Source organism: Mobula hypostoma, chromosome 5 (genome assembly GCF_963921235.1).
Source record: "Mobula hypostoma chromosome 5, sMobHyp1.1, whole genome shotgun sequence".
In the NCBI taxonomy this organism is placed as follows: domain Eukaryota; kingdom Metazoa; phylum Chordata; class Chondrichthyes; order Myliobatiformes; family Myliobatidae; genus Mobula; species Mobula hypostoma.
This window is the reverse complement of record NC_086101.1, coordinates 119,230,030-119,475,948: the sequence shown is the minus strand read 5'-3', so window position 1 is coordinate 119,475,948 and position 245,919 is coordinate 119,230,030. Positions and strand designations below refer to the sequence as shown.

Genomic DNA, 245,919 nt, shown 5'->3' with positions numbered 1-245,919 from the left:
GCCTCTGCCTCCCAGGTCAGAAACCTGGGTTCAATCCCCGACCCTCTGACAGTGCGTGTGTGTGTAAATGTGTGTGTGTGTGTGTGTGTGTGTGTGTGTGTGTGTGTATTCGTGTGTGGCTCTGTGTCTGTGTGTGCATGTATGTCTATATGAGTGTGTGTGTGTATGTGTGTGTGTTTTATGTGTGTATGTCTGTGTGAGTATGTGTCTCTGTGCATTTGTTTGTGTGCATGTGTGTCTGTAAATATGTGAGTGTGCGCATGTGTGTGTGCATTGCCAAGTGTGTGTGTGTGTGTGTGTGTCTGTGAGTGTGTGAGTGTGCACATATGTGTGTGTGTGCATGCATATTGGTGTGTGTGTGTGTGTGTGTGTGTGTCTGTGAGTGTGTGAGTGTGCACATATGTGTGTGTGTGCATGCATATTGGTGTGTGTGTGTGTGTGTGTATGTGTATGTGTGTGCCTGTGTGTGTGTATGTGTGAATGTGTGTGTGTGCCTGTATGTATGTGTGTGTATGTGTATGTGTGTGCGTATGTGTGCATGCAAGTGTGTGTGTGTGTGTGTGTGTGTGTGTGTGTATGTGTGTGTGTGTGTGTGTGCATGCGTGCATCTCTACCACCACCCCGGCAGTCTGTTCCAGGCATGTTACTAATTTCTGACTCGGACTCCTCTCCTAAACTTTCTTCAAATTATCTATAATTACTTTTCTCAGTCTCCTGACAGCTCTAGAATGTACCCAGTGACTTCATCAGTGCAAAGGAGTTTCAAGAAAAAAATCAAAAGCGGTTAGAGGAAAGTTTGTGCAGGAATGGGATTGCTCTGTAAGCCAGTACAGAAAGGATGGGCCAAATGGCCCTCCAATAAGGAAGTGTGACCCTCCTCCTGGGACATAGCCACAGGGGGTCTGAATGCAGCGGAGGACAGACAAGATTGGTGCCTCGACATTTGGGAGACAACTCATATCAGTGAAACAGGGCAACGGTGAATGTTTCTTTAAATAGTGAAAGCATGTCTCACACAGGCACAGGGTCACACTAGTTCCATTTATGACTGATTTCCAGGCAATCATAACTCACAGAGGGAGTTGAGCAACAATGGGACGGCATCCAAGCAGCGGGAGAAGGAACAGGAATAGCTGAAGGAATTCAGCAATGTGGAGAGAACCTTCCCGTCCCTTCAGGCTGCTTGCTCGTCAACTGGATCACCTCTCGCCCACACGGCTTCTCTCACCCTCGACAAGTGGGCGGGGAGGGGTGGGGAGGTGGGTGGGGAGTCCTGCACCTGGTAAAGGCACGACAGAGACTCACAGCACACAAAGAGGCCCTTTGGCTCATCTAGTCCGTGCCGGTCTGGTCCAATCTATTGGTGTTGATATTGGTTTATTATTGTTACATGTAGCAAGATACAGTGAAAGTTTGCTGACTGTTTATGCAGATCAAATCATTACTCAGTGCACTGAGCTGAAACAATAACAAAATGCAGAATAAAGTGTAAAAAGCTACTGAAAAATATGCAGTGCAGGCTAATGATAAAGAGCAAAATCATAATGAGGTAACCCAGACTAAAGCCCTCCAAACTTCTCCCATTCATGTACCTATCCAAACTTCTCATCCATGTACCTATCCCAACTTCTCATCCACGTACTTATCCCAACTTCTCATCCACGTACCTATCCCAACTTCTCATCCATGTACCTATCCAAAATTCTCATCCACATACCTATCCCAACTTCTCATCCATGTACCTATCCCAACTTCTCATCCATGTACCTATCCAGACTTCTCATCCACGTACCTATCCCAACTTCTCATCCGTGTACCTATCCCAACTTCTCATCCATGTACCTATCCCAACTTCTCATCCGTGTACCTATCCCAACTTCTCAGCCATGTACCTATCCCAACTTCTCATCCATGTACCTATCCCAACTTCTCAGCCATGTACCTATCCCAACTTCTCATCCACGTACCTATCCAAACTTCTCATCCATGTACATATCCAAACTTCTCATCCATATACCTATCCAACCGTCTCATCCGTGTACCTATCCATATCCTCTGTCATCCATGAACCTATTCTCCCTCAGTTTCCCCTAAAATATTTCAACTCTCACCCTTAACCTATGACCTTTAGTTGTTGTCTCACCCGACCCCAGTGGGAAGAGCCTGCAAGCATTCACCCTACCTATAACCCTCATAATGTTTTACACTTCTGTCAAATCTCCGCTTAGTCTCTTGCACTCTGGGAAATAAGGTCCTAACCTGTTCAGTCTTTCTCTACAACCCAGGTCAAGTCCTGGCAACAACCTTGTAAATTTTCTCTGCATTCTTTCAACCTTTTACCAGGAATAATCTACAAGGTCAAAAAAGGCAGGTGCAGCTGCCCTGCTGCTGGTACTGTGCTGTTAACAGAAACGCTGGTAGCTTTTCTCTCCACTAGACACTGATTGTCCTTGGGAATAATCCCAGCACTTTCCTTTTTACTCATCAGAATCAAAATCAGAATCAGAGCCAGAGTCATAGTCAGGATCAGATTCAGAATCAGAAGTAGAAACAGAATTAGAATTAGAATTAGAATTAGAATCAGAATCAGAATCAGATTCAGAGTCAGAATCAAAATAGTGTCCATTATCGCTGACATATTGTATATTGTGAAATGTTGTTTTGTGACAGCAGTACAGTGCAATACAAAACATTACCATAAATTACGGTTTTAATGAATAGAGCAATGATGAGGCAGTGTGTATTGGAGCCTCCACACCAGGCTGTGATTCAACCAGTCGGAACAGCCTCCAGCAAAGCTCATCAGCTGGTGATTTAAACCAAGCCCCTGAAGGTTATGAGAGGCACAGTCACTCTTGAATTTAAGAAACATTTCCCCCATGGGAGGGCTATCTAAATCCAGAGGGCAGAGGTTTAAGGTGAGGGGTGAGAGATTTAGAGGGGACCTGAGAAGGATTCTTTACCCCTAGAGAGGCTGTTGGGATCTGGGACGCACACCCTGAAGGAGTGTTGGATGCAGAGACTCTCAGACGTTGTAGAAGCATCTGGATGGGCACTTGCATTGCCACGGGATGAGCAGGTACAGCTGTAGGGCTGATGGGTGTAGATGGCCAACATGGAGACCTCTGCCTCTGCTCAGCTCAACTCTGAACTGAGTCCACAACCTACAGACTTTGTGTTCTCACTGTGTATTTACATTTTATTTATTTATTATCTATACATTCATTTTTTGCATTTCTACACAGTTTGTCCTCTTTTGCACATTGTTTGTTTGTCAGTCTTTGTGTGTAATTTTTCATTGATTGTGTCGTATTTCTTTGTTCTCTGTAAATGCCCACAAGAAAATGAATCTCGGGGTCGTATATGGTGACTTATACGTACTTTGATCATTTATTTTGAACTTTGATCCTAAAACATTACCTTCACTTCTCTTCCCATGGGGACTGCAGAGTTTTCCAGTGTTTTCTGTTTATTGAAGCTTCAGATTTATTAGATGCCCGAACACAACAAAAAAAAGAGAACGGGCAGGCCATTCAGTCCGTCTAGATTTGCAGAACCATAACTGATAGAAGCTGGTTCCCCCAACTCCCTGCGTGGAGTAAACTCTCTGTCCCTCACCCCGCCCGCAATAATCCGGCCTGCCCGGCTTCCTGGACGAGATAATGCCTCTCCGGGCGCTGGTGAAATGGGTGCAGAATGAGGAACATCCTCTCAGAACCTCATACGATTCAACCGCCCTCTCCCCCTTTCCAACTCCCTGTTTCTAACTGTTGCAAAATTCCGGAAAAGTGACGTTTTTTTAAAAAATATGCCATGCAAAACGAGAACGTGGCGGGCAGGAATCTTTGGAGAGGGCTGGGCGGAGAAGGGGCCAATGTTTCAATCCCGTATTGCCGCGCCGAGGGCGACTTCGACTCGCGGTTGCTGGGGGCAGTGTCGCTTTAAAATGTATGACAGGAGCTTGTTGCTTAGACGTGTATCGACTGCAGCGCTAGGAAGCTGGAGGGAGGAGGGGCTGTTTATTAGAGAGAGGAGTGTGTGTGTGAAACTGCGCAATTGGAGCTTGCTAAACTTTCCAGGGGTATTCTGCACACCCTCCGTTACCCCAGAGAGCCTTTAGTTAACCTGCTCTCTGCAAGTTGCTATCTTGCCCGAAAAGGGAGTGGGCTGTTCCGGGGAAGGATCTGCCCGTGGTGGATCATCTTCTGGGATGCAATCGGTGTATCATTTTTTTGAAACTGTAACAGTTTTTAAGATTGCGTGGCTGCAGCGCTGCCAATCAACGGGAGAGATGTTACAAAGCAGGTAATGAAATTGACAAAAAAAATGGAACGCAATGTAACTTTCAAAGACGTAGACATTCTATTCGGGAGAACGTTGATACAAATTCGGGAATGTATCTGTTGAATCTCGCTACTGTATCTGTCCTATGTATCCTGCGCGTCTGATTGTGACTGCTGCATTATTTTTTGTCTCCGGGATTATATTTGAAACTACAAATCTTGATTTATTTTTTTGAAATTCGGGGTGGAAAGGTGGAGAGTGAGATGGATTCAGACAGGGGGACCCCCCCACAATAAAAAAAATTCACGGCCTAGGAGTGTCGCAGTTGTAATTCTTTTTCCCCCTGCTGTCATGTGGTTTGAGAGTGGCGCGGTTTATTTTACAGATTTCTTTTTGCAGCGGGTGGAGGGAATCGGTCCCCGAGAGAGGAGCGATGACAGCAGAGGGCGTCCGAACTCCACGTGGCGGTCGGGGTGGTGTTCCCTCCCTCACAGGCCGGGTGGGAGACCATCTCCCCGTCAGTGGACTAACCCGGGGCGGGGGGAGGCAGCAAGATCCCGCGGTCAGGGGTTGAGCGGGGAGAGGGTACAGGTCACTGCTCTGCCCTGTGGACCCTGACTGTTAGGAAGTGAATGGCGGGGGGCTGCCGTCTTTCAGAAGCGGGGGGTTTTGATCGCAGGAAGAAAGTGGTGCAGACACACTGACTGGATCGGGCAGCTCCTGTAGGAAGGGAATCTGTGTCGATGAGACATGGTCAGAGAGCGGGGTAGGAAAGTGAACGTTGAGTTGCGGGGGGAATGTTTGACTGGGCGAGGCCAGGTTTGCAGCGGGAATGAGTTGTGAAAGGGGGTAGTTGAAGAGAGAGACAGTGTTGGTACAAGAGAGCCTGGAGCGATAGGCAGCTTGCTGGAGGACCCCGTGGGCTCGGGCAGTGATTGTGACTGCCTCAACCCCCTACGCCTGACCTGCCGAGTTCCTCCAGCAGGTTCTGTTAGGAATGTTGCAAATAAGGAGGCCTAATTTGGAGTGTGTGATGTTTGCAGCTTTGATCAAAGGAAATATTACTGTCAAAGTACATATGTCACCATATACAACCCGGAGATTCATTTTCCTATGGGCACACTCAGCAAATCTATGGAATAGTAACTGTAACAGGATCAATGAAAAATCAACAGGAGTGTAGAAGACAACAAACTGTGTAAATGCAAATATGAATAAATAGCAATAAATAACAAGAACATGAGATAACGACTCCTTGAAGTGAGATCTTTGGTTGTGGGAACACCTCAATGACGGAGTAAGTGAGAGTAGTTATCCTCTTTCATTGAAGAGCCGGATAGTTGAGGGGTAGTAACTGTTCCTGAACCTGGTGGTGTGAGTCCTGAGGCTCCTCCACCTTCTACCTGATGGCAGCAGCGAGAAGAGAGCATGGCCTGGGTGGTGGGGATCTCTGATAATGGATGCTGCTTTCCTGCAACACCTACCTACGGGAAGGATGCGAATAAGGTTGAAAGAGAAAATTTACAAGGATGTTACCAGGTCTGGAGTAACCCAGTAATAAGGCAAGACTGAATAGGTTAGGACTTTATTCCTTGGAATGTAGAAGATTGAGAGGAGATTTGATAGAGGTATGAAAAATTTTGAGGAGTATAGATAGGGTAAATGCAAGCAGGCTTTGAGGTTAGGTGGGACTACAACTGGAGGTCATCTGTTATAGGTGAAAGGTGAAAAGTTCAAGGGGAACATGAGGGGAAACTTCTTCACTCAGAGGGTGGTGAGAGTGTGGAACGAGCTGCCAGCACAAATGGTGCATGTGAGTTCAATTTCAATGTTTAAGAGAAGTTTGGATAGGTACATGGATGGAGGGATATGGACCCGGTGCAGGTTGATGGGAGTAGGCAGTTTAAATGGTTCAGTATGGACTAGATGGACCGAAGGGCCTGTTTCTGTGCTGTACTCTTGTATGCCTCTAGCAGATAGCATCACACTAACAGTGAAGGAGCCATTGTCAGGGAGAATGATCCCCAGAGGTAAAGGGAATTAATTGTCTCAAGCTGGAGACTTTGCCAACAAACCCTTCAAGTTCAGGTTATCCCTTGCTGCTCTTGGCCTTCTCTGGCTGGTGTTTACTGTTAACCTCTGAATGGAGTCAGTCCTCCAGCACCCTTTTATTTCACAATGAGATCGCCCCTGACTGAGGCCAGAGGTGACAGAGAACAGGCTATTCAGCTCATTGACTCTATGCCAACTATGATGCCAATCCAAACTAAACCCGTCTGTCTTTTGTCTTCTCAAGCCCCATCGCCCCTGCTGGCTGACAGCAGTTCACTAGAGTCCTCTGTCCTGGGCCTGACTTTCAGGTTGCCCCCAGGTGTAGTCCATCTTCTCGGTTTATCCTTCCTCTCCCAGAGACGAGGTCTTTGGAGCTTTGGTTGGTGTATCTATATCTTTGGGTTTTTTTACAGGATGAGGTTACCAGCCTCTGTGCCCAGCCCTCCTTTCGCAGCCAGACTTGGGACCGTCCGTGGCAGAATTAGACTGGCTTGTACGTGGTCCATATTCCTCCATCTCCCTTCCTTTCATATGTCATATGTCGAAGCCTCTTAAACAGCTTGGCACCCGTGCCAGGCTCCTGCCACCCTTTTCTGTCAAAACTGTCTTTGGAAACGTCCTCACTGTGGGAGGGATAGAGATGGAACTGCCTGGGTCATCCCACTGGGAAGGGAGAGAACAGGGAGAAGTTGGGCAACTTTTCACAGGGAGCTACTACTGTAATGAAGGGCTGAATGGCCACCTCAGTGGTCTTGCCTCTGAGACCACCTCCCACCCAGGCGCTTCCTTCAGTTCTGTTCCGGCTCTTGTTAGACATTCCAAAGAGATTCCCAACCCCACAAGCCCAAGCTGAGTGAGGGATCTCCACAGTCCTTGTACCTGTCCAGGAATGGGGGGGAGAGGATAGTGAACAGGCATAACTGGTGTTTGAGCTGATGTGGGAATAGCGATGGAGAGGGCAGAGTGGGAACAGCGACCGAGGCTGGGAGGTGATGGGTGGATCCAGGTGAAGAGGGGTGAGTAGGAATAGTGTCAGAAGTTGGGAGGTGAGAAGGTGAAACTGATTATCACTTCTCTCTTAAACACATTCCTTAGACACCCATCACCAAATTTTGGAGCCGGAGTTTTGGAGCCCGTGTTAAAGTATTTATATATTACTGTTAGTTATGTGTGTTTTGGGAGGGAGTGCTGTATCCAGAGAGTGGAAGGGAGCAGAGGTGCCACCTAGTGGGGTTTGACTGCATTACACACAGGCTTCATCTGACCTGCTGACCCAGTGAACATTTCCAGTTAAGACCCTTCGTCTAGACGTCTCAACCTGAAACATTGACTGTCCATTTCCCTCCATAGATGCTGCCTGACCTGCTGAGTTCCTCTAGCACATTGCTTAGATTTCAGTGGCTGTCGTGTCCCCACGACTGCCCTGTTGTATTGTGTTCGGGTTCGTTGTCAGAGGCACACAGACCCGGGGTAAATCAGCTTTCTGTAATGTGCGGTGCTGTTACTGTAGACGTAAATTACATAAATGTACATTATACATAACTTGGACAAGAAAATAAATTAAATTTAACAGCAGTAATGCGAGCTGAGTGAAATATAATCCAAAGTGGTGATACAAGCACAAGAGATTCTGCAGATGCTGGTAATCCTGAGCAAACACACAGACAATACTGGAGGAACTCAGCAAGTCAGGCAGAATCTGTAGAGGGAAATGGACAGAGGCATCAAGACAAAGGGTCTCCGTCTGTCTATTCCCCTCCATAGATGCTGCCTGACCTGCTAAGCACCACCAGCATTTTGTGTGTTTTACCCACGGTAGTTTAATGTTTTTTTTTGGGTGAGTTCAGGAACCTGAGCAGAGGGGAAGAAACACAGAAAATCTACAGCACAATACAGGCCCTTTGGCCCACAGTGTTGTGCTGAACATGGCCTTACCTTGGAAATTACCTAGGGTTACCCATTGCCCTCAGTTTTTCTAAGCTCCATGTACCTATCCAGGAGTCTCTTAAAAGACCCTGTCGTATCTACCTCCACCGTTGCCGGCAGCCCATTCCACGCACTCACCACTCTCTGCGTAAAAAACTTACCCAACACCTCCTCTGTACCAACTTCCAAGCACTTTAAAACTGTGCCCTCTCATGCTAGCCATTTCAACCCTGGGGAAAAACCCTCTGACTATCCACATGATCAATGCCTCTCATTATCTTGTACACCTCTATCAGGTCACCTCTTATCCTCCGTCACTCCAAGAAAAAAAGGCCGAGTTCACTCAACCTATTCTCAAAGGCGTGCTCCCCAATCCAGGCAACATCCTTGTAAATCTCCTCTGCACCCTTCCTATGGTTTCCACATCCTTCCTGTAGTGAGGCAACCAGAACTGAGCACAGTACTCCAAGTGGGGTCTGACCAAGAAGCTATTGTTGAACCTTGAGGTGTGAGTCTTCTGGCTTCTGTACCTCCTGCCGGTAGGTAGCATCTAGAATGCCGTAGACCTTAAGACATAGGAGCCATTCAGCCCAACCAGTGCTCCACCATTCCATCATGGCTGATTTGTTATCCCTCTCAAGTCCATTCTGTCACCTGGTCAAGAGGGCAGGGCCCAGATGGTGGGGGTCCTTGATGGTGAACATTGCCTCTTGTAGGTGCCGTCAGCAGAGAGGAGAGCTGGACGGAATACAGCCGTGGAGCCCACCAGCCCCTGTAGCCTCTCACATTCGGCTGTGTTGCAGCTCCCATGCAACTGGTCCAAATGCTCTCCACCGCACTTGTTTAGAAGTTTGTCAGGAACTTTGCTGACTTGAGGCTTCTCCTGGAACTCGTCAGAAAGCAGAGGCACTGATGCGTCTCCTCGCAGTTGCTTCTACTTGCCCGGGCCGGGGCGGTTCCTCCCAGCTGTCAGACAACCAGACTTGCCTGGATCTTGCCCCACAGGTCCAGGGCGGTGTTGAAGATCAGAGTAACTGGGGAGACCCAGGTACATGGTTCCCCGAAAGTGGAGTCGCAGGTAGGGGCAATGAGGAAGGCCTTTAGTTGCATGCTGGCCTTCATCAGTCGGGGCACTGAGTACCGTTGTACAGGACGGTGGTGAGACCTCTCTCGGAGTATTGTGTTCAGGTTTGGACATGCTGTCATAGGAAGGATGTCAGTAAGCTGGATGATGCCAGGATTCATCCATGTACTGTATGTAAGCTATCTTCTGTTTTTATATTTATTGTTTATTATTTTTGCTATTGCATTCTTTATCTTTCTGCTTGTGACCAGGAAATGACACTAAACAATAATAAACTGATGAGACGAGTTATAGGGACAGGCTGGGGCTTTGATCTTTGGAACTTAGAGACTGAGAGGTGATCTTCGAAGTGAATGAAAGCAGGAGGAGTTTCGAAAGGGTGAACACACAGTCTTTTTCCCAGGATTGGGGAATCAAAAACTAGAAAGCAGAAAATGAGAGGGGAGAAAGATTTTACAGGCATCAACATCATCATCATGTGCCGTGTTGTATAACATCATTGTGTGCCGTGTCATATGACATCATCATTATGTGCCGTGTCGTATAACATCATCATAGTGTGCCATGTGGTATGACATCATTGTATGACGTGGGTGATCATGGTCTCATGACCGTGTTTCTCTTTGGCAAATGTTTCTACAGAAGTGGTTTGCCATTGCCTTCTCCTGGGCAGTGTCTGTACAAGACGGGTGACCCCAGCCATTATCAATACTCTTCAGAGATTGTCTGCCTGGCGTCAGTGGTCACATCACCAGGACTTGTGATATTCCCCAGCTGCTTGTATGATCATCCACCACCTGCTCCCATGGTTTCGCAGGACCCTGATTGAGGGGCTAAGTGGGTGATACACCTTGCCCAAGGGTGACCTGCAGGCTAGTGGAGGGAAGAAATGCCTTACACCTCCTCTGGTGGAGATGCATCTCCATCCCAATTAAGAGGCTTTTTTTCTAATTTTACAAATGGAATTGGGCTCTTCTGCTCCTAAACTTTAAAAAAAAGTCTGCTCCGCCATTCCATCATGTCTGATTTAATATCCCTCTCAACCCATTCGGACACTTCTTTGCCCATTTTCCTAATTTGTCCAAGTCCTTCTGCAGAATCCCTGCTTCCTCAATACCCCTGCACCTTCTGTGTATCGCCTGCAAACCAGGCCAAGGGCATCCTTGACCAGCTTCAGGAGCAACGGTTTTTATCAGTGAGGGTGGAACAAGCTGTCAGAAGAACTGGGTGGGGTAGCTACGGTAATAAAGTTTAAAGGACAGATTTGCTAAGAAAGGTTTAGAGGGACATGGACAAGTGGGAATAACTTGGAAGGGCATCTGGGCATCTCAGTCAGCATGGGCAGTTTGGCGAATGGCCTTTTCTGTTCTCTGTAACTAAACTTAAATTACTCCCAATCTGTGATACACCCCCAGACTGCCTAAACCTTCACCCTCCCCGTCGGTGTGGGACGGCGGGGACAGCAGATTGATCTCTTTCCCTGTCGGTGTGGGACGGCGGATTGATCTCCGTCCCTGTCGGTGTGGGACGGCGGATTGATCTCCGTCCCTGTCGGTGTGTGGCAACGGATTGATCTCTTTCCCTGTCGATGTGGGACAAGAATTGATCTCCGTCCCTGTCGGTGTGGGACAGCAGATTGATCTCTTTCCCTGTCGGTGTGGGACGGCGGATTGATCTCCGTCCCTGTCGGTGTGGGACGGCGGATTGATCTCCGTCCCTGTCGGTGTGGGACAGCGAATTGATCTCCGTCCCTGTCGGTGTGGGACAGCGGATTGATCTCCGTCCCTGTCGGTGTGGGACAGCGGATTGATCTCCGTCCCTGTCGGTGTGGGACAGCGAATTGATCTCCGTCCCTGTCGGTGTGGGACGGCGGATTGATCTCCGTCCCTGTCGGTGTGGGACAGCGAATTGATCTCCGTCCCTGTCGGTGTGGGACAGCGGATTGATCTCTTTCCCTGTCGGTGTGGGACGGCGGATTGATCTCCGTCCCTGTCGGTGTGGGACGGCGGATTGATCTCCGTCCCTGTCGGTGTGTGGCAGCGGATTGATCTCTTTCCCTGTCGATGTGGGACGGCGGATTGATCTCCGTCCCTGTCGGTGTGGGACAGCGGATTGATCTCTTCCCTGTCGGTGTGGGACAGCGGATTGATCTCTTCCCTGTCGGTGTGGGACGGCGGATTGATCTCCGTCCCTGTCGGTGTGTGGCAGCGGATTGATCTCTTTCCCTGTCGATGTGGGACAAGAATTGATCTCCGTCCCTGTCGGTGTGGGACAGCGGATTGATCTCCGTCCCTGTCGGTGTGGTGACAGCGGATTGATCTCTTCCCTGTCGGTGTGGGACAGCGGATTGATCTCTTTCCCTGTCGGTGTGGGACAGCGGATTGATCTCTTTCCCTGTCGATGTGGGACGGCGGATTGATCTCTTTCCCTGTCGATGTGGGACGGCGGATTGATCTCCCTCCCTGTCGATGTGGGACGGCGGATTGATCTCTTTCCCTGTCGATGTGGGACGGCGGATTGATCTCTTTCCCTGTCGATGTGGGACGGCGGATTGATCTCTTTCCCTATCGATGTGGGACGACGGATTGATCTCTTTCCCTGTCGGTGTGGGACGACGGATTGATCTCTTTCCCTGTCGGTGTGGGACGGCGGATTGATCTCTTTCCCTGTCGGTGTGGGACGACGGATTGATCTCTTTCCCTGTCGGTGTGGGACGGCGGATTGATCTCTTTCCCTGTCGGTGTGGGACGACGGATTGATCTCTTTCCCTGTCGGTGTGGGACGGCGGATTGATCTCTTTCCCTGTCGGTGTGGGACAAGAATTGATCTCCTTCCCCGTCGGTGTGGGACGGCGGATTGATCTCTTTCCCTGTCGGTGTGGGACGGCGGATTGATCTCTTTCCCCGTCGGTGTGGGACGGCGGATTGATCTCTTTCCCCGTCGGTGTGGGACGGCGGATTGATCTCCCTCCCCGTCGGTGTGGGACGGCGGATTGATCTCTTTCCCCGTCGGTGTGGGACGGCGGATTGATCTCCCTCCCCGTCGGTGTGGGACGGCGGATTGATCTCTTTCCCCGTCGGTGTGGGACGGCGGATTGATCTCCCTCCCCGTCGGTGTGGGACGGCGGATTGATCTCTTTCCCCGTCGGTGTGGGACGGCGGATTGATCTCCCTCCCCGTCGGTGTGGGACGGCGGATTGATCTCTTTCCCCGTCGGTGTGGGACGGCGGATTGATCTCCCTCCCCGTCGGTGTGGGACGGCGGATTGATCTCTTTCCCCGTCGGTGTGGGACGGCGGATTGATCTCCCTCCCCGTCGGTGTGGGACGGCGGATTGATCTCTTTCCCCGTCGGTGTGGGACGGCGGATTGATCTCCCTCCCCGTCGGTGTGGGACGGCGGATTGATCTCTTTCCCCGTCGGTGTGGGACGGCGGATTGATCTCCCTCCCCGTCGGTGTGGGACGGCGGATTGATCTCTTTCCCCGTCGGTGTGGGACGGCGGATTGATCTCCCTCCCCGTCGGTGTGGGACGGCGGATTGATCTCTTTCCCCGTCGGTGTGGGACGGCGGATTGATCTCCCTCCCCGTCGGTGTGGGACGGCGGATTGATCTCTTTCCCCGTCGGTGTGGGACGGCGGATTGATCTCCCTCCCCGTCGGTGTGGGACGGCGGATTGATCTCTTTCCCCGTCGGTGTGGGACGGCGGATTGATCTCCCTCCCCGTCGGTGTGGGACGGCGGATTGATCTCTTTCCCCGTCGGTGTGGGACGGCGGATTGATCTCCCTCCCCGTCGGTGTGGGACGGCGGATTGATCTCTTTCCCCGTCGGTGTGGGACGGCGGATTGATCTCCCTCCCCGTCGGTGTGGGACGGCGGATTGATCTCTTTCCCCGTCGGTGTGGGACGGCGGATTGATCTCCCTCCCCGTCGGTGTGGGACGGCGGATTGATCTCTTTCCCCGTCGGTGTGGGACGGCGGATTGATCTCCCTCCCCGTCGGTGTGGGACGGCGGATTGATCTCTTTCCCCGTCGGTGTGGGACGGCGGATTGATCTCCCTCCCCGTCGGTGTGGGACGGCGGATTGATCTCCCTCCCCGTCGGTGTGGGACGGCGGATTGATCTCCCTCCCCGTCGGTGTGGGACGGCGGATTGATCTCCCTCCCCGTCGGTGTGGGACGGCGGATTGATCTCCCTCCCCGTCGGTGTGGGACGGCGGATTGATCTCCCTCCCCGTCGGTGTGGGACGGCGGATTGATCTCCCTCCCCGTCGGTGTGGGACGGCGGATTGATCTCCCTCCCCGTCGGTGTGGGACGGCGGATTGATCTCCCTCCCCGTCGGTGTGGGACGGCGGATTGATCTCCCTCCCCGTCGGTGTGGGACGGCGGATTGATCTCCCTCCCCGTCGGTGTGGGACGGCGGATTGATCTCCCTCCCTGTCGGTGTGGGACGGCGGATTGATCTCCCTCCCCGTCGGTGTGGGACGGCGGATTGATCTCCCTCCCCGTCGGTGTGGGACGGCGGATTGATCTCCCTCCCCGTCGGTGTGGGACGGCGGATTGATCTCCCTCCCCGTCGGTGTGGGACGGCGGATTGATCTCCCTCCCTGTCGGTGTGGGACGGCGGATTGATCTCCCTCCCTGTCGGTGTGGGACGGCGGATTGATCTCCCTCCCTGTCGGTGTGGGACGGCGGATTGATCTCCCTCCCCGTCGGTGTGGGACGGCGGATTGATCTCCTTCCCCGTCGGTGTGGGACGGCGGATTGATCTCCCTCCCCGTCGGTGTGGGACGGCGGATTGATCTCCTTCCCCGTCGGTGTGGGACGGCGGATTGATCTCCCTCCCCGTCGGTGTGGGACGGCGGATTGATCTCTTTCCCCGTCGGTGTGGGACGGCGGATTGATCTCCCTCCCCGTCGGTGTGGGACGGCGGATTGATCTCCGTCCCCGTCGGTGTGGGACGGCGGATTGATCTCCCTCCCCGTCGGTGTGGGACGGCGGATTGATCTCCGTCCCCGTCGGTGTGGGACGGCGGATTGATCTCCCTCCCCGTCGGTGTGGGACGGCGGATTGATCTCCGCCCCCGTCGGTGTGGGACGGCGGATTGATCTCCCTCCCCGTCGGTGTGGGACGGCGGATTGATCTCCGCCCCCGTCGGTGTGGGACGGCGGATTGATCTCCCTCCCCGTCGGTGTGGGACGGCGGATTGATCTCCGCCCCCGTCGGTGTGGGACGGCGGATTGATCTCCCTCCCCGTCGGTGTGGGACGGCGGATTGATCTCCGCCCCCGTCGGTGTGGGACGGCGGATTGATCTCCCTCCCCGTCGGTGTGGGACGGCGGATTGATCTCCGCCCCCGTCGGTGTGGGACGGCGGATTGATCTCCCTCCCTGTCGGTGTGGGACGGCGGATTGATCTCCCTCCCTGTCGGTGTGGGACGGCGGATTGATCTCCGTCCCCGTCGGTGTGGGACGGCGGATTGATCTCCCTCCCTGTCGGTGTGGGACGGCGGATTGATCTCCGCCCCCGTCGGTGTGGGACGGCGGATTGATCTCCGTCCCTGTCGGTGTGGGACGGCGGATTGATCTCCCTCCCTGTCGGTGTGGGACGGCGGATTGATCTCCGTCCCCGTCGGTGTGGGACGGCGGATTGATCTCCGTCCCCGTCGGTGTGGGACGGCGGATTGATCTCCGTCCCTGTTGGTGTGGGACGGCGGATTGATCTCCGTCCCCGTCGGTGTGGGACGGCGGATTGATCTCCGCCCCCGTCGGTGTGGGACAGCGGATTGATTTGGGTCCTTGGTGTGGGACAGTGGGTTTATCAGCTACTCCAGTACGTTGGTTTGGTGCGGGCAGGGTGTACGTTACCTCGCTCCTCACATTATCCGGTGGTGATGTGAGGTTAAGCAGCTTGTCCACCTGCACTGTAGCCCTGCCTCAGCACCGGCAGTGGGGAAATGAGCACTGTCCTTGGCCGTGTCTGAAGTCAGGATGCAGGATTAGTTGTAGAATTGTAGAGAATGGAAACAGGCCCTTCAGCCCATCTGTCCATACTGACCCATCTCCCCCAACTTGGCTCGTGGGGTTTGGACCCTGGGCTGTGTCCTGGGACGTTTGTGTGTGTGTGCGTGTGTGTGTCTGGTCTTCGTTAGATCGGGCAATGTCAGTGTCTGGGTGTATTACTCTCACAGGTTTAACATCACCTGCACGTGCCTGGTGATTTATTAACGTCACACGTACCGAGATACAGTGGAAAACTTGTCTTGCGTACTGTTGACACAGGTCAGCTCATTACACAGTGCACTGAGGGAGAATCAAGGTCCAGTTGAACGGTTACAGAGACAGTCTGGTGCAGGAAAACAATAAGGTGCAAGATCATAACCAGCTGTATTGTGAGATCAAGACTGCACCTTGTCATACAGGAGGTCCCGTAAAGAGTCTGCTCACACTGCAATAGGAGCTGTCCGTGAGCCTGGTGGTACGTGCTTTCAGGCTTTCGTATCCTCTGCCCGATGGGAGATTGTCCAGCGGTTGTTCGTGTTGGCTGCTCTTACTGAGCTCGGGAGAAGTGTCGTCAGAGTCCGTGCTGGGTTGAAGTGATGGGCTGAGCTGTGTCCACAACTCTCCGCAGTTTCTTGCCGTCACGAGCAAAGCAGTTGTCAGGCTGAGCTGCGATGCATCCGGATAGGATGTGTTGTACAGCGCATCGATTACGAACTGATGCGGGGTCACGGGGACCGGCTGAATTCCTTTACCCTGCTGAGGAAGCAGAGGCAGTGTCAGCTATCTGGCCGTAACATCCATGTGCTTGGTTACTGGTGATGTTTGCACCTGGGGGTGACTCCTACGTACAGGTAGACTGGAAACTTCCAGCAGCATCACGCGTGGACAGTGTGCAGGGCATGAAGCACAAGACACAATCAGAGACGTTCATCACCGTGCAGGAGCTGGTCAGTACAGTTCTGTTTCTGAGGTAGTGATTAGGGTTCGGCAGATCTGTTCAAGGACCTGAAGTAGCTCTTCCTGAACCTGGTGGTGTGGGACCTCTGGGCTTCAGAAGCTCCTGCCCGACACCAGCAGTAAGAAGGTGGCTTTGCCTGGACGGGGCTGGGTCCCTGATCCATGCCACTACCTTGTTGTGGCAGCACCTTCTGTAGGTATCAGTGGCAGTGAGGGCTGTGCCCATGATGGACCAGGCTGTGCCCACTACTCTCTGCAGACTCACGTCGCGGGTACAGAGCAGAGAACAGCTTCTGTTTCCGTGCCATCCTCAGACCATTCCGCCCGTCAGCACATCGAGACAGGAAGATGAAGTCGGGATGCAGAGAATACTCAGTGGCTGCTTCACCAGGTGCCTCCAGCTCCTGGTCTCCTGCTGCACCCACTTCAAGGTTGAACATGTACATTCAGAGGTGCTCTTTTGCACAGCACTGTTGTAAGGCGTGGTTATCTGAGTTACTGTCGCCCTAATCAGCCACTGTGAATTACACCTCACCCCCCTAACTTGTGTGAGGGGTAGAATCTTGGGGGGGGGGGCGGTTTCATGGAAATGTGGGAGAATGAAGTGGAATCGGTGCCGATGGGTGGCTAGCCTGGACTCAATGGGCCGAATGGCCTTTTCTGTGCTGTGTGACTTGGAAGACTGGGATTCACCCCTATTCCGTCAGGTGACCCCATGGGTTTTCCCCCGACCCGCCACTCTATCCGTGCGTTGGGCACCAGCGGGTAGAGCGGGTAGTGGGTTTCACTCAGCTCCCCCGGCTGACGGCAGACGGACAGCTGTAGGTCAGGCCAGCACTGAGCCTGGAGCCTTCGGCTGGGGTCGTGGGCTCTTCTCTCTGGACCAAAGATGGACGAGAGGTGTGCAAAATAATAATAGGGTAGACAGGGTAGATGGACAGAGACTTTCTCCTACGATGGAAATGTGGTTGTAAAGAGTTTGTATGTCCTCCCCATGGAATGCATGGTACACCGGCTTCCTCCCAAAGACCTCCTGGGTAGGCTAATTGGTCTTTGTAAATTCTCCCGTGATTAGGCTAGGGTTAATCGGGCTTGTGGGGTTACTGGGGGCCTCAGCTCGAAGGCCCTGCAGGGCCCACTCTGCACTGCATCACTAAATAAAATAATCTGGGGTGATTGGAGGAAGGTATGGGGGGGACCAAAGGTGTATTTTTTTTTTACACAGAGTGGTGAGTGTGTGGAGGTAGAGGCAGATTCATAGGGATGTTCAAGAAGCTCTTTGATAGGCACAGGGATAATCAAAAAATGGAGGGCTGTGTGGGAGGCAAGGGTTAGATTGATCTTGGAGTAGGTTAGAAGGTCAGCTCAATGTGATGGGCTGAAGGGCCTGTACTGTGCTGTAACGGTCCGTGTTCTATTAAAGCTTGTCGGGTCGGTTCAGAGGCGGGTGTCAGTGGATGATGGTTTGGGGAGGGGGGAATACGAGGTTTAGAGGGGTGCCCAGAGGCTGGTTAGGAAAGTGAAGCACACTGCCCAAGGGGATGGTGACAGCACAGAGCCTCACAGCGTTAGAAAATATCTGCAGTAGGACTCCAATCTCCAAGTTATAGAAGGCAAACTAAATTCATCTGCTCAGTTTTTGAACCAACCTTCTCAACCCTCAGGATAGCAAGACTATGGCAACTTTGAACTGAGATGGACTTTGTTCTTGGTCTAATTCTGTTGTTTCCGGTAAAAAAAAATGGTCTTTACTTAGCTTGTCTGTGTGGCTGCTGAAAGAAAGTTTTCACCGTCTTTCAGTTTAATAGCCAGGTTTTTCTACATGGTTTTGTGCATTTCACAGGAAATGCAAAGTTCACTTTGAGCAGGAGGTGTAGGTAAATGGAACTGGAATTGGTTTATTACTGTCGCAGGTACTGAGATACAGTGAAAAGCTTGTCTTGCACACAGATCAGTGAGGTAGAACAATCACAATGCAGAATAAAGGGTAACAGCGCAGGTAAAGTCAGGTGCAGCAACATGGTGAAATAGATTACAAGGTCAAGAATCAATTCTGTTGTATTAAAGTTCAAAGTAAATTTTGTTATCAAAGTACAAATATGTCACCATGTACAACCCTGGAAATCTTTTGGGCATACTCAATAAATTTATGGAATAATGACTGTAACAATGAATGAGGACCGCTCAACTGGCTGTTCAACCAATGTGCAGAAGATAACAAACTCTGCAACTACAAAAAGCAGAAATAACAATAAACAAACAATCAAGCAAACAATAAATATCAAGAACATGAGATGAAGAGTCTTTGAAAGTGGGCCCATAGGAACATTTATTTCAGAGATGGGCAAGTGAAGTTAGTTACGTGAAGTTATCCCCCTTTGGTTCAAGAGCCTGATGGTTGAAGGGTAATAACTGTTCCTGAACCTGGTGGTGTGAGGCCTGAGGCTCCTGTACCTTTTTTCCTGATGGCAGCAGTGGGAAGAGAGCATGTCCTGGGTGGTGGAGGTCCCTGATGATGGATGCAGCTTTCCTGATTCAGCACTCTGTGTAGATGTGCTCAGTGGTGGGGGGGTGGGGGGGGCTTTATCGTGGTGGACTGTGCTGTAGTCACTGCCTTTTGTATTGTAGGGAACTGTTCAATATGCTTATTGGGGTGTTGGTTACCTGATGGTTAGCATCTACAGGATGGGGCAAAGGGCCTGTTTCTCTGCTCTGTGAATTTATAACTCTTCATGGCGGCCAGTAGGGCAGACGTCAAATTAGTCCGTGTCTCAGCCAGGCTGCTCCCCTGCCACTGCTGTGCTGTACCGGCCCTGCCCACAGGGGGGCAGTGGCGGTGCACCTTGCGAGCTATTTCATTGCAGCCGGTGACTGAACACTGAATCCCTTGTTCCTGCCAAATAAGGGCACATGTCCCCACCCCTGCTGAGCTATTGGTGAGCAAGTCAGCTGGGCTGATTACTCTCTCATGATCCCCCTTTTAGAAACCTTGTTGCTGCAGTCAATGCCTTGCTAACCAGAGTACATGAAACGTAGTTTCCTTCACAGCCACTGTATCTCTGAGTGTCCCTTGATCTTTGAATTGACGAGGGATCTGCGTTAAACTGTCCCTCTAGTGTGCGGGTGAGGAGTAGAATTTGGGGAGTTGGGGTGGGGGGAGGTATGTTTGGCTGCTAGGTTATGGGAACTCACTGCAGGAATAGGATGTCTTGGAGGGCCAGTATACATTCGATGGGCCAAAAGGCTTGCCTTGCCACAATATGAAACATGACACTCCCCAGCTGAATCTCCATTTTTAGCCTCTAGCATTGTGTGTTTAACTAAATAGCTTTTGTTAACAAACTTTATGACTCACAATGCAGCACAGATAACCTGCCGTTCCTGTTTGTGTGTGGGCCGCTCAGAGGAATGGATGTCAGCACGTCACATTAACACCAAATCTCTGCACAGATACAGCTGGGTATTTCCAGTATTTTCTGATCTTTTCGACATGAACACCACAGGCTTTGCCACTGTAGAGGGGAACACCACAGAAACCGGCCCTTCAGCCCATCACTTGCCTGCTGGTGTTTTTGCCCATCGGTGCTAATTCTGTTCGCCTGCATTAGGACCTTACCCATGCTTCCCTATTGAAGAGTCTATTCAAACGCCCCTTATGATTTCTGCCCAGTGCTCTGAATGTCAGAGTGAAGAAATCCAATGAAACGGGTGGGAGGGGGAGTAACTATGACTCTTTTTAGCCACGTGGTACACCGTCTGTGTGAGAGATGCAGCCCGGCACAATGTACTTCCCACCCTTGATCCTCATTTAACTCACACCGAGGCAGTATGACGAGCTGGTTTGCCTGGTGACGGTACCCTCAATATGACACCAGCACTTTGGTGCGTTTCGGTAGAACACCCTTTAAATCAACAGCAGACTGATTAGCTATGGAATGAGGTCACAGGACGCTCTAGGACAGAATGTTATAGCCAAATGCCTTGTCATCTCATTAGTGACGTGCTTTTTTGGGGGGAGTGGGCAGCTTAAATGGTTTGGCTTTAGATGGACTGTTTCTGTGCTGTACTGTTCTATGACTATGACCCTAAACATAGTGTGTGTATCTGATTTTCCCCATTGGATCTGGTGACTTGTTCCGGATATCAGCCACTCCTCTGTGGAGGATACACAGTGTGAAGTAAAACCACCACTGTCATCTCCCCTAAACTTTCTTCCACTCTCCTGAAAGGGTTTCCTCTGATCTTGGCCACTGTGGCCCTGGGAAAATGCTGCTGGCTGTCCACTCTGTGTCTCATAATCTGCAGCATGTACCTCTATAAAGTCTCCTCTCATCCCCCTTTGCTCCAAAGAGAAAGGCTCTAGCTCACTCAACCTTTCCTCATAAGACATCTTCTCCAATCCAGTCAGCATCCTGGTAAATCTCCTCTGGACCCTCTCTAAAACTTCCTCATCCTTCCTGTAAAGAGGTGAGCAGAACTACTCCAAATGTGGTCTGACCGGAGTTTTATAGAGCTGCAACATTACTCGCTGTTCTTGAGCTCAGTCCTCTGACTAATGAAGGCAAATACACCATTCACCTTTTTCTTAACCAGCCTGTCAACGTGCACTGCAACTTCGAGGCATCTCTGGACTCGGACTCTAAGATGCTCCTGTCCCTCCACGCTGCAGAGAAGGGCTACTTCATGGAAGCTCACCCAGAGTGCAGGCCAGCCAGTGGCGCAGTGAGATCAGCGCCGGACTCCGGAGCGAAGGTTCCCGAGCTCGAATCCAGGTCGGGCCACCCCCGAGCACGCTTTCCATCCGTGCTGGGTTGAGTGTCAAGCTAGCCACTCGGCCTCGTAAAAAATATAAGGGTCGAGTCAGGAACGTTCATAACGTGACCCGGCTAATCCTGGCACCACGTGCCAGACAAAAAAAACCCAGAGTGCAGCTCCCCTCTCCATCTGTAGCCTCCGAGACTTGAGGAAAAGCCCCCATTACATACCATGGCATTCACAACCGAACACAGCAATTTCTGCTAACCTGCCTTTCCTGTTTGTGTGCACCAGTTCAGATAAAAGTTTGTCAGTTTGTAACATAAGCACTTTTCTTAAACTCTGCACAGGTACTGCTGGGTTCAGAATCAGATTTAGTATCACTGGCATTTGGCATGAAACTTCTTGTTATGTGGCAGCAGTACAAAATTAAAACTGTAAATTACAGTTTTTACTAGATAAAAATATAGATATACATATATAATATATAGACACATGTCCGTAGGCAGCCATCGATCTCAGGGGATCATGGGTTTGCGCCTCTGGTGGACTCTGTCCTCTCCAGGGCCCGAGCCTGAGCGGGAAGATTTGAAGAACCGGATGTTGCCCACGCAGTGGGATGCCCCTCTCCACGTCATTGCTGTAGTGGAAGGGAAGGGCAAGCACCAATACAGCTTGGCAGCAGTGTCTTCACAGAGGTTGCCAGAGTGAAGTTGTAAACAACATCAAACTGCCTTAGAAACCCCGGCTCCGGATTTCTTCTTCGGCGTTTACTGCCGAAGCCTCTGCCATGGGTGGATACGGCCGCAAGGCAGCAGAGGTTTCAAATCAGAGTTTCCCTTCTCCCAGGCAGGCTGCCATCCAAGGCTGACGAGCCCCACCTGCCCGGACACACATCCACATATAATTTAATTCTTATTAAATCAAATAGACAGTACAAAAATAGAAATAATAAAAGTAATGAGGTAGTGTGCATGGTTTCAATGTCCATCCAGGAATCAGATGGCAGAGGGGAAGAAGCTGTTCCTGAATCACTGAGTGTATGGTTTCAGGCTCCTGTCCCTCCTCCCTGATGGATGCCGCCTTTTTGAGGCATTGAGGCCTTTTGGTTTCCTGATTGTTTTGATCTCATCGTGAAGTTAAACGTTGCAGAAACAGGCCATTCAGCCCATCACTTCCGTGCTGGGTGGCACAGTTCCATAGCGGTTCGCGAGGCGCCTCACGGTGCCGGCTGTAAAATCGGGGTTCAATTCTAGCCGCTCTCTGTAAGGCATCTGTACGTTTTCTCCGTGACTGTATGTTTTTCCACCGGATTCTCCGGTTTCCTCCACATCCCAAAGACATACGGTGAGGGTGAGTAAGTTGAGGGCTAGTATGTTGACACTGGAAGCATGGCGACAGTTACAGGTTGCCCCCAAGCAGTGCATTTCACTGTGTGTTTTGGTGTACGTGGAACAAACAGAGCCAATCTTAAACTCTTAACTCATCAGCGCTAACATGATGCATTCTGGCCCAGTTCGTGCTGTCAGATTCTGATGGAGATTTGTCCCCCAGTTCAGCAGAAGGCCCCCTCCCCCCAGAGAGTTTATACACAAATGGGACAGTGTCGGGGTCTGAGTCAGAGGTCGTGGATTGAAGTCCAACGCCTGGGGCTTGAGCACGAGAGGCTGGCTGCCCTGCCAGAGCACAGACAGAGCTGTAAGATTGGTTGGGCTCCCTTGCAGATGGGGTGTTGGATCTGCTTACTGAAACCAGAGAGGGGGGGCTCGCTCATCTCCCAGTATGGAGGGTCAACGTTTCCAACACCTCTGTGGGATTTTCCCAGTTGTAAATGGGAACCACCTCTCCTACGTAGGATCACATCAACTATTGTTTCTCTCCATGGATGCTGTCTGGCCTGCTGAGTTCCTTCAGCATTTTGTATGTGTTGCTCTGGATTTCCAGCCTCTGTAGAACCTCTTCAGTTAAAGGTTCATCTCTGTCCCCTCCTGTGTCCGTCTCTGTCGGCCCCTATGTCTGTCTCTGTCGGCCCCTGTGTCTGTCTCTAAGCCCAGGGTTGTCTAGGAGACCGGTGTTGTACAACAATGCAAGCCTCGTTTTGGTTTCCGTGCTGGGGTTAATAGTCCCTGTGTTAATTCCGCAGGTCCACTCTCGGATATCAACCGATGTGTTCGGCAGAGTCCGCCTGCTCTGCTCGGTTCTCCTGGTCTCTCCGAAGCAGCAGGAACTGGATACTGCCGGCCCCTGATCCATGAGGTAGGTGACTGTGTCTCTTGAGGGTCTGGTGATGGTGTGATGGGTAAGTCGCTGGGCTAACAACCCGGCGATCTGGGTTCAAATTCTGTCTGGGCGGCTGAGGAACGTGAAATGGTTAATGACTTGGATTCTGGTTTTTAGCTGGTGTTGGTAGCAGTGAGTCTGTTAAATCACTCTGTGGTCAACAAACCTCAGGTTTACCAGGGTCTTCAGGGTAGGGGACCTGCCATTGGGACCCAGTATGAGACAACAGACCTGGTTAAATACCTGCTATTCCGATTGTTACGTGATAGCTAGAAGGGTGTGCCACAGGGATCAGTGCTGGGTGCATTGTTATTTGTCATCTATATCAATGATCTGGATGATAATGTAGTAAATTGGATCAGCAAGTTTGCTGATGATACAAAGATTGGTGGTGTAGTGGACAGTGAGGAAGGTTTTCAGAGCCTGCAGAGGGACTTGGACCAGCTGGAAAAATGGGCTGAAAAATGGCAGATGGAGTTTAATACAGGCAAGTGTGAGGTATTGCACTTTGGAAGGACAAACCAAAGTAGAACATACAGGGTTAATGGTAAGGCACTGAGGAGTGCAGTAGAACAGAGGGATCTGGGAATACAGATACAAAATTCCCTAAAAGTGGCGTCACAGGTAGATAGGGTGGTAAAGAGAGCTTTTGGTACATTGGCCTTTATTAATCAAAGTATTGAGTATAAGAGCTGGAATGTTATGATGAGGTTGTATAAGGCTTTGGTGAGGCCGAATCTGGAGTATTGTGTTCAGTTTTGGTCACCAAATTACAGGAAGGATATTAATAAGGTTGAAAGAGTACAGAGAAGGTTTACAAGGATGTTGCCGGGACTTGAGAAACTCAGTTACAGAGAAAGGTTGAATAGGTTGGGACTTTATTCCCTGGAACGTAGAAGAATGAGGGGAGATTTGATAGAGGTATATAAAATTATGATGGGTATAGATAGAGTGAATGCAAGCAGGCTTTTTCCACTGAGGCAAGGGGAGAAAAAAAACCAGAGGACATGGGTTAAGGTTGAGGGGGGGAAAAGTTTAAAGGGAACATTAGGGGGGGCTTCTTCACACAGAGAGTGGTGGGAGTATGGAATAAGCTGCCAGACGAGGTGGTAAATGCGGGTTCTTTTTTAACATTTAAGAATAAATTGGACAGATACATGGATGGGAGGTGTATGGAGGGATATAGGCTGTGTGCAGGTCAGTGGGACTAGACAGAAAATGGTTCGGCACAGCCAAGAAGGGCCAAAGGGCCTGTTTCTGTGCTGTAGTTTTTCTATGGTTTCTATGGTTCTATGGGCTACTCAATGCTGTATCTCATTTAAAAAATTTTTAATGATCCCACCCCCACCCACATCCAATTTAATGTGCTCCCTCACACGCTCCTTCTCACACATGCTCGATTGTGATCTTGATCCTGAGCTCCCTCTCGTTCTTCACACCATGGGCCTTCTTTTGGGTTGACGCGTGGACTGTGCCTGGATCGTCCACTGCCATCGGAGTCCTTCCCCCCCACCCCGCCCTGTGCCCCCTTCTGTCCTGGGTCACTATGGATGTCTCCAGTAGGAGATGTATGGCAACAGAACGTATCAATGCGGAAGTTATACTGTCATGTGACAGGATTTAATACAGTTGGCAGCTGCTGGGATCTTTTGGAGGAATTCAGTGGGTCAGGCGGCATCTGGTGTGGGGAAACGACTGACGATTCAGATCGAGATCCTTCATCTAGACTCTAGGACTGAAAATTAGACCCCTGGAGATGCTGGAAATCTGAAACGAATCTAAAAGATGCCCTAAGTGTTCTGCAGGCCAGGCAGCGTCTGTAGGGAGGGAGAGAGGTGGCCGATAATATTTAGGGTACAACCCTTTTGTCGGAGCTGGTCAGTTACATTAGTTGGTTCTGCAGGATCCCGGATCTGAAACACCGATCCTGGATTCCGGAGAAGGATCCCAAGCTGAAACGCCGACCGTCTCTTTCCTTTCACGGATTCTGCCTGATGCTGCGTTCCTGCAGCAGCTTATGTTGTTGGTTCATTACTGTCATGTGTACCGAGATACAGTGACAAACTTGTCTTGTACACACGGATCAGATCATTACACGGTGCACTGGGGTAGTACAGGGTACGACAGCAAAGCCGTTTGGGTGAGTACATGGACGGGGGAGTGTAGAGGGCTGTGGGACAATCGCAGGCAGACGGGACCACCTGGCTGACAGCACGGCTGACATGGTTGAGTTGGGCCGAGTGGCCTGTTTCACTATTGCGTGATACTGAAGTGTGAAAGTTACCAGAAAAGTACAGCGCAGGTAAATGAGGAAGATTATAATGAGGTGGCTTGTGAGTGCAAGAGTCCATTTTCTCATACCAGATGCACGAAGAGTCTGATAACTGTGGGACAGAAGCTGTCCTCGAGTCTCGTGGGACGGGACGTGCTATCAGGCTTTTGTATCTTTTACCCGATGGGAGGGGGAGAAGAGAGGACGTCTGGGGTGGGTGGGGTCTTTGATGCTGGCTGCCTTACTGAGGCCGTGAGACGTGTAGACACCATCAACAGAGGGAAGACTGGTTCCCATGGTGAGCTGAGCTACGTCAATAATTGTCTCTCGTGGTCGCGGGCAGAGCCGTTGCCGTACCAAGCCGAGAAGCGTGTTCTGTGTTTTTGCAAAGGATTTAAACTGGCACATCGATATACAGAGTAGGCTAGCTGGTCCTTCTCAGTGGGTAATCTTCTGCGACGTGTAGTCGTGAGTCTTCTGCAAGAATGTATGTGTCCAGGAGTCAGAAGTGAATGGGCCACTAGCGAGTTAGATAAATGGACTCCAAGCGCAATTCATTATTCATTTGATAGCGACAGAAATGTTGGGGCAATGTAAACCTTTGGTCAGGTCTGGAGTATCGTTTGCAGTTCTGGTCACCTCATTACAGGAAGGATGTGGGGGTTTTGGAGAGGCTGCAGAAGAGATCTACCAGGATGCTGCCTGCATTAGAGGGTGTGAGCTGCAAGGAGAGGTTAGACAAACTTGGATCATTTTCCCTGAAGTGTCGGAGGTTGCGGGGATGCCTGACAGAAATTCATAAAGTTCCGAGAGCCACAGATAAAGTGGCTGACTGGCATCGTCTTCCCAGCATAGAAATGTCTTAATAGTAGAGGTCATGCATTTAAGGTGAGATGGGGCGGGTTGAAAGCTGAATGGTGCAAGTTTGTTTTTGCACAGAATGTGGCTGCCAGGGGTGGTGGAGGAAGCAGATACAATAGAGGCATTTAAGGATGAGCACACCAAATGCTGGAGGAACTCAGCAGGGGAAGCAGCGTTGACAGAGGCAAATGGACAGTCAGCGTTTCGGGTCAGAACCCCTGCACCTGGACTTGTTTTTGCTATCGCTGGTGTGCAGGCAGAGAGGTTTTGTTTAATTGGCACTGAGGGGCCTGTTCCTGTGCTGTACTGTGGTCACGTACGTGATCGAGGAGAGTGGTCGAAGGCAGAAGATTCAACTGTGTGATGTGACAGAGACGCTTCTCTGAAAAAGCAGCAGGTCTGTGGGCGGCTGCGACAGGAAGCTGGTGGTGTACAGAGAAAATGCAAGGGGCGACGACGTAGCCAGTAGCCCAAAGTAGAGTCGGGTGCCCAGCCAGACGACAGGAAGGGCAAAATGTCAGCCTGTTTGATGCAAGCAAGTGTCAACAGAGCTGGAAAAGGCAAAAACCAAATCTCTTATGATTCAAATAGCTTAGTATATCTAGGCATCTAAGGGTTAGCATTAACATAATGGGCCGAAGGGTTTGTGTATGAATACTCCTTGTATTGATAATTAGTTTATTATCGGTATTGTGCATGGTAGGTCGTGATTAACCAACCTTGGGGTTTTTTGAAGAAGTTACCGGAAAAGTGGATGAAGGCAAGGCAGTGGTTATTGTCTGTGTGGACTTTAGCAAGACCTTTGGCTAGGTCCCGCATGGAAGGTTGGTCAAGAAGGTTCAGTTGCTCAGCATTCAGGATGAGGTAGTAAATTTGATTAGACACTGGCTTTGTAGAAGCCAGAGGATGGTGGTAGATGGTTTCAATGTCCAATTTTCCCTCTCAGCCCCAATCTCCTTCCTCCTCCCCGTACTCTTCCATGCCCTGACCAGTCAAGAACGTATCAACCTCTGCCTTAAAAATACATAAAGACGTGGCCTCCACAGCTGCCTGTGGCAGTGAATTCCACACATTCACCACTCTCCGGCTAAAGAAATTCCTCCTCATCTCCATTCTAAAAGGACGGTTCTCTATTCTGAGGCTGTGTCCTCTGGTCTTAGACTCTCCCATCATAGGAAACATCCTCTCCACATCCACTCTATCAAGGCCTTTCAACATTTGATAATTTCCAATGAGATTCCTCCCCCGCCCCCCCCCCCATTCTTCTGAATTCCCGTGAGTAGAGGCCCAGAGCCATCAAACGCTCCTCATGTGATAAGCCTTTCAATCCTGGAATCTATTTGTGAACCTCCTTTGAACGCTTTCCAATGTCAACACATCCTTTCTTAAATAAGGGGCCCAGAACTGCTCCAGTACCAGGGGTCGGGACCCAATTCCTACCGCTGTTTGTAAGGAGTTTGTACATTCTCCCTGCGACCACGAGGGCTTTTCCTCCAAGTGCCGCGGTGCCCGCACACATTCCAGAGACATGCGGGTTAGCGGGTCAATCAGTCACATAGGTGTAATTGGGCAGCACGGGCTCGGTGGGCCAGAAGTGCCATATCAGAGTGTTACTTACAGAGAAAGGGCTTTGCCCGCAGACAATGAGGCGCAAGGGCCGTGAGGAGGGGGAATCTGAGCTCGAGTCCATCTTGGGGGACTGCTAGATATCTTATAACAGTGGGATAGAAGCTGTCCTCGAACCTGGTTCTACGTGCTTTCAGGCTTTTGTATCTTCTGCCCAGTGGAAGGGGGTAGAAGGGAGGATGTTTGGGGTGGGTGGGATGTTTGATTATGCTGGCTTCTTTCCTGAGGTAGTGAGAACGTGGTTGTTTCGGGTAACTATTACTGATCCTGACTTTTCATTGCAAATTCTCTGGTTATCTTGGTGAGGTCTGAATGGTGTCTCAGTCACCCTCATTCCTGTGAGATTTCGCAGCAACAGGTAACGTCGTATGGGGAGCGTGGACCAGAGTTGAGGATTTAGGTCAGAACTGGGAAATGCTTTGGTGGTTTAAGTTTAGAGGGATAAAGGGATGCCTCTTTCTCCTGGTCGCGTGCGGAATGACTGTTGTACCAAGCCGTTATTGTCTGAAGTTTAATATTCTCTCCCACCCGTTCTGGGATGTGCCACGATGAGGCCATTTTCAGGGTGGAGGAGCAACACCTTGTATTCCGTCTGGGTAGCCTCCAATCTAATGGCACGAACATCGATTTCTCCTTCTGGCGAAAAAATCCCTCCACTCTGCCCCCTTACTTCTTCTCACCTGCCTATCACCACCCCGAGTCTCCTCCTCCTTTCCTTTCCCCGATGGTCCGTTCTCCTTGCCTCTGAGATTCCTTCTTCTCCTGCCCTTTATCTTTCCCACCCACCAGGCTTCACCTATCACCTTCCAGTTAGCCTCCTTTTAACCTTTTTATTCTGAAATTATCCCCCTTTCTTTCCAGTCCTGAAGAAGGGTCTCAGCCCAAAACATCGGCTGTTTATTCATTTCCATAGATGCCTGACCTGCTGAGTTGCTCCGAATTTCCAGCATCTGCAGACTTGCTCATGTTTATGAGTTGATTCTCTCCCACCCTTTTCTTTATCCTTAGGTGTTCCCTCCACTTCTCTCTCCTCAGAAGGGGCTGTTAGCTGAAATTGTGCCTTGTGGTAAAACATTGCAAGGCTTGGATCTCTCTGCAAAGATGTGGCAGAGAGGTTGGGGCATGCAAGAGAGAATCTAGGGTGAGGCATATTTCTTCATCCAGGGACCTAGACTGGGCGACATCTGGACACAGACCAGGTCGTGAACCATGCGATCAGTTGAGGAATCATCAGAACGATTCCTTTGGGAGGAGTGTGTGTGTGATGTACAGCACAGTGGGAGGAGGGAGGAAAGGAGTAATGGGGGGGGCTGTGGTGGATCAGGAGGAGAGGGAGAAGGGACACAGAGGCAACTGGTCGCCTGAAGTTGAAGAATTCAGAATGAGGTTTACTATTACTGGCACATGCCATGAAACTTGCAGTCTCGTGGTAGCAGTTCACTGCAATATGTAGTAATAGAAAAGCGATGATGTGCAATGAGAAATATATGTTAAAAATAAATAGTGCAAAAGGAGAGGGGAAAATAGTGAGTAGTGTTCGTGGGTTCAATGTCCATTCAGAAATCAGATGGCAGGGGGGAGACGCTGTTCCTGAATCACTGAGTGTGTGCCTTCAGACTCCTGTACCTCCTCGCGAATGGTAGCAATGAGAAGAGGGCGTGTCCTGGGTGATTGGGTCCTTAATGATGGACGTCGCCTTTCTGAGGCATCGCCTTTTGGAAATGTCCTGGATACTGGGGAGGCGAGGGCCCACGATGGAGCTGACTTACAACTTTCTGCAGCTTTTTCCGATCCTGTGCAGTGGCCCCTCTGTACCAGATGCTGATGCAACCAGTTAGAAGGCCGTCCACAGTACATCTGGAGAAAGTTGCGAGTGTCTTTGGTGACATACCAAGTCTTTTCAAACTCCTGATGAAATATAGCCGGTGCATGCCTTCTTTGTAATTGCATCAATATGTTTGTGTGCTGGACGTTAGCCTCCCCGGGGGGGGGGGGGGGAGGGTAGCAGGTATCGTTCCTGTAGTTAAGGCTGGAGGTGATCAGCTGTGATCCCATGGACTGAACTGACCACTCCTCGTTTTTGTGTTGTCGCTATAACATCGCCTTACAGCACCAACGATCGGGGGTTCAACACCTGCCACTGTCTATACGGAGTTTGCAGGTCCGCCCCGTGACCGCGTTCTAAAGATGCGCTGATTATTCCGGGTTTGTTGGTGCTGGAAGCACAGACACACTTGCAGGCTGCCCTCAGTACGTATTCAGACTCTTAGTTGTTAACATTTCACTGTTTGTTTCAAAGTACGGGTGACAAATAATAGACTAGGACTTCATTCGCTGGTGCACAGGAATGAGGGGAGATTTGACGGAGGTATACAACATTATGAGGGGTATAGACAGGGTAAGAGAAAGCAGGCTTTTTCCACTGAGGTCGGGTGAGACTAGCACTAGAGGTCATGGGTTAAGGTTTTTTTTATCGTGTCGCACCAGACAGTCAGCCATTCTTGTCTGGCGCGTGGTGTCAGGATTGGTCTCCTTTCGGATTAACCGGGTCACGATATGAACGTTCCTGACTCGACCCTTTTTTTTTTAACGAGGCCGAGTGGTTAGCTCGACGCTCAACCCGGCACGGATGGAAAGCGTGCTTGGGGGGGTGGCCAGACTTGGATTCGAACTCGGAAGCCTTCGCTCCAGAGTCCGGCGCTGATCCCGTTGCGCCACCAGCCGGCCGGGTTAAGGGTGAAAGGTGAAATGTTTAAGGGAAATGGAGGGAATGTCTTCACTTAGAGGGTTGTGGGAGTGTGGAATGAGCACAGAAACAGGCCCGTTGCCCCATCGGGTCCATGTCAGGCATCCCACCTCTCCTGGAAGTTCCGGGAGTCTCCTGCATATTAATAGTGGGTCCCTGATGCCCGCAAATTACATACAATGTCCCGGAAACCAATTTTTTTGAGAGCGAGAGAGAGAGAGAGCAAGAGAGCGCGTGACAGCGACCACGAGAGAGAGAGAGAGAGAACGAACACAAGAGAGAGCGCGCCATGGCAGTGTGTTCCAAATAAAGAAAATATAAAATGTACGTCACCCCAGACTACACTAAAGTGTACCCCTGCCTAATAGGGGTCAAAAATAATGACAGTGTTCCTCACTGCACTGTTTGCAACAGTGACTTTTCTATTGCCCATGGTGGGTTAAGACTGTAAGAGACATGTTAGGGTGAGTTTAACTGGTGTCATTCGATCATTAGCATAGCTAACGTTATTTAAACTAGCTGGCTGGCTGCTAAGGAGCTACTCTATTGCAGACATCCCATCTCTCCCGGGAATCTCCCACAAACTGATGGTGCTACCTCCCTGAAATGAGTTTTTGCAGGGTGGGATGTCTGCCATGTCAGCCAGATCTTTTGCCTCATCCAGGGGGTTCCCAACCTTTTTTTAGGCCATGGACCAATACCATTAAGCAAGGGGTCCTTGGACCCCAGGCTGGGAACCCTAGGCCTAGTCCCAACTACCTGCAGTGTCACTACCAGTAGCAGCACTGTGCTGCCTTAGTTAAGGGCCCAAACCAGGTTGTATACTACAGAGCCTCACGCAAGGTAAAAATTAGCTTTATCCTAGTTCCAAAGAGCTGCAGGTCAATCCTGACCACTCTTGCATCCACTCACACACACAGTTCATCGCGGCCGGTTAGCCCACCAGCTCTGCACCCCGTTGGGATGTGGGAAGAGCACCTAGGGAAAGCCGACACAGTCACGGGGAGAATGTGCAGACTCTGCACGCGCAGGCACAGACGCGCACGGACCGCACGCATGGTCTCCCACACACTGTCTCTTGTTACATGCCCGTGTACAGTGAGATACAGGTGCAAGGGAAAACTGCCTTACAGCAGCACCATCACAGGCACATACCAGACATCCCACCCTGCAAAAACTCATTTAAGGGAGGTAACATCATCAATTTGCGGGAGACTCCCGGAACTTCCGGGAGAGGTGGGATGTCTGCAATAGAGTAGCTCCTTAGCAGCCAGCCAGCTAGTTTAAATAACGTTAGCTATGCTAATGATCGAATGACACCAGTTAAACTCACCTCAACATGTCTTTTACAGTCATTTAACCCACCATGGGCAATAGAAAAGTCACTGTTGCAAACAGTGCAACGGGCAACACCGTCATTATTTTTGACCCCTATTAGGCAGGGGTTCACTTTAGTGTAGTCTGGGGTGACGTACGTTTTATATTTTCTTTTTTTGGAACACTCTGCCATGGCGCGCTCTCTCTTGCGTTCGTTCTCTCTCTCTCTCTCTCTCTCGTGCTCTCTCTCTCTTGCTCTCTCTCGCACTCTATCTCTCGTGGTCACTTGCGCGCTCTCTCGCTCTTCTCACTCTCTATCTCTCATGGTCGCTCTCGCGCTCTCTCTTGCTTTCTCTCTCTCGCTCTTGTGGTCAAAAAAATTGATTTCTGTGATATTGTATATAATTTGCGGGCATCAGGGAACCACTATTAATATGCGGGAGACTCACGGAACTTCCAGGAGAGGTGGGACGTCTGACATAGGTACAGACAACACTCAGTATGTATACATTGTACACGATGATTCTGGGAATGAAGGAGTTAACATGTGAGGAGTTTGGCAGCTTTGGGCCTGTACTCGCTGGAACTTAAAAGAATGTGGGGGGATCTCATTGAAACTACTGAATGTTAAAAGGACTAGACAGGGTGGATGTGGAGAGGGTGTTTCCTATGGTGGGGGTGTCCAGAACTAGAGGGCACAGCCTCAAAATTGAGGGGCGACCCTTTAGAACAGAGGTAAGGAAAAATATTTTTAGCCAGGGTAGTAAATCTGTGGAATGGTCTGCCACAGACAGCTGTGGAGGCCAATACTATGAGTGCATTTAAAGCGAAAATTAATAGTTTCCTGATTGGCAGGGCATCAAAGGTTATGGAGAGAAGGCAGGTGTATGGGGTTGAGTGGGATCCAGGGTCAGACATGATGGAATGGTGGAGCAGACTCGATGGGCTGAATGGCCTAATTCTGCTCTTATGTCTAATGGTCTTATGGCAAAGAAGAAACATTGTCATTTGTTTCATGTTCTCGATATTTATTGTTATTATTTCTTTTTGTATTTGCACAGTTTGTTGTCTTTCGCCTTCTGGTTGAACCCCAAGTTGGTGTGGTTTTTCATTGAGTCTATTGTGGTTATTATTTTGTTAAGAATTTACTGAGTATGCCCGCAGGAAAATGAATCTCAGGGTTGACATCTGTAATTCGTTGATAAATTTACTTTGAGCTTGGAAAAGTGAATGGACTTGGAGATTAGTCCGTGGAAGTGCAGGAGCTGATCTGTTGTGTTCTGTTGCTGAGGGAGGTTTAAGGTTGCACAGGTTGGTTCAAGAATCTGACGGTTGTCAGAAGTTATCCATTTGTGTGCAGCGACGGGTTTCTGTTCCTGCTGTCTGGTAGCAGTGAGAAGAGGGACGACCCAGACGGTGGGGAGCCTTGCTGATAGGTTCTGCCTTCGTGAGGGAGCCTCTGCTGTAGATGCCATCGGCGGTGCCCACTCCCCTCTGCAGCTTCGTACATTCCTGTGCTGGCTGGGAGACCTTCTGCAGAAGTTCAGTCGAGGCTTTGATACGTCACGCTTCCAAGAAAGCCTAAGCGCTTCTTCACGGTCAAGGGTTGTGTCTGCCACAGGTCATCCATAATGTCAACGGCAGGAATTCGAGACTCTCTCCATCTCTGACCCACCAGTGAGAGCTGGTCCCAGTGTGATCTCCAGAGGTCTCCTGTCCGTGTAACAGAATCCTCTTTCCATCGATATCTTGTCAATGGCAGTCACTGCTGATGGACCATTCCATATGTAGTAACCAGAGACCAGGATCACATTTATCACCACTGTCTTCGACAACATGATATCTGTTGTTTCTGCTGGAGTAGTATTGTGCAGATATATAAACTGCAAAATTAAATAATGCAAAAGAAACGTGTTAGTTAATTTTAATTGTGGGACTGTGGAGAATCTGGTCCTTGCATGTTGGAGTGAAGGTGGTCTAACTGATCACGTTTGCAGTGTCGGAGTGGGCGATGATGAAGATTATGCAGGTATCAGACCAAGATTCGCCACAGTCCCACCCAGCTTTCGGTTCCTGTTTGACTGTGGGAGTGCTGTGACCTCGAACTTTCCTTCTGCAACCCCCTCCACCGCCTCCAGGCCAGCTTGCAGTGTCTGCACAGACTGAATCACCCAAGACCTCTGTGTCGCTTCTCCCCGCCACAATGAGAACTTGCCTTGATGTAGCGCCTGTTCACCTCTGGACTGATGCAGTGGCGCACAGTGCAGAAATAGCACATATCATGTCTGCACTGACCATTAAACCCTCGTCGGCACCAATCGCATTTCCCCTCTCACACCTCTCCTCTCCTCCCTCCCACCTGCACTCAGCACGTGTGAGTTCAAAGGTTCAAAGGTCAAATTTAATGTCAGAGAAATGTATACATTATACATCCTGAAATGCTTTTTCTTCACAAACATCCATGAAAACAGAGAAGTGCCCCAAAGAATGAACAACAGTTAAATGTGAGAACCCCAAAGTCCACCACCAGCAAAAAAAAAGCACATCGTTACCATCACCAAGCCCAAGTGTGTGCTAAGCAATAGCAAAGACACAGACCAAAGTTCCCCCCAAAGCTTCGCATTTCATCCAACATTTGACATACCACAGGTTCTGTCTCTCCCTGGCAAGGGAGAGGGAGGTGTCCCCCATTTTCACAGCCAGCAGGAGACATAACAACAACCCACTGGTGTACGATGTTAAGAAGTCCATTTTGTCGCCTTTTTCGAGCTCTGTGTCCGAAGATAGCAAAGACCTCGGGTTTTCGGTCCCACAGCGAAAGATTTTCCGGCCTCCCCGACGACTCACGAGTCTCCTGCCTTGACACCGACCCTCGATCTCCCCGTCTCCAGAGCCCCGAGATCTTAGTCTTCCGAATACGATCGAGACTCTCAGGCCAAACCCTTGGCATGTCGAATAGCAGCCAGTCGTAGAACCCCGAGAACAGGTCCCATCCCACAAAGAACCAAAGCCTGCGTGTAACTCCAGGTCAGGGTCTTCAAGGGAACTCTGAAAGGAGAAAATAAAGATATTAACAGTGGAAATAGAGCTGTTTTCAAAGATACAAGCAAAGGAGTTGCCGTTAGGTGCCATTAACCCTCCCAAGCTCCACCTGGAGTTTCCTCCGGGTGCTCCAGTTACCTCCTACCGTCCAAAAGACGAACCAGTTAGTAGGTTAATCGGACGTTGTAAATTGTTCCGTGATTAGGGTAGGGTTAAATCGGGGGTTGCTGGGTGACATGACTTGAAGGATCAGACGGCCTATTCCACACTGTATCTCTGAATTAAAATAAACACTCCAGCAGCTCCTTAAAACTGCCCTTTAATCAACCAACCGGTCCTGAATTCAACCTTTACTCATCGAATATTGAAAAGCCTCAATAGAGTGGATGTGGAGAGGATGTTTCCTATAGTGGGGGAGTCGAAGACCAGAGACACAGCCTCAGAACAGAGGGAATGGAGGTGAGGAGAAACTTCTTTAGCCAGAGAGTGGTGAATCTGTGGGATTCTTTGCCACAGGTGGTGGTGGAGCCGAGACTTTGTGGATATTTAAGGCAGTGATTGATAGATTCTTGATTAGTCAGGGCATGAAGGGATACGGGGAGAAGGCAGGAGATTGAGAGGGAAGTAGGTCAGCCATGATGAAACAGCAGAGCAGACGATGAGCCAAATGGCCTCATTTTGCTCCTATGTCTAATGGTCTTTGCACCAATGAAGTACCATTTGAGATACTGGAGAAGGTTGAGGCAGCTGGCATTGTCGGGGAGGGACTCCAGCCAACGTCCCCATTATTGTGTACTGTTCCAGTCTCACTCTTGGGCGGCATAGTGGTGTGCTGGGTAGGGTTACCACCTCCGAGCTCCAGAGATCCTGGTTCGATCCTGACCTCAGGTGTCTGTACGTGTGCCTGTGTGCACGTTCTCCCTATGACCGCATGGGTTTCCCCAGGGTACTCCGGTTTCTTCCCACGTCACAACATCATGCAAGGTCATTGGATGAATTGGCCACTGTGAATTTGCCCCCTGTGTGTGTGGGCGAGGGTAGAATCCAGGGTGGGGGTGTGATAGAGAATAGAGCAGGTTTTCTGTAAATATATTACATCAGTTTATTATTGTCACAGAGAAATGTCATCCACACACTAATAATAGAATGCAGAATGAAGTGTCACAGTCACAGAGAAAGTGCGATGCGAGCAGGCAGGCAGTGAAGTTTGAAGTCACAGTGAGGTAGATTCTGAGGTCAAGAGTCCATCTTACCGATTAGCCTTAGTGGGGTAGAAGCTGTCCCTGATCCTGATCGTACGTGCTTTCAGGCTTTTGTATCTTCTGGCTGACCGGAGAATGTCTGGTGTGGTCTTTGATTATGCCGATGGTTTTACTGAGACAGCGAGATGTGTAGACAGAGCTCGTGGAGGGGAGGCTGGTTTCTGAGATGTGCTGAGCTGCGTCCATAACTCTCTGCAGCTCTTTGCGGTCACGGGCAGAGCAGTTACCATTCCAAGCCATGATGCACTTGGATAAAATGCTTCCTATGGTAGTCAGTAAGAATTGCTGACAGTCTGCAGGGAGGTGCGACGCAGAATTTATTTACATATGATCTCTTCTTGGGCTTCCAGACGGGTGCAGCTATTGATTTTAACCAACATTTTGATGACAAGCTCTGCCGTCTTCAGGGATGATGCCTGGGCATGTCTAGTCCGGTGGCATTTATACCCCTGTATCCCGTCCCCCTGATTGGTTAGTCCTCATCCAATCAGGTTTCTGCTCTCCCACATTGTTTACAATCGAATTCCAGTTCTTACTTGGAGCGAGATCTTCGACTTTGTTGAAGTTCGTTTATTGACGTTTTTATTTCAATGGCTTGCTTCACCAGGCCGTCCCAAAACCCACTGGCCATTGAGAATGCAGTGATCTGCTACCGCTGATTTCCCCAGCTAACCCAAACGGATACAGCTCCTGTGCTCATTGATACGGGTTTCCAACGTGCGTCCCGTCTAACCAAAGGGATACAGCTCCTGTGCTCATTGATACGGGTTTCCGCCGTGCGTCCCGTCTAACCAAAGGGATACAGCTCCTGTGCTCATTGATACGGGTTTCCAACGTGCGTCCCGTCTAACCCAAACAGATACAGCTCCTGTGCTCATTGATACGGGTTTCCAACGTGCGTCCCGTCTAACCCAAACCGATGCAGCCCCCGTGCTCACTGGTACGGGTTTCCGCCGTGCGTCCCGTCTAACCAAAGGGATACAGCTCCTGTGCTCATCGATATGGGTTTCCACCGTGCGTCCCGTCTAACCCAAACGGATACAGCTCCTGTGCTCATTGATACGGGTTTCCACCGTGCGTCCCATCTAACCAAAGGGATACAGCTCCTGTGCTCATTGATACGGGTTTCCACCGTGCGTCCCGTCTAACCAAACGGATACAGCTCCTGTGCTCATTGATACGGGTTTCCGCCGTGCGTCCCGTCTAACCAAAGGGATGCAGCTCCTGTGCTCATTGATACAGGTTTCCACCGTGCGTCCCGTCTAACCAAAGGGATGCCGCTCCTGTGCTCATTGATACGGGTTTCCACCGTGCGTCCCGTCTGACCCAAAGGGATACACCCCCCGTGCTCACTGATACGGGTTTCCACCGTGCGTCCCGTCTGACCCAAAGGGATACACCCCCCGTGCTCACTGATACGGGTTTCCACCGTGCGTCCCGTCTGACCCAAAGGGATACACCCCCCGTGCTCACTGATACGGGTTTCCACCGTGCGTCCCGTCTGACCCAAAGGGATACACCCCCCATGCTCACAGATGAAGTTCTCGCTTTAAATAAGAACTGGAATTTGACTGTAAACAAGGAGGGGGAACGGAAACCTGATTGGATGAGGACTAGCCAATCAGAAGGGACGGATGATGGGGGTATAAATACCACCGGACTGGGCATGCCCAGGCATCATCCCTGATGAAGATGGCAGAGTTTGTCATCAAAACGTCGGTTATAATCGATACTTAGAAGCCAGAGAAGAGTTTATTTGTCATATACACCAAGAAAGCACGAGATCCTTTTTCAGCATTAATTTAATTTTATTTATTTGGTGATACAGCAGGTAACAGTGCCTTCTGTCCCAATGGGCCTATTCTGCTCAGTTACGTCCATGTGACACATTAATCTCTAACCCATACATCTAGATTGGGCAAACACTAGCAGGCTTTTCCCACTGAGGCAGGGTGAAACTACAGCTAGAAGTCATGGGTTAAGGCTGAAAGATGAAATCTGTAAGGGGAGCTTGTTTACCCAAAGGAGGATGAGAGTGTGGAACGAGCTGCTGGCACAAGTGGTGCATGCGAGTTTGATGTCAACGTTAAAGAGAAGTTTGGGTAGATACATGGATGGCAGGGGCATGGAAGGCTATGGTCCCAGAGCAGGTCGATGGGAGTAGGCAGTTTGAATGGTTCAGCACAGACCAGATGGGCTGAAGGGCCTGTTTCTGTGCTGTTCTTTTCTATGACTCTACCTTTGGACTGTGGGATACAACCAGGACACCGGGAGCAAACCAAGAGGGTCACAGGGAGAAAATACAAGCTGTGGTGGACTTGAATCCGGTCATTGTCACTGTAAGAGCGTTACCCTAACTACTACGCTACCATCTGCCCCAGGAACACATGGGTAACTGGTGGTTGGTGGAGGCTGCATTTTTTGCCTCCTGTTTTAGTTCAGAATGAGAAGCTCCCTCCCTGCCCCTCAGTCCCTCATGTTCCTTTTCAAATGTCATTAGCTCTGACGTGTTTGTTTAAACATAATTCAAGTGACATGTACCCTTGTCCTGGACTTGGGACGTTTAGTGGGTGAAACCATTGTCTCTACAGTGGCTGTTTCTTTCACACTCTTGACTTTTTATTACCGCAGAGTCTGATTACAGAAATAAAGATGTCTCACTGCCACTATTACAGAGTCCCTTTAAGTCTGGCCTTAGGAATGTTGGACACTATTGTCCTGCTCCCTTTAAACCAGATATACTTGTTGTAAAGAGACTGGAGCAAGGGTTCGGGCTGCAGGGATGCTGAGAATGGAGCCTCTATTCTCTAGAGTTTCAAAGAATTAGATTATTCTCTGAATTTATAGACGGCCGATGAGCTGTGCTTAGTCACAGCATTATGCACGTAGAGAGAGTAGAGCTGTTGGCTGAGAACACGTCCTAGAAGTGCGCCTGTGCTGATTGTCAGCGCGGAGGAAATATTATTACTGATCCACACTGACTCCCAGTGAGGATCAAGTAGAACAGGGGTTTACAGCCTGGGGTCCATGGACTCCTCGGTTAACGGCATGACAAAAGGTTACAATCTCCCAGTTGTAGAGGGAGGTACAGAGGCCCAGTTTATGGAGCTTATTGCTTAAGACCGAGAGGACGACACTGAGCTGTAATCAATAAACTGCAGCCTGATGTCTCCATTTTGCTGTTGTCTAGGCGATCCAAGTCCAAGTGGAAAGCCAGTGAGATTGCGTCTGCTGTAGGCCCGTTGTGCTGGCTGGCAGATTGCAGTGGGCCCCGATCCTTGCTCAGGCAAGAGTTAATCGTGGCCATGTCGACCTCTCAAAGCACGGCATCACAGTAAGCCAGCAGGCGATGGTCGTCGAGCGAGCTAACCCTGCTCTTCTTGGGCACCGGTATGATTGCTGCCCTTTGGAAGCAAGGATGAGAAGTTGAAGTTGACGTTGGGGTTTAACTACGCCCGACTGAGGGCTGGACTCGCTTCTATCACCCCGGTGTCAGATCTGAGGAGAACACAGCTCGCACCACTGCTCTGTCCCTGTGTCTGTCACCACCACCCCCTCCCCCACTGTGTAGGGGTCAGTCAGACCCATTGTAGGGTGAGAGTGCTATCTGTTAACGTTTGCCTCTGGAGCCCTTACGTAAGGGAGAACTTTTAGCAGTGGCTTCATATGTTGCCACATCTGGGCTGGGAGTTCCCAGCTCCCCTGCTTACGGAGGAGAAAACACAAACAGGAAATGCATCTGATCTTGAAACCACCAGCCTCATTGAGAAGGCCTGGTTGATGGTTTCAACTGAGCAAATTATCAAAATAGAACAGCCACAACCTGCTTCGTGAGTTTGATCTTGGTGTAATGAAGAGTCCCGGCCTGCCTCTTTGCTGGTTCTTGAACTACAGCCGAGCTAAATGGAACTACTGGCGGATCTCAGTGAAGCAAAGTGAGGGAAGAATTTACCTGCCTCTCCTCCAACCTGGTCAGTGCTCTTGAGGTGGCCATTTTGTGGAGCACGCACACTCTTTCAGCAAGCAGCTAAAGCTCTCCTTCCCACTCCCACTCCAACCTATCTGCCCTCGGCTTTCTCCACGGCTTCAGAGAGGTCAAACGCACTTTTGGAAGGACATCATCTCATGTTGTGCGTGGGCAGCCTACAGCACAATGGTAGGAACATTGGCTATTCCAGGTGACTCACAAACCCCGGGTTCTGCTCCTCTCTGCCTGTGTCCCTGTCTGTCACCCTCACGCCACTCAGCCAGATTTTCAATCTTCCTCCTGTATGCTGAGCCATCACCCCCATTGATTCGGCCAGCGACAGTGGCAAATGTGGCAATGGAGCTGGACTTGGCCTCATAGTTATAAGCATAAAGTGAGTAGAGCAGGGAGCTAAGCACACGGCCTCATGGAGCACCGGTGCTGGTGGAGATCGTGGAGGAGATGTTGTTACCAGTTCAGACTAACTGGGGTCTGCAAGGAAGGAAATCGAATGTCCAGGTGCACAGGGGTGTGTCACGGCCTGGGTCTTGAAGGTCATTGAGGGGCTGATGGCGGTGAATGCTGAGCCGCGGTCGATGGAGAGCATCCTGATGTACGCAGGGTTCAGGGTCCAGATGTTCCAGGGTTGAGTGAAAAGCCAACGAAATGGCATCTACTGTTGACCTGTTGTGCCAGTAGGCAAGTTGGAGCGGACCCTGACCGCTCCTCAGGGAGGGGTTGATATGTTTCATCAGTGACCCTCAAAGCACTTCATCGCTGCGTGTAACTCACCTCCTGACTCCCCAGAGCCTGTCCACCATCTACAAGGCTCAGGTCAGGAGTGTAACGGAATACTCGCCACTCACCTGGATGATTACAGCTCCATCAACACTCAAGAAGCTTGATGCCATCCAGTACAAGGCAGCCTGCTTCACTGGTACCCCTTCCACAAGCATCCAATCCCTCCACCATCGACAGCAAGATGCACTGCATCAACACACCAAAGTTCCAAAGGCAGCCCCTTCCAGATCCACGACCACTACCGTCTAGAAGGTTGAGAACAGCTGATACCTGGGAACACCACCACTTGGAAATCCCCCTCTAAGTCACTCACCATCCTGACTTGGAAACATATCGTCATTCCTTCTTCGTCACTGGGTCAAAATCAGGGAATTCCCTCCCTAACAGCACTGTGGGTGTACCGACACCTCAGAGACTGCAGAGTTCAAAGCAGCTCATCACCATCTTCACAAGGGCAACTAGTGATGGGCAACAAATGCTGGTGACACCCACATCCCGAAATTTTAAAAAAATATACATTTTTTTTTTAAAGTGCCACTGGATGATAATTACTGAGCCAGGTCACCAGGTTCTTCTTGGGCACCGGTATGCTTGTAGCCTGCTTGAAGCAGGTGGGTGTCACAGACCACCAAAGAGAGAGGTTAAAGATGTTAGTGAACACTCCAGCCGGTTGATCAGAATGGGTCTCTGGTACTCAGCCGGTTGATCAGAATGGGTCTCTGGTACTCAGCCGGTTGATCAGAATGGGTCTCTGGTACTCAGCCGGTTGATCAGAATGGGTCTCTGGTACTCAGCCGGTTGATCAGAATGGGTCTCTGGTACTCAGCCGGTTGATCAGAATGGGTCTCTGGTACTCAGCCGGTTGATCAGAATGGGTCTCTGGTACTCAGCCGGTTGATCAGAATGGGTCTCTGGTACTCAGCCGGTTGATCAGAATGGGTCTCTGGTACTCAGCCGGTTGATCAGAATGGGTCTCTGGTACTCAGCCGGTTGATCAGAATGGGTCTCTGGTACTCAGCCGGTTGATCAGAATGGGTCTCTGGTACTCAGCCGGTTGATCAGAATGGGTCTCTGGTACTCAGCCGGTTGATCAGAATGGGTCTCTGGTACTCAGCCGGTTGATCAGAATGGGTCTCTGGTACTCAGCCGGTTATACCGTCTGGACTGGATGCTTCTCGTGGGTTCACCCTCCTGAAAGATGCTGTCACCTTGGCCTTGGAGACTGAGGGTTGTTGGGTTTTGTGGGACTTTGTGAAGGTGCCTCTCCATGTCCTGTCGGTCACAGCGAGCATGAAAGTCACTGAGTTCATCTGGAAGTGAAACCTTGCCTCATACGTTGCTTGGTTTTGCTTTGTAGGAGGTGATAGCATTCATGCCCTGATACAGCTAACGCACATCCTGGCTTATAGTCACAAGGACTGGAAATTCTTGAGCAGTGCACACAAAATGCTGGAGGAACTCAGCCTGTCAGGCAGCGTCTATGGAGGGAAATGAGTAGACAGTGTTTGAGGCCGAACCCCTTCATCAGGGCTCACAAAGGGTCTCTGCCCAAAACATCAACTGTTTATTCCTCTCCATAGATGCTTCCGGGCTTGCTGAGTTCTGGCATTCTGTGTGTGCTTACCGGGTTATAAGTTTCCTTCAAAAGGAGCATTTGTATTCACACAGTGATCTGCAGCAGTACAACATTTTTATACCCCGCAAAGCCGTGCTTGTATCTGATCACTGAAGGCCAATGTACAGGGGATGAAGATGTCCTCAGTGGGGGGGAGGGTTGTGCCTGTGATGGAGGTGGCTGAGTCTATGACCTTCTTTGACCCTGTGCGTTGGGATCTCCATACCAGGCCATGATACAAGCATAGGAATGCTTTATGAGAGTCTTTGGTGATGTATCAGATCTCCTCTGTATATAATCCACACCCCTTTAACCACTTCCACACTACTCTTTCAGTCTAGACCTATTTTATGCCACAGACCAACACTATCCCCAGCTTGGGAACCCATAGTCCAGGTAAAGTGCCTTGGCCCGAAATGTTGACTGTCTGTTTCTCTCCATAGACACCACAGAATCTGCTGAGTCCCTTGGGCTTTCGTTGTTGCTCTGGACTCCAGCGTCGGGAGAATCTCGCCAAATTGCTGGAGGAACCCAGCGGGTCAAGCAGTATCTGAGGGAGGAAAGGGAGTCGTTGATGTTTCGACTTGAAGCCCTGTGTCGGGACTGAGAGTGGAAAGAGGGGGTGGCCAAAAGGAGTCGTGAGGGAGGGGTCCGAGCTGATGGGTGGATAGATGAGGGGTGTAAGATGACCATCAGGTCCTGCCGGGAAGGGGAGAAGAGGGCGGAGTACGTGCTTTGAAGATTCTCTGTTTCCATGAATGATGCATTGTCCCAAGAGGAAAAAACTTGGGAAGACTGTATTCTTGAGCGTTTGGGAGAAAGTGCGATCTTAGCGTTCCTAAAGGCTTGAACAGACTGTATACAGGGAGGACGTTCAACTCAGCAGAGGAGCAGAGACCCGGGGTGCTGACCCACATGACAGGGTCAGCCGAGGGCTGGGAGGTAGGAACTGGGTTTGAGGACTTGGGGGAGGCTGTTCGGCACTGAGGCAAAAAGAGATTATGTGGTCTTTGTCGTGAGAGGGATTGAATTGAAGAGCAGAGGGGGGTACTCTGCAATTGCACGGGGCACTGGTGAGGCTGAACCTGGAGTACTGCATTACTGCATCGGGAAAATAAATACCAGCCTTTGAGGCAATGCAGACAGGTTTAATTGCCGAAATGAGGGGATTATTCAATGAGGAGAGAATGTCTCTCCAGGGACTACACTCGCTGGAATTCAGAAGAATGAGAGGGGATCTTACAGAAACCTAGAATTATGAAAGGGTTCTATAAGATAGAGGTAGGAAAGTTGTTTCCACTGGTAAGTGAGACAAGAATTAGGGAACAGAGCCTCAAGATTCCGGGAAATAGATTTAGGATGGAGATGAGGAGATATTGTTTTTCCAGAGAACAGTGAATCTGTGGAATTCTCTGCCCTGGGGAGCTGTACAGGCTACAGAAGCATGTTCAGTATATTTAAGGCCACAGTTAGATAAGTTTTTGCAAATCGGGGGAACTAAGGGTGATTGGGAAAAGGCAGGCAGGTGGAGCTGGGTCCTTAGCCACATCAGCTGTGATCTCACAGAATGGTGGAGCAGGCTCGATGGGCCGGATGGCCAACTCCAGCTCCTAGTTCTTATGATCTTATTTCTTATTTGAAGTTCAAGTTTAATGATCATTAAACCATACATGAATGCAGCCAAAAGAAGCAGTGTTCCTCCATAATGATCTTTGGAATTCTTCACCTCAGAGGGTTGTGGAGGCTGAGTGAGAGGGTGGGGAAGGGATCTGTTTCCCTTCCCTGGCCAAAGTAGGGGGACACACTGCCTGCTGGAGTAATGGAGGCACTTGAAAGCCAAATGGTGGAAAATTAGATGAGTTTAGATAAGCCCTTGAGGGTCAGCATGGACACAGTGGGCCGAAGGGTTTGCCTTTGTGTTGAATGACCCCCCCCCCCCGAGTAAGGTTAGCTCTGAAGCTGATGGGAGGCTCTTTGCTGTACCGCGATACAATGAAAGTCCTGTCTTGCATATTGTCCATACAGATCAGATCATTACACAGTGCATTCAGGTAGAGCAAGATAAAACAATAACATCATGTAGATAAGACCATGACTAGGAGAGGGTTATAGGCAATGGGCCATACCCAGGTAGATGGGACTGGCTCACTGGACAACTCAGCTGGCATGGATAAGTTGGGCCGAAGGGCCTGTTTTAATGCTCTAGGGCTGGCCGCAGGAAGTTGGTGAGGTGTTTTGCCACCCTGATTCCAGATGAGGACTGAGGATCCTGCAGGAGAGGGGAGGGAGTTTTGGGGAGCAGGTGGTCATTTTTATAAAAGATAGAGACAGTAGGAAATGGGCCCTTCAGCCCATCGAGTCTGTGCTATCAACCACCCATTTGCACTGCTCATATTTCACCTTCCCCACATTCCCATCAACTCTCCTGAGATGTGCGCACACACAGACAGACGCACACACACACACGGACACACACACAGACAGACGCACACACACACACGGACACACACACACACAGACGCACACACACACAGACGCACACACAGACAGACGCACACACACAGACAGACGCACACACACACACGGACACACACACAGACGCACACACAGACAGACGCACACACACAGACAGACGGACACACACACACACACACACACACGTGTGCGTGCCATCCTGGTGGTATGGCTGGTGTTTGACCAGGGGTCTGGCACGGTTTCTTTGTGAGCTTCAGATGTTGTCTCTGCGTGTTTAACCACTCCAGCTTGACTCCGAGTCTCTGGGCTCCAGCTGTGGTGTGCGGTGGGGCCCACCAGAATGTCTGCCTGTACCCGGTATCTCAGCAAACAATGTGCCCGCTCTGTCGATTGGAGGCCTGGGCTGCCTCGGTAACACTGAACCACATCCCAGCGCTGTGCGGAGAGGGGCCTCCCACTGACTGTGGGGAAGCTTGGCAGACAGCCGACTCTTAAAGGGACATGCCACGCGCCGGTGAAAAGCTCAAAACATCAGCCTGCTTCACCACTGGGACAGTTCACGGGCACCAGGGTAGCGCAGTGGTTCAAGTGGCGCTATTACAGCTCGGCATGTCAGAGTTTGGAGTTCGGAGTTCGATTCCTGCGTCCTCTGTAAGAAACTTTGTGTGTTCTTTCCATCTGCATGTGGGTTTCCTCTGGGTGCTCCCGTCCCCTCCTTCCCTTTCTCCCAAGGTCTGCGCTCCTCTTCCATCAGATTGCAACTGCTCTAGCCCACCGATCACCTCCCAGCTTCGTACCTCGTCACCTTTCTCACACCCATCTCCTCCTTCCCCTCCCCCTAACTTATTCTGGCATCTTGCCCCTTCCTTTCCAGCCCTGAAGAAGGGTCTCAGCTGGGACCATCGACTGTTGGTTCACTTTCATGGATGCTGCCTGACCTGCTGAGTTCCTCCAGCATTTTGTGTGTGTGGCTTTACCCTGCATCCTGTTACTGCTTTCCCTTGTTCGACCTGTACGGTAGTAATGACATGATCTGTATGGGCAGCCTTTAAAACCCGAGGTTTGCACTGTACCTCAGCACGTGACAATAACAAACCACTTTACATGATAAGCATAAATTAACATCCATTGAAATTAGCATAAAAAATACAAAACTCGCTCAACAGAACAAACTTAGGGTGAGGGATTTTTAGGTGGCTCAAGAGGCTGGTGGTGGTGGGGAAAGAGCTGCTCTTGGACCTCCTGATGGGAAACATCGGGAAAAGGACGTAGCCCTGATGGTGGATCTCTCCTTCCCGAGACATCGCCTCTTGTAGCTGTCCTCGCTGGTGAGGAGAGCTGTGCTCGGGATGGAACTGGTTGAATCCCCACCGCTCTCTGTGGATTCTTTGTCTTCCTGTGCACTGGAGCCTCCACACCTGCCTGTGATGAAACTAGCCAGGATGATCTCCACCCTCCACCTTTGGAAATCTGTAAACTGAACGATCTCACTGCTGTACAGCTCCTCATCAGTGTCGGAGTTCCTGTGGAAAACAGTGGTTTTACTGGTGAATTTGTAGATGGCACGGGAGCTCTGCTTAGGCATCCGGCAGTAGGTATAAAGACCGAGGGGTCCCTGATGATGGATGTCACCTTTCCGAGACATCACCTCTTGTAGATGTTCTGGACGGTAGGAAGAGTTGTAATTGGAACAGAAAGTCATATTCATTATCACCTGCACAAATCCAGTGAGGGACAGGTACACTGTAACCCCACTGAGGTACAGGTACACTGTAAAACACTGAGGTACAGATATACTGTAAAACACTGGGACAGGTACACTGTAAAACACTGAGGGACAGGTACACTGTAAAACTGACTGAGGTACAGATACACTAAAACACTGAGGGACAGATACTCTGTGAAACACTGAGGTACAGGTACACTGTAAAGCACAGGTGCAGGTACACTATAAAACTGACTGAGGGACAGGTAGACTGTAAAACACTGAGGGACAGGTACACTGTAAAACTGACTGAGGGACAGGTACTTTGTGAAACGCTGAGGGACAGGTTCGGTGGGTTATCCAACACTGTAAATTGTCTTTTAAAAACGCAAACAATAGGAATTCTGCAGATGCTGGAAATTCAAGCAACACACATCAAAGTTGCTGGTGAACGCAGCAGGCCAGGCAGCATCTCTAGGAAGCGGTACAGTCGACGTTTCAGGCCGAGACCCTTCGTCCTGAAATGTTGACTCTACCTCTTCCTAGAGATGCTGCCTGGCCTGCTGTGTTCACCAGCAACTTTGATGTGTGTCACTGTAAATTGTCTACTCAGTGTGTGGTTAACGGATAGGATCTGGGGGGAGTTGGTGGGAACGTGGGTGAGAGTGGGAAATGAGATTGCTCGGGAGCTAGCATTGAATCGATAGGCTGATTGTCAGCAAGAAATATGAGGAAACGTTTCATGTTTATCAGTGATCTAGCTGAGTCAAGTTGAATTTATTGTTGTAAGCACAAGTACGCAGATTCAAAGGAAAACTTGCAGCAGCATCATCAGCTCGTAGACTGGCATCAGATAAGCCTCAGAATCTGGAAATGGAATGAAATGTGTTTTTTTGGCAGCAGTACTGTGTAATACTTAAAAAAAACTACTATATTACAATCAGAAACATAAAAAATACAGATCAAGTTTATTATCACTGGCAAATGTTGTGAAATTTGTTGCTTTGCGGTAGCAATACAGTAAGTATGTATATGATTTTTTAAAAAACTGAAATAAGTGGTGCAAAGAGAGACGGAAAAGCAAAGTGGCGAGGGAACGTCCATGGGTCCAATACCCATTCAAAAATCATGGCAGAGGGGAAGAAGCTGTTCCTAAAATGTTGTGTGTGCATCGTTAGACTCTCCCCTGATGGTGATAATGAAGAAGAGACCATAAGACCATAAAGATATAGGAGCAGAATTAGACCATTTGGCCCATCGAGTCTGCTGCACCATTTCATCATGGCTGATCCAATTCCATTTGAGCCCCAATCTCCTGTCTTCTTCCCACATTCCTTCATGCCCTGACTAATCAAGATCTGTCAGCCTCTGCCTTAAATATACCCAATGACTTGGCCTCCACAGCCACCTGTAGCAATGAAATCCATGGATTCACCACTCTCTGGCTAAAAAAAATTCCTCCTCATCTCTGTTCTAAAAGGACGCTCCTCTATTCTGAGGCTGTGTCCCCACCACAGAAAACATCCTCTCCACATCCACTGTATCAAGGCCTTTCGCCATTCGATTGAAGAGGGCACGTCTTGATTCACAACAGAAACATCAATTAAGTGATTTTTACAAGAAAGTCTATTTCAGTGCCAAGTGAGCTAGACGGTAAAATCTGCAGGGGGTGGGGGAGTTGATGGGAAGGTGGGAGAGAATAGGTTAGTGGGGGATGGGATTGTGGGCTGTCACCAACCCTAATGGGCTGAATGCCTTAAGCAAGTGTGGTAAAGAACGCAGAGGGCCTGCCGATTGATTTGTGACTCTCCTTCCTTCCCTCCTGATGCAGCCACAGCTGCCTCGCTGCCTGGTAACGTGAGTAGCCCCTCTGTGTCTCGGGGAGGAGGGTGGGCTGCAGGAAGTTGCAGGCTATCCATTAAGGAACAGTCATCCTTTGATAGAGCAACCTTCCCTCGTTGTAAGGAAGTGGCGCAGCCTGCAATTAGCATCAAAGTATATCCTGTTTGTCTCTGTCAACGTGCTGTAATAGAAACCTCTTTTATTTGAGTTGAGATTGTCTGTGTGTCTGCATCACTGCCCGTGGATCGGATTAACACGTTGTTTCTGGGAGGGTGGAAGAGGGGATGTTTGGGCTTCTCTCCGGGGGAATGTTTGCATTCTACTGGGGAGGGGGTTGATTCTTAGAGTGAAAGGGGAAGTTATACAGATACCCTCAGGGGATGTCGCCTGTGTGCCTCTCGATCTCTCGGCCTGTATGTAGTTTTGGGGTGAGTCGTACCTCACAGAAAAATGCCCTTTGGCCTATCGTATCCACGCTGACCTTTCTGTCATACACATACACGAATACCGATTGTCCGCATTCGGTCCTGATTGCATCATGACCAAGAACGCTACCACTGCCTCTACTTAGGAAGGATAAAAGGATTTGATAAATCCCTATCGAGTCTCACCAGTTTTTCTAGGATGTATCATGGGTTCAAGGGTAGTCAGCATGGCTTTGTGCGTGGGAGGTCGTGCCTAACCAATCTTACGGAGCTTTTCAAACAAGTTACCAGGGAAGTGGATGAAGGCGAGGCAGTGGATGTTGTTTACATGGACTTTAGCAAGGCATTTGACAAGGTCCCACACGGGAGGCTGGGCAAGAAGGTTCAGTCGCTCAGCATTCAAGATGAGGAAGTAAATTGGAATAGATGTTGGTTTACTTTGTGCGAGAAGCCAGAGAGTGGTGGTAAGTGGTTGCGTGTCTGACTGGAGGCCTGTGATTAGTGGAGTGCCACAGGGATCAGTGCTGGGTCTGTTTTTTTTACCGTCTATGTCAGTGATCTGGATGATGATGTGGTTAACTGGATCAGCAAATTAGCAATGACACCAAGGCTGGGGGTGTAGTGGACAGTGAGGAAGACTGTCAGAGCTTGCAAGGGGATCTGGACCAGCTGGAAAAGTGGGCAGAAAAAGGACAGGTGGAATTTAATGCAGCAGGTGTGAGGTTTTGCATTTCGGTAGGACCAGCCAGGGTAGGCCTTGCACAGAGAACGGTGGGGCATTGAGGAGTGAGGTAGAACAAAGCGATCTGGGAATACATGTACATAATTCATTGGAAGTGGTGTCACAGGTAGACAGGGTTGTAAAGGAAGCTTTTGGCACATTGGCCTTCATAAATCAATGTATTGAGTACAGGAGATGGGATATTGTGTTGAAGTTGTGTAAGATGTTGAGCCCTGATCTGGAGTATTGTGTACAGTTCTGGTCACCGACCTACAGGAACGATGTAAATAAGGTTGAAAGAGTTCAGAGAAAATTTACAATGATGTTACCAGGACTGGAGGACCTGAGTTGTATGGAAAGATTGAATGGGTTAGAAATTTATTCCCTTGAATATAGAAGATTGAGTGGAGATTTGATAGAAAATTATGAGGGTTATAGATAAGGTAAATGAAAGCGGGCTTTTTTCTACTGGCGTTGGGTGAGACTACAACTAGAGGTCATGGGTTAAGGGTGAAAGGTGAAATGTTTAAGGGGAACCTGAGGGGAAATGTCTTCACTCAGAGGATGGTGAACATGTGGACCAAGCTGCCAGTGCACGTGATGGGTGTGAGCTCGATTTCAAAGCTTAAGAGAAGTTTGGATAGGTACATGGATAGTAGGGATGCAGAGGTCTATGGTCTGGGTGCAGGTTGATGGGACTAGGCAGTTTAAGTGGGCTGGCATGGACTAGATGGGCCAAAGGGCCTGTTTCTGTGCAGTAGTTTTCTGTGACTCTGTGGCTTGATGCCGACCGCTTTGCACGTGACCAAAACCCGCAGAAGGTTGCGGACGCAGTTCCGCACATCGTAGAAACCAGCCACCCTGTCTGCACTTCTCACCGCCTCAATAAAGCGAAAACCCCGGACGTTCTGTCTTCTGCCCTCTCCCATCTGGCAAAAGCCTGAAAGCAAGTCACCAGACTCACGGACAGCTTCTTCCTGGCTGTTACAACACAATTAATTGATTCCTTAATACAGTGCAGCGGACTCTTGACCTCACAATCTGCGTCATTCTGATGTTGTGTCTTATCTTTTCACCTGAACTTTACTTTCTCTGTACCTGTTACACTTTAATCTGCATTGTTATTGTTCTACCTCAGTGCACCGTGTAACTAATTAATCTGTGTGAGCAGTGTGCAAGACAACCGTTTCCCTGTATCTCAGTACATTTGAGAATAATAAATGCAATACCAGACAGGGGAGGGAAACGGGTAGTGTCGTGGAGACAGGGACACTGCAGAAGGATGGTGTCAGTGATCGCATACCCAGGACTTGTGCTATGCCCCAGCTCCTCATATGACCATCCACCACCTGCTCCCAGGGCTCTGATTGCGGGAGGGAGGTGCCCAAGGGTGACCTGCGGACTAGCGGAGGGAAGGAGTGTCCTCCTTATCTCCAGCGCACAACTAAGTTTTATAAAATGGGAAGGGGATTCGGAAATCAAAGCTGCAAAGAGACTTGGAGGCCCAGATCAGGACTTCGTCACAGTTAGCTAGCAGGTTGAGTTACTGATGAGGAAGGCAAATTCAGTCTATACCCTCCAGCAGCAAAGCGATCCCACCAGTGATCAAAAGGCAATCTCCCCCGTCTGGCAGCAGAGTGATCCCACCAGTGATCAAAAGACAGGCAGCCGGTGCTCATCTTCCACATTTGCCTCGATGTTTCAATCTCCTTCGTTGCTTTAATCAGCAAAATGGAGTCGAACATTGGCTGGCACCCCACCCCATGGCCTTTTCGCCTTGAGGCTCCCTAACGCGGCCTCTGCCTCCCGGAATCCCCTCTGAGACAGCAGAGCGCTGAAATACCCGAACGATCGCCAAATCTCAGGCTCCAACAGTTCCAGAATCACATTCAGGATGAAAAACAAATGCAAAAGACATAAAAGAAGTGAAATATATGGTTGAGTGATCAGTCTAGAGGATGTCAACTGAAGGAGCGTTGCAGCAGGCACCATCTTGACTGGAACGTGACCGGAATGTCAAAGCAAGGATGTATTGTCAAGGCTTTTTAAGGCATTGGTCAGACTACATTTGGAATATTGCAAGCAACTTTGGGCCCCTTGTCTAGGGAAATACGTGCTGGAAAGAGTCCAGAAGACCTTCACAAGAATGATCACAGGAATGAAAGGTTAAGCATTCGAGGAGCTTCTGCTGTCGCCTGCAATTGGTGAAGCTCAGAAAAATGGGGTGGGGGCTGTGGGGGGAGACATCTCATTGAAACCTACCGGATACCGAAAGATCGGAGCGAGTGGACGTGGGAACAGTGTCTTCATCAGCGGGAGAGTCCAGGGTCTGAGCGTACAGCCTCAGAATAAAGGGACGTCTCTTTATTCTGTAATGAGGAGGAATTCCTTCAGCCAAAGGCCCGCGATTCTGTGAAATTAACTGCCACAGAGGGTTGTGAAGGCCAAGTCATTGAGTATACTTACGCAGAGTTTGACAGGTTCTCAATTAGCAAAGGGGGTTAAGGATTACAGGCAGAAGACAAGATGATGGCAGTGATAAAATCAACCATGATGGAAGGCGCAGCAGGCGTGATGGGCGAAATGGCTTAATTCAGTTCCTCAGATTCTGTACTATCCTTCTGTGCCTCGACTTCTGAAGTGTCTGTCCAAATGTCTCCTAAACATCTGAGTTCACCAGGTCCTCTGGGAGCCCGTTCCAGCTATAAAACTTTCCTCTTCAAACCCTCTTTAAATCTCCCTCCCATTTTAAATCTAGGCCCCTCTTGTTTTTGATACTTTTACCCTGGGGAAAATACTCAGACTATCTCAGAATCTGGCAGATTGATATCACTGACGTATGTCAGCAGTACAGTACTAGACATTTTTTTAAAAATTACTATATGCTACAAATAAATAATTAATTCATGCAAAAGAGGAATGTTGAGATGGTGTCTATGGGTCCACATTCTGAAATCGGATGGCAGAGGGGCAGAAGCTGTTCCTAAAATGTTGAGTGTAACTCCTCAGGCTTCTGTATGCTATCCATCATACACCCAGGACGTGTCCTCATACCCTTTTCTCATTGCTATCATCCAGCCCAAAGATAATTTTATGTATGTTGTATTAATAATTCTTTTTTTTTGGCCTTAAAGGCCTGTTGACACGCTGTATCTCTAAGTAAAAAAATCAAAAATAAAAGTGCGACAATACTGAACCAATTACTGCTGCAATCCTGGTGACTAGCCCTGATCTAATAGGAATGATAGAAGAGAGTAAAGGGGCTGAATGGCCTCCAGCTGTTTTGGGGATGTGACATGAAAGCCCAGCTCTGGGCAACTGGCAACAATATGGGGAAGTGTGCCGCAATATTCTGGGTCTTTCCCAGTGTTTCCTGACATTCATGTACATCTGGCCCTCTTGGTTATTCCAAAGAGGAACCTCGTCTGTCTTGTGGCTCAAGGTCGGCACAGCCAACAGATACAGTGGGGAGGGAAATTCCATGTGACTTCCTTTTTCCTTCAGCTACACTGCCAGAGTGTGCCCTCCAACTAAGAGGAGGCAGAGGGCTCTACCTCCGTAACCGAGCAGTGCGGCGGATCGTAGCACACTGCCGTGGCCCAGGATTGCTGGGTGTGGCGTGGGGTGTGGTACCCTCTGGTTTAAGAGGGAGGGAGCCGTCGGCGGCCTTCAGCCGTGTCGTTCAGACCACAAAATGTCACGACGTGCTGAGCAGGCTTTGCAGAGTGCTTTGAAATGGGCAAGAAGGAGCAAGCTCTTACCATCTGCATCACGACTGCACTGACTGCAGGTCAGCTGCTACCTGCTTAACATCACAGTTACACGGCAGCCTTCCCTCAAGGATGTCCTCCCCCCACACTCAGCAGCTGGAATCTCTGGCTCAAGCTGTGCCCTGCTGAAGATCAGAATCAGGTTTATGTTTGAATATTACAGCACAGTGCAGGCTCGTTGGCCCACAACGTTGTGCCTACTCAAACATCAACCTAACCCTCCCACGCAACCCATAACCTTCATTTTTTTTCCTTTCATTCATTGCCTAAGAGTCTCTTAAATTTCCCAAATGTATGAATGATGATGGTATCAACTTTTGGCTCAGGAATGTGATGGAAGAAACTGTCCTGAAACTTTTGAGTGTGTGGCCTTTTTCAGGCTCCTGTCTCTCCTCCCTGATGGTAGCAATGAGAAGAGGGCTTGTCCTGGGTGAAGGAGTCTTCAGTGCTGGGGAGGCTAGTGCCCATGATGGAGTGCCTGTCATCCCCCCCCCCCCCACCAGATGGTGATGCAACCAGTGAGACTGCTTTCCATGGTACATCTGTAGAAATTGTCTTTGGTGACATACCAAATCTCCTCAAACTCCTAATGAAGTATAGCCACTGTCATGCCTTCTTTGTAACTGCATTGGTATGCTGTGCCAAGGATAGATACCCAGAGATGTTGACACTCGAGAACTTGAAACGGTTCACCGTTTCCTTTTCTGATCCTTCAATGACGACTGGTGTGTATTCCCTTGATTTGCCCTTCCTGTAGTCCACAATCAATTCCTTGGTCTTACTGACAATGAGTGCAAGGTTGTTGCCACACCACTCAATCAGCTGATCTATCTCTCTCCTGTACGCCTCCTCAGGACCACTGAAACTTTGCCAACAATAGATATGTCATCACCAGATTTACAGATGGCATTTGAGCTGTGCCTAGCCACACAGTCGTGGGTGTAGAGAGAGTAGAGCAGTGGGCTAGGCACACACCCCTGAGGTGCGCCGATGCAGATTGTCCGCAGGATGGAGATGTTATTTCTGATCTGCACAGACTGTGGTCTCCCGGTGAGGAAGTCGAGGCTCTGGTTGCAGCGGGGAGGTACAGAGACCCAGGTTTTGGAGCTTGTTGATTAGAACTGAGGGTGTGATTGTTCAATGCTGAGCTGTAATCAATAAACAGCAGCCTGACATAAGTATTACTATTGTCCTGGTGATCCAAGGCCAAGTGGAGAGACATTAAGATTGCATCCACTGTAGACCTATTGTGGTGGTAGGCAAATTGCAGTGACTCCAGGTCCTTAGGCAGGAGTTGATTCTGACTATAACCAATCTCTCAAACCTGCCTGTCCAGGTAGACCCATTGTCTCAGCTTGCTGCCACAAACCTGTCTGTCCAGGTAGACCCCTTGTCTCAGCTTGCTCCCACAAACCTGTCTGTCCAGGTAGACCCATTGTCTCAGCTTGCTGCCACAAACCTGCCTGTCCAGGCAGACCCATTGTCTCAGCTTGCTCCTGCCCCACCAAACTCATTTCTGCATACCTCGACACTGTTTTATCCCCCCTTGTTCAATTCCTTCCTACCTATGTTCGTGACACTTCTCAAACTCTGAAATTTTTGGATGATTTTAAGTTCCCTGGCCCCCACTGCTTTATTTTCACCATGGATGTCCAGTCCCTGTATACTTCCGTCCCCCACCAGGAGGGTCTCACAGCTCTCCGCTTCTTTTTGGATTCCAGACCTAACCAGTTCCCCTCTACCACCACTCTGCTCCGTCTAGTGGAATTAGTCCTCACCCAATAATTTCTCCTTTGTCTCCTCCCACTTCCTCCAAACTAACGGTGTAGCCATGGGCACCCATATGGGTCCCAGCTATGCCTGCCTTTTTGTTGGCTTTGTGGAACAATCCATGTCCCAAGCCTATACTGGTATCCGTCCCCCACTTTTCCTTCGCTACATCGACGACTGCATTGGCACTGCTTCCTGCATGCATGCAGAGCTCGTTGACTTTATTAACTTTGCCTCCAACTTTCACCCTGCCCTCAAGTTTACCTGGTCCATTTCCGATACCTCCCTCCCCTTTCTGGATCTTTCTGTCTCTATCTCTGGAGACAGCTTATCTACTGATGTCTACTATAAGCCTACGGACTTTCACAGCTACCTGGACTATTCCTCATCCCACCCTGTCTCTTGCAAAAATGCCATCCCCTTCTCGCAATTCCTTCATCTCCGCCGCATCTGCTCTCAGGATGAGGCTTTTCATTCCAGGATGAAGGAGATGTCCTCCTTTTTTAAAGAAAGGGGCTTCCCTTCCTCCACCATCAACTCTGCTCTCAAACGCATCTCTCCCATTTCACGCACATCTGCTCTCACCCCATCCTCCTGCCAACCCACTAGGAATAAGGTTTCCCCTTGTCCTCACCTACCACCCCACCAGCCTCCGGGTCCAACATATAATTCTCCGTAACTTCTGCCACCTCCAACGGGATCCCAGAACCAAGCACATCTTTCCCTCCCCCCGCCCCCTGCTTTCCGCAGGGATCGCTCCCTACGTGATTCCCTTGTCCATTTGTTCCCCCCATCCGTCCCCACTGATCTCCCTCCTGGCACTTATCCTTGTAAGCGGAACAAGTGCTACGCATGCCCTTACACTTCCTCCCTTACCACCATTCAGGGCCCCAGACAAGCCTTCCAAGTGAGTCGGCTGGGGTGATATACTGCATCTGGTGTTCCTGATGCGGCCTTCTATATATCGGTGAGACCCGACACAGGCTGGGAGACCATTTCGCTGAACACCTACACTCTGTCCACCAGAGAAAGCAGGATCTCCCAGTGGCTATACATTTTAATTCCACGTCCCATTCCCATTCTGATATGTCTATCCATGGCCTCCTCTACTGTAAAGATGAAGCCACACTCAGGTTGGAGGAACAACACCTTATATTCCGTCTGGGTAGCCTCTAACCTGATGGCATGAACATTGACTTCTCTAACTTCCATTAATGCCCCACCTCTCCTGTACCCCATCTGTTATTTATTTTTTTTTTCTCTGTCTCTTTTTCTTCCTCTGTCCCTCTCATTATACTCCTTGCCCATCCTCTGGGTTGCCATCTCCCCCTTTCTTTCTCCCTAGGCCTCCTGTCCCATGAGCCTCTCGTATCCCTTTTGCCAATCAACTTTCCAGCTCTTGACTTCATCCCTCCCCCTCTTGTCTTCTCCTATCATTTTGGATCTCCCCCTCCCACTTTCAAATCTCTTACTATCTCTTCTTTCAGTTAGTCCTGACGAAGGGTCTCGGCCCGAAACGTCGACTGTACCTCTTCCTAGAGATGCTGCCTGGCCTGCTGCGTCCACCAGCATTTTTTATGTGTGTTGCTTGAAATTCCAGCATCTGCAGATTTCCTCGTGTTTGCGCTCTCAAAGCACTTCATCATTGGGCTATAGTCATTGAGATAACTCAGCTTGCTCTTTTTGAGCTCTGGTATGATTGTCACCCTTATGAAGCAACTGGAGACCTCAGCGGTGAGATTGAAGATGTCCTTGAACCCCCCTGCCAGTTGGTTGCCACAAGTTTTCAGTGTCCTACCATCAGGGTCTGGCTCCTTGTGAGGCTTCACCCTCTTGAAAGATGTTCTGATTTCTGCTTCCAAAATCACGAGGTCACCAGATGCTGCAGGGATTTGCATAGATGTAGTTTTATTTTCCCTTTCAAAATGTGAATAAAAGGCATTGAGCTCATCTGGGAGTGTAGCGTCACAGCCATTCGTGGTGTTAGGTTTCACTTTGTAGGAAGTTATGGCCTGCAAACCCTGCCACCCAATTCCATCTCTAACCTCAATCAGAATTGTTTTCTCATTCTTAAGATAGCCCTGGAAAGTTCTGGATTCCGGTCTTGAATGCCACAGAGCTAACACTCAGCAGACCATGAATCTCCTGGTTCAGCCATGGCTTTTAGTTTGGGTATATCTGGTATGTTCTCAAAGACACACACTCATCTACGCAGGTATCGATGAAGTTGGTGACAAATGTGGCATATTCATTCAGATTCAAAGATGAGTCCCTAAGAATTGTCCAGTCCACTGAATCAAAGCAACCCCTCCACCTCCCTTGTCCACACCTTCTTGTTGTCTTTAGTCTCTGCCTATCCTCTGGGGGTAGAAGTACAACTAGATGATTGGACTTTCCGAAGTGTGGGCATGAGATGGCACGTAGGTGTTCTAGATGGTGGTGTAACAATGGTCAAACATGTGGGATTCTCTGGTTCCACAGGGGATATGTTGGTGGTAGTTGTTCAGAGACTTCTTTAAGCTGGCCTGGTTGAAATCCCCCATAATCATAGTGAGCCTGCTGATTACATTGCTCAGTTCTTCCAGAGCCTGCCTGACGTTGCCCTGAGGTGGAATATACCAGGATGATGGCGGAAGATCCCTCTGCAGATAAAATGGATGACATTAGACTGCTAGATGATATGGGATGAGTGAGCATGACGGTCAGAACTGCCATGTTTGTTCACCACGATAAGTTAATCAAAAAGCATGCCTTACCACCTCTGACTTTAAAAGACAGAGCTGTTCCGTGTTTGCAAAGAATAATGAAGCCATCGGGTTGCAGTGCTGCATCTGAAATTGCTGGTGTGAGCCATGTTTCTGTAAAGCAGAACACACAGCAGTCCATGATGTTCCTCTGGTATAGGAATCTTGCTCAGAGGTCTTTAGTTTTATTCGCCAGCAGGAGAGTCAGTGGTGAGGATTTCAATTGTATCTGTAGACCGGTGCGTCATTCTCCACTTCTGCTTTCTTAAAGGGCAACTGCACTTGCGACCTGGGTCTGCAGTCTGGGATCGGCTGGATTTTGAGTGTCAATAGACATTTAAAAGGTCTTAAAATGATATTGCTTGCTGAAGTGCCCATGGCTGCATCTGTGGACGTCAGCTGAGTAGTCCTAAATGGGAATATTTGATGATTCCTATCGGAGCTGCATACAGTCATCTCCTATCAATGCCACCTTAATCCATCACATCAGCACACTGAGGCAGTATAAGGGAAAACAATAACAGGACGCAGGGTAAAGTGTTACGGTTACAGAGAAAGTGCAGTGCAGGCAGACTATAAAGTACAAAGTCATAACAGGACAGTTTGTGAGGTCATGAATTCACCTTTAACATGCCATTCAAGAATCTTATAACAGCAGGATAGAAGCTGCCTTTGAGCCTGGTGGTGCGTGCTTTCAGACATTTGTGTCTTCTGCCCAGTGGCAGGGGGGAGAAGAGAGAATGACCGAGATGGGAGGGATTTTTTTTATTAAGTCGACTGCTTAAGGTGGCAGAAAGAGTTGACCAAGTCCATGGAGGGGAGGCTGGTTTCCACGATGTGCTGAGCTCTGTCTGTAATTCTGCCGTTTCTTGTGGTCTCAGGCAGACCAGTTGCCCTACCAATTGGATATTTTCTATGGTGGATTTCTAAAATTTAGTGAGAGATTTTGCCAGATCACCTACATTTCCTAAGGAAGTAGAGGCATTGGTGAAATTTCTTGGCTGTAATGTGAATATGTTTGGGCCAAGATGGAGTATTGGTGATGTTCATACCTCAGAACTTGAAGCTCTCAATCATCTCCACCTCAGCACCACTGATACAGGGAGGGAGGTGTACCCTGTCCTGCTTCCCGAGACCAGCGACCAGCTCTTTTGATCTGCTGACATTGAGATGAAGGTGGTCGTTGTGACCCTGTGTCAGGCTGCAAAGGGAGAAACGAGGCCAGTCATAATCCCTGGATTAAAGGTGAGGGAGCTTTGCTCGTCTGAGTCATACTTGCCTTGGGATAATTTCATCCATGAGTTACAAAGTGAGGAAAAGGAGCCACTGGGAGAGGGATGGACTCTGTTCACTGGAACACAGGAGAATAAGAGGAGAGCACATAAGTGCACTTATGAAGAGAGCACAGCCGCACACCTACTTTCTCCAGTTTGTAGAGATTCATCATGACATCTAAAACTTTGGGAAACTTCTGTAGATGTTCTGTAATGGAAACACCAATGCCTTCGAACAGAAAACCCTACAAAAAGTAAAAAGTAGTGGATACGGTCCAGTCCATCACGGGTAAAGCCCTCCTCATCATTGAGTGCAGGAGAACAGCATCCATCATCACGGACTCCCAGCACACAGGACATGCTCTCTTCTTGCTGCTGCCATCAGGAGCCTCAGGCCCCATCACCAGGTTCAGGAACAGTTACCCCACAACCATCAGGCTCTAGAACCATTTTACTTCACTTGCCACATCATTGAACTGTTCCCACAACCTATGGGACTCACTTTTAATGACTCTTCATCTCACATTCTTGATATTTATTGCTTATTTATTTATTTATTATTATTTCTTTCTTTTATTTGCATTGTTTGTTGCCTTCTGCACACTGGCTGACCAGGTGGGTTGGGAAGTCCTTCGCTGATTCTGGTACGTTTATTATTCTAAAGATTTATTGAGAATGCCCACAAGAAAATGAATCCCGGGGCTGTATATGTTGACGTATATGTACTTTGGACAAAATGATGAGGCAGATAGAAAGGATGGAAGATTGCAAGCTTTTCCCCTGCTTTGTGTGAGACTACAAATAGAGGTCGTAGATGTAGGGAGAAATGTGAGCTATCCAAGGGGAAACTGAGCGGGAGCTTCTTCACTCAGAGGGTGGCGAGATTGTGGAATGAGCTGCCAGTGGAAATGGTGGATGCATGTTCACTTGTAACATCTAACAGAAGTTTGAATAGGTACATGGAGGAGAGGTGTTTGGAGGGCTATGGTCCGGGTGCGGGTAGATGGGATAGGCAGAAAACCAGGCTAGAATAGACTAGATGGGAAGAATGGCCTGTTTCTGTGCTGAGGTGCTCTGTCGACACTGAGGAAGGTCGACAGAAGGATTTTTACTCTGGCAGTGACGGGCAGTTTTGACGGGGCTCTATACACGTAAAATTGATAAGAAGAGTTCCACTGTGACAGGAAGCACGGGGTGGGGGGGTGAAGTCAGTGGTGGAGAGGCAGAGTGGGCACACACTCCCCCAGCCCCTTGAGTAGGCAGCCCGCTCCCGTTTCTTAGCAACATGCGCAAAACGGTAACGTAGAGGTTGATGCATTGCTGTTACAGCTCGGGGTGTCAGAGTTCAGTTCCAGCGTCCCCTGTACATTCTCCCCGAGGAATGCATGGGTTTTCCGCGTGTGTGCTCCGGTCTCTTCCCACTGCCCAAAGTAGGTCAACTGGTCGTTGTAAATTGTCCCGTGATTAGGCTCGGGTTAAGTCAGGGTCGTACGCGTTGCTGGACATTGCGGCTCAACTCAAGAGGGCCTTTTCTGCACTGTATCTCGAAATAAGTAAAAGTAAACATAATAAACACTGAGTCAGACAGCATCTGTAGAGAGGAGCGGGGAATGGACCGTTGGCATTCCAGGCTGACCATGCCCCGGTGATGGGTCTTGGCCTGAAATATCAACTGTTTATTCCCCTCCATCAGTGCCGCCTGAGCTGCTGAGAAAGGATTTTGTGTGTTCTGCGTGAGATCTGCAGAGCCGTGTGCATCCCCTTCTCCACCCCTCTCTGACCCTTGTGGGGGCAGTGATGTAAAGCCCTGTTCTTGCGCTGTGTTCTACGCATGGTTCAGCCAATTATTTCACAGTCTTTCCCCCTTCCTTCTCAGTCCTGAAGAAGGGTTTCAGCCTGAAACGTTGACTCATTATTCATTTCCATCGATGCTGCCTGACCTGCTGAGTTCCTCCAGCACTTGGTGTTGCTCTGGATTTCAATCATCTGCAGACCTTCTCATGTTTACCACTGCCAAGTTAATCCAGTTTTTTTGCATTTTTTAGTTATTTATAGTGTTTTTATGCCTTGGGAATGTACTGCTGTCACAGGACAATAAATTTCACAATCTGATTCTGATACAATTCTGAATACCAGCTCAGTATCCTCACACTCCTTATCCATCGATCATTAAAATAGTCAAAGCCTCCCTTTGAGAAGAGGCTTTCTGAAAAGTTTTCCCTCATTAACTGGGTGACTTATTAAATGTCAACTGCATGTGGTAAACTGATGACTGTCTCTGATACAACTTGGGCAAAGTATCGCCAGAGATGCCGAGGCCCCCAGGAAAATTAATTGGCTGCAGTGTTTTAGATAATTAAATTATCTGATTTTCACACCAACTCCCTTCGTTAATTGGTGTGGTGTGAACAGATCAGATGGTATTTAACAAGCCTGCCGGTGAGATTGTTATCTCTGCTGAGATCTCTCAACAGGCTGCGGAAGTCTAATTGCAGTGTCTCGGGCTAAGGGGAAGTGTTGGGGGGGGTGGGGGGCACAAGTTGATAGGGAGACAGTGGACATTACAGTCTCAGCCAGGAGCACGGACCATTCACAGGTTCCTCTTTGGCTCCTTCACGACAGAAACATGAGAGATTCTGCAGATGCTGGAAACCCTCGAGCGCCTCACACAAAGTGACCGTAAGACCGGACAGCATCTACAGGAAAGAGCGAACAGTCATGTTTCGGGCTGAGACCCTTCATCAGGACTGGAGAGAAAAGATGAGAAGTCAGAGTAAGAAGGTGAGGGAAGGGAGGAAAAAGCACCAGGCAGTAGGTGATAGGTGAAGCCAGGAGAGAAGGAGGGACAAAGTAAAGATTTGAGAAGTTAATTGGTGAAAGAGATAAAGGGCTGGAGAAAGGGGAATCTGATTAGAAAGTGTGGAAAACCATGGAAGAAAGGGAAGGGGGAGGAGATGGACAGGTAAGGAAATAAGGTGATAGAGGGAAATGGGAATGGGGAAAGGTGAAGGGGGGGTAATTACATGATGTTCATACCATCAGGTTGTAGGCTACCCAGATGGAATATAAAGTAACACACATAAAAGTTACTAGTGAACGCAGCAGGCCAGGCAACATCTCTAGGAAGAGGTACAGTCGACGTAACAGCATCTGCAGATTTCCTCATGTACGTCAACTGTACCTCTTCGTAGAGATGCTGCCTGGCCTGCTGGCGTTCACCAGTAACTTTTGTGTGTGTTGCTTGAAATTCCAGCATCTGTAGATTTCCTTGTGATTGGATTATAAAGTGTTGTTCCTCCAACCTGAGTGTGGCCTCAGAGGAGGCCATGGACTGATATGTCGGAATGGGAATGGCCAATCAACTTGCCAACTCTTTACTTCACCCCTCCCCCTCTCCTGGTTTCACCTATCACCTATCACCTTGTACTTCTTCCTCTCCTCCCCCCACCCCACCCTCTTACTCTGATTTCTCAACTCTTCTTCCGGTCCTGATGCCGGCCCGAGACGTCGGCTGTTTACTTGTTTCCATGGACGCTGCTTGTCCTGCTGAGTTCCTCCAGCGTTTTGTGTGTGTTGCTTTGGATTTCCAGCGTCTGCAGATTTTCTCATGTTTGTAATAAGATGGAGGAGCAGAATTAGGACATTTGGCTCCCTCATTTCATCATGACTGATCCGTTTTCCCTCTCAGCCCGAATCTCCTGCCTTCTGTTCATATCGCTTTGTGTCCTGACTAATCAAGAATCTTATCAACTTTTGCTTTAAGTATACCCGATGGCTTGCCCTCCACAGCTGCCTGTGGCAACGAATTTCACAAGTTCACCCCTCTCTGGTTAAAGAAATTTCTCCTCGTCGCCATTCTAAGAAGGCATCCCTCTCTTCTGAGGCCGTGTCCTCTGGCCCTAGACGCCCCACTATAGGAAATATCCTCTCCACATCCACTCTATCCAGGCCTTTTGACATTCGATAGATCTCAATCATTCTTCTGAATTCCACTGAGTGGAGGCCCAGAGCCATCAAATGCTCCTCATGTGACAACCCTTCCAATCCTGGAATCATTTTCATGAACCTTCTTTGATCTCTTTCCAATGTCAGTGCATCCTTTCTTAGATAAGAAGCCCAAAACTGCGCACAATACTCCCAAGTAAGGCCTCACCAGTGCTTTATAAAGCCTCAGAATTACATCCTTGCATTTGCATTCTAGTCCTCTGGAAATGAATGCTTAACATCACATTTGCCTTCCTTGCCACCGACTCAATGCTGCAGAACTTCAGCAGGTCAGGCAGCATCTGTGGAGGCGAATAAACAGTCGAAGTTTCAGGTTGTGACCCTCCTTCAGGACTGGAAAGGAAGGAGGCAGAAGCCCGAATAAGGAGGTGGGGGAGAGGAGAGGAGTACAGGTGGCAGCTGATCGGTGAGACCAGGTGAGCAGGAAGGTTGGTGTGCGGGGATGAAGGGATGAAGTGAGGCATTGGGAGGTGATAGGTGAGACCAGGTGAGCAGCAAGGTGGGTGTGCAGGGAAGAAACATAGAAACATAGAAAATAGGTGCAGGAGTGGGCCATTCGGCCCTTCGAGCCTGCACCGCCATTTATTATGATCATGGCTGATCATCCAACTCAGAACCCCGCCCCAGCCTTCCCTCCATACCCCCTGATCCCCGTAGCCACAAGGGCCATATCTAACTCCCTCTTAAATATAGCCAATGAACTGGCCTCAACTGTTTCCTGTGGCAGAGAATTCCACAGATTCACCACTCTCTGTGTGAAGAAGTTTTTCCTAATCTCGGTCCTAAAAGGCTTCCCCTTTATCCTCAAACTGTGACCCCTTGTTCTGGACTTCCCCAACATCGGAAACAACCTTCCTGCATCTAGCCTATCCAATCCCTTTAGGATTTTATACGTTTCAATCAGATCCCCCCTCAATCTTCTAAATTCCAACGAGTACAAGCCCAGTTCATCCAGTCTTTCTTCATATGAAAGTCCTGCCATCCCAGGAATCAATCTGGTGAACCTTCTTTGTACTCCCTCTATGGCAAGGATGTCTTTCCTCAGATTAGGGGACCAAAACTGCACACAATACTCCAGGTGTGGTCTCACCAAGGCCTTGTACAACTGCAGTAGTACCTCCCTGCTCCTGTACTCGAATCCTCTCGCTATAAATGCCAGCATACCATTCGCCTTTTTCACCGCCTGCTGTACCTGCATGCCCACTTTCAATGACTGGTGTATAATGACACCCAGGTCTCGTTGCACCTCCCCTTTTCCTAATCGGCCACCATTCAGATAATAATCTGTTTTCCTATTTTTGCCACCAAAGTGGATAACTTCACATTTATCCACATTAAATTGCATCTGCCATGAATTTGCCCACTCACCCAACCTATCCAAGTCACTCTGCATCCTCTTAGCATCCTCCTCACAGCTAACACTGCCACCCAGCTTCGTGTCATCCGCAAACTTGGAGATGCTGCATTTAATTCCCTCATCCATGTCATTAATATATATTGTAAACAACTGGGGTCCCAGCACTGAGCCTTGCGGTACCCCACTAGTCACCGCCTGCCATTCTGAAAAGGTCCCGTTTATTCCCACTCTTTGCTTCCTGTCTGCTAACCAATTCTCCATCCACATCAATACCTTACCCCCAATACCGTGTGCTTTAAGTTTGCACACTAATCTCCTGTGTGGGACCTTGTCAAAAGCCTTTTGAAAATCCAAATATACCACATCCACTGGTTCTCCCCTATCCACTCTACTAGTTACATCCTCAAAAAATTCTATGAGATTCGTCAGACATGATTTTCCTTTCACAAATCCATGCTGACTTTGTCCGATGATTTCACCGCTTTCCAAATGTGCTGTTATCACATCTTTGATAACTGACTCCAGCAGTTTCCCCACCACCGACATTAGGCTAACCGGTCTATAATTCCCCAGTTTCTCTCTCCCTCCTTTTTTAAAAAGTGGGGTTACATTAGCCACCCTCCAATCCTCAGGAACTAGTCCAGAATCTAACGAGTTTTGAAAAATTATCACTAATGCATCCACTATTTCTTGGGCTACTTCCTTAAGCACTCTAGGATGCAGACCATCTGGTCCTGGGGATTTATCTGCCTTCAATCCCTTCAATTTACCTAACACCACTTCCCTACTAACATGTATTTCGCTCAGTTCCTCCATCTCACTGGACCCTCTGTCCCCTACTATTTCTGGAAGATTATTTATGTCCTCCTTAGTGAAGACAGAACCAAAGTAATTATTCAATTGGTCCGCCATGTCCTTGCTCCCCATAATCAATTCACCTGTTTCTGTCCATAGGGGACCTGCGTTTGTCTTTACCAGTCTTTTTCTTTTCACATATCTATAAAAGCTTTTACAGTCAGTTTTTATGTTCCCTGCCAGTTTTCTCTCATAATCTTTTTTCCCCTTCCTAATTAAGCCCTTTGTCCTCCTCTGCTGAACTCTGAATTTCTCCCACTCCTCAGGTGAGCCACTTTCTCTGGCTAATTTGTATGCTGCTTCTTTGGAATTGATACTATCCCTAATTTCCCTTGTCAGCCACGGGTGCACTACCTTCCTTGATTTATTCTTTTGCCAAACTGGGATGAACAATTGTTGTAGTTCATCCATGCAACCTTTAAATGCTTGCCATTGCATATCCACCGTCAATCCTTTAAGTGTCATTTGCCAGTCTATCTTAGCTAATTCACGTCTCATACCTTCAAAGTTACCCCTCTTTAAGTTCAGAACCTTTGTTTCTGAATTAACTATGTCACTCTCCATCTTAATGAAGAATTCCACCATATTATGGTCACTCTTACCCAAGGGGCCTCTCACGACAAGATTGCTAATTAACCCTTCCTCATTGCTCAAAACCCAGTCCAGAATAGCCTGCTCTCTAGTTGGTTCCTCGACATGTTGGTTCAAAAAACCATCCCTCATACATTCCAAGAAATCTTCTTCCTCAGCACCTTTACCAATTTGGTTCACCCAATCTACATGTAGATTGAAGTCACCCATTATAACTGCTGTTCTTTTATTGCACACATTTCTAATTTCCTGTTTAATACCATCCCCGACCTCACTACTACAGTTAGGTGGCCTGTACACAACTCCCACCAGCGTCTTCTGCCCCTTAGTGTTACGCAGCTCTACCCATATCGATTCCACATCTTCCCGGCTTATGTCCTTCCTTTCTATTGCGTTAATCTCTTCTTTAACCAGCAACGCCACCCCACCTCCCCTTTCTTCATGTCTATCCCTCCTGAATATTGAATATCCCTGAACGTTGAGCTCCCACCCTTGGTCACCCTGGAGCCATGTCTCTGTGATCCCAACTATATCATAATCATTAATAACAATCTGCACTTTCAATTCATCCACCTTATTACGAATGCTCCTTGCATTGACACACAAAGCCTTCAGGCACTCTTTTACAACTCTCTTAGCCCTTATACAATTATGTTGAAAAGTGGCCCTTTTTAATGCTTGCCCTGGATTTGTCGGCCTGTCACTTTTACTTTTCTCCTTTGTACTTTTTGCTTCTACCCTCACTTTACACCCCTCTGTCTCTCTGCACTGGTTCCCATCCCTCTGTTGTGAACTAACCTCCTCACGCCTAGCCTCTTTAATTTGATTCCCACCCCCCAACCATTCTAGTTTAAAGTCACCTCAGTAGCCCCCGCTAATCTCCCTGCCAGGATATTGGTCCCCCTAGGATTCAAGTGTAACCCGTCCTTTTTGTACAGGTCACGCCTGCGCTAAAAGAGGTCCCAATGATCCAAAAACTTGAATCCCTGCCCCCTGCTCCAATCCCTCAGCCACGCATTTATCCTCCACCTCATCGCATTCCTACTCTCACTGTCGCGTGGCACAGGCAGTAATCCCGAGATTACTACCTTTGCGGTCCTTTTTCTCAACTCCCTTCCTAGCTCCCTATATTCTCCTTTCAGGACCTCATCCCTTTTCCTACCTATGTCATTGGTACCTATATGTACCACGACCTCTGGCTCCTCACCCTCCCACTTCAGGATATCTTGGACACGATCAGAAATATCCCGGACCCTGGCACCAGGGAGGCAAACTACCATCCGGGTCTCTGAAGGGATGAAGTGAGGCATTGGGAGGTGATAGGTGAGACCAGGTGAGCAGGAAGGTGGGTGTGCGGGGAAGAAGGGATGAAGTGAGGCATTGGGAGGTGATAGGTGAGACCAGGTGAGCGGGAAGGTGGGTGGGTGGGGGAGGGAATGAAGAGGAGTTGGGAGGTGACAGGTGAAGGGGAAGGTGGATGGGGAGAGGCTTTGAGATGAGCTGCTGAGGTGAGAGTTGATGAGCGGAAGAGGTTAAAGGGCTGGAGAATGATCGGTGCTGTGTAAGGTCACATGTGAAAGAACAACTGTTGTACCACCCTCCCCCTCCCCATGGGGTGAGGCAGGTGCTCGACTGTGGAAAGAATAGTGTCAGTTTGTTTGGGCACCTCGGGGGGGGAGGGGGTAAACTACAGCCTCTCCTTATTTGTCTTGCTGCCACACACAGGCCCCTCATCCCCACCCTCTGCTCTCCCAGGGGAGGGAGCGTCAACCATTGCGGGAGACACAGAAGGGAAAGACTCTTCAGAAGCCTGTCTCATCAAAAACCTACTGATACTGAATCCACTTGACTCCGACTGATGCCCCCAGATTCTTCCGCTCACCCACACATCGGGGGGGGGGGGAGTAATTTTCTTCCCCGCACTCGGATGCAGGAGGAAACTGGAGCACAAGGGGAGACCCATGTGGTTTCCGGGAGAACCCCGGGCCTGATCATTCAGTGATCCTCACTTGAATTCGCATAATTCATGTGACGGGAAAGTGCTTGACAGCTAGTCAGGTCCTTCAGGAGTGGAGCTGAGCTATAGGATAGAGAGACGGGGCGGCAGACAGGCAGAGAATGGCAGGGAGAGACAGACAAGAGGGCACTGGTTTACAGTGAGAGGGGGCGAGATTTGAAAGGTGGCCCAAGAAACAACTTTGCCACACAGATTCAGGAATGGAATGAGCTGCCAGAGGAAGTGGTAGAGGCAGATCCAATTACAGTGTTTAAGAGACATTTGGACAGGTAAAAAGGACTGGATTTTTAGAGGGATTTAGGCCAAACACAGGCTGGGAGACCAGCTCAGGAAGGCATCTTGGCTAGCATGAAAGAGTTGGGCTGAATGGCCTGTTTACACACAGTATGACTCCACGAGCCTATAGTTGGCTGCTCCCATGTTGAGATGACTGGGCAGGCAGCCAAAAGCAATGGAGTGGGTTCTTTTTTTTTGCTAGAGAGCTTCCTCTAAGTAAAAGTGGAGTTTATTGTCGCGTGCACAAGTTCATGGATGCACAGGTGCAAGGAGCAGCTGACTTGCAGCTGCATTACAGGCATAGAGCTCAAGGCAGAGGGCTCCCAGCACCTTCTGTGTCCTTTGTAGCGTGTTTGTATACATACCTATGTTTGTCTTGTCTGTTCGATATCGCCCCATCCCTCTGTGTGTCACTGGCATGTCCTCAGTGCTCATTGGTTACCATAACACACAGGAGCAGAATTAGGCCATTCAGCCCATCAGACTTGATGGGCCGAATGGCCTAATTCTGCTCCTGTGTCACAGCTGATTTATTATCCCCCTCGATCCTACTCTCCCCATAACCTTTGATGCCCTGACTGACCGAGAACCTGTCAGCCTCCTCTTTAAATAGACCCAACAAATCCCACAGATTCACTGTCCTCTGGCTAAATAAATTCCTCCTCATCTCTGTTCTCAATGGATGTCCCTCTATTGTGAGGCTGTGACTCACAATAGGAGGATACATCCTCTCCACATCCACTCTGTCTGAACCTTTCAATATTCGGTAAGTTTCAATGAGATTTCCTCTCATTCTAAAGTCCAGCGAGTACAGGCCCAGAGCTGTCAAACACTCCTCGTGTGTTAACCCTTTCATTTCTGGGCCCAGAGCTATCAAATGCTCCTCATACACTTACCTCATCTCTGGAGTTTTGCATGACCTGTGACCTGGATGGGTTTGGGGAGTTGGGCTGCAGCAGCTCAAGTTCGTAATTCCTTGACACCGACCATCGCTGAGGGCTACAATGTGCCCCTGGATCCCTGAGGGCAAAGCACAGCCACTCCAGGCAGCTGGCTGCATCTGCATGGGAATACCTACTTGCCCAGAGCACCTGGTTCAAGTGCCGCCGTCAGTGGGCTGTTCAGTGGGGAGCAGGAGGCAAGACAATCCAAGGTGCACTGACCTGAGCAATGCTTGTGAACGGATCACTCACAGGCACAGGGCAGAGGTTTGCGACCACTTAGCATGCGACCCAGCCACAAGGAGAGAGACAGAACCCCCCCCCCCATCACGTGTTTGGCGACGCTTTCTGCCGAGCAGTGATCCACCGGGCAGGAAGGTTGGACAGCCCTTTCGTCAGCCGGCACAGATGACAGAATCAGGTGTATTATAAACACAGGATTCTGCAGATGCTGGAAATCCTGAGTGACACACACAAAATGCTGGAGGAACTCAGCAGGTCAAGCAGCATCTATGGAGGAGAAATAGAATGATGCTTGGGGGATAACATTGAAGGTCCCCATACCATAAGACAGCAAGACATAGGAACAGAATTAGGCCATTCAGCCCATCGAGTTCACAGTACTACAACAAATCTTTGACACAAGAACTTCGGCAGATGCTGTAAATCTTATACTCGGTGAAACGCTACTCCACTGTAAAGTCTCTTGGAGGGAAGCCTACCCTGAAGAAGCTGATATCTTCTCTTTGATGGGAATTCAGTGTGACCCTCTGTGATCTCTGCTGTCCTCCAACTCTTTGACCATGTACTCACCCAGACTGGCTGCCACAGATCACCTGCCGTCCTCACGCCTCCCCCTCCCCCTCCCCAGACCTTACTCTGACTTCTGCCCCCTTCTTTCCTTGTCCTGATGTAGGATCTTGGCCTAGCATGTTGACTAACAGCAGACTGGAGTTGCTGCTTTCTTTCGAGATTCTGTGAGAGTCTGACACCTGTCATGAGATTTGTTGTTTTGAGCCGGCAATACAGTGAGGACATAAAAATTGCTGTGTCTTTGGACTGTGGGAGGAGACCGGAGCATCCGGAAAAACCCACGCGGTTACAGGCAGCGGTGGGTTCTACGTCAATGCAAGATGTAATAGTCTGGGTTTACTTCTGACACGTTCTAAGATACAGCGAAGAGCTTTTCTTTGCATACGGTTCGAACAGATCAAATCATTGCACAGTGCGTTGGGGGTAAAACCATAACAGAATGCAGAATAGAGGGTAACAGCTACAGAGAAAGTGCAGTGCAGGTCAACAATAAGGTGCAAGACCATAGCGAGGTAGGTGGTGATGTCAGGGTTATCTTATGGGGAGAGAGGTCTGTTCAATTGGCTGGTAACAGTGGGACAGACGTTGTCCTTGAGACTGGTGGAACGTGCTGTCAGCTTCTTTTATACCTGCTGCTCATTGGGAGAGGAGGGTGTCTGGCCAGGGTGGGTGGACTCTTTGAATAGATTGGCCACTTTAATGAGAAAGCGAGAAATGCTAGACAGATGGAGGGGAGGCCGGTTTGCAGGATGCGATGAGCTGTGTCCACTAAGGACAGTATGAAAGACTATGTATCTCGGTTCATGCGACATTACGAACCCAATACCAGTTCTAATCCATCTGCAGTGTAGTCAGATAGTCCTGCGCCGAGTTTGCCTGATACCTCCCCTCACTGGGAAGAGACTGCACTGCTGTTGTGTGGACTGTCCCTTTAAGAGGTCTGGATTTGGTATTCCGAAGCCGGAGCTGTGTCGGATTTGCACGGGAATTACAGGCAGTTGAGCTGTGCTGGATTGGGGTTGCCTGGCAACGGGCAGGAGCCGGTGGCCTGTTTGTGTCGGACAGGGTGTCGGGTGCTGTCCCCGATTCACCGTAACCCGCTGCCCCCGGGCACCCTCCCCACCGGGCCGCACCAATCGCCTGGCGACGGGGTTCTGCTGCGGCACTTGTACCGAGGTAGGCGGAGTTTAGACAAGGCCACCCGGGGACGTGCTGACAAACGCGTCTGCAGCCGGCTCTGGCAATCTCTCTGTATTGCCGTGTGTGTATATATATTTCTCTCTTTCTCTCTCTCTCTCTCTCTCTCTCTCTCTCTCTCTCTCTCTCTCTCTCTCTCTCTCTCTCTCTCTCTCTCTCTCTCTCTCTCTCTCTCTCTCTCTCTCTCTCTCTCTCTCTCTCTCTCTCTCTCTCTCTCTCTCTCTCTATATATATATATATATATATATATATATATATATATATATATACACACACACACATATGCAGTGTATCAGTGTGTGTATGCATATGTGTTGTATATCTGTGTGTGTATCACTGTGGATCAGGGTGTGTGTTTTGGTGTACGTGTTTGGTGTACGCACTCATTCACTCTGTTTATGTTTGACTAGACTTCTCTCTCAGTAGCTCCCTGTCCCTCTCCAATCTCCCGCACTCCCCCAACCCCCACACCCTCTCCTGTTCTCCCACCACCCCTCCCCCTCACCCCGCTCTCCCCTTCCGCCCCCTCCTCCCCCACCCCTCCTCTCCCCTCACCCTTCCTTCCTCCTCCTCTCTCTCCCCCCCACCTCCCGAACTGCGTTCCCAACGCCCTGCTGGGACGACCCAGTGGATGGATGGAGAGCATTTCCCTTCTCCTCTGCTCTCTCCCTTGCACCTACCCGGCGCCTCCCATCCGCTCTACTGTCCCACAGGAGGGACATCAGACTCAGCGCTCAGTTCAACTCCCATCTGTCCCTCGCTACCTCCCCTTCCAGCCTCCTCAACTGCTTTTTATAATCTCTATACTGGGGCTTGAACCCACAACCCTCCTGATTCAGCACCGACACTGATGGGGGGGGGGGAAGAGAGAGAGAGCTCAGGTGGTGAGTGATGGTCCGAACTGAGTCGAACTCCCTCCCCACTACCAAGAGCTCAGTGGTTCCCAGAGAGAGTTTTTAAGTCAGTAGAGAGCAGACAAGGTGTTACGGGGGGGGGGGGGAGTGAATCGCCTCAAAGGTTCAAGATGGGCATGTGGCTACCTGAGCCACTGCTCCACAGACCAATATCTCCCAACCATTTGGAAACTCCTCCCTTCTCCAAGACAGATCCTTTTAATAGCTCTGCGGTAACTATGTTTAGCCGAGAGAGGGGGATGAGAGAGAAGCCGCAGGGATTTTTTTTTAGCCAACCATCATTCTAATTCCAATCCTCCTGCCACAGATATGTTTAATTTTAACAATCTGACAGTTATTTACAAGGAGATTTTTTTTATTCCTCCCAGTGAGCAGTAGACAGTTGGGCATTTATAGACGGCCAATTTTCCAGCCTTCAACGCATGTGCAATTTAACCACCAACAGAGAGGCCACAGTTAGGAGGGAGTCCAGGGTCAACAGTAGCCCCAGCTTTATATAGCCCCCCTCCAACTAAAAAAACATAGAGGCACTTCCCAGGAAGGTTGGTGCCAGAAGCTCGGGGTGTCAAGCCAAATGAGAGATGAATGCAGGCGGCAGAAGTGTATTGGGAAAGCATAAAGATTTGCAGATGCCGGGAATCCTGAACCGAGCTGGGAAATGTTTGGAGAGGCAGAGTTAAAGGTTCAGGTGGTTGTATCGGAAACAGAGTCCGGTTTAATATCACTGACGTTTATCGGGAAGTTTGTTGTGTGGCAGCAGCAGTACAGAGCAAGGTGTAGAATTACTATTCGGTTAAAAAAAATGAATACAGTTTGCAAACGGAGAATAGTGAGGTAGTGTTCATGGACCGTTCAGAAATATGATGACTTGGGGGGGTGGGGGGAAGAAGCTGTTTCTAAAATGTTGAGCTTGGGTCTTCAGGCTCCGTGTTACAACCAAAAGAAAAATAGCTGGATTTGCTTAGCACTTGAGTGCAAGGGTTTATTAGGTGTGTCAAAAATCAAACTTACAAAAAAATTAGCAAAAATAGTGAAAAGAAAACTGCCAATATTTACAAAAAAATCTAGCAGAAAGAACAATAATGGCTATTTTTGTCCAGTGTGAACTGCTGGCAGCCCGGAACTCTCTCCCCTACTGAGGACAATCTGCTCCTTCTTTAGACTCTCGGACATACCACCTTCAGTTACTCACAAAGTTAACTTAAGACTACACATGAATTAGAATATGATTCACCCCACAATGCAGTTACAATCATATTGCAAAATAAACAGAGGTAACTACCTTAAATACAGTGTACAAACAAGATGAGGAGGAATTTCTTCGGGCAGAGAGTGGTGAATCTGTGGAATTCATCACCACAGGCAGCTGTGGAGGCCAAGTCATGGAGTATATTTAAGGCAAGAGGTTGATAGGCTCCTGATTAGTCAGGGCAGGAAAGGATACAGGGAGTAGGCAGGAGATTGGTGCTGAGAGGGAATTGGATCAGCCATGATGAAATGACAGAGCAGACTCGATGGGCCGAATGGCCTAATTCTGCTCCTATGTCTTATGATCTTATAGTCAAACAACACATACAAATTTACACATCCCAATTACTAAAGGAATGGAATATCCTGCCATGTAGAGTGGGAAAGGCACCATAAACTCAAACTGAGCACACCAGATAAGTTTATGAGAATACACCGGGGGAAGACATTGGCGTGCAACAATGGCAGCAGAATAATGTGTGTGTGTGTGTGTGTGTGTGTGTGTGTAAGGAGCATGTTCTCTGTCACACCTCTGTACTATATTATAACTGTGGGATGCTAAAACAAATTAGTTCTGGTTGGGCACCATCCATGCTGAAACGTTTACCATTGCGGGTATAGTTGTTCCAGCGGTACTGGCCAGCTCTGTCACAAGCAGGAAAGGCAAGTTATCTGAAATTGAGCAAGTGACAAGACCTTGTTTCAAAGGAGAGTCGAGACAGATTGTCAGCTGGAAGTGCGGGCACATCGGGGGAGGCAGGTGGGGCAGGCCAGGAGGTTCCTGAGACCTGGGGGGGGGGTGCCCTAAATGAGAGGAGAGGGAGAACCATCTCTCTCCACCCTTCACCTGAGCTCACCTGATTTACTGGGATGTTCGTTATCCCACTGTGTAATATCTGGGGATCTGGAATCCCTGCTGGATTGTCTGTGTTGGCTGTGGGGAGATCACATTGCCCTCTCTGCTGACCGTAGAACCAGTGACATGGTCACACCTCTCTCTGACCAGAGCAGAAGCTTCCAGATACACAAAATAATGGGAGACTGGAAATGCCAGAAACACACAGTAGGTCAGGCAGCATAAAAGAAGGGAGGAATAGGAATTAATGTTGCAGATTTGTAAGCTCCTGTTGGAAGGTTGCCGATTTGAAACATTAACTTTTTTTTTCTTTATGGATGCAACCAAAGTACTTTCAGTGAATTTATCAAAGATCCCAGAGTTCTTAAAATACTCTTCATTGAAGTGTCAACAGAACAGAAGATGCTGGAAACACTCAGCAGGTCCGGCAGTATCCACAGAGAGAGAAACAGTTGCCATTTCAGGTCAGAAAGACTCCATCAAAACACTACCAACTGTTTGACGTGACGTAGTCCCTCTGCTTCTCTCTCCACAGGCGCTGCCTGACTTGCTGAGTACTTTGGCCATGACCTGGTTTTATTTCAGATTTCTGGCATCTGTGGGTTTTTATTTTCTTGAAGTGTGTGGTACAAGGGGCGATCGGAATGGAGCTGACGGAGACGCAGGGAGGAATTAAATGGGATATTTAGGGTTAGTGTGAATGGGAGATACGCGACGTAATGGACGTAGTGACTAAATGAAGCAGCCATTTTCACAAACTGCATCCTTTGCACTGTTTGTTTATAACTTTATTTTTGTCTTGTGCTGTACTGCTACTGCAAAACAACACATTTCACAACGTATGAGCCATTTCTCACAGAGCACTGCAGCAGAGAAACAGGCTCTGTGATCCATTTCGTCCCTGTCGATCTGATCTGCCTAGTGCCAGTGACCTGCACTGGGACCATAGCCCTCCGTACCTCTCTCATCCACGTACATATCCAAACTTCCCTTAGACGTTAAAATGGAATCCACATCCATTCCTTCCTCTAGGAGCTTGTTCCACACTCTCACCACCCTCTGAGTGAAGCAGTTCCCTTAAACATTTCACCTTTCACCCTTAACCGATAACCTCCACCCAACCTCAGTGGAAAAAGCCTGCTCATACACCTCTCATAATTTTGTATACTTCCATAAAATATCCCCTCATTCTCCTTCTCTCCAGGGAAAAAAAGTCCTCAGCTATTCAGCCTTTCCCTAGAACTCAGGTCCCAGCAACATCCTTGTAAATTTTCACTGTTTGGAATTTTATTGATATTTTTCCGGTAGGTAGATGATGATAGACCTGATTCTGAATATCCAGGTAATCTGTTTCTCAGTGAGTTTGGTTAGAGGATTAGTCTTAAACCAGCACACCACCACTAGATCCTGTGCACCCTGGCAGTTCCAGATCTCTCACTTCGGATCAATCGGCAGATGAGCTAGAAACCAGCTCCCCCCAACTCTGCAGCACTCCCTCGGTACCAGGCTGCAAGTGGTTGCCTGAAAGTTTGGGCTGAGGAAACGGGAGCAAGGGTAGTCACGATCCATTCTATCCAAACCTCTCTGCTGTTCACCAGGATCAGGGCTGCTAAGCTACCTCAGTGCTCTTGTGGTACGTTATCCTCTCTTCCCTTGATTCATAGCATCAAACAGCACAAGAACAAGCCTTTCAGCCCATCAAATCCAGAATCAGGTTTAATAGCACCAGCGTACATTGTGAAATTCGGGCAGATGGAGCTCATCAGCTCAGTTAGGAGAAGGGAAACTGATCTCAAACCTTCGCTGCCTTGCGACTATTCCCACTCATGGGGAAGGCTTCAGGGGTAAACCCCAAGGGGAAAAATCCGGAGCTGGAGTCCCTAAGGCAGTCCTAGGTTGAGTTTGACGTTGACTGGCATCTCCTGTGAATTCTGCTGGTGTCAAACTTTAGATTCCTTTAGATTCATTCGATGTGTGGCAGGGGCCTGCTACATGGGCAACCGCTTTCTCTCTGTATTATACTGCCCTGGCTTTCATATCTAGATAGCTAGGATGCAGCATTCATGGTTGACTCTGACCTACAGAGGCCTCTCCGTGTTATGAGATTAGTTGTTCTGTGACAGCATAGATACGAGGGGTGATTGATAAGTTCATGGCCTACAGTAGAAGGAATCATTTAGTTTTCAACATAGCCCTTCCTACATTTACACACTTAGTCCAGCGGTCATGAAGCATTTGGATCCCTTCTTTGTAGCAGGGGTGATTGATAAGTTCGTGGCCTAAGGTAGGAGATGAGTTATTGACTTCAGACTTTCTGCATTTTCACTGAAAGAGTTGAACTGCACGTGCATGTAATGAGAGCGTCTTGGACCTCCAGGTGGTCCACAGCAGGGGTGATTGATAAGTTTGTGGCCTAAAGTAGAAGGCGATGAGTTATACAGCTCTCGTTACATGCTCATAAAATGCAGAAAGTTTGAAGTTAATAACTCATCTCCTTCTACCTTAGGCCACATACTTATCAATAACCCCTGCTGTGGACCACTTCTGGAGGTCCAAGATGCCGACTTCTACAAAGAAGGGTCCGTCTGCTCCACAACTGCTGGACGAAGTGTGTAAATGTAGGAAAAATAAATGTGCTAGGCTAGGCCACGAACTTATCAATCTAAACAATATATTAAAATAAAAATATATTAAAAATAAATTAAATAAGAGTGCAAAAAGAAAAAAGAATAGTGAGTTATGTTCCATGGGTTCATTGTCCATTCAGAAATCTGACAGTAGGAGCTGTTCCTGAAAGGTTGAGTGTGTGCGTGTGCACGTGTGTGTGTCTGTGCCTTCAGGCTCCTGTACCTCCTTCCTGATGGTAACAGTGAGAAGAGGGAATCAACGCTAAGTAATCCTGCATCGGGCGGATCAACACACCGACCCTGGGGAACAGAACACACAGACGAGAGGTGTGAAACAGACATAGACACACACACACACACACACACACACACACACACACACACACACACAGCACCGGAGGTTGGGATCGAACCCTGTTGTCTGAAGCTCTGTGGGGCAGTGACTCTATCCACTACACCATCTGTGCCAGTCAGTAATATGCTGAGATCTCTGCTTGATATGAACTTGCAGTAGATTCGAATAGAATAGGTGCAATAGAACTGGTAATACTGAGTAAAGGAATAACAAATTTTAATTTATTTCTGAAAGATAAGTAATTGCTACAACTCTGAGGGATTGAACTTGTATGTGTGTCAATTTAGCAGGGTAATTGGTATTTTGGTTCGAAGTGTTTTTGAGTATAAAGCCTTTACTGAACCGTTGTCCAGATTTGACAGCATTGTGTACAGTGTCCGGTGGCCTTATTTATCTTGGAAAGATTTACTGGCTTTAAGTGGATGCAGTAAATATCAACGAGGTTGCTTCCTGCATTAAGAGGGCCTTCCTCAGACAGAGATTGATAGTATGCAAACACCAAGTGTTGCTCTGTGCTGTCCCCCGCTGTTGTGAAAGAGGGGCCTCTGGCCTCATTGCCATTGCAATATCCTATTCAGTCAGACTCCCTGCACTACTTGTCCTTAATGGAACAGTTTCTTTTGACGACAGATCCATCGGGTGGTCTTCAGCACGGAACATCCTGTGGGAGAAGGACAATGGTTCCTGTGGAGCAGTTCCCCAAGGAGTCTGTCCAAACCTTCTGGCAGAATGCCCCGTAGGCACCTCACTGGGCTGGCAGTGAGATGGACTCTCCACATCGGAGCCTTCCTGTGCGGTCGGATTCTCACTCCAGATGCACGCGGTCCTTGGGACGGCTGTAATCAGGGTGAGGTGATCACCCGCCCTCTGTGGTCAAATGCAAATGTAAATAAATTGCAATAAATAATGGGAACATGAGATAATGAGATAAAGAGTCCTTAAAGTGAGATCATTGGTTGTGGGAAACATCTCAATGGATGGCCAAGTGAATGCAATTATCCACTTTTATTCAAGAACCTGATGGCTGAGGGGTAGTAGTTGTTCTTGAATCTGGTGATGTGAGTCCTGAGGCTCTTGTACCTTTTACCTGATGGCAGCAGTGAGAAAAGAGCATGACCTGGATGGTGGGGGTCTCTGATGACGGATGCTGCTTTCCTACGACAGCGTTTCATGTAGGGGTGCTCAATGGGGGAGGTTTAGCTGTGTTGCACTGGGCCAAATCCATTACCTTTTGTAAGGTTTTCTGTTAAGAGTTCCACCAACACTTTGAGTGTGTTCCTCAAGGTTTCCAGCATCCGCAGATCTCGTGTGCAAAGTCTAGTGATGAAGTTGCAGAGAGAGTGTGGACAAGTAAAATGCTGCAGCAAGGTAGACGGGGAGATTAGGACTTCATGAGGGTAGGTAAGAAGAATGTTGGTGGTGCCCGTTGGCACAGCAGGTAGAGCCCTTGGCACAGCGGGTAGAGCCATTGCCTCACAGGGCCACGGGTTTGATCCTGACCTCCGGTGGGGAGGAGGGGAGTATGCACATTCTCCCTGTGACCCCGTGGCGGTCCCCTGGGTTCCTCCCACTTCCCAACCATGTGCAGAGTCAGCGGGTTAACCGGCTCCCCCCTCCCCTCGCCCAGTGTGAGGGGCCGAATCTGGGTGAGTTCACGGGAACATGGGGAGAACCTTTGATTGATGCTAGCTGTCTGAGGCTGTGCCCCCTGAAGGTGCATCCGTATTGGGAGAGATGTCTCCTCTGCTCAGTAGATTTTAAATCACTGGTTTTCATAAACTCGGGAGAGCGAAGGTCCAACGTTCAGCCTGTTTAATCTTTCCTCACCAGTCAAACCACCATCGCCAGGAATCGACCTGGCCCCTGTGGAGCTGGGCTGGCAGGCCAAATACCACCTTCAGCTGCTCTCTCAAATGAGCTGCTGACAAGCACTAGCAGGGAATGAGGGAGACGAGGGAGTGGGGGAAGTGCTGACACAACTTGCGGCAGATAACCAACAGTGCGAGGGAGACCCCAGATCATTCACTGCCCCTACCTTCTCTCCCCCACAACACCGTCCCATGGTCCACTGTCCCCTCTTATCAGATTCCTTCTTCAGCCCTTTCCCACCCATCACCTTCACCTGGTCTCACCTATCACCTCCCAGTGTCTCACTTCATCCCCAACCCACCCACCTGCCCCCTCACCTGGTCTCACCTATCACATTCCAGTGTCTCACATCACACCTTCCCCCTCACGTATCCCCCACCCACCCACCTTCCCCCTCACCTGGTCTCACCTATCACCTCCCAGTGTCTCACTTCATCCCCCACCCACCCACCCACCTGCCCCCTCACCTGGTCTCACCTATCACATTCCAGTTTGACCTCCTTCCCCTCTCCTCACCTTATTCTGGCATCTTCCCCTTCCTTGCCAGTCCGGAAGAAGTGTCCCGGCCGGAAACATCGACTGCTTATTCATTTCCACAGATGCTGCCTGACCTGCTGAGTTCCTGCAGCGTTCTGTGTGAGTGACCCTCCTGCACCACCCCAGGTTCCAGTTGGTCAGGTGTTTGTGGGGGGGGGGGCAATGGAAGAAGAGGACATCTATTTGTAGACTGCTGGGGGTGGGGTGAAATCCATGGAAAGACGCTCCATTGGGAGCATTCCTGTAAGGCCAGTGAGATGCTGGCTCTCAGCGTGCTCCCGGACCGTAAACGTACCCAGAATTGAGATCGATAGTGCAGAATCTGCTCTCTCGGGAGATATGTGACGGTGGTATAAAATCCATACAAATAAAAGCCACGTTCAGGAACACGTTTGTGATCTGTACCAGGCTGTTAACTCTTTGCTTTCACTGTTTTCAAATTCTTGTTTTGAACATCAGAAGAAGAATCAGGTTTATCATCAGTGATATGTGCTCAGTGACTACTTTATCAGGAGCAGCTGTCACCTGCTTATTAATACAAATATCTAACCAGCCAATCAGGTGGCAGCAACGCAGTGAGTAAAAGCATGCGGACATGGTCAAGAGGTTCAGTTATTGTTCAGACCAAATGTCAGAATGGGGAAGAAATGTGATCTGAGTGACTCTCAGAATCAGATTTAATATCTCCAGCATATGTCGTGAAATTTGTTGTCTTAACAGCAGCAGCAGTATAATGAAATACATAATAAAGAGAAAAAACAATTACAGTAAGTATATATACAGTATATTAAGTAGTTAAATTAAATGAGTATTGCACAAAAAAGTGAGGTAGTGTTCATGTCCATTCAGAAATCCGATGGCAGAGGGGAAGAAGCTGGCCCTGAATTGTTGCGGAATTGTTGGTGCCAGACTGGGTGGTTTGAGTATCTCAGAACTCGCACAACAGTCTCTAGAGCAGGGAGCAGGAGTTCCCAAGCTGGGGTCCACAGACTTCTTTGGTTAATGGTGAGGCTCACTGGCATAAAAATGATTGGGAGTCCCTGGTCTTGAGTTTACAGAGGATGGTGCAAAAAGCGAAAAAAAAAGAAATCCAGTGGGTGGCATTTCTGTGGAAAAATGCCTTGTTATTGAGAGAGGTCAGAGGAGAATGGTTAGATTGGTCTGATCTGACAGGAAGGTCACTTTGCAGTTTTTCAAAAACAGATTTATTATTTCTATGATGTAAAATATGTTGTTTTGTGACAGCAATGTAAAGACCAAAAAAACCCCCATAAATTACAAGAAATAAAGTGAGTTGGTGTTCACGGATTCATGGACTGTTCCGGAATCTGATGGCGGAGGGAAAGAAACTGTTCCTAAAATGCTGAGCGTGGGTCTTCGGGCTCCCGTGGCTCCCTTGCCTCCTCTCTGAGTGTAGCGATGAGAAAAGGGCGTGTCCCAACGGTGAGGGTCCTTAATGATGGGTACTACCTTCTTGAGGTACTGCCTTTTGAAGACATCCTCGATGAAGAGGAGGGTTGTGCCTGTGATGGAATGGACTGAGTCTATGACCCTCTTTAGGTCCTGTGCATTGGAGCCTCCATACAAAGCGGTGAACACTCTCCATCATTCACCTGTGGTAAACTGCCGCAACACTGCTGGTGTTTAGGGCAGCAATGAAGGCCCTCCATCTCTGGCAGTGTTCAGGGCTTCCTTCATCATGTCAGTAGCTTCCTCTCGGTTTTCACTACAGTCAGTCACGCAGATCCCGGGTGGAGACTCAGGAATACCGTCACACTTAGAGGATGAACGATTCTTCATTGCTGTTTCTGTAACAGTTGTGTTTTACCAGTCAGGTCGTTAGCCCTGAGCTAAACCTCCCCCCCTGCCGCCCCCCAACCTGGAGGACTGGTGGATGACTATTAGTCTGACCTATACCCTTTGACCTGTTTGGCATGGGTGACCCTACCAAAAGCCAAAGCACAAGGTCCTGACTCCAGCCAGTGTAGCTCTCTGGGTCACTGAGGCCCGCAAGCCTCCAAACCCTACGACAAGGTTGTGGTCCTCTCGGAAGATCATTCATCTGTAGAAATTTGTGCTGTACCAAATCTGCTGAAACTCCTAATGCAGCAGAGCCACCGGCTCTATTGAGGTAGAATCAAGTCAAACAGTAACAATGCAGAATAAAGTTCGAAGGTGGAGGGGACACCTGACAGAAATGTATAAAATTACTAGAGGTGTAGATAGGGTAGGTAGTCTTTTAACCAGGATGGAAATAGCAGGTATGAGCAGGCACGCACTTCAAGTTGAAGGGAGAAAGTTTAAAGGAAATTTGCGGGCAAGTTCTTCACACAGAGGGTGGTGGGTGCCTGGAATTTGCTGCCAGGGGAGGTGGTGGAAGTGTTTACGAGGGTGTTAAGCAGATGCACGAATGTGCAGGGGATGAAGGGAAAGAGACCATGTGCTAGAAGGTGGGTCTAGTATAATTTGGCATCATGATTAGCACAAACTGTGGGCCAAATGGCCTGTTCCTGTTTTATGTTCTAATGCCTAGATGTGACACCATCAGCAATATATTAGCTGGCTTGAGAGAGCTTTAAAGCTGCAGATTGGGCTGGTAGAGAGGTGGGAAGGGAAGCTGTAAGATGCAAAATGCGGCAGATGCTATTAATTTCTGCTAATCTCCGAATTCTGCTCGTATACCCAGTGGTCGTATTCAGGGCATGAAGAGATATGGGAGGAAGGCAGGAGATTGGGGTTGAGAGGAAAAATGTATCAGCCATGATGAAATGGCAAAGCAGACTTGATGGGCCAAATGGCCTAATTCTGCTTCTATATCTGACAGTCTAGATTACCCAGCTGGTCAGGCAGCATCTGTGGGCGGGGAGAGAGAGAGAGAAACAGAGTTGGAGGTTCAATATTTTTCCCCAGAATTTTGTGGGGCGCCACAGTAGCGTAACGCTTAGCATGACACTATTACATCTCAGGGCGCCGGAGTTCAGAGGTCAATCCCGGTGACCTCTGTAAGCAAGTTTGTAGGTCCTTCCCGTGAGTGTGGGTTTCCTCCGGGTGCTCTGGTGTCCTCCCACAGTCCAAAGACGTACCAGCTAGTAGGTTAACTGGTCATTGAAAATTGTGGTGAGATTAGGCCAGGGTTAGATAGGTGGGTTGTGGGCGGCACGACTCAAAGGTCCAGAAGGGACTGTTCCCAGCCGTATCGCTAGGTAAGTAAGTAAAAGATACAAAAGACTTGAAGTGGTTGAATTCAGTGTTGAGTCCTGAGGGCAGTAGAGGATCCAGTCAGAAAGTGAGGGGTTGTCCCCCCGTCTTTGTTCTCACAGCTGTGCCCCATTCCCAATACCTGTCCATCCGTCAGAAACATACGACAGTGCCGGCGGGGGGTGGGGGGTGGGGTCACAGGAACAGTGGCGGTGGGAGAGCGAGTGTGGAGGAGAGGGTGTCCCCCAGCCACCCTCATTGACACAGTGAGTGGGTCAGCTCGGCCCGGCCTCTGGCTCGCTGTCGTGGGTGGGTGGGTGGTGTGGGCTGGGGGAGAAACACCCCATCCCCACCTGGCAGAAAATACCTGCAAGCCCTGCAGGCAGCCAGCAAATGTCACCTTGAACCCATACACGCCCTTGGTCCGTACATACCGCATGCCTGTAATTCAGGCAGTGCTCTGCAGACAGCAGAGATTTTGTGGGCAGATTGACCTCTAGGTTTATAAATTTGCAGCAATTCTGCACAGGAATTGGTTTCTTATTGTCGCATGTACCAAGGTGCAGTGAGAAACAAGTCTTGTTTGCCATTCATACAGATCAAATCATTGCTACCAGGCATTGACTTTATACAAGATAGAACTGTGACAGGTTGGAGAATTCTGAAAATATTCATCAACACGAGAGATTCTGCAGACACTGGAAATCTTCAGAGCTGGAAAGGAAGGGGGAAGAAAACAGAATAAGAAGGTTGGGGGAAAGGGAAGGAGGAAAAAGTGATGGGTGGGACCAGGCGAGGGGGAAGGTCGGTGGGCAGGGAGAGGGTGGGGATAATGTAGGAAGATAGGAGGTGTAGAACATAGAAGAAAGAGTTTGATAGAGGGCAGTGGGCACCACCATATCACAGCTCAGGGTGTCGGAGTTCAGAGTTCAATTCCGGCACCATCTGTAAGGAGCACACACAACATGCTGGAGGAACTGCAGTTCAGGCAGTATCTGTGGAAAAGATTCTTGTGCCAAGTTCTTCCGGCATGTTGTGTGTGTTGCTTTGGATTTCCAGCATCCGCAGACTCTCTCCTGTTGGTGATGCTCTCTGTAAGGAGTTTGTACGTTCTACTGGTGATCGCGTGTGTTTCCTTCGGGTGCTCCAGTTTCCTCCCACAGTCCAAAGAGGTACCGGCTAGTAGGTTAATTGGTCGTTGTAGATTGTCCCATGATTGGGCTAGGATTAAATCGGTGGGTTGCTGGGCGTTGTGGCTCGTTGGGCCAGAAGGGTCTGTTCGACACTATATCTCAATAAACCAAATAAAAATATGAGTTTCAGTTGCAAAGAGGGGCCAGTGCAGTCGAGGCTCACGTAGGCTTGCTTCCCTGGCAGGCCCACCACCCACTGAACCCCAGATTGGGACCAGAATTTGGCCTCTTCCCGCAGTTCTGTGATGTAGGGGCATCTGTCAAAGTGGCCATTGCTGACGCCAGTCCTGTGGGGAGTGTAGAAACTGGAATTGGTTTATTATTGTCACATGTAGTGAGACAGGGCGGAAAGCTGTCCACACCGTTCACACAGATCAGATCATTACACAGTGCATTGAGGTAGAACAAGGTAAAACAATAACAATGCAGAATAAAGCGTAGCAACTACAGAGAGAGTGCAGTGCAGGTAAAGAAACAAGTTCAAGGTTATAACAAGACAGGTTGTGAGGTCACTAGTTTTTTAACAGAGAGGTAGAAGCTGTTCCTGGCACAGATCACTGGTAGGTAGCTGAACCTGTGGTTGAGGAGGTAGGAGGGAAACAGTTCTTCACCCGGAGGGTGGTGACAGACTGGAATTTGTTGCCTGAATGGATACAGGATACGTCCTTTCATCCCAATGAAATGTCAGAGGCTGAATGAAAACAGCAGGGCAGACAGCTTTTCTGGTCGAGGCATCGAACAGAACGCGAGGTCAGCAAGTTAATGCCAGACTGGGTAAAATAATAGTCAGACTGTGCTCGAGGGCCCCGTCAATTGTCTTGTCGTTATAATACCGGAATATCGGATTTACACTGGGGACTTCTGCAGGAGTGGAGAGCGTTAACTTCAGGAAGGGTAGGATGGGGGAGCAGTTCGCAATACACACGCTCCTGTTTACATTAATGGTACTGAGATCGAAAGGATTGAGGCTTCAAGTTCCTCGAAATGAATATCACCAACCACCAAAAGATCTCACCAATGCCTCTACTTCCCCAGGAGGTATTTCCCTTTCAACCCTCACCAATTTTTTTTTTATCAACGTACATTATGCAACACAAGCTCTTCACTGTCCTCGGTACCCGACAATAATGAACCAATTCCAGTTAACTGAGAGCAAAGATAGGAGAGGTGGGGGTGTTTACTGTGGAACAGAGGGGTCCACAGTAACTGTGTAACTGAGGTGTTTCAGCTTGTCAGGAGGTCCTGGCAGAGTGAATGAAAACGAGATCATTGGAGGGGCAGGGGCAGATGTAAACGTGGGAGGTGAGGGGTATGCTGAGGGATAAGAGGGTGTTGGAGGAGTTGCACCTGAAAGGGAAGTGGAGGCAGAGGCTAGACCATCATCAAGGGCCCCCACCATCTAGGGCATGCTGTCTTTCCCCTGCTTCCAATGGACCAAAGGTGCGGGAGCCACAAGTCCCATACCACCAGGCTCAAGAACAGTTATTGCCCTTCAACCATCAGGTCCTATGGCCTGCTCCCCCTGCTCCGGGCTTCGTGCCTGGGGGCTCCGCGATGATATGTTCTGCTGTGTGCTTAACTGAGGCTGGGGTTGTGACCTGCTCTGAACTTTGTGTAATGGACTCACTTTCATTCTGAATAGTGTTGCTTGCTTTCAATATTTTCACGATTTGTGTTTTTTTTCTTTCTCTGCACATTGGGTGTTTGTTGGTCTTTTTTACAATGGGATCTTTTGAGTTTCTTGTTTTGTGGCTGCCTATAGAGGAGATGAATAGGGTTGTATAACTTATACATATTTTGATAATATACTTCAAACTTTCTGTTGCCATGCACGTGTATAAGTTGGGTTTTGGAGACTTGCACCCTCTTTTTCTCCCACCTCTTACGCACTTGCGTAAATTCCCGAGAAAGTGAATCTCAGGGTGGCATATGGTGACGTATACGTACTTTGATAATGTGTACTTTGAACTTTTGGGTATTGTGCGGATGCAGTGAGTCTGGGAGGAGATCAAAAGGTGTTCAGCAGGGAACCCTTTCGTAACCAGCTCACCCAGTGCAGCCGTGTCTGTGTGTGTTAAAATGTACACACATGCTTGTGTGTCTGCCTGTATATACACACGTGTGTGCATGTGTGTAGTTGTATATAGGTGTACATGCACGTGCATGTGTGTGTGTGCGCATAAGCAACATATCTGTGTGTGCAAGTGTGAGTGTGGAAGCTTATACACTCGGTAGCCACTTTATTAGCTACAGGAGTGGAACCCAGTGTGGTCTTCTGCTGCTGTAGACCATCCTGTTCAATGTTCAACATGTGTGTTCAGAGATGCTCCTCTGCACGCCACTGTTGTAACACTTGGTTATTTGAGTTACTGTCACCTTCCTGTCAGCTTGAACCAGTCTGGCCATTCTCCTCTGACCTCTCTCATTGACAAGGTGTTTTCACCCACAGAACTGCCTATCACTGGATGTTTTCTGTTTTTAGCACCATTCTCTGTAAACTCTAGAGATCGTTGTGTGTGAAAATCCCAGGAGATCAGCAGTTTCTGAGATACTCAAACCACCCCATCTGGCACCAACAAGCATTCCACCGTCAATGTCACTTAGATCCCATCTCTTCCCCATTCTGATGTTTGGTCTGAAAAACAGCTCAACCTCTTGACCACGTCTGCATGCTTTTATGCATTGAGTTGCTGGCCACATGATTGACTGATTAGATACTTAGATTATTGGGAAGGTGTAGTGGTGTATCTAATAAAAAGGCCACTGGTGTATGTTTGCACTTATGTATTCACATACATGTATGTATGTGCATGTGTAATGTACTTCTATTTGTGTTTGCATGTATACATGCAAGTGTGTCTGTGTGCGAGTGTTAGTATGCATGGTCGTGTGTGTGTGTGTATGAATGTCAGTGGGTCAAAATGTTTGTATGCTTGTCAGTGTCGGTGCATCTGTGTGTGTGGCAGTGTTTCTGTATTTGTGTATGAATGTGTATTTGTGTGAGTGTGTGTATTTGCGTGAGTATATGAGTGCGTCTGTATCTGTGTGTGTGAGTGACTGCATTTGTGTGTGTGTGTGTGTGTGTGTGTGAGAGCGCCAGCTGGGTTGTGTTGAATGTCCGTGTTCTAACCATATTTCTGGTCCACAGCCCAAAACCAGTGTGCGGTTACGTAGCCAGGCAGAGTTGAGGAGGAGGTGAGGGTTGGTTGGAGGTCTGTGGGGGAGGTTGGGTACCAGAGTGAGTGCCGACAACATTCTGATGCTGAGATAATAGCACCTGTGTGAGAACAGAACTTTGGGGGTCGGGGGGGAGGGTGGTGGGGATTTTCACCACACAGTCTCACTGAACCACACTCGATACGGCAGCCAGTCTCGTGTGGCAGCTGGAAACAAAGCAAATTTTCATCTGCAACTATCGAGTGCCAGTGAGTGTGTCAGTTTAACACCAGTTAATGTCATGCCCAGCAAGTGTGTGATGGGACAGTGCAGAGGGAGCTTCACTCTGTGTCTGACCCTGGGAGTGTGTGATGGGACAGTGTAGAGGGAGCTTCACTCTGTGTCTGACCCTGGGAGTGTGTGATGGGACAGTGTAGAGGGAGCTTCACTCTGTGTCTGACCCTGGGAGTGTGTGATGGGACAGTGTAGAGGGAGCTTCACTCTGTGTCTGACCCTGGGAGTGTGTGATGGGACAGTGTAGAGGGAGCTTCACTCTGTGTCTGACCCTGGGAGTGTGTGATGGGACAGTGTAGAGGGAGCTTCACTCTGTGTCTGACCCTGGGAGTGTGTGATGGGACAGTGTAGAGGGAGCTTCATTCTGTGTCTGACCCTGGGAGTGTGTGATGGGACAGTGTAGAGGGAGCTTCACTCTGTGTCTGACCCTGGGAGTGTGTGATGGGACAGTGTAGAGGGAGCTTCATTCTGTGTCTGACCCTGGGAGTGTGTGATGGGACAGTGTAGAGGGAGCTTCACTTTGTGTCTGAGCATGTGTCTTTACCCATCGTGTCTCTGACTCTCCCCTTGTGCACTAACTGACCCTCTCTCTCCCTGCTCCCCCAGAACCATGCCACCGTTGTGGCGAATGCTGTGCGGAGAAATGCTGGAGCCATCCCTCTACCAATGGTGAGTAACCTGTTGCCCTTTCAGTGTCTCTGGTTATGGTTGCTGATGGCTATTGTTTGGATCCTTGGCTTAGGATTTGATGTTGAAATGTGTCTGCACTCTCCTGGGCTTCCTGGAACCCAGGGATGGGACGCTGGGTGACTCAAGCATTAAGTGAGCTTCATCCTCTCCTGGGAGGGAACATGGTATCCTTCAGAGCTGCAGCGTCTCTGTAGGCCTGGCATAGCTCAGAGAGGCAGAAGAAGGCAACACCCACCTACTGTGCCCGCCCCTGTCCTGGTGTTGGTGTGGACCTTGGACGGTTTTTGTTCAATTCATCCTGCAGCTGTAGGCGAGGGTGGTCTGCATGGATGTCAGTATCGTTTCTGATCAGCTTCCACGTGGCAGGCTGCTGTGCCAAGGCAGATCGCATGGGATCCAGGGAGAGAGCGCTGGCTGGCTGCACTGTTGGCCTGATGTAGCAAGCAGAACGTGGCACCTGAGGATTGGTTTTCACACTGGAGGCCCGGGACTGGGGTCCTGTCTCAGGGCTCGGTGTAGGTCCTGCTGCAGTTTGTCATCCATAGAAATGGTTTGGATGAGAATATGCAAAATATTGTCAGCATTTGAGTCAGAGTCAGAGTTATCATCACTAACAAAATTAAAGATGTTGTGCCAACCATTTAACCCACTGTGAGGTCAATCTGACCCTTCCCTCCTATGCAGCCCTTAATTTTTCTATCATCTTGAAGAGTCTCTGAAGTGCTGCTTAAAATAATATCACAATCAGCTGGAGCTGTTCTGCCACTCAGTCTGGTTATGGTTTGGTCATACCGGGGAGAATCCCAACTACAGTATCATTCATTCATTCTGGGCCGTGTCAGTATGACGTGGGCAGTCATGGTCTTTCCATGACCATATAGTTCTTGGCAAATTTTTCTGCAGAATTGTTTTGCCCATTGCCTTTTTCTGGGCAGTGTCTTTACAAGACGGGTGACCAGAGCCATTATTCAGAGATTGTCTGCCTGGCGTCAGTGGTCGCATAACTAGGTCTTGTGATGTGCACCAGCTGCTCATATGACCATCCACCACCTGCTTCCATGGCTTCACGTGATCCTGATCTGGGGTGGGGTGGGGTGGCTAACCAGGTGCTGCACCTTGCCCAAGGGTGACCTGCAGGCTAGCAGAGGGAAGGAGCACCTCACACCTCCTTTGGATGGAAACATATCTCCACCCCACCAGCGCCACTAAATCGTGACAATTGTTGTTTTCGAGCAGCAGTACAATGCAAGACATAAAAATTGCCATAGGTTATAATAAGAAATCTTAAAAATTCAGACTAATACTGCAAAGAGGGGGCTTTCTTTGAGGGGTGATTGAGACCTTTGACATTGAGTTTTCTGAGGTAGAGCTTCTGTGTGGATGAGTCACAGATTAGAATCAGGTTTAATATCATGGCATATGTTGTGAAATTTGTTAACTTTTGCGGCAGCAGTACAATGCAAGACAATAATACAGAAAAAAATAGATAAATGAATCATAGGAAGTATATATATTAAAGTAGAAATGAAAAAAAAGTAGTGAGGTAGTGTTCATGGGTTCGATGTCCATTCAGAAATCGGATGGCTGAGGGGAAGAAGCTAAATGTGTGCCTTCAGGCTTCTGTACCTCCTCCCTGATGGGAGGAATGAGAAGAGAGCATGACCTGGGTGATGGGGGTCCTTAATGATGGATGCCAGCTTTCTGAGGCACCGTTCCTTGAAGATGTCTTGGTTTCTACAGATCACCGATGTTTGTTATTTTGTGGCAGCCATACAGTAAAATGCAGGAACAGTGAGATAGTGTTGATGGGCTGTAGAGAAATCTGTTTGCAGAGGGGAAGAAACTATTCCTACATTGAGTGAGGTTTTTCAGGCTCCTGTACTTCTTTTCTGATGGTAGAAACACCAAGCAGGCAAGTCCCGGACACGAAATTAGTTGTTACCATTGACGTTGAAGATGGTTATCAGGATTTGCAGAGGAATCTTGTAGATTTGCAGATGGGTAGGTGAGCTGAGGAATAGCAAATGAAGGATTATTCTCAATATAGGGGTGGAATTCTGGGTCCGAGCTTTCACAGTCAGTGTTGGGGCCCCGAGGAGTGTTGTAAAAATGAATTAACCCAGGAGTATGAGTACACGGTTCCCAGAAAGAGGAGTCACAGCTAGGCAGGGTGCTGAAGGAGGGATTTTACACGCAGCCCTTCATCAGTCAGCAGTTATGATATCATGTGCCTATTGTACAAGATGTCGGTAAGATCACTTTCAGAATATTTGTTCCGTTTTGGTCGCCCTAGTACAGGAAAGCTGCTAATGAGTTGGAAAGTTGCAGAGGAGACTTAACAAAGATGTTGCCAGGACTTGAGGGATTGACTTGGAGTCTGGGCAGGTTGAGACCTCGTAGGAGAATGAGGGGTGTCCTTGCAGACGATCAGATGCTCGAAGTTTTTGAACAACTCAGAGTCGGACTGTGGTCGGGCATGGCAGGGAGAGTTTTCTTCCTTCTCCTGTCTGCATGAGATGTGGGACTTTCGAGAGACTTTGAACTTTTTTTTACCGTGCTCATGGCCTGTTCTTCATCAAGTTACGGTATTGCTTGTACTGTCGTAACTATATGTTATAATTATGTGATTTTTGTCAGTCGTTCAGTCTTGGTCTGTCCTGTGTTTCTGTGATATCACACCGGAGGAATATTGTATCATTTCTTGATGCATGCATTACTAAATGACAGTAAAAGAGGACTGCGTGTCCTCATAATCTAATCTAATCTAAAATCATGGGAGACATCGATGGGTGAGGGTACAGTCAATTCCCAGGCCTGGGAACGTGTAGGAGAATAAGGGGTGACCTTACAGAGCTCCATAAAATCATGAGGCCATCGATAGGGTGAATACTCAGTCATTCCCCAGCACTGGGGAATCAAGAACTGGAGGGCACAGGTTTGAGATGAGAGAGGAGAGATTTAATAGGAACCTGAGGGACAAGTTTCTCACCCAGAGGGTGGTCCATAAATGGAACGAGCTGCCAGAGGAAGTGGCTTAGGGCAGGTACATGAGTAACATTTAGAAGACAGTTGGACAGGTACACGAATGGAAAAGGTCTAGAGCAGCAGTTCCCAACCTGGGGTGCATGGACTCCTTGCTTAATGGCATAAAGAAGGTTGGGAAACACTGATTTAGAGGGATACAGGCCAAACCCAGACAAATAGGACGAGCTTGGCTGGGAACTGGGAATCTTGCACAGGATAGATCAGAAGGGCTGAAGGGCCTGTGTCTGTGCTCTAACACTGTGTTGGGACCATGGGCTTCTGCCAGCATTTATTGCCCTTGCAATTTTCCCCACTCCTTCACCACCCCCCCCCCCACTACCTGAAACCATCAACTCCTGTAGTAAAAACTCCCGATTCAGTGCAAGGTCGTAATGCAAGCAGGGCAGGAGTGCGGCTGATACACAGGATTATTTGGTAATAATTCTCTGCCAAGGAGTTCAAAGGTCACCCAATTTCAATGGATGGTTGGGAGCAAAACCCGGAGCCACGGTTTTCCTGTTGGATTACGGGTGGCCGGTGGACTGCGACGGCTCTCCCGCTTGATCTGATTGGGCACTAAAGGCTGAGTCAGCCACACGGGGGAGAAGAGAGGAGGGAGGCTTTAAATTAGAACAGAAAACTTGACATGAGACACTGATGGGGGTGGGGGGGGGAGAGGAGAGGAGAGAGGCTGTAAATTAGAATGGAGAATCCAACTTGAGCCACATTCGGGAGAGACGTAATTTGCTGCCGGTGGTGATGGGGTGAGGGAAGGTGCTGGTTTGTCCGCAGTCTTGCGAAAGGTGACGTTAATGAGGCCTATCTGTCAGTCAGCCTGTGGTGGGACCTGGAGTTTCTCACAGCGGAGCTGGTTTCTGTATACAGTTGTGTTGTGTTCTGCCTGTACTCTCTGTGGGTGCTCAAACCAAAGAACCGTGCAACCTGTTAACTCTTCGAGTCTCGTACTGCCTTCCGACGGGAAGGTCCCGGCTTCTGGGGCGATAGCATTGGAACTTTGTCAGGGATGAGCAGGCAGAGAGGTGAAACAGTGGGTGGAGGATGGGGGCAGGGGAGGCAATTGGCAGCAACATCCACAACTTTGAGGAGAGGCAAAAGCTCTTGCTAGTGGCTGGGTGGGGCATTGCCGGGGGAGAGTGAGGGCCTGTGGCCGTGGGTTGAGAGGGAGGGGGAGGGGTTTGGGAGGGAAGTGTTGGCAGAGGAGCGGAGAGGGCAAGTGTTGGAGTGTAGGGATTAGGAGAATAGGGAGGGGGGATTGTGAGGGAAGAGGTGGCAGGTGAGGCAGAGAGGGGAGGGGAGCAGGGGTGGAGAGGAGAGGAGGATCAGGGTGTGGTGGGAGGGGAAGCGGAGGTGGGGGGCATTGTTAGAAGGAGATGGGGACAGAGGGTGGGGTTTTCTGGAAGTGAGATGCGTGTGTGTAGGGTAGGTAGTATGGCAGGATGTTGGGAAGTGAGGTGCACAGACGGTTGGAGTCAATGAGCGACACCAGTGTGACCTCCATTGCCTTAGGTAAATCACGGGGATGAGGGGGCTCTGAAGAGGTGGGAGAGGGATTTGGAGAGGTATGAGGCAGTTTTGGGCTGGTGAGAGAGGGTTTCAGAAAGCAATGAGGCGGTTCTTAGAGGTAGGAGAGGGTTTCGGAGAGGGATGATGGGGTTCTGGAGAGGTGGGAGAGGGTTTCAGAGAGTGGTGAGGGGGTTCTGGAGAGGTGGGAGAGGGTTTCTGAGAGGGATGAGAGGATTCTGGAGAGGCAAGAGAGGGATGAGGGGTTTCTGAGAGGGATGAGGGAATTCTGGAGAGGTGGGAGAGGGTTTCAGAGAGGGGTGGGGGGTTCTGTAGAGGTAAGAGAGGGTTTCGGAGAGGGATGAGAGGATTCCGGAGAGGCAAGAGAGGGATGAGGGGTTTCTGAGAGGGATGAGGGAATTCTGGAGAGGTGGGAGAGGGTTTCAGAGGGGTGGGGGGTTCTGGAGAGGTGGGAGAGGATTTCTGAGAGGGATGAGAGGATTCTGGAGAGGCAAGAGAGGGATGAGGGAATTCTGGAGAGGTGGGAGAGGGTTTCAGAGAGGGGTGGGGGGTTCTGGAGAGGTAAGAGAGGGTTTCGGAGAGGGATGAGGGGTTTCTGCATAGAAGTGAGAGGGTTTCGGAAAGATGTGTAGTGTGTCGGAGAGCGAGCAGGTTTCTGAAAGAGCTGAGTGATTTGTTGGGAGGGGGTTTTATAGGGGATTTTAGGGAGAGAAGGGGAGAGGGTTGGAGGGTATTTTAGAGTGGTGGGGGATATAAAGATGGTAGTAGAGTTGGTTTCTGTTTCTGCCTCTGCCTCTCGGGGACAAACAGCTGGAACGCTGCTGTTGAAGCTTGGCCCTCATCCATCTTTGTCTTGGGCTGAAGGAGGCGGGCACTGGGAGAGAAACATGTGATCTGTCCACAAGCCAGAGGCTGCTCAGTCAGCTGAGCAGATCCTGGGCTTGGTGCCAGCGGGGCCAATGGAACAAGGCCAATCAGCCCCTCTAAACCATGCCACCCTTCAGTCAGCCCAAGGCCTTCTTGTAAGTTCATCCTCAGCCACCTCAGAGCCAGGTTCATCACCATTGCTATGAGTCATAAAAACGTGATGTTTTGTGGCAGCAGGATGGTGCAAGACGTACAAATTCCTAGAAGTTACAAAAAGAGTAAACAGTGTAAACGAGGAATATTTGAGGTGTGGGTTCATAGACTGTTCAGAAATCTGATTCGCTGTCACCTTCCCCCTTCTCACAGTCTCTCCCCCCCAACCCCTCACCCTCTCTCCGCCTCCTTGCCTGTCGTTCATACACTTTTACATACAAACCCATAATTATGTAGACAACAAAAAAGTGCTTGATCAGATAGTATATTTAGAATATTATTCAAATTTTACTGAAATATTAAATGCACAACTAATATATGTTTAATGTAACTGGGGCTGCACTCGCTGAAGTTTAGAAAAATGTGGGGGGAGGGAATCACTTTAAAACCTATCAAATATTTAAAGGCCTCGATAGAGTGGATGTGGAGAGGATGTTTCCTATGGTGGGGTAGTCTCAGATCAAAGGACACAGCCTCAGAATGGAGAGACGTCCATTTAGAATGGAGATGAGGAGGAATTTCTTTAGCCAAAGAGTGGTGAATCCATGGAGTTTGTTGCCGCAGTTGGCTGTGGAGGCCAAGTCATTTGAGTGGGTCGTCAATGTTTACAGGGACAAGGCAGGAGAATGGGGCTCAGATGGATAATAAATCAGCCATGATAGAATGAGTGGACTTGATGGGCTGAATGGCCTAATTCTCATATGTCTTACAGTCGTATGGTCAGTTTCCTCTGGCGGCCCGTTTCGGACCTTCATCACTTGTGGCAGAATATTTACCTCCTGCCGTGTCTTACTCTTCAGGCCGATCATCGTTGCTCTCCGTCAGTTCTCTCCCCGCCCAGCATTGGAAATGCTGTCACCCCATCGGTATCCTTCGACCCTACTACTCCCCCTTTCGCTGCCTCCTCTGTTACACCTTTACCCCGACCCTCCAGTGGTCTGCCTTGGCCAAAACCCCTCTTAAACTGGCAAGGTCAAATCGCACACATTGGCGTGTAACAAATGCTTATCCTGCCTGCCTTCCACCACCCCCCCTCCTTTTCAGTTCTGATGAAGGGTCTCAGCCTGAAACCTCAACCATCTACTCCTCCCAGTAGATGCCGCCAGACCTGCCGAGTGGCTGCAGCGTGTTGTGCGAGTCGCCCAAGAATTCCAGCACGTGTGCAAGTGCGGGAGGTTTGTCCCTGTTTGGGGTCTGTAGTGATGAGCCTGTCCCATCAGTTCCCCACCTTGATCTCTTGATCTTGTGAGTACTGATGCCCACTGTTTCTTTCATCTTCAGCTCAGCCAACTCTCTGCTTGCTTTTTTAATTAACAGTTCACACCCCTTCCCATCGCCTCCCCTCCCCCACCCTGATGTCCCCGCCTGGGTCTGAAGGGCCCTGGGGCGATGCACAAATCCAGAGGACGTGTCACCACAGGAGCAGGACTGAGCCATTCGGCCCATCGAGTTCATGGCCAATTCCTTATCCCTGTTAACCCCAATCTCCTGCTTTATCCACACACTCCTTCATGCCCTGACTAATCAAGAAACTATCAACCTCCACTTTAAATATACCCAATGGCTTGGCCTTCGCAGCTGTCTGCGACAATAACTTCTACAGATTCACCACACTGTGGCTAAAGAAATCTCTCCTTGGCTCTGTTCTGAAGGGACATCCCTCAATTCTGAGGCTGCACCCGCTGGTCCCACTATAGAAAGCATCTTCTCCACATCCACTCTATCTGAGCCTTTCAAAATCCAATAGGTTTCAATGAGGTCCCTCCTCATTCTTCTAACCTCCAGTGAGTACAGGCCCAGAGCTATCAAATGCTCCTCATATGTTAACCCCTTCATTCCTGGGATTATACCTGTGAACCTTCTCTGGACCCTCTCCGATGCCAGCATCTCCTTTCTCAGCAAAGGGGCACAAAGCAACTCACCATATTCCAAGCATGGTCTGACCAACGCTTTATAAAACCTCAGTATGTCATGGCTTTGCATTGCCATGTTAGCGAGATGCTATTACCGCTCAGGGCATTACAGAGTTCAGAGTTCAGTTCCGGCATCGTTCTGTATGGGGTCCTTATGTCCTCCTGTAGGATGCGTGGGTTTTCCCTGGGTGCTCTGGTTTCCTTCCACAGTCCAATGACATAGCGGGTGGGGTTAATTGATCATTGTAAACCGTCCTGCGATTAGAGAGTTGCTGGGGTGACACGGCCTGAAGGGCCGACTGCATGGCGTATCGATAAAGTAATTTTAAAATAAAAATAAATCATGTGCTGGTTTCTGTCTTCCCAATTCCCACTCTCCACCCCAGTGGCCTCCTGCTGTGGGATCTTCCTGGGCATCCTGAGGTGAAAGGGGCAGGTGGTTTTGCCAGAGGAATATCTGGGATAGTTGGGTTGTCTAACGTGGAAAGGTCGGGCTGGGGTTTGGAAGGGCCACGTAATTGATGGATACCTGATCCCTAGGCGCTTCACCTGGGCCAGGTATGGTGTACAGTTCTCGATGCGTGGGCGTGGAGGGTTTTGTAAAACCTCACCTGGGACAGGTATGCAATACAGTTCTCGATGCCCCATTACAGGAAAGATGTGGAGGCTTCGGAGAGGGTGCAGAAGTGGTTTTCCCAGTTTGGCCCCAGCTAGGATCCAAGAAATCCTATTCGATTCCCCCATCTTCAGTCCTTTGTCACTTCCTGCCAGCCTCTTGTCACTATTCCTACTCTCCCCACTCCCTCAATTGCCTATCACACTCCCCCCTCCCCTGGATCCACCTATCCCCTGCCAGCTCCTACTCTACCCTTCCTCTCACCTCTTCACATTGACACTCAACTTCACTTGCCCCACACTGAACTCTTCCCACAACCTATGGATTCGCTTTCAATGACTCTTCATCTCAGATTCTTGATACTTTGTTGTTTATTTTTTTCGTATTTGCACAGTTTGTTGTCTTCTGGTTGAACGCCCTAGTTGAGTGGTCTTTCATTGATTCTGTTATGGCTACTGTTCTATAATAGATATATTGAGTATGCCCCCAGGAAAATGAATCTCGGAGTTGTATATGGTGACGTATCTGTACTTTAATAGTTACTTTGAACTATCTCTCCTCTGTCTTTCAGTCCAGGTGAAGGGTCTCAACCAGAAATGTTGAATGTCCATTTTCCTCTACAGATGCTGCCTGACCTGCTGAGTTCCTCCGGCATTGTACGTGTTATAGTCGGGGTTGCTGCCTGGATTACAGGGCATGTGCTATCAGGAGAGGCTAGACAAACTTAGGTTGTTTTCTCTGGAGCAGTGGACGCTGAGGGAAGAGCCGACAGAGGTTTATAAGATCATGAGAGATGTAGACAGGGTAGTCAATCAGAGACTTTTTCCCATGGCAGGAATATCTAACGCCAGAGGCACAGCATTAAGGTGAGAAGGAACTACATTTAAAGGAGATGGGTGGCACTTCCTGGGGGTGGTGATGGAGGCAGATACAATAGCCATGTTTAAGGGACTGTTAGATGCATCAATCTGCAGGGAATTGAGGGATATAGATCATGTGCAGGCAGTTTAATTTGGCATCGTGTTCAGTAGAGACATTGTGGGCTGAGGGGCCTGTTCTTGGGCTGTATCAATCAGAATCGGGTTTATTATCACTGACGAATGTAATGGAATTCATTGTTTTGTGGCAGTGGCAGTAGCAGTATCAGAATCAGGTATATTATCACCGGCATATGTCTTGAAATATGTTGACTCTGCAGCAGCAGGTACGTTACAAACATAATAATATGGGGAAAACTGTGAATTACAGTAAAAAATATATGTGTAATATATATTGTATTAAATTAAATACATTTATTAAATATATGTAAGTGTATTAAATAAGTAGAGCAAAAATTAAAATTTAAAAAAGAAGTAGGTAGTGTTCATGGGTTCAATGTCCATTCAGAAATCAGATGGACAGAGGGGAAGAAGCTGTTTCTGAATCGTTGAGTGTGTGCCTTCAGGCTCCTGTACCTCCTCCCTGATGGGAGCAATGAGAAGAGGGCATGTCCTGGGTGATGGGGGTCCTTAATGATGGATACCGCCTCTTTGAGGCATCGCTGCTCGAAGATGTCCTGGATACTACGGAGGTTGATGGAGCTGACTGAGTTTACGACTCTTTGCAGCTTACTTCGACCCTGTGCAGTAGCCCCACATACCAGACTGTGATGTAGCCAGTCAGAATGCTCTCTATGGTTCATCTGTAGAAATTTGCGAGTGTTTTGGATGACATACCAAATCTCCTCAAATTTCGAATGAAATATAGCCACTGTTGTGCCGCCTTTGTAGCTGCATTGATATGTTGGTTCAGGTTAGATCCTCAGAGATATTAATACTCAGGAACTTGAAATTGCTCACCCCTTCCACTCTGTTTCCTCTGAGGACTGGTGTGTGTTCCCTCCTCTTCCCCTTTCTGCAGTCCACAAGCAGTTCTTTGGTCTTACCACCGCACAACTAGCTGGTATATCCCGCTCCTGTACACCTACTTCTCACCATCTGAAATTCTGCCAACAACAGTTGTATCTCGGCAAATTTATGGATGGCATAAATGCAAAATAAAAATAAATAACGCAAAGGCGAATAGTGAGGTTGTGATCGTGGGTCATGGGCAGCTCAGAAATCTGCTGGCAGAGGGGGAAGAAGCTGTTTGTAAAACATTGAGTTAGGGTGTTCAGGCTCCTGTACCTCCTGCCCACTGGGAGTGATGAGGAACACAGGAGATCCTGCAGACGCCGGAGACCCCGGGTAACACAGTGTTCTGTGGGTCGCCGTGGTAGTGTAGCGGTTAGCACCACGCTGTTACAGCTCGGGGTGTCGGAGTCTGGAGTTCATTTCTGACATCCTGTGCAAGGAGTCTGTACGGCTTCCCCGTGGAATATGTGGTTTCCTCCGGTTTCCTCCCACAGAATAAAGACATCCTGGTTGGTAGGTTAATTGTTCATTGTAAGTTGTCTTGTGATTAGGCTAGGGTTAAATTGGGGGATTGCTGGAAGGACCTTTTCCACGCTGTATCTCAGTAAGTAACTAACTAGCCCGCTGGAGGAGCTCGGCAGGTCAGGCAGCATTTACGGAAAGGAATAAGTGTCAGTGTTTTGGGCTAAGACCCTTCCTCAGGACTCATGATGAGTAGTAATGAGAAGACGTGACATCTTGGATGATCCCGTTAAGCTGCTGGCGTTTAGGGAGCAGTGAGGGTCTTCCATCTCTGGTGGTGTCCATTGTGTCAGTAGCTTCATCTCTGTTATCACTACTGTCAGCCACACAAATCCTGGGTGGAGACTCCGGAATACCGTCACACTCAGATGTAGAAGGATTCTTCATTGCTGCTTCCGTAACAATTGTGTTTTTACCAATCAGGGTTCAGCTGAACCCTGAACCTGGGGGACTGGTGAACCACTCTTAGTCTGGCCTCTACCCTTTGACCTGTTTGGCATGGGTGACCACAGCATAAAGCCTGACGCCAGCCAACATAACCCTCCGGGTCATTGAAGCTTCCAAACCCTGTAACAAGGCTGTGATTCTCTTAAGAATCATTAACGGTGGATGCAGCCTTCTTGATCCACCTCCTTTTGAAGATTTTCTCTTGTGGAGGAAATCTAGAACTTGGATGTTAGTCATTCCCCTGAAGGCAGAAAGGAGGTGGTACTTTCTTCCTCAGAGGGTGGAGAGTCTTTGGAGCTCTTCCTTGAGAAGTGTGGGAGTGGATTGAGTATTGGATATTGATCCTCACTAAGGAACTAAGGTAGGAGATGAAAGGTCACCAGTACTTGTATGTCACCACATGCAACCGGGCAATTCATTTTCCTGTGGGCAGACTCAGCAAATCTATAGAACAGTAACGATAACAGGATCAATGAAAGATCAACCAGAGTGCAGAAGACAACAAACTGTGCAAATGCAAATATAAGTAAATAGCAATAAATAAGGAGAACATGAGATAAAGAGTTCTGAAAGTGGAATCATTGGTTGTGAGAACATTTCAGTGGGTGGTCATTATCCCCTTTTGTTCAAGAGGTGGGATAGATGAGATAATGGGGCTGAGGTTCCAGTCTGACAGAGGTGGGGTATTTTAATGCTGATTTACTGATGTCACAAGTACCAAGATACAGTTAAGAGTTTCGATTACCATCCGAGCAGATCACGTCTTCCAGAAATGTAGATTCTTCAGAACGATAAAAGTGAATTATTGAACTCACAATTTACCTTGTCAATGATGTTGCTTCTTACCGTTTACCTGCACTGCACTTTCTCTGTAGCTGTTGCACTTCGTTCTGTATTCTTTTGCTGTTCTCCCTGGTTCTACTTCAATACACTGTGTAATGATCTGATTGCTATGAACAGTGTGCAAGACAAGCTGTTCACTGTATCACTGTACGTGTGACAACAATAAACCAATTCCAGTGCATCCAGGAGGCAGAGTGCAGGATAAAGTGTTAGTTACAGAGAAAGTGCACTGCAGGCAGACAGGGAAGTGCAGGGCCATGGTGAAGTTGGCTGGGAGATCGTGTTCAAATGTTAGTGTTTGTGCGTGTGATAGCAACGGGGAGAGAAACAGTCCTCAAACCTCAGGCTTTTCCATCTTCTGTCCAGTGAGAGGGGGAGAAGGGGGAGTGATTGGGGTGGGAGCCGTCCTTGATTACATTGGCTGCTTTCCTGAGGAGCCAGTGGGAAGAGTAGACAGAATCCATTGAGGGGAGGCAGGTTTCTGTGCTGTGTCCACAACGCTCAACAGTCGCTCGTGGTCTCAGGCTGAGCAGTCACCAGAGGCTGTGGGTTCAGGTACACCGGAGACGGTCGGGGTGTGTGGTGACAGACTGTGCCATTGTTGGTAATGCTAGCCAAGCTTGCTTTGGAGCGTGGAAGCCCTGCCACATCTTGTGGCCGGTCTGGGACTCAGATTTTGGACTGGTGTTGTCTATCAGCATTGCTGACGGCCTTGTGGAGGTTGTTGTGCAGATCGGTGTCACCAGTTTTGAATGCTGCAGTCCTGGACTCTGGGGAGAAGATGTTCGTCCACGGTTTCCAGTTTGGGAACCCCTGCATGGTTCTCATCCTGGCAATTCTCTGCCACTCCTTGCAATTTCTGGAGGGGCCGAGTGGCCTTCTCCTGCTCTTAGCTCAGGCCTTTGAAGGTCAGTGCCAGGTAATTGTATTGCCACAGGGTCAACTTTATCCACCCTATATATTTACACGGATGAGGAATTTCAAAATCAGAATTAAGTTGAAATTCACTGGAATATGTCATGAAATTTGCTGATTTGTGTCTGTAGTACAATACAATACATAATAAAAACTAAATTACAATAAAAGGTATATATCAAAAAAAATTAATTAAGTAGTGTAAAAAGAGAGACAGAATACTGAGGTGGTGTTCATAGTTTCAATGTCCATTCAGAAATCGGATGGCGCAGGGGAAGAAGCTGTTCCTGAATTGCTGAGTGTGTGACTTCAGGCTCTCTGGTGGCAGTTAGAACAAGGCTTGTCCTGGGTGATGGGGGTCCTTAATGACAGATGCCCCCTTTCTGAGGCATTGCCCCTTGAAGATGTCCCGGATACTACCAAGGCTGGTGCCCATGATGGAGCTGGCAGAGTTTACAATTTTATTGTGATGTGCTGGTCAGGATGCAACATGCAACGAAAAAACAGCAAAATGCAACAATTGTATAAAAAATAAGAATTATATATTAAAAAAATTCCTGTCGCTACCACCACCCACCCCCGCCCAAGATCTCTACGTGATTCCATCTCCTTTCCAATTCTTGGGAACCCCCTCCGTACACCTCTGCGTCTGTGTCTTTCTCCCTGTCTGCCCCACCTGCCCCAGTGCCTCACACATACCATCGTGAGCTTCGTGCGGCAGAGGTTGTTCGGCCCTGCCTGTATGTTGCCCCGCTCCAAGCGTTCATAGACGATCACCCCCATTCGGGGTTGGGTCTTTTTGTGTGGAAACAGCTCCCACCCACCCCCCACCAAACCGTCTGAAGAAAGCTCTCCTCCTGCTCCTAGTCGTAATTTCTTCCTCCGCGTCCTGAGCCTGTGATCCTGCCCTCTCTACTCCACCCTAAAGACTGGCACGTGGAGATGGACTTGGACAAGTGGGAGCTGTAACAGTTGGAGAACTTAAACCAGGGCAGGACTACTCAGTGAATCATTGGACCTTAGAGAGCGTTGTAGAACAGGGAGACCTTGGGGTACTGACACGTGGTACCCTGTGAAAGTAGGCAGTACTGCAAGTGTGCCAAATTCCTTCTTTAAAGTGATCATCCACCATCAGGGACCCCCATCACCCAAAACATGTTCCCTTCTCGCTTTTGCCAGCAAGAAGACAGTACAGGAGCCTCAGGACTTGCGCCAACAGGTTCAGGAACAGTTACTACCCCTCAACCATCAGGCTCCTGAACCAAAGATGATAACCACACTCAATTTCACTTGGCCCATCGTTGAAATGTTCCCACAACCAGTGGAGTCACATTCAAGGACTCATCTCATGTTCTTGATGTTTGTTGTGTATTTATTTATTATTTCTTTCTTTTTGTATTTGCAGGGTGTTGTCTTTTGCACAGTGATTGAACGCCCTAGTTGGGCAGTCTTTCATTGATTCTGTTATGGTTACTATTATGTAGATTTGTTGAGTATGCCCCCAAGGAAACGAAACCCAGGGTTGTGTACGGTGACAGAGATACACTTCGATAATAAATTTGCTTTGAGCTTTGAATTTCAGGCAGTAGTTTTCCCACTTCTCTCTAAGCATGGCTGGCGGTTGCTACTGCACCGTAGTACGGCGCTGCAGAAATGCAGGTGGGCTGCGGGAGTGCAGGTTGCAACAGTGCAGTTACATACATAACTGGCCCATCGCTGGAGAAATTGGGGTGGAGGGAAAGGAGCCCATTAGCCTCCAGCCACTGTAACTGGGAGTGGCCGATCCTGTAATGAGCCCGAGCTTGTGAATAATTCACGGCTTGAGACACCAGTTTATTCCATTCATTTGGCAGATGGGGTGGTAGGTTAAATATAGTGAATAAACCTGTTCTGTGTGTGGCCACAACAGGTCGTGTCGTGGAGTGATTGGCTGAGGACTTGTTTTTCTGCACTGTTTTGTATTCCCAGGGATCAGGATGCACGTTGTATGCCAGTGTTCCCCAAGACAGGAATCCACAGATTGAAGCCCACTCCTGAGAGTTGAATTTCCCTGATGTTCAGATATAAACAGGAGCTTGCCTCGTTTACCCGACCACATCTGTGTTAACATTAAATGTGTGTCTCTCCATTTGTTGCTGCTCGGTTTGCTGAATCCCTATTAAATATTGGTTAGGTTGCAATTAAAAGGGGAGGCGGGGGGTTAATCTCACTGAAACTTTTCAAATATTGAATGGCTTCGATAGAGTGGATGTGGAGAGGATGCTCCCTATAGTGGGGGAGTCTAGGATCAGAGGGCACAACCTCAGGATAGAGGGATGTCCATTTGGAAGGGTGATGAGGAGGGATTTCTTTAGACGGAGGGTGATGAATCTGTGGAATTCGTTGCACGGGCACCTGAGGAGGTCGGGTCACTGGATGTATTTAAAGCAGAGGTTGATCGGTTCTAGATTAGTCAGGGTGACAAAAGTTACAGGGAGAAGGCAGGAGAATGGGGTTGAGAGGGTTAATGTGTCAGCCATGATAGAATGGTGGAGCAGCCTCAATGGGCTGGAAGGCCAAATTCTGCTCCTACTCCCTGTGAGCTGTATGGGTCCCCCCCCCACCCCACCCCTGGGTGCTCCTGTTTCCTCCCACAGTCCAAAGGCACACTGGTTGGTAGGTTAATTGGTCAATGTAAATTATTCTGTGTTTAGGCAAGGGTTAAATCAGCCTTGCTTGAAGGGCCAATACTGCACTGTATCTCAATAAACAAATAAATCTCTTATGGTCTTAATAAACTTGGCTTATTATTGTCACACATACCGAGAAACAGGGAGAACGTTTGTTTTGCACATGCCGTACAGGTCATGTTGTCACATCTGTACATCGAGATTGTACAAGGGAAAACAATAACAGACCAAATGATTACGCAGTGCATCGAGGTAGTACCAGGTAAAACTAAAATGGCAAAAATGCAGTGCAGATAAATGATAAGGTGCACGGGCTATGACTAGATAGATTGTGAGGTCAAAAGTCCATTTTACAAAGATCAAAGTAAGTTTTATTATCAGAGTACATATGTGTCACCATGTACAATCCTGAGAATCATTTTCCTGTGGGCATACTCAGCAAATCTGCAGAATAGTAACTGTAACAGGATCAATGAAAGATCAACCAGAGTGCAGAAGACAACAAACTATGCAAATACAAATACAATAAATAGCAATAAATAATTTTTAAAGTTTTTAGAAGTGAGATTGCTGGTTATGGGAGCATCTCAGCGGAGTTTAGTTATCCCCTTCTGTTCAGGAACCTGATGGTTAAGGGGCAGTAACTGTTCTTGAACTTGGTGATGCGAGTCCTGAGGCTCCTGTACCTTCTGCCTGATGGCAGCAGTGAGTAGAGGTCTATTTAATAGTCCTATTACAGTGGGATAGAAGCTGTCCTTGAGCCTGGTGGTACTTGTGCCCAACGGGAGAAGGGAGAAGAGAGCATGTCCCAGGCGATGGTAATGCTGACTTCTCTACCAAAGCAACAAGAGTCCATGGAGGGGAGTCTGGTCCCTGTGATGTGCTGAGCTGTGTCCACAACTCCCGGCAGTTTCTTGTGGTCATGGGCAGAGCAGTTAGCAGAGACTGTGGGTAGAGGTGTGTTTGAGATTGTCAGAGTGGGTGGTGTCATATCTTTGCCTGTGATTCAAAGTTTGCGTAGAATGCTTTGCACTCCTCGGGAAGGGCTGTGCTGTTGTGGACAATGCTGCCTGACTTGGTTTAGTAGCCTGTTAACGTGGCTGATGGCTGGTCGGACACTCAATCTTGGACTGCTACTGTCTCCTAGCTTCTCTGATGCCTTTAAAGAGGTCAGTCTGCAAGGAATTTACACGTTCTCCCTGTGACCATGTAGGTTTCTTCTGGGTGCCCTGGTTTCCCCCCACAGTCCAAAGATGTATGGGTTAGGCAGTTAATTGGTCATGGTAAATTGCCCCGTGATCAGGCTACAGTTAAATTGGGGATTGCTGGGTGACGTGGCCCAAGGGCTGGACAGGCTTGTTACATGCTGTATCTCAATTTTTAAAATAAGTAACTCAATTTCCTGTAAAGGTCAGGGTCACTGGATTTGAACTGGATTCAGCAGGGACTGGATCTCTTGGTTCATCCATGGTTTCTGGTTTGTAAACACCCGGACTGTCCTCTTTGGTAAACAGTCTTCAACTCCCTTGCTGATGGTGGAGACATGCTCTTCTAGGCTGGCAGCTGAGTCTCTGAATATGGGACCAGTCCACTGACTCAAAGCAGTCGTGTAGAAGCTAATCTGTTTCCTCAGAGCAGCACTGGATGACTTTCTGTACTGAATTCCCTCGTTTCCGTTGGTTTGTACGTGGAGATAAGGAGCACATCCTGGAGGTCCGATTTACCAAAGTGTGGATGAGGGATGACTTTGTGTAGCAATGGCCAAGGGTGTTTGGACCTCTGGTGGAACAGGAGACAGGCTGGCAGTGTTTCAGTAACACACACGTGAAGTCACTGGCAGTGATAAAGGGGGCCTCAGGTTATCCCTTTACAAGTCTGCTGACCAAAGAGGAGTTGATTGAGTGCAGGCTTCATGTCCGCCTGGGGTGGGTGTAGGCTGACGTAAGGATGGCTGAAGTCAGGGAGGAAATTCCCATAGCAGGTGGTATGGATATATGCAATTCTGGTCACCCCATTATAGGAAGGATGTAGAAAAGATTGAGACAGATGTAGAGATAACCTCCAAGTTGATGGCATGAATGGCAATTTCTCCTTCTGGTTTAAAAAAAATTCCCTCCCCTCTCCTCTTCTATTCCTCACTCTGGCCTCTTACCTGTTCTCACCTGTCTATCACCTCCCCCTGTGTCCACCCGCCCCTCCCTTTCTCCTATGGTCCGCTCTCCTCTGCTATCAGATTCCTTCTTCTCCAGCTGTTTACCTTTCCCACCCACCTGGCTTCACCTGTCACCTTCCAGCCATCCTCCTTCCCTCCTCCCTCCCCAACCCACCTTTTTATTCTGCCATCTTCCCCCTTCCTGCGCCTGAGGTGTCGCCTGTTCATTCATTTCCACAGATGCCTGACTTGCTGAGTTCCTCCAGCATTTTGTGTGTGTGTTACTCTGGATTTCCAGCATCTGCAGAATCTCTTGTGTTTAAGATGGAGAAGAGGTTCACCAGGATGAGAGGCTAGGAGCTGTAAGGAGAGTTTGGACGAATTGGGTTTCTTTTCTCTGAAGTGGTGGAGACCTAATGGAAATCAAAAAGGATAGGAGAGGCTTATCAGAATCTTTTTCCCGGGGTAGACAAAGAGCACGTGTTGAAAACACAAGGAATAAGACATATGGGAGACGTGGGGCAAGTTTGTTCTCTCACAGAGAGGGCTGGATGGCAGTCATAGTGATGGAGGCAAATACAACCAGTGGTGTTTTCGGCAGCCATATGAACATGCAGGGAATTTGTGGCGGTGGGCGGGGGGGTGTGGATCACACACAGACTAAAGAAAGTGACTTTAATTTAGCATCATGTTCAGCGGAGGCCCTGTTCAGGTATGATTTTATTTTTGAACTGAGACACAGCATGGGACAGGCCCTTCTCACCCTGCGAGCTGCCCCACCCAGCAGCCGCCGCCTAGTCACAGGACAACTTACAGTGACCAATTAAACCGCCCACTGGTCTGTCTTTGGACTGTGGGAGGGAACGGAGGCACCGGAGGAAACCCACGCGGTCATGGGGAGAATGTACAAACTCCTTGCAGGCAGCAGAGGGAGTTGAACCCGGGTCGCTGGTACCATAAAGCGTTGTGCTAACCGCCACACTACAGTGCCACCTCATACTGTTCTATACCCTGTACAGCAGTGTTCCCCAACCTCGGAGCCGCGGACCGATACCGGGCCGCGAAGCATGCAGGGGTGCAGTGGTAGCCGGAGCGCACCCAGCACATCTTTAAGAAAAAAGACAAAATAAACAAGCTATTTAGTTGGGTGCTGCCCAGAAGCAAGGCTTCATTAGAGGAACTGAGGTGGAGAGGGTCAATAACTTTAAATTCTTCGGCATTAAGGATCGATGCTTCTCTCTCTGAAAAGTGTCAGAGGATCTGTCCTGGAACCAGCACGTAACTGTCATTACAAAGAAAGCACGGCAGCACCTATATTTTATTAGAGGTTTGTGTAGATTCAACATGTCACCTCGATCTGACAGCCCTGTCTTTTCAGCCTGTCTGGGCTGGCGTCTAAATTGACCAAACAATGGAACAGCTAAAGGCTCCAGCGCCCTGGAAAGAGGAGTGAACATCGCGCAGAGCAAGTGAAATCGGCAATCGCCTCTGATCTGGGCCGACATTTACGTGCCGGGCGGCACCTAATTAATTAACTTGTTTATTTCGGCTTTTCTCTTAAAGGTGTGCTGGGTGTGTTCCGGCTACTGCTGCACCCCTGCATGCTTCGTGGCCCGGAGGTTGGGGACCGCTGCTGTACAGCACAGACAGAGGTCTTTCAGCCCACTACGTGAGTGCCAACTATCAACGACCCATGGAGACTGGTCCTGTTTCACGTCAAGTCAAGGTTATTGTCCCATGTCCAGTTACAAGGACAAGCCTGCCTGCAGCAGCATTACAGACAGATGGGTCCAGACAACACACAGAATGTGCACACAGTGGCCTCTTTGTTACGTACAGAAGTGGAATCCACTGTGGTCTTCTGCTGCTGCAGCCCATCTTCAAGGTTCAACAGATGCCCTTCTGCACACCACCGTTGTAAAACGTGGTTATTTGAGTTACTGTCAGCTTGAACCAGTCTGGCCATTCTCCTCTGACCTTTCTCATTGACAAAGTGTTTTTGCACCATTCCCTGTAAACTCTAAAGACTGTTGTGCGAGAAAATCTCAGGTGATCGGCAATTTCTAAAATACTCAGACTACCCCATCTGGCACCGAGGATCATTCCACGGTCAAAGTCACTTAGATCACATTTCTTCCCCATTCTGATGTTTGGTCTGAACAAAAACTGAACCCCTTGACCATGTCTGCATGCTTTTATGCGTTGAGTTGTTGCCACATGATTCTGTTAATCCTGGCGAAGGGTTTCAGCCCAAAACGTCGACTATGCTCTTCTCCATAGATGCTGCCCGACCTTTTGAGTTCCTCCAGCATTTTGTGTGTGTTGCTCGGATTTCCAGCATCTGTGGATTTTCTCTTGTTTGTGGCTGATTAGATACTTGCATTGACGAGCAGCTGTGCAGGTGTACCTAATAAAGTGGCCAGCGATTGTAAATTGTACTTGACAGTGAAGAAGGAAACGGCAAAACGCAACACATGCAAAGAAAAAACAGAAAGACAGGTCTGTCATCGCGCAAGATGTTCTGTTGCTGAGGTAGTGATTAGGGCTGTGCAGGTCGGTCCAGGAATCTGATGGTGGATGGGAAGAAGCTGTTCCTGAACCTGGCCTTCAGGCTTCTGTACTTCATGACCAACAACAGAGGCAAAAAGATGACATGGGCCAGATGCTGGGGATTCGTGACGGTGGAGGCCGCCTTCTGGACTGCTTATAGGGAGTGAGAAAGAAATATCCTTCCCGGCGAATAGGAACTGGCAGGGCTGCGTGCTTTGGCAAACTCCTCCTGGAGTGAATCAGCCAAGAATCAATTACTGAGCCTGCAGTGAGTGTTTGATTAATTAACTGTGATTATGAACCCAGGGCAGCCAGTGGGTAAGGAGGGGCGGGGTTGACAGGGAAGGAGAGTTAAAGAGGGGCGTTTACAGCTCTCTCCTCACCACCACTGTGGACTTCCTAGGGTAACGAGTAGCTTTGGCCCGGTTCCCAGTGGATCTTGAGGAAGGGAGAGCAAGATGGCTATAAATAGGACTGTCCCCAGGCTAAAGCAGAAGGTGTCACTCATTCACCCAGCCTACTTAGCTGAATAAAACAGAACCATTGACAGGGAGGCAGTGAATGATAAACAAATCCCCACACTGTGTAACAGATCCGACAGGAGCACTGGTGGCAGTGCCGGACAAGGAGAGATCTCGACGGCTGGAAAGGAACAAGAGGGGATGGTAAGGCCGCTCTGAGTGGAGATATCGGAGATTCTACAGATGCTGGAAATCCAGAGCGAAATATACACAACACTGAAGCAACCCAGCAGGTCAGGCAGCTTCCATGGAGAGGAATAAACAGAAGGGTGTTTGTAGCGGAGGTTCCTCTGGCATTCTGTGTGCCTTGCTCAGGATTTCCAGCATCTGCAGCGTCTCTTGTGTTTATGATAAATTGGGTAGATTGGTTTACGATTATCGTGTACTGAGGTACAGTGAAAAACATAGTTTTGCATGCCATGTATTCAGATAATTTCATTACATCTGCACATTGAGGCAGTACAAGGGAAAACTATTAACAGAATACAGAATAAAGTGTTACAGCATCAGAGAAAGTGCAGTGCAGGTAGACCACAAGATCCAAGACCAATATGGGGTAAATTGTCAAGTCAAGAGTCTATTGTATTATACTAGGGGTCAGTGATCTCACAGCAGTGGGGTAGAAACTGTCCTGGTACGTGCTTTTGAACTTTTATATCTTCTGCCTGACGGGAGAGAGAAGAGAGAATGTCCACACAGAAGGATGTGGAGGAAGCTGAGTCACTGAGTGGTTTTAAGACTGTGCAGAGGTATCATTGCCCAAAGCCCTCCGGCCCGACCCTCCAGCCGCAGGCCTCCGGCCCGACCCTCCAGCCCCAGGCTCCGGCCCGCACTGATCTGGGATCCTGCAGTGTGCTAATTTGCCTGACCCATTTCCAGCATTACTACTGACATTAGTAATTGGCCTATTTTTGTCAAGAGCACCAAGATACAGGGAAAAGCTTTCCTTTGTATCAGAATCAGAATAAGGCTTACTAGCACTGCCTTAAGTCGTGAAATTAGTTGCTTTGTGGCAGCAGTGCTATATGTTACAATAAAAAAATTAAAATAAATATATTGTACAAGCGAGGCTTAGTGAGGTTGTGTTCGTGGGGTTCAATGTCCATTCAGAAATCTGACGGAGGGGAGGAAGCTGTTCCTGAATTGGTGAGTGTGGGTCTTTAGCTCCCTGATGGTAGCAATGAGGAGAGGGCATGTGCTGGGTTGTTAACGATGGGCAGCACCTTCTTGAGATGCAGTGATTTGAAGATGTCCTTGATGATGGGGAGGGCTGTGCCCATGATGGAGCTGGTGAGTCTTTGACCCTCAGCAGCGTCCTGCGGTCCTGTCCGTTCCCGGCAGTGATACAACCGCTCTGCACCATAGATGCGTAGAAATTCACGAGAGTCTTTGGTGACAAGGACATTGAGGTCGCGTAAAAGGAAGACGGGTGGCAGGCTATAGCATTCCCGTTCCAGAGAAAGTGCAAAGATCATGAAGAGTATTGGAGGACAATTCAATGGTTATATTGAACCTAGTGGTACACGTTCTTAGGCTGCCTGACGGGAGGGGAGAGAAAAGATTGGGAGGGGTCTTTAAGAGTATGAGAGTCTGATAGCAGCAGGATTTGAAGCTTGGATTCTGCTCTCTACTGTGGTTGAGTCGAGACAATGCAAGTGGTTAAGTGTTAAGAACTGCCAACAGAAACATTCAGAAGAGCTCATTAATGTTGACCGATAAAAGGGTCTTGACCCAAAACATCATCTGCCCCTTTCCCTCCTCCCAGATGCTGCCCAACCCCTCGAATTCCTCCCACCGTTTGTGTGCCTTAGCATTGGGACAAGAACTGTTAGGGGTGGGGAACAATTTCTTCCTCCAAGGCTACTGAACTCCCTGCCACCACCCCGGTCTCATCACGTATGAAGCGTCAGCGTTATAGTGATTACTTTTCAACTTTTAAATACACCTTATTTGTTAATTCATTTGTGGTAATAGTACTTTGTGTGTGTGTGTGTGTGTGCACGTGAGTTATATGTACTGTGTTGGCTGCTTGGTCCAGAGGGACGTTGTTTTGTTTGGCAGTATAGATATGTACGGTTGAATGAATTTGAACTTGAACTTGTGTTGCTCCAGCTTCTAGCATCTGCATTCTCTTGTGTCCCTGTTTTACCTTTGGGAGTTGTCTTGGGCTGTGGAAACCAGTGTTCTGTTTGTTAACCCAACACTCTCATTAATTGTGGAATTGGGGGCAACGTGTCTTGTGTTGACTGTTGATGTAACTCGCAGTTTACAGAACTAAATCTGGGATTGGGATTCTGGCCAATATCAGTTTCTGGTTGTAAACAGTATAAAACTCAACGCCATGGAACCGCCTATAAATTATAAAGATTTAAATAGTGGTCTTCTGTGTTATGCATCCAACTTTGAGGCCTTCTTGGAGAACACATCAATTTTCCCTGAAATATCCCCCAAACTCTCGCAGAACTAAATATAAAGGTAGTGGGAATATTGGTCTACAGTTCATTCATTCATCATGAATCCATATGACAAGGGTGACCATTGTCTTTCCACGACCATGATTATTCTTTACAAATTTTTTGGCAGAAGTGGTTAGCCATTGCCTTCTTCTGGACCGTATCTTTACAAGACAGGCGAACCCAGCCGTTATCAACACTATTATCAATACCATTATCATGAGAGATCGTTTGCCTGGCGTCAGTGGTCACATAACCAGGACTTGCGATATGCACTGGCTGCTCATACACCATCCACCACCTGCTCCCGTTCCCCTGAGTGGTGGGAGGGGGGACGAAGCAGGTGTCACATCTTGCTGAAGGATGACCTGCAGGCTAGTGGAGGGAAGGAGTGCCTTACACCTCCTTGTGAAAATATCAGAGTGGAGGGGGGCTTCAGTGGTATAAGCTTTGATTGGACCCCAACACGTTGATAGCTTCAGTTCTGGGCTCGACTCCTTGGGAAGACTGTCCTGCTGTTGGGAGCTCGACCTCCAGAGTGGAGAGGGTTAAATGATGGAATGAGAGTGATGGGGGAGAAGGTGAGGCCGTTTTGGGCGAGTCCAAGAACGGACAGCAGATCCTGAAGGTGAGAACCGGGTTGTTCGCGGGATGTCCCGTCAGCTACAACCTGAGCGCTGTGATCACTGATGAGTGGCGAACGGCGGAGTGGCCAGCACGTCCTGGCTGGGCCAAGTGTCCACCCAGGAGCTGATGGGGTCTCCTTGGCCTCTCCTGTGGGTGGTGGTGGAGTCCTTGCTAACCCAGTTAGTCTTTGACATCCGGTGACCCTCTGTGGGAGGAGGGAACCAGGTACTCCCTATTCCTTCCTGACAGAGATCCAACACTGACCCGCGTAACCCTCCTCTACTCCCCCCCCCCACTTCCCTCTTTCATATTACAATGTTGTAGTGTTCATGGGTGCATAGACTGTTCAGAAATATGATGACGAAGGGAAGGAGTTGTTCCTGAAATGTTGAGTATGGGTCTTTCCTCATCCTTGACAGTATTAACGAGAAGAGTGCGTGTCCCGCGTTCGTCCTGACACAGAACACAGAACAGTTTAGAACAGGCTCTTCAGCCCACAATATCTGTGCTGGACATGATGCCAAATTAAGCGAAATCCCTATGGCCTGTTTGTGGTCCATGTCCCATCATTCCCTGCACATTCACTGGCCTGCCTCTTGACCACTCCCTTGGAAACTGTAGGTCACTTTTTCTGATTTGGACGTGAGTGGATTTTGACGGAGGAGCACGGGGCGTTTTATCGGCCCCTGCGAGAGCTTGCAGTCCCTGTGGGGATGGCAGAGGCTTCCTCGGGAGACTGGCCCGAGGGGAGCAGGCCGAGGCCTTCGCTGAGCCTTGCCTTGTCGCTCCCCCCCCCCCCCCCGCCCCAGAGCTGGTGAAGGAAGAGGAAACGAACAGGGAGGGCAACGACAAAGCTCAGGTGTGGAACGAGCTGGGGAGGGGTGGGGGTAGGCGGTTGGGCTGTATGACAGGGCCCAGAAGATCTGAGACAGGTGCAGTCATTGGGAGGAGAAGGGCTTTGAATTTAAGTGTGTTTGTGTGCGAAAGGAAGAAAGAATTTGCATTTCAATGGAGCCACCGCACCCTCAGGAAGTCCCAAGCCGTCTGCAGCCAATGAAGTATTTTTTTTTGTTTTGAAATGCAGCAGCCCGATCTGTACACAGCATGATCTGACAAACAGTGATGTTGGTCGTGGCAATGTTGCCCTCTCGGCTGAGGCATTTGCTGGTGCAGGGGCTCGTGGTCCACAGTGAGAGGAAAGAGCCCTTGAGATAACATAGCCCAAAGCTCAGCACAGAGTACTCTTACTGATGAGCAGCAAGGTTTAAAGGCAACGCAGATGTAACTCAATACTTCTAAATTATTAAAATAAATGCACTTCAAAGTATTTCTGAAATTTAAAATATAAACCTGAAGTGGCATAAAGAGATTGCATAGTCTTAATTATACAACACACACACAAAATGCTGGAGGAACTCAGCAGGCTGGTCAGCCTCTATGGAAAAGAGTACAGAATAGATATTTCGGAGTGAGACCCTTCATTAGGATCAGAAATGAAGGGGGAAGATGCCAGAAGAAAAAGATCGGGGTCCTTTACTGTACTTTGTGATTATATAGTACAGAAACCAGAGCCTTTGGTCCAACTGATTCATGTTGACCGAGATGTTTGTCCGAACCCCTGTCACTTGTCTGCATCCCTCTAGAGCGGGGTTTCAACCTGGGGTCCACGAGTTGCTTGCTTAATAGTATTGGTCCATGGCACAGAAACTGTTAGGAAGCCCTGCTCTGAAGTTCAGAGGCTAAACCTTTCCCCATCCGTAAGGTTGCAACTAAACTTGAAGCCGTCATTTCCTCTGTATGTATACTTTTGCACAGTACTGTGTTTGTCAGTGTGGAGCAGAGAGCGAGTTTGTAAATCTGGGAGCAAAGGGTGCTGGGAACGGCGAGGGTGGAGTGCCGCAGGAGGAGTGTGGGACAGGTGGCAGGAATAAGGAGTGCCTGGGGCGGCAGGTCAGTTGGCATGGGTACAGACACACCCAGCCCTGAGATACTTGGCAAGGTCATTTGATTCCAAACAATTGGTTTATTGATCTTAACAGAATGTCTCTTGTGGTGCTTCCTGCTCTCTTCCCCCTTTTCCCAACCATGATTCCCCTCTCCCTGCCCCCTTCCCACTCTCAGTCCATAATAGGGACCCATATCAGAGTCAGGTTTATCATCACTCACTTATGTCATGAAACTTGTTTTTGGGGGGCAGCTACATATAATATTTGTGTGGCTCTATGTTTATCTGCTATCTGGTATGTTCTGTGTGTGCTTTGTGCTGTGTGTGACTGTTGGTACTGTGTTTTGTACCTTGGCCCCAGAGTAACGCTGCTTCCTTTGTCAGTATTCATGTATGGTTGACTGACAATTAAACTTGAACTTCCTCTGGTAATTTGTTCCCTATCCTCACCACCCTCTGCATGAAAAAACCTGCCCCTCAGGTCCCTTTTAAATCTTTTCCCTCTCACCGTCTAGTTTCGGAGTCCCCCACGCTGGGAAACAGACAGTTTATCAGATTTAACAAGCCTTAGATGGTCACCCTTCAACATCCATCACTCCAGGAGAAACAGGGAGTGCAACGGCAAAGCCAGTAACATTCTCGTAGCAAACACGAGGAAATCTGCAGATGCTGGAATTTCAAGCAACACACATAAAAGTTGCTAGTGAATGCAGCAGGCCAGGCAGCGTCTCTAGGAAGAGGTGCAGTCGACGTTTCGGGCCAAGACCCTTCGTCAGGCCTAACTGAAAGAAGAGCTAGTAACAGATTTGAGAGGGGGAGGGATGGAGCTAAGAGCTGGACAGGTGATTGGCAAAAGGGATATGAGGCTGGAGAAGGGAGAACATCATGGGATGGGAGGCCTAGGGAGAAAGAAAGGGGGAAGGGGAAGCCCAGAGGATGGACAAGGAGTATAGTGAGAGTGACAGAAGGAGAAAAAGGAGAGAGAGAAAAAAAACACTAAATAAATAAATAGGGGATGGGGTACGAAGGGGAGGTGGGGCATTAACAGAAGTCTGAGAGGTCAATGTTCATGCCATCAGGTTGGAGGCTACCCAGACGGAATATAAGGTGTTGTTCCTCCAACCTGAGTGTGACTTCATCTTGACAGTAGAGGAGGCCGTGGATAGACATATCAGAATGGCAATGGGATGTGGAATTAAACTGTGTGGCCACTGGGAGATCCTGCTTTCTCTGGCGGACAGAGCCCTTCGTACCCCATCCGTTACTTATTTTCTGCTGATGGTACGTGCTCTGCCCGACGGGAGGGGGGAAGAAGGGAAAATGTCGGGGATGGGAGGGCTCCCTGATAATGTTGGCTGCTTTCCTGAGGCAGTGGGAAGTGTAGCCGGATTCAGTGCAGGTGAGGCTGGTTTTGAAGGTCCTCTGTCAAAGAGAGAATGAAACAAAGCCAAGTTCTTTGCTCCTCAGAAGCTGCCCAGCCAGCTGAGTGTTCCCCGCAGTTTCTGCCCTGGGTCAAAGTTCAAAGTACATTTATTATCGAAGTATGTATACAATATACAACATTGAGATTCATCTGCTTACAGGCAGCCTCAAAACAAAGAAACCCGAAAGAACCCATTTAAAAAAAAAAGCAGCAAACACCCAATGTGCAGAAAAAACAAATCATGTGAACAATAAAAGGAAGCAAAGTACATTCAGGAGTGAAGTTCACGAAAGTGAGTCCACAGACATGAAGCCGGTCATCACTGCAGCCGATCCAGGAGCCTGTCAGTTGCAGGCCACATTCTCAGGTCAGCGTGGAGATGAGTAAACCTCTTGAAGCAGCAAGCTGAACACCAGCCTATCCCTCACCTCTGGCCCCAACACCCTGACCTTTTCAATTTGCCCCGGCACTTAAATTGGCCAAACCTCGGGGCATTCCTCACTCTCGGGCCTGGGCCCACCACCTTGCCTCTGCCTCACCTCAATTCTGCCCCTTTGAATCATCTCCAAGTCCGCTTTCTCTTGAAATTGATCACAGCAATCAATAACTCGTAGCTTCCTTTTGACAGTCGAGCTTTTTACCTGTACCGCTGGCATTTTTACGGTGTGAACTGAAGCCTCAAAGGTGGAGGAGGCTACATCCAGCAATTGCCAAACACGAGCTTGTTTCCTCCTCTCGGACCCGGGCCTTGGCACCTTGATTCTGCCCGTACATGCCTCACACACCTTCGAGGTTTCAGTTCGCACCAAAAAAATGCCAGGCCGTACATGCGGTTCAAAAGCTCAGCCCCGAATGGGAAGTTACAGACTATTGATTTCAGTGATCGGTTTTGAGAAAAAAGTGTGATTAATAAAGTAGTCGTCACTGCGTTTCACTGGCGCCATCTTAAACCAGAACTCAGAGTCAAAGATCCCCAACATCCAGGCCATGCCATCTTCTTGCTGCTATCATTCTGCAAGAGATACAGACATACCACACCACTAGTTTCAGAAACAGCTGACCCATTTAGTTTTTGAACAGAAACTTATACAACCCTAATTATTACCTCAGCATCTCAACACTTTGACTATTTTGATCACACTAAAATAGACTGTTTCTTCTTGTTTGTATTTTTTGTAAAAAAAAATTGGTATGAATATTATACCCATTTTTACAAGATATTTTTCATTCTTGTAAAGAAAAGTGTATAATTTAATGTCTAATTTATGTTTTTCTTCTGAATGCTGCCGAGACCCCTTCAATCATCAGGCTCTTGAACCAAAGGGGGTACTTCACTTGCCCCATCACTGAAATGTTCCCACAACCTATGGATTCACTTTCAAGGACTCTTCATCTCATGTTCACACGGTTTATTGTTTATTTATTTTTTTATTATTGTTGTATTTGCCCAGTTTGTTGTCTTGTGCACTCTCGTTGAACGGCCCAGTTGATGCAATCTTTCATTGGTTGTGTTATGGTTATTATTCCATGGACTTATCGAGTATGCCCACAAGAAAATGAATCTCAGGGTTGTTTATGGTGACATAGGTGTACTTTGATAATACATTTACTTTGAACTTCGTGTGTGTGTGATGCTGCTGCAAGTAAATTTTTCATTGGACCTGTCGATACTTGGCCTTGTGCAGATGACAATAGACTCGACTATTCAAGGAGAATATGAATGTTTGGAGTGTACCACACAGCACTGGGAAGACAATATCAAGACATTATGTACAGCATTTTGTTCTTTACATAATACTCTTGAAGCGGCTTGGAGAAAGCTTGCTAGGCTAACACCAGGAACAGGCAAGATGTGATACAAGGAAAGGTAGGACAGGTTAAACCTGTATCCACTAGAGTCTAAACACAAGAGATTCTGCAAGTGTTGTGCGTTTTTCCTGGACTCTGGTTACTGTTTTTTTTTTGCTGTTTTTGAGCGGTTTGATGTGGTCTGAGGGGTTCGGCAAAGAATGTCTCTGTGACCTGCAGTGGGCTAGCAGTGCGGTGCTCAACTGAACTAAACTGAATAATACTGGACTCCCGGTTTCAGGTTTAATATTCTACGTGTTGCTCGCTCACTCTTTGCTGTTTGTGCAATTTGTCCTTTTTTTGTACTTTGGGTGTTGATGTTTTCTAGAGCAGGTTCAATGGTTTCTTTATTTCATGGCTGCCTGCAGGAGGACAAATCTCAGAGTGGTATTCTGTATACATAGTTTGATAACAAATGTACTTTGAATCTTTGAAATTGAGAGCAACGCACACACCAAGTGCTGGAGGAACTCAGCAGCTCAGGCAGTGTCTAGAAAGGGGAATAAGCTGTTGACGTTTTGGGCCGAGACCCTTCATCTGGCCCTTCAGCACCTGCTAGAGTTTAGAAACGTGAGAAGGGGCTCGATTGCATCAGATGCTGAGATGAGTTGGCTGTGTGGGTGTGAGGAGGATGTTTCCTCTTCTGGGAGAATCTAAAGTAGGGCGCCATGTGAAGACAGATGAACATGTTCTCTGAGGGTGGAGAGTTTCTGAAACACTCTACCATGAAGGGTGTTGGAAGCAGAGTATTTGAGTATTTGGAAAGAGTGGGTAGATACTTGGAAAGCAAGGGGTTGAAAAGGTTACCCATTGCAAGTGGGAAAGCAGGGGTGTAGTAATAATAAAGTTCAAAGTAAATTTATTATCAAAGTACATCTATGTCACCATATACAATCCTGAGATTCATTTTCTTGTGAGAATACTCAATAAATCCATAGAATAATAACCATAACAGGATCAATGAAAGACCACCCAACTGGGGTGTTTAGCCACTATGCAAAAGACAACACACTCTGAAATTACAAAAAGAAAGAAATAGAGTGAGTCCATAGGGTGTGGGAACATTTCAGTGAAGGAGACAAGTGAAATTGAGTGAAGTTATCCCCTCTGGTTCAAGAGCCTGATGGTTGAGGGGCAGTAACTGTTCCTGAACCTGGTGGTGAGAGTCCTGAGGCTCCTGTACCTTCCTGATGGCAGCAGCAAGAAGAGAGCAAGTCCGGAGAGGTGGGGGTCCCTGGTGATGGATGCACCTTCCTGCGACAACATTTCGTGTAGATGTGCTGAGCGGTTGGCAGGGCTTTACCCGTGATGGACTGGCCTATTTCCACTACTTTGTGTAGGCTGTTCTGTTCAAGGGCAATGGTGTTTCCAAACCTACCTGGGGCACATTTTGGATGTCCTGCCCCTCACTCGCCGAGAGTTGTAGCTGCAGTGCCCTGATCTGGGGGTGTTGTCACTGGAACGGCAGAGGCTGACAGGTGTTTAAAAATCACGAGAGTCATAAATGGGGTAGACAGCCAGTCAACACGCACATAATGCTGGAGGAACTCAGCAGGCGAGGCGGCATCTGTGGAAAAGAGTACAGTCTACGTTCCGGGCCAAAACATCAACAGTTTACTCTTCTCCATTGATGCTGCCTGACCTGCTGAGTTCCTCCAGCACTTTGTGTGTGTTGCTTGGATTTCCAGCATCTCTTGTTTGTGATTAGACTGTCAGTATCATTTTCCGAGCGTGCAGCAGCCCAGTTCCAGAGGGTATGCGTTGAAGATAAGAAGGAAGAAAGTTCAAAAGAGCTGCCTGGGACAATTTATTTTTACACAGAGAGCGGTGGGTTTCAGGAATGTGCTGCCAGGGGTAAGTAGTGGATCGGATATGATTCAGATGGTCTGGAGGCTCACAAAAATGAAGAGCGCAGAGGGATAGGGACCATGTGCAGAGAAGGAAGTGGGTGTCATTAGCACCATTAATTTGGGACAGTATTGTGTGCCGAAGGGCCAGTTCCTGTCTTCTACTGTTCTGTGCTCTAGACCTTGTGAGCTTTGGCAGGCACTCCCTCTACTCCCTAAACCCCAGAATGGGCATCAGGGGCCCGAGCTTGTCACCAGTTTCACACATCTGCCCTCCTCCCACAGTTCCGTGACCTGGCGAGTGTTGGAAATGGAACTGGAATTGGTTTGTTATTGTCACATGTACCGAGTTACAGAGAAAAGTCTGTTTTGTGTACAGTTCATACAGATCAGATGATTACATGGGGCACTGAGGCAGAACCAGGTGAAACAATAACAGAATGCAGAGTAAAGTGTTACAGCTACAGAGAAAGTGCAGTGTAGGTAAATATTAGGGTTGAAGGTCATAATGAGGTAGATAGTGAGGTCAAAAGTCAATTATATCGTACTAGGGAACTGTTCAATAGTCTCATAACAGCAGCGTAGAAGCTGCCTTGAGCTTGGTGATACAGTACATGCATTCTTTTGTATCTCCTGCCTGATGGGAGGGAGGAGAAGAGAGAAGGTCTGGGGTGGGCGATGTCTTTGATTTTGCTGGTTACTTTACTGAGGCAGTAGAAATGTAGGCAGAGTCCATGGGGGGTGGTGGGAGGCTGGTTTCCATGATGTGTTGAGCTGTATCCATAACTCTCTGCGGTTTCATGGCCACGGGCAGAGCGGAACAGATAGCTTGCTTTCTATGGTCTATCGATGAAAATTGGTAGGGGCCGAGGGGGATATGCCTGTTGTGTTTGATTTTGAGGGAGAGTGCTGAACAAACCAGGAAAACCATCCTTGCAGGAAACTCAACTGAACTTTATTGACCATCGTGCTTGTACAGTAAGTGAACTCCTATGTGGGAGCGGCTAACTGAGTGGTAAAGGATTATTAACCGCCACTACAATGCCAACTTTCTTGGAAAAAAGAAAAACTAGGTATGTACTTCCTGTCCATAGAACTGCATTGAAATTATAGTCACTGAAGCTGAGGGATTCGCAGGTAACTTAGGCTCCTTGCATAAACATAAAAATGAATTGCCAACATTATAAAAACGCAAACGACAGGAATTCTGCAGATGCTGGAAATTCAAGCAACACACATCAAAGTTGCTGGTGAACGCAGCAGGCCAGGCAGCATTCTAGGAAGAGGTACAGTCGACGTTTCAGGCCGAGACCCTTCGTCAGGACTAACTGAAGGAAGAGTTAGTAAGAGATTTGAGAGGGGGAGGGGGAGATCCAAAATGATAGGAGAAGGCAGGAGGGGGAGGGATGGAGCCTAGAGCTGGACAGGTGATTGGCAAAGGGCTACACATGCCCTTACACTTCCTCCCTTACCACCATTCAGGGCCCCAGACAGTCCTTCCAGGTGAGGCGACACTTTACCTGTGAGTCGGCTGGGGCGATATACTGCGTCTGGTGCTCCCGATGTGGCCTTCTATATATTGGCGAGACCCGACGCAGACTGGGAGATCGTTTTACTGAACACCTACACTCTGTCCGCCAGAGAAAGCAGGATCTCCCAGTGGCCACACATTTTAATTCCACATCCCATTCCCATTCTGACATGTCTATCCACGGCCTCCTCTACTGTAAAGATGAAGCCACACTCAGGTTGGAGGAACAACACCTTGTATTCCGTCTGGGTAGCCTCCAACCTGATGGTATGAACATCGACTTCTCTAACTTCCGCTAATGCCCCACCTCCCCTTCGTACCCCATCTGTTATTTATTTTTATACACACATTCTTTCTCTCACTCTCCTTTTTTTCCCTCTGTCCCTCTGAATATACCCCTTGCCCATCCTCTGGCTCCCCCCCCTTGTCTTTCTCCCCGGACCTCCTGTCCCAAGATCCTCTCATCCCTTTTGCCAATCACCTGTCCAGCTCTTGGCTCCATCCCTCCCCCTCCTGTCTTCTCCTATCATTTTGGATCTCCCCCTCCCCCTCCCCCTCCCACTTTCAAATCTCTTACTAACTCTTCCTTCAGTTAGTCCTGACGAAGGGTCTCAGCCTGAAACGTCGACTGTACCTCTTCCTAGAGATGCTGCCTGGCCTGCTGCGTTCACCAGCAACTTTGATGTGTGTTGCCAACATTATAATTGTCTTTCTCTTTATTTTTGACAGTTTCTATCTCTCTTTGTTTTCCTCCCTTTCTTCCACCAATTCCTTTTTTTTAAAGCACGGTGGCACTGTAAATTCTTTCTTGTTGGGGACCTCACTTGGTGGGGAGCACCAGTTTGTGACAAGCAACCATTTCTGACACCATATTGTGTTTGTTCTTGAGGGAGGGTGCAGAGCACACCAGTACACCAGCATGCAGGATACTCAACTGAACTTTATTGACAACTGTGCTTGTACAGAATGTAAACTCCTCCCATGTGGGAGTGGCAGAGGAATAACGCTATTAACTACCACTGCAATGCCAACTTTCTTTAGCCTCTTGAGGACGTAGAGGCATTGCTAATCCAGTATGGGAACCTCAGAGCATTGGACCGGAAGTCCCTATAAAGGACTGTGAGACAAGCTGAGCGGATCATAGGGATCTCCCTACCATCCATCGGGAACATCTATCAGGAGTGTTATCTACTTAGGGCCCTGAGTATTATTAAGGATCCCATCCATCTGTTGAGCATCCTCTTTGACTTTCTACCATCAGGCAGGAGACTCTGATGCACAAAGAGAAGAACGGTCAGGATGGGAAACAGTTTCTTCCCTCAGGCCATTAGGCTTCTGAACTCACTGCCACATCGCATTCAAAGCGTCTCTGGTTAATCTGTTCTGAATTTTACAATGTTTATGCACTTTAGTTTGTTTATGTGTAATTCATCGGTAGATTTCACCTTTACTTTCATAGGTTAGTATGTGTTATGTATACTACTGTGCTTTACACCCTGGTCCGGAGAAACGTCTCGTTTGATGATATGCATGTATATAGTTAAATCACATTAAACTTGACTTGACTTCTTGGTCATGACATTGACCTGGTTGCACCAGGGCAGGCCGATGTTGAGGAGTTTGAAAGCTTCGATCTTATCACCATTGATATTGACTGGAGCATGGGCGAAGCCCCCTACCACCCCACCACCACATTCAATGACCAGCTTTTTTGTTTTGCTGAATGGTTGTCATTTTCTTTTTACAAAGCTACAAAAGTTTATTTGCACAAAATACAAACATCAAATATTTACAAGACAGTGAACAAATTCAAATTAAAATATGATTACTGTATATAATACAGTCAATCCCTGTGGGGACCCACCATTCCTGAAAATCCCCCACTGTAACCATGGTGACGGCATGCTCCCTCTCCAAGGACGTATCCTGGGAAGAGGGGCAGGCAGTCGGCCCAGGCAGAGCCCTCGACTGTCTGCCTGGTACAGGAGTGGATAGAATCCATGATACCACAGGAATGTGCACACCCAGGAGATAACAGAGTGCTGTTGGGCATCATTGAGTATTGGTGAGCAACAGCAAGTGCTGTTGGACAGCAGCAAGGGCTTGCCATTGGACAGTGGACAATTGTGATACTATTGGAGAGCAGCGAAGGCATGCGATTGGGCTGGGGGTGACTGTAGTTGATATTAATTGGACAGTAGGTGATTGCCATGCTATTGGACAGTGGGGATTGTGATTGCTATTGGACAGTGGGTGATTGTTATTGCTATTGGACAGTGGGGATTGTGATTATGATGCTATTGGGCAATGAGGATTGTGATTCCTATTGGATAGTGAGTAATTGTGATTACAATTGGACAGTGGGTGATTGTGATTACTCTTGGACCGTGGGTGATTGTGATTACAATTGGACAGTGGGTGATTGTGATAGTGTTGGACAGTGGGGATTGTGACTACTCTTGGACAGTGGGTGATTGTGATCCTATTGGACAGTGGGTGACTGTGATTGCTGTTGGACAAAGAGGGATTGTGATCAGTATTGGAGAGTAGGTGAGTGATGTTGTTGGACAGCTGTGAAGGGTGAGATGGGAGAGTGCCATAGGACACCAGTGGGAATTTGTGTGGATAGCGAGGCAAATGGCAGCAGGACTGAATGCTGAGGCCTACTCATCTAGTAGGAAACTGGCCCTACAACAGAACTGCCCCATCCCTGTCTAAGATGGTCTGATTTGTCCATGTTTGGCCTGTATCCCGCTGAAACTTTCCTATCCATATACCTGTCCAAGTATCTTCAAAATGTCATAATACTACTTGACTATGTGACTTGACACAGCTCAAATGCCATCTGTAAATTTGCTGAAGTTACTACCGTTGTTGGCTGATTCCCAGATGGTGATGAGAGAGGTCATACAGGAGCGAGATATATCAGCTAGTTGAGTGGTGCCGTAGCAATGAGCTTGCACTCAACGTCACAACTGTTAAATGTAATTCACAGTTTATTTTCTATATTATCATCTGTTGCAATGCAGTGCCGCTGCAAAGTCAACAAATTTCACGACAAATGCCAGTGACGTTAAACCTGATTCTGACTCTCAACGGCTTCCTCAAGCAGCTCATTCCATGTGTATATATGTGTGTATATGTAGGTATGTGTGTGTGTATGTAATATATATACAATGGGATCATCTTCGTTGGGGGTGGGGAGGGATGGCTTCGGGGAGGCAGTGCTCATATCCTCACACGACACATAGTCTGCCCCTTCTGAAAGGGGGTCCAGTCCTTTGCCCTCTTAAAGCAGCCTATGCACTAGGGAGGGGGTGGGGGCTCCCTGAATGGCTGGGTCCCATCAGTAAGGGTTCAGGATAAGGTGGGGCATTGATCTACAACTTCCTCCCTCCTCCCTAACCTCCGAGTGGAGAGCAGTCCAAGGTCAAAGATTGGCGTTCAACCAGCCAGTGTGTCTGCCCCCAGCAGATTCGTTGTAGCCTCCATTTTCCCCTCTCCTCCCAACCCCCATGAGAAATTCCTGCTGAGACATGGTACACCTTTGAAACATGGTCTGTGGTTCCTCTCCAACCCCACTTTGATTCCAGAGAGCCTGACGAAGATTGACAGCCCTCCGGTGCCAACAGGAGACAGAGGTGAACAATGAGCCGGGTATTAGCCTGCACCTACCCCCCCTACCCCACCCCCCCACAAGGGCACATGAGCTGCACACGGGCTTCACCGGGAGCAAGGAGCAAGTTCTGGGGGAGGAAGAGTGGGAAGTGGGGGGTGGAGAGGCGTCAGTATCATGAGGGGCACTGACAGGGGGAACAAGATCTGCATTCATCCCAGTGTTGTGTTATCAGGGATTACCCACCCATTCCATTTCTGCTGTCTCTCCCTACCCCATCCACGCCCCTCTCTCCGTATCTGCGCCCCCCCCGTATCCGTGTCCCCTCCCTCCCCATCTGCGTTCTCTCCCCATCCTCTCATCCCCTCTCCAGAAAGTGGAATTTGATAGCAAACTTGCCAAGCACAGATGAGTTGGGCTGAATGGTCTGCACTGTTTGACAACGTTTGCTCTTGGCTGGGGTGTTGGGCTCAGCACAATTATGTGGTTGGGGTGGGGTATCGGTCACTTCTGGCTGGAGGAGGCAAGGGGGCTGTCCATCAGGGCTCTCTCTCAGCACACAGCTAACGAGGAGTATGGCCAGGGGTACTGGGGCAGCCTGGCCCCTTCCTGCTGGATGGAGGAAGCTGTGGAGCACAACCCCTACTATGCACAGGAAGATCCCAGTGTCTGCTGCTCAGGCTGTCTTGTTTCTCCCTCCTGTCATAGTGGGAGGGGGAGCATCTTCAGTGTCCCCTCAGGAAGCAGGTCCATCCAAGTGGGAGCAGTGACTGGTGTCCACTCAGTGTTCTTTGGGATGTCCAGTACCATTTCCCACACATCCCTCATTCCTCTCTCTCACCCCTCCGCAACCACATCCCTCACTACCCCATTCCTCCCTCCTGACCCCTCCTCACCCATATATCTCACTGCCTCATCCTTCCCTCCTGACCACTCCCCACCTGGCCCGCCTGCCCTTCCTCCCCTGCCCCTCCCTACCTTCCCTTCCTCCAACTGCCCCTCCTCCACCTTCCTCTTCTGCCCCTCCCTACCTTCCCTTCCCCAGCTGCCCCTCCCCCACCTTCCCCCTTGCCCCTCCCCCACCATCCCTTCCCCCAACTGCCCCTCCACCTTCCTCTCCTGCCCCTCCCCCACCTTCCCCTCTGCCTCATCACATCTCTCTTCTCCCCCTCCCTCTATCCCCCTTCTTCTCACCCCTCCCCTCCTCTCCTCATTTCCCATCACCTCCTCTGCCTCCTACCCGTGTCCCATGCTTTGCTCTTACCCCCTCCATTCCTCCCTCACTCTTCCAGGCTTCTCTCCCCTCTCCACCAGCCCAATCCATCCCCTTCCCCCAGATGGAGGAAGGAGGGCCGTGAGGGGACAGGAAAGGAGGGAGGGGAGAGGAGGAGGGGGACACGGCTGCACTGGGGCAGTGGCAGGGCTGCCCCTCTGCTGTGAGACGGCTGCGTTCGGCTGTTTATCTGTGTGTTGGCCGGCATGAGTCTGTCAGCTGGGAGGGAGGGAGGAGGGAACGAGGGAGGTTGCGAGGGATGGAGGAGGGAGCGAGGGACAGAGGAGGAGGGGAGGGGGAGGGGAGGGGGAGGCAGCTGAAAGCGAGGCTGGATGTTGAGGGTGTGCATGGGGGGAGGGGCTGCATCAACCAGCAGCTCTTTGTTTAAAAGACCAGGGTAGAGTGAGAGAGAGAGAGTGAGAGAGAGAGTGTGAGAGAGAGAGAGGGACAGAGAGAGAGAAAGAGAATGGTTGAGCCTGAGATTTAAAAGGACTGGATCTTTAAACAAAAAAGGGGGATCTATTTAAACAAAGAATATTTGGTAAAGGTCGTTCAGCTGGAGGTAAGTGAATCTTACTGGTCATTTGCAAAGTTTAGAAACCTGCTTTTGTTATGAGTTCCTCATCTAATGTTTCTCTCTGAGGAAAATGTGCTCTGGATTAGCCAGTAGTTTGCCCAGCAGTGACTTTTTGCAAGGTGGCCTTGTTGTGATGTGAGGACTGGTGACAGGCTGGTGTGTTGTTCTGGTTGATGTTGGATTGGTTTTAAATTCAGTTTTATATTCGTCCAGATCTCCAGCGGGACAGGGGGCTGGAGTGTCCTTGTAAATTCTCGGTTGCAACTGCACTTTGCCTGTGTGTCCCTGTCTCTCTTTGTCTGTGTGTGTGTGTTAGTGTGTGTGATGTGTGAGAGAGAGTGTGTGTGTGAGTGTGTATGTGTGTGTGAGTGTGTATGTGTGTGTGCAAACTCTGTTTATCTATGTGTCTCTGTCTCCGTGTGTGTTTACATGTCTGTCTCTGAGTGTGTGTCAACTGAGAGTGTGTCCATGGTTGTGGGAGTATGTGTTGTGTGTATCAGCTGGGAAGAATTGTGTGTAACTGAGTGTGTGTTAATGTGTGTCTGTAAGCATATAAGTGTATGTTTGTGTAAATTCGTGTGTCGATGAGTGTATGCCTGAGAGTATGAGTGTGCATGTGTCAACTGTGCTTGTGAGAGTAAGCCAGTGTATGTCTGAGAGTGTGTGTGTGTGTGTGTGTGAGAGAGAGAGTTATGTGTTTTGGTGTATGCATGTCTTTGACATTGTGAGTCTGTATGAAAGTCTGTACTTGCATGTCTGCTTGTCAAAGTGTACTTGTGTGTGAGTGTGACTGTGTGTATGTACGTGAGTATGTGTCAGTGTGTCTCTGTGAGAGTGTGCGTATGTTTGTGTGTCTGTGTCTCTGTTTATATCTGTGTGTGTGTTTGTGTGTGAGAGCTAGTGTATTTGTGTTTGTGTGTGAGAGCTAGTGTATTTGTGTTTGTGTGTATATTTGTGTGTGTGAGTGTGTTTGTGGAAATGTGTGCTGTGCGTGTGTGTGTATTTGTACGTGTGTGTATATGTGTGAGTGTTTGTGCCTGTGTCTGTGTGCGTGCTTGGTTTGAAGAACCCTTCGACAGAGTGGGTAATTACAGAGAGCACTGATCTGGGATGGGATTGCATTTGATGACTCCCTCTTGTTCGTGGCCTCACTCCGAATTGCTGCTCTTTTTGTGTTGAACTTACTGCAGCTTCCTGCCAGGGGAAGGTGGGGGTTGTTGAGGGGGCAGCATGCGGTGGTCGGATACCTTCTTGTGCAGGAGGTGGGGAGGGCAAGCAGCTTCTACTGACTAACTTGGAGCAGGGGGGAGTTGGGGAGGTGGGGGAGTTGGAGCAGGGGGAGTTGGGGAAAGGGTGGGAGTTGGGGAAAGGGTGGGGGGGCAGTTGCTGATACAATTTCACAGATGGTATCTGGGGAGAGATGGCGATGGGAGGGCAAAAGTCAAATAAGGATTGAGCCTGCGTCTGTTCTACCTGATGCAGGAGGTTGATGAAGGGGTCTTTAAAGGGGAAATAGGAGTCGCTGGGGACCCTTTAAATGTGGGCAGGGGTGGGGCTGACTCCAGTTGTTCTGTGTGACAAGGATCCTGGCTCCCTAGGGAGTTTGTCAGAGCAAGCGGGTGTGTGCTGGGTCCCCCAGGACTCTCACCCAACCCCGACCCTCCTGCTCTCTCACTCCACCAGGGCCCCCGGATAATCTTGGCCCTACGTTTCATCCCGGTCCCGCTGTAGTCCAACCCTGCCGCCATCCGTGCCACCTGCCTCCTCCCTCCGGCAAGTTTCCTGCACCCCAGCCCCCGAACACTGACCCTTGATAAGCCAATGGCAGCTGGCTCTCAGGATACCACTTCCCCAGAACTTAACGTCTGTCCTCCCCTCCCTCTGCAATCCTGTTTCAGCCTTCCAGGCACACCACGCACTCCTCTTCCCTGCCTCCTGCAACGGGCCATTGAGATACATCACCAGGCCAAGGGAGCCACAGCGGAGAACATTTCTCCTCAGTGAGGTTGTTCCTGCCCCCTCCCACCCAGTTGATCTCCACAGTGACCTAGTGAGGACGCAGCATCCCATCGCGGTCAGCGGTCGCGTGGTCCCGGTTAGTTCTGACCCCCTCGATCGATTCCAACTGGATTGGCTGTCAACCTGTTGCTCTTTCTGGAATCTTGCTGTGCGAGTGTTTGTGACCGTTGGGGTGAGGAGGGCAGCAGCTAGACCACTGGGCCACTTGAGACCCGCTCTCCACCGCCACTGAGTGAGATGGTGACTGAACCTCTCGCTGGTAACTTTGGTGCTGCTGGGGGCAGTCAATAGTTGCCAGAGAAATGCAGGGTCCAAATAGGTCGTACTGGGAAGGATGGGCCGGGTAGTTGACTGCAATCGCAATACGTTTTCCGGAGCCAGGCATTGTCGGGTCCAGGACTCCAGTGTGGGCATTTGTGTTGAGTGAGCAGTGGGGCAGTGAGAGGGAGAACGGAGGAGGGAGGGAGAGTGGAGATGGAGGAAGGAGGGTGGAGATGAAAGAAAGAAAGAGAGGGAGGTAGGGTGGAGATGGAGGACAGAGGAAGGGTAGATGAAGATGAAGAAGAGAGGGAGAGTGGAGATGGAGCAGAGAGGGAGGGAGAGTGGAAATGGAGAGAGAGTGGCGATGGAGGAGAGAGGGAGAGTGTGGAGTCAGTGGAGAGAGGGTGAGTGTGGAAACAGGAGAGAGTGGGAGTGTAGATATGTGATGGGGACAGAGATGGAGATGGGTAGGGAGGGTGGAAGTGTGATGGGGATGGAGAGATGGAGATGGAGGAGGGAGAGTGGAGATTTGATGGGGATAGAGTGATGGAGCTGGGGGAGGAAGAATGGAGTTGTGATAGGGGACTGAGAGATGGAGGAAGGGAGGGAGAGTGAAGATGTGATGGGGATGGAGAGATGGAGGAGGGAGGGAAAGTGGAGGTGATGGGGATGGAGAAATGGAGGAGGGAAGGAGAGTGGAGATGTGATGGGGAAATGGAGAGGATGGAGACGGGGAGAGAGGGTGGTGATGTGATGGGGACGGAGAGATGGAGGGAGGGAGGGTGAAGATGTTATGGACAGAGAGATGGAGGAGGGAAGGAAAGTGGAGGTGATGGGGATGGAAAGATGGAGGAGGGAAAGTGGAGATGTGGTGGGGGATGGAGAGAGTGATGGAGGAGGGAAGAATAGTGGAGATGTGATGGGGAGATGGAGGGATAGAGGGAAATTGACCAATTTGCCCGTGTTTGGCAATATCCTTTTGACCTTTTCTAGTGAAAGAATGTTGGGAAAATTTAGGATATTGACAGTACTTGTGTTATCGGAAATGTTTGAATATGTTCTGACTTTATTTCCTGGAGTGTAGAGAATGAGGGGAGATCTTACAGAGGTATGCACAATTCAGAGGGGTTTGGATTGGGTGAGTACGGTCAGTTTTTTTCCACTGACATTGGACGAGACTGGAACTGGAGGTCACACGTTTACGGAGAAAGGTGAAATATTTAAGGGGAACCTGAGGAAGAATGTTTTTAATCAGAGGGTGCTGCTGGTGTGGAACGAGCTGCCAGAGACCTATGGACTCGCTTTCAAGGACTTGTCATCTCATGGTCTCCATGTATATTACTTATTATTTCTTTTTATTTTTGTATTTGCACAGTTTTTTGGCTTTTGCACCCTGGTTGTTTGCTTATCCTGTTGGGTGCAGACTTTCATTGATACTATTGCGTTTCTTGTATTTACTTTGAATGCCCACAAGAAAACGAATCTCAGGGTTGTATATGGTGACATGTATGTATAACCACATTTGTACATGGGATGTATTTGGAAATAAATTTACTTTGAACTTTGAAGTGATGAATGCGGGTTCAGTTGCTCTTGTGCCAAGATGAGGCCCTGTCAAGGTGGAGGAGCAACACCTTAAATTCTGCTTGGGTTGCCTCCAACCTGATGGAATGAATATCAATTTCTCCCTCCAATAAACACATATCTCCCTCCCCCTCCCCCCACTTCTTTTATTACCCACACTGACCTTTCACTTCTCATCTGCCTATCACCTCCCCCTGGTTCCTTCCGGTTCTCCTTTGGTCCATTCTCCTCTCCTGTCCGATTCCTTCTTCTCCAACTCCTCGCCTCTCCCACCCAACCCTAACCCTAACCTATCACTGTTCAGCTAGTCTCATTCCCTCACCATACCTTTTTGTTCTGGCTGCTTCCCCCTTCCTTTCCAGTCCTGAGGAAGGGTCTGGGCCCAAAACATCGACTGTTACTCATTTCCTTACCAGCTGCGTTCATCCAGTATTTTGTGTGTGTGTGTTACATTTGAAAGAAGTTTGGATCGGTGCGTTGGATGGGAAGAGTTTGGACCTCAATGATCCAGGTGCAGATCGATGGGACTAGGTAGCGAAATGTGTCAGCATGGACTAAATGGGCTGAAGGGCCTGTTTCTGTGTGTAATCCATGTACCTGTCCCAATATCTTTTAAATGTTATTATACCTGCCTCAACCATTTCCTGTGGCAGCTCATAGTCAATACCCTACCACTCTCTAGGTGAGGAACTTGCCCCTTGGGTCCCCTCTCACACCTGGAGCTTCACACTCCCCTACCATACCACCTACCCTTCCTGCGCCTATCATGATTTGATATAAGCCATGTTGCTAACCGGCCGTACGCTGCATCTGCACGGAGGAGTTGCGTTTCCGGGCTGTGCCCATTCTCGCGGCCGCACTCCGTAACTGGAATGTGGAATGCAACGCTTGGACGTGAGGGTTCCAAGCCCCTCTTGCTGCCACCCTGGGCTGTGGGGGGATGTCGTCATTCCACAAGCTGATCCGTGCCCTAAGCTCATCAGTCTTACCTACCATACTCCTTGCCTTTAACTAAATACAATTCAGAATGTTATTCCTGTCGCTGTCAACACCCCGGCCACACTTTCACGGTGGAGTCTGCGGAGATTCAACACGTCATCAAAAACCCTGGCAAACTTCCAGAGATGTAATGTAACACACATCAAAGTTGCTGGTGAACACAGCAGGCCAAGCAGCATCTCTAGGAAGAGGTACAGTCGACATTTCAGGCCAAGACCCTTCGTCAGGACCGGATGTAATGTGCCTATTGGCCGCGTTGTGGCCTGGTACGGGAATACCAATGCCTTTGAGCAGAAAATCCTACAAAAGGTAGTAGGTTCGGCCCAGTACATCAGGGGTAAAAACCCTCCATAACCACTGAACACATCTACATGAAGCATTGTCATAGGAAAGCAGTATCCATCACCAAATATCCTCACCACCCAGGCCATGCTCTTTTCTAGCTGCTACCATCAGGTAGAAGGTTCAGGAGCCTTAGAACTTGTACCACCAGGTTCAGGAACAGTTACTACCCCTCAACCATCAGGCGCTTGAACAAAATGAGATAACTACACTCATTTAAGGACTCTTTTATCTTGTTATTTCATGCTCATTATTTATTGCTATTTATTTATATCTGCATTTGCACTGTTTGTTGCTCATTGATCCTGTTTACAGTTACTGTTCTATAGATTTGCTAAGTATACCCACAGGAAAAAGAATGTCGGAGTTGTATGTGATGACATATATATCTGATAATAAACTTTACTTTGACTTTGACTCTGTGTTCTCGAGTGATATAGTATGGGGACGGTGGGTCGAGCGGTCTCCTTTGACCAAGAGCATAGCCTGCTGGAGGTTTATGGAGAGGTTCAGGAAGCAAGCTAGAAGATGGTGCCAGGGGCAACACAGGGCAAGTCCATTCAGCTCAGCTGGTCCGTGTGTCTTGCGTTCCCCACACCCGCCTTTATCTCTCCTTATCAGCGCTACCTTCTGCTGCTTTCTGCTCATCTGCTTCTGTAGCTTCTCCAGAGGATGTTCAGCTGTGCCTTCTTCCATCTCGTGGCAAGCCCCACCCACGCTCGCCGGGTTAAACATTCTCCAGCATTCCCAATTACACTCTCTAATGGCAGCCTTATCTCCGTGCTCCCAGTTCCTGGACTTTCTCCCTTCCCTGCCTCCATCCCGGACTTTCCCCTCTCACTTGGAACCGTTTCACAGTGGCAGAGGCAGTCAGCAAGGAGGCAGACCCTTGAGCCCCTCGAGTCTGTTCCAACCCAACTGCTGCCCGTATTTCATCTCCCACATCCCCATCTATCAGCTCCCCCCAGCCACACACTTGATTAACCCACTGACCTCGCACGTCACTAGGGTATGGGAGGTCACGGGGGGGGGGGCGGAGCAGGAACATGAAAATTTGTACCCACACCACACCAGCTGTGATACAGCGGCTATACCGAATGATCCACTCGTACGTTTACACCTCACTCCTCAGAGACTTCAACCTCTTGAGCAAAGAGTCTCCTTCTAATCTCTGCCCAGGACACTGTCCACTTCCTACAGAGAACCCTGTGACACATTCCAAATGCATGCAACGTCCTGCACCCCAGCCCCTAACCTTTAGAATTCCTTAACCTCTCCTGTGCAAAAACCAAGCACCAAACTTTGTTGTGTGTCTCTGCCTTAGTCTTTGTCTGCGAGAGCCGCTGTGTTGAGACGTTAAAGACATTTTAAACGACAGTAATTGTTTGCAGAATTGCTGACTAAGGGCCTTTGCGCTGACGTAGCAGTGCAGCAGCGCGATTTAAGACCGGACCCTTGCACCGGGATCGCGACCTTTGCTCCCTGACCCTCATAGTTGCCCTTCCTCCACCCCAACCCCACTGGGGCTGAGAGGGTGTGCCACAGCGCCAGCCAAGGGACTGACAATAGAGCACTTTCTTTTGTGTTTGGTGGCTGCATTTCCCCACCCTGTCTCTCAAGGGTAGAATGTGTGAATGTCACGAGGGTGGGAGAGAAGGAACATTAGTTGGGAAGGTTTGTCTTGGGGGGGTTGCTGCTGTTCAGAATAGAAATCGGGTTTATTATCACTGAGTTATGTTGTGATTGTTTCTGTTCAGTGACAGCTGTACAGTGCAAGACACAAAAATTAATACAAGTTACAAACATAGTACAAAAGAGGAGTAGTGAGGTAGTGTTCATGGGTTCAATGTCCATTCATAAATCTGACAGCAGAGGGGAAGAAGCTGTTCCTGAATCGTTGAGTGTGTGTCTTCAGGCTCCTATACCTCCTCCCTGATGGTAGCAATGAGAAGAGGGCATGTCCTGGGTGATGGGGGTCCTTAATGATGGATGCCACCTTTCTGAGGCACTGCCTTCTGAAGGTGTCCTGGGTGCTGGGAAGGATTGTGCCTGTGGGGGAGCAGGCTGAGATTCCAGCCTCTGGCGATCCTGTGCACTGGAGCCTCCATACCAGAGGGAGTTGTAACCAGTCAGAATGCTCTCCACTGTATGTCTGTAGAAACTCGAAAGAATCATTTCAAATCTCTTCAAGCTGCTAATGAAGTTGAGCCTCTGGCACGTCGTTTTCATGATTGATGGTTTTACACTTTGTAAGGCAGAAGATTCAAACCTTTCAAACAGGTGCCATTCTCTGGGCCTGTGAAATCCTGAGAGATTTTCTCTTTGGTCTTAAGTGAAGATTTTTCCCCAAGGCATGAAGTTCAAAATTTAGGAAGTTATGTTGCAGCTTTGTAAAACTTTGGTTAAACGATATCTGGAGTATTACGTACAGATCTGGTCACCTCATACAGGGAAGGTGTTGAGGCTTTGGAGAGGGTGCAGAAGAGGTTTACCAGGATGCTACCTGCTTTAGAGGGCATGTGCTATAATGAGAGATTGGACAAACTTGGGATGTTTTCTCTGGAGTGGCAGAAGCTAAGGGGAGATCTGATAGAGGTTTGTAAGATTATGAGAGGCATAGACAGCTGGTGTAGAAACATAGAAAACTACAGCAGAGAAACAGGCCCTTTGGTCCATCTAGTCTATGTTGAACCATTTAAACTGCCTACTCCTATCAACCTGCACCAGATCCATAGCCCTCCACACCCCTACCATCCATGTACCTACTCAAACTTCTCTAAACATTGAAATTGAGCTCACATGCGCCACTTGCACTGGCAACACATTCCACACTCTCACCACCTTCTGAGGGATGAAGTTGCCCCTCATGTTCCCCTTAAACTTTTCACTTTTCACCTTTCACCCATAACAGATGACCTCCATTTGTAGTCCCACCCAACCTCAGTGGAAAAAGCCTGCTTGCATTTACCCTATCTATACTGCTCATAATTTTGTATATCTCTATCAAAATCTCCCCTCAATCTTCTACGTTTCAAGGAATAAAGTCCTAACCTATTCAACCTTTCCTTATAACTCAGGTCCTCCAGACCCGGCAACATCCTTGTAAGTTTACTCTTTATTCTTTCAATTTTATTTACATCTTTCCAGTGGATAGATATCTTTTTCCCAGTTTGGAATTGTCCAGTATCAGAGGGCATGCATTTAAGGTGAGAGGGGGTGCGTTCAAAGGAGATGTGGACGGCACATTTTTTTATTCAGAGGGCAGTGGGTGCCTGGAATGCACTCAAGGTGTGGTGGATGATGGAGGCAGATGAAGTGTTTCAGAGGCTCATAAATATGCAAGGTGAAAAAATATGGATCATGGCAGGCAGAAGGGATTGGTACAGAGGAATATGAAACACGTTGAGGCAGAGAGGATTTGGCATCTTCACCTGAAGGGCCATTCCTGTCCAGTACTGATGTGTTCTTTGTGTTTGGGGTTGTCCATAGACAGAAACGTCGGTCAAATCATTAGATCAGATTGCAAATTCTTTGAAATTGTAAGAGAGGAGAGGGGGAACTGAGGGGTAACTTTTTCCACTCAGAGGATGGTCTGTGTATGGAATGAGCTATCAGGAAAACATGGTTGAGACAGGTAAATGAAAGACATCTGGAGAGGACCAAGGGCAGGGGTTCTCAACCTGGGTTCACGGACCCCTCGATTAATGTTGAGGGTCCATGAGATTAAAGAAAGGTTGGGTAGGAACCTCTGGAGAGAGATATGGGCCCAGTACAGGCAAGCAGGGGAGCATACTGATGAAGGGTTCCAGCCCAAAACATTGACTGATCATTTGCATGGATGCTGCCCAACCTGCTGAGTTCCTCCAGCGTGTTGTGAGTGTTGCTTTGACCCCAGCATCTGCAGAGTATTTTGTGTTTACAGGCAAGCAGGATAAGTTTAGGTGGACATCTTGGTTGTCGTGGACGAATTGGGCCTAATTCCATACAAGGTGACTATGAAATGAGGGAGGATGGTTCACTCACCCCACTTGCTTGGGATGCTGAGAAAGGGTGTTGGTAGGTTTAGATACAGAGTGAAGCTGAGTATCAACACCAGCAAAGCATTGTCTGGCCAATTGTTTCAGTTCCTGTCTCCATTTCCAATCCGACATGTCATTCCATGGTCTTCTCCTGCTATCATCTGACCAACCTTTGCAATTCCTATCCCCATTCCTGTTCCGACATGTTGATCCACGGCCTCCTCTTCTGCCATGATGAGGCTACCCTCAGGATGGAGGAGCAACACCTCATACTCTGCCTGGGTAGCCTCCAACCTGACGCCATTTCTCCAACTTCCGGTATTTTCTGCTCCTCACCCTTCCCTCTTGCATTCCGCATTCTGATCTCTTCCTTCTCACCTGCCCATCACCTCCTCCTGATGCCCCTCCTCCCCTTTCTCCCATGGTCCACTCTGCTCTCCCATCAGACTCCCCATCCCTTTGCCTTTCCACCCATCACCTCCCAGCTTCTTGCTTCAAACCCCCCTCCCTCACCCACCCACCTTCTCCCTCACCTATCGACATTCTAGCTTGTACTCCTTGTTGTTCCCCCCCCCCGACCCCCACCGTCTTATTGTGGCAGCTTCCCTCTTCCTTTCCAGTCCTGCTGAAGCGTCTCAGCCCGAAATCTCGACTGTTTATTGATTTCCTGAACTGCTGAGTTTCTCCAGCATCTTGTGTGTGTTGGTCCGACCATAGAGACCTTGCTCTCAGGATGGTGTCACCCTCATCTCCGGCCGGTCTCCCTTGTAGGTGTTAATTGCTCTGGCCCTCAAGCCTCTGGGAAGGCAGGGGTGGGACTCCCATCTTCTCAGACGATAATACTGTCTGCCTGACACTGTCCAGTGAGGAATTGCAGAACACTGACCCAGCCACAACTCTGAAAAATAGCTGTGGATCTCCACATAAAAGATGGCGTGCAAATTGAAGGGGAATCCAGTAGTCTGTTGGACCTGGTGAGGGGTGGTGGGTTTCGAAGTAGTCTGGGCGATTAACCATGGGGCATTTTGTAGACGGGCATTCTGTGCCAGTGGTAGGGGCAGGGGGTGTTTTGGGGAGTAAATTGGCCGCCGATTGAGTGGGCTGTTTTGTCCCAGGTGTGTTGAGGCACACTCACCCAGGCTAGTGGGGAGTGTTCTCTCAGAATCAGTTTCATTATCCTGAAATTTATTTATTATTGATTGAGATACAGCACGGAACAGGCCCTTTTCCAGCCCCTCGAGCCACGACACCCAGCAACCCCCGATTTAATCCTTACAACGACCAATTCACCTGCCAGCCGGTACGTCTTTGGACTGTGGGAGGAAACCGGAGCACCCGGAGGAAACCCACGCAGTCACGGGGAGAACGTACAAAACCCTTGCAGGCAGCGGGAGGGGATTTGTTGTCTTGCGGCAGCAGTAAAGAGCAGGACGTTAGAGAATTACTTGCTGGCAGAAATAAATTTCAAGAGTGCAAAAGAGGAATATTGAGGTGACACTTGTGGACCATTCAGTAGTTGGATGGCAGAGGGGAAGAAGCTGTTTCTGAATCGTTGAGTGTGGGTCTTGAGGCTCCTGTACCTCCTCCCTGATGGTAGCAAAGCGAACAGGGCATGTCCCAGATCGTGAGGGTCCTTAATGATGGATGCCACCTTCTTGACACACCAGCTCTTGAAGGTGTACTCGATGGTGGGGGTGGGGATTGTTGTGCCTGTGATGGTGCCAGCTGATTCAACATCCTTTCTCAATCCTGTGCATTGGAACCCCATACCAGTTAGAATGCTCTCCAGCCTGCATTAGCAGAAATCTGTAAGCGATTTTGTGACGTAACAAATTATGCGTTGCAGATGGTTGGGAGGTGTTAGGGATCTGGTGATTGGCTCACACACACTGCACATTATCCAGCCATTGACCTCCTGTATTCCATTGTTACTTGAGATTCCCACGTTACAGTGTTGGCTATCAAGTGCTCCTTGGAATGACATGATAGGGAAATCCATTTCCTCTCCACTTGTTCCCTTCGGCTCAGTCACCCCAACACCACCCAACTTCCCCAGCCCTCTAAAACATCGCTACATCCACAATGCTACATCCACTCTGTGACATCAGAGAATTCTGTAAACAAGGAACAAATTGAAACTTGAAGCATTCAAACTGGACTCTCCCTGAACTCTATTTGCTACCATGACAGGGAGCTTCACTCTGTGTCTGACCCTGGGAGTGTGTGATGGGACAGTGTAGAGGGAGATTCACTCTATGTGTGACCCTGGGAGTGTGTGATGGGATGGTGTAGAGGGAGCTTCACTCTGTGTCTGACCCTGGGAGTGTGTGATGGGACAGTGTAGAGGGAGCTTCACTGTGCCTAACCCTGGGAGTGTGTGATTGGACAGTGTAGAGGGAGATTTACTCTGTGTCTGACTCTGGGAGTGTGTGATGGGACAGTGTAGAGGGAGCTTCACTCTGTGTCTGACCCTGGGAGTGTGTGATGGGACAGTGTAGAGGGAGATTCACTCTATGTGTGACCCTGGGAGTGTGTGATGGGACAGTGTAGAGGGAGCTTCACTCTGTGTCTGACCCTGGGAGTGTGTGATGGGACAGTGTAGAGGGAGCTTCACTCTGTCTGACCCTGGGAGTGTGTGATGGGATAGTGTAGAGGGAGCTTCACTCTGTGTCTGACCCTGGGAGTGTGTGATGGGACAGTGTGGAGGGAGCTTCACTCTGTGTCTGACCCTGGGAGTGTGTGATGGGACGGTGTAGAGGGAGCTTCACTCTGTGTCTGACCCTGGGAGTGTGTGATGGGACAGAGTAGAGGGAGCTTCACTCTGTGTCTGACCCTGGGAGTGTGTGATGGGACAGAGTAGAGGGAGCTTCACTCTGTGTCTGACCCTGGGAGTGTGTGATGGGACAGAGTAGAGGGAGCTTCACTCTGTTACGGAGAAGTAAATACACATGTGGGATTAATGTTCCGGGTCCAAACCTGACGAATCAAGTGGCCTCCGGCCTCCTGCCTCTCACTGCCAGAAGTTTTCTCCCTGCCCACTCTCTTCCTCCTTTGATTTTCCGAAGGTGACCTCATGGCGGTTCGGGATTTCTCCCGGATATCCCACTGCTCTGGAAGAGTCTGGAAGGGACTGGGAGTGAGGTGTGACCAGGCTGAGATCACTGGCTGGAAATGAGCTGGGCCAGGGGAGGGGCTGCCGGACCTTGGGATATTCAGCAGTTCCTGTTGGAGAGGAAGAGGGGCTGGAATTTTCTCCAGTGGTGTTTCCACAACTAATGGGGCGGAGTAGGAGATGGCTATTCCTAAAACCAGGTCTCTGTTCTGTGTGTGGGTTCAGAGAGATCCCACAGGCAGAGAAGACCACCCACCCTGGCCAGTTAATGGAGAGCCCACCCTCCCTCCACCCCACAGTTCCTCCATCACAGTCCCAGGATTCTCACCCAGCCGTTCTCCACCCCCCCACCCCCAGCTACACCTCCTCTCCCCACAACCCAGTCTCAGCCACCTGTATAGGGTGTGAGAGGAGCCCAGCGACCACCTGTGGGATATTACTGTGCACAGTATCGGCCTCAGTACCGCTCGGGCACCACTGGACGAGATGAAGGCGCTTGCTGACGTTGACTGGTTGAGCTCTGGTGAACGGTGAGCACACATTACAGACGTAACGTCCCCCCTTCTCCCCCCTTCTCCCCCACTTCCCCTCCCTCCCTTCCTCTCTCACCCCTCTTCTCCCTTCCCCTCCTATCATCTTTCTCTTCTGCCCCTCTTACCCCTCCTCTCCCCACTTCACCTTCTCACCCTTTTCCTACTCTCCCCCTTCCCTCCCCCTCCCCTCCCTTCCCCACCTAAACTGTTCCCTCTCCCCCTCACCCCCCTCCTAACTGCTCCCCCTTCTCTTTGTTATCCTTCTCCCCCTCCCCTCCCTTCTCCTCCCCGTCCCCTCCCCTCTCCTCTCTCCTTTTCCCTTCCTCCTACCCTACCCCTTCCCTCCCCCTCCCACTCCTCCTTTCCCTACCCCTCCCCTGCCACTCCCCACTCCCCTCTCCCACTCCCACCTTCCCTCCCCCTCCCATTCCCTCGCTCTTCCACTCCCCACTTGGAAATACTGTGCTTTTATCCCTACAACCAACATGCATGACTGCACAGTTGTCGATGTGGAAGGCCGTGGTGAAACTGGGGAGAGGGCAGGGAGGATTCACGACGAGGTTGCTGGGATTTGAGGGTCTGAGTGACAGTGACAGGAGGGTGCTTGACAGGTTTGGCCTGTATTCATTGGAACGCTGGAAAACAAAGGTGTGACTTTATTGAAAATTATGACAGATGCAAGCATGAGGTGGATGGTCACTGTCTTTTCCCCAGGGTGGGGAAAATCAAGGGGTGGAGGTTTAAGATGAGAAGGGAAAGGTTTAACATTGTCACTCGGGTGGGGGGGTGGGGTGAGTCTACGGATCGAGCTGCCAGAGGAAGTGGTTGAGGCAGGTACTATAGTATCATTTAGGAAGCACTTGGACAGGTGCATGGAGGGGAGGGGTTGGGGGACAGTAGGAATTTGGGAACATGGAGTGATGGGGCTGAATAGCCTGTACCTGTGCTGTATTACTCTGAGACTCCATCGCATCCAAGATGGAAGGTAACTTTCAGCACACCACTCAAACCCTCCCCAAATTGCTCTACGACTTGGCACCACTCTGAGGGCACGTGGATAACCCCCCAACTTCCCTGTTACACAGGATCGACGGATCCCCGGCCACTGCACAGCAAGATCCCACGGGCAGCTTTGTGGCCAGGTAGGGGGTCAGGAATTCGCGGTGCTCGTCCAAGACAACACCAGAGGACATGCCCGGAGTGTTACTGATCAGTGTATTGAATGTTAACGACAAGTGAACTTTGTCGCTGCAGTGGTCAACAGGACGTAGACCCAGTGGTCACTTTGCTAAGTGACTCCTGTTCCTCCCTGCAGCCAGTACAGTGGTCACCGAGTGTATGTCTGTGGTCTCTTGCTGCTGCAGACCATCCCCTTCAACGTTTGCTCAGCGATGCTGTTCTACACACACCTGTTGTAACGCATGCGTGGTCGTTTGAGTTCCTGTCAGCTGGACATTCTCCTCTGACGACTCTCATTAACAAGGAGTTTTCACCCACAGAAATGCCACTCAGTGGATGTTTTTTTGTTTCTTGCATCATTCTCTGTAAACTCTACAGACTGTTGTGTGCAAAACTCTCTGGAGATCAGCAGTTTCTGAGATACTCAGACTACCCCGTCAGTTATCAACAATCTCTCCACAGTCATTGTCACTTAGATCACATTGCTTCCCCATTCTGATGTTTGTTCTGAACCTCTTGACCATGTCTGCATGATTTTATGCATGGAGTTGTTGCCATATGATTAGCTGTTTGGATATTTGCATTAATGAGCAGGTGTACAGATGTACCTAATAGAGTGGCCACTGAGTGTACACTTTTTGGAGTGGCTGTTAGGGGTGGAGATGGGATGGTTAAGGATCTCTGTCATCTCCAAAAGTGCATTCCTAGTCCCAAAGTTCACAGTCGCTTGTTAAACCCAAGAATTTGCTGTGACATCAAGTCCCATTTTTCCAGGGTTAATCCCCAAAAAGTGTCGGCTGCATAAGTGTGAAAGCGTTATTTATTTAGCAGGGAAAGGGTTATTGGCATCGACATTGAGAATTCATTGCCGAAACAGGACACGCAGGGAATACACAGCAGGTTAGATGGTATCGTGGTATCTGTCAAGAGAGAGCAAGATGGGTAACGTTCCAGGCCAGTGGCCTTCTGTCAGAACTGGAGAAGTGAAACTGACCACATTGGTCTCCAGCTCCCTCCGCCCCACCCCACCCCACCCCCCCCCGCGACCTGACTCAGCTTTGTGCTTTCCCATTGTGACGTGGGCTCCGCAACCTGAAATGTTAGTGTGGCTCCTCCCTCCACAGAGGCTGCCTGACTTGCTGAGTATTTCCAGAAACTGCGCTGCTTGTTTGCAGTTCTACTGTACAGAGGTGCAGGGTATTCAGTAGAGAAAGTGTTACACGTGCTCTCAGCATTTTCTTTTGCATGTGTACGTTGGTCATTTATCAGTCTCTCTCTCTCTGTTTAGAAGACTGCACAGTGCCAGCCTTTCGGCCCACGGTATTGTGCCGTCCTTTTTTTTTTATCTACTCCAAGGTCGATCCAACCCTTCCCTCTTGCATAGCCCTCCATCATCCATTTGCCTCCCTGTTGGTGGTTGCCCACCCTGTCTGACAATGGCAGGAGACCTGTGCAGGAGCGTGGAAAAGCCGCTCACGTTCCTGCCTTCTACCACCACCCCTGGTGGCATGTTCACAAACCCACCACACTCTGTGTTTTTTTTTAAAAAAACAGGTCATGCTGACTGTGCTGTGACCAGGTGTGAGGTAGGTCCAATGAAACCTAGAGGGGAAGGTGAAGGGGAGAGGCCAGCAGGGTAGCCTAGTGGTTAGCACAATGCTTCCCAGCACAGTCAGCCCAGATTCAATTAAGGAGTTGGTACGTTCTCCCCAAGACCACATAGGTTTCCTCCAGGTGCTCTGGTTTCCTCCCACAGTCCAAAGGTGTGCTGCTTGGTGGACTAATTGGTCACTGTAAGTTGTCCCACGACTAGGCTCGGGTTAAATCGGGGGATTGCTGGGTGACACGGCCACTCCTTGGCGTATCTCAATGAAGAGGAGGGTGGAGGGATAATTATTGATACAGGGAGGTGAGAGGTATTGATGTTAGGGGTAAGGGGAGGTTGTGGAGTGGATGTGAAAGGCTGGGACATGAAGGGAAGAGGGGGAGATGAGGGTGAAGAGGTATCAGTAAATAGGGGAGGTTGAGGGGCAGAGGGAGTGCATAGAACATAGAAATCTACAGCACCTTACAGGCCCTTCGGCCCCACAATGTTGTACCGACCGTGTAACCTACTCTGGAAACTGCCTAGAAATTCCTTACCACATAGCCCTCTATTTTTCTAAGCTCCAAGTCTCTTAAAAGACCGCATTGTATCCACCTCCACCACCGTCAACGGCAGTGCATTCCACGCACCCACCACCCTCTGTGTGAAAATCTTACCCCTGACATCCCCTGGGTACCTATTTCCAAGCACCTTAAAACTATTCCCCCTCGTGTTAGCCATTTCAGCCCTGGGGAAAAGCCTCTGGCTATCCACACCAGTAGGAGAGATGTGTAGGAGACCAGATTAAAAGAAGAGACTGGTGGATTAGCAGACAGTGGGGAGGAAGAAGAGAGGGACGTTCATCCAGTCACCTTAAAATTCTCTCCTGTATTAGCAATTTCTGCCCTGGGAAAAAGATGCTGTCTGTCCACGGTATCAATGTCTCTTAAAAACATAAATGTCTATCAAGTCCCCTGTTAATGTGTAGTTGTTTTTTTGTAAGATTCCATTGTTTCTTTTTTTCCTGTAAATGTCTGCAAGAAAACGAATCTCAAGGTAGCTTATGGTAAATGTACCTACTGATAATAAATCTCCTTGTTCAGCGGGGAAAGGGTTATTCATAGTGTAACGGTTAGAGCTACAGTTTGTTCAGCGGGGAAAGGGTTACTCATTGTGTAACCCACCAGGCCACTGTTTATTCAGAAGTGAAAGGGTTAGTCACAATTTACTGTAGAGAGTTGGTGTTTGTTCGGCAAGGTAAGGGTTACTCAGCATTTTGTCAGACAGTTGTAGTTTGACTGAATAGCAACACTGTTTATTCTGTGGGGTTAAAGTTCCAGTTTACCTACTGTGTTATGGTGTATTCAATAGGAAAAGGCTTACGAGTAATCTGATTTGACAGTTTTTCCATATATCACCCTGGTAAGGACCATGTGGTGTGACAGCCGTCATCCCCACAGTGTGCAACTGGTGGGGGGGGGGGGGTGTCACAGACCTGTGAAGCGTCGCTAACACTGAAGTAATTTGTTTAGAAAGTTCACCAAAAGGAAACGATAAATTAAAAACTTTGTCCACTCCCTCCCTCCCTCATGGGGGTGCTGGGAATCCCCTGGAGAACTCCAGCACCTTAAAAGGAGCGTGTGTGACATCATTCAGGGGTTTTATTTGAGGAGCCGAGTGTGGGGGGAAATGGACATCTCATCATGTGTCACCGAGGGAGGATTTCTCTGAGAGCATCTCTACCCAAGAATTTCCTCTTGATTCCCAGTGTGTCGGTGTCCAAGTTATTGCGAGACGTGACCACTTTGTAACTTTCAAAGGTTATGATTTATCAGACGAGGTAAGACTGCCACTTCTATTAGTAGAGAGTTGCTTGTATTCAGGGTAAGGGTTATGCAGTACATCAGCAAGAGGGAGGGCGAACACTGAGCGCTTTATTTAGCTGAATGATGCTCGTGACGATGGAGTGTGATAAAAATACCTTGCAAATAAGTCCTTCGTACAGTATTAGTTGGAGGTGCAAAGACTTCTCGAGTCACGCCAGTGAGCTGGGAGATGTGGATATGATCTAATCGCAGTCAGCTTCTCCCACTTGTCAGCCAGGAACTAGAGTCGCAGAGCACGAAACAGGCCCTTCAGCCCTTTGAATCCGTGCTGACCATCAACTGATCCTGTTATATTCTTTTCACATACCCATCAACCGACCCCACACCCACACACCAGGGGTTAATTTACAGTGGCTGATTAACCCACGGACCCTGCACGTCGATCGTTGGGATGTGGGAGGAATCCGAGCATCCAGGGGAAACTCATGTACACACTCATGCTCGCACTCACGCTCACACTCTCATGCTCACACTCACGCTCACACTCTCATGCTCGCACTCACGCTCACACTCTCATGCTTGCACTCACACTCACACTCTCATGCTCGCACTCACGCTCACACTCTCATGCTTGCACTCACGCTCACACTCTCATGCTCACACTCACACTCTCACGTTCACACACACGCTCACACTCTCATGCTCGCACTCACGCTCACACTCTCATGCTCACACTCACACTCTCACGTTCACACACACGCTCACACTCTCACACACACAGCAGCACCTGATCTTGGGATTGAGCGCAGGTCTCTGGAGCCATGAGACAGGGCACTCACTACCCGCTGTGCCAACCGTACCAGTTTGGAAACCAGGAATACCGTGAGGTGGAAGGTAGGAATGAGTTCAGCATGAATTGTGGTCCAAATTGGCATCCACCATGGACTTGGTTATCCTGCAGGGTGGGGTTAGGTCTTAGGGGTTTGGCACTGTGTGGAGTTGGGGGGGGGGGCGGCAGATACAACTGTCCAAGCAGGGAGCAGTGTCCTCTGTGAGTGGGTGAGGGAGAGCATCGGGGGGTGGAGGTGATTGAAATTGGGGGGAGAGAATAAACTGGGATTAGTGTGATGTTCAGCCCAGACTCAATGGACTAAAGGGCTTGCGTCTGTACTCGGTGACTCTATCCATGATTTACTCTGCTTTGTTTGTGAGTCACGATGTTACAGAGGGAAACTGCATTAATTGATCAGCTGTGTTGCCCAGGGCGAATCTGACCCTTGACCTGCACAGGACCCCTCCCATTCCGGTCCTACCCCGGACATGATCCTGACTTGCCGCCTCATGTGAGATGTTCCTCTCTAACCACCCTCACCTCCGCCCGTCCCCGAGTACAGACCTGCAGCTTTCTCCCGGCTGTGTAGGCCGAGCTAGCCTAGTGGGAGCTAGGCCCAAATAGGGAAAAGAAGGGTCTCGTCTCGTTCTCAGGAAAAGTAAGCTCTCCGCTCTCTGGCTTTCAGTGGCAAGAGAGGAGAGCGGCAGTAAAGTGGTTGCAGGTGTGAGTGTGTGAGGGAAAGAGAGAGAGAAAGCAAGAAAGATCAAAAGAGAGGGGGTGGAGAAAGAGGGAGATGGAGAGAGGGAGACAGAGAGTGATGGAGAGGGGAGAGAGAGTTCGAGAAAGAGGAGGATAGAGAAAGCAAGGGTGGGATAGAAAGGAGAAAGGATGAGAGAGAGAGAGTGATAGAGAAGGAGAGAGAGATAAAGAGAGCAAGAGAGAGAGAAATAGAACAAGAGGGAGAGAAGTGGATGGAGAGGGGAATGGAGAGAGAGGAGGATAGGGAAAGGGTGATGGGGAGAGAGAGCAAGATGAAAAAAGATAGCAAGTGGGAAAGAGAGAGAGAATGATAGAGAAGGAGAGAGAACAGCAGATGAAGAATTCATCCTTAAGGCAGGATCTGTTCTTAAAGACGATAGCACCAATCTCCATGGGTGGTCTTGGCAGGGAGGAGATTAAGAAAAATAATTTCTGCCGTATGGCTTTTCCTTTTTGGAATGAGGGTGGAAGTCTTTTCCGAGAGGAAAGAGGAAATCAGTCTTGGTTTAATTTTAGGAATTCTGCATTTTCCTGATGTGGTTAGTTTTCCGTGGTAGGAGGTCCTGGAGCCTGAGACCAGGCTTACTGTCTCAGCTGAGACTGCGGTGAAGTGGGGTGGGTGGGGGGTGTTGTCAACCTCTGCTGGAGTGGGCGTGTGGTGGTAACAGGAGCAAACTACTGTCCCACTGTCCTGAGTAACGTGCAGTGATTCTGCACCAAAAGGTCCGTGTATCTGATCTGGTGCTAAAGGGTGCCAAGGTCAGATAACTAGCCGGGGAATCCGCTGGCATCATTCTAGCATTTTAAAGCAAGCATAAAAGCCTTTTAAACACCCGTATCATATCAGCTTCCAATACCTGACAACCTATTCCCGGTATCCACCATTCTCTGTGAAAAAAACCTTGTCCCCACAGACCTTCTTTAAACTTAACCCTGTCACCGTATTTGCATACCCTCTAGTAATGGGTATTTCAGCCCTGGGAAAAAGACTATCTGTGCTTCTCATCTTTATCAGCAATGTTCCCTCTTAAGGTTTGCATGTGTACGCGCGCGCGCAAATCTTTTGCTACTTGTGCACAAAGGAATTTAAACTGCTTGCTAAAGGTTGTCACCTTCTACCTTGTTGGCATGTTGAGTATATTTCACGATCATACCAACCACGTTTCCTTTTCCAGTTTCTGATGCAGATGGTGTTGACAATGTGGAGTTTGCGATGATTTGTCTGCAGATTTTAGAACTGGCTTACTTATACTGTTTTTATTGAAGAAATTATTGACTCACTGTGTCAAATTCCAAAGAAGCTAAGGGTGTGAATCGCAAAAGAACTGCTAGTTCATTTAAAGTGGAACGGCTTAATGAAACAGTAGAAACTGCTACAATGAAAGCTCGTGAGGTCAGGAACGTGCCTCTATGAGAAAATACTTATGTACAAAACAGAAACTTGAGTTACCTACATGTATTGTTGCGATGCAAAAGTTGCTGGAGAAATTGCAAGTGGAGTGATATTTGGAAACTTGACTTTTTAAAGCGTCATTTAGCAAGCAAATTACATATGGAAGGTGTGCAAAGGCTCCGGCAGGAAAATCCTTCATTACCTGCTACGTATGTTTTGTGAAAGTGCAAATGAACGAGAGTGAGAACAATCAAACCCAGAGGAGATCAGAGTTCTTATTGACAATGGCTTGCTAGATGTTAAAGTGAATACCTCTATATATACAATTCAGTGCACACATGTTGTCACTGGGCACAACACAAGATTTTTTGCACACTAGTCATTACAAATTAGAGGGAATATTGTTTATCAGATAGGAGTGTTGGGGTGGAGATACGTCTCTACCAAAGGAGGTGTGAGGTGCTCCTTCCCTCCGCTAGCCTGCAGGTCACCCTTGGGCAAGGTGTAGCACCTGCTCAGCCCCCGATCGTGGTCATGTGAAGCCATGGGAGCAGCCGGTGCAGATCACAAGTCCTGGATATGTGACCATCGACGCCAGGCAGACAGTCTCTGAAGAGTATCGATAATGGTTGGGGTCACCCGTCTTGTAAAGACACTGCCCAGAAGAAGGAAATGGTAAACACTTCTGTAGAAAAATTTGCCAGGAACAGTCATTGAAAGACCACGATCATCATACGACACAGCACAGTGATGACGATGATCCGATTGGGTCTCCTCTCAGACTCTGCCGCTTCCGAGAAAACAGCCCAAGTTTGTACAGCCTGCCCTTATAGCTCGTACTCTCTCATCCAGGCAGCATCCTGGTGAACCTCTTGTGCACCCTCTTCAAAGCCTCCACATCTTCCTGTAACATGGGGATGGGAACTGCACACAATACTCCCAAGTTTCACACACGTTCAATGGGACCTCTTTATTCTCGTGCTCGATGTCTGGACTGACAAAGGCAAGCTTGCTTTCACTACCCTATCTACGTGTATGACCACTTTCGGGGAGCTACGGACTTGGACTCCGAGATCCATGCAGTTACGAGTTCTGCCAGAATGGAAGGATTAGCGAAATGCTTCCATCAACCACAGCTGACCAAGAGCTGGTTGCAGATTGCGAATTGGTGGGTGGGCAGGTTGGGGTGCCTCCTCCCCAACTTCTGACAGCCTCCGGCCACCGTGGTCTCAAACTGGGAGTCTCCCATTGGATCTGCCTGCATCGGCGTGTTCCCACTTGACGGACACCTGCCCGTGCCGAGCATTCTGCGACGTGCTTGCACCTGGCTCATTCTCCGATGCAAACGTCCATGAGATGGGGAGCAACCCTCTGGTGGGGCAGGACCTTTGCTTTCAGGTGCAGTGCAAAAGGCTGAAATCTCCTGAAGGGTTTCACTGGCAGCAAGGATGGCCGTCAAGCTGCGGGAGGGAGGCTCATAGCTTTGTTTGGTAGTTTTACAATCACCAGAGAGCAGTTCCCTGCTCATTTCCTTGGGATTAGAATGGAGAGACACTGGCAGTAGGATTTTTAATCTTGATACAGGACTGTGGGGAGAGAGTGGGACAGTGGGATTAGTTTGGGGACTGATACAGGGCTGTGGGGAGAGAGTGGGACAGTGGGATTAGTTTAGGGACTGATACAGGTCTATCGGGAGAGGGACCGTGGGATACAGGTCAAGAGAGAAATATAGTCAGAAAGAGGGAGAGAGAGAAAAAGGGATTTCAGTGTAAGAGGGATGTGGTGAAATGGTGAGAGTGAAATGTTTAGCAAGAAAAAGCAAGACAGGGACATTAATAGGAGAGAACGAGTGATGGTGATAGAGACTGAGGGAAGGGGAAATAGAGGCAGACAGAGAGATGGAAAGAGAATGAGAACAAAGGGAGGTATACAGAGAGACCAACTCATACAGAGTGGAAGAGGGAGAGGAAGAGAGGGAAGGGTGAGTGGGAGAGTTGGGAGGGGGGAAGAGAGAGAGTTCGAGAAAGTGAGAGGGGGGAGACGGGAAGTGGGAAGGGAGACAGACACGAAGTGGGAGAGGGGTGAGGAGTAAAGGGAGAGAGGGTCTACAGAGGAAGGTGGCAGTGGCCCTAGGAACTGTGTGAAAGGGTTAAGGAAGGAGTGGAAGTGCCAGTGGTGAGCTGTGATCACACGCCTCCACTCAGGCGTGTCTGCCCATCCTTCATTCGAGCCAGGGTTGTCCTCACACGTGAAGGAGCTCCCTCGCCTGGGGCAGCGGGGTGGAGAGACTTTCAATAGCTCGGGCCACATACTTCCTCAGCCTCCCCACCTCGTCTCTGTCTCTCTCTTCTACTTCCTCCACCCTGTTCCTCCCTCCTGGTTTCCTTTTTACGATCTTTCTTTGTGGCCCTTTTCCATTGTTGTTCCTGTGCACTCTCTTTTTCACCTTTGTGTTTCTGCTGTTCCCTTTTCCTCTCATTCTCTCGATCATTCTCCTTCCTACTCTCTCACTCACACACTCTGCCTCCCTCTCTCTCCCATTTTCTTTCTCACTTTCGTACTCACTCCTGCCCTCTCACTGCCCACTCCCTGTCTCTCTCTCCCCACTTTCTCACTCTTCTCCTCTGTCTCTCCTCTCACTGTCCCTCTCCCCCTCTCTCTTCCCCCCTTGTGCTCCCTGTCTTTCTCTCTCTCCCTCCTTCTGTCTGTCTCTCTCCCCCCCCACGCTCTCCATTGCTGTCTCTATTTTTGACTCACTCTCTCTCTTTGTTTGTGTTTGTGTCTGTGTGTGTCTCTAGCCTCCCCCCCTCTCTTTCTCCGTCTCTGTCTCTCTTGCTGTCTCTCCCTTCTGTCTCTTTTCCTCACTCCCTGTAAGCTGAGAAGGTCAGTAGCTAGCTGTCATTCCCAATCTTGCTGCAATGTAACTGCATTTGACTATCCACTGCCACAGTGCAGGAGATGGTTATCTGGATGAGGCTAACTGAAGTGGCGGGGGAGGGGGGAGATTATTCTGTCTCCTTTCACATGCTGGAGAAGGGCAACAATCATCAGATTAAAGGAAATATATAAGTGTCAAGGCATTTCACACTGAACCACACTGGCTATAAAGACAGGCAACATGCACAAAGGCCCTTCAGCCCGTCTCAGCGGTGCTGGATGTGTGGTCCAGTGAGCTGGTCCTCTCCACCCGCAGAGGTACGGACAACACATAGAATATAAATTATACGACTAAACCAGATTGTGCAGAGGGGGGAAAGCTGTGCAAGACCAGACATAATTTCAAATTATAAACACAAGAGGTTCTGCAGATGCTGGAAATCCAGAGCAACGCACGCAAAATGCTGGAGGAACTCAGCAGGTCAGGCAGTGTCTATGGAAATGAATAAACAGTGGACATTTTGGGCCGAGACCCTTCTTCAGGAAAATTAAACACATTCAGAGATGGGTTCACCCTGCCCAGCTCACTCGAGCTTTCTCCTCCCCACTCCACGTCTCCACTCCTACCCCTTCCTCGCATCGGTCTGCCCGCATTGCCGCCCGCCCCTGTGATGTATCATCGGTACGGTTGCGGACTCTGCTGGGAGCTTTGGCACCAGGGAGTAGACAATGGCGGCTTGCTCCTTATCCAGTCAGTAGGCCCTGCCTCACAGCCGGTGGGGTCCTGTTTTGTCGCTGCAGAAATAACGCAGACCTGTTTACAAACACGGGTAGAGACACTGCCTCTGGAGCTGACAGACCTGGGTTTGATCCTGACCTTGGGTGCTGAGTCTTGCTGAGTCTGCACATACTGAGCTTACTGTGTGTGTTTGTGTGTGTGTGTGTGTGGGGGGGTGTGTGTCTGTCTGTGTGTGAGTGTGTGGACCATGGCAACAGTGAAAAGGGATTGCTGTAAATAGACAGTTGATGTCCAGCACGGATTTGTGGGGCCGAACGGCCTGTTTCCGAGTTGTGTGACATTTCTGAGAGAGAATGGGATCACTGACGGATTGCACAGACTTGATAGGATGCATGGCCCCATATTCTGTAAGAACTAATATACAATGGGAACATATTAGAAGGAGGAGGCAGCTACAGCCTATATCACCCAGAGAAACCAGATTGTTTGGTGTTTGCCCAGATGATGTGAGGGACCCAGAGGCTTTCAAATGGGCCATCATGAAAAACATGAGCATGGCAGAGATTGGGGCTGGGGCGGGGGGTGGTGGGCACAGATTTAAAATTGTAGACAGAAGGTAAGAGTGGGTGTGAGGAGAGACATTTTCATTCAGAAACAGAATTGGGGAGATGGGGGTGTCTGATGTTCTCTGCCTGCAGAAGGAGAATGTATCAAGAGTCAAGAGGGGTTTGAACAGGTACGGACGGAGAACAGGACTGTTACAATCATTTCCCCGAGGGTCAGTACTGACTCGAAGGGCCAAATGGACTATGTTATAACAGTTCCATATCTGGAGTATTACAGCCACTTCTGCTCACCGCATTACAGAGGGTGCAGAAGAAGTTCACCAGGGGGCTGCCTGGATTAGAGGGCGTGAGCTGCACGGAGAGGTTGGACGAAGTGGAGGTGTTTTCTGTGAAGCAGCGGAGGCCGAGGAGGGACGGGGTGGAAATTGGTCACTATAGGGCATTCATTTAAGGTGGAAGGGGGAAGTTAAAAGTAAATTTATTATCCAAGTACATATATGTCACCGTATACATCCCTGAGATTCATTTACTTGTGGGCATACTCAGTAAATCCATAGAATAGTAACCATAATAGCATAGTGGAAGACCGCAGCAGCCTGGGTGTTTAACCTCTGTGCAGAAGTCAACAAGCTGAGCAAATACAAAAAGATAGAAATAATAATTAAAAATAAATAAATAAGCAATAAATATTCAGATCAAGAGTCCTTGAAAGTGCGTCCATAGGTTGTGGGAGTACTTCAAAGATGGGGCAAGTGAGGTTGAGTGAGGTTATCCCCTTTGGTTCAAGAGCTTGATGGTTGAGGGGTAGTAACTGTTCCTGAACCTGGTGGTGTGGGTCCTGAGGCTCCTCTACCTTCTACCTGACCGTAGCGGTGAGGAGAGAGCGTGTCCTGTATCGATGGGGTCCCTGATGATGGATGCTGCTTTCCTGAGGCAGCATTTTGTGCAGATGTGCCCAGTGGTGGGGAGGGATTTGCCCGTGATGGACTGGGCCGTATCCACTACTTCCTGTGGGATTTTCTGTTCAAGGGCATTGGTGTTTCCGTACCTGACTGTGATGCAGCCAGTCAGTATACTCTCCACTGCACATCTGTAGCAGAGCCATAGAAATACACCTCACCGTTTCACCCTGCTCACAGCCTGTGACTGGTGCAGAGGACCTACTGCTTTGTATTTGGAGAGGAGTACAGTGTAAAAGCTAGGCTTTTAAAGCACTGTATTCCTCCTGAATCCAAAATGGGAAAAGATGTCATAAACTGGAAGAGCAAGCGAACTCGGGATTTCCCCCGAGGTTAACTTGAGTGGGGGATTGGCATGACAGTGTAGAGTAAGCGCGACTGCACTGCACTGCGGCTCAAGGTGTCGGAGTTTGGAGTTCCACTGTACGTGGGTGCATGGGCATTCCCCGGGTACAGTACTCCAGTTTGCTCCTACTTTCCAAAGACCGAGTGGCTAGTAGGTTAGTTGGTCATTGTAAGTCGCTCTGTAATTAGGCTGGGGTTGCTGGGCGGTGCAGCTCGTTAAATCCGTGCTGATTCTCTAAATAAATTACATAACATGAGACGTCCTGGTGAGGGATCTTGATGAAGACAGCCGCCGTTGGAAGAGGTTCTCATTAGTGGGGAGATTTTGTGCTCGTGATGAAGCTGGCTGTGTCTACAACGCCAATATTCCTGCTTAATCGAGGTGGGGGAAAGAATTCAGAAATTGGAGGGAGCAAGGGGAGTTGGGAGTCCTCAGATTCTCTCAATTTAACCTCAACTTGCAGGTTACTGCTGTTCATCGACTATAGCTCAGCATTCAACACCATCACTCCCACAATCCTGACTGAGAAGTTACAGAACCTGGGCCTCTGTACCTCCCTCTGTAATTGGATCCTCGATTTCCTAACCGGAAGACCACAATCTGTGCAGATTGGTGATAATATCTCCTCCTTGCTGACAATCAATGCTGGTGCACCTCAGGGATGTGTGCATAGCCCACGCTCTACTCTCTCTATACCCATGACCGTATGGTTGGTATAGTTCAAATACCATCTCTAATTCTGCTGATGTACAATCATTGTTGGTGGAATCTCAGGTAGTGACGAGAGGGCGTACAAGAGTGAGATATGCCAACTAGTGGAGTGGTGTCGCAGCAACAACCTGGCACTCAATGTCAGTAAGTCGAAAGAGCTGATTGTGGACTTATGGAAGGGTAAGACGAAGGAACACATACCAATCCTCATAGAGGGATCAGAAGTGGAGAGAGTGAGCAACTTCAAGTTCCTGGGTGTCAAGATCTCTGAGGATCTAACCTGGTCCCAACATATCGATGTAGTTATAAAGAAGGCAAGACAGCCTTTATACTTCATTAGGAGTTTGAAGAGATTTGATATGTCAACAAATACACTCAAAAACTTCTATAGATGTATCATGGCAAGCATTCTGACAGGCTGCATCACTGTCTGGGATGGAGGGGCTTCTGCACAGGACTGAAAGAAGCTGCAGAAGGTTGTAAATCTAGTCAGCTCCATCTTGGGCACCAGCCTGCAAGGTACCCAGGACATCTTCAGGGAGAGGTGTCTCAGAAAGGCAGCGTCCATTATTAAGGACCTCCAGCACCCAGGGCATGCCCTTTTTTCACTGTTACCATCAGGTAGGAGGTACAGAAGCCTGAAGGCACACACTCAGTCATTCAGGGACAGCTTCTTCCCCTTTGCCATCCAATTCCTAAATGGACATTGAAACTGTAAACACTACCTCACTTTTAAAATGTATATTAATTCTGTTTTTGCACAATTTTTAATCTACTCAATATACATAAACTGTAATTTATTTATTTATTTATTTATTTTTCTTTTATATTATGTTTTGCATTGAACTGCTGCTGCTAAGTTGACAAATTTCATGACACGTGCCGGTCATGATAAACCTGATTCTGAGTTGTTAGTAAGGAATGTTAGGTTTCATTTTGAGAGGACAAGAATATAAAAACAAGGAGGCAGAGCTGCAACTTTCTCAGGAGTTTGTCAGTCTGCATTTGGAATATTGCAAGTGGTATCTTGGGAAAGGTGTGCTGGCGATGATTGAATGTTGGAGCGGACTTGATGGGCCGAATATCCTGATATTGTTCCTGTATCACTTGGTCTTGTGTATCGGTTTTCTCACCACAGTTTCTGCCCAGATGTAATCGCTACGTTGTCAGCAGGTTGCCTCTGTGCCGCACTACAGACAGTGTAGTTACACCACGGACCCTGCGTCTGTTTTCAGTTGCAGTGACTAGACATAAGTGGTAAGTTGAGAACTGGTGTTGTGTGTTGGCCTGGGCTGCTGTTCCCTACCCGTGTGGGAGGCATTGTCGCTGATAAGAATCCTCACGTATGGCTAACCACTTCAGAATGTCAGTGAGGCCATCTCCCTGCCTTATCAGTGACAGGCCACCCACGGGGGACCTTTACTGAGCCCTTAACAAGACAAGTGCTGTCTGGCTACCAGGACTGTGGTTACATGATGGCAGCCTTCTTGCCCTTCCCAGGCTCCTGTGAAGGAATGGCAAATAGATGGGAGAGGGATGGTGAGAGAGTGAAGGGGAGGGTGCAGTCAAAATTGGGGCATGGGCTTCCTAGGGGACTTGGTGGGAGAAGGAGCTTTGGGGTGTACAGCACAGAATGAGGACCCTCTGGTCCCACCTGTTTCCTTTGAAGCATGAGGGCAATACCTCCCTTTCCCTCCTAACCCCTCCCTCGGCCCCCTCCTAACCCCTCCCTCGACCCTTTCTTGCTTTCCCAATTCCATCTCTCTGCTCTTCTTTCCCACGTCACCCTTTCCATATCCCTCCCACTTACCACTCATCACTCCCTCTCCCCTTCCCCTCTCTTCTCTTTCCTCTCCCCCTCCCCTTTCCCTCCCCCTCCTCTCCCCTTCCCCTCTCTTCTCTTTCCTCTCCCTCTCCCCTTTCCCTCTCCCCTTTCCCTCTCCCCTTTCCCTCTCCCCTTTCCCTCTCCCCTTTCCCTCTCCCCTTTCCCTCTCCCCTTTCCCTCTCCCCTTTCCCTCTCCCCTTTCCCTCGCCCCTTTCCCTCGCCCCTTTCCCTCGCCCCTTTCCCTCGCCCCTTGTCTTCTCGCCCCTTCCTAACTCCCCCTCCTCTCTCCCCCTCCCCTTCTCTTCCCTCCCCTTCCTGTCCCCTCCTCCCTCTCTCTGTTCTCTGCACCTTTGCCTCTACTTGCTTCCCCCGCAATCACCTCCACTCACTCTCCCTCCTCAGCAGTTTCCTCAGTCCCTCACCTTTCTTCAGTCTCCCTCCCGCTCCCCTCTCATTCTCTTTCACCCTCCCCCTCTCTCCATGTCCCTCCTTCCTCTCCCCCTCTGGTTCCCTGTGCACTGTAAGCCGCCTCCTCCTCTGTCTCCTGGCCCCTCGGACGGTGGGTGGTGGGGGGGGGGTGGGCCCCAGGAGGGACACTACGCTCTCCCCCTGCCTCAGCTCATGGTTTGGGCATTGGGATGGGAACTCCCTCACAGTAATGAGGGAGCTGGCGTGAGAAGTGTGAAGCTGCCAGCAGCCCAGGTCTCAGCCTCCATGGTGATGATGGTGTAAAAAAGACAGTAACCACGAACTGCAGGAAAGACAGAAACAGTGAAGTTTTTGTTTATCTGGCTGGTTGCGGAGATGCTGAGCGCTTTTCCAAAGGGCTCACTGCTGGCAGCTGACCTGTGCACAGCAAGATCCCAACAGCAGACAAAAATGATTTGACGTAGGGGAGGGTGCCTGTGCCGCAAGCTGCCTAGAAGATACTCAGGGGTCCGGGCAACAGAGTCAGCAGATGGCCCTCTGCCTGGCTTCTCTCCCAACAGGGGCTGGCCGACCCACTGTGCTTCCCGGTCTTCCCGGATTTTATTTCAGACTTTGCGGCATCTGCAGGATTTCCCTCTTGACTGCTATCTTACTGTGTAGTATCCGCTCCTGTTGTTAAGATGCTGGTGAAAGAACAACTAATGGGAATCAGGAGAGCTTCCCAGAGATAGGGGTGTACATATGTTTCTACCAAAGGAGGTGTAAGGCACGCTTTCCCTCCGCTAACCTGCAGGTCACCCTTAGGCAAGGTGTAGCACCTGCCTAGCCCCCCCGATCAGGGTCACGTAAAGCCATGAGAGCAGGTCTATGAGCTGCTGGTGCATATCACATCCTGGTTCTGTGACCACTGACACCAGTGTCTCTGAAGAGTATCGATAATGGCTGGGGTTACCCATCTTGTAAAGATACTGCCCAGAAGAAGGCAATGGCAAACCACTTCTGTGGAAAAATATGCCAAGACCAATCATGATCAAAGATCACCCACGTCATATGACATGGCACAATAATGACGATGATGATGACCTATCCTCCTGCCTTTAGGATGTTGTTATGGATCTGCCTCAAATACGGTAGGGGGTAAGCTTGTGGTCAGAGAGGAAAAATACCAAGGAGGTGAGAAGGGCAGGTTTGTTTACACAGAGAGCCTGAATGCCTGGAATGCACTGGCCAGGAAGGTGGTTTTTGTAATTGAGGGATAGCACAGAACACAGCAGGCTGCCAGCTCGCAGGAAATTCGACTGAACTTTATTGACAACCCTGCTTGTGTGGTATGTGAACTCCTCCCATAACTGAGTGGCATAGTGGTAGTGGTCGAGGCAGATACGACAGAGGTGTTTACAAGTTTGTTAGACAGACGTATGAATATACAGGGAATGAAGAGAGATGGACCTTGTGTAGGCAGAAGGGATTTAGTTTACATTTGGTATTGTGTTCAGCAGAGTCATTGTAGGCCAAAGGCCCTGCTTCCCGTGCTGTACTGTTTGATGTTCTGCCGCTGTTCATAACTGCGAACTTTGATCTGACGTTCAGTAGGGAATGGAAAACTTCCATTTTTATAGCGCCTACATGAACTCAGGGTGCCCCGTAGTCGCCACTGAACCTCGTTCACGGCTCTTGACACCCGCAAGTGGCCGTTGAAGTTGGTGTTGCAGCCCTGGGGTGAGGTTGGCCGAAGATTGAGTAAAGGCCAGGAAGATCAGTTCAGAAGTAACGTCATGGTCCTACCACCACTAAGCTATTCAACTGTCAAGGCAGCACCCATTCAGTGCCTGGAGATTCCCAGACCTCACTGTGATTGGCTGTTGCTTGACCTCAAGCCTCGCCACAATTGGGTCAGTGGGAGGCACTCTGGTGAGCCCCCTGATCCCCATTCCATTCTCCAAATGCAGAGGCAGGCGCCAGGAATAGCTGGCTTGGAGAAGGATTGCCCTCATCCCTGGAATGGTTGAGTGAAGGACCTTGCGGGGTCAACAGAGACTTCTGTTATTCTGTGATCTCTGTGTAGTCATGATCTCTCTTGTCTGTGATTCTGGGTGGTCAGGACCCTCATTGTCAGTCAGGTAGAAGACCTCAGCTCTGTGGGGATGCAATCTCATCAAGCATTACTGCAGGTCCATCCAACCTCCACTGCAGAGGAAATTCTACACTCTAGGAGACTGTTCTGCCCATCGGGTCTGTACTGGTTCACAATTCCATTCCTCCTTAAATTTCCCAGCGCCCTATTCTCCCAACATTCCCAGACTGTGACCCTCACCCGCAGACTCAGGGTACAATTCACAGCCTCAGGTTAATCCATGTCGGTGGGATGGGGGAGGAAATCAGAGCACCTGGGGGGAAATGCGTGTGGTCACAGGGATAATATGCAACCACCATGCATGTGCATGCGTGTGTACACGCACACGGGAAGGCAGAAAAACGGAGTTGTTGAGAGGGATAATAAATCAGCTATGATGGAATGGCGGAGTAGACTTGATGGGCTGAATTTCAGCTCTTATGTTTTATGGTCTTGTATACACACGCACACGTACACACGTACACACACACACACACACGCGCACGTACACACACACACACACACACACACGCGCACGTACACACACACACACACACACGCGCACGTACACACACACACACGCGCACACACACACACACACACACACACACACACACACACACACACGCGCACACAGTTTGAGTTTTAACCGGGGTCCCTGGATCAAAGAAGCAGCTTTAGTCCTTAAGACCCTCTGTCTGGAGACGTCATTGTGACCTGATTGCCTTCTCATTGTTTTTACAGAGAGCCTGGGTTCGTCCTGGGCTTGTGCCCGACTCAGCTGGAGGCCCCTCCATGCCCTCCAGCTCCCATTGCCCACACCTCCCGTTCCCATACCAACCAGCTGAAATACAAACCAGTCCTTCACCAGAGCCCAGCATGTGGACTCTCTTTGTTTGCCTGTGCTGTTGGTTACCGATGGGTGACTCAGGAAGGGCTGAGTAATAATGGTCTGGTTATGTGACATACTCTGAGTACAAGATGTTCACATCTATGTCTCATCGGGTCTATTCAGTGACAAGTCAGCAAATGTGCCCACACAGTGCGTGCGTGTGTGTGCTGTGAGTTTTGGTGATTGTCTGTGTTTTGTGTATGTTTGTTATTACGTGTGTGTGTGTGTGTGTGTGTGTGTGTGTGTGTGTGTGTTCTGAGCCTGTGTTGTGATTGTGTGCCCATGTTCTGTGTAGTATACATTTGTTGGAGTGTATGGTGCATCTGTATGCTGTCCATTGTGTGTGTGTGTGTGTGTGTGTGTGTGTGGTGTACGTTTGGGTGTGTGTAGAGGAGTGTGCATATGGTGTATAGCTGCATGTGTGTTTGTGCATATGTGGGGGTGTGTGTACATGTATGACAGACGGGCTAACATACACACGCAAAGACACACTGACAGACAGAAACACACACACATACACACACACACACACACACACACACACACACACACGCGCACACGCATCCTGTCAGCTCAGATATCCTGATACAGCTTTTCGTGCAGCTAATGGCCTCAAAGGACTGATTAATGTGAAATCTTTACTCTTTCTGTCTCTCCACCTCTTTGTTCTTTCGATCACAAATGGCTTTGGTCAGGAGGATTGGAGACAGTCTGTGTCAGACAGGTATCAAACCAGGCTAATACTGCCTGGCGACGTCAGACAATGGCAAAGCCTGTCTTGTAGGCCTCAGCACTCTTTCTCACACACACTTCCTGCTCTCTCTCTCTCTTCCCTCTCTCACTACCCATGTTCCCGCTCTCTCTCTCTCTTCCCGTCCTCTCCCCCTCTCCCCCTCTCCCCCTCTCCCCCCCTCCCCCTCCCCTCTCCCCCCCCCCATCTTTCTGCCTGTGTCACCTTTATTTTACAATTCTAGTAACTTTATGTCTTTTCTACTCTGCCACAAAATAACACATTTTGCAACTGACAGGTCAGAGACAACAGGGCCGATTCCAACTGCCCGAATCTCCCTCTGTTCCAGCCAGGGAGTTTGTTCCAACCCTGCTGATTTCTGCTGACCCTTCACGTTGTGGAAGCGGTTGAGGGCATTTGGAGATGGGAAGATGGACAGGACTTCCTTTGCTGAGACTATGGGGCTTCAGCTGCCTGGCCCTCAGGATGCTGAGTGTAGGGAGGGAGGGTGAGAGGAGGTAGAGGCTGTGGGGGGGATGGTTTAAAATGATCAGCTGTCCTTGTCCCACCCACAATAGTCACACTTTATGGGTGCCCATCACAGCCTCTTGTATTACATTCTGCACCAGGCCAGGTTTGTTCTTGTCCTATGTGCTCTCTGATTCAGTTATCACCCCCTCTGCCATCTCCTCTCTCTATGTCCCTCCTACCCCCCCATCCATAGACTCTCCCCTTCATCCTCTCTCCTCTTCCTCTGTCATTTTTTCCCACCCCTCATCCTCCATCTTCCCTCCCCCTCCCCCCACTTCTGTTATTTCTGCACCATCCCTCACCCTTCCTCTCCCCTCTTTCTGCCCCTCACTCTTTCCCCTCTCCCTTCCTTCAGTCCCTGTTCCCTCTCTCACTGTCCCCCTTTCTCTCCTTCTCTCGCCTGCCTCCGCCACGCCCCCCCCAGACCTGCCCCTCTCTCTCTCCCGTACCACCCGAGGATGAGGCTGGTCTGGCAGGCCCTGTCGCCCCTCTGCTGCGTCACAGTGTTTTGGGGAGGCAGGCGCTGTGTCAGTGTATCAAGCTGCCCCACTCCTCCCCAGACAATGACTCAAATCCTCCCCCTCCACTCCTGAGCGCAGCCCTCCCCCGGCCCAGAAACCATCGGCACCCACGTTAACCCTTTAGGCGCCAGTTCCGGATTGCGGTGCCGTTCCCATGGCACTAATCCCTGCTGCCGTCGCCATGGTCACGGGTAATTATTTCAATGTCAGCCTGGATATCTTGGACGGACCCACAAAAGTTTGGGAATAACTCTCACCTTCAGCGAGATGGAACAGCCAAGTTCCATGTGGAGGTGTGGGCTCGCATGGCACTGAAAGAGGCCATTCAACCAGCTAGTCAATGCTGACCCCCTGTATCATCTACCCCTTCTTGATTTCCATCTTGCCAGATTCATCCTAACCCTCTGCCTTTGGTTTTGGACATATCTGTAGGTCAGAGATGCTGATCTCCTCAGACTAGAGATGACAGGATTAGAGTTTTCATTCCCTGCTGTCTCAGTAAAACAGCCAGCTCTTCCACTGGGGACATTTCTCTCTTCTCCCCTCTCCCGTCGGGCTGAGAACATGTAGCTTCTATGCCACTCCTACCAGACTCTCGAAGGATCTGTCATACGCTAAACGATGAACTCTAGACCTGCTAATCTCCAACGTAATGGCCCTTGCACTTTACCTGCACTTCCTCTGTAACCCCAACACTGTTTTCGGCATCCCTTTTTTTTTTAAAAGACTACCTCAAGTACATATATGTCAGCATATACAACTCTGAGGTTCATTTTCTTGTGGGCATACTCAATAAACCTATAGAATAATAACTGTAACAGAATCAATAAAAGATCACACCAACGTTCACATCAGCATTCAACCAGAGTGAAAATGACAACAAACTGTGCAAATACAAAAAAGAAAGAAATAATAATAAAAATAAATAAGCAATAAATATTGAGAACATTAGGTGAAGTGGCTTTGAAAGTGAGTCCATAGGTTGTGGGAATATTTCAGTGATGGGGCAAGTGAAGTCGAGTGAAGCTTATCCCCTTTGTTCAAGAACCTGATGGTTGAGGGGTTTAAAAAAAAGCATCCTGGTTATTCTTGTCAAACTTTTCTACAGAAGCGGTTTGCCATTGCCGCCTTCTGGGCAGTGTCTTTACAATACTCTTCAGAGATTGTCTGCCTGCTGTCAGTGGTCATGTAACCAGGACTTGAGTTATGCACCAGCTGCTCCCGTGACTTCACGTGACCCTGATCGGGGTTGGAGGAGCTAAGCAGGTGCTACATCTTGCCCAGGGGTGATCTTCAGGCTAGCAGGGGGAAGGAGCGCCTTACACCTCCTCCTTCGGTATAGACGCATCTCCACCCTGCCACAGTGTAGGCAAGAAGGATAAGTTTAGTTTGGGATCATGGTTGATCTAAGTGACTTTTTCCTGTGATGAGCTTGTGTTCTGAGTCATACAGATTTTATTGGGATGCAGTCTGGCAGTGGACCCTGTTATTGGGCTGGGGGGGGGGGCGCTACTTCTTAGGGCTGATGAGAGCTGTGTGCCTCAGTGCCGGTGCACAGCACAGTACGGGATTTACTACATTCCCAGCCACAGCCCACGTGACAGAGCTAACAAGGTTGTAGAACGGGCAAGTGCTTGGGAAGTGAAGGTCAGCCAATGGAAAAACTGGGAAGGACATTTACAGCCGGGGAAGGTGTTGAATGGGGAAGTCTCAGAATACTGAGGGTTGTCACATGTTGGTGGGTCTGTAAGATCACAAGCCGGGCACTGGGGTTTAATTCTAGAACAGGGGTCCCCAGACTGGGGGCTCCTTGCTTAATGGTATTTGTCCATGGCATAGAAATAGTTGGGAACCCCTGGTCTAAAAGGTTCGGTTTGGAATTACCCTAATCTGAGTATCGTGCTTGCAGGACCACTGTGTATGGTTCCAGTCACCGTGCACTGGCAGGACCACTGTGTATAGTTCCGGTCACCATACACAGGCAGGACCACTGTATACCGGTCCGGTCACCTTGCACTGGAACAACAGTATCCCCGATCCATGTCCTCATGAGTCCAGGGTGGGGAACACTGCAAATCAGAACATCTGCATCCTGAGCCGAGGTGTGGCTTGGGAGCAGTGTGCACATCCAGAACCAGGACTGGGAATGCCACAGGGTGAGGAACATATATGGGGTGGAAACGGAAAATATAACTCGTGAGCAGGCTGACATAGAAATTGTTCTGGCCTTGGAGGAGAGGGGAGAGGCCTTGCTGTACATCACTGAAGCCTCACTGTTATCGAGCAATTCTTGTTATCCATGTCTCTTCCCTCCTGATGACCTACGAGGAGTGTTTGATGTCTTTGGTCCTTGATGGAGATCAGAAGGATGTTTGGGGGGGGGGGCAGGAGGATATCTCACTGAAACTTAATCATCATCATTACACACCATGCTGTATGACGTGGGCGATCATGGTCTCTCCACAACCATGATTGCTCTTGGCAAATTTTTCTTCAGAAGTGGTTTGCCATTGCCTTCTTCTGGGCAGTGTCTTTACAAAACGGGTGACCCCTGCCATTATCAATACTCTTCAGAGATTGTCTGCCTGGTGTCAGTAGTCACATAACCAGGATTTGTGATCTGCACCGGCCGTTCATACGACCATCCACCACCTGGTCCCATGGCTTCACGTGACCCTGTTCAGGGGTGGTGGGGGGGCACTACACCTTGCCCAAGGGTGACCTGCAGGCTAGCGGAAGGAAGGAGCACCTCACACCTCCTTTGGTAGAGACGTATCTCCACCTCACTACCCGCACTGAGAGCTACTGGTATTGAAAGGCCTGGGCAGATGTGGATGTGGGCCAGTTTTACTCACCTCAGACTGAGCTGTCCCTGTGGCAGTGGACTCACTTTCAGGCACTCTACAGTTCATGTTATTTGTTGACATTTTTATCGTTCGTGCAGTTTGTACTTTTTTCACATATTGAGTTGTTTGATGGTCTCGGGTTTTTTAAAAATTGGTTTTATTGTGTTTCTTCATTTTGTGGCTGCCTGCAAGAAGACGAATTTCAGGTTGTATTCAGTGTACGTACTTTGACAATAGATGTACTTAGAACTTTGACGTTCCATCAGGAGAGCCTCAAAACAAAGGGAATTCCCTTTAGAACAGAGATGAGGAGGATGGTGATTCTGTGGAGGGCAGGTCATTGGGTGAATCTGAGGCAGAGGCTGATAGTTCTGTAATTTAACGGTACATGGAGAATGGAGTTGAGGAATCAATGACAGAGCAGACCCAATGGGTAGAATAACCTAATTCTTCGCCTTTAAGTCCCACTCCAGGACGTAATCCAAAGGAGATGAGACCTGACATGGTTGTAGGGAGAGGTTGGCCAGGCTAACGTTCTTGGAGCGTAAGAGAATGAGAGACAATTTCATAGCATAGAATGACTTCCCTTTCCATCTGAGGTGAGGAGAAATTATTTCAGCCAGAGGCTACTGAATCTGTGGAACTCATTGTCACACCACAGAGGACTGTGGAGGCCAAGTCATTGGGTAGTATATAAGTCAGAGATCCTTTCTAGATAAGGGGGGGGGCGGTGAGGGTTATGGGGAGAAGGTAGGAAAATTGGGTTGAAAAATAATCAGTTTTGAATGAATGGTGGGGCAGACTTGATGGGCCAAATGGCCTAATTCTGCTCTTCTATCTTGTGTCCTGATCAAGGGCTGACAGCATTAATAAATGTAGAGAAGGTTTCAAGTTCAAGTTTATTGTCATCGAATGTACATACAGCCAAACGAAACAACATTCCTCCGGACCACACTGCACCCACAATACATATATCACACGCAGCACAGAAATCAAAATATTAAAATATAATTCAAAGTGCCTGTCGTGCGCAGCCGGGTAAACAGCAAACGGCTCACTGTCCTGGTGACGAGACCTCGGTGGTGGCAGGGTATTCATTAGTCTCACAGCCTTTGGGAGGAAGCTGTGACCCAGTCTGGCCGTCCCAGTGCTGATGCTCCTGTACCTCCTTCCTGACGGTAGTGGGTCAGAGAGATTGTGTGGTGGGTGATAGGGATCCTCAACGATGCTTTGAGCCCTTCGTATAAAACACTCCCACAAAGTGTCGCGAATAGCAGGGAGGGAGATCCCAATGATCCTCTCGGTGGTTTTTAGGGTCTTGTGGCCCAGTGGGGTTATCTTCATCTGGAAAACATACTTCAAAAAGTGCAACGGGTCTTGGTGTTGCACTGCGACCTTCTGTGAGGATCGTCACCTTGTGCTGGTGGAGAGGATTGTGAGGTCCTGAGATCTCAAGGGCAATGCCGCCTGGAGTCTGGTCATCTGGCACTTAGCTCCATGCTGATAAGGTCAAGGGGGAGGCTCCAGACAATGAGAGATCTGACCAAGACCTCGGCGGTGGAGCTGGTGGAAGGTGATGACACAACCGCAGGAGCAGTGAAGGTGGAGGAGGGCTACAGCAGTAAAGGGTTCCCAGTGCCTCTTGCATTCCATTGCACTGGACCCTGACCCCAGTCTGTCACAGTGGCCACCCGTGCATCAGCTTCCCGGTGTTAAACAAAGTCACACATGACCGTCCTCCATTAAGGACGTATCGCCTTAGGAGAGTATAGTACTTGACAGGAGTGATCGCCCCACTACTGCGCTGCAGTGTGGGTCTGGATTCTTGTCCCAAGGCCTCTGAGCTTGTTGGATTGAGGCTACAGTGGGGAGGGGAGGGGGTTCTGAAGGTTCACTGCTCCCTGGGTGAAGAATCTCTGTCAGGTTGGCTGGACCCAACTTTGGGACTGTGTCTCCCCGTCCTGGAAGAACGTCATTTTCAGGGTAGATAGACGTTGGATGACGTCATCACCAACGTCATGATGGCCGGACCGTGACCAGGAGGGTTGCAGGACAGAGGGGCAGGCCTCAGGGCACAGGTACACGGCTCCCTTCAGGGTGGTGAAGAAGGCGTTTGGCACGCGGGCCTTCACCAGTCAGGGCACCGAGTAACGGAATCGGGAGGTCGTGGCGTGGTTGTACAAGACATTAGTGAGGCCATGTTTGGAATTTTGTATATGGTATTCAGTTTTGGTCACCCTACGGCAGGAAGCTGCCAGCAAGATGGAATAAGGGCAGAGATTTGTGAAGATGTTGCCAGGAGTCGAGGGCCAGGGTTATAGGGAGAGGGTGAGCTGAATAGGATTTTATTCCTTGGAGCACGGGGGACAGAGGGGTGACGTTAAGTGTATAAAATCACGAGGGGATCGACAGGATGAATCGAGGGACCGGGGAATCGAGAGGAAGAGGGCGTTGGTTTAAGGTGAGAGGGGAGAGAGTTAAAAGAGACCTGAGGGTAACTTCTTCGTGCAGAGGGTGGTAGGTAGATGAACGAGCTGCCAGAGGGAGTGGTTAGGGCAGGTACAATAACAACATTTAAAAGACACTTGGACAGGTATATGAATGGGAAAGATTGAGAAAGGAATGGGCCAAACGTGGGCAGCTGGGACCAGCTTAGATGAGAATCTTGGTCAACACAGACTAGTTGGGCCGAAGGGCCTGTTTCTGTGCTGTCTGACTTTGTGATGCCGGTGATCTGATCAGAAGCAGGAATGGGCAATTCAGCCCCTCTACATCCACTTTACCGGCAAAGACCTGTGAGCGATTAATGTTGACTCCACAGCCCCCGGTTCCCCTAATACCTGAAAATTCATCTCCGTGAGGCTGCTCAGTGAGTTCATCTCCAGAGGGGAGGGAGTTCTGAAGGTTCACTGCTCCTTGGGTGAAGATCTCTGTCAGGTCGGCTGGACCGTGACTCCTTATCCAGGACAGTCCAGCCTGGGGGAGAGCCATCTCCACACACCCTGTAGGAATTTTCATGGAGCCATACAGCATGGAAACTGGCCCTTTGGCCCATCTGACCAATCCCAACCAAGATTCCTAACTAGGCTAGTCCCATTTACTGTGTCCCTAAAAACTATTCCTATCCAAGCATCTTTTAAATGTTGCTAATGTACCTGTCTCAGCCACTTTCTCTGGCAGCCCATTCCATATACAACCACACTCTGGGTGAAGAAGTTGCCCATCAGATTCCTGTTAAATCTCTTCCCTCTCATCTTAAATCGATACCCCTGGTTCCTGGTTCCCCAACCTTGGAGGAAAAGACTGTGCCCAATGCCCCTTGTGACTTTATACACCTGTAAAATCACTCCTTGTTCTCATATGTTCCAATGAGAAATATCTCAACCTGTCTCCATAATTCAGTCCCTTGAGTCCCGGCAACATCCTCATAGATTTCCTTCGCGCTCTTCCCAGCTTATTGGCATCTTTCCTACAACAGGACGCAGTACTCAACAGTGTCTCGTGCAATTTTTTTTTCATCTCAATACATTATCTCGCTCTTCTCTAAACTGAGCCACAACTGGGAGCCGAAAATCTTGGCACATCGTCCCGTTGTTCCATGGGCTTGTTGCTAAGAGCAGGTGTTCATGAGCAGAGCTGCTGTAGAGTCGTGGGCAGATGCAGCAGGGAGAAAGCCCACCTGTTCTATGATTCGCCCACCCTTAAAGGGCAGGCGGTGTTAGATTTATGCTATTTAAACACCTCCCCTTTCCCATTAGACTGTGCATCAGTGAGGATGGCTAGTTTTCTTTATCGAAGGGGACGTGGGCTTCACTGGTGTGCAACTGTCTATCTCTAGCTGCCCTTTTGCCCAGCTGGTGAGTTGCCACTTTGAACGCCCATCCTCCCTGAGGTGTGGGGCACTGCGATAGCGTAGCGGTTAGCCCGACGCTATTACAGCTGGGGGCGTTGGAGTTCAGAGCTGAATGCTGACGTCCTCTGTAAGGAGTCTGTACAATTCCCCCCCACCAACATGAAATGCGTGTGTTTCCTCCCCCAGTCCAAAGACTCACCGGTTGGTAGGTTAAATGGTCATTGCAAATTGTCCTGTGATCAGAATAGGGGGCTGAATTGGGGGTTGCTGGGGCTCAAAGAGCCAAACAGGCTAATTCTGCACTGTATCACAATAATTAGTACCTTTAAGGAGGGAGTGCCAGGGTTTTGTCCCAGTGAGAGTGAAGGGAAAATGATAGATTTCCAAGCCAGGAGCAAAGAGAAAATCTGCAGATGCTGGAAATCCAAGCAACACACACAGCACCCAGCAGGTCAGGCAGCATCGACGGAAAAGAGTGAACGGTCGACGTTTCGGGCCGAGACCCTTCGGCAGGACACAAGTCAGATTTCTAAGTCAGTGTTTGTGGTGGTGGTGGGGCGGGGGGCAACTTCCAGGTGCTGCTGTTCCCTGTCCTTTTGCTGTCCTAGTCCATGCAGCTTGTAGAGATGGGTAGTGGGTCAGCTTCTGGTCACAACAGGGTGTTGGCTCCTCACGGCACGGCCTGTATGTGTCCCAGACAAAGAAGCAAGCAGGAAAAGTAATTGTGGACACAACTCACTAACCAAACTGTTCTTTCCAAAATCTCCCTTCTGGAAAGTGCTAAAGGGCCATTGGAACAAACAACAAAAAAAATCACACCATCTTAATTGTTTCTTTTCAGAGGCAGTTAATCTGATCGAACATTCTGGTTTGACCCCCCCCCCCCCAGCTCCCTCGATCTATAACCCCATCACTACACTGCACTGTAAACACTTCTTATTATGCTGTTTACATTGTAAATACAGGCTGGTATTTATGTATTTATGCACATTTTATTTCATATACGTATTTTAATCTTTATTTACATATTTACTGTGCAGAAGTCTTAGACGCATATATATAGCTAGGGTGCCTAGGACTTTTGCACAGTACTATGATAATTTTATGTATTGCACTGTACTGCTGCCACAAACAAGAAACTAATTTCATGGCATATGTGAGTGATGATAAACCTGATTCTGATACGGGTTCTCTCTCGTGGACTGAGAGTGGGGAAAGGGGAAGGGAGAGGGGAGGGAGCGGGAAGCACCACAGAGACATTCTGTAATGATCAATAAACCAATTGTTTGGAATTAAGTGACCTTGCCTGGTGTCTCAGGACTGGGTGTGTCTTCACCACCCCAACCCTGGTACTCCTTCTCTGCCACCTGTCCCACACCCCTCCCATGGCACTCTACCCTCACAATTCCCAACATCCTTTGCTCAAACTCGTTCTCCATTCCGTGTGGACAAATACAGTACCGGGCAGATGTCTTGGGCACCTTAGCGACATATACCTGCCTAAGACTTTTACACAGGATTGTAATTATTTATAGTTGTTGACCTTTTTTTTATTGCATGACAAGCCAACACATCACAATAAGGTCCTAATACATGTAAGTATATATGGGGGATAAAGTTGACCCTTAGCCTTAATCCCTCCAAGAGGATCACAACCTTGTCGTAGGGTTTGGAGGCTTGCGTGCCTCAATGACCCGGAGAGCTATGTTGGCTGGAGTCAGAGCCTTGTGCTTTGACTCTTGTAGGGTCACCCATGCCAAACAGGTCAAAGGGTAGAGGCCAGACTAAGAGTGGTCCACTGGTCCTCCAGTTTGGCGGGGTGGGGTGGTTCAGCTCAGGGCTAATGACCCTGACTGGTCAAAAAACAATTGTTATGGAAACAGCAGTGAAGAATCCTTCTATGTGGCCAAGGACAGACAGGGATGGAGGATCTTCATTGCTGCCCTAAACACCAGCGGTGTAACAGGCAGTTAATAGTAATTAATTGTGTGTCGGTGTATCATAGTGGTTAGCACAATGTTTTACAGAGTAGGTGACCTGGGTTTAATTCCCACCGCATGTAGTGTTTAATCACTCGTGAACTTGGATTTGTTGTACTTGGTCCCTCTGCCATACGCTGAATTCAGACGGTGAACACCCATGGTGTAGTGTATGATTTGCTTCCTACAGGTCTCTGGAAAAGAGTCCGAGTCCCTCTGTAGAGATTATGTTCTTCCTAAACAGAGTCAGATACTTCAGAGGGGGCGGCATGGTAGCGTAATGGTTAGCACAACGCTTTGCAATACCTGCGACCCGCGGGTTCAATTCCCACCGCTGCCTCTAAGGAGCTTGTACATTTTCTCTGTCACCACGTGGGTTTCACCTGAATGCTCTGGTTTCCTCCCACAGTCCAAAGGCGTACCAGTTGGTAGGTTAATTGGTCATTGTAAATTGTCCCGGAATTAAATCCGGGGATTGATGGGCCTGTTCTGGGCTGGATCTCAACAAAGAGTAAATAAATAGATTGCCTGAATCAAGGCTGTGGGCACTGGAAAGACCCAGTGCTGGGACAAATCAGGAATCTGCTCTTCCACCCACCACAGGGATGGCATTCAGAGGGGCTGCTTGCATCTTACCCCAGATCAAACACGCGTTCCTGCAGGCCCCGCTGTCATCAGTGGAGTCTCAGCATCCCCCTACATTGCAGTTTTATAAATCTCCGGTCAGCCCACGCATGGAGTATCGCATTCTGTTCTGGTCGCCCCACGAGAGGACGGATGTGGCAGCTTTGGAGAGGGTGCAGAAGAGGTTTACTAGGATGCTGCCCAGATAAGACGGTGCGTACCGTACGAGAGATTGGATAAACTTGGGTTGTTTTTTTTTCTCTGGAGTAGCCGAGGCTGATTTATAAAATTCTGAGAGGTGCAGATAGGGTAGACGGGGTATTTTTCTCCCAGAGTCGAAATGTCTTAATACCAGAAGGCGTGCATTTAAGTTGAGGGGAATGATTGAAAGGAGGTGTGATGAGTGAGTCTTTTTACACAGAGAGCGGTGGGTGCCTGGAATGTGCTATCAGGATTGGTGGTGGAGGCAGATATGATAGAGGCATTTAAAAGAGTCTTCCACAGGCACAAAAACATGCAGAGAAGGGGCAGGATGTGATCCACGTGGCTGCAAAAGGGTGTATTTTAACTAGCATTCGTTCCTTTCTCCTCTGCCATCAGATTCTTCAACATAAGGGGATAAAGGACACTCATTTAAGGACTCGTTTATCTTGTTATTGCATGCTTATTTATCGCTATTTATTATCTGCACTTGCACAGTTTACTGTTCCTGATGTTTACAGTTTCTGTTCTATAGATTTACTAAGTATGCCCGCAGAAAAAGAATCTGAGGGTTGTATGTGGTGACACGTATGTACTCAGATAATAAACTTTACTTTTAACTTTGTATGAGTGTGTATGTGAGCGTGCCTGTGTCTGTATATCGCACAGGCTTGTCATTTCTATTCAGAGGCTACAATATCAGAAAACTGAAATCACAGAGATGTTCAAATGGCTCTTTGACGGGTATATGGATGGGCAGAGAATGGAGGGATTTGGACATTGTTTAGAGAGATGAGATGAGGTGCCTTTCAACTGATTAGTCCGACATAACATCGTGAGCCGATCGTGTTCCCGTGTCTACAAGTTTACTGTCCCGAAGATACTAGCTTGTGGTATCCCCCCTCCCGCAGTGACTATCAAACAGTCTGATTGAGCGTCACTGGGGAAGAGCTGGGGGTGAATGTTTACGTGAGGGGATCAGGCTGGTGAGGGGGGATTCTAAAGACCTGATGTCACGGAGGCAGAACGCAGCCTCTTCCTGATCGTCACTGGCGACCTTTGCTGACTGCTCAGTAGGGCACTAGCCCTCTTAGAGTGTCCCCCATATTGCTGTTTGCCCATTTAATGAGGAGCGGCGCATTTTTGAGAACTTTGTCAGATCCACACGCAGAGGGGAGAGGGGGGGAATGGAGTGGAGGGGAGGATAAAACTCGAGATGGAACGAGTGGCAGAGAGTCTCAGGAGAGGGCCGACTGCGCTTTGAGTGAGCAGGGAATCCCGGCTATGACGTGAGTGGGTGGTGTCTTTCTGACGTCACCCGCATGTGTGTGGGGGAAGGGGCCGACCCAGGAGGGTTTTTTTTCTTAAAAACACATCTTTATTTCTTTGTGTGTTAACGGCACTCCGGGCAACAACAAGCGAGTGTCTCATCCGCCCTCCGATGATTCATTGGGAGAGGGGAGAGGGGAAAAGGAGCCGATGCGGATCGTGGGCAGGCAGTGAGATCAGTCACTGTGAAGTGTCTCGGAATAAGTTGCGGACACTCTGCCTGAGACGGACCGTGGATTTAAAACCCATTTCTTGTGTGTGCTTGAACTCAGTGAGAGAACTACAGTGAGGTAAGTGTGTGATTTCAGCTTTGAGATGCAGCCTCTGTCAGTTTGAATGGAAACGACAAACCTGCGTTATATACGGACACACACAAGGACAGACATACACAAACACAGAGAATTAGAAACATACAGAGACTGACACACATGTACACATACACATATAGGCATAGAAATATTCAGACATACACTCTCTTCCACCGTGTGACTCCCCCTCGATTTTTCTTCTTCCCCTCCCGGGGAGGGGGGCCTTGTTCCTCCCTCTCTCGTTTGCTCTTTATCTGCCTCCTCCCTCTCCCCTCCATCTCGTCCTCTCTCTTCCCCGCCCCTCCCCATCCCTTCCTCTCCTCTCCCCTCTCTTCCTCTCCTCTCCCCTCTATTCCCCTTCTCTCCCCCCACTCCCCTCTATTCCCCTTCTCTCCCCCCACTCCCCTCTATTCCCCTTCTCTCCCCCCACTCCCCTCTATTCCCCTTCTCTCCCCCACTCCCCTCTATTCCCCTTCTCTCCCCCCACTCCCCCCTCCCTCCCTTGCCTCCCCCTCTCCCTATTGTATTGAAATGAGCGCACAAAAGGGTGATAATGCCTTTTGAATTGGTAGTTCACTGTGTCAGTTTCACACTGATCACATGTGGCCAAATATATACCATGTAACTATTTCTTCCTTAAATGTAGCAATTAGAGTGTAACATTGTGTCTTCTCTCTCCACCACCGTGAACAGAAATTTCAGTATCCCGCAGTTTACAGCTACCTTTCGATATACTTTGTGTTGTTTTTAAACATCAGAAATTGAATATCGTCTTCTCTTCCAGTGTAACAGTCTGGGTATATTTAAATATCTTTTTTATTGGTCAGACATGTCGGCGTGTACGCTGGGAAAATGACCGGGAATCTTGAGGAGAACATGCCCAGATAGAATTGTCCACATTATTTCCTCTTGGACTTCAACTTCACGTGGATGAGACAAGGTGGGATTGTTGACTAGTGGACTCGGACTCGTCTCGTCTCTCCCCACTCGATTTCTTCCCCACTGGAAAGTAAAAGGCGGCTCTGGAACCACTGATTAAACACAGGGCGACTATGAAGAAACCAACCCCTCACAGGGACAGATATGTCTGGAGCCAAGAGTTTTAATAGTCAGGGTAAGTGACTTGTGTTTTTGCAGATAAATAAACCGAAAGATTTTCACGGAGGGGAGGAGTGTGTAAATTAAATAACTGGCTTCTAAAAGTGGTAATGACTCTCAGTATCAGGTGGGGCCCACTGTTTAACTTTTCTCATGTTTTTCCATCTTACTGGGGTATTGGAAACTGCGTGATACATGAGAGCGAATATCTGTTTCTCCCTTTCCCACACTCCCCTCCCTCTCTCCCCTTCCCACACTCCCCTCCCTCTCTCCCCCCCACTCCCTCCCTCTCTCCTCCCCACTCCCTCCCTCTCTCCTCCCCACTCCCTCCCTCTCTCCTCCCCACTCCCTCCCTCTCTCCATGCACTCAACTCGCCACCCCTCTCACCCTCTTTCACTCCCCTACCCACAGCAACCCACTTACCCCCACCTCTCTCTCTGCTCGGCACAATCCACCCTGAACCCCCCCCCCCCACCACCCACTGTGTGACGGTGATTTTGTTCTGACGTTCACAGCTCCACCTTCCATGTTTGTCCCTGTACTGTTGGCAAGGTCAGCCCGTTCCTGCCGAAGGAGGGAGACGGCCTTGAGTTGGGATGTCCTGTACCTGTGTCTGTGGAGGATAATCCGCTGGCCCTGGTACACACCAGTCTGGGTGATGGGGAGGGGGAACTCGCCTAGCGCCAGTTTAAGAGTCTGGGACCGTATTAGGCTAGGGGTGAAAGCAATGCTGGTATCTGCCGGGACATCTTCAATAGGTGAGAATTATTGGACCTGGCACAATCCCACCTTCCAGATCCCGCTGGTGGCCATTCAGCCCATTGTGTCCATTCTCACTCACAGACCCATTCCCACGCTCGGATCCCTGAAACCTGCTATTTCTCAGCAACACACAAAATGCTGGAGGAACTCAGCAGGCCAGGCAGCTTCTGTGGAAAAAAAGGTACAGTCGACATTTCAGGTCGAAACCCTTTGGAAGGACTGGAGAGAAAAAAAAGCATCTTCTCAGCATCTGCCCCCCCCCCCCCCTCCCCTCCCCTCCCCTCCCCTCCCCTCCCCTCCCCTCCCCTCCCCTCCCCTTATAGGCGCCCCCTCACTGGTAGAGCTGCTGCCTTCTAGATCCAGATATCCAGATTCAATTCCGGCCTCTGACGCTCTCCCCAGCCTGTCTCCCCTCTGCTCCCTCGACGCTCCTCCTCCCCATATGGGATGCCCCCCCCATTCTGGAAGGGCCTTGTCCATAATGTGCATGGCAAGATCCCACGAGCATTAACTTGTGCGAATGAAACGGGGAAGGGGTGGGTGGTCAGGAAAGAACAATAGGGCCAGGGCTGGTTTTCTGCGGTGCCCGGGCTGGAGCTGGAGGGAGCGAGAGTCTGATCCCGGGGAGCGGGGTTTAAATCCACAGCAGCTGACCCAGAACAGAGCAAGTGCGGCCCAGTGGGCTGCGGCAAGCAGGAAGCGAGCGAGCGGGAGGATCTGGCCGGAGGGGGCAGTGCTGTCGCTCGCTCTTTCTCACAGGAAGACCGCTTTCCTTTAAAGGGGAAAAATGTGTCTCACCGCAGGCTGGGCGTGGGAGGCGTTTCAGGAGGACGTGTTGCAAAAGCACGCAAGGTTTCGTCAGGCTGGCTTCCGGCTGTTGGAGGCTTCTGCCGGGGGAGGAGATGTGGCCGAGGGGTGCAGCCTCTCTGTCCGCTCCTCCCTGCTGCCTCCGTGTTCCTTTTTCTCTCCATTCCATGTCCCTGTGTCGCTCTCTGCCCCACCACACAGTCTCTGTCACTGTATGTGTCTGTCCCTGGCTCTCTCCGTCCCCGTCCCACACACTCTGACACTGTATGTGTCTGTCCCTTGTTCTCTCCGTCTCCGTCCCCGTCCCACATAGCTGCAGTCACACACTCTCCCTGGGAGGGGAGGGGAGTGTTTTGGGGCAGTGGGGCTGGGTCTGCACGGTGTGACTTCTCTCCCTTGTCCCCCTGGGGCGGACCAGCTGTGGGTGCTGGGGGTGGGGGTAGGTAGCGGCTCGGTCCGTCACTGATCACAGCAGCAGCAGTCGGGATTAACCCTTTGTGTGCCAAAGTGTTTGGAGCAGATAGGGCTCCCCCTTTAAAAAAAACATTTTTGATAAATACTTTTATTTTTCAGTTATTGTACTAGTGTGGTGAATTCAAGACTAGCTAGTCGCAGGATGATATTTGGTGTTTGGCTCTTAAATCTTCTTGGTGGAGAAATTAGACATTCACTGGGCCAGAACTGGTGGGAACGTTAGCAACACGGACGAAAATCCATGCTTTGATTCATGAGGCCAAACTGATATTTCCTGCCCATAATGCCGCTGGCGTTTAGGGCAACAATGCTTCTCTGGCGGGGTTGAGGGCTTCCTTCATCATGTCGGAGCTTCATCTTGGTTCTCACTACTGTCAGTCACGCAAGTTGCAGGTGGAGACTCAGGGATACCGTCACATCAGATGTAGAAGGATTGTTCTTCGCTGTTCCCATAACAGTTTTGTTTGACCAGTCAGGGTTGTTAGCTCTGAGCTGAACCTCTGACCCCCCCCCCCCCAACCAGGAGGACTGGTAAACCACTCTTAGTCTGCCCTCTACCCTTTGACCTGTTTGACATGGGTGACTCTATCTAGCCAATACATGAAGCCCTGACTCCAGCCAACATCGCTCTCCAGGTCATTGAGGCACGCAAGCCTCCAAACCCTACGACAAAGCCGTGGTCCTCTTGGAGGAAACAGGGGATACCCAGGATAATGCAATGAAAAAGCTTGTTTGGTGATTCAACATTGTATTTGGGTGAGCTGATGTTTGGAAAACAGCCTGTCCTTAAAATATGAACATTCATTCCTTTAACGTTCCAGCATCCAAACTGATCACTTTCCATAGAAATGTATTTCACAAAGTAGGACATCTAATAGGGGAGGTTCCTCTGAAGTAACTGATGTGTTAGGATATCAGATGCTTTGCGCTTCTGGGGCCAAAGGAGTGAAAGACTATCTGAAGTAGGGGACTGTGAATCTTCTTCATTACTACAGCCATTGCTCTGGATTCCACTCTCCCCGCCTCTCCCTACTCTCCAGCTCACAGTGACACACCATGTGTCCTGAGCGGATGCTCCTCACACCAGTTGCGCATCTCCGACTGACCAACTGGCCAGTCATCCCACATCTGTCTCCTCGGCCCAGGAGCAGAGGCCTTACTGTCTCCTCTCTCCCCCCCACCCCCCCACCGATACCATGGCTCCCCTCCTCTCCTCCAGCATGGTTCCCCTTTGCCCAGCGAACGCGCACACCTCGCGGTCCCCCTCTCAGCCTTACATTCAGTTCAGAAGAGTTGGGCTCATTGTGGATGTGTGAGTGTGCTGAAATATCGTAAATGTTTCGATCACCCGGACGCGCCAGTAGATGTTCATGACTTCGGTGAATATATATCACCTCAAAACACATCTCAGTGCATGCGAGCACAGGAGAGAAGGGAGGGGAGGGGGAAATGGAGGGAGAGGTGGAGGAGAGGGAAATGGAGGGAGAGGTGCAGGAGGGGAAAAAGCATTGAAAATGCCTCCTGACTCTGTCAAGCAATAGGTTGTTTCCCTTTAACCAGTCAAATCGTTTGGTTGTCAGTTCAGCTGAGTGAGCTCTCCCTGTCAAAAATAGCTTGAGTGGGATTTAACTTGCATTCCGAGAGTCAGTAGTCAAGACCATCACCGGTGGAGATGTGACTTGGGTAACCAGAGTAGGGTACATTAAGAGGGAACCACTGTCAGGTATTGTGCCTTCAAAACATTAAACTAATTCAAAGGAAGACACGGGAGTCTGAGTATGTGGGTCTAACTTCGTGTTTACTTTAAGCGAGGCGCGCACGTATCATGGGCTTTCTCGTTTTGTGGCAGCGGTATAATGTAAGGCATAAATATCTTACAAAAAATTAGTTCAAGGGAGGCAGAGTGAGGTAGTGTTCATGTCCATTCAGAAATCGGATGGTGGAGGGGAAGAAGCTGTTCCTGAACTTTTGAGTGTGTGTCCTTAGGCTCCTGTACCTCCTCCCTGATGGCACTGGTGAGAAGAGGATATGTCCTGGGTGACGAGGTCCCTAATGATGGATGCCGCCTTTCTGAGGCATTGCCTTTTGAAGATGTCCTGGCGTGGAGGGTTGTGCCTGTGAAGGAGCTGGCTGAGTGTACAAACCTCGGGCAGCCTCCTGTGACCCTGTGCACAGGTGCCTCCACACCGGGCAATGATGCAGCCTGTCAGAATGCTCTCCACCAAGAACAGGATAGGGTGGGGTGGGGGTGATGGACTTGACCGTGGCTGTGGGTGGGGCTGGTCAGGGGTGGGTGGGGGGGGAGTCACCAGTGTTCCTGTTTCAAAATCACGTGAGACATCAGCCTCTCGCACAATCCGAGTAGACGTAGAGCTTCATAGTCACAGAGAACAGAAACAGGCCGTTCGGCCCAACTCTTCCATGCCAGCCAATATATGCCCACCTGAACTAGTTCCACTTGCCTGCGTTTGGTCCATTATATTTCCTGTCTTGGGGTGCATGGTAACGTAGCAATGTTATTGCAGCTCAGGGGTGTCAGAGTTCAGAGTTCAACTCCGAAGCTGTCTGTAAGAAGTTTGTACATCCTTCCCATGAGCTGTGGTTTTCCTCCCACAGTCCAAAGGGTTAGTAGGTTAATATTGAGGAGAAGAAGAAGAAGAAAGCCCTTAACTCCGAGTGGAGTCATCGGGATGTCATCATGGCGGCGTTTTTTTTTTTAGCAGGCTTTCTTATTTTTACGAGGCCGAGTTGCTAGCTCGACACTCAACCCAGCACGGGAAAGCGTGCAAGGGGGCCGGCTGGATTCGAACTCAGGAGCCTTCGCTCCGAAGTCCAGCGCTGATGCCACTACGCCACCAGCTGGCTGAGGTTAATGTTAGGCCAGTGTTAAATAGGTCAGTTTCTGGGCTTCAAGAGCCTGTTCCGTGGGTTATCTGTAAACTGGCAGCTTCCCCCCACCCTCCATGTGAAAAAGTTACCCCTCAGATCCCTTTTGAAATCTTCCCTCTCCCACCTTAAGCCTACACCTTCCGGTTTTAGACCCCTAGCTTGGGAAAAGGACTGTGATCTTTTAAGATGTAAATAAGGTTGAAAGAGTGCGGAGAAAATTTACAGGGATGCTGTCAGGACTGGTGGACTTTGGTTATAAAGAAGTATGAGTAGGTTCGGACTTTATTTCTTGGAACTTAGAAGATTGAGGAGAGATTTGATGGAGGTGTACAAAACTATGAGGGTTATAAATAAGGTGAATGCAAGCAGGCTTTTTCCACCGAGGTTGGGTGGGACTACAACTAGAGGTCATGGGTTATGAGTGAAAGGTGAAAAGTTTAAGGGGAACTCAGAGGGTGGTGAGAGTGTGGAATGAGCTGCCAGTGCAAGTGGTGGATGCGGGCTCGATTTCATTGTTTAGGAGAAGTTTGGATAGGTACATGGATGGTAAGGGTATGGACGGTATGGTCCTAGTGCATGTCGATGGGAGTAGGCAGTTTAAGTGGTTTGGCACGGACTAGATGGGCTGAAGGGCCTGTTTCTATGACCATTCCCCTCATCTTTACCCTCATGCCTTTATAAACGTTTTTGCAGTTATTGCAGATAGCAAGTGAAGTACGTAGATTACAGATCGGGTGCCAGGTTTGACAGCTATGGAGAATGAAATTTAGTCTCAACAACTGATGCATTTTGGAAACGCAGAAGACATGGACTTTTTCCCAGGGAGAGCCTACTGCAAACGATAAGGCATAGATCAGAATTTAGAGGTGAGAGGTCTAAGAGGGATGTCAGTAGGGTCAGGTTGGGCTGAAGGGCATGTTTGCATGCTGTGTGACCCTCAGCCTCTGATGCTCCAGGACAAACATTTGCAGCCCATCCAGTCTCCTATCTCCTCAGTACTCAACTCCTCCATCCAGGGGAACATCCCCTGTGAATGCAGACGCTAGAATCTGGAACAGTAAACCCAACTGCTGGAGGAACTTGGCGGGTCGGGCAGCATCTGTGGAGGGAAATGGACGGTTGGTGTTTTAGGTCGAGACTTTTCCTCTATTCTACATCCTCTCTATCTTAATCCTGTGTCTAACAGCCTCAGTCCAGAAACTCTGACTTTGGGATTTTGGCTTCCGCCACTCTCTCTTTGTTGGAAATGCATTGGGAACGATATCTCCCGAATTACCAAGGAAGGCCTGGAAAGCACTTATTTATTCATTGAGATACAGCGTGGAACAGGGCCTTTGAGCGTGCTGCCCAGCAACCCCCAGATTTAACCCCAGCCTAATCACGGGACAGTTTACAATGACCAACTAACCTGCCAACTGGTACGTCTTTGGACTGTGGGAGGAAAGCAGAGCACCCGGAGGAAACCCATGCGGTCACGGGGAGAAGGTACAAATTCTCTACATGCAATGGCACCAAGTCACTGGTACGGTAAAGCATTGTGTTAGCCACTACACTACCGTGCCTCCCATTGGAAAGGCATTTCTCAAATTACAGAGGGCTGCTGTTCCTGGAGAGCATTCTGTAAATTGTACAGGCCAGGGCAAAAATCCAAATAGGAATGTTATTACAGTGTATTCTAGTGCACAGGCACAGGGGGTGCTTGTAGGACATTATGGTGCAGTGAGGTAGAAGCACAGGTCACTCTGAGCTCCAGCGCTCTGTGTGTGTGGAGTTTGCATGATCTTTTTGCAACTTAGTGGGGTTACCCCGGCTGCTCCCGTTTTCCTCCCCTCATCTCAGAACTGAACTGAGAGGTCGGGGAGTGCACTGCCGAGGTCGGGGGTGGTGGTAAGAGGTATTTGTGGGCTAAATGGTCTGTTCCTTGTACCATATTCCAGAGAGAAGAGGCAGGAAGTAAGGAGGGAGGGAGCACAAACAGAGTGGCCAATGCCAAGAAATGGGATCAGTTTAGGTGGGTCAGCATGGGTGCGATGGGATGAATGGCCTGCTCTTGTGCCTATAACTGGCAGAAGCACAGTGCCTTTGAGGGTCTTTACCTGATGCAGCAACATCATGACAGCTTTTATCCTCCCGCCCACTGTTTGATTTCGCTAAAGCTTTCGAAAGCTTCTCCCCCCCCACACCCCACCCCTTGTTCCCCGCTCCGCGGTTTTCCGTTCTGTCAGCAGAGCTTGAGCGCGTGTGGGTCTGTGTGACGCGGCCACAGGTTTCCGACCCTGCTGCCTTGTTTGGTGAGGCTGTGTGTAATTGTTCCAGAGCGAGCAGGAACCGGTTCCTGTGTGTGCACCGTTCGGACTTCCTGTCCGAGGCATAGTTCCTTCCGCTCCCGGCTGAAGAGAGCCTCTGGTTCCTGCCAGATGTACAAAGCACAGACATTCCAGCCACTGAAGCCTGATACCTCATTATCTCTTTTCCGGAGCAGGGCAACTTTATAATGTTTACTCTGTTCTAAGTTTGAACCTTTGTGTCGTGAGCCTTGACAGAACAGATGGCAAACCCATTGAACCTACGACCATCAGCCTCTTGTGTGTTAATAATTCAGCTTCCTCCTCTACTGTGACCTCTTCTCTCCTAGCACCCTGTGTAACAGTCTGTAACCCCTTGACATTAATCCAGCTGTCTCACACCGTCCCTCAGTGACCCCTCTCCCCCAGCACCCTGTGTCACTGACTGTATCCCCACTGACGTTAATCCAGCTCCCTCACACAGTCCCTCTGTGTCTTCTCTCCCTCAGCACCCTATGTCACTGACTGTATCCCCACTGAGGTCACCCCAGCTGTCTCACACTGTCCCTCAGTGACCCCTCTCCCCCAGCACCGTGTCACTGACTGTATTCCCACTTACGTTAATCCAGCTCCCTCACACTGTCCCTCTGTGTCTCCTCTCCCCCAGCACCGTGTCACTGACTGTATTCCCACTTACGTTAATCCAGCTCCCTCACACTGTCCCTCTGTGTCTCCTCTCCCCCAGCACCCTGTGTCACTGACTGTATCCCCACTGAGGTCACCCCAGCTGTCTCACACTGTCCCTCAGTGACCCCTCTCCCCCAGCACCGTGTCACTGACTGTATTCCCACTTACGTTAATCCAGCTCCCTCACACTGTCCCTCTGTGTCTCCTCTCCCCCAGCACCCTGTGTCACTGACTGTATCCCCTCTGACGTTGATCCAGCTCCCTCACACAGTCCCTCTGTGTCTCCTCTCCCTCAGCACCCTATGTCACTGACTGTATCCCCACTGAGGTCACCCCAGCTGTCTCACACCATCCCTCAGTGACCCCTCTCCCCCAAGCCCTCTGTTCTGACTGTTAATCCCGTTTCCTCACACTACCCCTCGGTGACCCCTCTCCCCCAGCGCTCTGTGTCACTGACTGTAACTCCTGTACACCAAAGAGGATGCTTGGTATTGCTCTGGTGGGGCCACTGAATCATGAAGTACAGGCAGTGTTGCAACCAGCTCACTGTTGCAACACGGAACAATGTTGTAACCAGGGTATGGTGTTGTAATTGGGCCGCCCTGTTGTAATCGACTGCAGTGAACTTTCTGACAGGTAACTCTGGAATAAGTTAATTCTGTATCTCTCATTACCCCCTGGCCGAACGGGAAGCTTTCCCACAGCTAATGTTTGAGGCAAGGCCAGGACTCTCTCCCTCCAGTCTACTTTTTTATTAACCTCAGGAATTTGCTATTTTCCGTCATCTCTGACTAACCCAGATTTTAATGCACATCTGTCTGTGTCAGTGGTGTAGTGGTATGGCAGTTGGGACTTCGGAGCAAGCGGTCCTGGGTTCTGATCCAGCTGGCTCCTTACACACTTTCCAACCTGGCAACTCGGCCTTGTAAAAACCTGATAACACGCTAAAACGACAAAGTTGCCACCTGATGCACCAGACAAGGTGCGGGTAGGAACTTTCCAGTCACATGCCTGGAAAGTGTGGTGGGAGATTTCCCTCACCCCTGCCCCTCCACCCCCACCGGGCCTCAGTGAACCAGAATGTTTTCATCTGGAAGTCATATGGCACAGGCCCTTCTGTCCTCGCCATGGCAACTGTCAGGCACAATGAGATGAATGGCCGAATTCTGCTCCTGTGTCTTGCCACAAGACCATAAGATATAGGAGCAGAATTCGGCCATTTGACCCATCAAGTTGCTCTGCCTTTTCATCATGGCCGATCCAATTTTCCTCTCAGTCCCAATCTCCTGCCTTCTCCCCGTATCCCTTCATGCCCTGACATAAAGGCTTGGCCTCCACAGCTGCCTGTGGCAAAAAAATTCCTCAGATTCACTCTCTCGCTAAAGAAATTCCTCCTCATCTCTGTTCCAAAAGAGTGCCCCTCTATTATGAGGCTCTGTTCTCTGATCTTAGACTCCTCCACCATAGGAAACATCCTCCCCACATCCACTCTCTCTAGGCCTTTCACCATTTGATAGGTATCGATGAGGTCACCCCTCATTTCTTAATGCATGCGTTACTAAATGACAATAAAAGAGGACTGCGTGTCCTCATAATCTAATCTAATCTAATCTAATCATTCTTCTGAATTCTAGTGAAAACAGGCCCAGAGTCACCAAATACTCTTCATATGACAAGCTGTTCAATCCTAGAACCATTTTCGTGAACGTCCTTTGAACCCTCACCAGTTACAGCATGTCCTTTGTTAGGTAAGGGGCCCAAAACTGCCCACAATACTCCAAGTGAGGCCTCACCAGTGCTTTATAAAGTCTCAACATTACATCCTTGCTTTTATATTCTAGTCCGCTTGAAATGAATACTAACATTCCATTTGCCTTCCTCAACACAGACTCAACCTGCAAATTAACCTTTAGGGAATCCCGCACAAGGACTTCCAGGTCCCTTTGCACCTCAGTTTTTTGTATTTTCACTCCATTTAGAAAATAGTCAACCCTTTTATTTCTTCTACCAAAGTGAATGACATAATGACATACTGTACACTTCCCAACACTGTAATCCATTTGCCATTTCCTAATCTGTCTATGTTCATCTGTAGCCTGTCTAATTCCTCAAACTACCTGCCCCTCCACCTATCTTCATACCGTCTGCAAACTTTGCAACAAAGCCATTAATTTCATCATCCAAACCATTGACATATAACGTAAAAAGAATTGGTCCCAACACAGACCCCTGTGGAACACCACCAGTCACCGGCAGCCAACCAGAAAAGGCTCCCTTTATTCCCACTCTTTGCCTCCTGCCAGTCAGCCACTGCTTTATCCACGCTAGAATCTTTCCTGGTAACTTGTTAAGCAGCCTCATGTGCAGTACCTTGTTAAAGGCCTTCTGAAAATCCAAGTACACAACATCAATTGATTCTCCTTTGTCTATCCTGCTTGTTATTTCTTCCAAAAATTCCAAAAGATTTGTCAGGCAAGACTTTCCCTTGAGGAAACCATGCTGACTCATGCCTATTTTATCATGGCTGTCCAAGTACCCTGAGACCTCATCCTTAGTAATCGACTCCAACATCTTCCCAACCACTGAGGTCAGACTAACTGGCCACTAGTTTCTTTTCTTCAGCCTCTCACCCTTCTTGAAGAATGGAGTGACATTTGCAATTTTCCTGTCTTCCAGAACCATTCCTGAATCTAGTGATTCTTGGAAGATCATTACTAATGCTTCCACAATCTCTTCCGACACCTTTCAGAACCCTGGGGTGCACACCATCTGGTCCAGGTGTCTTATCTGCCTTCAGACTTTTCAGTTTCCCAAGTACCTTTTCTCTAGTAATGATAACTTCACATACTTCATGACCCCTGACACCTGGAACTTCCACCATACTGCGAGTATCTTCCACAGTGAAGACTGACACAAAATACTTATTCAGTTCATCCGGCATTTCATTGTCCCCCATTACTACCTCTCCAGCATTGTTTTCCAACGGTCTGATATCCTCTCTCACCTCTTTTATGCTTTATGTATCTGAAGAAACTTTTGGTATCCTCTCTGATATTATTGGCTAGCTTACTTCATATTCCATTTTTACCATCTTAATTACTTTTTAGTTGTCTTCTGTTGGTTTTTAAAAGCTTCCCAATCTTCTAACTCTATTATATGCCTTTTCTCTGGTTTTTATGTTGTCTTTGACTTCTCTTGTTATCCACGGTTGTGTCACCTTTCCTTTAGAATACTTCTTCCTCTTTGAGATTTATATATCCTGTGCCTTCCGAATTGCTTCCAGAAATTCCAGCCATTGCTGCTCTGCCGTCATCCCTGCCAGTATCCTTTTCCAATCAATTCAGGCCAACTCCGCTCTCATGCCTCTGTGATTCCCTTTGCTCCACTGTAATACTAATACATCTGACTTTAGCTTCTCTTTCTCAAATTTCAGGGTGAATTGGATCAAATTTGACCACTTTTCTCCTAAGGGTTCTTTTACCTTAAGCTCTCTAATCATTTCTGTTTCGTTGCACAACATCCAATCCAGAATAGGTGATCCTGTAGTGGGTTCAACCATGAGATGCTCTAAAAGGCCATCTCATAAGCCCTCTGGATGTCCCCTCCTGGAATCCAGCACCAACCTGATTTTCCCAACCTACCTGCAAATGATCTTTTAGATTTAGATTATGAGAACACTCAGTCCTCATTTATTGTCATTTAGAAATGCATACATGCATTAAGAAATGATAAAATGTTCCTCCAGAGTGATATCACAGAAACACAGGACAAACCAAAGACTAACACTGACAGAACCACATAATTATAACATATAGTTACAGGAGTGCAGAACAATACCATAATTTGATAAAGAACAGACCATGGGCACAGTAAAAAAAAAAGTCTCAAAGCCCAAGTCGACCGACTCCCGGGTCCCCGATAGCAGGTAGCAAAGGGAGAAACTCCCTGCCATAAACCTCCAGGCACCGACAACTGCCGATGCATTGGAAGCACCCGACCACAGCCGACACTGAGTCCGTCCATCTGAAAACTTCGAGCCTCCGACCAGCCCCTCCGATACAGCCTCCCGAGCGCCATCCTCTGCCGAGTGCCTTCGACCTTGCCCCGGCTGCTGAAACAAGCAAAGCCGAGGATTCGCGGCCTTCTGCTCCAGAGATTCTGGACCACATAGTAACAAACGCCACAGTATGGTCTAAAGGTTACCCTCATCCCAGCTTTTCTATCTCTCATAACAAAACCCCCATCCCGGGAAATCTCTGCACGCTCTCTCCAGACTAGTGCCTGGTGTGGAGGCTCCACAAGAGATTGCAAAGGGTTGTCAACTCAGCTAGCTCCATCATGGGCACAGCTCTCCTCACCATCGAGCACATCTTCAAAGGTGTTGCCTCAACAAGGCAGTGCCCATCATTAGGGACCGCCATCCCCCAGGACATGCCCTCTTCTCGTTGCTGCCATCAGGAAGGAGGTACAGGAGGCTGAAGGCAACAACTGAGCGACAGCCAACACCAGATTTCTGGACGGTCCATGAACACCACCTCACTATTTCGTTCTCATTTTGTGCTATTTGTTTGCCTTCATATTTCCTATTGTAATCTTTCATGGATTGCAATGCACTACCACTGTGTAAAACAACACCCGTCAATGGTAATAACCCTGAATTTGGTAATCAGAATCAGGTTTAATATCACTGGCATATGTTGTGAAATTTGTTGTTATGCGGCAGCAGTGTGTTGCAATACATAATAAAAACTGTAAATTACAACAAGTATATATTATATATAATGTTACATAAGTTGTGTGGGCATGTGGCCAAGTGGTTAAAGCATTGGACTAGCTACCTGAAGGTCGTGAGTTCGAGCCCCAGCCGAGGCAACGTGTTGTGTCCTTGAGCAAGGCACTTAATCACACAATCACGACAGTGGTGCCAAGCCGTATGGGTCCTAATGCCCTTATCAGTGGCGTGGAGAGGGGAGACTTGCAGCATGGGCAACTGCTGGTCTTCCATACAACCTTGCCCAGGCCTGTGCCCTGGAGAGTGAAGACTTTCCAGGTGTAGATCCATGGTCTCGCCAGACTAATGGATGCCTTAAATAAGTTGTGCAAAAAGAGGGGGAAAAGGTAGTGAGGTAGTGTCCATGAGTTCAATGTCCATTCAGAAATTTGACAGCAGAGGGGAAGAAGCTGTTCCTGAATCGTTGAGTGTGTGCCTTCAGGCTCCTATACCTCCTTCCGTGATGGTAGCATTAGGGTGAGAATCCAGTCTGACTTCTTTCACCAGCCTATGTAATTGTGCTAGTGCCTTCGCGGATCCTTGGATTTTATCCCTCTCCTCACTATACCCGAGGGTCCTACTGGTCATAGAGCATGAGCTGTCTGAACGAGTACGTCGCCTGTTGCACTCAGCGCATTTATTCTGTTCACCAGAGAAACCTGCTTTACACAGTGCCCACTTTATTAGGTACACTGTACACCTCTTTAATGCAAGTATCTAATCAACCAATCATGTGGCAGCAACTCAATGCATAAAAGCATGCAGACATGGTCAAGAGGATCAGTTGTTGTTCAGACCAAACATCAGAATGGGGACAAAATATGATATGAGTGACTTTGACTGTGGAATGCTTGTTGGTGCTAGTCGGGGTGGTTTGAGTATCTCAGAAACTGCTGATCTCCTGGGATTTCATGCACAAAAACATCCAGTGAGTGGCAGTTCTGTGGATGAAAACACCTTGTCAATGAGAGAGGTCAGAGGAGAATGGCCAGAGTGGTTCAAGCTGACAGGAAGGTGACAGTAACTCAAATAACCATGTGTTACAACAGTGGTGTGCAGAAGGGCACCTCAACGCACAACACATCGAACCTTGAAATGGACGGGCTACAGCAACAGAAGACCACAAACGTGCACTCAGTGGCCACTTTATTAGGTACAGAAGGTACAAAATAAAACAGCCACTGAGAGTAAGTATATTGAAGAGTCTAGATCAGGGGTTCCCAACTTGGGGCTCATGGACCCTTTGGTTAATAATAGGGGTCCACGGCACAAAAAGAGTTTGGGAACCCCTGCTATACCTGGAGCGTGAGGATTCTAAACCTCCTCTCTGATGGTAGTAATGAGAAGAGGTCATGTCCTGAAGCACGAGTGTTTTTAATGTTGGGATGCTGTCTTTTTGAGACACAGCCTCTTTAAGGTGGGACAAGATGGACGGTGGGAATCTTCCACTCCACTCCACAGCCCAGCCGTCCCCGAGGGATTGTTGGGGCTGGCATTTGTCAGGAGTTGAGGAGGGTGGGGTTGGAAACAGGGAAGGCAGATGGGAGATGAGTTGGAGCAGTGCGGAGATGGGTGGGTGGGCAGAGACGCATGAGGTGGGGTCCAGACACGCTCAGCTTTGGAGGGGGCATGAAGAAGATTCACCAGGTTGCTGCCCGGATTGGACAGTAGAGTCAAACAATGCAGAAACAGGCCATTTGCCCCAACTGTTCCATACTGACCAAACTCGTCCAATTTGCTTGCGTTTGGTCGAAGTCTCTCTAACCCTTTCCATGTACATGTCTTTTAAATGGTGCCTCGACCACCTCCTCTGGTAGTTCATTCTATACACCCACCACCCTCTGGATGAGCAAGTTGTCCCCTCAGTATCCCCTTCTTTCCCCTCTCACCTTAACTGATGCCAGTAGATGCTGATTGCCCCAACCCTGGGGTAAACATTCTGTGCACTCACCCTGTTAGTGACCCTCATGATTTTCTACACCTCCATTAGACCAGAAGCTGAGTCAGGCTATTCGGCCCACTGAGTCTGTTCCACCATTCCACCATGGCTGATTTATTATCCCTCTCAATCCTATTCTCCTGCCTTCTCCCCGTACCCTTTGATGCCCTGACTGATCAAGAACCTATCAACCTCAACCAATGACTTGGCCTCCACAGCCGCCTGAGGCAACAAATTCCCAGATTCACCACTCCCTGGCTAAAAAAAATTCCTCCCCATCTGCGATCTAAATAGAGGTCCCTCTATTCTGAGGTTGTGTCCTCTGGTCCTAGACTCCCCACCATAGGGAACATCCTCCCCAGATCCACTCTATCTGGGCCTTTCAATATTTGATAAGTTTCAATGAGATTCCCCTTCATTCTTCTAAACTCAGACCCAGAGCCATAAAGCTTTTCTCATTCATTAACCCTTTCATTCCCGCAATCATTCGCATGAACTTCCTCTGGACTCTCTCCAATCACAGCACGTCCTTTCTTAGGTATTGGGCCCAAGGCTGCTCACAACCCTCCACATGTGGTCTTTTTCCCAAGGAAAAGGAATCAAAACTAGAGGGCACAGATTTAAGCTGACGTATGAGAGCCCCTGGGTCACCATCCAGTTATCCCACCATCACCCAGCAGTCCCTAGGTCACTGTCCCGTTACCCACCAATCACTGAGCAGCCCCTGGGTCACCGTTCCCTGTTACCCAACATTAGCGGTCTCCTCTCTGCACTCTCAGTCCTGACCCAAAACGTCGATCGTTCCTTTTTCCCCCACAGTAGCTCTTTGACCCATGAATTCTTCTAGCAGATTGCTTGGAGTCTCAAGGGCGCTGGATCGTTGAAGTTTAACCTGACCAGGAGCAGGTGACTAATTGCAAACGAGAGATGGTTAACTCTGGGTGTACTGGTGCTGTCATTTGCCCCTTGCTATGGACTTTTTAAAACATGGAGGAGATCTCAGAATTAGTACAAGGAGGAGGGACTTCCACGATAAGCAGGGAGACAGAGAGAGTCATACGGCAGGGAAACGGGAATAAAGAATGAGAGGGCAGAATTTTAAGGTGAGAGGGGAGAGATTTACAAAGAACCTGAGGGGGGCAACTTCTTCAACTAGAGGGTTGTCCATATATGGAAGAAGCTGCCAGTAGAAGGGATTGTGGAAGGGATTAAGGCAGGTACAATAATGATGTTTAGAAGATATTTGGACAGGTACATGGGTAGGAAAGGCATTCCCCTCCTGGGGTTCACGGACCCCTCGGTAATGGTACAGGTCCACAGCATTAAAAAGGTTAGGAATCCCTGGGACGTTAGAGGGATATGGGCCCAGTGTTGGCAGCTGGGGCCAGCTTAGATGAGGAACCCAGTTGGTCTGTTTCTGTGTTCTATGACACCAGTGAACTGATGAGAAATAAGAAACCAAAGCAGGAGTAGGCCATTCAGCCCATCTACAGCCGCTGTACCAGCTAATAAGATCTGTGAGTGATCTTTGACCTCACTACTGACTTCCAATTCCCTTAATATCTGAAAATTCATTCTAAAAATTCCACATGTGAGGCTACTCAGTGAGTTCACCTCCAGAGGGGAGGGAGTTCTGAAGGTTCACTGCTCCTTGGGTGAAGAATCTCTGTCAGGTTGGCTGGACTGTGACTCCTGGTCTGGGACAGTCCAGCCTGGGGGAGAGCCATCTCCAGTTTAGGTGGAGATGACAACATCCTCCGTCTCAGATTAGCCGGACTGTGACTCCTCCTCCAGGACAGTCTAGCCTAGGGGTGCATCATCTCCAGTTTAGGTGGGCATCCTGGTCGGCAAGGGTGAGTTAGTTCTTGTTTCCACGCCGTCTGACTACTCAGCCACAGGCTCGAGGGGAAACCAAGGTCTGACTTAAGCAGAGTGAGTCGCGATGATGCGTGGAAGGCCCGTAATAAACGTTACTGTGGGAATCCAGAGTCACAGAAGCACTGAGACACCCTTCAACCCAGCCAGACGACCACGGACGCCCACTCACAGTAACCCTTACCCAGTCTCATAACCCTAGCCCAATGTGTATAATCACATGGATGCAGAGGGGTGAGTGTGGAGCGCTTTCTCTGAGTCAGATCAGGTACAGAAGACCTGCTGTGCTGTGCCATTCAGTAACTGTAACCTACCCAAGCAGTGCTGGCAAATAGAACAGATGTTTACAGCATCAACGATCGCAACAAATGCCACACAACAGTCACGAAATTAGTCAGCTTTTGAATAATGAATGATCTTTTTCTCTGAAACTGTGTCACTGGGATGAAATTAAGAGTGGGTGGGCGGAGGGGGGGAGAGGTGCCTTGTCACAAGCCTCTTTTGGATTCCCCCTTCGTCTGAGGTCACTTCCTGATTCGGTATGGCTCCCTGCTCACCAATTGGCTCGCTGCCCACCCTCCGCACCGTGTCACAAGCTGTTGTCGTTGGTTACCTGTAAAATTCCCAGTTGTCAGCCAGCCTGAGTCAGACTTACCAGATTTATTTTTTTTTTGAAACGTGATTTGCCTCGACCTTTACGGTCGGGGCCAAGTGAGTTTTGCTTCCGAGAAGATGGGAATGGGGAGGTGAGGTTTTTGAGGGAGGGGGAAAAAGGCGTTCGATTCTTGTAAATGTTCCAGACAGAGAGAGAGAAAGAGAAGGGGGGGGGAATGGGATGGAGAGAGAGACGAGACAGAGGGAGGGAAGTAGAGAGGGATGGGGGGGAAAGGGAGGGGGAAGAGAAAGGGAGGGAGAGAGTGCATTTTAACAGCACTCTGAGGACCAGGTACGAGTCTCCCTCTCTCTCTGCATTGCTGGGAAAGAAGATTCAAGCTTTCCCAGACCAGGAACCCTCATAGTTTTCTTTTCTCAAGTCGTGAAGAGGGTGGGTGGGGGGGGAGCAGAGTGAGTTGGCCCTTTCCTCATCCAGGCAGAGAGGTGGTGCACCTCAGTCCCCTATCAGGGACAGGCCATTATGCTGCCCTGGTGACACTGCCTCCCAGCCAACTAGTTGGCCGGTGCTGCGGGCTGGGAGAGTGAGGTTGTCCTATTGAGTGATGGGCACACTGGGGAAGAAAGGGTAAACCAGGCGGTGGAAGGGGAATGGGCGCCCTCCAGTGGTCGGAGGTAGGAGTGCGTGGCCAGGCAGACGCCTGTCATCTGGGTGAAGCTGGACACAGCTGGCGGGGCAGAACAGAGTGTCCGGACAGACAGCAGCGGGCCAAGGAGAAGCCCTGGGACAGTTTGCAAGATTCCCTCCTGCTAACACCGTCCCTCCCGTCCACAAACCTATTTCAAATCAGAGTCAGGTTTATTGTCACCGACATTGATGGTGAAATGTGTTGTTTTTGTGACACCAGGACACACATATTACTGTATATTTCAATGGAATATCCAGGGAGTGTTCACGGTTCAGGGAATGTGCAGAAATCTGATGGTGGAGGGGAATTTGCTAGCCCTATTCTCCTCATCTCATGGCTTTTAAAAGCATCTTCTATTCTCCCCGCCAGTGAGTTTTGCCACAGAGACCAGAAGAGCGCAGCTGATTGGTTGAAGGAGTCCTGCAATCTGAGCTTCGATTGGCCACCGGGAGTGTCTGTGAGCTCCGGTAGGTGAAGCTGGTGAAGTGTGGGTGACGGGAGGGTGGGGGGCTGAGCTGGGTGCAGGGGGCTTTTAGGAGGGTCTCTGCCACACCCCACTCTGTGGCCGGACCCTACTTCCAACGTAGACCCTGGGGCTGTCACTGTCCAGTTGGCCTCCTGTCTAATTCCGTCTCTGGGTAGCCACCAGCTCGGTGTTATGAACATTGAGTTCTCTAACTTCCAGAGGGTACTGCCCTCCGTTTCAACCCTGTCACACCCCCCCCCCACCCCCACCTTTCCTCTCTCAATTTCTATTCCCCATTCTGTTCAAAGTTCAAAGTAAGTTTATTACCAAAGTGCCATATACCACCCTGAGATTTATTTTCTTGCGGGCATTCACAGGAAAAAAGGGAAACAGTTGAATTTTAATAAAAACTAGACACAGACGGAGACTGACAATGTTCTAGTTACCCTCTCATCCCTTCTCCCCCACCCTTATGACCTGCCCATCATCTCCCTCTGGTTCCCCACATCCTTCCCATCATTCCATGGATCCCCGTTCTCTCCCATTAGAATCAGCCCTTCACCTCATTCCCCCCCATTGCACCCCCATCCTCCTCCATCCACCTCCATCCACCTGCCTTACACCTCACCTATTACCTATCCCCACATTCTCATCCTGACTTCTGCCCCCTTCCTTTCCAGTCCTGATAAGGGTCTTGTCAAAGTTCAAATTAAATTTATTATCCAAGTCACCATATACAACCCAGAGATTAATTTTCTTGTGGGCATACTCAATAAGTCTATAGAATAATAATAGCCATAACAGAATTAATGAAAGACTGCCCAACTAGAGCTTCCAACCAGAGTGCAGAAAACAACAAACTGCAAGTACAAAAAGAAATAAATAATAATAAATAAACAATAAATATTGAGAACATGAGATGAAGAGGTCTTGAAAGTTAAGTCCGTAGGTTGTGGGAACACTTCAATGATGGGGCAATAGTTCAGGAACCTGATGGTTGAGTGGTGATAACTGTCCTTGAACCTGGTGGTGTGAGTCCTGAGGCTCCCATACCTTCCCGTGCTACCTGAGCTGTCAGTTGCTCCAGCAGTTTCTGTGTGTTGCTCAAGATTTCCGGCATCTGCAGAATCTCGTATTTCCTGTTTAAAGTCCCTGATATGTCCTGTTACCTACAGTTGGAGCATTTTTGTTAAAAATAGTTTCTGTGTCGAACACCTCTATTCCATCTGCCAAAAGCAGAATTTCCCGGTGGCCAACCGTTTAAATTCCCATTCCCATTCTGATATGTCGATCTAGGCCTCCTCTTTTGCCACGATGAGGCCACTCTCATGGTGGAGGAGCAACACTTTATGTTCCCTCTGATGGCATGAGTATTGATTTCTCCATCTGTTTAAAATTTCCTCCCCCTCCCTCCTCCTATTCTGCACTTTGGCCTCTTCTCACCTGCCTGTCACCTCCCCCTGGGACCCCTCCTTCTTCCCTTTATCCTATGGTCCACTCTCCTCTCTTATAACAATTACAGCATGGAAACAGCCATCTCAGCCCTTCTAGTCCAATTATCAGATTCCTTTCTGTCCAGCCCTTTACCTTTCCCACCCACCTGGCTTCACCCATCACCTTCCAAGTAGCCTCCTTCCCCTCCCCCCACCTTTCTGGCATCTTCCCCGTTTCTTCTCAGCGCTGTTGCAGGGTCTCGGCCCGAAACATCGACTGTTAATTCATCTCCATAGATGCTGCCAGACCTGCCGAGTTCCTCCAGTGTTTTGTGTGAGTTGCGCTGAGAATTTGTGTGGGAGCTGAGCGTGCTCTCGGATTTTCCCACAAGCTGCAGGCGTCTCACACAGATCAGGTGATTGTGGCACACACTAGTGTGTGAAGGAATGCCTCGTTCGTGTGAGGATCACAGAATATGTGTGACAAGAACACACCTATAAATGAAGCGACATTCAAAACCCGGAACGTGTAGGTGACGTGAAAAGGATTGCTCAGGTGACAAAGACACAGGAAATGCTACCGATGCTCGTAATCTTGGTCAACGTACAAAATGCTGGAGGAGATCGCCAGGTCAGGCAGCACCTGTACGGGGGAAATAAACTGCCGACGTTTCGGGAAGGTACTGGAGCCGTAAGACTTGCACTGCCACGTTCAGGAATGGGCAGCGATGAAGGGGAATCCACAGTTGACATTTCGGGCTGACACCCCTCAACAGGTTAAAGCAAGGGGTTCCCAACTATTTTCAAGCATGGACCCCTACGATTCACTGAGGGGTCATGGACCCCAGGTTAGGGACCCCTGCCAGCTAAAGAGAGGCACACAAAACGCCGGAGGAACTCAGCAGTCAGACAGCATTTATGGAGGGAAATAAACAGTCTACACTTTGGACCAAGACCCTTCATCGAGCTAAAGTGACCATGTTGGAAGAGGTAGGGTTAGGAGTCTGAGACTGGGACCACACCACCGGGAAGGGGAGGTGAGAGAGGTGACTGGTTCAAGAATCTGACAGCAGTGGGGAAGAAGCTGTACTCGAGTCTGGTCATCCGGGAAGGGGAGGTGAGAGAGGTGACTGGTCAGGAGTCTGACAGCAGTGGGGAAGAAGCTGTTCTTGAGACAGGTAAATTGGTAAATTATTGTCATGTGCTGAGGTCCAGTGAAAAGCTGCATGCTGTCCTTAAAGGCCACTTCCTCACATCGACGTCGTACAAGGGAAACCAGTAATCCTATTATTGTTACTATTCTATAGTAACACACACAGAATGCTGGAGGAACTCGGGAGGTCAGGAAGCATCTATGGAAACCAGTAAACAGTCAACAGTTTGGGCCGAGACTCTTCATCTGGACTAAGAGGGAAGGGGGGGAGATAGCTGAATTAAAATGTGGGGAGAAGGGAAAGAGCCTAGCTGGAAGTTAGCCACCACCTGCCACAAGCAGGACTTCCCAGTGGCCTAACATTTTAATTCCCATTCCCGTTTGAACATGTCCTTCCATGGCCTTCCCTTGTGCCAAGATGAGGCCAACCTTGGGGTAGGGGAGCAACACCTTGTTTCCTCGGGGTAACCTCCAATCTGATGGAATGACTATCGCTATCTCCTTCTGGTAAACAAAATCAACAGACACACACACACACACACACACACACACACACACACACACACACACACGCACACGCACACACTTTCTCCATTCCCTACTCAGGCCTTTCACTTATTCTCACCTGCTATCCCCCTCCCACCCCGGGTCCCCCCCCCTCCTTCGTCCCATGGTCCACTCTCCTCTCCTATCAGATTCTTCCCTCTCAAGCCCTTTGTCCTTCCCACCTACCTGGCTTCACCTCTCACCTTCCAACTAGCCTCTTCCCCCTCCTCCTTCATCCCACCTTTTTATTCTGGTGCCTTCCCCCTCCTTTCCAGTCCCGAAGAAGGACCTGAATTGTTCACAGTTTATTCCCCTCCACAGATGCTGCCTGACCTGCTGAGTTCCTCCAGCATTTTGTGTGTGTTGCTCTGGATTTCCAGCATCTGCAGACTTTCCCATGTTTACTACTCTATAGATTTGTACAATACAGTATACAGTAGGAAAATTAATCTTATTGTGCTGATGTAGCTGTACTCTGACGATAAATTTATTTGAACTTTGAATGAAGTGTCACAGTTACAGAGAGAATGCAGTGCAGGCACACGGTTGGGTCAAAGATCATGGTGAGGTAGGTTGTGAGGTCAAATGTCCACTTCATTGCACAAAGGGATCTTATAACAGCTGGACAGGAGCTATCCCTGTGCAGGCACAGGGTTTTGTATCTCCTGCTCGATGGGGAAGGAGGGAACGCCCAGCGTGGGAGCATTCTGAGTAGGTTTTCTGCTTCCTAAGGTAGCAAGGAGTGAAAGCTGTAGTATTGATGTCTCCTTCCCCATAAGGGGGGAGCTGAGGATTAGGACTGCCATGTTCAGATTAATACGTTCATCATGGCTGCTGTGGATTCAGTGTTTGTTACTTCCTCCCTCTCCACCCAGACTCTGGGGCGGATGTGCTGCCGGAACCCATGGGTAGCCCCTTCACATACGTGGTTTGGCTGTAATCTCGCATTAGAGCAGGGAGACCAGTAAACAACTTGAAAATCCATCACACAGTCCTGCTCATCGCAAATCTCTGTACCCCCAGGTCTGCAGAGGGTGTCAACAAAGAGACTGTGACTGACACTGGGAGTGTGTGATGGGACAGCGTAGAGGGAGTTTCACTCTGTGTCTGACCCTGGGAGTGTGTTTTGGGACAGTGCAGAGGGAGCTTCACTCTGTGTCTGATCCTGGGAGTGTGTGATGGGACAGTGTAGAGGGAGCTTCACTCTGTGTCTGACCCTGGGAGTGTGTGATGGGACAGTGTAGAGGGAGCTTCACTCTGTGTCTGATCCTGGGAGTGTGTGATGGGACAGTGTAGAGGGAGCTTCACTCTGTGTCTGATCATGGGAGTGTGTGATGGGACAGTGTAGAGGGAGTATCAGTCTGTGTCTGACCCTGGGAGTGTGTGATGGGACAGTGTAGAGGGAGCTTCACTCTGTGTCTGATCCTGGGAGTGTCTGATGGGACAGTGTAGAGGGAGCTTCACTCTGTGTCTGATCCTGGGAGTGTGTGATGGGACAGTGTAGAGGGAGCTTCACTCTGTGTCTGACCCTGGGAGTGTGTGATGGGACAGTGTAGAGGGAGCTTCACTCTGTGTCTGATCCTGGGAGTGTGTGATGGGACAGTGTAGAGGGAGCATCACTCTGTGTCTGACCCTGGGAGTGTGTGATGGAACAGTGTAGAGGGAGCTTCACTCTGTGTCTGATCCTGGGAGTGTGTGATGGGACAGTGTAGAGGGAGCTTCACTCTGTGTCTGATCCTGGGAGTGTGTGATGGGACAGTGTAGAGGGAGCTTCACTCTGTGTCTGATCCTGGGAGTGTGTGATGGGACAGTGTAGAGGGAGCATCACTCTGTGTCTGACCCTGGGAGTGTGTGATGGAACAGTGTAGAGGGAGCTTCACTCTGTGTCTGATCCTGGGAGTGTGTGATGGGACAGTGTAGAGGGAGCTTCACTCTGTGTCTGATCCTGGGAGTGTGTGATGGGACAGTGTAGAGGGAGCTTCACTCTGTGTCTGACCCTGGGAGTGTGTGATGGGACAGTGTAGAGGGAGCTTCACTCTGTGTCTGATCCTGGGAGTGTGTGATGGGACAGTGTAGAGGGAGCTTCACTCTGTGTCTCACCCTGGGAGTGTGTGATGGGACAGTGTAGAGGGAGCTTCACTCTGTGTCTGATCCTGGGAGTGTGTGATGGGACAGTGTAGAGGGAGCATCACTCTGTGTCTGACCCTGGGAGTGTGTGATGGAACAGTGTAGAGGGAGCTTCACTCTGTGTCTGATCCTGGGAGTGTGTGATGGGACAGTGTAGAGGGAGCTTCACTCTGTGTCTGATCCTGGGAGTGTGTGATGGGACAGTGTAGAGGGAGCTTCACTCTGTGTCTGATCCTGGGAGTGTGTGATGGGACAGTGTAGAGGGAGCATCACTCTGTGTCTGACCCTGGGAGTGTGTGATGGGACAGTGTAGAGGGAGCATCACTCTGTGTCTGACCCTGGGAGTGTGTGATGGAACAGTGTAGAGGGAACTTCACTCTGTGTCTGATCCTGGGAGTGTGTGATGGGACAGTGTAGAGGGAGCTTCACTCTGTGTCTGATCCTGGGAGTGTGTGATGGGACAGTGTAGAGGGAGCTTCACTCTGTGTCTGATCCTGGGAGTGTGTGATGGGACAGTGTAGAGGGAGCATCACTCTGTGTCTGACCCTGGGAGTGTGTGATGGAACAGTGTAGAGGGAGCTTCACTCTGTGTCTGATCCTGGGAGTGTGTGATGGGACAGTGTAGAGGGAGCTTCACTCTGTGTCTGATCCTGGGAGTGTGTGATGGGACAGTGTAGAGGGAGCTTCACTCTGTGTCTGACCCTGGGAGTGTGTGATGGGACAGTGTAGAGGGAGCTTCACTCTGTGTCTGATCCTGGGAGTGTGTGATGGGACAGTGTAGAGGGAGCTTCACTCTGTGTCTCACCCTGGGAGTGTGTGATGGGACAGTGTAGAGGGAGCTTCACTCTGTGTCTGATCCTGGGAGTGTGTGATGGGACAGTGTAGAGGGAGCATCACTCTGTGTCTGACCCTGGGAGTGTGTGATGGAACAGTGTAGAGGGAACTTCACTCCGTGTCTGACCCTTCCTCTCTCTTTCCTGTTTGGGAGGGATCTGCAAGACCGGAATAAACAGAGGAACCAGGAGATAAAACTTGCATTTCTGATCCCTGGTTTCAGAGAGAAGTGGGAGGGAGCGTGATGTTGTTGTGCATGAAGGGTATTTGTTCCCTGAACCGACCCTCCCCATTTCACCCCTGCTGTTGCCCCCACAGACTGGATGCATCATCCGACGGAACAGGTGGGGGTACGGGCTGCCCGTGAAGCTTTCCCCGTCAGTGGCCTGGGACGGCAGCCAGGGGGCTGGGGCCCAGCTCCCCAACGCCCCTGGTCTCACAGCAGCAGGTAGGCGGCTGCCAGTCAATGGGACCTCGCTGGGGGTGTGGCGGCTGGGGATTCGAGGGGTCGTCGGTGCAGAGGGGAATGAGGTGACAGAGTTTGATGGTTGAGGGGATGAGGGGTCAAGGTGTCAAGAGGTGGGGGTCAAGGGTTCGAAGGGTCAGTGAGCCCAAATCCTGCTTTCTTCTTGTCGGGGAAGCAGGATGAGACGGGGATGAGATCGAGCGAATGTCGAAAGTTTTAAACCCTGTTTCCTTGTTTCCCTCCCTCCGTTCCAACTACTTGCTCTTTCCTCTCTCCCCCTCCCTCTCTCCCCTCTCCCCACCCTGTCACCCCCTTCTCTTCTCCCCTCCCCAGGTGTTCTGCCAGTGTCGGCCAGCCCCAGTACAACTCCTACCCTCCGCACGTTCCGAGCTTAGGGCTCTCTGTGAAGCCTTACAGTACATTAGGGTGAGTACCGGGGTTTGGGGTGGGAGAGGGCTGTGTTACTTCAGGGGTCGCTGACACAGACCCCTGGTCTGGTTCACCATCTGTAGTGGGCGGGTTTCCCAGCCTGTTCCTCAGGCTGATCATGCACCCCATTTACCCTGGCCAAGGCTGAGAGATGATGCACCCCATTCCCCTGGCCAAGACTGAGAGCTGATGCACCCCATTTCCCCTGGCGAAGGCTGAGAGCTGATGCACCCCATTTCCCCTGGCGAAGGCTGAGAGCTGTCATGTCTGGGGTGGATTGAGGATGGGTTTCTACCTCACACCCTGGCTGTGGGAGTTCACTTATCAGCAGCCTTTGAACCCATTCACCTGTGGCACCATTTCAGAAGCTCCAGTGCTCTTGTTCAGAGTCTCCAGTGGCTCTCTTGTGACATTTCCTGCTCCCTTTAAACCCACCGGCACCCCATCCCCCTTTAAACCCACCGGGACCCCATCCCCCTTTAAACCCACCGGGACCCCATCCCCCTTTAAACCCACCGGGACCCCATCTCCCTATAAACCTGACAGGACCCTGTCTCCCACTCCATTTTAACCTGTGGGGAACCCATCTCCCACTCCTTTTACAGCCGCCATGACTCCATCACCTACTTCTTTTAAATAAATTGGGACCCCACGTCCATCTCCCTTTAAACCACTGGGACCCCATCATCTGCTTCCTTTAAACCCATCAGGAATCCATCTCCAGCTCTCTTTAAACTTGCCTGGACCCTGTGTCCCACTCCCTCTAAACAAACCAGAACCCCATCTCCCACTCCCTTTAAACAAATTGGGAGCCGGTCTCCAGCTCCCTTTAAACCCACCAGAACCCCATCTCCAGCTCCCTTTAAACCCACCAGAACCCCATCTCCTGCTCCCTTTAAACCCACCAGAACCCCATCTCCTGCTCCATTCCCAGTCATTGGCCACATCTCCCAGTTAGGATAACCCAGCTCACTGGTGATATGTGAGTTGCTCCTCTCCCCCAGTGGCCAGAGGTACGTTCTTTGTGAGAGGAGAGGTTTTTTTGCATGGACGAGGAGTCATATGGATTGAATAAACAGAAGGGGGGAGGTAACACTTGTGTTTCTGGTGCACGGGTGTGAAAAAAAAGTTCTGAGGGAGGGTCAAGTTATTGCACCTGCTACTAGCAGCCCTGGTGGCAAACCTTTTGGAGAATTCATGCCCAAAAATAAATTAAAAACTCGCTACCCAAGTACTGATAAGTACACAAGGATTTCAAAGCATATTTTCCAATGTCGTGCATTCTCCCAACTGTCTAGCTGGTGACAAGCCGGTGTGAGAAATTTCCCATAAAAACATCTCATTGCCCTTGGGTTATGGAAAAAATCATTCATTGCTTCATTTGTCAGTAAAGATAATTTTCCATCTTTCAATTATGGGTGGGGTTTTTAAAAATTGAGGGGTGGCACTGTATGCCACGTGCCAATAGAAATTGTTGCACTTGGGCACCAGTGCCGTGGGTTTGCCTCCTGGTTCTGGGGCATTATGCTTGATGCCAGGTGACTGATGGTGTTGGAGCTGGACAAGAGCGCTAATCCCGGTCCAGCAACCTGCCTCTGACTCTCCACGGGCTCTCCTCCCCACCCAGGTTGCCTCGAGCACTGCACAGCAAGCTTGAGGGCATCCACGGCTGTGTGCAGTCCCTGCTGCAGGAGCAGCCCCAGCCCCGCGTGTGGGAGCAGCTGGGACAGATCTACGAGTCCGAGCAGGAGCTGGACGATGCCATCAAGTGCTACCAGACCGCGGCGCGGTACACCAGCGGCTTCAGCTACGCCGACCTCAGCAACAGGATCAGCCGGCTGCAGCAGGTGAGGGGTCGAGTTTCAGCACCCGGCTGGGCGCGGTCACACAGCACCTAGGCGTAGCACCGTGGGGCGAGGGGAAGGAACTATTCGGTAGATATATCCGTGATGTATTGGGCACAGTCCACCACCCTCTGCGTCTTCTTGCGTTCCTGCCTATTGGTGGTTGCTATTGGTGATGCAACCACTCGGGCACCTCTGCAGAAGTTTGCTGGAGTGTTTGTTGTTGACCAGCTCTATGAAACTTTATGAAAGTAAAGACGCTGGAGTACCTTTACTGCAGTTTCAATCCTATCATAACATTCAAAGGGGTAACCGGACTGGTCAACACAGTCAGGTGCACCAGCTGCGTTCCAGCCAGTTCCTGGTGTCGGGCTGTCGGAGGGTTGGGGTGGAAGCTGAACCATTTCACGCAGCAGGTTGTGGTGTGGCACTGAGTGGTCCCGACCTGACCCTGTCCTGGGCTGCGGTTCTAACACACTGATGTTTCTGTGTTCCATCAATGCCCGCCCCTCTTCCCCCCCCACCCCCCCATCCCCCCATCCTCCCCATCCTCTGCACCGGCAGGTCCATGTCTGGAAGCTGCACTCCAGCGCCCCCCAGAGCCGCTCGCGGGCACTGCCGCCCCTGCAGGAGGTCTGGAGTTTGTTACAACAGGTGAGGTTTCTCCCCCCTCTCCGCTGACCACCCCTCCATTCTCCATTGACCCCCCCCCACCTACCCGCTGACCTCCCTCCCCATCCTGTAGATTCTCTGCTGAAGCCCATTGGAACAACTGCCTGCATCAAAATGGGCCCCACGGTACGTAGGGGTCAGTGCGACATTATTACAGCTCGGGTGGGCAGAGTTTGTAGTCCAGTCCTGGCGTCCTCTGTAAAGAGTTTGTGCGTGGGTTTCCCCCGGCTGCTCCAGTTTCCTCCCACAGTCCAAAGACGGACAGGGCAGGGTAATTGGTCATTGTAAATCGTCCCGTGGTTAGGCTAGGATTGAGTCGGGGGTTGTCGGGCCTGGGGCGGCACAGTTCAAAGGGCTGAAGGGCCTACTCCACAGTATGTGACTAAATAAATAAATTTCATCCCTCACTCTCTCCATTCTCTTTTCTGCTCTCTATCCATCTCCATTTCAACAACTCTCTGATTCCCCTCTCTTCGCTCTTCATCTCCCTTTTTCTCATTCTCCCCTCCTCTCCTTACCCCCATTCCCCATCCTACTCCTCTCCTCGGTTCCCCTCCCCTCTCTCTCTCCCCATTTCCCCCATTTCCCTCCCCCTCTCTCCTCTCCCTCTCCTGTTCCCCTCTCTCTCTCCCCTCTGCTCTCCTCCCCATTCCTCTTTCCCCTCTGCTCTCCTCCCCATTCCTCTTTCCCCTCTCCCTTTCTGCTCCTGTCCCCACTCCTCCCCTCCTCTCCCTCCTCATTTTCCACCCCTGCCTCCCTCCCCTCTCCTCTCCTCTGCCCTCCACCCTCCGCATCCTCCTGTATGCAGAAGAGAAGCTACAACACCAAGAACGGCTGTCAGCTGAAAAGACCAGGGGGTCCTGCAGACCACTGCTCACCTCCACCCACTCCCTCGCCCTCCCTGCACCAGGCCGCCTGGTCCTCGCACGGCAGCGAAGTTCCGAACCCGGTGAAGAGACGGCGAAGTGTGAGCCCGGACCATGCACCGAGTCACCAGGTACTGGAAGTGTCCGTATTTCACCAGGTACTGGGAGTGCCCGTACTTCACCAGGTACTGGAAGTGCCCGTACTTCACCAGGTACTGGGAGTGCCCGTACTTCACCAGGTACTGGGAGTGCCCGTACTTCACCAGGTACTGGAAGTGCCCGTACTTCACCAGGTACTGGGAGTGCCCGTACTTCACCAGGTACTGGGAGTGCCCGTACTTCACCAGGTACTGGGAGTGCCCGTATTTCACCAGGTACTGGGAGTGCCCGTATTTCACCAGGTACTGGGAGTGCCCGTACTTCACCAGGTACTGGAAGTGCCCGTACTTCACCAGGTACTGGAAGTGCCCGTATTTCACCAGGTACTGGGAGTGCCCGTACTTCACCAGGTACTGGGAGTGCCCGTACTTCACCAGGTACTGGGAGTGCCCGTACTTCACAGGTACTGGGAGTGCCCGTACTTCACCAGGTACTGGAAGTGCCCGTACTTCACCAGGTACTGGAAGTGCCCGTACTTCACCAGGTACTGGGAGTGCCCGTACTTCACCAGGTACTGGGAGTGCCCGTACTTCACCAGGTACTGGGAGTGCCCGTACTTCACCAGGTACTGGGAGTGCCCGTATTTCACCAGGTACTGGGAGTGCCCGTATTTCACCAGGTACTGGGAGTGCCCGTACTTCACCAGATACTGGGAGTGCCCGTACTTCACCAGGTACTGGGAGTGCCCGTACTTCACAGGTACTGGGAGTGCCCGTACTTCACCAGGTACTGGGAGTGCCCGTACTTCACCAGGTACTGGGAGTGCCCGTACTTCACCAGGAACTGGGAGTGCCCGTACTTCACCAGGTACTGGGAGTGCCCGTACTTCACCAGGTACTGGGAGTGCCCGTACTTCGCCAGGTACTGGGAGTGCCCATATTTCACAGGTACTGGGAGTGCCCGTATTTCACCAGGGGCCGAGATATCCCGAACATTGTGGCACTGGAACACGGTTAATTCTGATACTGTGTCTTTAGGAGGGGTAGGAGGTGTTGCAAATGGGACCAGCTTCAATGGTCACATGGTCAGTACGGACAAGATGGGCTGAAGGGCCTGATTATGTTCCTGTGTTGAATGGTCTTATGGAATGTCAGCGTGGGAAATGGAAGGGAGGGGGTGCAAACGTCTGACAGTGGGAGCCGCCTACGGAGGGTGATTGGAGTTTCACTGGTCACTGCAGCAGAAATCTGTCACTGGGCATCACCATCCGGTACGGGGCCTTACAGAGTAAACAGGTCTTGTGTTCCTTCCGGGGTGGACCCCCTGTGATTGCCCAAGGGACCTGACCCAGCAAGTGTGTCGGGGACATCAGAGGACACAGCCTCAGAATTGAGGGATGTTCATTTAGGGCAAAGATGAGTCAGAGGGTGGTGAATCTGTGGAATTCATTGCCATAGGCAGCAGCGAAGACCAAGTCATTGCGTGTAATTAAGACAGAGGTTAGAAAAATTCTTGATTAGTCAGGGCATCAGTGGTTACGGGAGAGGCTGGAGAATGGGATAATAAATCAGCCATGATGGAATGGTGGAGCTGTTCAATTGTCTGAATGGCCTCATTCTGCTCCTGTGTCGAATGGACCACCTCCTTCAGGGACCCTGTTTTCAAACCATCCAATCCACACAGTAACTGGGTGCTGCATGTAGCCCCGACCCGCGTGGCGTGTGGGACGTGCATCCGTGAGGTGCAGGAGGTCACCGTACATTAACGCGTCTGCCCCCTTTTCCTCCCCCCCCCTTCCAGCATGCCCACGGTGCAGGAACGCAGAGGCTGGGGGAGACCACCCACTCCGGCTCCCACCTCCACCCCCACCCCCAATTCCAGCCGCAGAGAACGGACGTCGTCTCCTGGCACCACGCACACAAGGAACCATGGCCGCAGGGAAGGAGGGAGGCAACGCCCGTCGTTCAGGTACAGCCTCACCGAACCCTGGGACCACTGGTGCATGGGGGGGGGATTGCGGGGTACGGGGGGGATCGCGGGGTACGGGGGGATCGCGGGGTACAGGGGGGATCGCGGGGCACGGGGGGATCACGATGCACGGGGGATCGCAGGGCACGGGGGATCGCGATGCACGGGCGGGATCACGGGGCACGGGGGGATCGTGGGTCATGGGGGGATCGCGGGGCACGGGTGGATTGCGGGTCATGGGGGGATCGCGGGTCACGGGGGGATCTCGGGGCATGGGGTGATCACGGGGTGCTCCCCGAAAGTGGCGACACAAGTACGTGGGATGGAACGAAGAGGCACGGCAGGCTTGCCTTCATTGGACAGGCGGGTGATTAAAAGAGCCAAGAAGTTACGTTGCTCCTGTGAGCCCACATTCAGCCCCATTGCAGGAAGGTTGTGGAGGTGTCAGGGTGCAGGAGGGATTGCTTTTCTTGTCGGAGCTATATCGAGGGGCTGGACAAAGTTGGGTAGTTTTGTGTGGAGCGGTGGCGGCTGAGGAGAGATATGATAGAGGTTTATAACGTTCTGAGAGATGCAGACTGGACAGGCAGCATCTTTATGTCAGAGTAGAAATGTCAAATGCTAACAGGTTGAGGGAAGAGGTTTAGAGTGACGGAGCATGATGTTTTGAATTGGCATTGTGTGTAGCACAGATATGATGGGCTGAAAGGCCTCTTCCTGTTCTGTGTTGTAACAGAGAGAGAGGGAGAGAATGGGGAGGGGTGGGCAGAGAGAGAGGGGCGGGTCTCATCGCACAGTTTCCTAGACAGAAGCGTGCTGGCAGTTGGAGTGAAGTGTGTCCCACTGCACAGGAGAGGGAGGCGCAGGACGTGGAGGATAAACGGGGCAGGAGGAGCGTGAGCGGGGGTCAGAGATGTAGCTGAGCGATGGAAGCCACAGCAAAGTTGTGGTGGGACGATCGGTCCCTGTGACTGAGTGAGTTTCCCCCGAGTGCTCTGGTTCCCTCCCACGTCCTAATGATGTGCGGGGCTTGATGGGTTAATTGGCCGCTGTATATCTGTGATTTATTTATTTAGAGAGACGGCGCAGAACAGGCCCTTGACTACCCTTTCAGTGTGTGGGTAAGAAGTGTAATCTGGGAGGAGGTGACAGAGGCATGGGACCTGTGCAGAGGGGTCAGCATGCATTCAATGGGCCGAAGGGCCTGTTTCTCTTATCTGTGGACGTGACGGGTATGGGGAGGGCTACAGGTTTGGGGTCTGTGTGTGCGACTGCGTCTCTGTGTGTGTTTGTGTGGATAGGGCTGTGTGAACTGTCTCTCACTCTCTCTCTTCCCCCCCCAATGAAGGAGCACAGGAAACCAGAAATCCACCCTTCCACGCCCAGCACCCCCACCGTCCTGGTCACCACAGCATCCGGTGATAGTGCTGCCTCCTCGCAGGGAGGGTCCCATGGCCGGGCAGCCTGCCAGGGGCAGGGGGAGAAGGAGGGCACAGGAAGGAGGCCCAGAATGGAGGGTGAGACCTCGCCGGGAGAGACTGCTTCGCAGCAGAGGACAGCGGGACCTGACCGGGGAGTGTCGTGGACAGTCACCCCCAGCCCCGTGAGTAGCTCAGAGCTCTGTGTCCCAGCCCAGAACCCCCTCCCAGTGCATCCGTACTCCATCCCCTAGCACCTCCCCACCCCACCCTCCCGCTCAATGCAATCCACTCCCCCACGCCTCACTCCGAATTCGTCACGCTCAAATCATTCACGTCGCCCTCAGTCCCTGGAGAACCCACCTCTCTCCAACCATTCGTGTGAAATCACGAGGGGCTTAGATGGTCTTGTACCCCAGGGTTGGTGAATCAAGAACCAGAGGGCACAGGTTTAGAATGGGGGGGGGGTAGATTTAACAGGAACCTGAGGGAGCAGCTTCTTCACCCAGAAAGTGATCAGTTTGTGGAACGAGATGCCTGAGGGAAAGGTTGTGCCCAGTCATAGTAACATTGCAAAGACACCGAGGTAGGGGGTTCCCAACCTGTTTATTGCCATGGACTAATACCAGTCACCATGGGGTATGGGGATCCCGGTTTGGGAATCTCTGGTTCACAGAGATCATTCTGTGTCGTGTCGTATGATGAGAGCGATCGTGGTCTTTCTGTGACCATGATTGTTCTTGGAAAGTTTTTCTACACAAGTGGTTTGGCATTGCCTTCTTCTGGGCAGTGTCTTTACAAGATGGGTGACCCCAGCCATTATCAATACTCTTCAGAGATTGTCTGCCTGGCGTCAGTGGTTGCATAACCAGACTCGTGATCTGCACCGGCTGCTCGTACGACCATCCACCACCTGCCCCCATAGTTTCACATGATCCTGATCGGTGGAGGGGGGGCTAAGCAGGTGCTACACCTTGCCCAAGGGTGACCTGCAGGCTGGCAGAGGGAAGGAGTGGTAGAAATGCATCTCCACCCTGTGAAAGGTTTCCCAACCATTTTTTTATGCCACGGAGCCTAACAGCTAACTGAGGGGTCTGTGGACCGCAGGTAGGGGAACCCCTGCGCATGGAGACCGAACGCGTGCGTGTACGTGGGCATCTTGGCTGGCATGGGTGGGTTGTCCCTGTTACTCGGAGAGGCTGTGCCTGCTCCCTTGCAGTGTAATCTTGTCCATCGCTTGCCCTGCCATCTCATTGCAGAAGATGATTTAACGGTCTCTCTCCTTCTCCCGCAGAGCCTCCAGCATTCAGAGGTCAAAGGCCGGGCTCCGAGCAGCCGACAGGAGCGGGAGGCAACGCCTCGCCAGGGTGGGGGCAAGGCCGCCGAGAAACCCGAGGCTGAAGCTCAATCGTGTATCCCCCCCAACTCTGTGCGTTCCTCACCCAGCCAAGCCAGGGAGGAAGGAGAAGGGGAGCCAGGCCGCCCCCAACCCCAGCCCCGTGCCCAACCGACCCCTGCCCTGCGGCCGAGTGGGACGCCACCCACCACCCCAGAGCAGCCAGACAGGAGCCCGCCTGCAGCCAAGGATCAACGGGTCCAGAAGAGCGGAGGGGCCTTGGCTCAGCCCGTCCGCGACGCTCCTTCCCCGGCCTTGCCTCGGGAGCCCTGCCGGGCCGCACAGCCCCGGATGCCGCCCCTCTCCGGCCCTCACCGCACTTGCACCGACCAGGAGGCCAGAGGTAAGCCGGCCCCAAGGCTGATGCTCCACCAGGCAGCCGGGGCTCCGGCCTCAGTTGGTAGGCCGAGCCGGCCAACCGATGAGGCCCTGAGCCTCCCCGAGGGCCCTAAGCTGGCGTGTGCGGTTGGCGGTGCTGAAGGCCGCTGGCTGCCCAGGCCTCCGCCTCTCACCTGCGGCCTCCCGGCCCGCACAGTGGCAGCAGCAGCTCTGCCACAGCCGCGGCCTTCCCCCCCTGCTATCCCCACCCACCCTACGCCCTGCACCCCAAAGCAGGAGGCCTTACCAGCTCTCGAAGCCCAGCCGCCCAGTGTGGCGGCAGAAACCGAGGCTGAGGCATTGGGCTGCCACCGGGCCGAGCGTTCACCTGAGCCCGAGGAAGAGAAGAGGCTCCCCTGTAAGGCATCTCCGGCCTCCTCCTCGCCCAACGACCGGTCCCCAGCCAGCCTGCCCGACAGTGAGGTGTGGATCAAGGCCGTCTTCGCCGACGAGGCCCGACATCATCGGCGGCGTCACCACCACCACCATCACCGGCACCGACATCGGCCTTCTCCCCCTCACCCATCTCACGCGCAGGCCGCCGAGCCCCGTCCCGAGCCCGACACTGCCCACGCCTCCCCCAAAGCAGCAGAGTCACCGGCCAAGCGGCCCGCCCCCGAGCCCAGCCCTGCCCACGCCCCGCCCCAGGCGGCCGAGCCGCCCACCAAACAGCCGGCTCCCGAACCCGCGTCCCCGCTGGCCTCGCCCAGCCCCGTCCGCGCCTGCGAGAACGTGGCGGGCGCTCAGCGCCCCTCCTCCAGGGCAAAGGCCGCCGGGTCGCCGTCCCCTCCGGTCGCCGGCGGGCAGGACAGGCACCGCGGCAAGCACTCGGCCCGGGACCGTGGGCGCCGCAGCAGCAAGTCGGGGAAGGGGAAGCAGCGGCGGATCCTGGGCAACATTGATCTACAGAGCAAAGAAATCCAGGCCCGGGAGAAGGGCAAGGCCGAGGGCGCCAAACCCTCCAGGCCCTCGGCGCCGACCCTGGAGGAGCCGGAGAGGGCGGAAGGCAAGCGGGCTGAGCCGGCGGCCCCGGCCAGCAGGGAGTCAGATGCTGGCAGCCGAACCTCCCTTGGGCCTTCGGACATCCTGCGCGTCAAATCCTTCCCCGAGGGCACCACCAAGGAGCTGAAGATCAAGCTGGTGAAGGTGGAGAGCGGCGACCGGGAGACCTTCATTGCCTCGGAGGTGGAAGACAGGCGGCCCCGGCTGTCAGAGCTCACCATCGAAAGTCCCGGGGCCGATATCATCACCGCCTGCAAGTAAGTACAAGGGGAAGGAGGCCTCCCCCCAACCCTCTGAACCCCCTCCCCCCTGTGAACCCCCCTCCCCTGTGAACCCCTCTTCCTCTAAACCCCCTCCCCCGTGAACCCCCATGAACCCCTCTTCCCCCCTGAGCCCGTCTTCCCCATGAACCCCTCTTCCCGTGAACCGCTCCCCCTGAACACCCCTCCCTCCCAAAACCCCCTTTCTCCATCCCTCTGAGCGCCCCTACCTCCCTCCCTCCCTCCGAACACTTGTTCCCAAACCCACCCACCCTCTAAAACGGGTGTTTAGCACTCCTGGTGGGCTGAGACAACAGCTTCATGATCGGTACTTGTAGAGATGTGCATGCTAACTGGACTGATAGACTTAAACACCGTCAGTGTGAGAGAGCTCGATTAATGTCAGTCCAGGTGTACCTACGTGAGACGTACAATCAGACAGGCTGCTGGGAGATGAGGGTCACTGAGGGACGGAGTGAGGGAGCTGGATTAACGTCAGTGGGGATACAGTCAGTGACACAGGGTGCTGGGGGAGAGGAGTCACTGAAGGACAGTGTGAGGGAGCTGGATTAACACCCAGTTAGGCTGCTCAATTTGGGATGGATCAGTTTCGGCTGCCGTTGACCTGCGAGCCTCACCCCTTTGCTCTGTTGTAGGTCCACCAAGCTGAAGGGCAAATTCACGGAGTCCTACGTGCTGCCCGCCAACTCGGTGAAGCCAGGCTGCCTGACAGAGCAACAGGCACAACGAGAGAAGCTCAACCCTCCGACGCCCAGTATCTACGTAAGTACGCTGGCCTGCCTCAGCCACAGCCCCCCTCCACCTGTCCCTCATGACTAGCCCCCCGTTCCCCATTTCCCACCCTCTCCCATCCTGCTCCCTGCGACAAGTGGGATGCTAGAGCCAGCGCAATTAGCTGAGAGGGTCAGCATGGCAGTGATCGGCTGAAGGGCCTGTTTACTTTCCATACGGCCCTGTCACTCCTCAGTGCTGTGTGCTATCTGGTCCGTCTGCATCAGGTCCTTGCTATCTACCCGTGGAATCGCTGTTGAAGAAATCCTAGAGATACACAACATAGAAACAGGCCCTTCTGCCCGCAGCATCTCTGCCGACCATGTCGTCAACCTGAGCTCGTCCCAAATGTGTCTGTTTGTCCAACATCCCTCTAAACCGGGGTCCCAAAACTTTTATATGCCATAAACCTCTAACATTAACAGCGGGGGGGGGGGGGGGGAAGTCTGCGACCAAGGTTGGGAACCCCTGGTCTAAACCTTTCCTGCCTACGTACTTGTCCAAACAACTTTTTAAACTTACAACGTGCTCCGGTAACTCATTGTAAACTGTCCCGCGATTAGGCCAGGGTTAAATAGTTGGTTTGCTGAGTGGAGCGGCTGTTGGTCTGGAATGGCGTGTTCTGCGCACTGTCTCTAAATAAATAAAGAAATGTCCACTCTGTCTATGCCTCGTATCATCTTGCACGTACCTATCATCACCTGTCCTCCTCCTCCCCTCCATAGAGAAAAGCCCAAGCTCATTCTACCATTCCCCATAAGACACGTCGAGACATTTGGGTCAGTTTTTTTGCAAAGCCACCCAATGCATCTCAAACCATCAAAGCCGCTGATGAAATTTTGGGGGAAGGTGTGGGGATGGGTGGAAGACTGGCGTTGAGCTGCAAAGGATGGGTCGATGGCAGTCTCGCCGTCTTTCATTGATTTTCAGACCCTGGATGGGACACGGAGTTGTATCTGAGTTAATGTTGCTTTAATTGCTCTCTTCCCTCCTTCCTCCACCCCCTCTCCCTCTGCCCACCTCTCCCTCCCCCTCCCTACCCCCTCCACCCCCTCTCCCCCTGCCCCTCCCCTCTCTCTACCTCCCCTGCCCCCATTCCTCCTGTCTTTACCCCCCTGCAGTTGGAAAGTAAGCGGGATGCCTTTTCGCCTGTGTTACAGCAGTTCTGTACGGACCCAAAGACACCGATCACCGTGATCCGGGGGCTGGCTGGATCCCTGCGGCTGAGTGAGTGCCTACCCATTCAAAACCTCGAGGAGAATACCGCCGCACGCCCCGCCCCACCACTCCCTCCCCCCACCTTGCGCTGAGGAGGGTCATCCGGGACATCACAATGACCTGTTTCTGCTCTCCAGGGGTTGCTCCCCCCCCCCACCCCACCCACATTGGAAGGGCAAAAGGGACCTTTTGGGATCCCGGATCAGAGTTTACCCCTTGTCCAACGTAACTCTGCGAAAGTCGCTCAGACATTATCCTTGTGGGATCTTGCTGTGCACAGGCTGGCCGCTCTGCTTCCTGCTTTATGCCCAGGGTATCTGCATCGCTCTTGTTGATTGAACAGCACCTCCAGGTGTTACTGCGCGATGACCTCTGGCTTAGGGAAGGGAAAAATTGTCCAGGGGTCCTTCAGGATTGTGGGTGCAAAGCTCCAGAAGTCTATGAGAAGCCTCGACAAGGAGGATCGGTGAATCTATTACCAGTGGGGGGAGCCAATGGGAAGCTTCGACAAGGAGGGTGAATCCATTACCAGTGGGGGGAGCCAATGGGAAGCCTGGACATGAAGGGTTAGTGAATCCATTACCAGTGGGGGGAGCCAATGGGAAGCCTTGACAAGGAGGGTTTGGTGAATCTGTTATCGGGGGACATAATCACAGGTCCCAGCAGACTGCAGAGTCTGGAATCTGTAGCAACACACAATCTGCTGGACAAACTCAGTGGGTCAAGTCAAATAGCATTGTTGGAGAGTGACGGCATCCATTTTGTCTCCATAACTGCTGCCTGTCCCACTAAAGTTTAAGACAGTCGGTGAACGCCTTCTCTCTGAAAGTACAAGATAAATTTATTATCAAAGTACATAGATGTCACCATATACCGCTCTGAGATTCTTGTGGGCATACTCAATAGAGAAATACCATTGAATCAATTGAAGTACCACACACAGCAAAGATAGACAAACATCCAGTGTGTAGAAGGCAACAAACTGAAACTACAAAAAGATGAAACAACAATAACAGTAATAATAAATAAATAAATAAGCAAAAGTATGGAGAACTTGAGATGAAGAGTCCTTGAAAGTGAGTCCTTAGTTTGTGGAAACAGTGCAATGTTGGGGCAAGTGAAGTTGATTGAAGTTAACCTCTCTGGTTCAAGAGCCTGATGGTTGAGGGGTAATAACTATTGCTGCTGAATCTGGTGGTGTGGGTCCTGAGGCTCCTGTACCTTCTTCCTGATGGCAGCAGCGAGAAGAGAGCATGTCCTGGGTGGTGAGGAAGTAATCCTCATGTTATACTCACTGGAACAGAATCAGATTTAATGTCACTGACGTTTGACATGAGATTTGTTGCTTTGTGGCAGCAGTACAGTGCAACAACAGAAAAGTGTACAAATTACAAAAATAAGTCGTGCAAAAAGTGCAAAACAGTGGGGTAGTGTTCATGGGTTCAGTGTCCGCTCAGAGATCCAGGGGCAGAGGGGAAGAAGCTGTCCCTAAATCACTGAGTGTGGGTCTTCAGGCTCCTGTACCTCCTCCCTGATGGTGGAAACAGAAAGAAGGCATTTCTTGGATGGGAGGGTCTATACTGATGGATGGCACCTTCTTGAGGCACTGGTTCCTGAGGATGTCCTCGTTGGTGAGGAGGGCTGTGCCCCTGATGGAGATGGTTGAGTCTAAAGCCCTCTGTGATCTGTGCAATGGAGACTCCATTCAAGTTGCCATGCAACCAGTCGGAATGCTCTCCACTGTACATACGCTATGCAGACATTTCAGGGATCTTTACAATCCATGGGGTTGTGTAAGGAAGAACATCAGATCAATCTCAGTCTGATTGGTCGGAGCAGGACCCAGGGGTAGATGGAGGAGGGGAGAGTGGGAATAGTGACAGAGGCTGGGAGGTGATGGATGGATCCAGGTGAGGAGGGGTGATGGACAGATGGAGGAGGGGAGAGTGGGAATAGTGACAGAGACTGGGAGGTGATGGGTGGATCCAGGTGAGGAGGGGTGATGGACAGATGGAGGAGGGGAGAGTGGGAATAGTGACAGAGACTGGGAGGTGATGGGTGGATCCAGGTGAGGAGGGGTGATGGACAGATGGAGGAGGGGAGAGTGGGAATAGTGACAGAGACTGGGAGGTGAAGGGTGGATCCAGGTGAGGAGGGGTGATGGACAGATGGAGGAGGGGAGAGTGGGAATAGTGACCGAGGCTGGGAGGTGATGGGTGGATCCAGGTGAGGAGGGGAGATGGAGGAGGGGAGAGTGGGAATAGTGACAGCGACTGGAGGGTGATGGGTGGATCCAGGTGAGGAGAGGTAGTGGGGAGATGGAGGAGGGGAGAGTGGGAATAGTGACCGAGGCTGGGAGGTGATGGGTGGATCCAGGTGAGGAGAGGTGATGGACAGATGGAGGAGGGGAGAGTGGGAATAGTGACCGAGGCTGGGAGGTGATGGGTGGATCCAGGTGAGGAGGGGAGATGGAGGAGGGGAGAGTGGGATTAGTGACAGAGGCTGGGAGGTGATGGGTGGATCCAGGTGAGGAGAGGAGATGGACAGATGGAGGAGGGGAGAGTGGGAATAGTGACAGAGGCTGGGAGGTGATGGGTGGATCCAGGTGAGGAGGGGAGATGGGCGGATGGAGGAGAGAGTGGGAATAGTGACAGGGACTGGGAGGTGAAGGGTGGATCCAGGTGAGGAGGGGAAATGAGCAGATGGAGGAGGGGAGAGTGGGAATAGTGACGGAGGCTGGGAGGTGATGAGTGAAGATGATAAAGGGCTGCAGATGCACACTGAGTTCCTCCAGCATTTTGTGCGTTTCACTACCTGCCATCTCCTGTGTCTCCTGAGGCTGATGGAGCGCCCATAGACAGGGGTTGGGGATGGGGTGACATGGATAAGAGGAAGGAGTCCTAGCAAACGATGCCAAGACCCGGTGGTGTTTTTGTTGGGATGGTTGGCTGATGGCCTTTCAAACCCTTCTGCTCCTCCTGACCCTTTCTCTCTCCCCTTCCTGGAGCAGATCTGGGCCTCTTCTCGACCAAGACGCTGGTGGAGGCCAACGGCGAGCACGCGGTGGAAGTGCGGACCCAGCTGCAGCAGCCGTCGGACGAGAACTGGGACCCCTCGGGGGGCACCCAGACCTGGCCGTGCGAGAGCAGCCGCTCCCACACCACCATCGCCAAGTACGCCCAGTACCAAGCCTCCTCCTTCCAGGAATCTCTGCAGGTCAGCCAGGGGATGTGATCGCGATGGGCAGTGAGCTAGCCTGGAGGGGCTGGGTGACCTACTCTGGCCCCTCTTGAGTTCCTCTGGGGGGGCGTGGGGGGGGGGACTGCCAAACATTTGCTAGGAAGGTGATGGGGAACGGAGAGGGTTGAGATGACAGAGACTCTAGATGTAGAGAGGAACCACAGAAGGGAAACAGTCCCTTCAGCCCATCAACTCTGTACCGACAACAGCCACCCAGTCACACCGATCCCACTTCATTCCCCCCCCCCCACCACACGCTCCCATCAACTCCCCCCAGAATACACACCCGGGGGGGCAGTTCACAGTGGCTGGTTAACCCATCGACCTCACATGGGTGGAAAACAGAGCACCCAGTAGAAACACGTGATCGCAGGAGTACATGTGATTTCCACACATACACCTGGTCATGGGAGTACATGCAAACTCCACACACACGTATTTGCACACGTTTGTGTGCAGAGCAGCATACTCACATGAACGTGCACACAGGCATGTCTGTGTGCAGAGAAACACAGACTTGTGCACACACACCCTCATGCACATCACACAGACACACACTCACACGCTCTGAGACCGCTGTGATATAGAGATGTCCCTGTACAAATGTGTAGAGGTGAGGAGACACCCTCACTAGAGGGCCAGTAGGAAGACATGACCTGTCCCTCGAGGGATGCTGAGGGGTTGTGAGCAGAGTAACAGAAACTATGCAGGGGTGTCAGCTGGGAGAGAGGGAGTGGGGGAGACAGGGGAGAGTGTGTGGGTGGGGATGGGGAGGGGGGAGACGGGAGAGAGAGGGGATGGGGGGAGGGGCAGAGGGAGTGGGGGAGATGGGAGAGAGTGTGTGGGTGGGGATGGGGAGGGGGAGATGGGCAGAGGGAGGGGGGAGACGGGAGAGAGAGTGGATGGGGATGGGGAGGGGCAGAGGGAGTGGGGGAGATGGGAGAGAGTGTGTGGGTGGAGATGGGGAGGGGGAGATGGGCAGAGGGAGTGGGGGAGACAGGGGAGAGGGTGTGTGGGTGGGGATGGGGACCAAAGATGAATGGCGAGGCGTAGTACGTAGCTAGTGAAGTTGGGGGCGGGGAGCCGTCGGGTATTTTTGCTCCCAGCTTGGACTGACCCAGACCCCACCCCTCCCCCTCCCCCCATCCTTATCACTGGCAGGAGGACAAGGAAAGTGACGAGGATGAGCCGGAGCCCGAGGCGGAGAGGCCTGCCCCGACCACAAACAGGTACGGCCACACGCACACCCGGAGACCGACAGTGGGGAGTGGGTGATTGGACAAGGAAAGTGGGTAATTGGACTAGGGGAGTGGGTAACTGGGTGAGGGGAGTGGGTAACTGGGCGAGGTGGGTAATTGGACGAGGGGAGTGGGTAACTGGGCGAGGGGAGTGGGTAACTGGGCGATGGGAGTGGGTAACTGGGCGAGGTGGGTAATTGGACGAGGGGAGTGGGTAACTGGGCGAGGTGGGTAACTGGACGAGGGGAGTGGGTAACTGGGCGATGGGAGTGGGTAACTGGGCGAGGTGGGTAATTGGACGAGGGGAGTGGGTAACTGGGCGAGGTGGGTAACTGGACGAAGGGAGTGGGTAACTGGACGAGGGGAGTGGGTAACTGGACGAGGGGAGTGGGTAACTGGGCGATGGGAGTGGGTAACTGGGCGAGGTGGGTAATTGGACGAGGGGAGTGGGTAATTGGACGAGGGGAGTGGGTAACTGGGCGATGGGAATGGATAACTGGGCGAGGAGAGTGGGTAACTGGGCGACGGGAGTGGGTAACTGGGCGACGGGAGTGGGTAACTGGGCGAGGGGAGTGGGTAATTGGACGAGGGGAGTGGGTAACTGAGCGAGGTGGGTAATTGGACGAGGGGAGTGGGTAACTGGGCGAGGTGGGTAACTGGACGAGGGGAGTGGGTAACTGGGCGAGGGGAGTGGGTAACTGGGAGAGGAGAGTGGGTAACTGGGCGAGGAGAGTGGGTAACTGGGCGACGGGAGTGGGTAACTGGACGAGGGGAGTGGGTAATTGGACGAGGGGAGTGGGTAACTGGGCGAGGTGGGTAACTGGGCGAGGGGAGTGGGTAACTGGGCGAGGGGAGTGGGTAACTGGGCGAGGGGAATGGGTAACTGGATGACTTGTGGTCTGTGGGTGGGTGACAAGGGAAGGCAGTGACTGGGTTGGGGTGAAGAGGAATGTGATGGGGAGGAGATTATGGAGGGTGGAGGGGGTGAGGGAGGTGCGTTAGCGTGGCAGAGTGTATGAAATATGGGGAATTGAGAGACGGGAAGGGAATAGGAGGGCTGGCAGCGAGGTGGAGGGACGAGGAGACAAGGGGGCTGGTGTGGCCATTTCCCATTGTACTGACTCTGCTCTCCCCGCAGTGAGAGTGGACCGCAGGTGCCACTGAAAGTGATCAAGTTTGGCACCAACATCGACCTCTCCGACCCCAAGCTGTGAGTAACCTCGCTGTTGACTTAAACCGCACCGGGCGCGGGGGAGGTGGGAGGGTGCAACACCGGAGGCTGTCACATCAAGCTTCCCAAGTGACCCTGAGATTCCACCCCTCACCCACACCATTACAGTGGCCGATTAAACCACTGACCCTACACGTCATTGGGATTTGAGAGGGAACCTCACTCAGCTTCACACCGACGTCCTACCAAAGAAGCTCTCGGGTTGATCCCAGGAGGAGAGGAGTTTCCCATGTCCCCACTGGGAAGCATCCCTGTGTGGGAACAGATTCTGTTGAGATTGCACATTGTCACACAGGTGGGCGAAACGTGCTCCATCCTCACCCACATTCCTTCCAGCAACACGATGTTAGCTTTTCACACTGCAAAAAAATTCCCTCTCCCTCCCGACACTCCCAGGGTGAGACACAGAGTGAAGCTCCCTCTACACTGTCCCATCACACACTCCCAGGGTCAGACACAGAGTGAAGCTCCCTCTACACTGTCCCATCACACAGTCCCAGGGTCAGACACAGAGTGAAGCTCCCTCTACACTGTCCCATCACACACTCCCAGGGTCAGACACAGAGTGAAGCTCCTCTTATTACTACAGTGGGGGCTTGCCCTGAGCTGTGTGAAGTGCACCCCCTCACTCTCCCCCACCCTCTCTCTGCAGCTGGAAGCCACAATTACAGGAGCTGCTGAAGTTGCCGGCCTTCATGCGGGTCTCATCCAGCGGGAACATGCTGAGCCACGTCGGTCACACCATCTACGGGATGAACACAGTTCAGCTCTACATGAAGGTACCAGGCAGCCGGACTCCAGGTGGGCCTCACCCCCACATTTCCTTCCTTCCTTCCTCACTCCGCCAACTCCATCTCCACATCTGCCCCTGTTCCATCCCCCTCCCTCTTCCCATCTGACTCTCCTCTCCTCCATCTCCCCCTCCCTCTTCCCTCCGCTCTCCCCCTCCCTCTTCCCTCTGCTCTCCCCCTCCCTCTTCCCACGCTCTCCCCCTCCCTCTTCCCTCCACTCTCCCTCTTCCCTCCACTCTCCCCATCACTCTTCCCTCTTCCCTCCCCCTCCCTCTTCCCTCCCCCTCCCTCTTCCCTCGCTCTCCTCCTCCCCTCCGCTCTCCCCTCCCCTCCGCTCTCCCCTCCCTCTTCCCTCTGCTCTCCCCTCCCTCTTCCCTCCGCTCTCCCCCTCCCTCTTCCCTCCGCTCTCCCCCTCCCTCTTCCCTCCGCTCTCCCCCTCCCTCTTCCCTCCACTCTCACCCTCTTCCCTCCGTTCTCACCCTCTTCACTCTGCTCTCACCCTCTTCCCTCTGCTGTCACTCCTCTTCCCTCTGCTGTCACTCCTCTTCCCTCCGCTCTTGCCACTCACTCTTCCCTCCGCTCTTGCCACTCACTCTTCCCTCCACCCTCTCCTTGCCCCTCACTCTTCCCTCGTCTCTCTCCCCCTCCCTCCTCCCTGATCCCTCCCCACCCACTCACCAGGGGGTAATTTACAGTGCCAATTAAACCACCAACCCCTCATGTTATTTCACGTGAGAGGGAACCAGAGCACTGGGGGAAAACACGCAATCACAGGGGGAGCTTGCAAACTCCACACAAACAGACAGTGTGTCTGTCTGTCTCTGTCTCTGTCTCTATCTCTGTCTCTCTCTCTCTAGCTCGCTCTCTCGCTCTCTCACTCTCTCTCTCGCGCTCTCTCTCTTTCACACACTTCTATACTCTCTTACACTCTCTCTCTCGTGCTTTTGCTCTCTCTCTCAAACTCTCCCCCACGCACGCGCACACACACACACAGTGACCCTGCCCACTGCTCCAACTGTGAAGAAGCCGTGTCCCTCATCTACCGCTGTACGGTCAGTACGTGATGTCACAGTTAACCTTTGCACCACCACAGGGCACCAGGAGAACAACAACTTCTGCTCGGTCAACATCAACATTGGTCCCGGGGACTGTGAATGGTTCGCTGTGCCTGAGGCGTATTGGGAACAGATCAGTGACTTTTGTGACAGGTAAGGCCATCCCTTGTTTCACTGTGGTTTCCCAGAGATCACAGCTCCACTGTCCCACACCCAGAGATCACAGTTCCTCCATCCAACACCCGGAGATCACAGTTCCTCCATCCCACACACACCCAGAGATCACAGTTCCTCCATCCCACACACACCCAGAGATCACAGTTCCTCCATCTCACACCCAGAGATCACAGTTCCACCTTCCCACACCCAGAGATCACAGTTCCTCCATCCAACACCCAGAGATCACAGTTCCTCCATCCCACACACACCCAGAGATCACAGTTCCTCCATCCAACACCCAGAGATCACAGTTCCTCCATCCCACACCCAGAGATCACAGTTCCTCCATCCCACACACACCCAGAGATCACAGTTCCTCCATCTCACACCCAGAGATCACAGTTCCACCTTCCCACACCCAGAGATCACAGTTCCTCCATCCAACACCCAGAGATCACAGTTCCTCCATCCCACACCCAGAGATCACAGTTCCTCCATCCCACACACACCCAGAGATCACAGTTCCTCCATCTCACACCCAGAGATCACAGTTCCACCTTCCCACACCCAGAGATCACAGTTCCTCCATCCAACACCCAGAGATCACAGTTCCTCCATCCCACACACACCCAGAGATCACAGTTCCTCCATCTCACACCCAGAGATCACAGTTCCACCTTCCCACACCCAGAGATCACAGTTCCTCCATCCAACACCCAGAGATCACAGTTCCTCCATCCCACACACACCCAGAGATCACAGTTCCACCGTCCAACACCCAGAGATCACAGTTCCTCCATCCCACACACATCCAGAGATCACAGTTCCACCGTCCCACACCCAGAGATCACAGTTCCTCCATCCCACACACACCCAGAGATCACAGTTCCTCCATCCCACACACAGCCAGAGATCACAATTCCTCCATCCCACACACAGCCAGAGATCACAGCTCCACTGTCCCACACCCAGAGATCACAGTTCCACCGTCCCACACCCAGAGATCACAGTTCCTCCATCCCACACCCAGAGATCATAGTTCCTTCATCCCACACACACCCAGAGATCACAGTTCCTCCATCTCACACCCAGAAATCACAGTTCCTCCATCCCACACACAGCCAGAGATCACAGCTCCACCGTCCCACACCCAGAGATCACAGGACTCTATCCCACACCCAGAGATCACAGGACTCTATCCCACACCCAGAGATCACAGGACTCTATCCCACACCCAGAGATCACAGGACTCTATCCCACACCCAGAGATCACAGGACTCTATCCCACACCCAGAGATCACAGGACTCCGTCCCACACCCAGAGATCACAGTTCCACCTTCCCACACCCAGAGATCACAGTTCCTCCATCCAACACCCAGAGATCACAGTTCCTCCATCCCACACACACCCAGAGATCACAGTTCCACCGTCCAACACCCAGAGATCACAGTTCCACCGTCCAACACCCAGAGATCACAGTTCCTCCATCCCACACACATCCAGAGATCACAGTTCCACCGTCCCACACCCAGAGATCACAGTTCCTCCATCCCACACACACCCAGAGATCACAGTTCCTCCATCTCACACCCAGAGATCACAGTTCCTCCATCCCACACACAGCCAGAGATCACAGCTCCACCGTCCCACACCCAGAGATCACAGGACCCCGTCCCACACCCAGAGATCACAGTTCCACCGTCCCACACCCAGAGATCACAGTTCCTCCATCCCACACACACCCAGAGATCACAGTTCCTCCATCCCACACACAGCCAGAGATCACAGTTCCTCCATCCCACACACAGCCAGAGATCACAGCTCCACTGTCCCACACCCAGAGATCACAGTTCCTCCATCCCACACCCAGAGATCATAGTTCCTCCATCCCACACACACCCAGAGATCACAATTCCTCCATCTCACACCCAGAGATCACAGTTCCTCCATCCCACACACAGCCAGAGATCACAGCTCCACCGTCCCACACCCAGAGATCACAGGACTCTATCCCACACCCAGAGATCACAGGACTCTATCCCACACCCAGAGATCACAGGACTCTATCCCACACCCAGAGATCACAGGACTCTATCCCACACCCAGAGATCACAGGACTCTATCCCACACCCAGAGATCACAGGACTCCGTCCCACACCCAGAGATCACAGTTCCACCTTCCCACACCCAGAGATCACAGTTCCTCCATCCAACACCCAGAGATCACAGTTCCTCCATCCCACACACACCCAGAGATCACAGTTCCACCGTCCAACACCCAGAGATCACAGTTCCACCGTCCAACACCCAGAGATCACAGTTCCTCCATCCCACACACATCCAGAGATCACAGTTCCACCGTCCCACACCCAGAGATCACAGTTCCTCCATCCCACACACACCCAGAGATCACAGTTCCTCCATCTCACACCCAGAGATCACAGTTCCTCCATCCCACACACAGCCAGAGATCACAGCTCCACTGTCCCACACCCAGAGATCACAGTTCCACCGTCCCACATCCAGAGATCACAGTTCCACCGTCCCACACCCAGAGATCACAGTTCCTTCATCCAACACCCAGGGATCACAGTTCCACTCTCCCACACCCAGAGATCACAGTTCCACTGCCCCACACCCAGAGATCACAGTTCCTCCATCCAACACCCAGAGATCACAGTTCCTCCATCCCACACACACCCAGAGATCACAGTTCCACCGTCCAACACCCAGAGATCACAGTTCCACCGTCCAACACCCAGAGAGCACAGTTCCTCCATCCCACACCCAGAGATCACAGTTCCACTGTCCCACACCCAGAGATCACAGTTCCTCCATCCAACACCCAGAGATCACAGTTCCTCCATCCCACACACACCCAGAGATCACAGTTCCACCGTCCAACACCCAGAGATCACAGTTCCACCGTCCAACACCCAGAGAGCACAGTTCCTCCATCCAACACCCAGAGATCACAGGACTCCGTCCCACACACACCCAGAGGTCAGAGCTCTGCTTTCCTACACCCATGACAACAGCAGTTGTTTTGCAGTTCCTTTTGTGACGGTAACTGTCTCACACGTTGGTGTACCGTCAGTGAGTGTGTGCAACCTGATACTGTTTAAAATTCCATGGCAACATTAGTTCCATGGTAATTGGTGATTGCTTTGTAACTACGATACGACTACAACGCAACCATCGTTTGTCCACACTCTCCTTAGAGATTCTACGCTCTAATCCTGATGAACCTCTTCTGCATGCTTTCAAAAGCCTGCACGTGCCCCCTGTAAACGGGGCGACCACATAGTGGAATCTTACAAACACATTTATCAACTCAGCCTCAACTCAGCACGGGACCCTCGAGGGTTGGGGCCAAGCCCCAGTTGAATTTCGTGTTATATTTGCATTAACACTACTGAGGCAGGTCCTCCACTGGCCAATCGGATATGACCGCTCCCCAATTCCTCCTCCTCATCATCGACCAAACTTGACAGGGATATGTACACAGAGACAGGGACAATCAGGCACACACGTCGAGGCAGACACACACACAGCGCTGGAGGTCAGCCTGGAGCCTGGTCTCTGGGGCTGGGATCCAGAGCCTCTGCCCAGTACACCACCGAGCCACCACGAGAGCTGTAAAGGAAATGACGTGTCCCTTCTGTCTCTCCTGCAGGCACAACGTGGACTACCTGACAGGCTCATGGTGGCCAGTGCTGGAGGACCTGTATGCGGCCAAGATCCCGGTGTACCGATTCATCCAGCGGCCCGGCGACCTGGTGTGGATCAATGCCGGCACGGTGCACTGGGTCCAAGCCACGGGCTGGTGCAACAACATCGCCTGGAATGTGGGGCCCCTGACCGGTGAGCACGGCCTGCGGGGGACACGGGGGCTGCAGGGGGGTGGGGTTCCGTTCTCGCGCTGGCAAGCACCAGTGAGGTCAGCATCCTGGTCTGTGGAGGTGGGGCCATTGTCCAGCCCCTCCTGCCCCAGGCCTGGGCATCAGCCAATGCCACAGCCACCCATGAGCCCAAATTAAACCTCCCTCCTCTCACACCTGAGACTAGGAGACAGCTTTCAGCCCTGTTCCCTTACAGAATGTCATCTGCAGAGAGAGCTTCACTCTGTGTCTGATCCTGGGAGTGTGTGATGGGACAGTGTAGAGGGAGCTTCACTCTGTGTCTGACCCTGGGAGTGTGTGATGGGACAGTGCAGAGGGAGCTTCACTCTGTGTCTGACCCTGGGACTGTGTGATGGGACAGTGTAGAGGGAGCTTCACTCTGTGTCTGACCCTGGGAGTGTGTGATGGGACAGTGTAGAGGGAGCTTCACTCTGTGTCTGACCCTGGGAGTGTGTGATGGGACAGTGTAGAGGGAGCTTCACTCTGTGTCTGACCCTGGGAGTGTGTGATGGGACAGTGTGGAGGGAGCTTCACTCTGTGTCTGACCCTGAGACTGTGTGATGGGACAGGGTAGAGGGAGCTTCACTCTGTGTCTGACCCTGGGACTGTGTGATGGGACAGTGTAGAGGGAGCTTCACTCTGTGTCTGACCCTGGGAGTGTGTGATGGGACGGTGTAGAGGGAGCTTCACTCTGTGTCTGACCCTGGGAGTATGTGATGGGACAGTGTAGAGGGAGCTTCACTCTGTGTCTGACCCTGGGAGTGTGTGATGGGACAGTGTGGAGGGAGCTTCACTCTGCGTCTGACCCTGGGAGTGTGTGATGGGACGGTGTGGAGGGAGCTTCACTCTGCGTCTGACCCTGGGAGTGTGTGATGGGACAGTGTGGAGGGAGCTTCACTCTGCGTCTGACCCTGGGAGTGTGTGATGGGACAGTGTGGAGGGAGCTTCACTCTGCGTCTGACCCTGGGAGCGTGTGATGGAACAGTGTGGAGGGAGCTTCACTCTGCGTCTGACCCTGGGAGCGTGTGATGGAACAGTGTGGAGGGAGCTTCACTCTGCGTCTGACCCTGGGAGCGTGTGATGGGACAGTGTAGAGGGAGCTTCACTCTGCGTCTGACCCTGGGAGTGTGTGATGGGACAGTGTAGAGGGAGCTTCACTCTGCGTCTGACCCTGGGAGTGTGTGATGGGACAGTGTAGAGGGAGCTTCACTCTGTGTCTGACTCTGGGAGTGTGTGATGGGACAGTGTAGAGGGAGCTTCACTCTGTGTCTGACTCTTTTTTTTTACAAAATTCTTTATTACAAATGTCGGTGCTATACAATATTTACAAACCCAGTGACTAACATATTTACTACACTACAAACAGACAATACATCTTAAACCAATATATTGCCATCCTCATCAATGATGGCATTTACACCCCGTGGAGCCCAACGGTCCCGGAACACCTCTACGGTCGCCGTGGACTGTGCGTATTCCTTTTCAATGTTCACCCGGGCACGAACATACCCCCTAAACATAGCCAGGCAGTCCGCCCGGGGAGAACCTCCTGCCACCCTTTTCCAGGAGCCACGGATGGCAATTTTCGCCAGCCCCAGGAGCAAGTTGACAAGGACATCCTCATCCCTCTGTGCCCCCCTCCTTACTGGATGACCATATATAAATAGGGTGGGACTGAAATGCAACCAGAAGGCGAGAAGCAGCCCACGCAAAAACGCGAAAAGGGGCTGCAGCCTCACACACTCCGTGTACATGTGGTACACGGTCTCCTCCAGCCCGCAGAAGTGACACGCGGCTGGGAGATCCGTGTACAGACTAAAGAACTTATTGCAGGGCACCGCTTTATGCAGCACCCTCCAGCCGAGATCCCCAAGGTGCATGGGGAGGACTCCCTTGTAAAGGGACTTCCATTGGGGACCCCTCTCACCTCCAGGTGGAAAGACCGACCGCCATGGCGTGTCGGGACGGTGGACAAAGGCTAGGAAGTGGAGGGTGTGGAGCAGCAGCCCATAAAGGTACCTCCTGCCTGCATCCCTGAATGGGATTGTGGGTGTCGATGAAAGAGGGCTCAAGTTGTGTGGATTCGTCTCTCGGGTAAGGCTGCGGGGCCTGGGCCCGACGAGCAGCTCAGCTTGAGTCGATCCACACACCTGAGCCGCACCGACATCCGCTGAGGCAGGGCAAGGGTCGGCCAGGACCCCGCCCTCTGCCAGAGGAGGGGATTCCCGGCCTGAGGCAACCATGTTCCAGACTCTCAGTAGGTCCTGATAGAAGCCGGGCAGCCTCTGCAAAGCAGCACGGCTGACGCCTGCCGGTGGTAGCTGCATATCTTCGTGAAGGCAGCAGCCCCTCCGGAGGAAGAAAGTCGCCAACACGTGCCACCTGGGAGGGCGCTCGGCGTACAGGAATCTCTGCAGAGTCCTGAGGCGGAGAGCCGCCAGTCGTGTGCGTACACACACCAGCGACTGTCCGCCCTCTCCTACTGGGAGACTCAGAACCGCTGCAGAGACCCAGTGTTTCCTGTTTCCCCAGAAGAAGTCCACCAGCTTCCTCTGCATTCTCGCAACCCTGGGAGTGTGTGATGGGACAGTGTAGAGGGAGCTTCACTGTGCGTCTGACCCTGGGACTGTGTGATGGGACGGTGTAGAGGGAGCTTCACTCTGCGTCTGACCCTGGGAGTGTGTGATGGGACGGTGTAGAGGGAGCTTCACTCTGTGTCTGACCCTGGGAGTGTGTGATGGGACAGTGTGGAGGGAGCTTCACTCTGCGTCTGACCCTGGGAGTGTGTGATGGGACAGTGTGGAGGGAGCTTCACTCTGCGTCTGACCCTGGGAGTGTGTGATGGGACAGTGTAGAGGGAGCTTCACTCTGCGTCTGACCCTGGGAGTGTGTGATGGGACGGTGTAGAGCGAGCTTCACTCTGCGTCTGACCCTGGGAGTGTGTGATGGGACGGTGTAAAGGGAGCTTCACTCTGCATCTGACCCTGGGAGTGTGTGATGGGACGGTGTAGAGGGAGCTTCACTCTGCGTCTGACCCTTTTTTTTTTTTTTTTTACAAAATTCTTTATTACAAATGTCGGTGCTATACAATATTTACAAACCCAGTGACTAACATATTTACTACACTACAAACAGACAATACATCTTAAACCAATATATTGCCATCCTCATCAATGATGGCATTTACACCCCGCGGAGCCCAACGGTCCCGGAACACCTCTACGGTCGCCGTGGACTGTGCGTATTCCTTTTCAATGTTCACCCGGGCACGAACATACCCCCTAAACATAGCCAGGCAGTCCGCCCGGGGAGAACCTCCTGCCACCCTTTTCCAGGAGCCACGGATGGCAATTTTCGCCAGCCCCAGGAGCAAGTTGACAAGGACATCCTCATCCCTCTGTGCCCCCCTCCTTACTGGATGACCATATATAAATAGGGTGGGACTGAAATGCAACCAGAAGGCGAGAAGCAGCCCACGCAAAAACGCGAAAAGGGGCTGCAGCCTCACACACTCCACGTACATGTGGTACACGGTCTCCTCCAGCCCGCAGAAGTGACACGCGGCTGGGAGATCCGTGTACAGACTAAAGAACTTATTGCAGGGCACCGCTTTATGCAGCACCCTCCAGCCGAGATCCCCAAGGTGCATGGGGAGGACTCCCTTGTAAAGGGACTTCCATTGGGGACCCCCCTCACCTCCAGGTGGACAGACCGACCGCCATGGCGTGTCGGGACGGTGGACAAAGGCTAGGAAGTGGAGGGTGTGGAGCAGCAGCCCATAAAGGTACCTCCTGCCTGCATCCCTGAATGGGATTGTGGGTGTCGATGAAAGACGGCTCAAGTTGTGTGGATTCGTCTCTCGGGTAAGGCTGCGGGGCCTGGGCCCGACGAGCAGCTCAGCTTGAGTCGATCCACACACCTGAGCCGCACCGACATCCGCTGAGGCAGGGCAAGGGTCGGCCAGGACCCCGCCCTCTGCCAGAGGAGGGGATTCCCGGCCTGAGGCAACCATGTTCCAGACTCTCAGTAGGTCCTGATAGAAGCCGGGCAGCCTCTGCAAAGCAGCACGGCTGACGCCTGCCGGTGGTAGCTGCATATCTTCGTGAAGGCAGCAGCCCCTCCGGAGGAAGAAAGTCGCCAACACGTGCCACCTGGGAGGGCGCTCGGCGTACAGGAATCTCTGCAGAGTCCTGAGGCGGAGAGCCGCCAGTCGTGTGCGTACACACACCAGCGACTGTCCGCCCTCTCCTACTGGGAGACTCAGAACCGCTGCAGAGACCCAGTGTTTCCTGTTTCCCCAGAAGAAGTCCACCAGCTTCCTCTGCATTCTCGCAACAAAAGGGGCAGGGGGGGCCAAGGTGACCATCCGGTACCACAACATGGAGGCCACCAGCTGGTTTATGACCACCACCCTGCCTCGATAGGAAAGCACCCTGAGAAGGCCTGACCAGCGCCCAAGCCGGGCCATGACCTTTGTCTCCAGGTCCTGCCAGTTCGCCAGCCAGGTCTCCCCAGAAGGACTCAGGTAGACTCCCAGATAGAGAAGACGTCTGGTGCTCCACTCAAAAGCTCTCATCTCCTCCGGCAGGGAGTCCACCTGCCACTGGCCTACTAAGAGTCCGGAACATTTCGCCCAGTTGATCCTGGCGGAGGATGCCGCCGAGAAAACATCTTGGCACTCGCGCATCCTCCGCAGGTCACAGGGGTCTGTCATCATGAGGAGTACGTCATCGGCGTAGGCCGAGAGGACGACCCTCATGTCCGGTTCGCGCAGAACCAGACCTGTCAGCCTTCGCCGAAGAAGGCCGAGGAATGGCTCGACACAGATCGCATACAGTTGACCGGACATGGGGCACCCTTGACGCACTCCTCTTCGGAAGTGGATAGGTCCTGTCAGTGATCCGTTGATCTTAACTAGGCACTCTGCGGCAGAGTACAGGAGCCGAACTCGGGCCACAAAGTGTGGTCCGAGCCCAAAAGCCTGCAGGGTGCCCAGCAGGAAACTGTGGTCCACCCGGTCAAACGCCTTCTCCTGGTCAAGAGAAAGAAACGCTGCCGGGGTCCCAGTCTCCTGGAGCAGGTGGATCAGGTCCCGTACTAGGTGGACATTGTCCTGGATGGAGCGGCCCGGGACCGTGTAAGATTGGTCAGGATGGACCACCTGTCCAATTACCGAACCCAGACGGTTGGCCATTGCCCGGGCGAAGATCTTGTAGTCCGCGCACAAGAGGGAGACCGGCCGCCAGTTCTTTAGCAGGCGGAGGTCTCCCTTCTTGGGCAGTAGGACCACAACAGCTCTTCGCCATGAGAGGGGCATTTCTCCGGTGGCTAGGCTCTCCCCTAGGACAAGGCTGTAATCATCCCCCAGGACATCCCAAAAAGCCTGATAAAACTCAACACTCAGTCCATCCAAACCAGGGGACTTGCCCCTCCGGAGTTGCCGAAGGGCAGTGGACAGCTCCTCCCGAGTCAGGGGGGCATCCAGACGCACTGCATCCTCTGGACTGACCTTAGGCAAATCCTTCCAGACCTCATTGCACGCCTCCGCATTTGACGGATCAGGCGAGAATAAGGACCGATAGAATGAACGGACCTCGTTGTTAATTCCATCAGGGTCCGTGATGGAGGAGCCATCGGCAGCCAGCAATTCCACTAGCTGCTTTTGAACTCCCCGCCACCTCTCCAACGAGTAGAAGAAGGGTGAGCCACGGTCCAAATCCTGCAGCATTTGGATCCGTGACCTCACGTACGCACCTCGGGACTGCTGAAGCTGCAAGTCCCTTAGTGCGTCCTTCTTCTCCTGGTATTCCTGCCACAGCTGCTGGTCTCCAGTGGTCGGACCGAGGCGGGACTCCAGGTCAAGCAACGCTCTCTCAAGCCGCTCAATCTCAGAGCCCCGCCCTTTGGTCGACCCCCTAGTGTACTCCCGACATAAAAACCGGATGTGGGCTTTGCCCACATCCCACCATAGCCGTAGGGAGCAGAACTCTCTCCGCCTCTCCTTCCAGGAGACCCAGAACGCTCGGAACGAATCCCGGAAACGGCTGTCCTCCAGCAGCCGGTTGTTAAAATGCCAATACCCGGATCCCACCCGAGGGTGTAGTGGAATAAATTCCATCCACACAAGGTGATGATCCGAGCACGACACTGGCCGCATGGAGGACGCCGACACGCGGGAGGCGTAGGCCCGAGAGATGTAAATGCGGTCTATCCTGGAACCTCCTTCTCTAGACCTTCTCGAGAAGGCGCTAGAGTTGGGGTGAAAATTCCGCCAGCTGTCCACCAAGTCAAAGGAGCCGACTAGCTCCTTTAACTTTTTTGCTGATGCTGGGTCGCGTTGGAGGCCCGAACGGTCCTCCGCCTCGAGGGTACAATTGAAATCTCCCCCGAGGATTACGCAGTCCCCCGGATCGATGGAGCTCAGCAGGGTGGACAGCTGACAGAATAGGCGCGTCTGCATCACACCGCGCCTGGGAGCGTACACATTGATAAAATGCAATGGTACGCCATCCAGGCGCACAACCAGGTGGAGCAGACGGCCGGGCACAACGTCTTGGACTCTTTCAATTACTGGCTGGAAGGTCGGGGCCAACAGGATCGCCACCCCGCTAGAAATGGAGCTGAGGTGGCTCATGTAGACCCCGCCCTGCCACTCCAGGAGCCAAGCAGACTCGTCCCCAGGGATGGTATGGGTTTCCTGCAGGAAACTCACCGTATACCGCCCATCCCTGAGGACTGAGAGATTGTTATGCCTGCGAAGAGGACCCCTGCTGCCGTTTACATTGAGACTAGCTATGGTAAGCTTCATGGCGGGAACACACTAGGTCTCAGCAGCTGCGCCCATTTCGGTGAGAGCGGAGGCGCCTTCCACCACACTGTCCGGAAAGAAAGCAAGGATACCTTTTGCTTTCCGGGCTCGAGCGGTACCAGCAACACCCTGTGACCCACCATCCCCCGTTGGAGCGAGGCTGCTTCTCCCTCTGATGTCCCTTACTAGGTCATCCAGGAAAGATTTTAGTTGCCGTCTGTCGTTCCCCACCACCGCATTCCTCTTTCCCTTTCCCTTTCGTCTGAGGATGACTCGCAGGGACCTCACCAGCCTCGGCATGCTGGGCCAGCGAAGCGAGGCTAGCTGAGGCCGGTGCTTGGCACCCTCAGAGGTGAGAATGAAATGCTTAATTTCCTCTACAGGTATCAATGGGGATTTCTCAGGAGGGGTGAGGATGTCCATTGTTTCACTATCGAAAGAGTCCCCCTCCAACCCGTCACTGCAGACAGAATCCCCATCGGCCTCCCCGCATGTTCCAATAGATGGCTGCGCCTGCGACCCACACCGCGCAGCGGGCACCTCGCTCTTACCTGCCTGCTCCACCGTCGCATCAGCCTCATCCACATTTGCGACAGTGGAGAGACAATCCCCAGGGACTCCCTGCAAGTCATTTATTGCTGGGGTCGATGTGCACAGAATATCGTCCTCCCTAGGGGGCAGGCATAGAGGGGAACCCGGCACCTTTGGTCCAAGGGATTCATAAGCCGCCTGGTGCTGAGAATGAGAGAGCTTTGCCTCGTCTCCTCTTACACTATTCGGTACACTGGCCTCCAGAGAGGCGCTGACTTGTAGGTCCTGGGTGGAGGCCTCCAGGGCTGCCTCATTTGTGCAAACAGGCCTATCACAAGCTTTTTGCACAACCACACCATCTACCCCAGGACTGGTGGCTACATCTGAGGACTCAGGTTTAGAACCAACCCCTACCCGGATTCCCACCCCTTCCTGGGACTCCCCCGCATCTACATCCCCTGCCCTCTTGTGGGAACGTTCCCTTCTCCTCTTCACGCTGGAGGAGCACACAGGTGCAGGCTTCACCGATGGGGCGGCGCCTTCTGTTTCCATCGCCCCGTCTGCTTGCGCACCTCCCCGAGCCCCACGCTCCACTTCAGACGAAATGGGTGTGAGCTCTGCGGCCTCAAAGGCCCGCTTCTTACTATGTTTGGATTTCCCCTTTGCCTTCTTACTCCGCACAGACTCCACCCCGTCCCCCACCTGAACTACAGGGAGAGGAGCAGGGACCGACCCAACCGTAGAAGTAGGGACAGGGGTAGGGGTAGGGGCAGGGTGAGGGGCTGGGGCAGGATCACGGGCGGGGGCAGGGTCAGGGTCAGATGCAGGTGCAGGCGCACGCGCAGGAGTAGGATCAGGGGCAGAGGTAGCTGCGGCACTGGTGCCCGAAGTGGGCTCCCTCGGGTTCCGGGCGGCAGGACAGTCCCTCCGAAAGTGCCCCACCTCCCTGCACGCATGGCACCGTGGGCGCTCGGAGCTCCAGTACACCTGATAATCTACTCCCTCGTGCCGGACAGTAAAGCGGCCCTCAACATCGTCCTCCCTTTCCAGCTGCATGAAAACCTGACGCCGGAAAGAGATTACGGTGCGGAGGGTGCGTCTCTTAAATTTGTGTCGGATGGCAGTAATCTCCGACCTTACTTGCCCTAAACGGGCCAGTGGGGGAAGCAAGTCCTCATTTGGAATGAAAGGCTTAACATGCCCAAGCACGATACGTTGCGTGGGGGCCGTCACCAGCTCCATAGGTAAAAAGATGTTGTCCACCGTGACTCCCCTGCTTAGGGCCCGGTGCACTAGCTCTTCATTCACCAGATAGAACACCGCCTTTCCGAACTCCTTCTCGGTGGCCAGAATACCACCTTTCCCCACAAGGTCCTCCATTGCCTCCGTACACTTTTCTAGTGTCATTCCAGGGCGCAAAATACATTGCACCCCACGTTCCACCTTCACCGACCGAAACAGGGCGTTGTCCGAGGCCGGGGAGGCAGCCGCCCTTGCGTAACTCCCCGAAGGCCCGCGACTCCCTGGAGACCGGTCCGGCATGCTGGCGCTCTTTCCAGTCCGAGAATTTTGCGGCGGTGCCAGTTAGAAGTCCTGGAGCGAGTCGAATAACTGGCCGGGAAAGTTTGCAGTCGACAGTTCCTCGCTGGCTCGGCGCCAGGAAAGGCTCCGTCGGACTTGCAGAGACCCAGGCCGGGAGAGGCCGAAACGTCCTTCCAGATGCTCCGGCACCGGCACCGACACCGGACGAAAAATCAGGAAAACAATGGAGGAGGAACGTTGCCCCGATGTCAATGGGGGGAAAACGACGGCGTTTGCCTCCGGTTTTGGAGCGAACCGGCTTACTGGCGAGTTGCCAGCGGCCGCAGCTGGGAGCTACACAGTAAGCAGCCGCCAACAAACCCAGTCCAAACCGGCAGCAAAAACTCCACACCGAGCTTCCACGCCAACGCCGTCACTCACTCAGTTGTCCAAGAGACTTTTAGAGCCACCTCCAAAGTATTCCACGAACTTTATCCAGTAGTTTTCCTTCGATTTCTCCCAGCTCAGTCAGCACAGCTCCTCTCTGTGTCTGACTCTGGGAGTGTGTGATGGGACAGTGTAGAGGGAGCTTCACTCTGTATCTGACCCTGGGAGTGTGTGATGGGACAGTGTAGAGGGAGCTTCACTCTGTATCTGACCCTGGGAGTGTGTGATGGGACGGTGTAGAGGGAACTTCACTCTGTGTCTGACTCTGGGAGTGTGTGATGGGACAGTGTAGAGGGAGCTTCACTCTGTATCTGACCCTGGGAGTGTGTGATGGGACAGTGTAGAGGGAGCTTCACTCTGTATCTGACCCTGGGAGTGTGTGATGGGACAGTGTGGAGGGAGCTTCACTCTGTGTCTGACCCTGGGAGTGTGTGATGGGACGGTGTAGAGGGAACTTCACTCTGTGTCTGACTCTGGGAGTGTGTGATGGGACAGTGTAGAGGGAGCTTCACTCTGTATCTGACCCTGGGAGTGTGTGATGGGACAGTGTAGAGGGAGCTTCACTCTGTATCTGACCCTGGGAGTGTGTGATGGGACAGTGTAGAGGGAGCTTCACTCTGTATCTGACCCTGGGAGTGTGTGATGGGACAGTGTAGAGGGAGCTTCACTCTGTGTCTGACCCTGGGAGTGTGTGATGGGACGGTGTAGAGGGAACTTCACTCTGTGTCTGACTCTGGGAGTGTGTGATGGGACGGTGTAGAGGGAACTTCACTCTGTATCTGACCCTGGGAGTGTGTGATGTCCCCTTTAAAGCTGTGATAGATGCTCATGTCTGTGAGTTTGTTTTGAGGTGGGGTTTGATCCTGGTGTGAACAGGCACTGTCTGTGTGACCCAGCCCTGGGTCAGTGTCCCCCTGAGGTTGACGAGTCAGCTGGATTGCCCTGTGCCCCAACAGCCCACATCAGTTGAATTACTTGTAGGGGCTCGGGGCAGAGGCTAGGCTTTGGGTGGCAAGAACACCCAAAGGGGCACGCCCGTGGGCGCTGTGCCACTGGCTGACTGCTCTCGCTCTCCTGCCCACAGCCTATCAGTACCAGCTGGCCCTGGAGCGCTATGAGTGGAACAAGGTGAAGAAGGTGAAGTCTATCGTCCCCATGATCCACGTCAGCTGGAACGCAGCGAGGACTGTCAAGGTCACCGACCCTGACCTCTACCGCATGATCAAGTAAGAGGCTCCACCCTTCCTGGCCCCGCCTCCCTCTCCCTTCTTCTGACCCCTCCACCTCCTCCTCGCCTCCTTGCCCCCCCCCCCATCTCCGTTCGCTACGTAACTACAGAATGGTCTGTGATAAGGAGGCCTCTGCAGGTTTGAGGTTTGGTACCTGGCGGTGAACGTCTGGAACAGGTCCAGCTGGCCCAAACACGATCTGTAGGACACAGGGAGATTGTGCAGAGCAGGACAGACAAAGTGCTGGGGGATCTCAGCACGTCAGGGTGCATCGACGGAAATAGGTGAACAGACGATGTTTCATCCCAGACCCTTCTCCGGGCCGAGAAGGAAGGGAGAATACGGAGGGCGGGAGGGGGAAGGTCAAGGGCTGGAGAGGAAGGAATCTGATTGGAGTGGAGAGTGGGACCCAGGGAGAGCTGATGGGCAGGAGGTCAGAGTGGCGAATAGGCGGTGGAAGAGGGAAATGGGGAAAAATATTACCAGAAGGAGAAATGGATGCTCATGCCGTCGGGTCGGAGGCTACCCAGACAGAACGAGGTGTTGCTCCTCCACCCGAGGGTGGCCTCGTCATGACAAAAGAGGAGGCCGTGGATCGACATGTCAGAGTGGAAATGGGGATAGGAATTAAAATCGTTGGCCACTGGGAAATGTGCTCCTCGCGGATGGAGCTGAAAACTTTGGATGTGAGACATTCGTAGGACATGTTAATCCCCTGTCGACGTTAGTTTGCAATAAAGAGAAAGTTTGTTCAGAAGGTGAAACCCTGACCCTGTGTGACCGCTTTCTACCTTCACCTTTGACCCCTCAGGTACTGTCTGCTCACCTCCCTGAAGCACTGTCAGCTTCTCCGCGATGCTCTCATCAACAGCGGTAAGAAGATCATCTTCCAGAGCCGGATGAAGGAGGAGCCCACCTATTACTGCAACGAATGTGAGGTACTGGCCCCCCGTTCTACCATCCACACCCACCCCCCCCACCCGTTCTCCCATCCACACCCCCCCGTTCTCCCATCCACACACCCCCCCGTTCTCCCATCCACACACCCCCCCGTTCTCCCATCCACACACCCCCCCGTTCTCCCATCCACACACCCCCCCGTTCTCCCATCCACACCCCCCTTCTCCCATCCACACCCCCCTTCTCCCATCCACACCCCCCCTCTCCCATCCACACCCCTCCTGTTCTCCCATCCACACCCCCCTCTTCTCCCATCCACACCCGCCTCTTCTCCCATCCACACCCCCCTCTTCTCCCATCCACACCCCCCTCTTCTCCCATCCACACCCCCCTTCTCCCATCCACACCCCCTTTCTCCCATCCACACCCACCCCCCCGTTCTACCATCCACACTCCCCCGTTCTACCATCCACACTCCCCCGTTCTACCATCCACACTCCCCCGTTCTACCATCCACACCCCCCCCGTTCTCCCATCCACACACCCCCGTTCTCCCATCCACACCCCTCCCGTTCTCCCATCCACCACCCCCCCCCCCCGCCCGGACACCAGAGTCCAGCCCCTGACCGGCTGAAAGGGAATAGTAGCCTTGGTGCGTGCCGGGAGGGTTGTCACCATCAGAGCCAGATCCAGATGTCAGAAACGGGACAGGGGATGGGGTTGTCACCATCAGAGCCAGATCCAGATGTCAGAAACGGGACAGGGGATGGGGTTGTCACCATCAGAGCCAGATCCAGATGTCAGAAACGGGACAGGGGATGGGGTTGTCACCATCAGAGCCAGATCCAGATGTCAGAAACGGGACAGGGGATGGGGTTGTCACCATCAGAGCCAGACCCAGATGTCAGAAACGGGATAGGGGATGGGGTTGTCACCATCAGAGCCAGATCCAGATGTCAGAAACGGGACAGGGGATGGGGTTGTCACCATCAGAGCCAGATCCAGATGTCAGAAACGGGACAGGGGATGGGGTTGTCACCATCAGAGCCAGATCCAGCTGTGAGAAACGGGACAGGGGATGGGGTTGTCACCATCAGAGCCAGATCCAGATGTCAGAAATGGGACAGGGGATGGGTTGTCACCATCAGAGCCAGATCCAGCTGTGAGAAACGGGACAGGGGATGGGGTTGTCACCATCAGAGCCAGATCCAGATGTCAGAAACGGGACAGGGGATGGGGTTGTCACCATCAGAGCCCCAGTTCAAGTTTATCATCTGACTGAACACAAATACAACTGAACGATATGGCATTCCTGCAGATCACAGTTCACCCACGGAACATGTATCACGCACAGCACATAAAACCAAAATATCAGCACAAATAAGTTAAAAAATGTATAATTCTAAATGCAGCACAGGGCTTGCTGTCCAAGTGAGGAGACCTCGGTCGTGGCAGGGTCTCACAGCCTGAGCCTGAGGGAAGAGCTTGTTACAGAAGATCAGGCTAATTATTGCTGCTGTGTGTTGTGAAATTCGTTGTTTTGTGAAATTCGTTGTTTTGTAAGACAGCGAGGTTATTGGAAATTAGAATAGGAAATGGAAGAAATATTTCAGAAGAGGAAGATCAAGGTAGGGTTCATGGACTGTTTTGAAATATGTTGTTTTGCGGCTGCAGGGCAGTGCAAGGCATGTTTTTTAAAAAATCAAGTCACTACAAGTTACAATAAAACATTAAATAAAGAGTGAGGGGACAAAAGTGGAACAGTGAGGGAGTGTCCATGGGCTCAGGGAACATTCTGGAATCTGATAGGGGAAGGAGAGAAGCTGTGAGTGTGGGACCTCCTCCCTGATGACAAGAGGGGGTGTCCGAGCTCGGCAAGGTCCTTAACGATGGACGCTGCTGCCTTTTGGCACTGCCATTTGAAGGTGTCCTCGATGGCCCGAGGACATCTGAGGAGCAGTTAAGGCCACCACTGTCATTGGACTGCAGGGTAAAGTTGTAAATAGTCTGTTGTGGAAAGTTAGTGATCAGACAAGGGCACGTCAACCCCAGGTAACAAACTCCATTTTTACAGGCGTCCATGCCTGTGGGTTGTAAAATATTTATGTATTTTAAGAACACAGCACATTCTGGCCTAACGTGCTGCCCAATTACACCCACATGACCATTTACCCTACTAACCCAGACATCTTCGACTGTGGGAGGAAGCCAGAGCACCCGGAGGAAATCCACGCGGTCACAGGGAGAAAGTACAAACTCCTTACAGGCATCAGCGAGAAATACACGCAATACACAAATTACCTCACAATCTACCTCGTTCTGATCTTGCACCTTGTTGTTTACCCGCACTGCACTTTCTCTGTGGCTGTTACACTTCATTCTGCGTTGTTACTGTTTTACCCTCAATGCACCGTGTAACGATCTGATCTGTATAAACAGTGTGCAAGACCAGCTCTTCACTGTATCTCCGTACACGTCGCAATGCAAAACTAGTATCAACTCCAATCCCTCTTTCGTGACGTTCGTCAGCCTCCTTCACTCCAGGGAGCTCTGGTCCACCATATCCATCTGGGCAGATCATGTCCTACAGAACTATAGATTCCTCAGTACGATAATGTGGATTATTGAGCTCACCATGGTCTGGTACCCTTGTTGTCTGCCTGCACTGCTCTTTTCCTATTACTGTTAGATTTTACTCTGCATTCTGTTCTTGTTGTACGTGGTTCCACCCCAGCGCACTGTGTAATACCCTGCCACAGTGTTCTGAATGACCTCAGAACTGGTCTCAGCTGACGAGGAAGAACAGTTATTAAAATGGGGGGAGAGAGAGGGAGAAGGGGAACATCCCTTCAGAACAGAGCTGAGGAGGAATTTCTTCAGCCAGACAATAGTGAATCTGTGGAATTTGTTGCCACAGGCAGTTGTGGAGGCTGAGTCTTGAGCCTTGGAGTCTTGAGTCTTAGAGGTTGAGTGTGTTTAAGGCAGAGGTTGGTTAGTAAGGAGGATAAGTGTTACACTAAATGGGATCGATAAATAATCAGTCGTGATTGAATGTAGGAAGAAGACTAGATGGGCTAAGTTGCCTGATTCTATTCCTATATCTTTTGGGGACACACGCACACATGCATGCATGCATGCGCACGTACACACACACACACACACACACACTCCACACATACACTCCACACATACACACACACACACACACACTTCACACACACACACCCCACACACACACACACACACTCCACACACACACACACACACACACACACACACTCCACACAAACACACACACACTCCACACACACACACTCCACACACACCACTCCCTCCTCCGCTGGCGGCCGGGATCGAAGCCAGGTGTCTGGAGCCATGAACTAGCAGTTCTACCCGCTCTGCCACCCTTGAACAGCAGCTCTTCCCCCCCAGTTATGGTACACTCTAGTTGCCTTGGCACATTTGGGATCAGAGGGGCGGGCAGGTGCAGTCAAAGGTGGCATGGTTGTGTCTGTTGGCTTCCCCGCTGATGCATGGACTGACTCCTCTCTCTCTCTCCCTCTCTCTCTCCCCTCCCCACAGCTCGAGGTTTTCAACCTTCTCTTTGTCACAAGCGGTAGCGGCAGCCGCAAGTCTTACATAGTGCACTGTGAGGACTGTGCCCGCCAGCGGAGCCCCCTGCTGCTCAACGTCGTCATCCTGGAGCAGTACAAGATGGACGACCTGGTGCAGGTGTACGATCACTTCACGCTGGTGAGTGGGGACGTCGCTGGTGGAGGGGGGGGGTGAAGGGAGGGGCAGGAACCCTCAAATATCAGAGCAGCTCTTCAGTCCAGCTTACCATTCCATGAGACCATAGGAGGTAGGAGCAGAGTTAGGCCATTTGGCCCATTTCATCAGGGCTGATCCCATTTTCCTCTCAGCCCCAGTCTCCTGCCTTCTCCCCGTATCCCTTCATGCCCTGATCAATCAAGAATCTATCAACCTCTGCCTTGGGTGCACTCCACAGCCACCTGTGGCAATGAATTCCAGATTCACCATTCTCCAGCTCAAAAGTTCCTCCTCATCTCCATTCTAAATTGACTGACGTCTTGTTATTCCCTAGATGGTAGCGCAGTGGTTAGCACAACGCTTTACAGTACAGATGACCTGGGTTCAATTCCCACAGCATTCTGTAAGGAGTTTGTACGTTCTCCCCGTGACCGCATGGGTTTCCTCTGGGTGCTCTGGTTTCCTCCCACAGTGCAGACGTACCTGTTAGTAGGTTAATTGGTCACTCAGTGACAAGGCTACAGTTATATTAGGAATTGCTGGGTGGCGTGGCTCAAAGGGCCAGAAACGCCTATTCCACACTGTATCTCAATAAATAAAATATTTTCAGCATTTGCAGATCTCTTGTGTCTATTGTGGTGTAGACCTTGTTCAGGGGAGACAGAGGGAGGCTGCAATACTGTCAGCTGCTGTACGGTGGCGCTGCAGCCAGAGATTGCTGCTAGTTGCTCAACACTGCCCCTCTCAGGTGGGCGGTGATACTTCAGGTGGCCCTCAGCTCAACACTGCCCCTCTCAGGTGGGTAGTGGTACTTCAGGTGGCTCTTAGCTCAGCACTGCCCTCTCAGGTGGGCGGTAGTTACTTCAGGTGGCCCTCAGAGCAAGCAGATAAGCCCTGCCCAGTGGCTCCAGACTGCCCCTTTCAGGTGGTCTCTATCCAGTGGAGTCTCTGTCAAGGTCAGAGCAAAGATTAATAGATTTTTGAATATTAATGGAAATTAGAAAGCAGGAAAGCCACTGAAGTAAATGATTAGCCATAACCCTGATGTGTGAGGTTGAATAGCCTGCTTCAAAATAAATTTATTATCAAAGTGCATATATGTCACCATAGACAACCCTGAGATTCATTTTTTGTGGGCATTCACAGTAAATCCAAAGCACAATAGAATCAATGAAAAACCACACATAAGATGGACAAATAACCAATATGTAAAAGACAACAGACTGTGCAAATACAAAAAAAAACAAATAATAATAATAAATAAGCAATAACTATCGAAAACATGAGATGAAGAGTCCTTGAAAGTGAATCCATAGGTTGTGGGAACAGTTCAGTGATGGGGTGAGTGAAGTTACCCTCTGGTTCAGGAGCCTGATGGTTGAGGGGTAACTACTGTTCCTGAACCTGGTGGTGTAGGTCCTGGGTCTCTCCCACCTTCTCTCTGGTGGGCAGCAGCAAGAAGAGACCATGGCCGGGGTGGAGAGGGTCTCTTGACGATGGATGCTGCTTTCCTGCGACAACACTCTGTGTAGATGTGCTCAATGGTGGGAAGAGCTTCACCCATGATGGACTGGGTTGTACCCACTACTTTTTGTAGGATTTTCTGTTTAAAGTCCTTGGTGTTTCCATACCAGACTGTGATGCAACCAGCCAGTATATTCTCCACCGCACATCTATTGAAGTTTGTCAGAATTTTAGATGACATACTGAATCTTTGCAATCTTCTTAAAAAAAAAGAGACGCTGCCATGCCTTCTTTGTAATGACACTTGTATGCTGGGCCCAGGACAGATCCCCTGAAATTATAACACCAAGGAACTTAAAGTTGTCGCATCCGGCCAGAGCAAGTATCTCTTGTGTCGGCGGTTGGGTTTTGGGTCTAAAGTGACAGGGAAGTATGGCTGTGGGTGTAAGGGAAGGGAGTGATTATTCCCACTGGACCTGGGATGAGAAATGTTGTAGTATAGTAGAGTTTAGTGGAACTATTTTAAATGAGGTTGGATGTGATGCCTCCGTTTGTTGAACAGTAGGTAGCCATGGCTCTTGGACAGATTCTTCTTACACCACCTCTCCTTCTTTCCCTCCAGGCGCCTCAGTCAGCATCATCCAGATGACCAGCTCTTCAAAAGCCATACCAAATGCTTCTCTCTGTCTGAGGTTCCCACCCCCCAGCCCTACACATCCTGCACCTATTGTCCTGCCAGAGACCAGCCTCGTGCCCCCCCACCCTCACCTGGCGGAGTTTTTCATTTCACATCAGCCAATCAGCGACGTGTTTACTCAACCTCATCATCAGCGGCTGCAGCTGCTGATTGGCCACATGATGTGGAGTAACAAGATGACCGACCCACAGGTGTATGACAAGATGGCCGTCCCACGGGTTTGTAATAAGATGGCTGCCCCGCAGGTGTATGACACAGTGGTCACCCCGCAGTGGTGTGGTAACAAGGTGGCCGCAATGTAGGGGTGTGACAAGATGGCTGCCCTGCCGGTGTGTGACAAGGTGGTGGCCGCCATTGCAGGGATGTGACGAGATGGCTGCCATTGCAGGGGTGTGACAAGATGGCCGCCATTGTGGGGGTGTGACAAGATGGCCGCCAAGCAGGGGTGTGACAGGATGATCTTCCCTCCCCTCCCTCCCCGTTGTCACTGAAGCGGCGACCAGCAGTTTACGTTCTCGAACCTCTATCACATGACTTGATGCTGCAGCAATACCACTTTGGCCTTCGAAGATGGGAAGAGGAAGAGAGAAAAAATGGATTTAAGAATAAACTTTTTTATTACAAAAAAGTAAGCATTAAGAAGTGGTTTTGGATTGCTAAATACGGGTTATAGCAAGAATTATTTTTGTCTTAGCTTGTTTGTGTTTTTATGTATTGTGTTAATTTGATTTAGACACACAGACCCACAGTGAGGACCCCACATATAAATTATCAATATCAGCAATCATTCGATTTACCTCCATTTTTTTTTTAAAGAAAATTTTCTAATGTACAGTTTTTGGTTTTATTTATAAAATTTTCTATTTATTCATTCTTAATGGTTTTTCCCCTGACTTTTCACATATTTTTAATGATTTGGCTTCATTACACTGAACACTTTCAACAAGTTTGAGATCCTGTCCTTTAATCCTTTTCCTTTTCACACCTCTAGCCCCTCTTCCCTTTCTGTATCTCTCTCCTTCCCCTTCCCTTGTCCCTCTCTCCCAATCTCCTTCCCTCTCTCCTTTTCCTCTTCCCTTGTCCTAGTCTCCCCCTCCACCATAAGAACCCTCCTACAACTGGATCAGATCAATCTCATTTCATTTTCCCCTTGAATTGTGTGCTGTTATTTTTAATCGTATAATTAAAATTGCGCTAGGGGTTATTTCCGAAATGCGAGGTTAAGTTTTGAGATTCACTATTTTTTGTTGGATTTTATGACGAGGGTATGTTTTGAAGATTACTGCACTGTTAATACAAACTGAGCCAGAATTGTCTTAACTTTGTGAAATGGTCTGACCTAAACCAATAAAAGCTTTTGATAAACTTTATTTATTTTTCTTCAATTGTCCGGCTGCCGGGGGGTGGGATAAATCTTACGGATGCTTCTCCTTCTGAGTGAGGAGAGGCAGAATTATGTACCTCCCCGAAACAGGTCCTTCCCCCTGACTATCTCGTCCATCCCAGCTCAACCTGCAAATTAACCTTAAAGGAATCTGCACGAGGACTCCCAAGTCCCTTTGCACCCCAGATTTTTTTAATTTAGTTCCCCCTTTTAAAAAATGGCCAATGCCTTTATTCCTACCAAACTGCATGAGCATACACTTCCCTACACAGTATTCCACCTGCCACTTCCTTGCCCATTCTCCCAATTTAAGTCCTCTGCTTCCTCAACAATACCTGCCCCTCTTACTATCTTCGTATCGTCCACAATTCCTTCATCCAGATCACTGATGTATACTGTAAAGAGAGGCGGTCCCAGAACCAACCCCTGCGAGTCATGTGTGGCACCTCGTCAAAGGCACCCTGAAATCCAAGTACACAACATCCACTGATTGTCTCTCCTGCCTGCTATTTCCACAAAGAATTCAAACATCTGTCAGGCAAGATTTCCCCTTGAGGAAACCATGCTGACTATGGCTTATTTTATCATGTCTCCAAGTATCCGGAAACCTCCACTTTAACAATCAATTCCAAAAGAGTGGAGTGACATTAGCAATTTCCCAGTCCCCCAGAACCTAGTGATACCATTTAATACCTGGGCTCTTGTTCAGCAGCCATCGGCACCTTAGTGTCTGACCCTTGAACCATCTGCACTTGCATGTAGCTGTTTCAGATTGCCTTTACGTGTTGGAATTGTCCCCACACCTACACTGGCATGGGCAGCTTGCTCACTCTGAGCAAAACGTCGCTGCCCAGCTCCTTCACACTCTGACCCATGTAGGGCCAGTGTGCTAAACGCCCTCTTCAGCTTGTGTCACCGCTTTCAGGGGAGTGTGTAACCGTACTCCCTGGTGTCTCTGGTTCACGACACTCCTCGTGACTCTGCCATTGAATCGGGGGCCTGTTTACCTGCTCGATAACGGGTGGGCAGGGGGAGCTGGGGAAGCTTCCAATACCCTGTACGTTTGCAGAGGGTGGGAAGTGGTTGACCTGCTGGTCAGATTTCCAGCATCTGCAGATTTTCTCTTGTTTGTCCCTGTAGTGGTTGTTGTGCACTTACTGAAGATTCGGTGTCACCGGAAGCTGGCCGGACTCTTGGACTCAAACCTTCATTCCCTCATTCACTTCTTTCACTCTCTGTTACAGTTATCTGTATTTAGGGTGGATGACAGGTCCAAGCCATTTGATGTACGTGTGTGTGTGTGTGTGTGCCCGTCCGACTCTGGCTGTGTTAGAGAGTGTGTGTGTGTGTCTGTGTATGTCTGAGTGTGTTAGAGTGTGAGAGATGTTGGTCAGAAGGGAGGGTGCGTGTGTGGGAGAGTCTTGAGGGATCTGAGACCAGGAGTGTGTTGGGACTCGGAGAGGGCAGGAACAAGCCGGAGAAGTTGTTTCCCCAAAGGCCAAAGGGAGGCTGATGGGACTAGAGGGTATTTGGGTAAATCCACAGGAGTGACCTCTTCAGCAGCTCTGGGAAGAAGGAGGAAATGGAGAGGTTTGCGAAGGAACAGGAGGAAGGTGAGAGGTTTGGGACTGAGTGGAAGGACTGATACAGGACTGTGGGGAGAGAGTGGGACAGTGGGATTAGATTGGGGACTGATACAGGACTGTGGGGAGAGGGTGGGGCAGTGGGATTAGTTTGGGGACTGGTATAGGGCTGTAGAGAGAGGGTGGGACAGTGGGATTAGTTTGGGGACTGGTATAGGGCTGTAGAGAGAGGGTGGGGCAGTGGGATTAGTTTGGGGATTGTTGCAATGCCAAGGGGAGAGGGTGGGACAGTGGGATTAGTTTGGGGACTGATACAGGGCTGTGTGAATCGGGTGATGTGCTGTAGGTCTATGATATGGGAGCTGGTGGACTCCATTGTGGTTCCTGGTGACCACATCTGCAGCAAGTGTTGGCTGCTCGAGGAATTCAGGTTTAAAATTGATGACCTGGAATCTGAATTTAAAACACTGCAGCACATCACAGAGGGGGAGAGTTACCTAGATTCTCTGTTTCAGGAGGTAGTCACACCCATTACATTAGCAGCCTCAAGTACGGTCTGTGGTCAGGGACTGCGAGTGAGGTGTGTAGTGGGATTCAAGAGACAGTGCTGGAGGAGCCTCAGCCCTTGAGCTTGTCCAACAGGTCTGAGACTCTTGCTCCCTGCGTGGATGAGGGTGGGGGCTGTAGGAAGGATGAGCAACCTAACTGTGGCACCGTAGTTCATAAAGCCATTCAAGAGGGGGAAGAGAAGAAAATTGTGCTGGTAATTGGGATAGTATAGTCATGGAAATAGACAGAGCTCTCTGTCGCGAGGATAGAGTGTCCCAAAGGCTGTGTTGCCTGCCTGGTGCCCGGGTTCAGGACATCTTATCTGACCTGCAGAGGAATTTGCAATGGGAGGGTGAAAGATCCAGTTGTCGTGGTCCATGTAGGTAACAATGACATTGGGAGAACGAGGAAAGAGTGTCTGCTGAGGGAATTTGAGCAGCCAGGGACTAAATTAAAATGCAGAACCAAAAAGGTGGTCATCTCTGGATAACCACCTGAGCCACGTGCAAATTGGCAAAGGGTCAAGAAGATTTGCGAGTTAAATGCGTGGCTCAGGGATTGGTGTGGGAGGAGTGGGTTTGAATTCATGGGGAATTGGCACCAGTATTGGGGAAGGAGGGAGCTGTACCAATGGGACGGGCTCCATCTGAACTGTGATGGGACCTGGATCCTAGTGAATCACATAACTAGGGCTGTGGATAGGACTTTAAACTAAATAGCAGGAGGTGGGTTCAACTGTTTGGAGAAGTATGGCTAAAGTAAAAAAGAAAAGTGTGGATAAAGATAAAGAAAAAAAAAAGATAAAAAAGGGAAAAGTAAGAGTGGAGTGAAGAAAAGTCAAATGCAAAAGAGTAAAAGATTACAATATTTTAAAAACACAATGAGTGTAAGGGCACTTTATCTGAATGTCTGTAGTATTTGAAACAAGGTCAGTGAACTTGTGGCTCAAATCAGACCAAAGAGGTATGATTTAGTGCCCATTACAGAGACGTAGTTGCAGGGTGGAGAGGATTGGGAATTAAATATCCAAGGATATCAGATAATACGGAAGGATAGGCAGGAAGGTAAGGGAATTGGGTAGCACTCTTAATTAAGTATGAGATCAGTGTGATAGTGAGAGGTGATATCTAAGGAGCAGAATGTTGAATCCCTCTGGGTATCGATTAGAAAATGTAAAAGGAAAAAAATCACTGGTGAGAGTTGTCTATAGACCACTAACATTACAGTGGCACAGGCAATAAACAGAGAAATATCTGAGGCATGTAAGAATGGAACAGTAGTTAACGTGGGGGACTTTAACCTGCACGTAGATTGGGTGAATCAAGTTGATCAAGGCAGTCTTGAGGAGAACATCATAGAATGCATTCGTAAACACGAGGAATTCTGCAGAATGCAGCCGTGATGACTTTCTTGAACAGCATGTTACTGAACCTACAAGGTGTTATCTAAGATCTGGTCCTGTGCAATGAGACAGGTAAAATTAGTGATCTTGTAGTTAGAGATCCTCTTGGAAAGAGTGATCACAGTATTTCTCATACAAGTGGAGAGTGCAATTAGTCAATCTAAAACCAGTGTATTATGCCTAAACAATGGGATGAGGGAGGATTTTGCTAGAGTAGACTGGGAGCACAGTGTATATGGTGGGACAGTTGAGAAACAGTGGAAGACTTTCAAAGAGATTTTTCATGGTGCTCAATAAAAGTATTTTCCAGTTAAAAAGCAAGGACGGTGAGGGTAAAGAGAGCCAGCTTTGGATAACTAAGGAAATAAAGTAAGACATCAAACTAAAAGCTCATCCATACGGAGTCGCCAAGAGTAGTGGGAAACTGGAAGACTGGAAAAACTTTAAAAATCAACAAGTACCACTAAGCAAGCAATAAAGAAAGGGAAGCTAGATTATGAAAATAAACTAGCACAAACTATAAAAATGGATAGTAAAAGTTTTTATAATTATATAAAGCGAAAAGGGTGGCTAAAGTGAACACAGGTCCCTGGGAGGACGAGAAGGGGGAATTGATATTGGGGAATGAGGAAATGGCCAAGGCTTTGAATGACTATTTTGTGTCAGTCTTCACGGAGGAGGACACATCTAACATGATAAAGAGAGATGTTAAGGATGCGATGAGAGGTGAGGACCTCGATACAACAGCTATCACTAAAGAGGTAGTGCTGAGCAAACTTGTGGGCCTGAAGACAGACAATTCCCCTGGTCCCAGGTACTGAAAGGAATGGCAGAAGTTATAGTAGAGGCTTTGGTAATGATTTACCAAAATTCTCCAGACTCTGGGAAAGCCCCAGTGGATTGGAAGACAGCGAATGTCACGCCTCTGTTCGAAAAAGGATGTAGGCAAAAGGCCGGTAACTGTCGGCCAGTTAGTTTAACATCTGTAGTTAGGAAAATGCTTGAAGATATCATTAAAGAAGAAATAGTGAGGCATTTGGAAAGAAATGGATCCATCAGGCAGATGCAGCATGGATTCAGCAAAGGCAGGTCCAGTTTGACAAACTTACTGGAGTTCTTTGAGAATATAATGAGCACAGTGGATAGAGGGGAACAGATAGATGTTATTTACTTGGATTTCCAGAAGGCATTTGATAAGGTGCCACATAAAAGACTTATCCATAAGATAAGAATGCATAGATTTGGGAGTGATGTATTAGCATGGATAGAGGATTGGTTAACTAATAGAAAACAGAGAGCTGAGATACATGTGTGTTACTCTGGTTGGCAATCAGTGGTGAGTGGTGTGCCACAGGGGTCAGTGCTGGGCCCACAACAGTTCATGATATACATTAGTGATCTGGAAGAGGGGACCGGGTGTAGTGTATCTAAGTTTGTTGATGATACTAAATTGAATGAAAAGCAAATTGTACAGAAGATACGGAGAGTCTGCAGAGAGATAGAGATAGGTTAGGTGAGTGGGCAAGGGTCTGACAGCTAGAGTAATGTTAGTAAATGCGAGATCATCCACTTTGGAAGGAAAAATGAAAGAGCAGACTATTATTATTTAAACGGTAAAAAGTTGCAGCATGCTGATGTGCAGAGGGACTTGGGAGTGCTTGTGTATGAATCACGAAAGGTTGGTTTGCAGGTGCAGGCTATCAAGAAGGCAGATGGAATGTTGACCTTCATTGCCAGAGGGATTGAATTTAAGAGCAGGGAGGTTATGTTGTAACTGGTGAGGTCGCACCACGAGCACTGCGTGCAGTTCTGGCCTCCTTACTTGAGGAAGGATATACTGGCTTCGGAGGCAGTGCAGAGGGGGTTCACCAGGTTGATTCCAGAGATGAGGGGGTTAGACTAGGAGGAGAGATTGAGTCGCCTGGGACTGTACTCTCTGGAATTCAGAAGAATGAGAGGAGATCTTATAGAATCATATAAAATTATGTAAGGGATAGATAAGATAGAGGCAGGAAAGTTGTTTCCACTGGTAGGTGAGACTAGAACTAGGGGACATAGCCTCAAGATTCGGGGGAGTAGATTTAGGATGGAGATGAGGAGGAACTGCTTTTCCCAGAGGGTGGTGAATCTGTGGAATTCTCTGCCCAATGAAGCAGTGGAGGCTACCTCAGTAAATATCTTTAAGACAAGGTTGATAGATCTTTGCATAGTATAGGAATTTAAGGTTTATGGGGAAAAGGCAGGTAGGTGGAGATGAGTCAATGGTCAGATCAGCCAGGATCTTATTAAATGGCGGAGCAAACTTGACGGGCCAGATGGCCGAATCCTGCTCCTATTTCTTATGTTCTTATGTGGGATTAGATTGGTGACCGATACAGGGCTGTGCGGAGAGACCGGCATAGTGAGATAAGTTTGGGGACTGATACAGGGCTATGTGGACAGAGTGGGGCAGTGGGATTAGTTTGGGGACTGATTCAGGGCTGTGGGGAGAGAGTGGGACAGTGGGATTAGTTTGAGGACTGATTCAGGGCTGTGGGGAGAGAGTGGGGCTGT

General features: G+C 50.3%; 1 protein-coding gene across 6 annotated transcripts; it reads left to right on the top strand.

The window, feature by feature from the left end:
• The first annotated feature begins 4,034 nt into the window (after positions 1-4,034).
• Positions 4,035-239,829, top strand: LOC134346970 (lysine-specific demethylase 6B-like). Of its 6 annotated transcripts, XM_063048889.1 has the most exons (24): positions 4,035-4,305; positions 23,199-23,311; positions 88,476-88,538; positions 172,035-172,321; positions 196,974-197,103; positions 197,455-197,547; positions 199,178-199,397; positions 199,959-200,048; positions 200,875-201,063; positions 202,832-202,999; positions 204,348-204,602; positions 205,712-207,450; positions 208,110-208,236; positions 209,367-209,472; positions 212,474-212,679; positions 213,865-213,932; positions 215,080-215,151; positions 215,825-215,973; positions 217,057-217,171; positions 220,855-221,042; positions 231,472-231,613; positions 232,428-232,554; positions 236,099-236,269; positions 238,374-239,829. In XM_063048889.1, exons 4-24 carry the CDS (start codon positions 172,291-172,293, stop codon positions 238,398-238,400), a joined length of 4,413 nt encoding a protein of 1,470 aa, XP_062904959.1. In that variant the 5' UTR covers positions 4,035-4,305; positions 23,199-23,311; positions 88,476-88,538; positions 172,035-172,290; the 3' UTR covers positions 238,401-239,829. The 6 variants fall into 6 exon arrangements, with proteins under 6 accessions (XP_062904959.1, XP_062904961.1, XP_062904962.1 ...); XM_063048891.1 differs by lacking the exons at positions 4,035-4,305; positions 23,199-23,311 and adding an exon at positions 71,379-71,601; XM_063048893.1 differs by lacking the exons at positions 4,035-4,305; positions 23,199-23,311; positions 88,476-88,538 and adding exons at positions 126,181-126,370; positions 190,466-190,563.
• The last annotated feature ends 6,090 nt before the right edge of the window (positions 239,830-245,919 follow it).

Excerpts from the sequence above, each read along its gene's own strand:
- LOC134346970 (XM_063048889.1), top strand. The coding sequence starts at position 172,291 with ATGTCTGGAGCCAAGAGTTTTAATAGTCAGG. Across the intron at positions 213,933-215,079 it reads CCTGCCCCGACCACAAACAG|TGAGAGTGGACCGCAGGTGC; the intron begins GTACGGCCACAC and ends CTCTCCCCGCAG. Across the intron at positions 231,614-232,427 it reads GACCTCTACCGCATGATCAA|GTACTGTCTGCTCACCTCCC; the intron begins GTAAGAGGCTCC and ends TTGACCCCTCAG.